At 46.7% G+C, this 266,781-nt stretch overlaps 2 protein-coding genes across 2 annotated transcripts; both read left to right on the top strand.

The window, feature by feature from the left end:
• The first annotated feature begins 65,274 nt into the window (after positions 1–65,274).
• Positions 65,275–206,603, top strand: LOC120836842 (neprilysin-2-like). The gene is made up of 16 exons (XM_042290266.1): positions 65,275–65,279; positions 106,998–107,134; positions 109,832–109,852; positions 117,520–117,527; positions 118,559–118,637; positions 140,142–140,599; positions 156,796–156,975; positions 159,733–159,819; positions 164,118–164,811; positions 174,134–174,185; positions 174,250–174,317; positions 174,692–174,822; positions 177,173–177,238; positions 190,319–190,414; positions 190,503–190,579; positions 206,471–206,603. The coding sequence occupies exons 1-16, from the start codon at positions 65,275–65,277 to the stop codon at positions 206,568–206,570; spliced, it is 2,259 nt and encodes a 752-aa protein (XP_042146200.1). The 3' UTR covers positions 206,571–206,603.
• Positions 206,604–232,177: 25,574 nt separating this feature from the next.
• Positions 232,178–233,665, top strand: LOC120844570. The gene has a single exon (XM_040216412.1). The coding sequence runs from the start codon at positions 232,178–232,180 to the stop codon at positions 233,663–233,665; it is 1,488 nt and encodes a 495-aa protein (XP_040072346.1).
• Positions 233,666–266,781: the final 33,116 nt, after the last annotated feature.

Genomic DNA, 266,781 nt, shown 5'->3' with positions numbered 1-266,781 from the left:
CAGGTTACTCCGCTTTTGGCGGAGTCCCCTGCAGTTCCATTGCCACACAGTTATTGGTCTGTTGAGGTTGGCCATGGTTAATGCTTATGTCTAATTTGGCCGCTATTAGAGCGATGATGGGTAAGATACTGTCGAGGCTCTGTTGTATTGCCACGACCTTCTGTTCCAGACTATCCATACGCTCTTCTAGTCTATTTATGCGCTCCTCCCGCCGAGCCACGCGATCGCGGAGCCGGAGTCTACGTTTAGGATTCTCTTTGACGGAGTTCGTCACCGATCCCACGGTCGACATTTCCGTGAGAGAAGAGTCCGACTTCCCCGATACGGCGTCTGTCGCCTTGCGCTTCGAGCTTTGCGGATGGTGTGTCATAGTGGGAGTGGATGTCTGTCCTCGCGGCGCAGTGAAGGTTGGCCTCGTTGTTTCTGTTTCTGCGTTCGGAGGGGTTGGTGGTGTTAAAGTCGTAGCTGCTGGTGTGTGCGCTTGACTGGGAAGCGTGGTATAAGTCTGCTTCGCGGTTGTGGTTTCCATGTTCACGAGGGGTCGTGTTGGGGTTGCGGTTACTTTCCGCCTGAGGATTGCGCATTCGTTCCTGAGTGCTTCCAGCTCCCTAGCTACTGCCGGGGGTATTGTGTTGTTGGGGTGTGTGTTGGTGTTGTGTGCGACCCTGCTAGCCCAGCTCACCTTGCGGGGGTCATCTTGCCGCTGCTGTTGCTGATTCGTCCTGCCCTTGCTCCCTGGGTGCGAAGTTGAGGACCTGGAGCGGTCCCGGCTCCTGAGGGATTCCGCTCCCCACCACCTCGATCTGGATCGGCGTCGGTATTTTCTGTCTGACGGTGTTGACGGTCCCGGTGTCTTCTTGCGTTGCACGAAGCGGTGGGGGCACACTTTGGAGCCGCTTTCATGTTCCCCTCTGCAGATGATGCAGACCGGTTTACAGGTGTAAGTCGAGCCGTCTGGGTTGGTGTTGGAGTGTTCGGTGCCACAGCTGCGGCACTTGTTGCTGGTGGCTTGCCTACACACGTCGGCCCTGTGTCCGGTTTGGCGGCAGTTGAAGCAGGTCTCGATTTTCTCTCTGTATGGGTAGCAGAGCAGCACTGCGTGACGAAAGGTGACTTGTCTGGGTAGCTTGGTTCCCTCAATAGTCATTAACATGGTCCGAGTTGTACCCATCCTCCTCGCATGAAGGACGTTCAGTTCGGGGTTGTCAAGGGTGGCGTTGTGTATGACTTCCTCCATCGTCTCCCCCATGCATAGTGCCTCCGGTACAACTATGCGGGTGGAGTTTTCGGGCATCGCCACGTAGGCAGAAACTTGAAAAGTCTGGTCTCCCAGCGTGAGCGATGTGGCTCCGCCTAGTCGGCGAGCCCTGTCCTGACCTGGTGTGCTGACCGTAAAGGTGCGGTTGTACGGGTGAATCCTAATCTTTTCCTGTGGGCGTGACTGAAGAGGTGGAAGAAGCTGAAGTATCGCCATCATAAGCGTACTAGCACCGTATGTTATGGGATCGAACCCACGTGGACGGAAAACCACCTTAATGTCTTCCATAGGTAGTCTTTGTAAAGTCAGACGGCGTCTTTGCGCGAAGCCTTTTAAAGGCTTTGCCGGATTCATTTCCCGCTTCCCGGGTGGAGTGGTGGATAATGGCGTGGCCGTCTGCTGAGCCGTACGCGCTGCTTCCTGTGTGGCCTTCTCTTTCTGTCTCTTCGAGACAAAGGCGGTGTGTGCGTTCATTTGTCGGCGAAAAACAGACTCCCAGACTCCCTCCTGGAGGTACTCCGGTGTGATCGAGGTGCATTCGACTTCGTAATGCATCCCAAAGGTCGAGGCGACTTATGCAGTAGCGGCGGAGTCGATTATATGATCGCCCCACGTATGCCGAGGCGTTGGGCTTAGCTTCTCCCCCCACATGCGTGGGGGGAAAAGCGGCGAATAAATCTGGTTCCTGGCGACGGTACGGGTTCGGAATCGTGTGAAAGTGGTCCGCTTACCGTTGGCCGTCGGGTGGTAATCCAGAAAATCTGCAGAACTGGTGAATAGCAATCGAAAATGTGTCGAAAAAAGGAGCCGAGCAGAGCACGTCCGCACTGCTTGCCGCCCTCTTCTTCTTCTGTAGAAGGAAAAAAAAACAGGTGGAAGGAAAAGTGAAAATTTTAAGATATTTTAGAGAGACGACTGACTGAAATATCCTGTTTGGGCGAAGCCAGGCCACGTGTCTAAAAAGAAGCAGGGGCCGAAGTGATATATTGCCTCGCACGGGGGGCTCCGAGGGGTCCAAACATACCCCGGGCTCAGCTCCAACCACCAGAATCCCCCTTTTCCCAGACACTGATTAAAGGGGCGGTGCAACGATATTCATTTGGAATGTTTTTCACTTTACACGAGCTTACTGGCACTAGTGGGACTCAAGGATACTCGCACGCAATGCCGCTAACCAAGAAACTCCTTTGTTGCGCTGTAATTTCGAGGACAAAATTGAGTGTTTTCATTGAATCTTTCCTTCGCAAAATCTGATGACGTAACTGGGCGGTAGAAGTACCGCGCAGTGGCGATATTTGAGTGCGCCTCATAGATTGGACCCGAGCATGGCGTGGACACTCGATTTGGGCTCGTGATAACTGATAGCTCGAGAAGCATTCGGGTAGTGTCCTGTGTCCAATCGCTGCAATGACGGCAACAGCCGAACCATAACAATGTCTGGAACTCAGCGCGTGTCCTGTGCCTTGCCAACCCCAGCGCATGGCTATGATCAACATTGGCGGTATATAATCGGCTCCAGATCACGCGGCTGCTTGTTCTGGCTGTGAGTTGAGGGGGTGAACTCTGCTCGTTTTTCTTTTTTTGCAACTTCGATTGCGTGTAGTGACAAACGAACGGGTATTTTACAGGTCATTAACGTCAGGGATTCGTTCTACGCGGTATTCGTGCAAAATACAAAAATCGTTGCATCGCCCCTTTAAGCCAAGCACAGCTAGGCATGGGTGGGTGAACCCATATGGCTCGGGGTTCGTAGTAACGCCACTCGCCAAGCACCTAGTAAAGCAAATTCCCCCTGCGTGTAGGTATGAGGGCCCACATAGCAGCCCTGACTGGCTTTGATTGAAAGGAAAGCGGGCAGATCTCAATGCTAGATGATTGATTGATTGAGTTGGTCAAAGTCCGTGACTATTTCATAAATGGTTTCTAGAGAGGAAAGAGGGCTTTGGTGGCCAGTGATAGAATAAAAGGATGTGCATGAATCTGTATATAAATAATGTGGATGAAAAATTAAAAAAATTGCAAAGCAAGTTTAAAGTCGATGTAGAACTCCATTGCTTTCTAGGAATTTAGAAACATTTGTATAATTTATAAAAGGTTCATCTCCAAGCAAAAGAGGAAGGTGTAAAGGCATCTGTGCTAAATAAAACTGGGCGAAGTAGAATTGGCGGTATCTGATATGCGGGGCACTCAAGAAGAATATGCACTACAGTTAATGGTTCTGAACAGTGTTTGTATGCAGGTGGATCCTCTCGCCGAAGTAGATACCCATGTGTTGGATGTGTGTGACCAATTCTTAACCGACAAAGGATTACCTCGGAAAAACGGTCGCTATGACGGGCACTCGCCCACTCCTGTAGCATCGGCTTCAATGCTAGATGCCTCAAGGTATACCTACTATTTGTTTATTCAATCAATCAATAAGAGCTAGGCGCTTTGACTTTATTAGAACCCCTCGACTTGCTCTCCACATAATATTTTCAAAATGTGAGGAAAGTTTTACGACACTCTTTTAGTCTACCGTTTATCGGAACACCGAGGGGCAATCCCAACGATTGCTTTTCTGACCAACATTTTTTTACACTCAGCACCGTGTTGCAGGCGAATAATCACGCAGAAAAAAGTGATTTGCGTACTGAAATCGGATCTGGCCTAAAATAGCGCGTACCAAAGTTAATATTATCGACATAGCTTGGCGTTTGAAATTTGTTCTTGACAAGATGCCGGTCAATTCAATTTACAAATAAACATCACCCTTGCTAATTTCTTTATTTATTTTGTTAAATAGAACAAAGTAGCATTTCATACTCTACTCGACATTACAGCTACTTAACTGGTCACCTTCTGAGGGTCTGCGTTCGCAATCGTCATAGCTTCGCTACACGCCCCTGTGTGCTTTGTATTTGTCCAGCCCACGTACGTATAACATTGTTTGGGTGAAACCAACTGAACATACAAATATCAACCATACATACAAATGAGAGGAAAAACTAAACGCGCATTCAACCGCTGCACTACCAACTGTTTAATTAAAGCCTTCTTCCTGTTCGACTAGCTCTGTTTGTTTCATTTTCTTCATTTGTTTCTGCATCCTGCATTTCCTGAAAGTCTTGTTCTTCTTCGACTAGCTTATGCTTCCTCCTGGATTTTATAATTGTTATAAGTACTATCCCCTCGCAAGAACGTGTTCTCTGTTTTGAATGGGGAGACTGATGATGAACAAACGCACTCGGTTTCTGTCTCTTCTATCGCCAAGGCCTCCAACACCTCGCGGGTAAACCGTTTTCTGTGGCGCCCAAAGATGGTGACATGCTCGAGGTTGGCCTTGCACGAGCATGCGCGACAATATGCGGCTAGGTTTCCTGCTGTCGTCAAGTTTTTCGGATTTTTCTCATTTTCCTCTATACCGACAAAGCCTGGCAGATCGCCACGAGACGCGGCCGCCGAAAGTGAGGGCGGCAGACAAGGGATGAGAGGAGGAGGCATGTAACGGGCGCGCCGCTGCGGCGAGACGCCGAAACACACTTCTCCCAACCAATTTAACGCCCCCTCGTGCTCCTCGCGTTTTTCGCGCTACCGCTTCTTTTCTCGTAGGGTTTGACAACCGTGTTTCGGGTCCTCGCCGCTGCAGAAGCTGGGCGCTGAATACCAGAAATGCTCTCTGCCACCAAACTTTCGCGCTCCAAATCTGCTACCGCCACTCTATGGCTCCGCCGTCGAACTGCCAGGCTTTGTGAGTTTAGAGGAGGGTATGCATCAGCCTATGTTAACGAACTAGGGCACTTCCAAAAGAGGAAATTAGTGTAGAAAACGACACCACACTAGATGGAAAACAAGCTGCTTTTCATGTGCAAACAATCGCTCCTGACGAAAAAAAAATTCGGTTTTGAAAAGTCGGGCTCCGAACTGTTTAGGACTTTGTCGGTTATGGTCCGTATTTCTCTAACAAGGAAAGAGGACGCTAGGGGGCCAGACAGCGCGAACGAGCTTCATGTGGGCTCCAGCATCGATACCTATTTTCCCTTGAAAAACTTCAACGAAGCTACAAACGGACTATACCACGGATCCCCGCTAGTCAAGTGGACCCCGTGGACACCCGCATTTTAACCGTAATTCCAGAATTCACCATTTTCTGGTGGTTTGAAATCCCGAAGCGGAAGACGCCCCGCAAGGCCTAACGTGCTGAACCAGGTGTGATCGGGCCGCTGGCCTGGCGTGACCCGCCCCGGCGCAAGGCCAATGCGAAGCGACTGAAATGGCAGCCTGCACAGCTGCAATGGAACTATAAGACGACGGAGGGACCGCGGCCACGGCGTCCAGTCAAGAACACGGGAAAGAATGGCTCAAAGTGTTTCGAGATCGGGGCAAGCTTCTTTACCACGACGAGGAAGCAGACGCAACGGCCATGAACGGAGCGAGGGTACCCGAAACGACACCACGCTACCGCACCACGAAACGTGCCGTAAAGCAAGAACCGCAACCAAAGAACGATTACGAGATCATCATGAAGCCGAGAGAAGGCTTGAACTTCGAGAAATGGAGCGAAATTGCCATCGCCCGCAGCCTGAGTCAAGCCAGTGAGCTCCCAATCGACGCCATGCGCGGCCGTGTGACCTTCAGGGTGCTACATCGTTAGAACACAGTCATCATTAGCACCGCAGACATCGAACTCGCCACGCGACTGCGTAACATCGACCAAATACGTCTGGGGGAATAAGACTACGCGGTCCACACGTATTCGGTGGCACCCCAGGACTCCACCAAAGGGGTAATTCATGACCTGGAACCTGAAGTCACCCAAGAAATCCTCCGAAAGTAACTCTGGAGCAGACGGCACGAAATTATATACACCAGACACATGGGAAGAACCGACAAAGCTATTATCACCTTCAAGGGAACCACGATCCCCCGGGCAGTGTACCTATACGGAGGTTGATACTGCTGCAAACTCTACCGACCGACCAAACAAATGTGCCGCATAATTTCAAACAGGGACATCAAGCAGACGTGTGCCCGACGCCGGACATACACATCTGCGTCACCTGCGGGCACCCAGAACCGACCGAGGCACATCAGTGCACACCCAAGTGCGGCATCTACCAAGGTGAACATATAACGGGCAGCACGGAGTGTACCGAGCGATGGCAACCGACCAGGATACTAAGATACGACAGACCCACCGTGTCGAGGATTCAGCATCAACGAACCCAGCGTCAACTAATCACAGAATACCAGCCCGGCAAGCAAAACGAAAAAAAAAAAAAACAGCGCCAGCACAAAACAGACAACGAGTCATCAAGGGCAGAAGAGTCAAGTATGAACTCCAACAGTACTATCCTCCAAAGCGGAATCTCCTACTAAATCCTGGGCTGACGCTGTCATACCAGAACCTAAATCGGAGCACACCACGTCGAACGCCACATTTAGCCGACCCACGACGGGACAGCATACCAGAGAGCCATCTACGGGGCAACACACTCAAGAGTCAACCACGGGGACCAGATTCCCCGAGAGCGACGACCCCCTTTCATCAACGAGTAAACGACCGCGCACTGAAGCACGTGGGGACGGGGAGCCGGAGCTAATGGAAGAATGGACCCCGGGGCCCGCAGAGAAAACAGTCGCCCAGCAGACGGGTGACCAGGGCCATCTGACCGAGCGGGTAAGCTGGGCACCACGGTCCCTACCCCCCTCTACCACCCCGACTGAACACACACACAAACCCGTGACGAATTTTCCCAGACTAGAGCAATTAAAGCTTCGATGCTGGAGTTAGCGAATTCGAGGAAAGACTCAACAAAATCTTAGAGCAGAACCATACTTTCGCGGAGATGATCAATAGCCTGACAAGTTGGGCAGTCGTCCCGCAACAGCAGCGGCTACAACAGGCGCAGCAGCAAAACCAACAGATGCAGCAGCAGAACCAACAGCAACAACTGCTTCACCTCCGAAGAGAGGAGATCTTCGAGATACTCCAGGAACACGTCACCCCTGAAACCGCCAGGCAACAACAACAACAACAACATGGCGGGACAGCCTAAACAACCAAAGCGGAAACGATAATCTGGCAATAGAACTGTCGATCATTCAAAAAGAAACAAGGGCTACTTAGTCAGTACATACAGCACTCTCAAAAACCACCGGACGTAACCGCGTTGTAAGAAACGGGAACCACTCTCGCTCTCACAGGGTACAACACCTACACAACACCAGGAAGATCGCAGATTGCCACTCTAGTAAGTAAATCTCTCACAGTCTTCCAACACGACTCCCTGGACACAGGAATTACCGCGATACTCATAACAATCCTACCGCTATGCAGAGGTGCACTCAGCACCTTCTTATTAAACACCTACAGCTCGGCCGCCGACCGCTACGCCAGATTCGATGCCCTCTTCAACTGGGCCCTCAAAACGGAGAAAGGCCAACTCATTATAGTCGGAGACTTTAATACACCTCAGCCGGCACGGGGCTATCAAAAATCACAACCGAAAGGAGCTAAACTACACGATACTATAAATCAAAACAGGCTTACGATCTTAAAGGGGCGGTGCAACAATTTGCGGACTTTGGCTAATTAATTGCGGGAATTGATCCCGGCCACATATAAAACGAAGGGCCGAAAACTACTCTTTCCTGCTTGCCCTAGTTTTCATTAAAAAAAAATAAAAGAAATTGGTATCTCTGGCACCCCTCAACTCAACATTGAAACGGCACCAGCTTCGCCTGTGACGTCATTCGGAGTGGCGTTGGTTTCCGGTTGGGTTCTTCTGGCTTCCGTTTCCCCAGCGCTCGCCGGCTCGCCGGGCTCGCCGCTCTCCCGCCGATTCCTGACCAACATGGCGGCATGGGCGGACGGCCTGAGCGACGTCGAGCGCAAGATGCTTGCGTATAGTAAGTCTTGGACTTGTGTGGCGGGCAGTCGACGCGGCGGGCAGTCGAAGTCCAAGTCGAGGTCGAGCATCATTCTTCCTTTTCGGGGATTTTAACTTCCCAAATATCAACTGGACAGATCTAACAGTCGCAAACAAATCTGCAGAAAATGAATCTAGAAAATTTCTCAACCTAACTCTTGATTTTACGTTCACTCAAGTCATCATGCAACCAACAAGACTCGACAACACACTTGATCTTTTATTTTCTACCACCCCCGAACATATTAAGAGCATCACTCATTCGCCAGGGTTAAGCGATCATTAAATGCTGTACATAACATTGTCGCTTCCCATTAACAGAAAAGCGCCTACACAAAAGTTTATTAAAGACTATAAGAGAGGAGACTTCACATCCATTAATCAAGCACTGCAGGCCTATTACAATGACTTTAGTAGAACATTTAGCTCTAGAAATATTGAAGATAACTGGAATATATTCCGAACCAAGCTCAACGACCTCATCAACATATTTATCCCGACTGTCTGTGTTAAATCGGACAGAAACCACCCCTGGTTTAATAAAACTCTCAAGTCACTAAATAACAAAAAGAAACGCCTCTATCGAAAAGAAAAACCAAGCGGGCTTGCCCAACATTGGGATGCCCATGGAATCATTTCAAGAGAATATACCGCAAATATCAAGCGTGCCAAGACAAAATTCCTATCTGATGACATGCCCTCTATCCTTTGATCTAATCCAACTCGATTTTGGCAACTTTTATCACCAAAATATCAATCGCGATCACTGGAACTAACCGACAGCAATAACGACCCAATCATCGACAGTGAATGTGCAACGGCCCTAAACTACTTCTTTGTATCTGTATTCACGACTGAAGACCTTGACAATCTACCTACACCTCTTCCGGTTTCGAGCCATATCATGCCACCTGTAACGATATCATCTCTTCGAATAACTACGCTGATTAACAAACTGAAGCTTTCATCGTCAGCCGGGTCGGATAATATCAACACCAAAATACTCAAGAACATCGATGTAATCGCCAGCTCATATCTTTCATTAATCTTCTCGCAATCCTTGTCTTGTGGCCGCTCTCCAAAAGATTGGAAACTTGGGAAAATAGTACCAGTCCATAAACATGGTAACCGATCACTTGCATCCAATTATCGCCCTATATTCTTAACGAGCGTCCCATCAAAACTTTTGGAGCATAAACTCAGCACCAACATAATCAACCACTTGCACTCGATCAACTTTTTTTACTCTCACCAACACGGTTTTCTAAAAAATCGCTCTTGCGAAACCCAGCTTGCCGAATTCACTCACGACCTACACATTAACATGAATAACCATTATCAAACAGACGCCATATTCCTAAACTTCTCCAAGGCTTTCGACCGAGTTTCGCATAATCGCCTCTTCTCTAAACTTTCAATGCTCGGTATTGACAAAACTATAATTTCTTGGATTCGAGATTTTCTTACGTCGCGAGTTCAGTTTACCATTGCTAACAATCATCAATCACCCCTTGCTAACGTAACATCAGGCGTTCCCCAGGGAGCAGGGCTCTCCCCACTCCTATTTCTCATATATATAAATGATCTTCCGCATAACATCGACTCAAAAATTAGGCTGTTCGCAGACGATTGCGTTGTTTACCGACCAGTCGCAAACTGCACTGATCATATCACCCTGCAGAGGGATCTAACAAGAATTAACACTTGGTGCGATCGTTGGCTTATGCCTCTTAACTACGAGAAGTGCAAACTTGTATCATTCACGCGGAAAAAATCTACTCTTTCTTACTCATATTCACTTGATGGCGTTTCAATTGGCTCTACTCCCTCATACAAGTACCTCGGTATCCATCTGTCTTCCACACTTTCTTGGATTCATCATATCGACGTCATCACTGCTGATGCTTCGCGGACTCTCGGCTACTTAAAGCGGAATCTAAAATCAGCACCTTCTCACCTAAAGCAACTAGCGTACACCACATTCGTCCGCCCCAAACTCGAGTACGCCTCGTCCATCTGGCATCCATCACAAGCTTACCTCAGCGACAGTCTGGAAAGAATTCAAAATCGTGCAGCCCGATTCATTTCATCAGCATACTCCCGCGACACCAGCGTGACACAGCTTAAACTTACTCTCGAGCTTCCACTGCTCTCTGACCGCAGAATAATCTCGCGATTATGTCTCTTACATAAATTTTACCACACTAGCACCAACTTATCTAACTCCCTGATATCACCCCCTGACAGAATTTCGTCACGCCTCAATCACAGCCGTTGCATCAAACGCATAACAGGCAAAACGTTAGCATTTAATACGTCATTCTTTCCTCAAGCCATAACTATCTGGAACTCTCTTCCTGAAAAAATCATCCTTATTACTGAACAATCCGCTTTTCGCCAATCAGTGACTGCACATATCCAATAAATTTTAACCATTTTAACCTGTATTGCTGTGACTATTGATTTTACATCAATTTTCTGTTTGTTCTATTTTTGTGTTTATATGTTTTGTATTACCCACAGCTTCCCCCCCTTATCTAATGCCCCACAGGGCCCTTAAGGAGAAATAAATGAAATGAAATGGAAATGAATGAGACACCAGGAACAATAACGATACCACGATACCACTGACCATGACCAACGCACTCCGTCGAGCGAGGGAAAGACAAAACGTCCGGGTTGCTCGTGTAGCCGCCGTAGGCGCCTCGGGCGTCGACGGATGACGGCGACGGCAGGTTTTGTTGACTTGCGGTAGATGGCGCCACAAATAATTCATACCCTTTTAGCGGCAATATTAGGCTTCTGAAGCGTTTCTGCATGCTTAAACAACAAGATTTTTTAAACTTAACTTTGAATCAAGCATACAATTGCCTAACACTATCACTTACAAAAAACACTGCGAATGACGTCACACCACAGGTTCCATTTGCGGCCACCATGTGGCCGCAGGTTGGGAAAAAAAGAGTTCTTTATTTTGCGATTACGCAGCGAAATAGAGGTATTTTGGGATATGGTGGCACTTTTTCTCTCACTTACGCCGAAGTAAACGATATAAAAAATACAAGCTCCACATTCGTTCAGTGTTAAAATCATTGCACCGCCGCTTTAATAGACCCAGTCGACCCACGCGGATAGGCAACAGCCTATCACGGGACACGTGCCTTGACCGCACGCTCACCTCCCGAATGCCATTGGCCGAATGAGAAAACCTAGAAGAAACATTAGGTAGCGACCACTGTATCATATCTACGCAATACCCAGCGGAAAACACAGAATGCCTTTCCAAACGGTAGCCCTTACGGATTGGACAGCGCTTGGAAGTGCGCGAGAAAACCACGAACAGGCACCAATACGCGAATTGGATCAATGGGTGAGTACGTTACAACATGACATTGACTAACACACCAAGTAGATCACGCTCAGGGACCAAACACCCGTGGTCGACTCCCGTCTACTACACCTGTGGGACTCCAGGCGCCGACAGAAGCTCAAGCGGAAACTACAACTTCGGATAGCTAAACTCACCGCTAAAGCGGAAGAATACGCGGAGGAACTCACTCGTAGCAACTGGGGAGAAACGTGCAGTATGATGCAAAGAACGCTGAGCACAGCAAAAACATGGAGCCTCCTGAAACACCTACTCGACCCCATGAAAAGCAAAGCAGCCTCCCAATATAGCGCGCGGAAAATCATACACCAGTACAACGGAACCGTTGCCCAATTACTCGAGGAACTTAAGCGTACATACATATCAGGAACGAACCCCAGCGATCAAAACTGGATACACAGGCACCGACAACCTCGAGCTAGACCGAGAGATAACACCGCAAGAAACCGCCAAAGTCATCCAAGAACTCACCAGAAATACGACACCAGGGAGGGATAAGGTCCAGAATTGCCTTCTCAGAAACCTAGATGAACCCTCAATAATAGCCCTGACCGACTATATCCATTTCCACTGAGAACGGGGGGACGTTCCCAAGGAGTGGAAGCACGCGGAGATAATATTAATCCCCAAACCGGGCAAGCCTCTAGGCCTCAGCACACTACGACCGATATCACTGACATCGTGCTCGGTGGGCTGAAGCGCACACCCAGCTCGACGAGCGTGGAGCGAAAGCTCGCGCTGCAGAACCCAGGAACCCTGGGTTCGAGCCCCACCCCTGCCCGTTTCGATCTGGATGAGCATCGTACCGGTGTGCGGTCGTGTATCACTACTACGTGGTGCACGTTAAAGACCCCAGGCTAGCGGTTGTACTGCACTGGCTAAATTGCTCATCTACAGCGTGTCGCAACTTTAATGGCTGACCAACTACACGCTGTCTAAATATCCCCACAACCCAATTTTTTTTTTTTTTGACATCGTGCTCGGGTAAGCAATATGAACACATCGTGCTCAATCGTCTGCAGCTGCACCTCAAGAGCACAGGGGCTTACCCCCACACAATGTTTGGATTTAGAACACACCTTTCAACACAAGACGTCTTACTCCAACTGAAGGAGGAGCTGTTAGGCACATTACCTGCACACACGCCGCAAGCCATCTTAGCACTCGATCTCAAGAGCGCTTTTGATAACGTCAGCCACAAACTGATCTTAAAAAACCTCGCCCACACAAACTGTGGCAAACGGATATACAACTATGTTAGAAACTACCCCAGCCATCACAGCGCCACAATTGGTATTGGGTCACTGCGTACCGACACCGACACCCCGAACCAAGGAACACCCCAAGGGTCCGTCCTGTCGCCGACCCTATTCAATTTGTCCATGAACAAGCTCCCAGACAGACTCAATGCAATACCCGGCATACGCCACGCCATATACGAAGACGATCTTACTATTTGGACAACCAGGGGCTTGGAAAGAGAAAACCGGGAGGCACTCGAAAGCGCTCTGGAAGCTGTACAGGCATACGCGCAGCTCGGCAGCCTGACAATCAAATCAAATCAAATCAAATCAAATCATTTATTTGCATCTGCAAGTACAGATGCCGGAGCCACGAACAAAAAAGCCAAACTTTGTTGGCTTGACGAGGTCCGGGCCCCGAGAGCTTGGCAGATGGTGACAGAGATGCAGAAAAAATAATCAGGGTAATAAATAAATATGCACAACAACACGTTAACTAAAAGGTTAACATAACCCAATACATTTTATACAAAAAGTAGGTACATTGATTTGCGATTTAAACTATAAATGTCAAGATGATCTAAAGAATAATTATTGAGTAATGTGGGTAGGTTATAGTGAAGGGACTGCAAGCCATAATTTGTACGATAACGGGACACCCTCCATTCCTCTGAGCAACGGGTGCGGATGGTGGTTATATTTCTGGTTAAATTTGATGTATGTCTCAAAAAACCAATCACTTCTGGTGATGAAAAACAAAATGACCTAGTCAGAAGGTATTCATATAATCGATATATATTGATAATTTTGTATTTTTTAAATAATGATTCGGTATGAAATGAATAATTAACGTTTGCAATAAAGCGTAACACTCTTTTTTGAAGCAATAGTATTTTGTTTAGATTCGATTTTGTTGTCGTACCCCAAATGAGATGACAATACGTTATTTGCGATTTAAATAACGCATGATATATTTGTAATTTTATATTTTCAGGGAGAATGAAACGACATCGAGCAATAATACCGACGATTTTGCATAATTTACTGGTAATATGATTTATATGTTCATCCCAAGACAAGTTTTCTGAAAATATAACACCCAATGTTTTATGATTTTTCACTATTTCAACTGGCTTAGAATTAAACTGGAGAGTTTTGTTTAGAGTTACATGTTTATTGATTGATCTAAATAATATTGCTTTAGTTTTGGTTTCATTAATATTAAGCCCATTTGAATTTGACCACATCGCAAATTTGGAGAGCATGACATTTCCTTTGATTATTAAATTATCCGCATCCACGTCAGAGAGGAACAGACTGGTGTCGTCCGCATACATTATGAAATGAGTGTCTTCATCAGTATTCATAATATCATTTATATAAATATTAAACAGTAAGGGCCCCAATATGCTACCCTGTGGGACACCATACCTGATCGGCATAAAAGATGATAAATGTCCATCAATGCACACACACTGCATACGATCTTCTAGATATGAACACAAAAGTGAAAGTGAGGGACCACGAATGCCGTACTGGTATACCTTGTCAACAAGTATTTTGTGATTAATACAATCGAAGGCTTTGCTAAAATCTATAAATATGCCTAACGTGAAAAGTTTGTGTTCGATGTTATGTAAAATAATTTCCTTTTGTAAGAGGAGTGCGGATTCCGTCGACTTTCCCTTTCTAAAACCGAACTGAGACTCAGAAAGTACTGAGTGTTTGACAAAAAAACTATCTAAACGACACAAAATAATCTTTTCGAGCCCTTTAGAAAAAATAGGTAGGACCGATATAGGTCTATAATTAGACAAATGATTCTTTTCACCACCCTTATACAGCACTGAAACTTTTGCAAGTTTCATTTTCCTAGGGAAATCTCCGCACGACAAGCACAAATTGAAGATGTGTACAAGATATGGCGCAATAATGTCGATAATATATTTAATGGGTTTAATTTGGAGGTCATCAATATCACATGTTTTACTATTTTTTAGGCCCATAAATGTTTTAAACACTTCATCATAACTAGTAGGATCAAGAAAGATAGATTCATTGATCCCTCGTGAAATACCGTCCACAGCTGCCTCACAGTATGAGCTGGACGCCAGATTTACGAAATGGGAATTAAAACATTCAGCCAGCGCGGCCTCGGATACCAAACTGCCATCTATGCTAAGTTCTCCTATTGAACTGTACGATCTACCGCGCTGTAAGATTTCATTTATTGATTTCCAAACGACATCTGGACGTTTCTTTGAAGCCTCATAGAACAGTTTATTATAATATTCACGCTTTGTCCTCCTTAGATCTGCTGTCAAAGTATTGCGATATTTCTTGAAGATAACTAATTTATTTAGGTCTTTCGTAGTGATATAATGTACAACCAAGTTTTGTGCCTTATCATTTTAATGTGAACAGGCGTAACCCAGGGCTTACGAATTTTTTTTTTATGAGGTAACTGTCTTATATGGAAAACATTTCTTATAAACAGTGTTTAATCTATCAAGGAAGTTTTCATACGCATCGTTGATGTTTATCTGTGACAGTATCGGCGTCCAGTCTATAGATGATATTTCATTTCTAAAATACAAGAGGTTTTGTTCTGATATATACTGGTAAGAAAAAGGCTGTTTTTTTACCTTAGTTATAAGATCTGTACAATGAAAGGAAACAAAAGTCGGAATATGATCACTAACGTCACAGCAAATAGTGCCTGCGGCCTTAATCTTGGTGTTTATGTTTGTAATAAAGAGATCGATGACACTAGATGAGCATTCAGTGTCTCTTGTGGATGACATAATTACGTTTTGAAAGCCATAGGAAGCGAGGGTATTATTCAATTGAGAAGATAGACCGGTATTGTTTTGCATATTCACGTTAAAATCTCCCCCCATTTTAACCAAAAAACTATTTGCGGACGAAAATTCCAAGTAGCTGTCAAAAAAAGACAGAAAATTGCAGAAAATTGCTGATGGTGGGCGATAAACAACAGAAAAAATTTGATTTTTGCATCGTACACTCAAAATTTCATAATAATCAGTAATTTCGGTAAATGAAGGAAGCATTTCACACTGAAGGGCTTTAGTGACCATGATCGAAACACCTCCCCCTCTCCGTTCACTTCTGTTCAGAAAGAAGTTATTATAGCCTGGCAAAACAAACATATCCTGTTCGTTTCGACACCAAGTTTCGGAAAACATTATGATGTCGAACTTAACTTCACACATTTCAAGAAGAGTGATAATGTCGTCTATCTTGCTTTTTATTGAACGAACATTCAGATGAAACACAGAAATATCTTTCGCATCAAGACAAGTTTTGATATTTGAAGGCAAAATTAGTTCGTGGTAGTGCATCAGAAAAAAAAAAAGAAAAACACAAGATACCGGCCTTATAATAGGCTAACAAATCTGATCAAGATCCTCTTCATTTGTAATTGATACAATCGGAGTGCCAACCGATTTTCGTGCCATTATCTTGCAGTTTCGAATCCAAACGAAGCGCCATTGGCGCTCTCGCTTTTTTGCGTGGGTCATTCCAAGCAGTCGTTTCAATGTAGGGCATAAGTGTTCATTTACAAACACGGGTGTTGACTCATCAAAACCTAGTTCAGAAGCAGATAACCGCTTCTTCTTTGCCTTTTCCAAAACTGAATCACGCTTGTTCCTTTGTGCAAACTGTACGACAAGGTTACTGATTGCTGCGATTCTAGTTGGCACACGGTGGCAGACCTCAACGTCCGAGCCGGTAATCTGCTCACCCACCAGGTTTCCTATCTTACTAATTAAATGCATGACGTTTTCGTCATCAGTTTTCGGAATGCCCTTTATTTCCAAGGTACGGTTTCGGGAGTACTGTTCACACTGGGTGAGCCTCATTTCAACATCTCGGGCACTCTTTTTCATGATATCATATTTTTCCAGAAGTTTGCATGTTGATTTTTCCAAGGCTGAATTTTCCTTTATGACTGTCTTTAGTTTCGCCTTAATGTCCTCAAACTCCATTCCTCCGTTTATGCTCTTAAGCTCTGAATGAATTTCGCGAAGATCGGATCTAAACTCGCGTTCAAGCGAGTCACGGAGCACCTTGAGTTCTTTTTTTAGGTCATCCTTAAGTTCTGAAAACATTTTAGCCATCTCTTTAGACATGACAAAGAAAAGCGCAGACACAATTTACAATTTGAAACACAGTAAGCAAGAAAGATGCAGTTTTTGGCAGTAGTGACGGTGAAAAAAAAAAAAAAAGAAAGGGCAAGGTCGGAAGCAACAAGAACCAACCTGGAATGGTAGCGAAGATTTCTTAGGACGATGTGCAACCAGCCGTCACCACTGCCAAGTGCCAAGTGCCAAGTACAATCTCACCGAAAAAATCCGAACTCATGATTTTACGGAAGTAAACAACCGGGCACAGCAAACCCAGTACTCATATAGAAGTACCTCTCGACGAACACACGATACCCACAGTGAATAGCATGCGTATTCTGGGGCGGCACATCCAGAAGTATGGCAGTGCCACAAAAGCCATCGACCATCTCACGAGATTTACAGGTCAAGTGATCAGGATGTTGTGCAGAATCACCAACCGCCATCGAGGCCTCAAAGAGGAGGACACGCTCCGACGTGTCCGCTCACTGATTGTGAGCCGGGCCACGTACTCCATCCTATACCAACCCCTGAAACCGTCGGAAATAGAGATCGACATACTACTCAGACGAGCCTACAAAGTAGCACTGGGTCTCCCACCGACAGCAGCCACCGAGAAGCTACACGCCACAGGAGTTTCCAATACGACACGTGAACTCATCGAGGCCCACCTGACGAGTCAACAGTATCAACTTTGGGGATCCGTAACCGGCAGACACCTGCTGTGCAAACTCGGATACCTAGGCCACACACACGGTGACCCCACACTGCCCCTACCGGCAGCGGTCTGCGACCTCAGAGAGGTCGCCCCCATACCGAAGGACATGCACCCTGAGTACCACAAAGGAAGACGCCAAGCCAGGGCAAGTGCACATGCCAGAATCTACGCAGACCACCCAGCGGTTCGATATACAGACTCCGCAGACTACTCCCAGAAACAAGCCGCGGCTATCAGCGTGATTAATCAAGACCTCGAAACCGTCGTCACTGCGACAACCAAAACGAACCGACCAGCAGAGGTCGAAGTGGCAGCCATCGCACTAGCCATCATCAACAGCGACCCACACACTACAATTATAACGGACTCCCAAAACAGCGTGTCGAGCCTACCGGACGGGCTATGTATCAAAATCGGCGTACGTCCTACTCACGAAGCACCAACGTAAGCTCCCCCCGGTCAAATTGGTCTGAACGCCTGGACACGAGCCTGTACCCGGCAACCCGCGCCCACGCTTTCGCTCGAACAAATACTTTCCGAGCACCGGACTGCAGACAAAGAGAACAGCTAGACCAAGAGCGACGGACACCCACTGACCCGGTACGCGTAAATCACAGAGTACTATAACCTAGAACTCCAAAAGGTCCCCCCCGCCGCACAAGGAGCTTACACGAGAGGAGGCTGTTGTCTGGCGGAAAATACAAACCAACACTGATCGGCACCTAAGTCTACTTGCATCACTGGTACCCCGAACAGTACAACAAATAATGGCCATTCTGCGGCACGCACGCCAACCTATACATCACTGTATGGGAATGCCAACGAAACCCCGCGATCCCCCCTATCCCACACCCTACCCCTTCCCAATCAGAGGCCGTGCTGCTTACCTCCAGTATGGATGACCAGCGTCAGTTGGTGGACCGGGCCCGTTCGGCGGCGAAGGCCACAGAAGCCCTAGAGTAAGGGCCCCTTCGCCCTTCAGAAAACTGATTAAATAAAGTTTATTATCTCTCTCTCTAACAAAGATGCATACAATAAGATTCCTAGCTACACATAAATAGCGCAAAGGCCAGGCAATATATTTTTAATTTAAATCACATTTAGATATTGATTTGCACTAGCTCGAAACTTCGCACATACTGTCTCGGGAGGCTAAAGTTATATTCGGTTTTGCGTGCACTTCTTTCGGGGCCTCACTTTACAACTTGGAATGCATTTTAGCGCTCAAAAACAAGGACAAAAAGACGAGAATCAGACACCACAGTGCGCTAATAACAACTGATTTTATTACATGAAACAACACTTATATACCATTCGAGTTTCTGATATCGCCCCATCACTAGCCAACCCGATGTTAAGCCGCGTCATTGAGCCTAACATTTTATTAGGCTTCCGAATATCATCGCAAGAGCGGTATATATACTGTACAACTTTACAATTTGGACATCCCTTTTTTTATTGTGTTGAGAGCATTACATTTCACCAGAAAACTGAACTGTTTAACATGGGTTGAACGTGACATCATCCCACCAAACGCTAGTGGTTGCTAGTGGTCATTGAGATTTTGTTTTGCTGAGAAAATCAATCCGGTGGTACGAAATTCATGCTGCAGAAGTTTCGCACTCAGTGCAACTCATGTGTTCAGAAAAAAAATTATTTTGCTTGGTGAGCGTCGTAAGCAACGGCGCGATCGTCTGGCACCATAAAAACCCGCTTCCTGGCAGGAGAGATTTTGCAAACAAAGTAGTTTCCGAGATCACGGTGCCTGCCGAAGATGCGTAGCAGAAGAACCTCTACAACAGAGTAAGTTTTAAACCATCTTCCTCCCCCCCCCCCCCCTTCCCTTTTCGTTTTACGATGCTCCTCCAGAAAATACGTTTCAATTCTGAAGGACTCCCTCCTCTATCTGGGGGTGTCAATTCGACAATTATATTTGTGTCACTTGTTAACAGTAATCCTCCGTTTCTTTTATTTTGCACCCAAAAGCTGTTAAGTTTAAACAAAACTGTTGAATTTGAGCAGCGTCCTCTCACCCGAACACGGGGTCCTGACCAGTGTCCTATACTTCCGACCCAACTTTTGACTACGCCATCCCTGCCGTCGAGGGCCAGGCACCGCATAGTAAACGCGAACCCTCATTGTCCATCCCATCGCTACCACCAACAGCTAGCCTGGCAGCGGGATACTCCTTATATGCTCTTGAGATTCCATCTACGGTCCCCTTAGGTTGCAGTCTACGAATATGGCGGGATCCCAATGTCTTGTCGTGGTGGTTATGGCGTGCAGCATCGGTGATTCAGATAAACTGATCTTTACACGCATGTACAGACTACTACAATATGAAAGTCCCAATCGCCATGGCAGTTCAAGCAGTGCTGCTATGCATACTTTGGTCACAGGCAGTTCTCAGAGAGGCAATAGAAGAAAGTTCAATTTACTTTCCCAGTTCTAGCAATGTTGACGCGGCCTAAGCGAATGCCGCACAACTGCCTAGAACTGGCTCGAGGAAGAGGTCATACGTATCTTTGGAGGCAGTACATTCTTTCAGCGCCATTACTGGCACGTCATCATGGTTACCATCCTGCCAAGTCGCGGTCCAAGAAGCTGTCCATAGATGACTCCATGAACGCATAAGGTCATTGTCAAAGCACGCAAAACGAATGGTCACGTCGCTTGCGCGTTTTGAGTAGCCTCACGCCAAAGTTTGTACGAACAGGGACTCCAAGTTGCTCACTTGGGAAAAAAATCAGCGGGATCGCCGACCGCTGCGATTGACCAGCACAAGGATCTCGCCGACTTTCTTACCAAGTGTCCAACTTAGAGCCCCAGCGCGCCCCCTCCAGCCCTTCATTTCTCAGCGGTCATCTTCGTCGTGCGGTGTCCTGCCTTCGTTCAGGCGCGCTGCCCGCTCGCAGCGAGCGCCGGCCCTTCTTTGGGTCTTGTACATAGATCGCGCGCACGCGGCACACGGTCCTGTTGTCGCGCCCTTGTTTTCTCTCACCCCTGCTGGGTGAAATAAACGTGATACCACCACATGTGTCACAAACCTTTTCTTTTGGTCGCTCATGACGTGCCGTCTGTTGTCCTGCTCGAGAGAGACTGTTTAAGGTAGGTGATTTGTTGCTTTCGCAAGGTAACAGTTATGTGCATGCAACTATACAAGGCTGCTTCATAGATGTATTGAGGAAGCGGTACCATGTAAAACCCCTAAATAGGCAATAGTAACGACATCGTTTGAAGAACGGCCTTGGCTTCCTCGGATGAATATCGTGGCAGGCGAAAGTGGGAGAGCAACAAAACGAATGGCACGCAGCGGCGGAAGAGGAGCAGGAGGAGGGATGGGGAATGCTCATTCCACATTCCATTCCTTATCCATCCCGTCAGGGTTTTGGGCATATTTTCTTAAGTGTTCTTTGCAGCTAACCTAATCAGATCCGAAAAGACGCACCGTGACTTTGCGCTCTCACACCCAATCAAACCAAAAGTAGCAATGCTGCGTAATATCCTAAAATAAAAGTAATGACGGAAACTGCAATGAAGCAAAAAAGAAGCTCGCTTGAGGGGAAGAGAAAGGTCGCTATTCATCTCATTCGGAGGTGCAACGCTCTGTATTAAACATTTATTAGTTTGCTCACATCTGACCTACTCTGTTTGTTTTTATTTACTTCGCTGAAAAAGTACAAAAGGCGTTTTCCTTGCTGAACACAAATTACTAATCATCAGTACAGGCTCTACCTTTGCCGAACTGGATTCGCGCGCTTCTTTTTCATACGTCCATTTTCGTCACAAAAGAAACATTTACATCTTTCTGCATGAGGGCGCTGGCACCCTACTATTCTTAAACTCACTCTATCCTGAACATGAAAGGGCGTTAACTATTCTCGCTGTTCCACCCTCCTAACCCTGCTGCTCAAAAAGCGCTGTCTTTCGTGGATCAACGGTGTATTATTGTGTTCCGAGTTGCACGTTAACATCGGGGAAGACTCATTGGCGTGTCCTCCCACCACTTGTCCAGCGATGAATCCCTAAGCACCACGTGAAAAATAAGCTGCCAAGAAAGAACCTTGTTGTCAACAAGTACCCTTATACGGTGTGTGTTTAAGGTTCTTTCTGTTCTTAGTGAAAAGTTTAGCTGATAATTGCTTTAATGGCAATCAAATTCTTCAACAAGACATTGTTCCTACCCTGCGATTTTCATGCCGTGGCATTACATCGGGGAGAGTCAGCATTCAAGTGTTCGACCAGCGCTGTAATTATGATTTTCCAATTGATTCTCAAAATTAATGCCCAAAATAAGCGTTCACCCCCTATAGTCCCTGAAAATCTAGCAGCACCTTACGCGCACGTCACATTTCTAGCATTATATAAGGAATAGGGCATAGCAGGTTTCGTGATAGTTTCTAAGCGATTTACACGTTCGCTTCTTCTTTCTCGGCTTCCCCAGCTTGTTTTGAGCAGAGTCTATACTCGTGAACAACTTTCTGTGGCTTTTCCAGAGGGGAAGAAAGCACTCGCGCACAGCTTAGATCAGCGCTCAAGCGCGTTCCCGTACCTATGATAAGGCGTTTGCAGCCGCGCTCCGGCGAAACTTCCAGCCGCCCAATGGCGCTTAGAGCCTACAATGTGCCAGTGCCGCTCCGGAAACACATATGTTATCATGCCTCACACGACAGCGAGCGCGTATCAAGTCCAGCTGTGATTCTACAATGTTGAGGCATCATACAATTCGTTTAAGCCTAACTTGGCTACAGCCCCTGTGGACCAATCAGGCTGTACCACGATGGAAGAAACATTTAAGCGATGACTCTCTGTCTGACGTGGCGACCACATTATGTTTGGCGCACCAAGCGCTTCACTCGCACGGGGATAGATGGGACCCAAGTATCGGGTCCCTACCAAACCGACCGTTCCGGTTGTTTCTCCCAGCGGTTGTCCCGCATTCCCTCGCTCACCGGTTCTTGTACCTCACCGCCGCCAAGCCGCCACCAAGTCGCCAGAGTCCGTAAATCTGTCTTCTCCTGCCTCTTCGTCTTCTTCTTCTTCTTCTTCTTCTTCGGGTTAAGGCTCACCTTTGTGCACGATGGTGGCACCTGTGATTGACACAGCACTAAAGCAAAACACAAAGCCAGCCACTGGCCGCATACCACCACCACCACACCACCACACCGCGAAAAAAGCGAGCACGCTACGCCGCCTACACCGTGACCGCCGAGGAAGAACCTCATACCTCAGCCACGGCCACTCGATCCCCCCTAAGGGGAGTACTAATCAAGTGGCCGTGCCTCAGCGCTGTTTGCGGCGGCGCGGAACTAACTGCTTCTGATCGAGGCTATACTTCGTTTCACCATATGTTGTACCGCAGCAAAGGCTAGAAGCGCGAGCTCGTAGCGTTGGCAGCTGCCCTTGGTGCACGAGAGCTGGTGTCGCCGAGATATGCCATAGAGCAAGGAGCTCGCGCTTGTAGCCTTTCCTGCGGTACAACACAAGGTGAGACTGAGTATAGCTCCGAACACGATCTTGGCGCTCGCTGCCCGCGGGAAGAGCCGCCAGAGTGATCAGCTAAATGTGTTTCTTCCGCAGTCGGCAGTACAGAGCAAAACACGTGACATCTTTCCACGGGAAGAGTGCACGCTGACAGTATATTGTCATGTTCCACACACCGACGTTCTGATTGGCTCGATATGGCCCTAGCTTATGGCGCTTGCCAGCTTGAAAGTATACTGAAATAAAGAGAGAGAAAATGAAATGAGAATGCGCGGGTATGTAAGAGTATTTGTAAAGTATTGGCAAATACATTACTAGGTGGAATACAGGACACTCCCCGAGTACATCGAAAAATACAACCTAGAACCGTGAAAAGAAGCGTGACGGCGGCAGCGATACTGTGTTCGTATCCGCGACCCCGTCATTCACATCGCATTCCGAAGCGTACCCTGGGGGGGGGGGGGGGGGGGGGGGGGGCTCTGCTTCCAGCGGATCTCACCAGGGAAAACACGAGCCCCGATGCCCCCCCCCCCCCCCCCCCCCCCCGTAGTCTACGCATATGACTATTACCTCTTTCCCAGGTCCTCGAGGACTGCTTGAAAGAGTAGCGCGCAAATTCGCATGCTCCTCATGTTGGCATATTCTAGGCGCCGTTGGAGGACAAACAGCCTCGGTAGAAGATACCCCAGTAACACCTCTGGTCGTCAAGTTGCAGCACGTCCAAGGCAGAGGCGAGAGGTTTCATAAACCTAAAATATTTTATACGTGGAGAAGGTGCTTTGCAGTCGCATATGCATTTTAAACGTCCGATTTATTTGTCTACGATTGGGGTCAGGGTAGCTAATACAATTAGTGTAAAATAGCAAAGCAGGTAGTTGGATATGTACAGATTCAGTCGTTAACAACGATGTAAAAAGAGACAAGGCAAGGGCTTCGGAACTAATGCTTACTTCTCAGTTACCATCGTGTTGAGACACATTTTCAGAAACGTACCTTGCAGTATTCTTCGATGAAATTAAAGTCCAACGGATTATTCAGAAACGGAATATAGAGTGTGCGGCAGAGTGCTGGCATACCTTTTCCGTTCCTCCTCAGAGCCAGGAGGAATTCTAATGAACCATACAGCGAGTTCCAGCGAGTGGTTACTGGAGTCAGCAGGTATACCTCGCACACCTTGTGCACCGTGTCCGCAGTGACTGAGGACTGCCCCTGCTTGTCCCAAAGACACCTGCACTTTTTCATCACGGTTGTGGACGCCTTTGACAACGCTTCGTCTTCACTTGCGCGTGAAGCATCTACGATAGACACAAGGTTCAGACAGTAGGCAGCGCAGCGGTGATACTGGGGTAGACAAATTCCCTCGTCAGCGTTGTTTATGGGTTTGATTATGCCAACGCCTTCGATGTGAATCTCCTCGTCTTCCTCGCCCAGACATGACTTCTCCCCTAAGATGCTGCAAACAAAATCATCATAGCAGTACTCGTATCATATCCATATCACACCTCTCTTGCAGGGAATTTATAACACACAACAGCGCGATTCTCACCGAAATGCTTTAAGAAAATGGAATCTATTGTCAGTAATGACATTTGTCACCTTGGTTTGGAGGTCGTATTCTTCAAGCACCCCAGAAATTGTAGCGGCCAGAATGTCATAAGTCGCTCGCTCCACAAGCCTTCGGCACGCCAGAACTGCTGTTATTTACTCCAGTGTCCGTGGCGAAAGCCACAGAACTGTAATGCCAACGTAGCGCCTGTTAAAAAAAAAAAAAAGAATGGAAGACGTTTCCAACTTCCTGTAACGCCGAATTAGAGCGACGCTCTTGAGGAGGACGGGCGAAGGGTACTGAGGGGAGAAGGTGGAAAGTCCCCCACTACTATAGTCGGATGCAACCTAAGAACAATCTTTTAGCTCCACCCACAAGCGCATTGCGCCCATCTGAAGTGCCTCCGCCGTCGAGAAAGTAGTTCGCTAGCAACGTTGCTTTTTCTTCCTCCAGGAAACGTGTCTTAAACTACTACAATAATTATTTAATTCATTCAGGACATTTAAATAAGTTAGAATACGTTTTTGTCAACGAAATAGCTGTTTAGTAAAGAAAGAAAGTCATGTCCAATGTACCGTCTTCCCAATTCATTTTCTGTCCAAGATACTGTCTAACATACCGTCTAACATACCTCTCAGCAGTGCTAAGCCTCGCGCCCGCTTCGAAATTTTGGTTGGCGATAGCGTCGCTGGATTCTCACGTTGTCGCGCAAAAACTGCTGCAAACGCAAGCCGATACCATTAAGATTTCGTGGCGTAACCTCGGGCACGTAAAACATGCTGCAAAAAAGCAGAATAATTGTCACGAGAAACTAGCGTCGCGTTGCTAAGGCCAGCAGCCATGTTGAGCTTTTTTTTTTTTTTTTGCGAAAGGATCGCGATTGGTCCACGGAATCGTGACGTCATGAAAACGATTGGCTGGCGTTTCTCGGCGTAGGATTACATTTTCCTCTGAGAGGTATTTCCGGTTTTTTCTTAGCTTGCAACCGACTAGAACATGGGTCTGGATCGACGTGTGCTTCACGCAAGTCGCAGAAAATGCACATCCTTTGTGAGAGAATTGTGTGTAAATTAGGTGGGAATTTAGCGGGGCAATTTTCTCCCCCAACTTTGGCGTGGACTTTTCCCCTAAACTTCCCCGCTAAATTTAGCGGATAATTATTTTCCGCTAAAATTAGCGGGGAAATTGTTTCCACTAGATTTAGCGGGAAATATTTTTCCGCTAGATGTAGCGGGGAATTTTTTCCGCTAGATACGTCACCAGTGACGTCACGTGTGACGCGTCCCATAATGCACCACGCGGTTACGGCGACGGCGACAGCGACACCGCTCACGCCGGAAACGGGTGCCTAAGAGCTGAGCTCTAAAATGCATGTTTAAAATTATTTTCTAAGCTTAGTACGACTAACCTGCGGGAAGTCGTCCAGCAGTCGGCAGTGAGGCATACGTATACGACATTGGATAGCTCTTGCTTTAAGCGATCCTTCATTTCCATGTACACCTCTTGTACGCGCGACATCTGCGCTTTACGAGTCAGCACAGTCTTTTGGCGTCTTTTGTCGACCCTTACCAGGTCGACAAAAGAAGGATTTTCAACTATAGAAAGCCGCTGCATACCGCCAATGACGAAGTTCACAAAGAGTTTGTCGAGTGAAGCTTGTGAGATGGTCCCATCATGAAAATAAAGTCGCAGCTGGTTGGACGGCGGTGTCTCTCTAACGTGATCACCTCCTGCAATGATGAGTCGATTCTTGATTAGTGCTTCAAACTTACTGAGCTTGCTTAGGTGCTTCCTCTGTGAAAGAGCCGATATTTTAACGTTCTGTAATTCTGAGCGTATAAAGCAAAATAAGATGAACAATACCAAACTTAAAAACGCAGGCAGGCTGATGAATGCCGTGTGTACATCAACCCGTGATAGGGCATAATAAACATAATTACATACACCGTCTCGAAAACAATGTGCATGTAACCCGCTTTTTTATTTTTTTGGGGGTCAAGTACAAGAGGCGGAGGAAATACCGCGAATATCGCTTGGGGCCTCCACTCTCAATGAGGAATCTGTACGATGCCACACACCGGTATACGTTGCCCATAGCTGTCGAAACAGATGGTGGTAGGGAGTCGAACCCTGCAATGATCCCTGAGTTCTCCAGCGCGTGTAAAACCTGTCCGGACTTTTCTTCATACAGGTTCACGGCCTTACATTGTACATTTCACGGCACATAGTACGGCATAGCACTGTACATAGCACCGCATAACACGGCAAACAAGCGATTTCCGGTTTTCTTTGTTTTTCTGTTAAAATCTTGATCGCGAAAAAGCGCCAATGTCTTGTGCGTGCTGTGTCGCGCAGTGTATATAGAAGGATAACTGCATGGCGGCAGCTAAATAACTAATATACGTGCCTAGTGTCAGTAGCTTCATTGTATGAATTTGCTGCACTTGTCGTCGCCTCAAGAAAAATGCAAGTTTTGCGCATTATTCATACGCCGCGGGAAGAACGCGGGAAGAAGTTGTTATGAGATTTGGTTGTCGGAGGAAGAAGTCATGCTTTTGGCGTTGGAAACGTGTACGTCTTGAGAACATAACATATATGTAATATAAAATTCACCTACATTCGTATATTTCAATTCCGCTCATAACGAGGGAAATGGGTAACGCTTCGTGAGGAACCGGACCTTTTTTTGGTTACGCTTCTTGAGGTGAAAACGTGTATAGTAATGGTGTGTTGGGCAACGTTACAAACTTTTGAGAATGAATTTGTCTGAACAATTAGAGCAAATTGAATAAGATAAAATGAAGTTTTAATTCAGTTACATGCATATTTATTATTATAAGTCCTCTACAGTCTCAGACAAATATACTTTATAGCGTTAAACCCTAATCTTCGCTCAGTCAACATAACGTCTAAAGAATGGGTGAGCACAGCTCACTTCAACCACTTTGTATGTTCTTCAGCTTTAGTTATACATTAACACACACGCGAACGCAGAAGAAATGTATGCTGCGAGGCTGGAAGGTATGACTATATTTAAAAGGAAAATGAAGTTATTTTTCCGGTTTTACTAAAGCGTCACCTCAATAAATCTCAAATGTCCAAAGAACCCACAACTTTCTGTTTGAGTGCAGTAATGTTTGAAGAAGGAAAAAATGAAAACAAAATTCAGCTTTTCCTCTAGACTCAGCTGAGAAGTGAGTGGTCACTTGTGACAGCTGGTTCGCCAGAAGCGCTGGAGAGTCCGTTTTTTGACCCTAGCGAGAACAAGCTACCCGGTATTCTTTCACAGACTCGTGCTGCCGACATTTTTCAGAATCACGCGCCTTGGTTGACAATGCTTATTAGCGGGGATATCGAACTATAGGGAACGGGTTGTCTAGCTTGTTTTTTGTTCCTTTACAAAACCCTGTGTTTTCCCAGCACAATGTCACATCCGTTCTATTTGTTCCGTCATTTATCTTGATAGAGCCCGGGTCACAGATTAAACACGAATGCTGTGCCAACGTTAAGTTGTAACTAGAATTGAACCGGTGCTTTATTGATTGAACATGAGTGCTACGTTAGGTTAGAGTGAACTAGAAAAAAAAATATGTGCTTTGCTAATTGAACAGGAGCCTCACTGGAAGAACGAGTCAGAATCAAGCAACTAATTTATGTTTCTTCTCCCCACAGCTGAAGTTAAGCACTGCAGGGGCGTGACAGTTCGATCTGTCCACGAACATTTGTTAATTGATCTCCGTCACGGCGGTATTTGACCCTCAAACGCAAACCCAAACATTGAGTGATAAATTGATCGTTACCCAGCTCTAGCTGTGACTCATTATTGTTTGAGATTCGATAGTTAATTTTGATTTACGTGCTTAACCACTGCGGATTATCGCTTTATAAAGGAAAAGGTTCGAGAAGTATAGAATAAAATATACTGCTCTTACCCTTTTAAATTTCACAACCGAAATTGTGTTTATAGCTCCCCATTTGTTAGGTTGTTTTTACCCACAAAGCAGTATTCAGTCAGTGATATTCGAATTCAAAATCTTTTAGGGGCGAAGCTCTTTAGGGTCTAGCCTTGTCCATCCGGTGTCCGTGCTCACATCGATTGCCATCCCATCTGTCTTCTTAAAAAAAAAAAAAATGTTTTCGCAGTCGACAGGAGTCGAACCTGTGCAGGGAGACCCCAATGGATATCTAGTCCATCGCCTTAACTACTTTTCACGACTGCGAACCGAGTAGGGGGCTCTGAGATGTGGTAGTAACTCGAGAGCTGGGGTTGTCATGGATGAAACGTTGCATGTAGCCTCTAAACGTCTATACAGGAGAGGGGCGCTGCGGTCAAATCCGTATATAATCGCGTTAGCATGCATTGGCTCAATGTTTATAGACGAGAGGGCGCTGTGGCTGTTCGGAACGTTCGGAACGGACGACGGCCAAGTGACAGCAGCCCAGCTCGTGACCACAAACAAAAAGCCCCTTTTAATCTCACGCGCCGCTCCTTATATAATCCTCTATAAATGATGGTGTCCTCTGGTGAGCAATAAGAAGAAACACCATCACTTCAGTAGCGACCACTGGGTGATTTCAGATAAGATCGACCAAAGGATATGGCTAGTCGACATTTTGAAATCAACTGATGTTTTTATATGTTATTGTCTAGTGTCTGGTATGAACGAACCCAAACTTAGTTTTGACTAGAAAAAATACTTGGGGACAGGAAAAATCGTAAGGCATGAGGTGGTGGACAGTTGCATTAACGCGCACTGATGGAGGGGGCCCGTTTGAGAGTGAATAACTAAAGCGATAACATTAGGAGAACTCTAATACGTTTTAGGCGCAAACTATGGGTATAGCTTGCTTGTAATATAAAGTAATCATATTTATTAAATATTTATTTATTTTTCTAAAAATTGACAAACATGCCTGCTCGAACGACAAATGGCAAATTTTGGAGGTCTGTATCTCATGAAATAATTTAATCCTTATGATATAATTTGCAGATATTATTCTACTAATATATAGCTCATATTTAAAAAATAACTAAGGTATCTGTGTGATACAATAGTTAGGATATATTTAGTCAAACATGGAAAAAAAATCAAACAAAGAAAAATTCCGATGCGAATAAAAAAAAAACATCACCCTCGATTTTTTTTAAATTTAGGTAACCTGTTATACTCTATTTCGGCATTCATTTCCATTAAAAACATGTTGCATCATTTTATTGAGAAAGAAGATACAACTCCCCAAAGTAGGGTCCTTTTTCAAAGCCTACACTTAGCAGTGTTTTATACAAGAACTGACTCTGAGTTCCAGTTTCATGAAACCAACACACATCTTGTATATATTTTTATTCAGATGAGGCCAATGATAACTAAAGAAATCGTTCACACACTTAAATTAAGGAGAAACTACTGTGTACAAAGAGGTATCATATTACGGACTAGTGATCCGAGAAAAGATCATGCAGCCATCGGCCACTAGGAACTTTGTTTACTTTATTCTCCTGCGACACTATATGCTATTCCCTCTTCCGCTCTACCTTCATCTCTCTCTCTCTCTCTCTCTCATATATATCCTTGATATATATCCAGAACAAAAACATGTTCAAGCATTCCCTTTCTGCGTGGTAGTGTTCTGTGGCTAGCAAAAATCATTTCCTCGCTAAGCTCACGATTATGGCAAAATAGTTGCCGGAAACCGCAGACGACACTCGTCGCTAGTTCTGGCAAAACGGCCGATACAATCTTTTTTTCGCATTTCCCCGCTCGCTGTCAAGGACAAGGGGGTTCGCTTCAACCAGCAAAACATGGCCGCCGACGCCTGTTTACTGAGCAGTCATGCCTGTCGCCATCTCACTTCTGGCGTCACGGGCGATAATATCAGGCACAAAGGGGCACACCAACCGGCAGCATTATCCCCAAATACTCGAGCCTCGCGTAAATACATAGAGTGTAAACGCTGTCGCCATGTTATCGTAGTAAGACCGCCCCCCCCCCCCCTCCCCCAACGGGGGACTGCAGTACGCGACGGCGTACTAACACAACGGCGACGATATCGACATCGCGGGCTCCGAATTTTCCCATAGTTCTACTCCACGGGCATTGCTCGAAACGCTTGATATTGTGTACGCCCGCCTGGAAGGATTTCAGGCGCGTAGTTAAGATAAGGCGGTTCTCCGCGGCAAAGAAAGCAATTTCACAAAAGCTTAAAAGCGGCGACGACGCGTGTGCGGTGAACGCTTGTAGTTTTGGTGTAGACAGGGTGTGTGTGTTCTTGTTGTTGACACCAGCCGGCGATAAGGCACTGCAGGCGGTAGCTCAGTACAGCAAGGGCTAATCCGAGTGACCATCAACGTAACCCCACCGCCAACCCCTCGCGAACCGGTCGCCGACATGGCTCAGGCTGTGTCATGAACCACGTGGTAGAAGCTCGGGTGCTTTCATATCAGCGCGTGGAGGGACGACAGTGCGATTCCGGAAAGTCTTTTTCGAAGGCCGCTGACCACAATTTTTTGTCTGGAGACTTTCCCTCTTTCTTCCTTTGACGTGGATCAAGCTTTGCCGACAGCCTCAGTTGTGACCTCTCTTTTCAAATGTACGTTTGCAGTGAGTGAGCTCCTCAGCCTCGGACTTGTCACTTGTGCACCCAGTTGTTCTTTCACTTGGCAATTATATGCCATCAGTTGGGGTTTAATTTCTATTATTTATGTATACATTATGAAGACGTCCTGGAGCTCCGAACGAGTGTTTTGTGCAGATTACTTTTGCAAACACAAAAAGACTATACCAAAGCAGCGGAATTTTCGAAGCGTTGGCGAGTTGGACCTAAACTCGTTGAAGCAAATTCTTCCGCCTGACTGTTCCACCAAAGTGAGTGCGACGGACTACCTGTGCTACCATTGCTTCATGCACATCACTAAGGAGATCTCGATGCGAAGCTCAGAGCAGTGCCCTGACATATTTGTGCCAGCTGAAGAAGCAATTGAAGATCTAAATCGCAGCATACTACCTACAGATGTGTCGCCGCTGAGACAACCAAGCGTCGTAAGAAGTCGGGACAGGCCTGCCTATGTCAAGAGAAAGCAGACAGAACTGGAGCAGGTTGCTCTCAAGAATATACGCTCAAGGCTACGTATTGCGTACGACAGGGACGCACCATCGGGGTCGTCCGAACCAACATGCTCCACATGCACTGAGTGGGTGGACAACTTTCGGCAGGCCTTGGAAACCGCCACCTCTTTCCGGGAACGTTGTCAACTGCTTACACTCCTGCCGTCAACACTGACGAAGAATGAGGTTCAAAAGATGATTCCACAGGCCTCAATGTACCTCATCAGTAAATCCCGAAAACTCAAGGAAAAGCATGGCGTGTGGTATGAGCCGGATCCTTACACGAGGTGCAAGGTGAGCCCTGAGAACCTGTCTGCTGCCCTAGAGTACTTCACGAAAGACGAGCTACAATGTTCGCGCCAAAGTCCCAACCAGAAGGACGACATCTCTGTCATGCTCAACGGAGAGAAAACGTTCGTGCCAAAGCGCTTCATGACACGCTCAATACGAGAGGCCTTCCGTATATACAAAGACAAGCATCCCGATTCCGGCGTTGGGCTAACGAAATTTTATTCGTTGCGCCCTAGATGGGTCCAATGTATTCCACACCAGGAAGTGTGCGTTTGTGTGCGCTGCGCCAATTATTATCTTTGTATTGCCGCTCTAGAGAACGTTACAGGCTCAACATTCAACACTGGTGAAATGAACTCGGCATTTCTGTGCGACCCAGCAACAGAACTGTGCCTTCAAGGAGACTGTGATCACTGCCCAAAAGGCCAGTTTCTTACACTCCAGGAACTTGATATCCCGGAGGATGAAGAGATTGTGCTTGCAACATGGGAGTCCGGCGACCTTGTGAAAAAAACTTTGGAACCTGAGACTTTCCTAAAAGTCATCCAAGTGACGGTTGGAAGTTGGGTACTTCACAACCATATCCGGCAAACGCAAGGTAAAGCGATCTACGATGAAAAACAGTGCATGCAACGCGGGAGCATTGTCTTTCATTTTGACTTTGCTGAAAACTGAACCATCGTGCTTCCTGACGAAGTGCAAGCATATAACTGGAAAAAAAAAAAAGTTTCGATATTTACATGTGTAGTGACGACAAGAAAATCTACAAACAGCTTTGCCATCATCAGTGAGGACCTGTGTCACGACGCCGCTCACGCTTGCTTGGCTCTAGAAAAAGTGAAGGAGTGGGTTGAAGACAACGTTGCGGTGTACTCGTACGTGACGTACGTAAGTGACGGCGCCGCCAGTCATTTCAAGAATCGCTACCAGCTTCACCAATTTTCAAAGGACGATTGCCCACAAGCCCAGTGGTTATTTTCTGCATCTGGACATGGGAAAAATGCATGTGACGGAGTTGGCGGACTCGTGAAGCACCAGGCCACGCTGAACAACCTGAGAGAACGTTCAGTAAGCGCAATTCAGACGGCCAGGACAATGGTGAGCGTTCTATCAAAGAAACTGAAAGGCGTGCATCTTGTATATCTGGACGAAAATGAGGTTGTTCGGTATCGTGAACAAAAAAAAGAAGAGTGGCTGACGGTGCGCGCTTTCCCTGGCATTCAGTCTTGGCACGCGTGGCGGCTCAGCAAGTCATCAACAGAAGGGACCTGTGACGTATATGTAGCACGGACAGTCGGATCTGCTTGGAAGCAACTTTATTAAATGGGTACAGCGAGGAAAACCTTAGCGTAAAGTGCCGAATTTGATTTCCCAAGGACTGCTCATTTTGAATGCAGGGACATCTTATTTATCACATTTTTCTTCACGGGGTATTTAACCTACTGTTTTTGTTGGTGGTTACTAATAATTTTTATCTGATCACTATAAAAAAAAATCCCAAAATGTTATCCTCGAGCAGGATAAAATATATCGGCTTGCCACGATTCATTCATACACCGAGAGCATCGAAGCTGCTCCAGTTAGGCACTATGGCATCCGTCACCTGAAATTGTTTGTAATCGTAAATACACAGCCAACCTAAATATCTTACTATTATATCTTTGTTTTTGTGTGTGGAAGTAAAGTTATTTATTTTACTCTAGATGTAAAATATACCGGAAGGTACAACTTCACACTGCATCATCTTTTCTGAAATCATTAGTCTCTAATATGATACCACTTTGTACGCTTATGTAAAATGCTGTATATAGTTTCTCCTCCCTTTTACTGTGTGACCGATCGCTCTTTTTATCAATGACCTCATCTGAATAAATGTATATAAAAGATTTGTGCCAAGTTTCATGAAACTGGAACTCAGAGTCACTTCTTGTATAGGACACTGCTAAGTGTAGGCTTTGAAAAAGGACCCTACTTTGGGGAGTTGTTTCTTCTTTCACAGTGCAATGATGCAACATGTTTTTAATAGAAATGAATGCCGAAATAGAGTATAACAGGGTACCCAAATTTAAAAAAAATCGAAGCTGGTGTTTTTTTTTTTATTCGCATTGGAATTTTTTTTTGTTTGATTTTTTCCCATGTTTGCCTAAATATATTGTAACTATTGTGTCACTCAGATACCTTATTTATTTTTTCAATAATAGCCATATATTAGTAAAACAATGTCTGCAAGTTATGTAATAATGATTAAATTATTTCATGAGATACAGATTTCCAAAGTTTGCCATTTGTCGTTCGAGCAGGCATGTTTGGCAATTTTTAGAAAACTAAATAAGCTTTTAATAAATATTATCACTTTATATTACAAGCAAGTTGTACCCATAGTTTGTTTGTAAAAAGTTTTAAAATTCTCCTAATTTTATTGTTTTAATTATTCACTTTCAAACTTGCCCCCTCCATCAGTGCGCGTTATTGCAACTGTCCACCTCTCCCTGCCTTACGATTTTTCTTGTCTCCAAATTTTTTTTCTGGTCAAAACTAAGTGTGGATTCATTTATACCAGACACTAGACAATAACATATAAGACATCAGTTGATTTGAAAATGTCGACTAGCCATCCTTTGGTCGATCTTATCTGAAATCACCCCACTACATCTCCCCTCTTAAGATCTATAAGTCCAATCGCCTTGGCGGTCGAATCTCACGACCGCAACGTGTGCGTCTCAGCCGAAGACCTTCTTGCTGAGGCTCTTGCGATGATACTCGTTGACCCTCAACAGGCATAGACTGCTGTGAACTAGCCGACGCTTCTTCTTCTGCTTGGCCGTTTGAGAAGGGAACAAGATGCTGACGGTTTCGCTGCAAAGTGCCCCTGGGCGTTTCCACCACATATGACCGTGGTCGCTGAGCGGGGCTGAGTATTGTGGGGACCCTCTCCCTGGCTCCTCCGCTCTCCGTGACCTTGCCGGTCCCCGCCGCCGTATTGTCGGGCGCTCCTTCGTTCCCTGTGACCTTCCCGTTTCCAGTCGCCGTCCTGTCGCGGAACGTCCGAGCTCTCCGGGAGGGACGGGGCAAGCGCCCCCTCACCCAGCGCTGACGTCGGAGGATCGGCTCGCAGCAAGGTTCCCGATTGGACGGTCGGCGGGACAAGGACTTGGGAAGGTCTTAAAAGGGGAACGGAGACAAAGGAAGAGGGCTTGGGCCGCCGACGACACAAGGGACCGGTCACGGAGGCGAGCTCGGACAGCGCTGGACGCTGGCGCGGGGGAGTGCGGGCACTACGTCGAGTGGCGGACTCGACAAACGGACCGGACGGCGACCCTGGACGACGACGTCCCCATGACGCGGTGTGGACGACCACCGCTGGGACTCGGAGAAGCTGCTGTGGCAGCGGGCTCTCCCCCGGCCTCGCTGATGACCGTCCCCCGATCCCGAAACCCCCCAAGGCAATGAGTGAGTGAATAAACCCTTTTGCCGAGAGCGAAGCATTGCAGTGTCATATTCATCCGGGAACAGGGTCTGAGGGAATCGGAGTTAGAAGATGCCCGCATAAACTGGCGCCGCAACGTGGGGCCTGATTTTTGATCAGGCAGGCATTTCGATTCCCAACCTGTTTCCGGTTGAATTGGGGCACTGTTTCGCACTCTTTTTGGGGGTCATCTTTGTCGCGGGAGCGCCGCACGAAGTTTCGTTGCGGGAGCGCCGCACGGAGGCCCTGACATTATCGCCTGTCTGATTAGAAGGCGCGGATTTTGACCGCTGTTTTAAGGGATTAACCCTTTTGCCCAGCCTGTCAGGAATTTGCTTATCCCCGTTACGAGAAGCGCCTCGAGTATTCACTGTTCAGCGCACCGTTGGATGCTGGCAGGTTGATCCTGCTGAGCAAGAGCGCTCTGTGCGTCGAAATTACCGCACCCCTCGAGGCCTGTAGCGTCGGGCGTCCCCCCACCTACGCCTCCGGCCGTCCGCGTCTGCTGGGAAAGATGCCAGCTCCCGGTTTGGGGGATGTGACGCGCCTAACCGCCTTTGTTTGCGTATCGATGTAATGGTTTGTAACGCTTGTTACGGATCGGACGCGTTAAAGACACATCGCTCTGGGTGGACAACGCTCCCATTGCGGATGGCGGCTGCATGGACTGTGTTTGGAAATTATTCCCGCATTGCATTTTGTCCGTGAGGAGACTAGCGTCTCGGTTTGACCGCATGCTAGCTCCCAGTTGGCCTTGCTTGAGCTGTCGGCGCGGTTTTGAGCGTCGTTAGTTGACAGCGTTTTAAGGTACGGATGCGCTCTTGTGGTTCCGACCAAGATCGCTTTGAACGAGTACCTTGTGGCCAGAGGCTACATTTAGGGGCTGAGCCCACTAAATTGTGCCGGATACGCGATGTCTGGTGCGTAGACATCGAAATCCCGAAAGCCACAGAGTTTCCGTGTTCACTTATCAGTGGCTGTGCGTGTGTAATGCTCCGTGGAGTCCAGAGTGACGCGATGGGCATGACCCGTGCGTTTCTGGTTGTAGAGTCGTGAGGTTGATCCCGTTTAATTGTGCGCACAGTTGGTTCCGGATCCTCACACCGCCATATCGATGGTTGAGCCTCGAGGCGGGAGTTACTCTTTATTTCGTTTTCTCCGTCTCCGGAGGAGCGGCGGCCAGCGCGCGCTTTGCGCTGCCGCCGGATGCAGTACTGTTCTCAACCGTGTTTTGGTTCGCGTTGGGACGCGAGGGCGTAGAGAGCGTAATTGGTCGTGCAGAGACCTGGACTAGAGTGAAATTATAAATTTAGGGGAGAAAAGACAGCTAGGTGAGGAAAGAGCTGGGCTCGTGCAGTGAAAACCTGCACGAGGGGAGTGGCGGTCTTGCGAGGATGTGACGAGTTGTTCATAGTTTTATCCTGTACAGATGCGCGGTTGGCCCGGAAAAACGTACGGTTCACGTCGGCGGGTACGTGCCCGGGAAGCCTAGAAATTATGGCAGCGGCATGGCCGTCGGCGGCCTATAACTGTTGTGCGTTGGGTCAGCCCGTCGCTGTACAAACTGCAGCCTTTGCATGAATGGGTAGCGGGTGTTGGAATGCGGCGGTAAATGCTGTAGACACTTCGACGCTGCGGAAACTGTTTATGCAGAGCAAATATAGTTTATTAGCTCGTCCATTTCCAAGACCGGCCGGTTAGATTATTTGGCATTTCGGTATCGCGCTCGTTGTGTGGAAGTTGAGAGGTGCGCGTGTGGGATACTTACATTGTTCGAACCCTGCCTGTCCTCACAGTCGCAAGAAGACTTTTCAGTCATGCGGCGGGTTGACTTGGCTGGGGGCGAGCTTTGTGCGTAACCTACTGCGTTTGTATGTGGACACGTTGCTCGATTCGAGAACGTTGAAGAGTCGCGAGACGCGTTGGCGGCGTACCTTTATTGCTCGATCCCGGCCGGCCTTGACATCAGCTGGAAGACTTTTTAGTTATGCGGTGTCGGGGTTTGGCCGGGTGAGAGCTCTAACGTGCGTCGATGCGCTTATCGCGGTTGTCGAGCCCGTGCGGGGTTCGGTGCGGACCGCCGTTACGCGTTTGTCGCTCCTGTTGGGTGGTCGCCTCCGAGCAGTGAAGCGGTAACGTCTGGTACATGCCCAAACGTTACGGACATAGCCGTGTAAATAGGCTGTCCAATGAGATCTGCTGTTCGCACGATCCAGGTACTGTTCCCTCTGTACTGGTGTAAGTGGCCGGTACCACGGAACAACGGCCTCTCAGTAAGGTGATTACCCCTTCTGATGAAGGCGTGCTGCGTAGCTTGGCTGTAGCATGTTTGTAGCTCGGGTGTCGCGAACGCCGAGTGCATGGGTGCCTATCTTGGGTGATTGCTACTGTTGACAGCGTGTTCCTTCTTAGTCGCACCTCGCGAACGGGACAGGATTTGTGACCGTTTCTGTTTTACGGGAGGTTATTGTTAGTTCTTGAGGTTTTGTACGTTCTTCGCGAATGTGTTGGAGATTAATATTGTTGTCAGAGGTGTGCGGTTCTGACGCTCTGGTAGATTGCTTACTGTTTTAAAAGAATGCGGTTGAGTTTGATAGGAGCAAATGTTGTATAGTGGGCGTATGTACGATTTGAGTATACAATGAGTGCTCATACTTTTTAGTTAAGGAATGGTTTTCCTCTTATGTACCTCTTGAACGTGTAGCTTGACGTTCTTGATGATTGCCTGCCCGTTAGTATTGAAATGAAAAGTTTTGTTTTTATTTCGTGGCATGTCCAACGATCGAAAGATTTTGGTTTCGTCTCGCTGTCTGATATAGCGTGCCGCTATTCGTTTTTGCGCGTTTCGCTGTCTGTTACATTAGGGACGGAAGCGAACTTTAAGAGCCGGCGTGTTGTGTGTGCCTGAGTGCCCGTCCGTGTTGTGAGCTGTGGTGCTCCGGCCCAGTTCGTGGACCGTGCTCCGTCGGTGACGAGCTTCCCAGTGAATGGACGTTCACCGCTGACCTGCTTGGTTTGATGCCATCATCATCATCGAGGGTGCTCGTCGTCATCGGTGACACTCAGCTGAACGAGCTCCCTGCCCAGGGTCCTGGGGACCACGCAACCTCAAGCCCCCCGGGGTCCGAGCCTTGAGGGAGGGGAGGTGTGGGGACCCTCTCCCTGGCTCCTCCGCTCTCCGTGACCTTGCCGGTCCCCGCCGCCGTATTGTCGGGCGCTCCTTCGTTCCCTGTGACCTTCCCGTTTCCAATCGCCGTCCTGTCGCGGAACGTCCGAGCTCTCCGGGAGGGACGGGGCAAGCGCCCCCTCACCCAGCGCTGACGTCGGAGGATCGGCTCGCAGCAAGGTTCCCGATTGGACGGTCGGCGGGACAAGGACTTGGGAAGGTCTTAAAAGGGGAACGGAGACAAAGGAAGAGGGCTTGGGCCGCCGACGACACAAGGGACCGGTCACGGAGGCGAGCTCGGACGGCGCTGGACGCTGGCGCGGGGGAGTGCGGGCACTACGTCGAGTGGCGGACTCGACAAACGGACCGGACTGCGACCCTGGACGACGACGTCCCCATGACGCGGTGTGGACGACCACCGCTGGGACTCGGAGAAGCTGCTGTGGCAGCGGGCTCTCCCCCGGCCTCGCTGATGACCGTCCCCCGATCCCGAAACCCCCCAAGGCAATGAGTGAGTGAATAAACCCTTTTGCCGAGAGCGAAGTATTGCAGTGTCATATTCATCCGGGAACAGGGTCTGAGGGAATCGGAGTTAGAAGATGCCCGCAGTATGCGGACTCGGCAATTGACGTCCTTAACCCACACGTCCTCCCCCAACTTCAAGGGAGTCAGAGGACTTGAATTATGCCGGCGATTGTAGTTCTTTGCCTGCTGTGACTTGTTTGCGGCATCTCTCGCCTTGAAGTTCTGATGACTGGGCAATGCTGGCTCAAGTCGTTCGGGTAAACCAGGAAGTCGAGTTTGGAGTTTTCTCCCCATTAACAACCGTGTAGGAGACACGCCATTGACACCAGGTGTGTCTCGGTACGCTAGGAGAGCCAGGTACGGATCAGAACTTTTTGCAAACAAGTCCTTCACGGTACGCACCATACGCTCTACTTCGCCGTTACTCTGGGGGTACCGCGGGCTGCTAGTCTCATGGCGAAATCCGTACGCCTGAGCAAAGTTTGCAAACTCGTGAGATGCAAACTGCGGTCCGTTATCTGACCGCACGACGTCCGGGGTCCCATAGCGAGCCATGCAACTCTTGACGGCCGAGATGACCGCTTGCGTAGATGTAGATCCCAGAGAGATTACCCCAGGAAACCTTGAGTAGTACTCTACAATCAGAACGTAATCACGTCCTTTTAGCTGGAAAAGGTCTACCCCAAGGCGCTGCCACGGTCTTTCTGGCGTTGGAGTCTGCATCATTGGCTCAGAGTGTACCACACGAGTTTCGGCAAATTTGGCACACTCGGCTACAAGATGTTTGATGTGTAAATCGCAGTTCGGCCACCAAACGCTTTCTCTGGCGCGTTCTTGACAGCGGCGAACGCCCTGGTGCGCTTCGTGCAGTAAAGCCAGGACGCTCTGTCGGAGAGCGGACGGAATGACGATGCGGCGATGTAGAAGTAGTACGCCTTTGAAGACGCTCAATCGTTCTCTCCCCTTCCAATACGGAGCAATGTGAGCTGGCACTTTGTTTTTGCTGGGCCAACCGCTTCCACAGTACGTTACTACCATGGAACACTCCCCACCTTGCGTTTGGTGCTGGCGGACTTCTAACACCATGTTCGGAACGTTCGGAACGGACGACGGCCAAGTGACAGCAGCCCAGCTCGTGACCACAACCAAAAAACCCCTTTTAATTTCACGCGCCGCTCCTTATATAATCCTCTATAAATGATGGTGTCCTCTGGAGAGCAATAAGAAAAAACACCATCATTTTAGTAGCGCCCACTACAGCGGTCAAATGCTCCAATGCGTATATAACCACGTTCCATAACACACATTCTTTTGCTGACATGCACCGTTGACTAAAGCGGCGGTGGAGATGCCTTCTCACGGCTTCTCGCGGATCCAAGCTGATCCGCTAGAAGAAGCGCTGGCTCTGCATTTCGCCGACCATAAAGAAGTAATAATGAAGTCGAAACACAACCCGGAACTCAGCATTACCTATGAGCAATAAAAAAAATCAGCACCATCAGCACTACCTATGAACAAAATCAGTATCATCAGCACCACCAGAGTTTCACCCCAATCAATATCATTCACCACAAGGAGATGCGGTTATTTCTAGTCTCTTCAATAAAAGAGAGGAATTGAGCACCAGACCCTACTGTTACCAACCTTCCCCCAACCCCCATTTCACCTACAATCAAGTCACAAAATACAACTGCTCCCAGTGCAAAACTCTCCCCCCCCCCCCCCCCTTCCCACACACACACAAGACACTAACCCGGCAGGAAGAAATCGCATGGCGCCTACTACGGACCCACACCTACCCAAACCTATTCCTCAAACACCGATTCTTCCCCACCAGGTACCCAGACATCTGTCCGGGTTGCCAATCCCCACAACCCACCTTGTACCACTCCACATGGACCTGTTCAACCCCATTGGTAAACGGCATCAAACCCATCCCCCATCCTACATTCTCTTCTTGGGAGGCTGCGTTATTCAGCACAGTGCCTAACGATCAGCTACGGCTGACTGAACGGGCCAAGCGAATAGCAGCAGCCAACGGAGCCCTGGAGTAAGGGCATCGCCCAAGAAGGGTACTACGACCTCACTTCTTAATAAAAGTTTGTCTCTCTCTCTCTCTTTAATAAATTCATTTACACGCAGTATATTTCTCAACCCACAACCGTTTTTAACTATAAGCACTATACTTCGTTTCAGCTTAAAGTCCAGACGCAGCCGATGCTACAAGCGCGAGCATGCGGCCCTGAACAACGTGCTTGCACTGCACTAGCGCGCGTGCTTGGCAGGGACGCTGAAAGCCCGGAGCTCGCTTTTGTGGCTTCTGCTACGCTCAGACTTAAAGTGGAAACGGAGTATCGTACGTATTAGAAGGTCAAATATTTTACTGAATCGCACACCCATGTCGCTCCTGTCACAATGGTATGCTTGCAAGCTGCCTTGTGAGCTGCCGATATCCTTTGACGAAAATGCAATCTGCGTAAACTCCCTCAGCAACTCGCCGTGGATCCCCTGAGCTCAAATAAATTTATATATCCTTATCAACTGTTCGAGTCGTACCTTACGTTGTACTATCGGGGAAAAATGAAATGCGAACAGAGGAGCGCGTGGATCGCGGTACAGGCTGCGCCGCCTGGAAGTAAACCTAGGGGCGAGGGTGCGTGGCCTACTTCGATGTGTTCACGCCCCTCGATTAGCGCTCTCCCAGCTTCGGCAGTGCGCCTCTCAGTGCGCTGAAAGTTGTCACTGCTGTCACCGCTATCTTTGCCTGCTCGGCGAGAGCGGCGAGCTTCTTTGCACCGCACGCGCTGAGCCAGCAAAGATAGCGGTGATAGCTTTCAGCGCACTAAGAGGCGCACTGCTGAAGCTTGGGGAGCGCAGAGGGAGGGGCGTGAACACGTCTGAGTAGGCCACACACCCTCGCTCCTAGGCTCACTTCCAGGCGGCGCAGCCTGTACCGCGAGCCACGCGCTCCTCCGTTCGCATTCCATTTTTCCCCGATAGTACGTCAGCGGATACACTCGGGTTGAAAAAATAACCAAACGAAATGTTGCGAGAGTTTAAAATTGTGAAGCAATCGTTAAACTATGAACTACACAAACATTAAAAAAAAATTTTAAATCACTTGTTTTTGCAGAAAATAAAAATAATGATTAAAAACACGCTTACCCTTACATGTTTTCGCAGGTTCGAATTCGTGGACTTCGCAGATTAAGGCAGCTTTTTTTCGGGGAGGCAGCGTACCCACTGAAACTCTAAATTCGCAGTTCCCTTAGTGCCTTTCAGTTTGATTATCGGATCCAACGAGGGTCATGGTGAAAGTGGAAGAGACATGCTGAATGCACACTGCTGGAACCTCTCGCGTTTTTTGTAGCCGCGGTTCAGCAAGCTAGAAGCGGGACTTCAATAAAAAAAACATTTAACAGCAGAAAGAAGCAGGTCATAAAACTTTGGTACATAAGTACGAGGAGAAAAAGACAGTTGAGAGTAAGAAAGGATTCGACAAGGGCTACACCCTACTAATAGTGAATTCCACTGGAAGAGTCGGAGCGCTTCTATCTCGGAGCTTCCATTACGGGAGGGAAACAACATACTTTCTTTGCCGTGTAACAATAAAATATAAGAAAAATGGCACGTGAAAACGTCGCAAAGGCACTGTAGTTCTAAAATTATTCCTAGAACTGGACGGCATCTGGCCTTTTGTCCCTAAAAAACCCTTATTCGGAACTGAGAGCAACTCTGACTCATTCCCTGCCCAAAACGCAAATGAGCGGGAAAAAAATGGAGGGAAGGCGAGCTCCCCACCGTCCTCGGTGCACGCACAGTTGTGGTAGCTACTGTCTTTGTTTAAAGAAAACGACGCGAAACAAAACTATTCGTTCACCTTCGAGCTTGTTCTCAGGGTGTTGCTTATGTCTTTATTCACGTCCTTCCGCTTCTGAAATCTGAGCGCGGGCTGGGACTGGATCGCGCGAACTTGCCGATAATGATCTTAACAAAAAACAAACACAAAAATAAAGCAGCCGACGCAGCCTAACCCACCCCATAGTTCCAGTTTGGGAGATCCGTGCCATGTGACATTTTTTTTATGGGCCATTACTCTTCGACACTTCTTTCGCCCTACCCCGAATCAAGTGCTCAAGACTCAGAAGAGGCTTCTCTTTCAGAGAAAAAGCGACCGAAACGCGGCGTTCTCGCATCGTGTAAGCGACCCTTCGGTTGTCTTACGAATCCTCCCTAGTCGTGTGAAAATTCCCGTTTTCTTTCTTTGGGTACTTTTGTCATGGCCCTCCTCTTGTTTTCCTGCTAAGGGGATCGCAGAATAAACTCCCCCTCTGTTTACCTTTCCATCTTTTTTTTTTTTTTTGCCAAGATCCCGTCGCAAGGTTTTTGCTTAAGTCTATGCGGTCCCCTCCCAACCCCCCCCCCCCCCCCCTTTCCCGGTGACGCTACCCAAAAATCACATTTTTATACTTATGCTTGTGGTGTATCGCGAGTAAGATTCCGTTGCAGCCATTAGTAGCTCGACTCGCTCGTTTTAATCATGGCTCCCGACTGACCGAGACCCGTTCTCTTTCAAACCGCGCGCTCTGACCACGCGAGGACCGCGCGCTTCCTAACATGTCCCGCCATCTGCTGTAGCATAAGCAGATACATCACATCTTCCCCTCACTTGGCTGTGATCCCGTATGTTGTGGGCGGTCTTCGTTCCCGCGTTCCTGCCCGGATGGGCATAGCTACAGGTTCGGACACTTCGTGACCTTCTGCAGTTATCGCTTCAGCTGGTACCTCCTCGGCCTGAAAGTCCAAGCGCCAGGCTGCTGAGGGTGTAACACTCGACCGACGCGCAGCCAATAGCCTTGGTCGTATGTGGTCCATGTGCCGTCGAACTTGTCCGTCTTCTGTCTGAATTGTCCATGACCGCGAACCCAGGCGCTCTGTAATGAGCCCCGACACCCAAGTTTGTCCACTTGGGAACTTCAGAACCCATACGAATTGTCCTACCATAAACTGACATGGATTTTCGGTTGTCGTTGGTACCTCGTCCTTGGGTACGCGTATCAGTCTCTCAAGTGGATATGGCAATTCTCGTCCAAAGATTATCCACGCTAGTGTCTTGCCTGTCACCGTCTGCACTGTGGTATGTTGCTTGTACAGGAACCGTGGTAGAAAACACTTAAATTCCTCCCTTTCTCTTTTAGCAAGCGCCTGCTTCCGCTGCTGCACCATCCGTTCCGCTTGACCATTTGTTGCGGGGTGGTACGGCGCACTTGTAACCGCCAAAACTCCATTTAGGCAGTAAAATGTCTTTATCTCTTTGGAAACAAAAGCCGACCTATTATCCGATACCAGTTTTCGTGGTACACCAAACGTCGCAAAAACGTTGCGTAACTCGCAGATAACGGATGCTGAGGTCATATTCGAAATAGCACGTACTTCAAGCCATTTAGTGTACGCATCCACAATGACCAGGAACACTTTTCCTCCATCGGTCCCGCAAAGTCTACATGAAGTGTGTCCCACGGAGTCGACGGTCTTTCCCATGTTGGGCTGGTCCCTTTGGGTATAGCCTTCTGGTGTCGCTGACACCTGTCGCACTGGGCCACACAGGACTCAATCTCCTTGTCGCTCCCCGGTCACCAGAGGTAACTTCGGGCGCAAGCCTTCATGGCGACCACTCCCCTGTGTCCTGCATGTACCAAGGCTAACGCCTCTCGTCTCATAGAAATGGGAATTACGATGCGCGATCCCCAGATCAGGCAACCTCGCTGTATCGATAGTTCTGTGGACTTCATCTTGTAGGCGGTAAAACGCTCGCCAGCTAGCTTCTTGACCTCTCCACTCTTGACTGCTTGCAGAACTTCAGAAAGCGTGGCGTCCACAGCAGTCTGGTCTGCTAGGTATTTAGCTTTCATGGGAGGCTTAGTCAATGCTTCCAGCATAAGAACGTCCCCTGGTGGTCGCGGTTCATCTTCACTTTCTCTTAATGGTGTTCTGCTCAACGTGTCTGCGTTTAGGTTGTGTTTCCTTGCTCTGTAGACGAGTTCGTAGTCGTATGCAGCTAATTTCACACACCATCGTGTCATGCGTGGTGACAGAACCGCAGGCACTGGAACTTTCGGACCCATAATACCCAGCAAAGGCTGATTGACGGTCGGTGGTTACTGTCACGTGACGTCCGGCAAGATACCGGTGGAAACGTTGCATGGCAAACACAATCGCCAGTCCTTCTCGATCCAATTGCGAATATTTCTTTTTCGCGTCTCCCAAGGTTCTCGAGGTAAACATGATGGGAGTTTCGTATCCGTCTTTATCTAGCTGCGCTAAAACCGCTCCAACGCCATACGGTGACGCGTCGCATGATGCCACCAAGCCTTTGTTCTCGTCATAATGTGCTAACACAGTTTCCAGGCTTGTTTCAATTGTTGAAAAGCTTCCCGGTGCTTTTTGTCCCATTTCCAGGGAGCGTCTTTTTCAAGGAGAGCGTAGAGATCCTTTGCAATGGTAGCGCGATTTTCTATAAATCGGTCATAGAATGACAGCAGGCCGAGAAACGACTGCAACGTTGTCCAATTCGTTGGCTCAGGCATCTCCTTGATGGCTTTGAGCTTGTCATCTGTAGCGTGAATGCCTGCCGCATCTATGAGGTATCCGAGGTACCGGACTCGATCAACTGCGAAACGACACTTTTCCCTTTTGAGACGAAGGCCTGCTTGGGAAAATCGCGATAGTACCGTATTAAGCCTTTCCAGATGTTGTGATGGTATTGATCCGCTGATAATTACTTCGTCTAAGTATATTCCGATTCCAGGAATTCCTGCTAGCACTGTCTCCATAAATCGTTGAAAAATCGCCGGAGCTGCTGAAATACCAAAAGGCATCCTCTTGACCCTACAAAGTCCCTTTGTGGTGTTGATGGTCAACACGTTAGCAGTCTCAGCAGTCAGGCTCAGTTGTTGATAAGCTTGAGTGAGATCCAGAGTTGAAAACACTGATCCGCCCTGGAGATTCGCTAGTATCTCGGAGTTTGTAGACAATAAGTACAGGCCCACTCCGAGTGTTGAGTTGATTCGAGCATGCCTTGATTTCGGAGCATCTGAATTTCGGTCTCCACTGCTGTCCGCATGGCGAACGGCACCGGTCGTGCCTTGAGAAAATGTGGCTTGGCATCTTCTTTCAACTCCAGGTGCACAGGTGGGCCATTGTGTCCGGTGATCTTGCAGTCGAAGACTGTCGTGTGTGCTTAGAAGCCTTGCAACGTTGCTGTTGGCGTCCACGTGGTGTATTCCGCTCACTCGGATTCTTAGTGCGTTGAACCAGTTCCTTCCTAGCAGGTTGCAGCCCCTTCCCCGCGTCACTAGCAGAGGCAGTACGTAGTCCTTGGACTTGTGTCGTACCCGGACATTGGCTGTGCCGAGCACTTCCACTCCTTCGCCTCACCAGGTGTGTAGGGTCACATCTTCTTGGTCTAGCCTCAGAGTGTGTTTTGGCCACATCTGGCGATTTGTTTCCTCGCTGATGATGGTGCAGCGCAGGCCGCTCCCGAGTCAACCTCAAAATCCATGACTCGATTTTCAATCTTGAGCTTGATCATGAGTGATGTACTTGATACTCGCACAGCATTAAGCTCATATAGATCTGACGAAGTTCCAGGGGAATCCTCCTCGGTTTCAGATGCATGATCTTTCTTTTCGATGATATGTGTGGAGTGCGGGTATTTCTTGGGTCCTGTCCTCGCGAAGCAAGCCTTTTCAATGTGGCCCGTTTTGTGACAGAAGTTACATCGTGCGTTGCGGAATCTGCAGGAAGCAGCTGAATGCTGTTCCTGCACCTGTAACATCTGGTCGATTCGAATGTTCTTCTTTCCTTCATGTCTCTTTTTTTAAGTGTTGTCCTATCTTTCCGGACTTCGTGAATTTCGGACTTCTCTGCTGTCAAATCCTTTTGATGTTGTGCGGCGCTCTCTGTCCGCAGCGCCGTGTCATGCGTCTTCTGAAAAGTCAGGTTTACTTCTGCAAACAGTCGCTGTTGTAAATGTTCGTCGCGCAGGCCGCACAAAAAACGATCTCTCAACATTACCTCGAGAGGCCGCAACGTTGGGTTCAGCTCTGGCTGTCGAGCAGGAGGTCGTGCTTCGCCTGCGGAATCTGCAGTGGTGGTGCTAGCTGTGACCGCCGCTCGGGTTGCCGTCAGCACTCTGAAATTGCAGTCGGCAGCAAGCTTTTTTAAAGCTGCGACATAGCTCGATATCGACTCCCCCTCCTGCTGGTCTCTTTGCTGAAATCTTGTCCTGCTGAAAAGCTCCGTCGGCCGCGGGTCGTAGTGTTTCTTCAATGTCGCCATGAGCTCGTCGAAACTGACCTCACCAGGAGTCTTTGGTGCCACGAGCGCTCGTACAACTTCATAGGTTTTTGCTCCGCAAAGGGTCAGCAGTAAGGCCCTCTTCGTTGTAGGCTCCAGCACTCGGTTTGCTTCGCAAAAGAATTCAAGTCGCTCTGTCCAGGCCACGCTGTTCCATCAAATTCTTCAAGCTTGCCCTGGGTAGCCATCGTTCACTCGACCTTGTGGTGTCCGTTCTCCGACCTCGTCGCCAAAAGTGTGGTGTATCGCGAGTAAGACCCAGTTTCAGCCGTTAGTCGCTCGACTCGTTCGTTTTAATTATGGCTCCCGACTGACCAAGACCCGTGCTCTTTCAAACCGCGCGCTCTGACCACGTGAGGACCGTGCGCTTCCCAACATGTCCCGCCATCTGCTATAGACAATTGCAGGCATGGCGCCCCACTGGTGCCATGCATGGAAGCATCTGCAGCGTGCGCGTGAACGTAGCATTGACAAGCTTGTAAATGCACGCACTTTCCAGCACGAGCAGAGACATGGCGTCGGCCAGATACCCTGCTTGCAATCGTCTATAGCATAAGCAGATACATCACAATGCTTAAAATATTTTAAAGAAAATTAAAATGACAAGAAAATGTGACGAGTAACTTGAGTAATGAAATTACGTTATCAGTTATCTGTCTAGAAAGAAACTAATTGAAAATAATTCATTATAAATTTACTCAAAGAGTAAATAAATACAAGTAATCCCGTTACTTGTAACGGATTACTTCCAAATCTGCCCAGGTGGCGGGTTCGAATCCCTCCGAGGTGCCCGAAATCTGACGGAGGCTTACTCAGGAGAAGTTCCCATGTAACCGAGCTTTCGGTAGCATGTCAAAAGATCCCCGGGTAGTCGAAAGAAATCCTCAGTCCTCCGCTGGGGCGTGCCAGATGTCCGTGGTTGGTTTGGCACGTAAAAACACCCCAAAAGTGGCTTTAACGCAGCTAAAGTTTGAAAAGTGTCACTCGCCGCTACGAAATGCGTCCCGCAAACTCAGTAATCTGTGGCCAGGTTTGTTCTTTGCCCTTGCGCTTTTTCTACACTAAAAAAAACCAACAAATTTTTCAGTGAAAGGTTGTTTGACGCCCGAAGAACTCTTTCAGCGCGTGAAGAACTGCGCCCCCTAGTGCACTGGAAAGGCGACTGGGCGATGAAGCTTCCTTTCGCATAAAGAGGGAGCTTAAAATAACCCCTGAAAATAGGTTTTCCACAAAGAGTCCTTTTAGAGGATGCATAAAATAACTTTTTAGTCGAAAAACTCCTAACAGTTTTTTTTTTTTTTTTTTTTACAACCAGATTCTTTTTTTAGAATGTAACTTAAAAGCAGTCGGTTACTCTGTCGCGGTGCATGCTGATGAAACAATCGCCGACACATGTAGCAATATACGCCTCTCGAAGGTCACTTGCCGACTAATAAAAGGTCGAAACCACTTCACAATGGCGGAGTCATTGCAAGTCATTCCATAAGATAGCGAACGTCGGAGCGCGGCCAACTCTAGGAGCCAATGGGCCAAACAAACAGCGGCGAAAGTAGGACTTCACTGCGGTCACCACCTTTCTCTGTGGGTGGTTTTGTACCTTCTGACCCAAGTGAACGCATAAAGTGTGCCGTAACGTTGCGGTTTCAGTAAGCCATTCTGCAGGGATTCCACAGCTGCCAACAGGGGGCAGTCTCTCGAAAGGGGTCTATTGATACCGCCGAACGCGGCACAAAGTTACCATGGCTCGCGCGGCAAATGAACTCGTTGACACAATCACTAGAATGGTGGCTGCCGGCGTTCGGCGTCATCATATGACGTAGGTGCAAGCCATTCATAGAGAGGTCGCACCGCCCCGCGCGACCTCGGGGCAGAAAACCCGCAAAAGAAACACAATCTGGAAGATTCGTTCTGCCACTGCTGCGCTTCCGGATTAACGCGGCACAAAAGCGACATCAGCAAAGCGTGTCGACACAGACACCGAAAGCGAGAGGACGCGACGGCTTCAGTGCGAGGAGCCTCCGCCATCGACACACAGATTCACAGCCCGAACGAGCGCGACGTCATGAACCGAGACCCAAAAGACCAGTGAGTACCCGTTCTACAAAATTTGGTGCGTCTACTTTCCCGCAAAACAACTCGGAGAGCCGCTCATTGCAGTCACCTAACGCACGTTTTCTCGGAAAGCTTTGTGTCAGATGGGAGTGCCGATCTAGCCACTGTCACCGCCAGAGGTACGGGCACACTCGTGAAGAGAAACACAACGTCGAAGGAAATGAAGCTCTCGTCGTCATGCAGTTTTAGGTACGAAGTAAGCTCAATAACGTGGCCAGAGTTTTGCAGAAACGTGAAAGTCTTCCCGGTGAATGGTACTAGCAGCCGGTGAAGGTAGTTCGATAGCACATATAATGGCGATGTAGTGAAGTCCACGACCGGTTGAAGTGGGACACCGGACTTGTGGATTTTAGTAGTCCGTAGAAAGCCGGGGTTGATCCGTTTCTTCATATGAGACTGAGGTACAGAACCCTGGACTCAGTATACTTGAAGAAAGTCGTAATAAACACCTTGTTCAGAGTTGTCTAGACACTAACAGTCGGGTCCTTTGGCAGAGGCGTGTACGCGCTGGTGGATAGGAGCTAACGGCTTTCACCTCGTAGTTAGAGCGGTCCATCACCACAGTGGCGTTTCCCTGATCGGCAGGTAGGACCAGACTTGTGCTCATTACTTGAAAAATGTAATGGATTACAATTACAAAATTACCGAGCCGCAAATGTAATGGATTACCGTTACAAATTACTTTCGCTGAAAAGTAACGGATTACTTTACTCGTTACACTACAAATTACTTTCACGTTGCTTTTTCCGTACACTTATTGAGAAAACAATAGAAAAAATTTAGATATTTTACAAAAATGTTCTGCAACCACTATTTTTCATTTCGCATACGCCCGTATTATGGTAGTCCTTGTAAAAATAAAATATTGTGTTTCAGAGAAAGAGTGTAGGTGTACTCCGCTCACCTGTAAGCTGACAAGGCACCGAAAGCTGCAACCACACCCGCCATTCCTCTACCTTACGGCCTCTGGAAATGAACCCTGGAAGTGTGCAGGCAAAGCTCGCCGTGCGACTGCTTAGTAGTGGCGTCTACCTCCGCTACGAGATTCGGGGCTAAAGAAGCGATCTACGAAAGCTCCCTTTTGACTCGGGTGTTTCGCTGTTATTCACAAGAAAAGGAAAACTTGGTTCTAACGTTACAATATATAGCCAAATCAGAATGCTGGTGTCCCAGCTTACCTTGATGTGTTTCAGGAGATTAGAGTTTGTTGTTCTTGCTGATGACAATGGTTTGGCAAGGAAACTATGCGCTGAAACTCTAGGTTTCCGTTCTCCTTAATTCCCCAATTTTGAACATCTCATTAAGAGGGGGCCTTGGAAACGACGGACACTCCATGACCGAAAACTCGACCAGTCAGAGAAGAGTGTCGATTACGGTTTATCGATCGTTCATCGGTTCTCAGTTTCATACCAATATTCGTGGATCCCAAGCGAGGGGAGGATATAGAGAGTGAGGGAAGCGGTAGCCATCGGTCTCACAAAACAATAGAGGGTCACACCATTTTTTTGAGCGTTTTGTCTCTCTTTCGCTCTCTCTCTGTCAGCACTCCTTGGATGCCCTAACCCCCCTCCTTCTCCTTTTATGTTGACAGCTCACTGTAAAGTGAGGAGTGGACTCGACCACCATGCCCAGAGAGTTAAACCAAAAGAAATATCGTCCATACCATCGAAGACGATGCTCTTAGCCTCGCGCCGGGCGCATTCAGCCGTGCCTCAAGAGCGTGATAGAATACAGTAGTGCACATCAAAGTCAAAGAGAATTCGACCCCCTCGCGCGAGGCGACATCGTCTGTTATGCGAGTTGTCGACCCGCGAATCGAAAGGGTACAGACCAGTGTTTGATGTCTGTTGAGGTGGCGGGAGATGTCGAAGAAGTTATAAAAGGGTGAAACGGTGTAAAAGACAAAAACAAATAATTACGAAGAACTTTCTCCTGCCCGGGAGAAGAAAAACACAATGGAAGGCGACGGAGAGCCTATTTGGCGTTGTCTTACTTGATCTTCGTCTTTCGTATACTTGCCCGTTTTCCTAGTGGCTCCAGTGACCTGTGATACAAAAACCCGTGTTTTCTTTTCGGCTACTCTTCCCTTCCTGAAGGCTTCGATTTTGTTGAATTTGCTGTGTCTATGCTGCTGAATGTTCTGCCCGTATTGCTCCAGTTACTGTCTTATGCTAATATTTTAAAAAGTAACGGGTAATTAAAGTAGTCGGTTACCAATATTTTTATAAAAAAATTGCATTACAAATGACTTCCGAAAAAAAGTCACGTGGCAGTTACAAAATTACTTGAAAAGTAACGGATTACTTTCGAAGTCTGGCCGTGTGACAACAATTCTAGTATCGCCCCTTAGACTCTCCATCGCTGCCTTTTCTTCCACTGTGTAGTTCAGCTGCACCCGTCGGTCAGCCGTAGATGGCACGCCGATAGCCTTTAGGCAATCTTCTTCGCGGATGCAGAGGTACAATTCGTGTAAGTCATACTCGACGGCAACTGCCATCGACACTATAGGAGGCTTTGTCGTAGTCACGATGAACTTTTTTTCTGTTCGTCAGGACTCTAGTTTCGACGGCAGAAAGTGATCTCGAGGAAACAAAAAATATGAGCCTCTTGTCATTTTCGTGGGAGCCGGTGGTGGACGCTTGTAGAGATGCCAGTTTCTTCTGGTGGTCCGATCCTCTTCTCTCGGAAGATGAGGCGGGAACCGATTTGGCGAAGTAATCGATGGCCGGAAATGAATCCGGTGCACGGTATTCCAATTGCCTCCGCAAAAAGAGACCACGTCCCTCGTCTGGAGGTTCTCGCGGAATTCTTGAATTCTTGCATCAAGCAGATGACGTTCGGATTGCTCGACGATCCAATGGCCCTCGGCTGTGTTGACCAAACGTATCAGGTGCAGGCTCTTCGGAATTACCCGCCTTTCCTTGCAGGCCTTGTTAAACGTGAGGTGGGCTTTAAGGCGCAACCCCACCCCTGGATAGTGTGATCCGAACTAAGAGATGACGATGGGATCGTTTTCCAGACCAGTACATCAATGCAAGAAATCGTGTGTGGTGGCGCTTCGATACAGTATCGTATATTTCTATATCCTGAAATTGACAACACTGGTGGTTTGCTTGTTTTTCTTTGTGCAAGCTTTCTGTGGAACCCGCACGCCTCCGCCAGTTCGCGTGCAAGGGAGCCAGTTGCCTGAGCTCCGTGCTCACGTTTCCAGCAAATACGTTCAGAACAAAACGAGCGAATCATTATGAGCAAATGGCGAGACACAACACGCGACAAAACAACTGACGAGTGTAAAAATATAAGATTACTTATGCGTAATTAATACATAGGGGATTTCGGAGACCAATTACGCACATTTCAATATGATAAAATTTATATGACGGGCCGACCCTTTTGTCGCGCATGTGTTTGGCTCCTGATGGATTTCCAGAAAAACATGATGACGAAAAGGACGCGGGTTTCCAAAATATTAGATTAGCTTGAGGACTTAAACACCACAGAAATGAAAACAAATAAACTGATTATTTTTGGTCACGTGTCTTGATTTTTATTTTGACCAAAACCATATGAGACTAGAAAAATAAATAACACTCAGGTGTAGATGTTTAGTTTGGTAAACCCAAAGTAGGACGGGGTGCTGGAGTCTTAAGCGTAATAAAGTAATGTCAAGGTTAAAAATTCACTCACAAAATTAAATGATACGAATTAATTTTAACACGAGTACAGCAATAAATTCAGTGATTGGCCAGGCAAAGATTCTGAGTCTGTGGATAGCTTTTGCACGGAGTTTAAGTAATGAAACAGTCTTAGTTTGGTTATTTTTGCGTGCAAGCAGTGGTGTGCTACAACTTAAAAAAATGCAAAGGGTTAAGTGTGTCGTTGTATAAAATATGGCGTAAGTGCGCACATTGCACGCTGATTTAAGACTGAAACAGCGCTACATTTTACACCAGCTTTGAGCGTATCGAAAGCTAAGGATGCATCGAAAATTAAAGTTTATACACAAATACTGCTGAGGCTGTGGTGTTTGAATGTTCATAGTACTTCATTACCTTTAGATTTGGTCCTTATTGTTTCCAACAGAAAAAAGGAAATATTATAGCTCTGAGTTTATAAAAAAACTTTTCCTGCTGAAAGCAACCAATCATCTCGGCGCCGATTATGAGTATTCGCTGCATGTCAAGGGTGGTGTGCTGACGAGTTTTTTTGTTTTTTTTCACGTGCTATTTCATACAGTCACATTTGTTCTTGACAAACAACATCATTTACCCACGCAAGCGACCACATGTGAAGTTTACAATATTCTGTCTTGATTGTGGCACACGTGGCAAGTAGCATATGTTTTTTGCAATCCGCGAAATATAATGCTCCTGGGTTACCTTGTTGTCTAATGAATGTCGCACATAAAAAAGCACGAGCTAGATCGAAGCTAGAAACGAAAACAATAATGATAAGCAAGTGTGTAGTAACGTGAAAACTGAAGAATTTCACATACGCAAAAGTTAAGCTTTGTTTCACCAAATACTTTACCAGTAAAATATTTTGTATTACCGGGCGAGCGACGTGTAACCTACACTGGAAGAGTAATTCGGGGCATGCTGCCCCGAATTGAGCCGTTCCAAATTCCAAATTTGGATGTGTGTATGTTTGTACAACCTAGAACTACAGTCTGCCTCAACGGGCGACTCGTCTCCCAGCTGTAGATGAGCAATTTAGCCAGTGCAGTACATCCGCTAGCCTGGGGTCTTTAACGTGCATAACGCAGTATAGTGATTACACGACCGCACGCCGGTTCGATGGTCATCCAGATAGAAAGGGGCAGGGGTGGGGAATGAACCCAGGATCCCGGGGCTCTGCAGCGCTAGCTTTCGCTCCACGTGCTCCGAGCTGGTGTGCGCTAGCCCACTCGGCCACCGATCCCCCTTTTTTGTATTGATGACATAAAAAAAAGGACAGTAGAAACAATCACGTCACATTTTAACATAGTTATCTCTTATTTACATTCAAACTGTCTGGTGATGGTCACAGGGAAATACGAAGAAAGAGGGCTATGGTAACATATTTCGAATAGAGTCACATCTCTAAACATCAGGAAGATAAACACATTTGTCAAGAAGGGTATACCATTCTGGGCGTTTCTTAAGGTGATCGTACACATTACGTACATGTGACACAGTTTCTATGAAATTGGACTTTGTAGACCGCAAAGGATCAAAGGTGATCGTACACATAACGTACATGTGACACAGTGTCTATGAAATTAGACTTTGTAGACCACAAAGGATCAGCATTTCTATCAATAATCATTGTCTTCAAAAGGCTACGCAGACCCATCAATGTGAACAGGTCAAAAGGACAACTATCATTCTAGTTTAAAGGGATACTACAACGAAATTTCGGCGCTCATTTTTTGGTCTATATGTGTTCAAAGGAGCAACATCACATCGAACGTACCAATATTTCGTTAAAAAAGTCACGAAAAGGAATTTTAAAATGAATTAAACGATTAGCAAAGAGCACCTGGTGGATGTCGCTAACGCCTCTCTTGTAATACCCGCCTAAGAACCTTGACAGCTAGTGACGGAGGTTGTCTCGCCTCCGGCCACGACGAAAGAAGTGGGGCAGGAGGAACTCCCCTCTTCCCGAGAATGCCTTTTGTGTGTCGCAGAAGTCGCTATTGTCCCCCTACAAGATTGCAGAAGATTAACCTGTCACTCAAAATTCATATAAAAGCAGCCGCTTCGGTGGCTGCAACGACTAGGCCATCCTCTCGACGTCAGCATCGCCGTAGCTTTGATCGTCCTGAGACGACCTACGTCACAACTGCGTTGGATGTCACGTGGTCTCCGCTGGGCCTTCTACGAGCGCTTGCCAGGGTGGGTCGTTTATAACGAAAAATACAGCCACCAGGCTCAAAATACAAACGTGCGATTGTCTTTTACGGATATTGTGGATCATATTGAACCTGTGACTGAACACGACGGGAATATTTCAAATTTCGTTGAAGTATCCCTTTAAAGGCAAAAAAACGTATGGTTTATGCACAGATATTCAGATCTTTCTTCAATGTCCTTTGTAGGACATCCCAAAACAAATAGGCGTCAGTGCAAAAAAATAAAGCAATGTTTTATTGTTTCAGGTTGGTTGCACAAACGGAAGTTCACTGACCAAGGGACAAATATATCTTTTTCACGAAGCCAAGGCTTTACCGGCAACGTTGAAGTGCGGAATTTATAAAAGAATGACTTCGCTGTCGGTGAGACATGTAGCTTACACACCCGTTTCAGGACGTATTGTCCCGGGCCATTGCTGGAAACATGCAAAGCTTTCTGCGAAATTTAAATAAATATTTCAAGAAAAAACGCGCTTTAGGGAACTTTATTGAGCTCACTACCTCTCCGAGGTATCCCAAGGGACGAAATGTGCTTGCAGGCACGGTTGTCACTACCAAATATCCCAAGCAGCACGTTGTGAATGGGCCATCGCTGGCAAGTGTACTATGGCCAACCAGATTTTCGATGGCCCAAGCTTGGCCAAAGTGCTCGGCAATAGCAGTGTTTTTGTCCTCGTCTGGTGACTTGCCATTCACTTTATGCCAGTCGCTGGCCATTCACTTTAGGCCAGTGACTGGCCATTCCAGTCGTCGTGGGTTCAGGGATGGTATGTTGTCCCACCATTAAGATCCCCCGGTAGTGCAGCAGTAAAAAAAATAAAAAGAAGTAACTTTAGGTGAAGGGACAGTGCAACGATAGAGAGTTTTAGTAGATCGTTCCGATACCTCCGATAGCCCCGATAACGATACTATGCATGCGCAAGGGAGGCGGTTGCGGAGTATCGGGTATCGTTATCGGAGTCATGGGAGCGATCTACTAAAACTCTCTACTCTTCAGTTACAATATTTTTCACTTTACACAAGCTTACTGGCACTAATGGGAAAGAGAAGCCTTGAGTACACAGTAAAAGGTTTTACACACTTAAAGGTGTAAATCAGTTTGTCCCTGGGCTAACACCCTTATGGCGTTCAGGCAAGCACCCCTCATAAAGGGTGCTTGCTAACACCCTTGGTAAAGGGTGCTTGGCATGAAATGGGCACCTGCTGGGGTGGCCCAGTGGATGCTGGGCCACCCCAGCATCCACTGGGGTGTATCATGCGACGTTTTGGTTATATGAAGTACAAGGTCACATGACGGTCTCTCGACGCTGGATTGGCTGGTAGCGTCCGCCGCGCTCGGACGAAGGGTGAAATAAAGTATAGACCCCAGTGAACATTACATTGGAATGCGTTCAATAGACATGTCAGAACTTGTAAATTGTACAAAAATCATATATGGTATTGCATATTCTTATATTATTATTACATGATTTACAGCTTATCATGTTTACTGAACAAATTTACACTTTTTTCACTTAGAGGGATTGCCACATCACCACATACGAGGCATGTGATAAAGCAATAATGAGCCACACTAAACACAACTCACTTCATGAAGTAATACAAAAGAGCTCCTTGCAAGCCACATCATAACCCCATGGGCAATAGACCGATCTCACGAGGAGTTGCGCGACGCCACCGCTGCCGCGGTGCATTCTGGTACCTGTAGTTCTCCCCAGTTTTCCGGCCGCGTCGGCGCGCATTGTACGCCCGGCGTTTGGAAATTTTCGGGTTAGCACGACACCTTTAGCAAGGTGTTGACTCATGGCTTTCAATCGGTGGCTTCACATGTTGTATGCCACGGAGCTATAATAACAGCACCAGGCAAAAGGGCCTCGGATATTATGTCTCCCCGCAAGAAAGAAGCATGGCAAAGAAAGGTCGACAGAGCCGGAAAGAGCGGCAGGAAAAATAGCGTTTTACGATTTGCTTCGCGATTTGCTTCATAATTTATATCCAATTATTGCACGTCAGCTAAAATATGTAAGATTACAGGGCACGAGACATAGAGCGTGCCGAAGTGTTCCGCAAGCTGGAATCTCTCTGACCATTTGCTCCGTAGCGGCCTATTCGTTGGTCTATCTCAAATAAGACCTCCGCACTGCTTTGCGGAGGCCGTTTTTAATACACTTCTTACTCGGTGTATTTTGGTGGTTATAACTGTTATTGCGACGACATGTTTCAAACACAACTGTGCTTTGAAAGATCAGGACAATCACTAAAAAAGAGCAGCGATTCCCGATATGCAACACTTGATATAAAACAACTTTTTTCGGAAGCAGCCTTCATTTTTTTTTTTCCATACCAAAGCGAAAAAATTACATAATGCAATTTAGAAGTGCAACACGTATTCACCGCCAAAAATGTAACAAACGAACCTCATCCATTTTGTGGTGGTCTATCAGGCTGGTGTTACTGATCCATTCTGCACTAGCACCAGTCGAGACCGCAGAAAAAAGCTTCCCCCGTCGGGCTACTGTTAGCGTTCGGATCTTGCGCACACAAAACAAAACTGAATAGAAACTGTGCACGAAAAATCATCTCCATCCCAAGCTTTCAGGTATCTGGCATGGTTACTTCTTTTTGATAGATGCCAATTATTACGGCGCGTCAGGCATGGCCTTTCTGTAGATCAGTTCTTTGTATGCAGGCTTCTCCCGCTGTTGATCTGCACTCTGTCGCACAGGCTGTCAACCAGAATGAAACAACTTTTAGAAAACTATCGCTGACCGAGAAAGTCTATTTAGCTCGTCTTACTTGATGGCTGATTAAACGTTATGCACAAGACTGAGCACCACCAAGCTCAGTTTTTCATCACATTTGATGCTGTTCCGTGGTGCTACACCGAGCCGATGGTCCCTCGAATTTTCTTGTTCTTTGCTATTGCACTAGATGTTCACTTGTTTGCAAGGTAATTGAGACGTCCGAGGAGTCGGAATGCTCGAGTAGTGGCGCCGTTGTTTTTTTGTTTTGTTTTTTCCTACAGCAGTATGCCTTCGCCAAGCTCAAGATCATGTCTTGCACCCTCCTTTTTGTTTTTGTCCAGGGCCGTAACCAGGGGGGGGGGGATAGGGGGTTCTGACCCCCCCCGAAATTTTTTTCTGTGTACGGCCCTGGTCGGTGCACTGGCAGCCAGTCGATATTAATCTCCACCTCTGCGCACGCGCAGTGGCGCCGGTCGGCTACCGGGTACCAATCCGGGACCGGATCTCCGGTTTGCTGTAACTCTCCATTATATGCCACCGATGCACATGATTCATAGGCGAAAATAAGACAATAGACACTTTCAAAATGGCCGCCGTTGTCCCCGAAAACCCCCCCCCCCCCCCCCGAAATTTTTTTCTGGGTACGGCCCTGTTTTTGTGCATTAATAAATGACTGTAGGATTCAACTGCAAGGACGGTGTTACTGCATACTAATAAATAGCAGCGTACTTTTATTGACTAGTGCTGATGATTGGACTAGTTAGCAGCCAATTATTGAAAAGAAAACATGAAGAATATGGGAACAGAGGATATGAACACAACACAGCGCTGTGTTGATCTCCTTCTTCTTGTCCGTGCCATTCACATTCCATGTTTTTAATAACACATTTATTAATAATTTTCTGCTTGGTATCATCTGTATAGGGGTTCACTGGAACGGCCCATCTGCTATTGCATTCACTTTAGGGCAGCTCCCCCTTCCTCATGGTGCCATCGTTCAGGAAGTGCAAGGCGGGTGTCACTCTCACTCTTGTGGTTCAGTTCCCCAGGTTCCCATAGGTTTCAAGCTGCTAGCCAAACTGAGTCAGGCCTTCCAGCCCTGCAGGAAATGTCAATTCCACTCTTTTAGACGTAGACACCCACATTTTGCGTGTACGTGAAAGAAGCTCTAACAGAGAGGAAACAAAATGATTGGCCTTTTTTTAATGCATCCTTTTATTTTGCTGAGAACATACATAAACGTTACACGCTATTGTACATTCAGTGGTGCGGTTTAATTTAGGAAGAGCACTTTTTTTCATATAACTTTTATATAAAGAAAAAACTCAATATAATGGGTCGGGCATAAATGGTTGCTATGAACTGCCCTATACATTTACGCATTACCTGATATCATCAAAAGAGTAGAGTAGCGTAGGGCTGCACTGCACCAATTAAGTTTTTGTAACCAATTAATAGTTGGCATTTCTTTTTTTATTACTATTGGCTATTATTCTTTGACAGAAAGAATAACCGGGCGAGTTGGTACGGTGGTAGTCTTTGAACTCCATTATTCCAATATTCAGGTTTGACATTCGTTACTCCATTACTCCAATATTCAGGTTTGACATTAGTTAATTTTTTCCGCCTTTTTTCATGTTTTTGCTTTTTTATTCCAATATTCAGGTTTGACATTCGTTACTCCATTACTCCAATATTCAGGTTTGACATTAGTTAATTTTTTCCGCCTTTTTTCATGTTTTTGCTTTTTCTAGCTGCTCTGATTTTTGTAAGGGCTTTCGCCACTACTAAAAAACGTGACAACTAAACTCCTTTTATTTTTTGCATCACACAATCGTAAACTTAAAAAGTGTGCCGGCTCGGTAAACGCGAAGAGACCTAATTTCCGAGGGTGAAACCTCTAAAAACAACGGACAAGTAAAAAAAAAACGAACACAGGGCGTTGTTTGTCCGTTGTTTTAGCGCTCTTACCCTCGGAAATATGACGAAGAGACCGCGCGTCTCTACGCACAGGCATTAGCTTATGCAAAAAATCATGCTGCGCATGCTCGCTCTTGTAACGTTTTTCTCGTTCCCGCGTTATGAAACAAATCGGTGGCGAGCGGCTGTTAGGACAAGATGTCAGAACTACCATGACCTGTGATTAACAATTTGGGACGGCGACTGAATGCTTGAACTGCCGTCAGACGGCACCTGAACGCTCCGCACAAGCGTCGTCGGACGAGCGCCGCACGACGGCGCCCAGTACATGCCCACGGTTCCGCCGCGCGGGAATCTTTCTCACACTGCGGAGCGAGCCACAGGTTTCGAAGAAGATAAGCTATTTTCAAATAACGAAATAACACAGGGCAGAAGCATAGTTAGAATCAAGCATAGCTTAGCAAGCACACGGTACACGACAAAGTTTGAAACAGCAGCCCACTTCGCAGAAACAAAAGGAAGTTGCTAACCGGCGTTTGCACGAGTCGTGCATGAGCGGTTCTGAACTTACGGGCGTTGGCAAGACGCAGCGTCTCCCAGTTCTCAGTCGTCGATTGATATTCATGAACACGGTATTCGTAAGGAAGATATTTAAAATATCCACTAAAACGGCTAAAACGTAAAAAAAAGGAGATTTCCGAAGCCTCTCGAATTTCAACGACCATCCAACCGAGCCCAACGGAAGCTGATTGCGATAGTGATGGTCTTGCGCAGTCTTCAAGAGTCTCTTTTCCTTTTTATTTATTGTTATTTTTTTAGAACGATACTAAGCAAAATATTATTATATTAGTAACAATAAGAATTTCACTAAAATAATAATGTAAAACATTACAAAAAGTGAGTAAATCTTAGGTTTTATTTAAACTTTAGGTTGTTTCTTTTTTGTGTAAACCGAAACCAAAACTAACTCAAGCAACGTTTCCTTCGTCGTAATTGTTTGCGTGTGTGTGCTTGCATGCGCGTGCGTGTTTGTGCGCGCGCGTGTGGATGCGTCCGCGTGCATGCGCGTGTGTGTTTCTGGTTGTGCGTGCGTATGCGTCTGCGCGCGGGCGTGGGTTTGCGCGTGTGCATGCGTGTGTACGTGCGTGCGCGCGTGTATGTGTGCGACTGCGAGCGCGCAAGCGTCTGTTTGTTCGTTCTGTTGCACTGCGCCCGCAAGAAGAACAATTGGATGTCCCTGGACATTGTTGAAACACTAACTTATTGATTATTATTATTATTATTATTATTATTATTATTATTATTAATATTTGAGGGCTACTCGTCCTTCCACGTGACGGCTGCGGAAGACGAAATGGAGAAACTTTTTGATCCCCTCCTCTGGCCAGAGGGAAGCCTCTTCAAGGAGTTCACAGGCCAGCTGACTGACAGCCGTACCTATCAAGCGGTATCTCCAACACCTTTCTTCAATAATGCCGAAACAGATACCTAAACTAGACATTTATTATCAAAATGTCCGAGGTCTCCGCACAAAAGCTAATGAATTTTTTTCTAACGTAACCCTAACTCATGGATCTATTATTGTGCTAACCGAGACCTGGCTCTGTTCGAATATTTCTTCATCTGATCTCTTCCCACCAAATTTCACAGTATTTCGACGCGATCGCACATTCTCTACATTGAAAAAGACAGGGGGTGGGGTGCTGATAGCAATTGATACGTCGTTACAATGCGTTAGGCGTCCAGATCTCGAGACATCATTTGAGTCAGTGTGGGTAGAGCTACAATGCGCTAATGGCGAGCGTATCCTTCTCGGCTTTTATTACTTGCCCCCTGATACCTCTCCTGATGATTTTAGCCAATGTCTACTAGGCATTGAGCGCACAACCAACGCCCTTGAAAAATTTAAATTTATGGTTCTTGGCGATTTTAATGTCCCCAACATATGTTGGGAAACTGCCTCTGCGTCCTCAAAACATTACTATTGTGACGGTTGTAAGAAGAGGAAGACGTCACGTTGGGGACAAGCGGGGAACAGATTGGGGCAAAGGACACGCTTAAATAAAAGCGTTACACTGGTGTCAGAAGTGGGATCTTCAGTGAAGACGCCTTCTGCCGGCACGCATGGACCTTCCTCGACAGCCTGAGGATGAGATCCCGCGAACCGGAGAAGCCATCGCGCCCCGGCCGGTTCCCGACTCCATTGACCCTAACATTCGAACTGAGACTTCATCGGCCATTGAAGCCCTGCTGGATGCCCACCACCAACGGACTGCCCAGGAGCTCAGGCACAGAGACGCGGCCCTTTTGGAGGTTCTGTCGAATTTATTCGAACGAATATCGGTCGCACTTCTTGATGGCCTGCGAGCGCTCGTCCAGCCAGGACTTTCGCAGGCAAGTCCAAGTTATCTGCCGCCAACATCAGTGACGACAAACGTCGCGTCGACTATACCTTTATCTACTCCACGCCTTAAGCTGCGGCCATTGCAGTTTGACGGCACAGGCACATGGTCTGCCTACGTAACACAGTTCGAGATTCTTGCTAAAGCCAATCGCTGGACCGAAGAGCAGCAGGCACAAGTACTTGCAGTAAACCTCAGCGGTCCAGCGTTGCAAGTGCTCCACCACATGCCGCCTGAATCCCGTGGTTCGTACACCTTGCTGGTCCAGGCGTTAGAAGAACGTTTCGGCGATGGGCCTCAACGTCACCTTCACCATGCTGAGCTACGTCATCGACGACAAGCATCGGGTGAGACGTTGTCCCAGCTCGCTGACGACATCGAGCGTCTTGCGCGCTTGTCGTTTCTCGGGTCTTCCGAAGACACCGTAGATGCTGTCAGCACTGCGGCGTTCATTGATGCTATTGCATCTGAAGATATCCAACAAGCTGTGCGTCTTTACCACCCCCGCACGTTTCGGGCCGCTCACACGTATGCATTAGAAGTGGAGGCCGCTCGCAAGGCCTCACGGTGGACAACCATGCATCAGTCGGCAACCACCCTTCCGACAATGACTTGCTCGAGTTCCCAAGAAGAAGGCCACAGCAGAACAGAAAATGAAGATGCTCAACCAACAGTTGCTTTTTGCAAGGAAACTACACCTGCTACCTCGCTAGGCTCGTGTTCAGTTGAACTCGGCGCTCACCTTATTCCGCTATACGAGACTACTGCTTCTCGACTTCAACAAGATGACGCTGTCCTCCTAAAAAGCTTTCTATCTCGTTTTTCGACGGTATTCAGCAGTAGCAACACCGATTTGGGAAAAACAAATCTGACCGCACACCGCATCATAACCGGTGATGCTGCGCCCATTCGACAGCCACCTCGCAGGGTGCCGCTGGCTAAGCGCGCGCACGTAAATGACCTTGTTCAAGAAATGCTCACACAAGGTGTCATTGAGCCAGCCTATGGACCCTGGTCTTCGCCGATCACCCTGGTAAAAAAAAAAGATGGATCGACTCGATTTTGCGTGGATTATAGAAAGCTGAATGACGTTACAAAGAAGGATGCCTTTCCACTACCACGGACAGATGACATCTTAGACGCACTCGCGGGTTCCACTTGGTTCTCGACTCTCGACCTGAAGAGCGGCTACTGGCAGGTTCCAGTACATTCAACTGACCGCGAAAAAACAGCCTTCAGCACAGGCTGTGCACTCTACCAATTTACAGTCATGCCATTCGGGTTGTGTAATGCGCCCGCAACGTTCCAACGTCTGTTGGAGAAGGTTCTTCAGGGACTGACCTGGTCTGCGTGCCTTGTTTATTTAGACGATATCGTGGTTCTTGGGAAAACGTTCGCCGAACACTTGGCAAATCTTGAGCTGGTTATTCAGCGACTTCAGGACGCAAACCTGAAACTAACTCCTAAAAAATGCACCCTATTTGCTAGGGAAACTCGGTACCTAGGCCACGTTATCTCAGCCAATGGAGTTTCTCCTGACCCAACGAAGTTGTGTGCCATAACCGATTGGCCGACCCCGACATCAGGTGCGGACGTTCTGAGTTTCCTTGGCTTAGCGACTTACTACCGGCGATTTGTTCCTGGTTTCTCGCGAGTCGCTAAACCGCTTTATGCTCTAACTGAGAAGTCCAAGGTGTTCAACTGGTCCACCGAATGTCAAGACTCCTTCGAGGCACTCAAGCAGGCATTAACATCGCCCCCTGCACTGGCTTACCCAAGAGATGACGCCTTATTTATTCTTGATACAGATGCAAGCAACACTGCAGCCGGTGGCATTCTATCCCAACAGCAAGAGGGCCACGAGCGAATCATCGGGTATTATAGCAAAGCATTCACAAAACCGGAGCGTAACTATTGCACCACAAGACGCGAACTTCTTGCGATAGTCAAGGCGCTCTCTCACTTCAATCACTACTTGTGCGGCAGGAAATTCATTATTCGTACAGACCACGCGGCTTTGACATGGTTGCTTGGTTTCAAGGCGCCAGAAGGACAAGTGGCCCGCTGGCTAGAACAGCTCCAGCAGTACAACTTTGAGATCAAACATCGAGCCGGATCACATCACAGCAACGCTGACGCCCTCTCCAGACGACCATGCAGTGAGGGCTCCTGTCGACAGTGCTTGAGCATGATCCGCCGTAATTCGACCCGAACAGACATGTTCTGCCAGGTAGCCATCTCTAACAACATGTGGTCACCTGAAGAGATCCAAGAGGCCCAGTTGCGCGACCCTGCTGTCGGCCTATGTGTCCAATGGAAGCGAAGCGGTCGCCGACCGCCACGTACCGAGATATCTCATCTTTCTCCAGACGTCTTAAGCTACTGGGCCCAGTGGGACACGCTGGAATTGCGCAACGGACTTCTTTATCGTCGCTGGGAGTCACCTACTGGTGACCGAGTCGTGTGGCAGCTAGTGGCACCACCCGAGTTTCGCGCCCAGATTTTCAGACAGCTTCACAGCAGTCCTGAAGGAGGCCATTTTGGCTTCAATCGCACCCTTCGGAAGATACGCGAGCGCTTCTACTGGTTGCAGTGCCATAATGACGTTAGATTATGGTGCCGGCAATGCGACATGTGCGCCTCGCGTAAGGGTCCACACAAGAAAGCGCACGCGCCTTTGCAAGAGTGCATCAGTGGAGCACCATTTGAACGTATCGCCATCGATGTTCTATAGGTCCATTACCACGATCAAAAACTGGAAACAGGTATCTTCTCGTCATTGTGGACTACTTTTCGAAATGGCCAGAAGCCATCGCCATTCCTGATCAGACTGCCCCTGTTGTGGCGGATGCTCTGGTGACTCACTGGATATCCCGATACGGCGCACCCTTGGCACTGCATTCCGACCAAGGGCGGAACTTTGAGTCCCAAGTATTTAAAGAGGTTTGTCAACAATTTAACATAACCAAGACAAGAACGACGCCACTGCATCCTCAGTCCAATGGACTCGTGGAGCGCTTTAATCGCACCATACTGCAGCATTTGGCTATGTTTGTTAATAGCCACCATAACAATTGGGACGACTGTGTTCCTTTGTTTCTCTACTCCTACCGAACAGCGGTCCATGAAGTCACCGGGTATAGACAATTGCAAGCATGGCGCCACAAGTGGTGCCCCATGCGTGCAAGCGCGTGCAACGCGCGGGTGAACGTAGCTTTGGCAAGCTCGTAATCGCACGGGCGTGCCTGCTCGAGCAGAGACATGGCGGCGGCCAGTCGCCCAGCTTGCAATCGTCTATACACCTGCTATGATTCTCTTTGGGCGGGAAATTCGTATGCCCTGCGATCTCGCCTTCTCAAGACCGCCAGACCGCCCCTCTCAACCAGAGCCGTACATTAATGACCTGATGGCACGTCTTGAACAGACCCACGACTTCGTCAAAAGCCGCTTGTCTACCGGCTTTCAGCGCATGAAGGCACGCTATGACGAGCACAGCACGCAAGAGGTTTTTGAACCGGGTGACAGAGTATGGCTCTATAACCCGCTACGAAAACGAGGACTTTCACCGAAACTTCAAAGGAACTGGCAAGGGCCATACACTGTTGTCGCGCGTCTTAACGACGTGGTGTACCGTGTGAGACACAAGATCCGTTCTCGCATGTTTGTGGTACACAGGAACCGCCTCGCTCGCTACGAGGGCAGCTCTACCTAAAATGAGACTGAAAAGTAGTTTTCTTTTTGGAGGGGGAATAGTGTGACGGTTGTAAGAAGAGGAAGACGTCACGTTGGGGACAAGCGGGGAACAGATTGGGGCAAAGGACACGCTTAAATAAAAGCGTTACACTATATTATTCAAAAATCTCATCTTTTGCTTAATTTCGCATCATTTACGAACTTAAGACAATATAACTGTATCCCGAACACCCAGGGCAACATGCTTGATCTTTGCTTCTCGGATCTTGACTGCATAGATGTAACTGAGGGTGCGTCAGGCTTGGTTCCCCCCGACGGATATCACCCCCCTTTGGAGATTAGTATACCTGTCCGACAGGGCATGAGACGTTGTTCACGGAAACATCCTGAAGGGAATAGACACAATTTTTGCGCTGGAGATTATGTTAGTTTGTACGATCATTTCTCCAATTACGACTGGTCCTCAATTATCCTGTGTTCTGACGTTGATCAACAGGTTCGCGATTTCACTCGAATCGTCCGAGAAGGAATGGATCAATTCATCCCGCTTCGTAAAACATCAGGCTCAAAGTTTCCCTTCTGGTTCTCGCACGAATTACGTACTTTAATGAATAAGAAATTGCGCGCTCATCGAAAGTTTAAAAAGAACGATACCCCCGAATTAAAATCAGAATTTGGGCACTTTAGGTCTCTCTGCAAGGAAGTTTTTAAACGTGATCGTCAGGCGTACACTGATTCCGTCGAGTTGCAGCTAACTAAAAATCCCAAAGAATTCTGGAAGTATGTTCGCTCTCGGTCCCAGAAAAAAGGTAGAGGAGAGATCACCCTGCTGGACTCACAGGGAAACTCGACGACAGATGTTTGTGAAATCTTTGCACGCCACTTCCAGTCTGTTTTTAAGCATCATCCAATCCCTTCAACTACTGCCGCGCCAGCTGTCTCTGGGAATGCATCCTGTATTGCACTCTTTGACGAGGAGCTACTGCATGAGTGTGTAAAAAAAATGAAACCATCATTGTCTTCTGGCCATGATGGTATTCCGTCAGTCCTCTTGAAGGCATACAGTGCCATATTTATTCCTGTTCTAGTACAGATTTTTAACAACTGCCTAAAGAATGAGGTCTTTCCCGCCATGTGGAAAACGGCACTTGTTGTACCTGTGCATAAGTCCGGTCCAAAAACAAATGTGTCGAACTACAGACCTATATCTCTTCTTTGCACATTTTCGAAGCTCCTCGAAGTGGCACTACACAAAATATTGTCATTCAATCTCAAGCGTTATCTTATCCCTAACCAACATGGATTTATGGCGGGTCGCTCGACCACAACTAATCTCGCCTGTTTTATGTCAACCGCTGCTCACGCCGTCGCTAACAGAGGCCAGCTTGATGTGATTTACTTTGACTTGAGTAAAGCGTTTGACATTGTTAATCATGAAATGTTACTGGCTAAACTGTCAAAGCTAGATATTCACAACTCATTGCTTTCATTGCTCGAAAGTTATTTGAGTGACCGGAAGTGCTTTGTTAGCTCGAATAATAAGTTTTCTGCTACTTATGAGGCGACAACGGGTGTGCCTCAGGGCTCCGTTCTCGGACCTCTTCTGTTTTCAGTTTTTGTTAATGATGTTTCGACTGTGATTCGTCACTCTTCATTTCTTCAGTACGCAGATGATATTAAGATGTTTATGGAGGTACGAGAAGACCGAGACTGTGTTTTGCTACAGAGAGATGTTGATGCTTTTGAAGAATGGTGCCGGGGGAATGACCTAAAGATAAATAGCTCTAAAACGAAAGTCGTGTCGTACACTCGTAAGACACATAACATTGTATTCCCATATGTTATTCAGACAGACCTTTTGGAACGTATGAACAGAATCAAAGATCTTGGCGTAGTGTTTGACAGCACCTTAATCTTCTCCAGTCATGTGGATCACATCGTGAACGCAGCTCTACGCACGCTCGGGAGTGCGTGCCGCATCACTAAAGAGTTTATTAACCCCTGCACATTTCTTATACTCTACAGTGCATTGTGTCGACCACAGCTTGAATACGCTTCTGTTGTATGGAATGGAATTTGTGCCACTAATTCCTCGAAAATAGAACGGGTTCAGAACAAGTTTCTTTCCATCTATAGACATCGTTGCTCAGCGCGCATTGTGCCCACCACTACTGATGTCCCTGTCCCTGTTCAGCGTAGCGTGGCACTACCTACCCTGCTTCGTAGGAGAGAACTTGCCGATATCTTATTTTTATACAAACTTGTCCACGCCGTCACTGATTGCACGGTATTGACGTCAAGAGTACTCTTAAAAATTCCTCTAAAAACAACAAGGCAAAATGCGTCCTTCTGCAACAGGCGTCTACTCAACCTCCACGATCCTGTGTCCAGACTTGGGCATACTTATAATTCTTCTTTTTCTGAAACACTCGACATATTTAACAATAACACGCTGCAGTTTGTAAAAACGTTAAAGGCCATCACTTAAATTTGAACTGTATGCACTAACTTGCGGCGTTCACGCCGAAATTCCCCACTTTGAATGCATTTTTTTTTCTTTCTTTCTAGCAATTGGTGTTGGCGGTAGTACCATTAAGCTTATCGTGTGTTGTGACTTTGTGTTTACTTTTTATAATTTTTAAGTGTATTTTTCTAGGGCTTGTCCGTTGTTTGTGTTGTCCGTACTATTGCTTTATACCCTGTTCTGCCTTACATGTTAACACAGTGCACCTGTACCAAGACCGCAAGGTTGTTCCCGGGCACGAATAAAAACATTGATTGATTGATTGATTGATTGATTATTATTATTATTATTATTATTATTGTTGTTGTTGTTATTGAAGCATAGCCCTGAGACTTTAGACACAGGGCCCTAAACTTTTCTATAGCTGGCTGTAGCTGTATCTATAAATTTTTAAGGCCGACCATGCAAAGCTAAAGGGGGTGATAGCCTCCCATTGAATTTCCCATAGACGACCATAGGCCATTTTTTATGGGATGTCTAGGACTGTTTTATTTTGGGATTTGCCTCTTTATGTGGATGAGTTTTTGTGCATGTCACCATATTCTCATATGAATATTTTACTCGGGTTGACATGGTCATGAGACAGGTTCTAGCAGCTTGTCATGAATATTTGTCAAATATTTTCACAATATTTTGATTTCATGTTGCCAGATATGAACTTGAGACTAACTGACTTTTTTACTGTACACTTCCATCAATAAATATTTGTAAAAAATGCTAGTATTGAGCATTTCACCCTACTTTCCGATTTCTGAGCATGGAGTGATTTGTAAGAAAATTAAATATGAACTCATATATACAATTTGGTTTGCAAACATAAATATTGTATGCAGAAGAGGCACTTTATTATCAGCTATTTGCATAAATTACAACTGACATTATAAGAAACTAGACTGCTAACAACTGTTGCTTTTCAAGCAGAAATCTTACCTGTACATTATGTACAGAGCCATATATAAGCTTTCCAAAACCATTTCACATTATTTATTTAGCACCCCCCTTCTACACCCTTCTCACATTCTTCACTAAATGTAGGGTGTAACACGAAACAGCACCTTTTTCAGTAAAATTATGAGGTTGTATTCCTAGTTTTAGGGTGTTAAAATGGTGTAGCCGAGGGTGTAAGTTGCTACAACACCCCGTTTACACCCTTAAAGGTGTAAAAACTTTTACTGTGTAGTACGGCCGAGCATCACTGGCGCCAATCACCACGATAGCGTCAATAGCGTCACGGCGTTGCCCACCACCCGCCAACAACCACGTTGTTAACAACAAAACCAGCGTTCTGCACATCTAGGTCGAGATGTTCATTTTCTTTTTCTTTTACGTGTGATTCGATTTTGAACGTTTCCGTTGCGGTTTTAACCGAAGCTGTTAGCTTTCCTTGGCTCAGGAAATCAATATCCTAGCACTTAATTAAAACATTACTGAGACTAGCTTAAGTTTAATCAATATATGAGAGACGTCTTGTTTAGGCTCTTCCAAAACACAAAGCCTGAAATATCCAATCTTATCCGATTCAAGCACAAGCTGATCGGGGTGCGTGGCTAGCGTGGCGATTTACTAAGCTGAGTGCATTGATACACCTACACACTTAAAATTTTTACACCCTTATTCGTGTAAATGGCTCGTCCTCTGGCTAACGCCTTTATTCGTGTAAGGGTGTTAGCCGCCGGAGGTGGTGAAAATCGTGTTAACTGCTAACACCCTAAAAACAATATGGCGGCCAGTATGCGACAGGCGATACGAGCCTGGCGAGCCGTACGCGGCTTCTCGCCGGAGCAAGAGCATACGGCTCGCACGCTCGTTTGGTGTCATCTGTAGGCGCAAAAAACTTTCCAAACATCTCTATGTCCAAGCGCCAACACCGCAAATAATACGAGTAAGGCCGAAACCGCTGGAGACTGAACAGCCGAGACTGTCGCCGAAGTCTCGCTCGGCCTGCTCAATGCCGGTCGCATTTTCATCGCATCAGAAGCGCTTATAAAGAAGGGATAGCTTTACAAAACACTGACAGGCTGGCTTTATTGAACAAAACGCCCACTAGCCGTGGACGACAAGTTGACAACGAATCGCTCCGACACCCTCTGTGACAGCGGCTAGGAGGTATCGCACTCGCGCTCCGTGTGGCTCTCGATTAACTATTGCCTGTGCTCACCTCTGTTACGTGCGTTATCCACTCATGAACGTTTGTGCGTGAACAGCGGCATTCAGCACCTAGAACACGCGCTGGGGAAGCCGCCTAACCTCCTTTTGTTGCAATCAGGCAGCATAACACGACGACACAGCTACCAGCGGAACCGAAAAACTCGGAGCGATCCGAGCGATCAACATGACGGATGGACTAATGGCATCCAGCCCTCTAATAGTTATAGATCACCAACCACCACGCTTTTCAAATTGGGCGGCGACAACCCCCATCTAGCGACGAAAAAAAAAAGTGATCAACATTTGAAAAAAAAAAACAGCAGTTTTTTTTTGCTGCCCACCGCGCGGTTACATTCACTTACGACATGGACATACACACAACACTGTACATACACACGGGCACACAAGCACTGATCAATTGCACAATACACAACAAATAGTGCATACATCCTACTTATACAAACGAACAAGTGTCCCGAGCGGTATATATGCCCTCCTATTTCGCGCATCGGTTAGCCCAGTGACCACGCTAGTCTTAATCAAGATATGAAAAGATTACGCCAATTTTATTTTTCAATAATATTTTTTCTGCATTTGTCTTAGGTAGGTACACATATCCCTTAATAACTTCTTACAGCATAATGTATTATAATGATACGCGCCTAACTTCTAGTAACTCAACGTGAGTGACGAGAAAAAAAAATCGTGTGAATTCTGTCTGGCAACCACACTCGCGGCGTGGTTGCTATGGCGACGCTGTCGGTACGCGCGCTGGCAGCCGTCCAGCTGGTTCGGCCGTTCGGCTACGGCCGAGTGCGCGAGTCCACGGTGAACGCCGCGAACGCAATCGAGAAAACAAAGCGTCGACTACTGAAGCTGTACGTAATCGAGTTTCCGCCCGTTCGCTGCCGAATTCTTCGTAGTCTTCTTCCGCCCGCTCGAAAGGGAGCAGCCTACCAGTCCGATTACCGCCGTGGCTTCAGTGGCTTCATCTTCGGAGGGAACTGTCAACTGAATTAGTTCCAAAACGCAGGTGCATCAGGCAGCGCAACGTGGCGCGGTCCACGCACAAAGTCGGTAAGTAAACAAAACACTCGATGCCGTTCCATTCTTTTTTTTTTTTTTTTATCTACGGGGGCGCGCGGTGTTTCTGGGTGGCTCAAGGTATGGGAAAGCAACCGGAAAAATCGGCGCCTGATCGACCATGGGGTGAACATTTCAAGGCGTATCGTACGCAAACGACAGCGTTTGCCAGCGGAAGACTCGGTCGTCCGTGGCGAACGCATTTTTAGTATTTTTAAGGATGTTCTAGCTGCAAAAGAAAGGAGCGCCTTAAAATTTCACAAGGTAAAATACACTGCTGAGGAAACGACGCCCCTTTGCGTGCAGGCGCCGATTTTTCCGGCAGAGTTTAGCGCGCTGTGAAATGCAGTGTGCATTTAGGGAGAGTTTTGGCATTATAATGTTGCTCATTGGAAATAAAAAAAAGAAATGCTGGCATCATATGTTTACACACTCTTAGTTATTTTTGGAATCTTAAGTACCCTTTTTGTGGCAGGTATTGGACGCCAGCACATTTTACGTAGGAACGAAGAGTGCAGTCCGGCCAATTCCCTTCCACATTAACATCAAATGAGTGCTGTGAAAGCAAAAAAGAAAGTGAGGGTGAAACAGTTCCTGCAGTGAAAAGTGCCCCGAAGTGGAAAATATACTCCCTTGAAAAGGATCCAAAAGAAATAGAGGTTATCAGGTATACCGCCGAGCGTCACAGACCTGGACACTCCATTTCAGTTTTTTAAATGCCCATGCCCTGATGAGCTGTTTACAGCGATATTTGAGGGGACCATCCTGTATTGAACTCAATGCCACCATGAACACCATTTTCGGGTTCTGGTCACACCTCCACGCAGAATGTCCTGATTCAGATCAAGGAGGATATCCTTGACAGAATCTCCTGTACGACAACGCGGGCGGTCCTGGCCCTGGATACAAAGGGCGCCTTTGACAACGTCAGTCACACGCTGGTGTTCGAGAACTTGGCCTCAACTGGGTGCGGGCCCTGGATGTATGATTATGTGCGGGACTTCCTGAGCAACTGGATGGCCACCATCGGAATCGAGTCCATCCACACAAGCACCATCCCGGTACCGAGCAAGGGCAATCGGCAAGGCTCGGTCCTGTCACCCACCTTGTTACCTGGCGATGTGCAAGCCGCCTCCTCTACTGGAACGGATTCCCCGGATGAAGCATACACTCTATGCCGCTCTATGTGGACGACCTGACGATTTGGGCTACGTCGGGATCGGACAGCGGGAGGCAAGACTTCCTCGAAGAAGTCATTGAGACGGTGCAGAACTACCTCGAGGCCGGCAACCTCCAGCGCGCCCCCGATAAGTCTCAGCTGTTGCTCCTCCGCGCGGGCAAGCCAATTCCCGAAGAAGAAGAAGGCGGACATCCGCCTCACGTTAAAGGATGGTACCCCCGTGCCGGTGGTGAAGCGGGTTCGGATCCTGGGGCCTTCACCTCCAGCGGGACGGCGGACCTAAGTACACGGTCGACCGACTCGTCAAGACAACCACGCAAGTCATGCGCATGGTGAGAAGGATAACGAGTCACAGACACGGGCTCGAGGAGTCGGACCTGATCCGGCTGACCCAACCACTCGTCGTGAGCCACATCGCCTGCGCAAATCCGTATCTCAACCTGCTGTCGAGAGGTAAGGGCAAGATGGACGTGATTATTCGCAAGGGGTACTAGCTGGCACTGGGGGTGCCGCCATACGCGTCGAACGCCAAGCTCCGGCGGCTAAGTGTAAACAACACCTTCCAGGAACTCGTCAACATGCACCTAGCCAGTCAGTGGGAGCACCTGGCCCTCACACTGAGTGGGCGGCATGCCCCGAGCTCGCTCGGCATCCCCATCCCCGCATCGCAATGCGAGGCTATCCAGCTGCTGCTGGCCCTTTGGGACAAGATCCAGGTGGCACCAATCCCGTGGAAGCTGAACCCATCTTTGCATCCAGGTCGCTGGATGGCTCCCGGTCCCTTGATTCCGCTTGGTCCCGTCGTGTAGCATAGGGCCCCTGGTAGCAATTGGGCTAGCCCAGCATTTAAGCATGCTCCAGCCTTTTTGTATGTAAAGCAAAACAATTACTGCAACTGAATACTTCTTACCTGACGATAATCGTAGTTTGCACTGCTCAATGCCCTTCTGTTTTATCTAAAATACCGCAACTAAATACTTCGAGTACTGGTCGGAGCACTGCGGTGCAGGTGAAGTTTCTACTTCACCTGTTGCCCTTCTGTTTTATCTAAAGTACCGCAACTAAGTACTCCGAGTACCGGTCGGAGCTCTGCGGTGCCAGGTGAAGTTTCTGCTTATAAAAAAGTGTCTGCCCAAAAGCTTGCTTCGGTACCACAAGCTGCAACAGGAAGCATGATGCAGAGGCTTTAAGAGCAAGCTCCATGCTTTGAATGTTGCTAAGCATGCGCGCTTGTGCAGTGCAACTGTCGTTCAGGACAACGTGCTCATTCTTGGCATTTCAGTTTCACTTGCACTTAAAGGGATGTTGAACCGAAATCTGGATTCCATAAAACAGGGCGGCAAAAGCGTGTAACAAGATGCTACAAACACCAAAACATCACTCATACAGCGATATTTCGAATGGATGACCTTATTTTTAAAAATAGGAGGCGCATTTGACAGATTTGTTTGTCTTGTTTCTCCGAGAAGGAAAGGGAACGACCTCGCGTCTCCTCCACCTCGCCGCCTTGAAAGGGCGAAGCAGAGAGAGGAGAAAACGAGATATCTCGACGTCACGCACCTCATCGGTCTCGTTCAATCTCAACCTCTTTCTCCAAAAATACGGCCGTCCATTTGAGATATCGCCTTGTGACTACGAGTAGTGTTTTAGGGATTGTAGCGTCCCGCCTACGGCTTCTGCATCGTTTTCTGAAATCCAAATTTCGGTTCACCAGCCCTTTAAAGGGAAACGGAGTGTGGCAGCGATGGGATGATTTCTTGTGTCAGCTGGAGTTGCTTACCATTACCACTGTAGGGCAGCAAAGGCTACAGGCATGCAAGAGCGACTTTGAGAAGCGCTTTCGCAGAACAAGAGCTTGCGATAGAGCGTGTACTAGCTCGCACTTGTCGCCTTCGACCGCGCTGTCACCCTGGCAAGCCTTCGGCAACACCTTCAGAATGCCCGCATTCTTCAAGAAAGCCACAATGTTATGAATATACCACAACAATGCCTGGCTTTTATTTTTTTCTAAAAAAGAGCATTTATGAAACTTTGAAAATGCAGCAGTGCACGCTCATTACCTTCGGTACTGCTTAGTACGTGCTCACTCACGCTCACCTTATCCAGGCTGAAAAGCTTGTGCTCGGACGGGGCATATTGAACACTGGTGGTGTCTTTTGACTGAAGTAATATACAAAGTATGAACAGGAGTGATAAAGAAACACAACATTTAATGCCGGTCATCTCCACTTTTAAAAAGTATCTCAACGTGAGATTAATTTGACATTTCGTAGTAAGGGTGATGAATTCCAGACAGGGTGACACAAACCGTTTTGATAAAAACGTAAAAACAAAATGTAACTACTCCATACAGGTGCCCAATAGTTTGATGACTAGGAAACAACACGGAGGACTAGAGAAATGTGATGAATATAAACAAATAAAGCTGGTCATGAATTGAAGCATACTTGGGTATGTGAGCCACACAACTTGCAGCTGCCATCTCAAGAAAAACAAACAAAGCCTTTAATGATTTCGAAAATCGGAACAATCCTGGCAGGAGTTTCACAGACTTTGGCGATTGCACTATGTGATCAGCAATCAGGCTACAGGTGTTTTCTTGATTGTATTAATCACCTTGATTGCACCTGGCCGTAGCTGTGAGTAGATTAGAATAAGACAAAGCCTCTCAAGAAGGCAGCTCGTATTGTACGTCTTCTGGCCATGGGCGAAGCCGAAAAGCCAGTAGGCCGCCATGACCACAGTAAAGCCTTCGAAAAGCCAAATGGTTCCCTCCTGCATATAAAAGCAGAATTGATTCAGTCAGAGAATAATAAAGGCCGCACTGATGAGTATGATTTTAAGCATGAAATGCTTTTAGCTCCCGGCCACCAAACTGATGACATATCTTTTTGGGAACTAATGCCAAAAATCACTTCAAAACATCCCAGGTTTCGAAGTTGACTTTTGCGTTGGTTTTCTTATTTGAAACCGGCTTTGAAACCTACTGGGTCTCGAAGTCAGTTTTGGATCAGAAAGGTGTGCACTAGCAGGGTTCAAAATTTGCTGTCAAAATTTTGTTTCCTTGAGACAAGGAAACAAAAAGGAACATACACACCACCGTCTCAAAACCAGCACAGCATACAGCTGTCATTTATTTCCACAAGTCTTCTTCCTTGTCATCCCACACGCTACACATGCTATAGAACCTATTCCTATACACACTATGAAACCTATTAATTCCGAACTACAGCTTTAAAAAAATTATCCAACATTCAAATTACTTTTTTGTATGCCATCTCACTACCGAATTCTAAACCAAGAGCGCATCATTCATTTAAACCGTTTGAAGCAATCGCCTGACGAGGAGCCCGTTGTCGTCACGCTTTGACGGCGCACTTTAGTTCACCTTTCTGCCGCCGTCTTGGGAGGGGGTCTCAGGCATCGTCCCCGCGCGAATATTGCCACAACTGTTTAATTGATTGGTGCGGCACACAAACTTCTGTTCGGGCTGGAACTTGGTCAACAGTGTCCGAGATGAGCCCGACGCCCATTTCAGACGTCAAATAAACTTTCGAAATTGCTTTTATAATCTCTTTAAGAGTTTGAATGCAGGCGTCTATAATTCGCAAAATTTAGTGGCCGCGATTATGTCCTCTGTGACCGATTTGCAAAAATAAATGGCTTTACAGTAATGATTCAGATTGTGATTTATTGGGAATTAACCAGTGCTGTTAATAACATGCTCTGTATTGTCCGCTCTGCTGGTGTTTTTTCTGCCGTCATTGCATCCAAGCAGCTTGAAAGTGCACTGCTTTATGCGACAGGTGGCACGCACACACCGTGGCACTCACTTCATAGCGTGGCATGTGGTGGCAGCAAAAGCCTCTGCCAAAAACATGCTAAGCACAGCATTTGTGGCGGCAGAAAAGATACAAGGCTATTATCTTGCTCCCGAGAGTATGGTATGTTGGAGGTTAAGACGGTACGGTGAGGGGAAGAAGCTCCGTCTACACTCTTTCCACTTTAGCAGAAAGGATGCTATAGAGAAAAGAAGGAAACCGCCAATTGTGGCAAGCAAACCCTTTTTGGACTGGCAGAAGTGATGGGAGGCGCCAGGCAGTGTAAAAAAAGGGGAAGGGGGCGGGGGGGGGGGGGGGGGGTGGACTGCCTGCAAACGTGTTTACCAAGAATAAAAAGGGGGAAAAGTGAAAAGAGGTATTCTTCTGTAGATTCCTTTTTCTCCCGGAGCTGTGAATGTGCCATGGCCGGGCTGGGCTCAACTCAATGCCCCAAATCATATTTTAAAAAAAAAATTATTGCTGGCAGAGTTTTGCGGACTCCTAAAATGCCTTTACGGAGAGGTTCCACAAACCCTCTTTCCAGAACCGTTGGCCTAAATTGCGGGCATGGGCATCTGCAGTACGTTTTGCAGGAAAAGGAGGGGGAGGGGGGCAAACCTTGTTTTCTTTTAAAGTTATAGGTTTGAAAGCTACACCCCTTCAGAATAATCCCGCCCCCCTTTTCCGCCACTTTGCTGACGCCCACGATTGTGGGCACCTCATCACTTACAAAATGTTTCCTAGGACCCATGTGTAGAAAGTAGGAGCCACCATTCAAGCCCCTGTCATGACTACAGTGCAGACATATCACAATAGCAGGGAAGAACAATAAATAATAATGGACAGTCTGACCGGAAACAATATTGGTACAGTTTCAGACTCGCTGCTCAGCTTGCCAGCTGAGCCAGGCTAGAAAAACGAAATTGGCAAAGTGAATGAGTTGTGAGTATAAAGATGCAACAACAAAACCCTACTGGCATTCTTAAAAAATGCTGGGGCCTTCTTGTCAATGGAAAAGGCACTCAGTAATTAAATCCAATACTCTTTCGGATAGTGAGATTGATATCGTGGTAAGGTGGGTGCTTGTCCCAAGCTCTTGTTTTAGCACCAGTGGGTGTCAAGTTACACACAGCCAGAAAACAAATCAGCATAGCCAAACGAAGCACAGGACAATTGCATCCGTAAAATAGCCGATGTTCCATATTTCAATTAGTTTTTGATCTCACTCTGCGTAGCACACAATTTATAGCAGACGATTGTCCCTTTTTGGCTCTGTTCGCAGATGACTTGCCAGTCTGTTCGTCGTTTTGTTTCTGTCAGAGAATGATACCTACCTAGTAGCAAACAAACTCATTATTATTCCCTCATGTTAGCAGGCGATGCGTCTGGTAGCGGTATTTTATAGCGAGTACGTTGCACACGCACTGGCACCGTTCGAGTTCTCTCCCAGAATGCATCGCACTCGCAGAGTGTTGCACTGAGAACTAGACTCAAACGAATTCGCCAAATGCACCAAGTGCGGAAGACTGATGCTGCCGCCATCTATGTTGTAGAAAGAATACCGACCTCAAACCGAAACTGGCGCCTTGCTGTTCGGAGTGATGGGTGGGAATGCGAGAGTACAGTCGCTACCAACGATTATCTAGAAACGTTGGTCGCTGCAGCCTTTAGTTTATAGTTGCGATTACTTCAAGCAACACGGCTGTCATAGGGATAGTTACAGACGGCGTAAATTTCCGCACCCAGCTGTCTACAAAGCAGCTGGTTGCGATCTTTCAATTCTCATAACCGTTTACACTGAAGAAAATGGATGATGCTGTCCGAGCAGAAGCTTGATCCATTTCAGCATGGCATTATGCGTGGACCACTGAAAGGGTACGCATTAAAACTAGTCTGCTGGAATACCCAGCAAAACTTTTCGATTTCGATCGTCATTACAGGTAGATCCGATATTAGCTTTGGTGAGGGCGTCGAGAACGAGAGCTTTCTCGAACAAAATATGACGGGGCAAGTTAGCTGAAGTAGGTAAATGTTAAACATGATGATGTTGCCCAAGCCTCGGGTAAAATCACTAAATTTAGCTTTCTCTGATGCTTATTGGGCAGTCAAAGTTTCTGCTGGGGCAGTTTTGTCGACAAATGTTCAATTTTTCACCCGCACACGTTGGTGATAAACATCTCGGGGGCCGCTGATGCATTTGTTCTGAGCATTTCTTTACACACTGGTATATTTCAGCGTTTTTATGGCAACAGAGCGACTTAAAACCTCCAAATAAAGCACAGTTTGTCAACTGCTTCCTTCATGAAATAGGAGACGCTCACAGTTCAAGCTCGCGTTTGATTCCGTTGCCCGCGGGACGCAATTTCTATCAGAAAATCTACTTTTTTTCCTTTCAGTTCTGCGACACATCGTAGCAGACAAACTTTCGTCATCTGCTCCAGCACCTTGCCGGCCTAGCCGGAGCGAGGCACGACGGGATTGCATTTTGGCGCAATCTCGATTTTCTCAGTGCAGCGAGTGCATGCACGCGTGGGGTGTCAGCAATGAAACAAACTCTGAGAGTGCAACCACTTGTGGAGTGCCGGCTGAAACGAACCCGCTCCACGCTGCGAGTGGACACGCGTGGGCACGAGTGCCGTGAAACGAACTCGCTAATACTTCTTCAGTGAAAGCCGGTTGAGACCTCAATGACCAAAATCGGGCTCTCGGTGAGATGGAATGGCAAACTGAGAATGATTTCATGACCAGGGGCCAAACAAATAACAGGTGCATTGTATGGTGAGAGTATTAGCACCGAGAAGTTTGGGTGGCGACCTTTTACAGCGAGCCGGGGTGACGTCCTGCTGAGAAAAAAATTTACCCCCTCACTCGCCCTACAAAGGCCGAGACGGCGTTAGCTGTCGGCATATTACTTTCGGTTTTTTTGTTGTTTTTTTTGTGCGCATTTTACGTAGGAAATGTGAATTATTATATGCGGCCTTATTGAGGTATGGTCTGTAGCTGCAGGCGAAACTTCAACCAACATTCCGAGCATGGTTTCCAGGGCAGACAGTGCATGAATCACAGATGGTATATGAAAAGGAAGAAATGCCACCACACTTGCAGGAGCATTGCAATATATTTACATCCTGCACAATCAACGCTGCTGATGATTTGAATAAATTAAGAGGTTTTTTTCAACTTTGTTTCTAAACAAAAACGTCTCAGCGAAAAAGCTGCACTCTGCTCGAGCAACATGTTAAATATATTCTGGGCCATGGGGAGAAAATTACAAGTGAGACCGCCCAAAGGCCTTTGACTTAAATGCCATTTGTATGCCCGCAAAGCGGGGTCTGATGTTCTCCTAAAGCGCGAGACAAATGGACGGCAGAATCGTCCGATCCGACAGTCCGAACGCCGCTCCGAATTGAGACACACGCACACACTTCCGATCTTGCAAGCGACACAACGATCCATTTGGCTCCGCCCAGGAGATCCAACTTCCAAGCACACCAGCGGAGGTCCGCGTTCATAGATCTCTGGTCCCAGATTGATGGTTTAGCTCGCACGAGCGAAGCTAGGAGCTCGTTTTTGTTAGCGCGTGCATTCTTTGCCAGGGCCATCTTTCTCGAATGGATCAGCGGGATCCACGCGTCCAGCTTCCCGTCGCCCGTCCCGTTTTCTTATTCGTCCCGACAGACCAAGTATGTCATCATGACGTCCGCGCTAGCTGTGCTGTCATTGGCTGGACGCATCCGACAATCCGTCCGCCGTGCAAAACTATCTGGCGCGTTTGACGCATGTCGGATCGCCGATCTGACGCCTGAAGCGACCAAATTTTTCGGATCAGGCAGTCGTACTGTCGGATCGGACGTCGGATCGGATGGATTTTTCGCGCATGTGTCTCGTGCTTAACTCATGAATCTGCAAAGAACAGAATTTCAGTGTCTGAAACACTTACACCGCCGCTTCCACAACCCCTTGCACAACCGCCTTATATCGTGTGGAGGGAGCGGGGGGGGTTCATCGACGGGAGTTGCCTCCACCGATAGCTTTGCATACTTATAACCCAATTATAAGGGTAAACGTGACAAACACGGTTGGAAAAGCTATGAAAATTCTGTCGGCATAAGTCTCACCCAGCGCCTTTTACACTGGGTAAACGAAGCCCCGCTTCTCAACGTGCTTACAGCTCACAACGGCCGATGTTGACGGTGCCTTTCCCATCCTTAATCTGACTGTCCATGCTCTTTTTAATCTCGAAGTTTTCGGGTGGTAGAATATGATACCAGCTTCTTTTTGGAAATTGCATTGCAGCGCTGAACAGTAGGTCAGCATGATCACAAACCTCCGATCGTGAGGAAACGGGCGCAGGGAAGCCAGCCAGATGCCAGAACGCGAAGCGGAGTCCGTCACCAGACGTCACGGTACACCTGACCCAATCAAGACGTGGCGACCGCAGCGACACTTGTGTTTGCTCTGAAGACTAATAGTACGCCGTGCAAGCAGTACCATTGATCTCCACGACAATTTGCTGGATCGCGTGTCTCCGCTTGGTCGTTGCAGCTCAGGTGCGGCCACCGGATGGCCACCTTGGGACAAAGATTATCAGTCAACCTTTTGGAGCGTTGCGGAGGCTGGGCGGCAGTAAGCTGAAGACATGTTTTCTGCTCGTTCGTTGTCATTTACCGAAGAAGTTTGTTAAAACCCCGAACGGTGAGAATTGCGTTTGAGAACACGTGGAAATTTTTACGAAAGCTCAGCACCGCAAGAAAAAGGGGCAACTCGTCTAACGCAAGTCTTACCGTTCTGGCGGCATGATCAAAGCTTCCTTGGCATGCCAAAGTGCTGCATCTTTGTCTTCGCACACTTGAATACCGATCAAGAATTAACGCCGTGTGGATTTGTTTCGTGAGTGCAAAGAGCATGAAGATGCATGTGCCTCTGGAGCAGCATTTTGCTTTACTCTTACGACTGTATTTGTAAGTTGCGGCACTTGCAGTCCAGAAGCGGGCATGATCCAGTGGCGACAAAGGAGGGGTAGGAAGCTATGGCGACGACGACAGATTGCACACAACCATATGGACGGGCCAGGTTTGAAAAACTTCAGATATCGCCGCTTCATACTTTTGCCTTCGAAAACCTACCTTCTTCCACAGCATTGCTCTATTTGTGCTGTCATGTGATCCATTTAAATAGATTTGGAACATAGCCATGGTTAATCCATAATAGCAACCACCGATTTAGTTTCCTATTGATAGCAACTCGCTGGAACAGCTGGGTGATAGAGAAGACGCCTATGTGCGACATACCTTCAAAGCTCTGCCATGGCATTGATTCTTGATAAGTATCCAAGCGTGAAAAGGCACAGAGACGCAGCAGTTTGGCAGGCCCAGGAAGCTTTGATCACGCCGCAAGACCGGCGAGACTCGACGTTCGACAAGTTGTGCCTTTTTCTTGCGGTGCCGCGCTGTTGCAAAAAATTTTATGCGATTTCAAAGGAAATTCTTATAGTTTACACATTGCGAGCGTTTGGCGCTCCTTTCACTAAACAGAGGGGAGCGCCGCCGGAGACTGACACTCGAGAGTGCTCTTCGTGCTCCGAGCATTTCTTGGAGCACAAGTGACTTCTTTGCGCTCCGTGATGTCACGTCCACAAACAAGATGGCTGTGCCATTGTTGAGATTGTTGAAACAAAAGGCGTAGCCGGACAGCTGCTCCTTTTCAGTCATTAGTGGTTAATCCAGCAGGTAAAAACAATTTGATTTGAAAGCCAAGACAGCAATTAGCATTCCGGAAAAGGTTTGTTCATGTGCCTTGCCTGAGAACAAAGTGATCTATCGAACGAGCGTGCTGATAGCTCGGCGACAGAAAAGTTGCCGGCCGAGAAGACAGTGGGACGGCTGCCCTTTTTAAACTGCTTAGTCCAGCTGCAGCGAATAAAGATACTTAGATTGGAAAGCCGAAGCATCAGTTAGCATTGCGGGAAAGGTTTGTTCGTGCATCTCGCCGAAAACGAATTCATCTATTGAACGGAAGGTTACCGACAGCACAGCGACAGAAAAGTTGTTGAGATGAGAAGACAGTCGGAGCGCTGCCCTTTCTAGGATGCTTTGCCCAGAGAATCAAGATACTTTGAATGGAAAGCCGAAACATCATGTTCATGTCTCGCCTGAAACGAATTGATGTGCTATCTATTGAACGACAGTGTTCCGGTATCGGCATAGCACATGAACAGCTTCCATCGCATTCCGTCTCGCTGCAATACGGAACCACGAAATATCTGGCAAGTGTGAGGGTTTCGTGCGTCGACAAACAAGCTCAAGAATGTTGTCTTTAATTCAAATATAAACAGCTTGCACGGTCAATAAATAGATCAGCCAAGGTGCCTTTCCCCGCACGTGCTCGAAGCGAGTCTCCAAACCTCTAAGAAATACTTAAACGTTCGTAGAAACTTCATAATGTCGCCGTCTCTTTTACTTTGTACCCTGCCGCTCTACACCGGCTTTAATTAATTTACCACCGAAATAATTTTGGCTTCTCCCACCCGTATCCACGGGATGCCAGGTTCGTCATAACCGTGCGGTGGGAAGGAGCTTGTGCGGCTTGTCAATAGATTCGGTGTGTCGCGCTCCTGTACGCCATGCGCCGTTTAGTTGCTGTGCCTGGAGTATGAAACTCGGAGCGTCAGAGTAGGAGTAAAGGAGTGTGGACTTAAAGGGGAGCTGCAATCATACTTAAGCGTCTACCTCTTTTGCGGTTTCCACGTCTCTTTGGGTTCGGGTAAGCCAGCGGGCACGGAGAGAATAACTAAATATCAGTGAGTCATATTTTAACCGGACGACGCGGAAACCTCCTCCACCTACGAGGGCGACCCGCGTTGCCGAAAGCAACGCGGGTCGCCCTCGTCTTTGGTCCTGGGCTTACTACTGGTCAGAGCCGCTAAAAGCTTTTTTTTTAGTCGATACAAAATATAAGTGTCGCGAACCGTTTCAATTATGTATGAAAGTAGTTTTTGTTCAGTATTTTAGATCAGAAAAGAAACAAATGCAGTTTATAAAGTACAGAAACAAGAAAAGACCAGTCGACAAACCAGCCACCAAGCGGTGAAAAAAACGGCGCATACAGTAAAACCTCGTTATAACAAAGTTGAAGGAGGGGTCGTAATTATTTCGTTATAACCATTAGTTTGTTATAGCCAATGTCCATTTCTTCCCACTATTAGCAAGCAAGGGGAATTATGATTGCTTTGTTATATCCCGTTTTGTTATAACGAGCTTTACTGTACTAGAAAGGCTCCGACGAACAATGGGCTTAGAAAGGTCCCGGATGTACGCGGTGGCGCTGCGGTCGTATACTGGCTCGAGGATCCGACCGGTTCCGAGCGTTCCCAAGGCTTTCGGCGCGGGCTTGGCTGGCGATTTGACCCTTTGGCGGTATGGCAGCGCGAAGTGGCTCCCGTTCTGAACTGATCTTTACCCCGTGTTTAACGTCGTTTGTGGCCAATGAAGTGTTATGCCGAATTAGTCTTTAATCGCACGGCAAATGCAATGCGAGCTGCCCTGGCCGCCCACTTCATACAGCCTAGTCAACACGTGCTTTAGTGGCACCCTCTCGAGCCGTCGACACTGAGTGCGGCAGCCGTGAGCGCTCGATGAGCTCACTACTTCACGGCCACTCAAACCAGGACCTACGACGTCATGAAGGATGTTATTTTTTGCTTGTTTTTGTAAGTCTAATTTGCCTATAACTTTTAAAATAAAGCGAAATTTGAGAAAAGTTTCTTTAAATTACTACGTTCAGTGCGCTCAGGTTCGGTCCAAATTAAAAACCAGTCCAAAAGTTATTGCAGGGCCACTTTAACGCTCTCAATGACGACAAACGAGCAAAAAACATGTCTGCAGCACGCTGCCGGCCAACCTCTGCAACGCTCCAAAAGGTTAATTTTCCGTGTCCCAAGATGGTCGTCCGGCAGCCGCAATCACGGAGCGGGGAAGCGCAATTTAGCAATTGTTGTAGAGATCAGTAAAAAAATATGGAATGCATACCCTCCTAGCATCCATCAGGTAGGGATAAGCATTCTGTGCAGTCTATATGCCCATCAATATCAACGCATGTAGCCATTTGCAGGCAGTCGCATCCTTTCGAAGATCAATCTGGCCTTCGTCAGGCACCAGCTTTCGCTCTCAGCACACAGCCACTGTTGGTGGGCTTCGAGGCTACTCGCATCTTCACCCTCCACAGGCGGGGCAGCCCCGGTCTGTAAATGTAGAATATGAATATGGCAGGTATTATTTGATAACACTTTATGTTTTGGCCGTGTAAAGAAAATCTGCATTCCATTTTCTGACATATCTGTTATGAAATAACAAGGTCAGGTGGAACGGCTCGAGTTCGCTGACTGAAAGACAGAGGGCTTAGCCTGAACCAATATCCTAGCAGCCTTCGATATTGGTGTGGGGGGAGAGAAGGCTGAACCTCTAAAGATGTCTTCAAATGATTCTCTAATTGCTTAACTCCAAAGTTTCAGGCTGCTGCACTTTAACGTTCTGAACTTTTTCCAACATATATTTGCGCTGTCGCTAACCATGTTCCATTTGCCAATTTTTTACACGCCCCTTCTCCTCCAATCAGAACAGCACGAGAGTCCGCCGTGAACAGACTTGGCATCATCGTGTGTCATATATCCCCGATGATTGCCTTCCCCACTAAGATGCATTAAAGCCAAGGCTCGAGCACAAGCTCATAGCATCGCTAGATGGTCGCACTGCACGAACCCTCGTGCAGCCCGAGTATCTACTAGTACTGGTAAAAGCGAGCGAGTTGAAAATGAATACTTAAAATCGAAAGAATAAAGCGCGAGGGACAAGCCCAGGACAACCACGTAAAGCCTGGTTCAAACAGTTGCGTTTGACCGCGTTGCGGCTGCGAGAAACCAGGACATCCCTGCTGCTTATATCGCGTGCCAAGATGATTCTTTGAATTGGAATCCACGCTTCATACGAAGCACAGATGTGCCGGTGACTCGTTTTCGGTTCTAAACGCAACGCAGACAAACACACTCAAACGCAAGTGTCGGAACCGACCTTTACGGTACAGGCTCACAGTAAAGCTGTGAGCCCGAACCGTCTCGCACGTCTAGCCTTCGCTTTAGTACATCTCAGGATGAGACGGAATGTATCATAATAGAACTGATGTGGTCTCACCATTCTGAGCAGAAGTGCGTGAGTAACCGATGCTATTTTCGTGGTCGCTTGCACGTAAACAACCAAGGAGCTTGTACACATCTTGCACTCATCTGGCTTGAAAACAACTTGAGCGTTGGCTTGGCTTGGATGTCAGCTGCCCATTGTGCTTACTTGAACTTCACGAAATCCTCTAAATTGAGCAGGCTGCTTCTTGACTTCTGCTGTCGGCGCGTATGTCTGCAATTCGGCGGTTTCCGAGTTCGACGATTCGGAAATCATGGGTGTACCACCGCAACACCCTCTTAACACGATTTCGGTAGCCGTAGGGTGTAAAAAGGATGTACGAAGGGTGTAGGCCTTTCCGTACACCCTTGAATATTCAAAAATCATGTAAAAATGGTGTAGGAAGGGTGTGAGCTCGGAAAAACACCCTTTTAACACGAACATGGGTGTTGAAATTTTTAGTGTGTATAGGTTTTTAAAGTAGAGAAGGGGGCTTATGGTCGGTATACAGGTACACTGGCTGGGTAACGGAGGGTGCGTCTTTCAGGAAAGGGGAGCATCCGCGCCCGATGCACCCGACTACAACTTTTTTTTCTTCGAGTGCAGTTGGGAAGTAAATATGTGGAGCACTAACCAAAAAATCGCGGATGTGGTATTCGCGCTAAGAGTGCCGCGCAGCGACAGAGCGGTATTGTTAGCGCGAAGATGACGTCGGCGCTGCTTTCGTATCTTTTTTTCATGGAACAACGACGGGCACAATATTTTCCCACTTCTAGTAATGTTCCAAATGAACATATCACACGGCAGTGCTAGTTAAGACAATAACCTTTCAAGTCTAAAGAAAAAAAAAACTTAATAAAACGGTGATCGTTTGCTTGCGCTAACAGTGTTCGCGCGATGCCCGCACTAATATCCTGCAAACCACTCGCTCATGATGCTTCTCTCGCTGCCCGTCGTTATGCCAAAGTTTCGTCAACGCGATGAAAGTTTAGATTATGGGTGTCCCTGCGGCGAAACTGAAAATCAGCACTTTTGGCCGAACACTTGTCGGCCATGTTTATGTCCACGGCGGCCAAGCTGAGAATCAGCACTTCTGGCCAAACACTCGCCGGCCGTGTTTATGTTTCTGGCGGCCAAGCTGGAAATCAGCACAGCTGGCCAAACACTCGCCGGCCGTGTTTATGTTTCCGGCGGCCAAGCTGAAAATCAGCACTACTGGCCAAACATTTGCCGGCCGTGTTTATGTCTCCGGCGGCCAAGCTGAAAATCAGCACTTGTGGCCAAACACTTGCCGGGCGTGTTTATGTCCCCGGCGGCCAAGCTGAGAATCAGCACTTCTGGCCAAACACTTGCCGGCCGTGTTTATGTTTCCGGCGGCCAAGCTGAGAATCAGCACTTCTGGCCAAACACTCGCCGGCCGTGTTTATGTTTCCGGCGGCCAAGCTGGAAATCAGCACTGCTGGCCAAACACTCGTCGGCCGTGTTTATGTCTCCGGCGGCCAAGCTGAAAATCAGCACTACTGGCCAAACATTTGCCGGCCGTGTTTATGTCTCCGGCGGCCAAGCTGAAAATCAGCACTTGTGGCCAAACACTTGCCGGGCGTGTTTATGTCCCCGGCGGCCGAGCTGAAAATCACCACTGCTGGCCAAACACTTGCCGGCCGTGTTTATGTCTCCGGCGGCCAAGCTGAAAATGACCACTTCTGGCCAGGCGCTTGCCGGCAGTGTTTATGTCTCTGGCGGACAAGCTATAAACAGCTAGTTTGTGGCCGGACCCTTGCCGGCCTTGTTTATGTCTCCGGTGGCCAAGCACTTAAAGTGGCCAAGCTGTCCAGACACTGGCCAACCGTCGGCCGATCGAAATTCACTTTCTGGTGCTGCTTGGGATGGCAACGCACTTTTACCTCGTGTCATAGGTTCCGAAGTTGAACCCCATACAAAAGTTGCGAACACTCTGTGAAACTTCTGAATTTGGCCTCTAGTACAGCAAATCACATGAAGTGCGTACCAAAGTTTCGCTGCTAAGAAGATATTTTCTACCCCTAACCTCCGCTGATTGGAATCGCCTTCCCGCACATGTAGTCTCAATAACTAACACTGTTGATATTAAAAATGTTACAACCAACTTTTTAACAAATGCTGCGTAGCGCGTATTTTGTTTTCCTCACTTAACTTTGTTACTTTTATGTGTTAACCTCCCACTCCCCTCTGTAATGCTTTCGGGCCCTCATGGACTAATAAATGAAAAACAAAAAGAATTATTGTTCCTAACACAGTTAAGCGCAGCTCCTTAGCACTGAGAGGCAATGCTGCTCCATGAAATGCCAGAGTACTTTGAAGGTGTTGTGGCCCACTGCCCACATCGGGAACCAGTACATTTTGCCTTCTTGATGAGCGCCCCCAGTCGTAGGACAGAAGTTTTGAGCTAAAGCGAACAGATTGTCTACGCTTCGTTTGTCTTCACAGAAAAACGAAATGTCATCCGCATATGTCACTTTTACCTCTGTGGAGTAGAAGCGGTGTCCTTCTACAGTGGGCTGTGTAGTATGCTTAGACATAGGGGCTCTAAGTACAGTGCAAACAAAACGGGGGACAAGGGGCATTCCTGTTTGACAGATAGCTCTAGACGAATTGGACCTGACGGGGATCCATTAATTAACTATAAGCCGTGTGATACAACTGCGGTAGCATATCTTTATACCTTTGAAAATTGTTGGTCCTAAGTTTACATGGCGGAGGATGTCGAATAGAAAAGAATGGGAGACGCGATCCACTTGTAGTTCTATCTATAGTTCAAGTGGATTTAGCTTTTGCTAAATCCACTTGAACTATAGCCACTTGACCTGCCTGAGCACAGCAGCTCTCTATTATTGTACGAGCTACGTGCGTGTCTCTCTGTATCGTTCTGTTCTTAATTCCACAGGTCTGGCTTTCCGTTAACGTTCCACTTTCTTATTTATATAATATTTTCTCACAAGTCTGACCTTCGTCATAAGTAAGAACCGCAAGATCAAAGATGTAGAGAAAAAAAATGCGAATACGCACACACACATTAAAAATGAAATTACACGGCGCATTCAAAATGTGTCGTTAGTTTACCAGAGAGTAGGAGTTTCGTACAGCGACATTGTACTCGTTGCATATTATAAATTTCGCCAGTGCAGTAAAAGCATTAACTCGGGGTATTTAACGTGCATCGCGCAGTAGGGATACACTAGAGCCACTAAATGAGCTGGGCTTAGAGTATCGGCCCTCTGTTTTCCGACATTCTTGTGAGCGCCGCCATTTCGGTACTTGTGCAGAGCAGACACAACTGCCGATCGCCATGATTGAAAGGTACAACTTCCTCAGCATTAGATTCGGTGTTAGGAAGCTCATGTAATATTGCTTTGCTCTGTCGCGAACTGCTTTAACATTTGTTGAGGACAGAAAAACGTTTACTGTGACTTCAGATGAAGCATCAGATAACTGGCAAACTTACTTTTCAGCTGACAAGAGTAGAAAGTTGGGCATGTTGGCGATTCATATTGATTAAAAACCGCAACAACACGACGGACACAGAACAAGACACAGACACAGCGCTACCTACAACTGGACTTTATTTCCGCTGCAGCTCGCTATACATACCGGAAACAACACAAACAAGTAAGGGAAGATATACAGATATACATCGTAAGAAATGAAAAAAGCAGAAAAAGGCTAAATGTCCTGCATCACTCATAGGCACCTACCCAAAACTTGTCATCCTTGGTCAAGAAACTGCAATTCTTTTTCGGGTAAAGATAAAGAAACTGCGGCGACATACTGCAGCCTTAATATAGCAATTTCTCGAGCCTCTAGTATTTCCCTTGTGGTTTTGTTTCTGTTTTTGTTACAGTCTGTGAGAAGTAGAGTGCAACCACAGACCCGGCAATGCACACCGAGGTGTCCTGATATGACGACATCGACGCAATGTGTCGGCGCACCCTCTTTACCTTTATCCGAAAAAGAATTGCAGTTTCTTGACCCAGGATGACTAGTTTTCGGTGGGTGCCGATGATTGATGCAGGACTTTTTGCCTTTTTATGTTTTTTTTTTGTTTTGTTTTTTACGATGTGTATCTGTATATCTTTTCTTACTTGTTGTTTGTGTTGTTGCCGGGAATATATACCGAGATGCAGCGGAAATGAAGTTTCAGTTATAAGTAGCGTTGTGTGTGTGTCTTCTTCTGTGTCCATCGTCTTGATGCGTTTTTTAATCATTATGATTTGAAGCCACAATATAGGCAGTTGTCGTTACTCTGAAGCGTAGCTTATTTAGTGGCACTAGGGTACACGATCGCACGCCAGTGCCACGCAGATGGACGATCGAACCCAGAGTCCCTGGAGGCTCTGCAGCGTGAGCTCCGTGCTTTGAATGGAGCTCGCGGTCGCGAATTTCTCTGCGTCCTCCGATCTGCGGTGCGGCGACATACTCGGCCAATGATCCCCACCGCACTTGGTTCAGCCTAGAGCCACTAGATGAAATACACATAAAGTAACGGCACTCGTTTCCCCGATATTGTTGTGGGCGCCGTCGTCTTTGTGTGAATACAATTAGCATACGCAATTGCCGATCGTCATGATTCAAAAGAGCGACTTCCTCAGCATTAGTTTCGGTGTTGGGAAGCTCATGTAATATATTGATTTGATTTTTCGCGAACTGCTTAAACATTTGTGAAGGACGGAAAATCGTTTTCAGTGATTTCAGATACAGCTTCAGATAACTGACAACCATAAATTTAAGCACCAATATCCACAAGTGTCATTACTCTGAAACGTAGCTTATTCAGTGACTCTAGTTTAGCCCGACCGTACGAGCACAGAACGAGAACGAACTGCATTACCTCGCTCTTTTGGCGCTACTTCAGTGGCTTCATCAGCCTGTAGCGTTGGCTGCGCTCTAATCTAAGGTAAAGCGAAACAAATATCCAGATTTTAGGCTTTTACAAGTCAACCCAACGAAGGTTATTGGTTGGGTAGTATCACGATACAAATGTATCGCGATAGTATTTCAGAAATACATTTCGTATCTGTATTTCTCTATCGCGATAATTTTTTCCATCAGTATCTGTATTCCTGTATCGAAATACATTTTGAATGTTCCTTTGTATCGCGATACAATCAGGGTGAAATGTATTTCGTTACATTTCTTGAGAAATACTCCCCCCCCTTTCCGAAAAACAAAAAACAAATCCGAACGCATTTTTTTGTTCTGAGGGAACCAGGGTCAAGGAGATGCTGGGGCATTGTTACCATGCTGACCAAATTTCCTTCCGATTCTCCAAACTATTTTTCTACGCGTCCTCTACTTTCTTATGAGAAGTGTTGCGTAGTGAAAGACTCTAATCAGGTGGCGTGCCAGGAGTGGAGTCAGAGCATCTTGTACCGCAGGTTCTTAAATAGGGGTTTCTTGAGTCATTGTTTGCTGGCATCCAATGTCCGCTTATGAACGTCTCTCTTGCCTTAGCTTACACCCCTACTAAAAAAAATCATTTGTATGAGAAATTTCTTGTGTCCAATAAACACATATGAATCATACAAGATATATAAGAACACACAAGAACATATAAGAACGATATAAGTATTATATGAGAACTATATAAGAATTATACAAGATATATACGAACCCCATAAGAAACTTATAAGAAAGTCCCCACTAGTTTCTCATATGGTGCTTGTGTGTTCTCATATATCTTATATAGTTCTTATATAGTTCTTATATGGTTCTTATACGGTTCTTATATGTTCTTATATGTTCTTATATATCTTGTATGATTCATATGTGTTTATTGGACACAAGAAATTTCTCATACGAATGAGAATTTTCAGTAGGGACAGTACACCTAGCCGGCAAAGTTGAGTCACGGTTCGTTGCAGCACGAGCCTGGCGGTGGTTGACTTGAAATAGTAGGATAATTCACGCAGTGAAGTTCAACACATATTCGAATGCGTCTGCGGCTGCGCCCGTAATATTGCACGGCTGAAGGGTACGTAATCAGCCGACGTGAAAGTGACCCGCTGCTCTGGTGATCTGAAACCCAGAAAGGAGGTCAAACGTGGCCTCGTTGTGCCGACTCAGACTTCGTATATTTGCGACTCGTCTCGAGCGCGCTGTTTCTCGGAGAGCTCGCACCTGTGCCGGCAATATCAGGTCGCGATCCACGATGTCTCTATTTGGAGTATGCAAGACGAAGCTTGAGGACGGCAGTCCATGCGTCGGTGGTGGAGGGTCGGCAGCAAGGACCTTCGCAACAGGGATGCCACCGTATCGTTTTTTCAACCGTAACAGAAGATAAAACATGTGTTCCAGGATGCTTCAAGTGGTCCACTATTCTCGAAACTTCCAAATGACACTGCCTGCACGAACTCCAACAAGGTAACCTACAACGAAAGTCCGTATTGTGCTTTCATACAGCAGCGTGGTTTTCATGTTCAAGGCCACACCTACAGATTAAGTATACCATCAGTTCGGCAGCGGTGCAGGACTAACACACGTCTAACAACAACTACCTCCGTTTGCAGAATTTCTGGGCCATCGAAACCAAGCGCTGCCCCAGTTTCAAGTCATCTCCTGCTGACTCCGCATTTCACCGCCACGTGTCGCCATCAAGGTCGGAGACTGCAGCGCCACGAACGACACCAACAAGCCTCAAAACATACAGAGCCGGCCGATTTTCCATCAGTTCGGCAGCGGTGCAGGACAAACACACGTCTAACAACAACTACCTCCGTTTGCAGGTGAAAATTCGATGAAAGTCTGTTACAAAGTTTTCTACAAAACCTTTTTTGTCTGATTGCACTGCTGCCGAACACAGCAAATTTTGTGAAGTGTGTTGACTGTTTCAACCGTTCGGTTTGTGTTTCCACATCTCAAGATGACTAAAGATGCAAAAGATTTCACCAAAGCTCTTGAAGACTTACGACGAGAAATAAGAACCGAACTAAGGGGACTAAAGGAAAGCGTAAATTACTGCAGCAATTCATGCGATGACCTGAAAAAAGTCGCTGACGACATTAAGGAACTACGGAGGGAAGTACAAACACTGACAAAAAACAACAAAAATTTAGAAACTGAGAACCGCAAACTAACTAGCAGGTTGGAAGAAATAGAACAATACCAAAGGGCAAATAACCTTGAAATCAAAGGAGCGCCAGAAGTAGGCGATCCTGTCATGATTGTAAAACAGATTGCAGAGATTCTAGGCAAGCCTATAACCGACGCGGACATTGACATCTGTCACAGGGTGCCTACACAAAAACCCACAGAAAAAAACATTATCGTACGTCTTGTACAACGAAGCAAGAGAAACTCTCTGTTGCAAAAATATAAAAAGAAGCGCATGACGACTTCAGATCTTGGTGCTGCTGGTGCGGCATCCCCCGTGTATGTGAATGAGCACCTGACTCGACAAATCAAACAGAATCTGGGAGCAGCGATCGCTCGAAAACGTGTCGTAGGATGGAAATTTGTTTGGTCATCGGGAGGAAGGGTATACGCACGAAAAAATGAAACCTCACCTACTATCAGAATTGCTGACCTCGACGACGTAGAAAAAATGACGGGGTAATCTCGGTTATTCCCTAGATCTTATTTCAACTACAATTTATATTTTTAATGGATGAAACATATCCGATAAAATGTAGATATTTTGACGACTCATCATTTAATCTCACGTTCCGCAACTTTGAGAGTAGTTTTTCTGCAATCCACGTTAACACTAGGAGTATCAATAACAAACGTGACGACCTGGAAATTTTTTTTGAATCTTTGAGCATGCGCTTTGACGCACTACTTTTTTCTGAGACCTGGATTCCCGAAAATGCTGAACCACCTTACTTTAATGATTATAAATGTGCCAGTTTAGGCAGAGAAAATAAAAGAGGAGGGGGTGTTGCTATCTATTTAAAACAAAATATTTTTTGGTATGTTGTTGAAAATTTCTCAGTGATCACAGCTGATGTTGAGTGCCTTGTTTTAGATGCCAAAACTGTTATTATTGCTGTTATTTATAGACCCCCCACTGGTAGTAAGGAAGATTTTTTAATTTTTTTGGAAGACTTACTATCTTTTCTTGGATCGACCTCCAAACCATTTTTAATTATGGGTGACACAAACATCGACCTATTAAAATGTAATAGTTACGTAATAGAGATGAATAATCTCTTATCTGCTTGGGGATGTACTAACGCTGTGACACTGCCCACCCGAGTGATTTTAGAAACTTCTAGTTCAATAGATATATGAATAACTAATCTCAACTCTAGGGAGGCCACATCTGGCATATTTACACAAGATATAAGCGACCACATGCCAGTTTTCTGTCTGACATCTTTCTATCGTGGCAAAAATACACCGAAACGCGATACTTACCCTTACCGACGCATAAAGGAAGAATCGCTGGAAATTTTTTTTGTCCTGCTCGAGCAAACAAACTGGGAGAACGTCCTTTTGGAACGTGACCCCAACCTTGCGTATGCACTTTTTTCTAACAAATTTAAGCTTTGTTATGACGTCGCTTTTCCCCTTATTCAAGTAAATAATCGTCAAAACCATGTACGAAAACCTTGGATTACAAATGACTTATACAGGCGTATTAAGATAAAAGATAGGATGTACCATAATTTTATTAAATATAGGCACCAAAATCTTCTCATCGAATTTAAAAAAACAAGAAATAAATTGAACTCTGACCTTAAAAAGGCTAAATCCGAATATTATCAAAATATATTTTCAAGGGTATACAATGACCCAGGAAAGATATGGGAAACTGTGAACGAAATTACTGATAGGAAAAAACGTGTGCAGGTAACGCAGAGTGTCACTATCGACGGCAGGAACGTGAGTGGACAGCAAATGGCGAATCTAATGAATATGCATTTTGTTGACGTTGGTTCACCACCAGAACACGAAGACGCTTCGCAATGCTGTATCACAGACGCAATGACTTCCTTATCAAGCACGATAATGCTATTTCCAACTACGCCATATGAAGTAGAAGGGCTTATAAATAAAATTAAAAATAATGCCGCAGCTGGCGTAGACGACTTCAAGCCAAGGCCTGTCAAATATGTCTCCCAACAAATATCTTATATCTTGTCACACGTAATCAATCTTACTCTAGAAACTGGAATATTTCCTAACGAACTAAAAATTGCAAGAGTTACTCCAATCTATAAGGGTGGCGGGGAACACCTTCTACAGAATTATATACCAATCTCGGTTTTGCCAATTTTTTCAAAAATATTTGAAGGGGTTATAAATTCTAGATTAGACAATTTTTTTTCCAGGCACAATGTATTCAACAAATGTCAATATGGCTTTCAAAAATCTAAATCAGCAGAGCAGGCACTTGTAGAAGTAAAGGATAAAATTATAAGCAATATTGAAAATAGATTATACACCTTAGGCTTATTCCTAGATTTTAGAAAGGCCTTCGATACGATCCAACATGACATATTACTAATTAAGCTTCAAAGGTACAGCATACGTGGGGTTGCTTTGACTTTAATAAAAGACTACCTTCAAAATCGCATGCAGTATGTTTATATTAACAACAGTTATTCTAATTCACTCAAAATAAAGTACGGTGTTCCGCAAGGGTCTATTTTAGGCCCGCTCTTATTTCTTCTTTATGTGAATGATATCACAAATATTCTGGGATCCCCTGAGCTGGTCATGTACGCAGACGACACTAACGCGTTTTTTGCTTCAACCTCTAAATCGGCCTTAGAATCTATGACAAATATTTATCTAAACAATCTATCAGTGTGGCTTCAAAATAATAAATTACAACTAAACGTTAAAAAAACAAAATATATAATTTTCACTCCCGTTAATAGGTGCGACAACACTAAGGTGACAATATATTTCGAAAATCAAATTATAGAGGAGGTTACAGAACAAAAATTTCTTGGTGTGTAGTTCAATCGGGAGTTAAGTTGGAACACGCACATAAATAAACTGAGCTCTGAGCTATCCCGAGCCATCGGATGTATTTATAAAATAAGAAATCTCATACCTTTGTGGCTAAAACAAAAATATATACTATGCTTTATTTTATTCCAAACTGTGTTATTGCATTTTAGTCTGGGGCACGACATCGGCAACAAATTACAATAGGTTGATCATCTTACAAAAAAAGATTCCACGACTATTTGAAAATTATAAAGGTAAGCCTCAAGATCTCCCAACTGAACCGCTGTTCAACAAATAGGGCCTACTTAAAGTGAATCAAATTTATTATTTTGAATTGTTACAGATAATACACACAAAAAAAACTCTTCGCAATTCCGCCAGAAAACACAACTTATCACACACTCAGACATAGAATCAGACGACCTCCAAAAATACGTACCAATTACGGAAAACAAACGACATGCTTCCAAGTCGCCAAAATCTTGAATAATACGGAATATCTAATAGATTTTAACTGCGATATACTTCAATTCAAAAAAAGACTAAAGACACTTCTGGTGGGCAGTGACATTGTATTCTGATATGTGTGTACTGTGTACTTATGAAATCATGTCCATACTTCACTTTTGAATTGTTAAAACATGTTTCTCACCAATTTTGTTTTTATAATTCTTTGCTGAAAAAAAAATTATCGTGGGATAATTGATCGATCCTGTTGTTTATTGTTTCTGAGTTGTATAGAATTTTATAGGTTCTTTTCTCTAATTTTCGTGTTCAATAATCTATGTACCCTGCACTGCTGTGTTAGAACTGTAAAGGGGACAGAGACCTCGTCACGCATCACGCCCTTAGTCTCTGCCCACCTCCCGGTCAATCCGGAAAGAAAGGAAATAAAGAAAGAAAGAAAGTTCATTCCACCGTGACGTCTTATGATAAACGTTGACAGGGGCGTGGTGACATTTTGATGGGATTTAGGATGACATTGAATTTGTTTAGAGGTCGAAGTCTTTTTGCATCCCTCGTCAGACAGAGGATGTCTGGGAAGGGACTGCGGTCAGTCCTTGATGGAACGTTTTTTTGAGTCCATTGGAGACTCCTCGTCGTCCGAAATCACTACCTTCAAGGCAAAAAGCCAAGCCTACGGGAAAGTAATTTCAGGATCAAAAACGTCCACTTCCAACTTCAACCTTCATCTCGTTTGGCTACTCAAACAAATTTGAAAAATGTATTGCAGTATCAGTATCTGTATTTGAATTTCTGCCCTCCTTAAAATGTATTCCTGTATTTATATTTTCAAATAATTTTTGGCACTATTTAAAATGTATTTCTGATACGTATCGCGATACACTTTTACAGATATATTTCAGTATCAGTATTTTAGCTACTATTTTAATGTATCCCAGTATTTGTATTTCCAAATACATTTTGAGTATTTCTGCCCAACCGTACTAGATATATATATATATATATATATATATATATATATATATATATATATATATATATATATATATATATATATATATATATATATATATACACACACCATTGCAAGAACAGCATTCCCTATAGCCTCATCGTTTCAAACGAATTTGCTCCAAAGACACAGATTTTGATGCGATCAGCCGAATTTTAAAGTCAGTGCTATAGAAACAAAAGTATCCACCCCGTATAATCGACGATGCAAGCAGAAAAGCCGAGCAACTTAACCCAACAGACCTTATCTGCCCGCGTCCCACGCAAAGCGACACACAAAGGACGAATTAATATCTAACCTATAGCATGAGCCATCCTAATGTAAATAATATGCTAAGACGACATTATAACGTTTTCGAATTAAGCGAGCTCCTTAAACTTGCGTTTCCATCCGACTCTGGGGTAGTCCACAGACGATCGCGTAACCTCAAAGACACGCTAGTAAACTCTGGGTAAAGTGGAGATTTGGGCCAGTTGGTTCATTGCAAGCAAAAAGCGCCGAAAAAATACAGGGACACAGACGAAGGGAAACAGGAAAAATTTACCGATCTGTCCTGTTTCCCTTCGTCTGTGTCCCTGTATTTTTTCGGCGCTTTTTGCTTGTAGTAAACTCTCGGATAAATTCATCGCCGCCACCTAACGAATGTATGCTTTGCATGACCCCAGGGTGTCTAATCTGTAAACAGATGCAGCACGCAAACCCGGCCAGCAGCACGCACTCACAGTTCTCGATCAAAATTAAATGGAACTTAACATGTGCCGCGTCGAATGTAGTGTACTTATTCGAGCGTAGCGTATGCAAAATGCAATGCATAGTTCAGACTAGGACGGCATTTAGACTGCGCTTTAAAAATCACAAATCTCACGCCATATCCCTTCCGACACTGCCTCTATACAAATATCTCGCTCTCCCGGAACACTGGCTTGATAAAGTGTCAGTGACGCTCCTAGAATCTGGATTTAAATCAAATCGCGAACGTGAACAGCGTGAATCCTACGTAATTTACCGATTCAACGCAATTAAACAAGGCCCGGCACTCTGACATCGATTAGAATGCTATCAGATGAATAGCAACAGTGAACAGGGGACATTGTTTTAGGCCCTTACTGTTAGCAGTGGTTCTGTGTTTGTGGCCGGAAATGGATCATCAACTTTTTTTCTTTTATTTCAAGGTTTTGATATTCTTTTTCTTTCCTTTTATTTCTAGGTTAAACATTGTTCCCTTAACGAAAAAATAGTCAGAGTGCAGGCGAGCTGGTGTAAGTTGAACATGATTGTAAACCTGAGACTGGGGCAAAAAAGAGAACACAACAGAAGGTAGTAAAAGAGGAGGCAACGTCTCGAAGTCAGCTGCAAAGTTTATTTCCTACACGCTTTATATACCCCATCTCCAACGCCGTCTCTACAAAAAATATGACAAGAGGACAATGACACTTGGGTAAACCTTCTCTTGTCTCTCTTGACCTCGGCTGTGAGACACTCACACAAAGGGTCACATTCTAGCATAACCACCGCCACTCGGCGAACCGTCACAAAAGTCATACCTTCTGTTGTGTTCTCTTTAATGACCCAGTCTCAGGTTTACAATCATGTTCACTTGTTCCCTTGCAGGTCTGACTCATGCATGCCCCACGGAACATCCCAAATGACCGTGCCTTTTCCTCTTTTTTTCTTTTTTGACAGCACTTTTGTTTGGTTTGCGCGTGAAACTTTTGTCTATTGTAAGCTATCGTCCAGGTCACCCCTGCCCACCCGGACACAAACTCACCCTGTGCCCCCTTTCAAAAAACTACAACCGTCATGCCACCGTCTTCGAAACTTGGCCCCGACCATCAAACTGCCCCACGCTTCCCTCTCACGAAAGCTCCTACCGTCACCCCGCCGAAATTTGTGCCCGACCGTAGCATTGTATAAACGTTTGCCCACCCGGAACTCTCCTTACGCTTCTAAGGAAACTCCAACCGTCATCCCGTCGTTTTTGAAACTTGGACTCGACCGTAGCATTGTACATATACCGCCCGCGTTCATCTGTAAAAATTCTTCCTGACGAAGGCCGGACTCCGGCCGAAACGTCGAAGAATAAACCGTCCGTTGTTGCTGTTTTCAGTAACGGTTTTCTTTTCCTTTCAGTTATACCCATGGATATAACAACGAGCATGGTGGCGGGCGGCCGAAGGCGTGCACGCCCCTGGACCTTGCCGCCATGCCCGTTGTATAAATATAAATATATATAATCTGCGCTTATGACGGGGAGCAAGGACGTGCGCGATTGCTGCTCCGCTCAGTTTTTCGGGAGGCAACAATTTTTACTGTGCGTCATACACTCGCCGGTTCCACTGCAACTGCTTAGATATTGAAGCCGTAGAATACGATATCTTTATGCAGTCCGCTAAAAGCAGCTACAAATGCAAAGATTGTTCAAGACGCGCTGATCCTTCCACAACGAGGCTTATCGGCGCCGAATTTGATGACGGGGCTACGACGGAGCTATGACGGGGGATGACACGGCGCGCCCTGAGGCCGAGATAAATTCTCACTTGCGCTCACTGCGCTGCTGCGCTCTTCTGGCCGTCTGCTAGCGAAAATATTGGCCGACGGAACCACCAAGTTTTTAGCCAACATGCATTTCAGTGCATTTCAAAAAAACGTCGATGTGAAAAATGCGCTGTCACGCTCGTATCTCCTCGATGAGCGCCGCCTGACGAAGCTGCCTCGGCCCCCAAAAGGAGCCAAACTGAATATCATCGGAAACATTTGGAAGCATATCAAGGTAGCCATGTCACGGCGTCCCCTTCACCGCGCCACTGCGCGCAAATCGTGAAAAGCAATCAGAGGTGAATGGGAGTGGCTTCAGACTGAGCCAGATTTCGTGGCCTCGCTCCATGATTTCTTACCAAACAGGAGGAGAGCCGTGGTCGCCGGTCAGGGGAGAATGACGCGGTATTAAATCATTTTGCAAGTTTTACTGCGCCTCAGGACCCCCTGAACCGGACTGCTGCCGATTGGAACAAAGCTTGATGCTACGGTTGCGACACATTGTTTGACGACTTTAACCACGCATACTTTTGTGGGGTGCTCCTTTATCCCGATCATCTTGTATAGTGCAGTTGAGCTTCCGCGCCGAGATTTAATATTTTGTGTCTGACATTTCCCTCTGCCAATATTCTTTCGATCAAGTTTCAATCTCTTTCTCCTGACAAATATTTGACTGTTTGTACCACCTTATTAAGACTAGGAATTTGTAAACAAAAAAGAAACTGGTGTCTTGTCAGCAACTTGTTTTGTTTGAAACAAACACGTGGGCGCAGTAATAAAGAAATATTATTTTTGAAGTTTTTCATACCAATCAAGGTTACAAAACCATCTCAGTAACATGTGTGCTTACCGTTTTTTTTTTTTTTAACATCTGTGATCAATGAAAAAGAGAAAAAAAAATATCTTGGAGCCGGGCTAAATCCGGCATACAGATTTTGGCTTATATTTTACGATGTCCTACTTTGTGCATGCCCTTATAATAAAACAAAAGCCACCTGCGACATCTTTTTGTGTGACCTTCAAAAACGATAATCGCAGCTGAAACTTAAGACACTTCAATATTTTTTCTTCACCAGTCAGCGTTTTTTTTTTTACGGGATTCTGTGCGATAGAGTAAAGTTAATCACTTCCAAAACAGGGACGACAAGTGTAATCTTTTGTTCCCCTTGCCGCCCTACCACACATGCCGCTCTCGCACCCGCCGTCTCGCTTGCAGACAGCCGGAAGAGCGCAGTGGCGCAGCGTGCGCAAGTTAGAATTCATCTCGGACTCAGGGTGCGTAATGTGTGCAGAGTAAGGCGATAGGCGGTACAGGTAGTACCGTGCGCCGGCCGGAGCGCTGTTTCAGCTCATATTGTCCGCGATAGTACTTATAGCTTGCAGGCAATCTTTGAACGCACACAAACGTCACGATCTAGAAACTCATCAAGAATCGGTCTGGGTGGAAATAACTTCCGCTGATGGGTTCAACCTTCTTATTGGATCCTATGATTTTACCCTGCCTCAGATTCTGCTATCTTTATAGACCACTTCCATTTCCTGGAAAACAGTATCGATATGACTGAATATCGCGTACAAATTTACGGAGATTTTAATCTGCCAAAGGTGGACTGGCCTTCCGGTATACTTAACAGTGCAAGCTCATGCACGCGCCAAAAAGCGTCCTGTTGGTTCAACTTTATCAATTTTAATTATTTTACGCAGAAAAACAGGTTTGCGAACTGCTTCGGTAATATTCTGGATCTAGTTTTATCTAACTTTCATGTCGCGGAAGTGACTCGCATAAGTGATCCGCTGGTAAATGCTGGGGGGCTATGTTGCGCTTTTTGCACTCCCAGGAGACTAGGGAGAGGGAAGTGACGTCAACGACACAGCAAACGCAGATTGGGTGTTGATTTCGTTTTCTTCTGTCAACATCCAATCTGCATTTGCTGTGTCGTTGACGTCACTTCCCTCTTCCAAGTCTCCTGGGAGTGCAAAAAGCGCAACATAGCACCCCCGATGCTTACCACCCTCCGCTCGCGATCTCATTTTCAATGTCTTTAAGGGTGATACCACCTTGCTGCGTGCTATAGACGCTTTGCAGCAGCAGTGCATAGGCGCCGCCATAACCGCCCTTCAGTTCTTGTTTCCTCTTATTACATTTACTTCGATTCATCGTTACCACAGCGGGGCAGGTTATTGCCATTTTAGGTTCTACTGTGCCCTTCTCCACAGCATTAGCCTTTCTGGAGGCTTGTCAACGCCCGCTTTAGTGGCTCGCTATCTGGGAACGACAAGAGAAGGTCAGCAATGGCGGCTGTAATTTGGCGCGTGTGTAAAGCGTCTATTCGTATGGTCTCGGTGGTTATTTTGGGTTATTTAAATATTTTAAGAAATATGAGTGGAACATTATTTTAAAAAATTCGAATGTTGATTTAATGGTAGATGGTCTTAGATCAGTAGTTCATTATGCAATGAACAAGTTTATTGCTAGGCACCTTCAACATCCCGAGAATCATCCAAAATGGTACTCTAAGGATCTATGACATTATTTAAGGTTAAAATTGTATTACCATATATTGAATAAACACACGAAACTGGATTTCTGGTATAAAAAATATAGCATATGCCGTGAACTAACAAAGAATCTCCTCGTTAATGATCAGTATATGTACCGTAAGTAAGTGGAGCTGAGCTTAAACAAACGTCCTGAAGAATTATGGCGCTTTGTAAAGAAGCCTACCAAGAAGGAGTCGGGCAATATGACGCTGCGCAGTGAATCTGGTGTCCATATGTCCCCAAAGTCTCTTTGCGAGCAGTTTTCATATCATTTTAGTTCATGTTTTTCTAGTGTCAACCACCAGTTCGCCTGTGACATGGGTGCCTGATGACTATTGGCCTCTTACGAGAATTGCAGCCGATGAGGTGCTTTCGGCTATTAGAAAACTAAACTCTAAACTATCGACCGGCTGCGATGGTATTTCTGATTTTATTGTGAAGCGTTGCCGAAATTTTCGCTCTTGTTCTTGAGAAGTTGTTTAACTTGTCGGCTGCAAACAGGTGTATTTCCATGGATATCTTCAATTATTGTACCAATTTTTAAATCTGGTAATTGTAGTGACGTCAGCAATTATGGTCCAGTATCTCTTTTAAGTGCATTTTCAGAAGTATCTGAGAAGGTGACGTACAACCGCCTATATAATTATTTTAAAGGAAAGGTAGTTTCTATGGAGCAAGGGGTTCTAGCAGGAAGATTTGTTGAAACAAATGTATGCACATTTCTTAATTCTTTCATGCCAATTATTCAAAGCCGGGGTTAGGTAGATGCAGTATATTTGATTATGTCCAAAGCCTTCGACAAGGTCAATCCTGCATTGTTATTGAAGAAGCTTGCGAACCATGGGCTTGGTCCCGAATATACTATCTGGTTCAGGAGTTATCTCCATGAAAGACGGAACTGATGTTAGAGTTTCTGGCTACTTGTCACAACCTTTCATGTCTATTTCGAGTGTACCTCAGGGCTCGAATCTCGGTCCGCTGTTTATTATTTTTGCAAATTATTTAGGGTCCTCCTTGAAACACTCGCAGGTGCTCATGTTTGCAGACGACGTTAAACTGTTTCGGCAGGTCAACATTATTACTGACTGTGCTTTGCTGCAAGAAAATGTCTATTCAATACAAAGATGGTGTATTCTGAACAATTTAGTTTCGAGCCCCCCCACAAAACCCAAGCGATGTCTTTTTCCAGAACGCGTAGCACATTATCTATATGTACTGTATGGGAAATTAAATTATAAGCCGACCACAATAGTTAAAAATCTAGGGGTGTTTCTGGATGATCACCTTTTTTTTTAATTTTCACATAAACCCCATTGTTAGCCAGAGTCTACACATGTCAATAGTAATTAATGGCCCATTTAACTAGACCATTTAGCACTCATCATTGTCTGTTGCGACTCTTCAGTACTAATGTACGCTCTAGACTTCAATTTGCATCTGTTATTTGGAACTCTATCTCTAGTACAGCGAGTGAAAAAAAATTAACATATACAAAAACGATTTGTGCGGATTGTCTATGACAGACATTTTGGTCGTAAATGTTATTTTGAGTATTATTTAATTTTATCCAAACTAAAACTGTGCGCTCTACATAAGAGGATATCTGTCCGGGATGCTAAGTTTTTGCACAGGTTGGTCCATGGGTCCATAGACTGTCCTGCACTTCTTGCTGCTTTACACTTCCGCATTCTCGTCAGTGCAAACTCTAGAAATCTGAGTTTTTTACCCAGATATTCATAGCAACTTGTCACCGATATCACGAATTCAACATGTTTTAGACCCGAAGTTTGGTAATGTTGATATATTTTTAACAAACTTGCCCCTTTAGGCGTGCTCTAAAATTGCCAAAAGTGTTTGCATGTGTATTAATGGAAACCATAAGTATAAGATTTAAAACATGTGTATAATTTGAAGCATACAAATGTGTGGTGATTATGTATTTTTTACTTCGTGCTTTACCGCAAAGGCCTTTCAGATGTTGGTAAGCACGCGAAAATAAACATTGAATTGATTTGCATTGCATATATATTCTTTTTTTTATGGGGGGGGGGGGGGGGGTATTTTGACCAATTTGAGATCTCTTGACGTGCAACTGAAATCTCAGATTGACCTTCGTCAGATTCTGGGCACTTCGGTCGGTATTCAAACCCGAGAAATAGAAATTCATAGGCCAGCGCGTTGGCTTACAGCCACTGAGATGTTATAATGTTTTGCGTTTTAATATCATTGCCACGTAAAAGCCAAAAAGGTGGTTGTAAAACAAAATATAGTCGAACCATCCCGACAAGCACAGTTGGTTTGCGAAAATTATTTCTGCAATTGACAAAAAGAAACAGTCAAATGTTTTTGCATACGCGGCGGAATTCCAACGGCCGGAATCGCTTTCATGGCGCTCATTTCATTTGGTTCGTCTTAGGCATCTGTACGGACGCACCGTGGAACGCGCGCAAAAGCAGCTGTAGTGCACCCGCAGCCTCGCGCTTGTTGTTCTGACATCTCGGGCTCGCTGACTGAGGGCATCCAGGCATCTCCCTAACCCCCCATTCACACTGGAAGCGGATCCGCGTTCGCGAAGCGGTTGCGAAAGCGGTTGTATAAAGATCCAGTGCAATTGCACGCGCATTTGATGTCATCGTGTGCGCGTGCAATTGTACTGAATCCTTATACAACCGCGTTCGCAACCGCTTTGCGAACGCGAATCCACCTTCCAGTGTGAATGAGCCCTAACATCTGGCGATTTTTTTGTCTTTCACGGGGCGTGCCAAGCGGCGCACGATGGCAAATGCACATCAAGCTACTCTCGAACACGTGTCGCCATCTGTAGTTTATATTAAAAAACTGCAACTTGCCGTAACTGAATGGGAACAGTTTGAGGTCTAATAACATTCTTCTCGTGTAATGTATCGATATAAAATATCTGAAAAATCTCATTTCGAAGGATGCTTCGTAATTTAATGTCTCGTAATTTTGACTAATTGACGTCATTCCGGCTCTATAACACGTTAAGGTAATACCATTTTCAACCGTATTTTTTATTGTAAAATATGCATTATCTGTACAGTTCGTTGATTACTTTTTTTAATTTATTACATCAAACAGACCGTTTACGTAAATTATCATGGACAATTGAACGTTATAACTAGATATATTTTTCTTAATATTAGAGAGGTCTAGCTGGGGGAGCTGATCAATAAACTAAAATCTTAAAATAATTGTAATTTTGAGACATTAAAACGTAGTTGAAAAAATGTATTTAAGTTGACATTAACTTCATTACTGTAGGATACATTGAAAAAAAGATATCAACCGTCAAAAGAGGATCACAAAGTCATGCGCTGTAGGGTTGCTCCTTAATAATAATTACGGGAAGGCCCCAAGAAGAAAATTTGCATAATAAATTGACTTTCACTTGCAATGGAGCTCAACTCGCGCCCTCTAGGTGACAGGTGATTGCTGGAAAAAAAATCCGCCTGGTCCGGGAACCGATCCCGGGACTTCTCCAAGACTACCGGAGCGTTTTTCCGGCTGAAATATTACCAGGGGGCCCGATTTGCGCTTCATCTCAAGGGGAAGTCAATTGAATAATTTGTATTGGATAAAAAAAACAATTACTCTATACCCGTTGTCACACCAAGAAAGAAAAAATTTAACGTTTTGCGAATTATTTATGCGCTGCACAAAGTAGTTCTTACAAGATTTGGTTGCTGGAGGAAGAAACGATCCTTAGGCCATTTGAAACGCGTACGTTTTGACAAAATAACGATAAGCTAATCTAAAATTCACCCACGCTTATCGCTAAAAGGGATAAATCAGTAACGCTCTGCGAAAAACCGGACTTTCTTTGCGACGGTTCTCGAGGTAAACACGAGCACAGAATTGCGGTTAATGAATAGGCTCACGTTCTGTGCGTGACGTCATGAGGACACACAATTATGATGTGACAGTGTCACGTGACCTCAGGACGTCACATGATACTAAAATAACACGTGACATTACATTTTGTAACGTCAAGATATCAAGGGACATTATGACGTCACTCGACATGACATCATGTGATATCGTGATAGCTGCTGACACATGACGTCAGAATGTCACGTGATGTCAGGTCTTTCGCGACAGTTTTTTGTGGCGGTTTTCTCAAAGAATTCAGCTGATAAAACACTGTGCGTTAAGAAAGCTCAACCGAGTCCCGATTTGCGCTGTTGGCCTGCGCAGGAATCCACCATGGTGGAACCGGCGCACGCGGATGGAGCGGACGCTGTGCTGCATCACCACGGTGTCCATGCTCATGCTCTTGGCCATGGCGGTGATCCTGGCCGTTCTCGGATACCACAACTACCAGCAGAGCCTCGGTGAGCGCGCTTGACTTAGTTGACATGACCTGGCGATTGAGTGTCGTACAATGAGACTAAAACCACACTTAAACGCTTAGAATATCGGTACCTGATTCTCTGACTCGTTTTGGGCGCCACCATTTTGGCTCTTAGTGAGGAGTGAACATAGGTACAATTAAAAAAATCGACTTCTTAACCTCTAATATGGTACCAGGAAGCTCAGCCGATATGTTTTTCTGTCTCGGACTATTTGAACATTTCTGTAGGACAGAAAAGTTTTTCTTGTGATTTCAGATAGAGCTCCAGATACCTGGCATCCACGATTTTAGGCATCAAGATGGCTGTAGTGCCGCTGCTTTTAAACGTCTCATTTAGTGGTTGTAGGTGAGGCGACGCAGTCCCCAGTCGCAAGCGTGACACTAGGAAAACACAGACTGGACAAACACTTCCTACCATTAAGGCCCGTTCACACTCTTGCAACCGAGTACGACCGAGAGAGACTTGTTAAAACCTCTTAAAGTTTTTTAGGACCAGAAAACACACTGGCACGCTGGCGCCATCTATGCGGTGACCCTGGAACTGCATTTCACAAGGGCGAAGGTTTTGCGGGATTTCCGAGGTCAAATGTGCGTAATACCTATGAGAAAGGCTCGTTTATAACGTTGACAAAAGTTTTTCGAGCCAAGAAACAAGGATAATGCGCGAAAAAATAGAAAATATGCCGGACCGCCAAGTTTGCACTGCTACCCAATAGATGGCGCCAGTGTGTCCTCTCGTTGTAAGAGGTTTCAAGGAACCCAGTTTTAAGAGGTTGCAAGAGTGTGAACGGGCCTTTACGCTGCTTTCTGCGACCTGCACAGAATATGTCATCACCCATTTTTCAGGTTCTTGTTTAAAACACCGCTAAGCGAGAGATTTGTTTTAGATGGTTTAATACTTCTGTAAAACGACGGATCAACTCGCATATCTTACATATAGACCCGTACCGAAATTGCGCCCTCTTACGGTCGATCAGAAAATACTTCGAAGTTTCGTGCGCAAAAGACACCAAAGAATGGCAAGTCTATCAGTTGTAAACAGTCTGTTTGAATTGATTATTACGTTTGTTGTAGACTTGCCAGTTTGTTGGAGTTTTTTTTTTTTCGCACGCCACTTCGCAGGTGTAATTTTCTTAAAGGTGTCTATACACCTTTGCAAATGGGATCCCGGCTTGATCTCGAACCGCACGTCCAGGTTGGGCGGACCTACAATCCACCCAAGACGTTCGCTGCTTGTCGTACAATGTTGCCAAGCGTCTCTTGCGAAAGAGAAGGACATATTTAAGGAATACAAGAATAAAAACAGAACGAACCTTTATCGTCTTTGGAAACGTTTTTGTCACGTTCTACGTGGCTATTTTCATCTCAGTTAAAGCCAAAGATAAAAAACGCGTCCAGAGATTGCAAACGGAAGGGACGTTAGGAGCCGCATGTCCATTGCATCAGCGATTTCAGTGATGGCCAACGTTACTGGGGCAAGCTTGGTTTCACAGGCGAACTGGATGCTGATACTTCACAGTGCACAAAGGACAACCACCACAAAGGACAACCACAACCACCACCACCTGCGACGTGGGCTCAGTGGCGGTCACGAGAACTAGCAGCGCTGCAGTCGAGTCTTGCTTCCGGATTGCCCAGCCCCCCAAGTTTGAATAGCAATACTTAAGATTTGGGCGAATTGTTGATTCATACTAACACTTCACAGCGCAAGGAGAGAGACGCACACAAAAATAAATTTCGAACACTCAAAGAAAGAACACTCACAATGCGCGGACTTTGATATCTGTGGTGTATTACACTTCATCATCTTTTTTTGTTGTTGTTGCTATCATGCACATGGAAGTAAAAAAAAAAGGAAGAAAAGAAAGCTCTCAACGCATTGGTAGCAGACAACGCGCGAGACAGGGAAGCAAGATCCGACTCAGCGCCGCTAGTTCTTGTGATTGTCACCTGGGCCACTCGCCTCTGCAGGCGAGAATAGGGAGCTGCGAAACTGACCTTGCTCCAGTAACGTTGGTAATTGCTGCGCTGGAGCAATGGAGAAAACGCTGGCTTCTACGACATGGTGGAATAGAGGCTGTGATCGTTATAAAGTCAGCTCCAACTTTTTTAAACATGCCCCATCCTACAATATTTGATACCGCGATTGTGTTGGGATACCTCCCCCTGCGTTTCAAAATTGTAAGTACGTCACTAAGGTGCGCTAACGTCGATATCGGCGATGCAGCAGACGCCGCCATCTTGTCCTCGCTCACCTCAATCACGTGCCCATGACCAGCTTTATTAGGGACGACCAGGTCACTCTGCGTTTCCCTATGGGAGCGCGCGGGCCAAGAAGTATCACGTGAACGGCTTGGAGGGACCGAGTGTTCTGCTAGGTGCCGCCCTAGCTCAACCCCAGAAGCGCGGCGGGCGCTAAGGAAGGCAGTGGGAACGTGTGGAAATAACCTTGGTTTAAGATTATTTTTGTCGCATTTATTAGGCAGGCGATAATCTTAGCACATAGCGTGAATATAACAGGTTAAAATAAGTCACCATATTGTTTTTTCGAGCAGAATAGTTAGTATTGTGAGCTAAGCATCAGTATAGATGTACGAGTGTACAGGATGGTGCATCCGGTTCATACTTAAGCTTGGGCGAGTTGGTGAATCACGTTAATACTTCACAGCGCACAAAGGACAACCTCATGCAGCGCTGCGTGAGTGTAGTTTCTTTGTGTGAATGTGAAATGGTGGTTGTCCTTTGTGCACTGTGAAGTATCAGCATCCAGTTCGCCTGCTGCACCCACTCCTGTGATCGGAATAAAAAATCGTGTTAGATGCTCCGCAGGTGAGCCGTGAAGCTCTTGGTGAATGCTCGAAGTGAGACACTGTCAATTGGTGGTGAACTGGTGGCTGGCGGGGGAGGGGGACCTCCATAGTTGCAATGCATGGGGTGCGAAGGAGTTCTAGTGACGAAGCGTACGTATTAAAAGGTGCCGCAGTCCACCAGTGCCAGTACGCCGCAGGGAGGAGGCAAAAGGGAGCGAGGAGTTCAGTAGGAGAAAAGTGGCTAGGAGCCGCGTTGTCGCTGACGTCGATGTTGAAGCGGGTCCCTGCCGACTGAACGGAGGAGGTGCAGTGCTCGATAGGATGGTGTTCGGGAGCCAAGTTGGCGCCTAATAAGAAAGGAAGCGCGACGTTGCACCGACTCGAGGGAGGCAACAAGTTGCCTGGTTGCCGAATCCCACACCGAGCAGCAAAACTCTAGGATGGCCAACACCAGTGCTTTGAACAGCAATCGGGACTGGCTCTTCTTCTGGTCCGAATGACGAAGCCAAAGAGTCACCTTTCCCCGGACACGACGTTTTGGACAAAGTGATGGAAATCGAAATGCTGGTCGATGATGACACCTAGGAGGTGGATATGCGTTCTTCTTGAGATCTCAGCTCGGTTAAGGAAAAGTGCTAGAGGGGTCAAAGGTTGGCGCGAGGCAGTGATGTGCATGGTAGCGCATTTGGTTTAAGTTTAGGTGAAGTCTGTTCTCTTTTGAGCAGAGAAGGATACGATCTAAATCAGATTGTAGCTCTTTACCAAACGTACAATCGTAATAACGATGAGAAAAGTTCTTAAAATACAGCCGATTATCCTCAAAACGTCGCCGGTCGTGGAGCGGACACACACAGATGCAGACATAAAGGCGTCTGCTAGTGTGTTAAGCTACAGCGCCAGAAAACGCGGTGGTGGTTCAGCGAACTAGAGAAAGTACTAAATAAGCAAAAGCAAATGCGGTGCACTCGCGCTGCTTCGAATGACCTGGTCACCCCTATAATGCCGGTCATGGACGTGCCCCTAGTCCCCCTCAACATGGCGGAAAAGTTACGCGGCGCCAGCATCGCTCACAATGGCAGCGCACAGGAGCCTTTCTTGCAAAAGTGTATAGTCATACTATCCTCTATACTCACAAAGCCTGACAGTTCGACAACGGAGATGTAGAGTGACCGGTCTCAGATTTGGAGCGCGAGGATTTGGTAGCACAGAGCATTTCTCGGGGAACCTGCAGTCAGCGCACAGCTTTTGAAGCGGCGAGTCGAAACATGTTAAAACCCGACCAGAAAAAAAAGCGGTAGCGCGAGGAACGCGAGGAGCACAAGCGGACGTTCCATCGCTCGGGAGAAGTGTTTCAGCGCCTCGCCGTAGCAGAGCGCCCGTTACATGACTCTCCTCTCATCCGTTGCCTGCCGCACTACCTTTCAACTTTCGGCGGCCGCGTGTCGTGGCGATCTGCCAGGCTTTGTCAGTATAAAGGAGGCTATGGTATAGTACATCAGCAGTTCGCTAAATCTTCATCTTCGTCGTTTTTGTAGCGTTCACGCGTTCAAGCAATTGTGCCATAATCAAGCTTGAAAGACCTGTCAAAACCAAGGGACTTGAACTCACTTGGGAGGCAAAAAACTAGCCCGCAGAAGCCATAAAAACTTGAAATTAGATCGTGGCCCTGGGAAATCTTCTTAATGTCCGGTGTTGTTCTGCATGCTCTGTACTTGCATGCGCAGCCCACGTTCTGACTTAAACGTACAAAGGGTGCGGAAAGCCGACCGCTGAGATCTACGGAAGCACTTGGTGGATGACGAGGCCCAGAAAGTACTTTATAATAATATTCCATTCTGCAGTGGGATATTAACAACCCCAGTGTCGAATTTCTGATCGCTACTTTGTATCATAATGTATTTCGTCATTCGGTTTCTTGCATCGATAGCAGTCATTAGGTTTTGATGTAAGAACGTTATCTGCACACGGACGAGAATGACATTTCGCTTCCTGGTTGTCCCTATCACCGTTTATCATATACAGTCTGCCCACTGTAGAATAAACCTGTGGTAATTGCAAGCCACGTGATCGAGGACCTTGCGTCAATAAAAATGCATTGTAGAACTGAACCCATTGTATATTATTCACAAAATCTAGATTATATGGACAACCAAAAAATTAAAGTTGCAAAAGTTTCTCAAATTTTTTAAACTCATAAACGCGCGCTTTGACCATGGATGGGGTATATAAACAACTTTTTATGTTTCGGTTTTGTTATTTTGCTTTTCAACATGGCGGCCTCCATGGTATTTTGTTTAATGACTCGTCGCGTCCGCTTGCATTGCGCCGTCGCTTAATTGTGAAGTGCGATCCGCTGGAAGACAATCACAGGTACTGAAATAACAAGAGTTATTTCAGGCAGGCAACTGTTTATTTTCGCTGTATATAGTAATCTGTCAAGAAAAAGTTACAAACAGCACATGCAATGATGCGGTTGTTGACGGGTATCAGCGGACAGACACGGTAGTACGAACAGTATAGATGTTAGCGTTCAAGCTGTGCGCATAAAAAAGATAAAAATAATCAATCAGCATAGTCTAAAAAGGTAGAAGTAAAGCCGCGGTAAAGGCATTTCTAGACAGCTAATTGTACAACCATTTTCCTTTTACAATGCTTCAAATAAGTGCAAGCTGGAAGCAGCGCGTAAGAAATACACAGACGCTACAATGCTTCACATAACGAGGGTAATTACAAACAAGTTGCTTTAACAGTAACCACAAGCTAATGTGGTTAATAAAGCTGTGTTTCGAGGTGCATTAGACCTACCCGTTTTTTCCCCCGAAATGAACGTTAGACGTACCTTGTCAGTTTTCCAGGAAGTATGTTGGGGCTATCCAGTAGATTTGCTTAGCGCGATGTTTAGAGGTTAGTCAGGTATGTTTGATCCCTTACCCGAGAGAAAGCTTCTGCCCGTACAATACAAACTAAACACGTGGCCTTCCGCTACTTCTGCAGTCCCCGCAGCTCAACTCTGTCCTGATATATATCAGAGCTCAGAGGCTGCGACCTAAACTCGTGCTCCAGCCCTGGTCTTGCCCAGGCTTTCCGTATGTCAAAAAAGCGTTGTGAACGGTTTATAGCATGTGGGGAAAAGAGCGTGTGGTAATACGAGCTGACCCTGCAGTGCTGAGACCAAGCTGGCATAGAAGCTGCACGGTCCTTAAAGGAGCTGTGCAACGATATTTAATTGGAATGTTTTTCTCTCTACACGAGCTTACTGGCACACCTGGGACTCAAGGATACTCACACGCAACGCCACTGGCCAAGAAACTCCTTTGTTGCGGTGTAATTTCAAGGACAAAAGCCATCATTTTCATTCAATCTCTCCTTTGCAAAATTTGATGACGTAACTCGGGGATCGCAGTACACCCAAGTGACGATATTTGAATGCGGTTCATAGATTGGACCCGAGCATTGCGTGGGCACTCGACTTGGGCTCGTGACAATTGCTAGCTCGAGAAGCATTCGGGTTGTGACCCGTGTCCAATCGCTGCAACGACGACAACAGCCGAGCCATAACAATGTCTGGAACTCAGCGCGTGTCCTGCGCTTTGCCAACCCCAGCGCGTGGCTATGATCAACACTGGCGGCATATAATCGGCTCCAGATCACGTGGCCGCTTGTTCTGGCTGCGAGTTGAGGGGGTGAACGCTGCTCGTTTCTCTTAAATTTTTTTCTGGGACTTCTATTGCGTGGGGTGAAAAACGAACGCGTGTTTCATAGGTCATTAACGTTAGGGATCCGTTTTAAGCGGTATTTGTGCACAGTACAAAAATTGTTGCATCGCTCCTTTAACGTTCGTTAAGCTATTCAAGAAAGGTTGGAAAATATTGCTACATTTTGTATGTAGCAGTGTGGCACTCGGTTTTATTGCCGGAGGCACCTCGTGCTGCATTTTACTTTCTTTTTTAATACTTTTGTGATGCCCTGTAAGTTGCAGAGGTCACCAAGTATAGGATGAGTCTATCTAGTTCCAGTAGTGGTTCACTTCATGTACAAATATGACCTGAAAATGCCCTGCCACCCAAAAATGAAGCTCTATATCGACATTTGATTTTCTTCTTGTGGCCCAGATGATGAGCCGCCTTTTGAGTTTTCTCAATTTATCCCCCTGGCTACTGATTCTCTTTAATTCTCCGAGGAACCATCATACTGGAGCAAGAAAGTAATAGCATGCAGTGGACGAACGAAGTGATAACCTCATACTTCTAAATAATAGAAGTAGTGTGGGTCTTACTGCTTGACGTACCAAGCAGAGATATGAGGTCTGGAGCTTGACGACGGGGAGCTCCAAGCATGTTGAACGACAGGTCCGAGATGCCGCCACACCCACAGGGTATCCTGGAGAGGTAGAGAAGACAGGTGCAAGTCCCAGAAACTGGCATTTTCAAACAACGCTATTTTTAGAGGCACCTTCCCGTTAATTTCGTTTGAGCTAAATCTGTCTGACTAGTCAATTCAGAAGCATGTTCCATGTACCCAGTCAACTTGCTTAGCCTGTTTGCAAATATCACGACTGGTAAATTCACTTTTTATAGTGGTGCCAATTTTTTAACATTTCTTTTTTTTTTTTTTTGTTAAATATGCTTATACTTTGATGCCAATTTTCCTTTCTATGATTTCACAGATCGGCAAACCCCAGGTTCGCTCCTGATTAGCGTGATTTGCCACGATGGTTTCGATCTTCCCAATAAAGGGCGTGAAACTTTCGATGGCGTGGAAGTTGCGAAATCATTTGGAGTGAACAAGCAATTCATTACGTTCAACCGTTTTACAAGTCAAGTTTATTTGCATATGCCTAACAAATTAACCGGCTCACATACACTGCGTTCGAGAAACGACGACTTTAAGAAAAGTTTGCGCACACTGGTAATGCCACAGTCCCACTAGATGGACAAACAGAAACAACCGACACCGACAAGCCTCCAACATATTCATTATGCTGGCGATGGTACCTTTGGCAGACTTTTAGTTGTTCGGTGCTCCTGAAATAACCACGAGTGATTGCAGGCCTGCCAAAAATATTCCCCGTGCATGGTGCTCGTGTTTGCGCACAACCCCCTTTATTCTACAAAGCCTGCCAAATCGCGAAAGAATCTGGTATGAGGCTCGTCGCTGTCGGCTGTTGCTCTTTTTTGCTCTAGCGGGACTCGGGCATTACGAATTTAAAGCGAAAACCTTGAATCCCGTACGGCCAAGTGAGTCACCGGCGTTTTGGCTTCTCGCCCGAGGAGGCCCATCCATAACTCATTCATAGCGTAATTCGGTAACAGACCTGACATTAAAACGCCAAGCGAGGATCCTACCGGGGAAATAAACTTGAAAAGAGGCATTCCCAGAACAGCAACACCGACAACGCCGACAACGCGACAGGCGAAGTTTAAAACCATATGGATTCGTTTAGGGCAATTAACTTCTAAAGCTACCGGTCACTGCTCGATTTTTCTTTCGATATTGGTATATCATTATAACCGGGCTTATCATGTTTTCTAAAAATATTACCATTAACGTACTCAATATGTTTATTGAAATTCTTTTTACCTTGTTTTTGTTTTAGAGCGCAGCTCTTAGCCGCCCGTTTCCGGCTTGGGCGGCGTCACCGTCGGCGTAACCGCGCGCTGCATTATGGGAAATGACCCAATACACCGCGCGGGGAGGAGGAGGAGGAGAAGGGGGAGGAGGACGAGGGGGAGAGAAGGAGGGGAGGAGAGGGAAGGGAGGAAAGGAGGAGGGAGAGGGGAGGAGAGGCGGAGGAGGGGGAAGCAGGGGAAGGAGAAAAAGGGGGAGGGGAGGAGGGTGGAGGAGGTAGAAGGAGGAGGGGAGGAGCAGGAAGGAGGGGTATACTTTCCCCTCAGTACACTTCCCTCCCTCTCTTCAACAGCTGCGTTCCAATTCGTCGTTACAGGGTGTTGTAAACGTCTCATTTTTTTAATTTTTACACATTCAATAGTCGCCATCCGGCTTGAGGGGCGCTGTGTACGCGCGATAACCGGAAGCGGCCTTAAGTGGAACCACTGGGTATTATTTCACTGTACCTGTACCTACGCACATCCCCTCCTTCCGACTTAACCGTATTCTCAGCTTTGTTGTTCTCTGGGATCCCCCTACTGTCCGCGTGACTGACTGTCTCTGTGCTCTGGAGCCACGTGAGATCACGGTCTTGTTTTGATTGCACAGTACATCCTACACAGAACACGCTTATCACCCAGATGGAAAGCGCTGAGTCACTAGGTTTTCGACGCATGCGCGTCGTGTGATAATTCGCAGGAGGGAGCTACTGCGCAGGCTCAGAAGACGTTCCACAGCTCGGCCAACAAGTCCAGACACCGCCGACTCTGTGCCCGTGTTCCTAAATTTACTCGATCTTCCTTGAGGGTAAAGGGTACCTTCACGTTTGAAAAACTATCCGCGTCCAGTGTTGCTCTATCTGCCTTGTCACGTGACATGATCCATCGGAGTAACTCGGATTTATTCGAGTAAGATTTGGAACACAACCTATATGTGCTAATGGGACCAATCAAGCTGCGTCAAAGCGCAAGTCACTAGGCCTTTTTTTATTTCTGACTGGTTCAGCGATGATAGAACACGTACAGAAACATGACGAACACCATGATGGTGAGATTGCTAAGCAGTCTCATTCGTCCCATCGGCTCGTAGCGTTGGCTGCATTCGGACTTAAAGGAACTCTCCAGCCTAAAATGGGGTCGTTAGTATTATATAAACCTCGTGCGAGAGGACCTCCTCATGGAAGTCTCCACGACATTTTAGCTCGCCATTTAATGAATAAAGCATATGAACCGCCTCTGGAAATTCCCGTATTGCAACTCACTTGATAAACGATTCATGACAAAACAAGATCATGATGCCGTCTCCTTAGGACTCTTCGTCCTCCGCTCTTCTCGGTCCCACCTGTTGTCTTCGCGTAGGTCGCGCCGCTCAACGCCATCTCGGGTTCATATTAGCAACAACAGCGCGCTGCAAACAACGACAAAGGGGTAGGGCACATAGAAGTACAAACACACCGATGACTTACAGGTCATGTTTCTTCTACTTCGTAAGGAACAGAACCATGGTACAAAGAAAAGAAAATACTCTAGAAATTTTGGCTCATCACATTGACTACTTCCCCAAGTAATATAATTATTTGGCGCTAGCTGATACACTTTCCTCGAGTCGCACAATCTTCTGTCTCAATCATTTATCTTATTAAAGGGTCGTCACCCCGCGCCAGTATAGTGCATATTGTGAACTGGGGATCGCGACCAGTCTCGGAAGTGAATCACTAGATGGCCAGAGACAGTCTTGTTTGTGTTGTTATGACGCTCTCGCAGCCCATCCGACTAGAGCCACCTATATAAGCTTATATAGGAGACTCTTGTCCGACAGGTATCTCAAGTGTCTTATAGAGCGGTTCGATGTTGGTAAGGAGGGGTACGTCACGATTAGTTGCTGTGGTATTTTGTTACGTCACAGCTTTCGTCGAGTGACGAAACGAAAATGTGTGTGTCAGTCTGAGCTTCTCGAATTAATTTTTTCGTACAATTTTAGTTATTTTGGTTCGATAAATTAGCAGCGTAATTGAAGGTACGTAAAATTTCGCAAACGGTGAAGATCTACGATCGTTTATTTTAATGCTGGAGAGACCCTTTTAGGTGAAACGAACTCTAGCGGGGTTACTTCATCAAGTAAAATCCCCCGAGTAATTTGCTGAAATCAATTACCGCTTTAAACGTTATGGTATGCATATTGACTTCGCACGTTAAAAAAATTTTCAGACTTTTGCTTTTTTATTTAGTTCATGCGAATTTAAAAAGGAAACAGCCCTCGTATACTTGTATTGAGAAATGTACGCTTCCACTACTTTGAGCGCGGTCGGGTTACTGTGTCGTGATACCTGCATGATAAACTAACAGCTGGACTACAAGTGCACTCAGACTGTGATTTGTGTGTCACTGCGCAATTTTCGTGAACATAGTTCTCAAATCACACAGAACAAAGGATACCTCATTCAGCAAATTCAGGAAACGTAACGGCATTGCTACGATAGAAGCAATTTGTTACTTACAAAGTGAAGGGTATACATTTAGGAAAGCCATGTATGTTGTCCTTTGACGCACTTTATATACCATTTTTTTATCTTTATTTATAATTATTAGTTATCGAAGCTAACAAACAATAAATAACCACAGTTTTCAGTGCATAGTGGGTGCAGTATACGTGCAGGAATTTCGGAGAGTGCATGCAGCTGCTTGTACCTGAGATCGACGAAAAGAGACGTATTATAAGGGCTTCACGAAGATGTGATGGTTGTAAAAGTGTTTCGTTACTGGAGTCTACAGACTGGTAGCAGTATAGCTGGTAAAAAAACAGCTTCAAGGGACTTCAGACAAGTAAAACAAACGAATTATAGGCCCTTATATAGGAGGCGACGACTTGATCCTTCTATTTGACTGTTGTCTTTAAAACAACTTAACCTCCTGTGGTAACAGTGTGTCGTATGGCTGCGTGTCTAGTGTAAGGTGGGTACATGTGCTATTTTCTCTTTTTTCTGGAACGCGGACCAACTCTTCGGAAGCGCAGGGTTCGGTGGAGACAGCACCAAGGTCTGCCTCTCGCCGGGCTGCGTCAACGCCGGTAAGGAAAGCGCTCCATCAACTATTTGCAGAATTTATATATCCTAGGCGAATTGCGCCTTTAACACTATGTTGGCAGACAAAAAAAAAAAAGACAAATTTTGTCTTTTTTTTGTTTTCTTCCATCAGTGACTCTAAACAAATATGAGAGCCGAAAGACAACAAGTAAACAAACGCTGCGGGAATGAGAAGTCTCAATGTGTGCATGAAGTCCGTGTCTATCGAATTTGTTACTGTTTTAGAAACTGTTAGCGATGAATTACGGGACGTAATGTAAATTTGAACGAACCACGAAAAAGAAAGTATATATTGAAGGACACCTGAATAAGGGCTCTGTTTCGCCGCTTGAAGGGTTAGGTAACGCGGTTCAAGAGTATTTCCTCAACGTGACTCAAGTGATATTCTGTAGGTCTTTAGCTTGCATGTGTCCATGCAGGATTACTTTGTTAACCTGTATAGACGCTTTCAGGCAGCTGTGCATGGGCTCCGCCATAACCGACCTTCAGTTTTTGTTTCCTCTTATTCCGTTCCCTTCACTTCATCATTGCCACAGCAGGACAAGTTACTGCCACTTTAGGCGCTACTGTGTCCTTCTCCTCAGCATAGGCCTTTGAGGCGGCTTGTCAACGCCTGCTTCAGTGTCTTGGTATCTCAGTAACACAAGAGAAGGTCGGCAATGGCGGCTTAGTCGGGCGCGTGTTTGAAGCGTATGTAGGCACTAACAGCTCCAACGCAACGCGTTCTCCCTTAAAGGGCAACTCCGCTTCTTTTCCAGTAGTGCAAAACTATACAGTTCTCTTTGTTATCATCTACAAAACCCCCATGGCAAATATTACGACGGAATTCCGCCTAGAAGTTCATTAAAATCGCTGTCAAAGTTTGACAAGCACGAATCCGCTGGTTTTGGATGAGACGTGCGGGCCAGACAACACTGCCCGGCTGCATTTCCGCTTCCTCCAAATTCCTTCTCCCGGCACGTCCGCGACGTCATCAAGCATGTACAGCTTCTCTCTTTTTTCTTTTTATTTCAATTTTGTTTTTTTTTTCACGGGGAGAGCACGGGTGGCGCCAGCGCCGAGAAAGACGTGAGTGACGCGCTCGGCCGGCCCGGTGCTGGACTATTGATACTACTGATAAGCCGATCGCCTCGTTGAGCGCGGCTTGTGTTACATCACATACTTTTGAACACCAAGTAAAAGGAGGAGAGGGAAGCTGCTTTTGTAAGAATTTTGAGTGACAGGTTAATCTACTATAATCTTCTGGGAGGAGAATAGCGACGCCTGGTGCCAATCCAGGAGGCACAAAGGAGGATCCTGATAAGAGGGGAGCTCCTTCTTCCCCTTGTATATCACGTGGGTGTACATGCTTAGTGATGCCGAATACACAATGTTGTCCGGCTTTGCCACCGTTTCGGTTTCGGTTTGTAGTCATGGCTAGAGTAAAATGACACGAAAACTATTTTATTTTTAGCGAAACAAAGGATTGGGGATCGTTTTTGAGTGCTTCAAAAAGCAAAATCGGCCACTATCTCAAAATTTTTGAAATTAAGCGGAGTTGCCCTTTAAGCTGAGACTGCAGCCAATGCCACAAGCACGAGACCTCCAAATCGCTGCCTTAAAGCGTTCTTCCGCACAACGAGCACCGTGCTTCAAATGTACGTCTCAAAGCCAGGAGCGCGTACTAGCCCGCGCTTGTAGGCTTGGCGGCAGTCTCAGCTTAAAGGGATACTACAACAAAATTTCGGCGCTGATTTTTTGGTTTATATGTGTTCAAAGGAGCAGCATCACATCGAACATACCAATATCTTGTTAAAGAAGCCACGAAAAGGAATTTTAAAACGAATTAAACGATTAGCAAAGAGCACCTGGTGGATGTCGCTAACGCTTTGCTTGTAATGCCCGTCTAGGAACCTTGACAGCTAGTGACGGAGGTTGTCTCGTCTCCGGCCACGACGAGAAAAGAGGGGCAGGAGGAACTCCCCTCTTCCCGAGAACGCCTTTTGTGTGTCGCAGAAGTCGCTATTGTCCCCCTACAAGATTACAGAATATTAACCCGTCACTCAAAATTCGTACAAAAGCAGCCGCTTCGGTGGCTGGAACGACTAGGCCATCCTCTCGACGTCAGCCTCGCCGTAGCTTTGGTCGTCTTGAGACGACCTACGTCACGATTGCGTTAGATGTCACGTGCTCTCCGCTGGGCCTTCTCCGAGCGCTTGCCAGAAGGGGGCCGTTTATAACGAAAAATACAGCCACCAGGCTCAACATACAAACGTGCGACTGTCATTTACGGATGTTGTGGATCATATTCAACCTATTTTTGAACACGACGGGAATATTTCAAATTTCGTTGAAGTATCCCTTTAAGGATGAACAGAGTATAGTTAGCGATTTCACCGAAATTAGCAACCGATCAATGTGAGAGAAATTACTTGCGGGTATAAAAACGAAAAGAAGCGTACTGACGATGTAGTCAGACTTTAAGGGCACCTTTTACTGAGACGCTATAAAAATGAGCAGTGCTCCGTCAATTCACAGCACAGTCACAACTAGTGATAACTCCGACACGTCATTGCGAAGTCGTTGGGGATCGGCGTCCTGTTGAACGTTTGTTGCGTTCACACACCGTGGAGTACGTGAACAAAGGCTTTCGGAACAAAATAGACACCGGAACATTTCGTTTCCTACACTTTTCTTTCTTTTTTGCTCCGGAGCGCGCGAAAGCGCATCTCACGGTAAGGCCTTTTGGCATCGACAGTGCTACGGCGGCATTTTATTATTGGCTATTTCTTTTATTTAAAGAAACGCGTGCAGTGCAATGGCATCGGGTGCTATGAAATCTCTACATATTAAACGGGGTTTTAACGTTGTGGCGTAGCTCTACAGACTACCATCAAGAAAGAAAAAAAAAGAGCGGACCTCTGTTCATCCAAAATCACAACGATAGCCGCGACATATTACGACGAAGTCGTTGGGAATCGGCGTCGCGTTCACGCACTGTGGGGTACGTGAACAAAAGCGTTCAGAACACAACGCTTTTGTTACTTTTTTGTTCCGGAGTGCCTTAAAGCGCGTCTTGCGGCACGAGCTCTTGGCATTAACAGTGATATGGCGGCATTTTGTTGTCGGCCCTATTGTTTTTCAACAACTTGAAAATTTTTCAAGTCGTATGGCAAAATGCCATTTGAAAGGGACTGTGAAAAACGTTTAGCCAATATAACGTTTGATTATTCCTTGGTATTCTTCAAACTTTTTTACATTTATTTTATCTATACCTGCTGAGGAAGAAAGCTTAAGGTTTTTCTATTATGTTTGCAATGGCAGCAGTTTTGAAAGTAAGCCCAGCCATGGATATGGGGGAAGCATGAGGAGCAGTGGAAAACGTGTCACCAATTTACTGTGTAAAAGCTGAACAAAACACATCATTAAGCAACTTTGCAGATTCATCATCACGTACGAAGGCGTCGACGTCATTCTTGAGTATAATAACAGCATCATACTTCCGATTAATAACTCTCCATAACCTTCATGGATTACCCTTAAGTATGCACGGAAGGTCGGTGTTATAAAATACACGTTTTTGTGTCGGAATTGCGGATCTGAATTGTTTTTCTAGATTGTGAAAGTTGTCCCAGTCCGAGTTTCGCCCAGTATTCTTCGCTTTACGAAAGAGTCGCTTTTCTTTAGCTTAAATGTTTCAGACAGCTATTAAACCAAGGAGCAGATGAGCTTTCGGTAGACGTGACGTTCGGGATAAAGATGCCAGCTAATTCTCGTATTTTATATTTGAACATAGCCCAATTATCATAGACAGGTCGCTATCAAAATAGAACAAAAAGGCATCAACAAATTTATTTATTTTGGCATTATTTCCTTGATAATCACCTTTATCATATAACTTTACGTCTTTTTTTTTGTTTTGATTTAGCATCATTATGTAAAAAAATGCGCAGTTAATTGCCCTATTGTTACTTATTTCGCATCGGTAGTTCATTGACCTTAGGGTGTCCGGCTCAGAAACAAGAATAAGATGCAATAAAACTTTGGCTAGGGCTAGTTGGTACATATCTATTCAAAGGTTAAAAGGCGCGAATCGAAACAGAACAAAAAAGACACGTATGACAAGGACAACCGTACGACAAAGGCAACAATGGGGTGAAGGATACTCGAGGAATGGGACGTTGATCATGTGGGTTTGGTTACAAGCTGTGAAAGATTGAAGTTGAGACAGAAATTAACGAAACCTGAAGCTTCGCTCGTATCAAGAGGGGTGGAATCGGATAGGGTAGAGGGATAATTACAATCCTCGAAAAGCAGAATGATTAACTGAGCATATTTCAGCTACAATTTGTTGAAGACATCATTAAGACGGGTAAGAAAAAATAGATCGCTGTGAGGAGGTCGGAAGCATACACCAATAAAAACTGTACTATGCGAAGTTGCACAACAGAGCCACAGCATTTCCACCGGCGACGAACTATGGACACGGTTGCATTTAAGACTCATTTATTGCAATCAACCCCGCCCCCCCCCCCCCCCCCCCCCTTTTCCTTCAGCAGTGATCTATCTTTGCGAAATACGTTAAAACCGGATGTGCCCGAAAAGATGTCAGCCTCAGTCACAGATGATGACAACCATGTTTCAGTAAGAGCAACGTCACAAGCAGTGGATGCTATTAGGCGGCATACCTCGTCTTGTATTAACATCCCACCTCTTATGTTTGTGCAAAGGAAGGACAGTGGCCTGGGGGGACTTGCCCTTAACCACGGGGACAACGTCCGCCTAGTTAATTAGGACACTTTTTTACAGCATTCGATCTCTCATCAAAAAAGTACCGCTTAGGGCCAATACGGAGTGTTTTAAAACGCAAAAAGAACGGCTTAGCCTGCTCACGCACGAAAGTTATCAATTGGCGTCTGTAAATCTGAACCGGATGTGAAAAGTCCTCAGACACGGCGAAGCCGGTGACCTTTATCCCACTAGACAAAAGTCGTTCTTTCATTTTGTAAAAAAAAATAATAATAAAATCAAAATATTGTATTATCGGGCGGTTCTTAACGGGGACGAGATTGAGCTGGCCTGTGGGCACGTTCGATGCTGTCTGGGTATCACCTCGATATCAAGATGATGTGAACAAAGACTAATAACCTTCTGTTCAGACTGTGCCCAAGTATTCCTGTCTGTGTCAGGCAGTCCATAAAGAAGGAGATTAGAGCGCCGCGATCTGTTCTCTGTGTCGTCCAGGCGTTCGGTCAGCGTCGCCAAACCACCCGTAAGGCCTGCCGTGACAGAGCGGAGTTCCTCAAGATCGTTTCAGATGAAATTAAGACTGGAAAACTCATGCTCTATTTGTGTCAGGCGGTCGGAAAGGCTGTTGCCTGTTTCGTCAGTATGAGTAAGTTTTAATTCAAAATGATTTTTTTCTTTAAAAATGAAGAGGGAAAGGAGAGAAAAAACAACTTAGTAGTTGCTTGAGAAGGCCCTTGCCTCTCCCAACAGCAGCAGCAGATCAGAAAAAATAATGAAACTTAGCTTAACAGAATCAGAGACATAAATATATAATAAAAACAAATTAACTTAGAATAATAAACATACCTTCAGTTTGCATTCAAGTATTTGGCTTTCCTCCGTCTGGCGTACCCAGAGAGAGAGAAGTGTTGAAAGGAAAGGAAGCCTGGAACTTATTAACCACACCGTCGATTGGGGGCAAGCCAGTTCCAGGTTGGGGATGGGGAAAGAGGGGATCAAAAGGAAAGATTAGAAAGGTGAAGAGAAGAGAGAGAAGGCATCTTGGATGAAGTCACAGTTACTTGATTGGGTTTGTCCACTACTCTATATCTATTCACAGCACTGTCAGCACTTTTACAAGCGGTCCAGTAGGCAGGTATCTTCCAGGAATACAAGAAGAGAAGAGAATGTTCTTGCGGCATCACGAACGGAGCCGGGGGGGAAAAGAATGTCTTGCGTAGTAGAGCGGGCAACTCCCGCGATCTGCAGTTTGTCGAAGAAGATTTTTCTCTCGTCTGCGTAATTGGGACAGGCCCAAAAAGATGGTCCACATCCTCAAGAGTGTCACAAGTAGAGCAGTTTGGGCTCATCGTTGCGTCAATTCGGTGGATGGCAGATGCAGTATAGGCACAGCCTGTGCGAAGCCGGTGTAGTACGGAGGCGCTTGCACGTGGTAGCTTCGTAGGGACGCGTGGGGGTGGTCTCCCGTCAGCGACCCGTGGGTCCGGATGATTCTGGATTATCGCTTGGTGAATTAGCAGCTTGGCTTCATGAATCCTCGGCACCACAATAATGGGAGTACCAAGCTGGTGTGCTGCAGCGGCAAGAAGGTCGGCCGTCTCATTACCCAAAATGCCTACATGTGAGGGCAACCATTGGAATGATATTTCCCAGCCCTTCGCTTGGAGGTTTCTTGCAAGGTGTGCAATGTATCGGGCATATTGAGGGGCATCATCAAGATTACCGAGATGTTGTAGCGCTATTTTTGAGTCGGTCAGGAGCAAAGCTTTCCTGCAGTAAGGAAGTTTCTCCAGGGCGTCAAGTCCAAGTCTAAGGGCCACCAGCTCAGCGGTTGTTGATGTGGCGTGGAAGCTGAGCTTTCTGGCATGAGACACGTTCAGGTCAGGTATATAAACCGCTGCGGTAGATGACTTGCTGCTACGAAGAACTGAGCCGTCGGTGTATATTCGCATCCATCCTTGGTACAGTGTCTCAATATGATCCTCTGTAGTTGTCCGGGCAACGACCTGTGCTGTGTTGCGTTTGCTTTTGAGCATTGGAACAGTCTCATTTATGTTCAGTGGAGGGGCATATGGTGGCGGTGCCGGGTAGTCGGTGTCCGGATCACCAATAAAGGCCATAAACTCCGTTGCCAGAGAACCAAGGCAAGAAAGGGGGCGTTGGCGAAGGCGATTCAGAAGAGGAGCAGTTGAGCGACAGAGAGTTTGCCTCGCTATGTGTCGGAGTGTTAGTTCTCTACCGTGATTTTCCACTAGGTTTACCCTCGCTTCCACTAGTGTTGGAACGTTTGGTGAATATCTGGGTAATCCAAGGCACAGACGAACTGCCACTCTCTGAAAAGTCTCTACTGCTGAACTCTGGGTATTGCCGAGGTTCACCAGTGGCAGTGCGTATAGCAACCTTGAAAGAATAAGACCTCTGTAGAGATGCATCATCATTGCCTGTACGGTTTCCCATCTGCTGCCAATGGTCATGCGGATAGCGTTGAGGTGTCGGCGACATCTGATAATGGTTGTCTTGACTGCTGGTCGCCAAGAGACTCGATCATCCAGGAGGAAGCCTAGATAGGAGTATGTTCGAACCCTTGTCACGTTTGTCCCATTGATCGTGTAAGTTCGGTTGATGGAAGACCTGGCCGTAGGGTGGTATTGAAGAGCGGCTGTTTTAGAGGCCGATAACGTAAGACCAAGCCTAGATATCACGTCAACTATAGCGTCGAGGCCTAGCTGGAGTGTTCGCTGCATGTTACTGTATGAGCTAGTTGGGGCAGTAGCCCAGAGAGCAACATCGTCGGCGTAAATTGCGATGTTTATGACTGGAGAGGGGTTGTTCAAGGGCTGCAGAGCCTCCGGCAGAGCTGCCATTGCTGCATTGAATAAAAATGGGCTAATGACGCTGCCCTGAGGAACACCCTGGGCTACTTGCCGTTGTGAACTGCGCACACCTTCTAAGCGAACGCACATTGTACGCCCTGTCAGGAATGCACGAACGAATGCGAGTGCTCGGCCGGTAACACCAAGCCTGATTAGCTGAGCTAGAATGGTTTCGTGTGGGATAGAGTCAAAGGCCTTTTTGATATCAAGGAATATTGCCGAGGTTGCTTGGCGAGTTGCCTTTGATTGTTCCATGTCTGACACTAGGTCACCAATCGCGTCTGTTGTGCACCGCCGTTTTCGGAAGCCTGATAATTGATGAGGTAGAGCGCCAGATGTCTCAAGCTGCCAGTCAAGGCGTCTTAGGACCATCCGCTCCAGAACCTTGCCGAGACAGCAGGTGAGGGAGATAGGCCTGTAGGAGCTGATGTCACCGGTTGGCTTCCCTGGTTTATGAACGGGAACTACTTCAGATGTGAGCCATGCGCGTGGCAGAACTGCCGAGCGCCAGATGTCATTGAGATATTCCAAAAGGCCCGGAAGGGCCGTTGCATCTAAATTGCGCAAGGCCTGAAAGGTGATCCCATCTAGCCCTGGAGCGGTGCGTTTGCGAGCAGAGCGGCGAAGAGCATGTTGGAGTTCCTTCAGCGTAAAGTCCACGTCGTTCGCGGTCAATGTTGTTGGTAAAGTGATAGTAGTGGTGCTATGCGCGGTATAGCCTTGGGGTGAGACAGGGACAGAGGTGAATTCATCGGCAAGGAATTCTACTGCTTGAGCCACGGTGATGTTCTGGGCGATGACAAGACCAAGAACGGGTGACCGTGGAACAGCGTGCCCGGCAAGGGCACGGGCCATGCGCCACGCTTGTTTTCCTCCACCAGGGGAGTGAAGCGACTCGCAACGCTGCCGCCATTGTCTCCTTTGTAATCGTTTGGTGTGCTTCCGGAATGCTCTGTCTATCTTTCGATATCGCTGAATGTCCTCTTGCTTTGATGTTTTAAGTGCTCGGCGCTGTGCCTGGCGTCGCGAGGCACGTAACTTGAGGTACTTTAGGTCAGGGTTTGGCCGATATATGGGAATGATCACGGTTCTGGTCGCTTTGGATAACGCATTGGAGATGGCTGTGGTGTAATCCAAATTGCCTAGAGACATTATTTCGGCAAACAACACGCGGTAAGCATCCCAGTTAGTCACTTTGCGAGTCTTGTGCGTGGTGGGGCCTCCTTCTAGTGAAGTAATTTTGATTGGTAGGTGGTCGCTGCCCCAGCTATCAGGTTCCGCTGACCACAAGGCTCGTACTGGGGACGTAGTGAAGCTAAGGTCTAGTGCACTTCCCTCCACGCCAGGTCGTACGAAGGTGGCCACTCCGTCGTTCAAGCATATAAGACCAAGGGCAGTTGCGGCATCCTCAAGCAGTCGCCCGCGAGGTGTTGTTTTCTTATCCCCCCAGGTCTCGTTGTGGGCGTTAAAATCCCCAAGAAACAGGGTGGCTGGTGCGCATCGTGAGAGAATTGCACGCAATGAGGAGGGGTCCCACTGAACGTTAGGTCTAATGTAGACTGAAATCACAGTGACGTCTGAGTTCCCTTTTTTTATTGTGACAGCGACATATTCGGCGATGTTGTCGCACAAGTCCGACAGGTCCACTTGTAATTGAGGTAGATCTCGGTGTACGTACAACGATGCCTTTGGAGGATCTGTTGATGTGAGAGTCGTCCGAGGCGTACTATTGTAGATAACATAGGGCGACAGACGAATCGATTGTGGTTGGCAGTTTGTCTCCTGGAGGGCTAGTACTTCAATTTGGTGCCTTTGTAAATATTGCCGTAAGTCGTCTATCCGATTTCGTAGTCCATTAACATTCCACTGAAGAATCTGAGGTATTAAACAGCGTCTTGCGCAGCGAGGAAGATGATTTTGCGTCGATTGCAGTCCGGCCTTATTAAGGCGAGACTACCTAGACCAGGAGCTGGCAAGTGGCAGGAGCATGTCGATCACTGTAACCAGTGCCTGAGCGAATGGAAAATTTAGAGACGTGAGGAAGGTACGTAGCTGTATGGCTAACGTACAAATCGCACTTCCGAAGCTTTGAGGCTTAGGTGTTGCATTAGGTATTGGTTTAGGATCACCAGGTGGCTCACTGTGCTTTCGGGTTGGCCGGGTCAGACCTCTTGAAGGGCCTTTTTTGGCGGTAGCTGCTGAAGCACTAGATGGCTGAGTGCTTGGTCCAGACTGTACTGGGGGAGCTGCTGAGGCGTCTGGAGCAGTTTTGCCTGTCAAGTTTTCCAAAGGAGGGAAGTTATCCTCGCTCTGGAGTGGAATGCATGATTGCTTATCTTCTTTTGAGCCTTGTGATCGTTTTCGAGGTGTCCAGTGTCTTCCAGTTCCACACGCCTCTTGGTCGTTTTCGATAGCAGATTTAGCGGAAGTGTAGTTCACATTTTTCGAGCTTTTGTAGTTGCTGATTTGTCTTTCTACTTTGTAGATGGCACAGACTTTTGATGTCGCATCATGGCGCTTCTTACAGTTGGCACATTTAGGCTGCTCCGCTGCACACTCATTTACTCCGTGGTCGCCGCCACAACGACTGCAGCGCTGCGCCTTAAGACAGGTGCTTGCAATGTGGCCGAAGCGATTGCAGTTCGGACACTGCCTTGGCTTTTCAAGGTAGGGAAGAACTTTGTAACGTGTATGCCCGGCAGTGACATATTCAGGTGAGGATTTTGTTGCGAAGACCAGTTTGACAATTTCTGACTTTCCAAGTCTTCTCACCTGGATTACTGAAGCTTTTTCTCGCATGGCTGCCAAGAGATCAGCGTCCTCGATGTCTGCAGATACTCCTCGAATAATACCCACAGATGCCGATGGTGGAGGAGGTTCGTAAGTTTGAACTTGAACTGTTCCCAGGTTCTTCAGTTGCAGAAGTGCTTTTGTGGATTCTACATTTCTAGCATCGATGGCCAGAAGATTCAATCGGTAGTTGGGCCGAATCTGGATGACACCGTCTGGGGCCAGACTGTCCAGCTTTTGTTTTAGTACCAGAGGGTTCATGTTGGTGATGATCGTGGTTGGGTCGTTAGGCTTAACAATGACTGTGAGATTATAACCCGGCTGAGTTTTGATTGTGTCCTCACTTGACTTTGAGCCGTGACGTCTCTTCTTCGACGTTTGGGTTTGCCACCCAGCTTCGTCCTCGAAGTCATCCATGACGCTATCATGAGAGTCTTCAGGCTTGTGATGTGGTTCGGCAGATCCAGATTCATCCTGGTTAGGCTGTGGTGGATTCGGGAGGCTCATATTACGTGGCGCCCGTTGGGCGGAGTCGTAGCTCCTAATTGGCTGTGGACAGGAGACGTCTTCTTGAAAAACCAGGGAAATATTCGGTCAATAAACCAGGAAATAACCATAAAATAACGTAGTCTTCCTAGAGCGACAAATTCGATCGTCCTGGCTGGAGCGTCGTCGTCGTCGTTCTCTCTGGCGTACCCAAATTCGCCGACCAATGTTGCCCGCTGACCATAGTTGCCAGACTACCGCTACTGCGGCGGGTGTATGAGGGAAAGGGAGAAGATTTCAACGAAGAGAGGGGAAGGAGGCGGAGGAGGAAATGTAAATAGAGGGGGGGGGGGGCCTGCGGGGGAGCGTAGCGCGTTTTCTTCGCCGCCAGCGTCGGGTCGCTGACTCGCTGGTGTCGTCGCGCTACCCTCGCCGTCGACGACGCTTGTTCGCGTTGTGCTCGCGCCATCCGTTTTGCCTCCTGCTTTGAGGCGCTGGCGTCATTTGCGCGTTATTTGACGTCGCCGTAAAAACGTGCTCGCGCCGCGCACGCGGGAATTCGTTTAGATGACCCGTAATAATTACTTCCTTGGTTTATCTGCAGCGGTGCAGCGATAGGCTCAAGAATACCAATCGCTGCTTGCAAATAAACCCCAAGTTCTTTTTATAGATAATTACAAGGACTGCTTCAACTGGAGTGGGTGGCCCTAAAAAGGGCCGTTTGCTGGGTGTGTTCAGGCACACGGATACCCTCCGGCCGATGGCTTCCACAAGCCTGAGGAGCGGTCCCTGCACCTGGTTCGGCCGTTGATGGAATTACATTTGCCTTTCATGCAACGGGATAAGCGGCGGAGAAAAGCTCACCGGCCTTTGAGCGGATCCGGAGAAAAGATCACCGATCTTTTTTCTAAATGCTTCCTTAGCTTGGCAGATTCTGCGTCACATTGCAATTTAACAGAATTCGAACTTGTCACATCATTAAAAATATGTCCTCTTTTCTGTAATATTCTTGAAGTTCATTGGGGATATTTACTAATTCTTCAGTGATTAGTAATCACCAAATTCTGTATGTTAATGAAGCCGAAACTATATATAACATCAGAACATTGGACGCCTGCAAGGAAGACAACAATTTATTGACAGCTGACAGTGCGCCGTCGGTAGCTCTGTAAAAAAATAAGGAGGTTTGTTCTTTGCGAGCTAATATAAATAGCGGTGTGTGAACCGCTTCAGCTCCAAAGGTTCTGTAGTGCCTGGTAGATAAGTATGTGTTTGTTGATATAATCAGTGGCGGGCACGCTGTTTCCTTTCTGTTATTTCACTAACAAAACTTTTGGTTGCAAGAGCAGCTTTGTCCTGTCGTGTGTGTTGTCTTCACTCCGTCGTCGTCGATTAAGCGGTTTTCATCGTGTATTACGTTTACCCCTTCACCCAATTCACAAATTTACAAAAGACTGGTTCTTGCATATAGGTCACGAGTAACAACGGTGACAGTGTGCAGCTCCGAAGGTCATGTATGCCTCGCCGTAGAAGAGCACTATCACACAAAGGCAACGCGTGGAAAAACCAGCACGAACGGCTACAAAACGTGCATGTCCGTGGAAGAAAGAAACCTCGATATCCTAGTTGTGTACCCTGTTTTCAAAGGTTAACAGAAGTTGTTAACCTTTTACGAATTTGACGTATTTTAATAATAATAAATTGACATATGTTTTGAAGAATCCAGCAACCTCCATATTAAAAAAAAGGGGGAAAAAACGGTGGGCTTTTTTCCGCATACTCAATGGCCGGTGACCTTTTCTCCTGTGAGCTTTTCTCCGGGATTCCAACGGGATACCTCCAATCTTTTGATTTCTGGCACTTCAATGATTTCTCGAGTGAGTTTATTCTTTCTATGCATCTCACACTTGTCGAAGACAGAATAAAGATAAACTCATTCGAGAAACCATTGAAGCGCGGAAAATTGGAAGATTGGGGGAAACTGTCAGCGGTCCTTCACTATGTTTATCCTATCAGGAATGTTGCTTTTTAGACACACAGTGACAGAGCGTGACCGTCGTGACGGTGGATTAGGAGCACGCGGCGTCCATGTCGTGTATTTTCTCTTTGTTTGTTTGCTATGACGTTACAGTCTCTATGCTCGATATTTGCATGAATAAACTTTGTTCGTCTACCTTCTTCCTCTTGTCCGTGTTCTTGCGCTGTTTTCATGTTAACTAGCCCTAACTTCTACGTTAGTCAACTTCTATTCTGGAATGCAGATACAGATACTCATAGAAATACACTTGTTCACAAACGGTGCTACTCAGGGAAGGTGTAGTTCGTGGCTAATGCACGTGGCAATTTATGCTTGCCATTTACCCACGAAATGGGTAATTTTGTGTCATTTTGTGGACTTGTCCTTAGCTCAAACTTTTTACTTATTATTAATGCCGATAAGAAAACGTTAACCCGTGTGAACCACATAGTAACTGAGCGGCAAAGACTGCGTGCTTGACAAAAGCCATCTGCACGAAATGAACCCTGTTTTGTCGTAAGGGCGCATCTCAAACTCGATCATGCCATGAAAGGCAAATGTAATTCCATCAACGGCCGAACCAGGTGCAGGGACCGCTCCTCAGGCTTGTGGAAGCCATCGGCCGGAGGGTATCCGTGTGCCTGAACACACCCAGCAAACGGCCCTTTTTAGGGCCACCCACTCCAGTTGAAGCAGTCCTTGTAATTATGTATAAAAAGAACTTGGGGTTTATTTGCAAGCACCGATTGGTATTCTTGAGTCTATCGCTGCATCGCTGCAGATAAACCAAGGAAGTAATTATTACGGGTCATCTAAACGAATTCCCGCGTGCGCGGCACGAGCACGTTTTTACGGCGACGTCAAATAACGCGCAAATGACGCCAGCGCCTCAAAGCAGGAGGCAAAACGGATGGCGCGAGCACAACGCGAACAAGCGTCGTCGACGGCGAGGGTAGCGCGACGACACCAGCGACCCGACGCTGGCGGCGGAGAAAACGCGCTACGCTCCCCCGCATGCCCCCCCCCCCCCTCTATTTACATTCTCTCCCTCTATTTACATTTCCTCCTCCGCCTCCTTCCCCTCTCTTCGTTGAAATCTTCTCCCTTTCCCTCATACACCCGCCGCAGTAGCGATAGTCTGGCAGCTATGGTCAGCGGGCAACATTGGTCGGCGAATTTGGGTACACTGAGAGATAAATAGCCTGCGCCTAATTACAGATGCAAAATATAAGAAAATAATTTAACATACAATAATAGTAACGCGAATTCAGTTTTCATTCAAGTATTTAAACATTGAAAACTAAATTATTAAATATTGTGCGTATATTTTTTCTAGTTGAACAAGTAATATATATGTACATTGTGCCTGAACGACAGACTAAACATTGAATTGATTTCAGTTCCTCGAGTAGAGTGACCTGACCGTCTTCAAGCTTGGTCAACAAAGAGAGCACAGCTTTTGGGATGTCATAACTTGGGTTCGACTCTATATCGCCGCAAAGGAGCAACAGTTGTACTACGGCACTGCACTGGCAAACAGTTGTAAGGCAACACTGGGGGCCTGGTATCAAAAGCAAACACCTTTTACTACTTTTTTGGCACAGAGAGGGTAGGAAGTACGCACCTGTGTGAGAAGATTAAAGGCGAGTTAGCAGTTTTCATAATAGCGATGCAACCAGGCCCACAAGCGAGCACAGGCAAGTTCCGTCCTCTGTAGCCGAGTCTGGTGTTATTGATGTCGCTTCACTTGTGAACTTGCCGAAGAGAGCGCCACAGTTGATTGCGTCCAGCACCAAGCGAGGGCAACTGAAGGCACCGTCATCCTCGCAGCAATCCGATTAAGCAGGCCATGTGTGCACCGGTAGAGCCTGACGAGGGGGCGAACTCGGCGAGGAAAAGAGAAAAGATCTGGATCTGTGCGAACAAGGCGAAAGGCAGATTAGCACACTTCATCCTTCATGCCACCAGGGGTGCTATGTTGCGCTTTTTGCACACCCAGGAGACTTGGAAGAAGGGAGTGACGTCAACGACTAGAGCAAACGCAGATTAGGTGTTGACAGAAGAAAACAAAATCAACATCCAATCTGCATTTGCTGCGTTGTTGACGTCACTTCCTTCTCCCTAGCCTCCTGGGAGTGCAAAAAGCGTAACATAGCCCCCCAGGCCCACCTCATCGTCTTTTCCTTCAAATGGTAAATACGAAGTTATTCTGTCACCGGTGATCGCAGAAACTGTTGCGCTAAACTCACTGTTGTTTCGCTGTGACCTCCGAGGACAACCCTATCGGATCGATGACTTCGGGGAGGAGCTTAGAAGGTGCGACATCTTAAAGAAAATCGCCGCCTTTAGATCCTACCAGATGAATCACGTATGGATGCTTACCCTTCAGTCTGCGGTGGCAAAACAGCAGGTGATGGAAGCCAAGGAACTCAAGGTAAGAGCCCTAAGCTACCTGGTGCTTGACGCTAACAGCACTGAAGTGCGCCTCCAACAGCACTGGGTACCTTTTCATATACCCGACGAGGTCGTACATAAGATCCTGCAGCCCCACAGGAACGTGACTGAGCTTGCAAGGGAAACATGGCGTGTTGAAGGTTTCAAAGATATGGAGTTGACAACCAGATTAGCCCGAATGGAACTGAAGGCGGACGTAAACATCGAAAACGTTACCAACGGATGAAAATATTTGGCGGAACAGCACTGATTGTCAACCCCGGTCGCGCACCGCTCTGTTTACGCAAGAAACGCACCGGGCGCATAAGATGGCAATGTCGAGTTCCGAAGTGTTTTAATTGCCACATGCTGGTGACGATTGTATGAAGACGTACACGAATGTCGCAGAACATTCATTACGGACGAAGAACCAAATGAAGATATCATGGACGCCACTGAGGCAGAAGACCTGACAAGCATTGGCATGCCTGCAACCAAGGAGAACGAATTGTTCCTTGCTATACTTACCACGGAAACTATGGTGGCGGAAGTACCAAAAGCGGAGAAAAACGCTTCAGGCTTCCAAAATAGCAAGTGTTGGTTGAAGGTGAACAAAAAACAACATTTTGTGAGAAAGACCATTAGGAAGCCGCAAAGCAGATCGCGGATGGCATTAAAGGAGAAATGTACAGTGACAGTCAAGACATTAAGCATACTCCTGAGCAGGCATTAGCAGCTACAGAAGGGAACGATGATGATTCGCCACCTCGGATGCAAGTCACGAAGCGAGGGTGATATCGCTCTATGTCGGAGCACTTCATAAACAGAGCGACGAGGCAGGGATTTGAAGCAAAACGGTTTTTGCCAAGTATGAGGTTTGGTACGACGAACTTTCCAAATATTGAACAAATCCGAAGAGTTTACGCTAATTTTGAATCAGAGTTTAAGTGGACAGGTTTGCAAAAAAAAAAAAGAACATTTTTTATAGGAAAGAGTTTTCATGGGATGACGGGAAAGATAGGGACTGGCCGCGTTTTCAAAGTGCAACATAGAAAGTAAACAATGTTTTCAGAATTACCAACTAGAGTGAACGTTTCAAAGTTACATATAGAATAAAAATGCAATGTAAATTGTATCTAAAACAATTGTTCGGGCTAAAATGTCTTTACCATGCAAAAAAAAATTACCGCATCTCCACGTGGTGAATGATGTTGATTGGGGCGAAGCTCTGGTGGTGCTGATGATACTGATTTTGTTCATACTGATTTTGTTCATAGGTTCACAGTGATCGCTACTAGCAAAACGGGAAAAAAACTGTTCCTCCTCGGAGCGCCAGGAGAGGGCCGTGACCGACTCAGGTCAGCGTCCGCAGAAAGAATTTACGCGACAAGCTCCCAATGTGCGCACAAGATCTTGACTAATTAAACTAGTTTCAATTGTTCCACTTTAAACATGTGTTATTTCCTATTACTATTTAAACTTGGCCTTCACCAGCCAAGCCTCCCCACGAACGGTAGGCTCCGACATTCACTGATCTGAGAAATCTGTATTTAAATTGTTGACTTATGCTTGAAACTCACCTGTAATCTTTTGTATGAATTCTTATTTTTCACGAACTCCTGTCACAATGCTTTCTCTTCATAGACTTCCTACATTTTTCGATCCCTTGCTTGCCCTTGTTTGAAATCGGCAACTTGCTATCTTTCTCTACTCCCATTTCGGGAATTTTGTATATTTAGAAACCTGTAAAATCAAAAAAATAAAAATATTGCAGGGCATTTTTGAAGGGCCTGTTAGGACAGATGATGAGCCTCGATATGTGAAAAGTAGAAAACAAATTGCGATGGCCTTCATTTTAAACTGATTTTCGAATTATTGCAAAATCGTTAACCTGCCAAACCAGAAAATTTCAGAAAATTTATGCGAATATAAAACAGACGCGTTTAAATCATTCTAAAAATTTTGAATTTCAAGTCTTTTTAATATCCGGATTCATAAAGCTCTGAATTGCTTCGTAATCGACAATGCATGCTTACCTCCTTTTATTTAATGTAGAGTCTCTGCACAAAAAAAAAAAAAAAATAAACCGAAGACGACAACAGTTTTTCTTTTATAAATATCCAAAAGGTGATTTCACGCAAGTCTCAAAAACGAGCGCGTATACCGACAGCGACTATGTGATTGTTTTTCCTCAAAAGAAATTTTATTTTCCGCAAAAAACAGTTCGAATATGTTTTTGCAGTTGCAGAAGTGAGATATATATCTTTTGGTAAAAATAAAAAAATGGCATCCGGACACTGTCGTTCGATCCTATCTGAAAAGGCCCAATACAAAGAATCTCAGGCAATCGGATTTTTTTTTTAAGTATCTTTTATTTTCTACGCATTGTGCGGCCCTCCACGGCGGCGGATCTATTGGACCTCACAGGCGGCGCAGGTTCAGGTTCTGCCGCGCCCTACCTCCGATATCATGTTACCGCCAAGGTTGTACGCTGATCTGTTTGCAAAGTCGCTCCGGTTGCTTCTTTTATGTGGCGTATACGGCAACGCTATACGCCGGCTGTTAAAACAGGCACCGCGAAGCATGTTACAGGGGGTGCACCTCGATTGCTCCGGCCAATGGGCATTTTTGGGTCGGTTGAACGGAAATGTATTATAAATTTTCTCTTCAAAAATACCGTCCACCCTTGTGCTGTCAATTTGTCTATTCCTGACCACCCCGTAGCATTTTTACGCCTTTTTAATAATAATGCAATTGTGAAGAATGTGTATGGCCAGGCCCGCTACGTGCCTGGTGCACGCCCCATTTGTGGCAACCGCGTTAGCATAAATGGCTAACACGGTTATTTCAATAGGAAAATGGAGCACATTTTCGCCCGTTTTCGGTTTCTGGTGCCATAGAGCCTCATGTGTTCAAAAACTTCGTCGGCTCCCATTTTCCCATTGAAATTTGCAGAAAATCAGTTATAATTTTTGATTAAGTTATCTGATCGGGCTGAAACTTTGGCATCTGGTTGTGACCTCTAGCGCTACCTTTGGGCGGAGAATGAGCGTTCGGCGATGCCTAGTTTATTTTTCCGGTAAAAAAGACCGTGTAAATTTCCTTTTGTGACACCCTGTACTTCCTTGTCAATCCTTCCTATTGTCAGTGCATATTTCTAGACCCGTAACCAGAACAGTTTTTGGGGGAAGCCGTCCGAAATGTCAACATCGCACGATACGCAAAGCGCGCACGTGACTGAGAGGACGCTTAAAATTTTTTTTGTTCAGAAAGACATTTTTTTTTAATAAAGGATTGGTTTTATTCGTCTGGGTATAAAGCCAGGAAAATTAATTTTTTCATCAAAATTAAAAATGGTCACCGGACATGGTTGTTCGATATTATCTGAAAACGCCCTACTGTCATGATTATTTGTTACGGAACGGGCATTCAGGTGACCGTGATAGATTAGAGTGTTATCTTTCGATGACAAGGAGCTAGTGACCAAGGTCCACAGGCTAAACTAACTTCCAGTATCCCATTGCAAAAAGAAGCAAAAAGATACCGAGTAGATAAGTTAACAAATCTTCTCGATGTCAGCATCATTTTTGATTGGACGAGTGGGAAACCATCGGCTCGACGAGCAAATGTTTTTCCATTTCTCACCCAGACATGTTTCCAGGTCGACTACCGCTTCTTAGCAATCGTTTTGCCAAGAATACGTTTTAATGACGAGCAAAGATGCTTGTTCACAAATAGCCGCATATTTGTGTCGAGGCCTACATCCGAGTTTTGTAAGGCGCTTCTTTTTTGCTTTTTGAAGAATAGCGTCGCGCTTGCTGCGCTTTAGAAGCTGTAGGATGATGCTTGTTGTCTCAGTGTCCCGCGTCGGTACACGATGACAGATGGCAATATCCGCTCGAGTAATTGGTTTGCCAATAGACCGATGTCACCAAGCGAACTGCGCAGGCGCGCACATCCCGGAAGTGGTCCCGCGCCATGCTACTTGTAGTCATCACTTTCCGGCTTCCCGGCTACATACGGCTGCGCGTACGTACATCATCATAGATTATCATTTGGCACGCCCCGGTATCACCTTGATTCTCTTGCATGTTTTTACTTCATGAAATTGTGTTCTTTGTGATGCCTTACTTTCCTCAGCAAGTGCAGAAAAGCAGTTTCAGTCGTCTTATCGCTTTAGAATCGCTTTGTCGTCTGCTTCGTCGTCGTCTGCTTCGTCTTCGTGAACACGTGAGCCCACTGCCGTTCACGGGGTAATCCCACTGCAGCCGCGGAGAAAAACAAAACAAAAAAACAATCGTGCCACTACTCGAGCATTCCGACTCCTCGGACGTCTCAATTACCTTGCAAATAAGTGAACATCTAGTGCAATAGCAAAGAACAAGAAAATTCGAGGGACCATCGGCTCGGTGTAGCACCACGGAACAGCATCAAATGTGATGAAAAACTGAGCTTGGTGGTGCTCAGTCTTGTCCATAGCGTTTAATCAGCCATCAAGTAAGACGAGCTAAATAGACTTTCTCGGTCAGCGATAGTTTTCTAAAAGTTGTTTCATTCTGGTAGACAGCCTGTGCGACAGGGTACAGATGAACAGCGGGAGAAGCCTGCACACAAAGAACTGATCTACAGAAAGGCCATGCCTGACGCTCCATAATAATTGGCATTTATCAAAAAGAAGCAACCATGCCAGATACCTAAAAGCTTGGGGTGGAGATGATTTTTTGTGTACAGTTTATGTTCAGTTTTATTTTGTTTGCGCAAGATCCGAACGCTAACAGTCGCCCGACGGGGAAGCTTTTTTCTGCGGTCTCGACTGGTGCTAGTGCAGAATGGATCAGTAACACCAGCCTATTAGACCACCACAAAATGGATGAGGTTCGTTTGTTGCATTTTAGGCGGTAAATAGGTGTTGTACTTCTAAATTGCATCATGTAATCTTTTCGCGTTCGTATGGAAAAAAAATGAAGACTGCTTCCGAAGAAAAAGTTGTTTTATATCAAGTGGTGCATATCGGGAATCGCTGTTCTTTTTAGTGATTGCCCTGATCTTTTGAAGCACAGTTGTGCTTGAAACATGTCGTCGCAATAACAGTTATAACCACCAAAATACACCGAGTAAAAAGTGTATTAAAAACGGCCTCCGCAAAGCAGTGCGGAGGTCCTATTTGAGATAGACCAACGAATAGGCCGCTACGGAGCAAATGGTCAGAGAGATTCCAGCTTACGGAACACTTCGGCACGCTCTATGTCTCGTGCCCTGTAATCTTACATATTTTAGCTGACGTGGAATAATTGGATATAAATTATGAAGCGAATCGCGAAACAAATCGTAAAACGCTATTTTTCCTGCCGCTCTGTCCGGCTCTGTCGACCTTTCTTTGCCATGCTTCTTTCTTGCGGAAAGACATAATATCCGAGGCCTTTTTGCCTGGTGCTGTTATTACAGCTCCGTGGCATACAACATGTGAAGCCACCGATTGAAAACCATGAGTCAACACCTGGCTAAAAGTCTCGTGCTAACCCGAAAATTTCCAAACGCCGGGCGTACAATGCGCGCCGACGCGGCCGGAAAACTGGGGAGAACTACAGGTACCAGAATGCACCGCGATAGCGGTGGCGTCGCGCAACTCCTCGTGAGATCGGTCTATTGGTTCTCCCAGTTTTCGAACCACATCTCAAAGTACTTGGGCATCATGCTTGAGGATTCCTTTGATTTCCAGATTGGTGGTCCTCGATTACTGCTCAGCGTCCGTATAAGTCAATCCTGGCAGTTTCTCAAGCACGTTCCTAGGTCATCGCACGTTTGCGAGAGATTTCTGTCTCTCTCTCAAACAGAGATTTTTTTTTTTTTTTTTAAAGTAGTGTCTCAAACTTTGTCTTCATGTCCTCAAACTCGCGGTTCATGAAATCCATACTATCCTTTGCCTCTTTAACATCATTCCGCAAGTCACGTCTGTCACTTCTAATATGTCGTACCAGTGTCTGCCTAAAAGCGTTCTATTCCTGGCAAAGTTCATCTTTAAGTTCATTCAGTATTTTGTAGATGTACTTCATCATCAACCGGTCGTACGGTCATTTGGGAAGCGACGCGGCGCCGTTATGTTGCTACTGGAGAGCAGACACCTGCAGCCTGACCGAAGCTGCTTGCTTCCTTCTGCTCAGCGTCCACCCTGCTCCGGAACATGAACCAGAGTGTGGACCCCTGCGAGAACTTCTACGACTTCGCGTGCGGCGGCTGGGTGCACCGGCACCCGATTCCGGAGGACAGGCCTGTGGTGTCCCAGTTCTCCTTCATCTGGGACCAGCTGAAAGCCCAGCTGCGCTCGCTGGTCGAGAAGCCGCCACAGGACTGGGAGCCAGGCTTCATCCACAAGATGAAGCACATGTACCGGTCCTGCCTAAACACTAGCCTCATCGACTCGTACGCCGAGGAGCCTCTGCAGAGGGTCCTCAGGTCGCTCGGAGGCTGGCCCGTGGTCGAGGGACCCGGATGGAACGCGTCCAAGTTCTACTGGCTGGACACGCTCATACAGTTTCGCCACTTTGGCTACAGCCACGACATCCTGCTCGAGCTGTTTGTCATCCCGGATTTCCGGAACAACACGCGATACATCATCTTCGTAAGCAAACGACGTTTCAGGGAACAGTTTTGAAAAGCAATTGCTTTATACGGGAAACCTGCAGGGACCTTGCTTGCTCGTGGCGATGGTGCTTTTGGTCACGGTGTAGTAAGGCAATAGAAGAAAGTAAGGGGGGGATTCACACAAGGGAGGAATCCCGGAGATTTCTCCCCAGCGCGCGCATCACGCCGCAAAAACGTCAGGCTTTTGCCCACCGCAAAAGCCTCACGTTTTTGTCACGTGATGCGCGCGCCAAGGAGAAATACACCGTATTTCTCCCTCGTGCTCAGGGTGTAAGATAGACAGGTGAGGAAAGGGCCCATAGAAGCCTACCGTAGCGCCGTGACCGGATTGTATACTCGTCTGCCTGCGGGTACCCCCGATTTCCGACAGATGGCGCTGGGGCGAGAAAGAAATCAGAATCGGATTTGCATGGAACTCTATGGGAGAGTGCGCAAAATAAACCGAGTGCACGACAGTCCTCCACTGAAAATCCACGAGACACCTTCCCCGTCAGTTTTGCCGGTCGCCACCGCTCGCCCATCTGGAGTGAGAGTTCGCGGTGCTCCACATAGATGGCGCCACAGAAAAAGAGAAAACCGAGGGGGACACAATCCGGTCGCTCATTTGGCTCTCGTTTCCCCACCTGTCTATCTTACACCCTGCTCGTGCCCGTAACGGCGCGCCGGCGCAGCTGTTGGTTTGACGTCATAGCGCCCGCGACCAATAGCGTTGCTCCGCGCGGAGTGCGTGCAGATCGTACTCTAGTGCGTGTGTACGTATGTATGTATGTATGTATGTATGTATGTCTGTATCTGCCTATGTATGTGTGTGTGCTTGTTTGTTTATTCGTTTGTTTGGGGGAGGGGGTTAACACTTCTTTTTCCCCTCCTTCCCCTGCGTAGGAACGCGGGTTGCGTAGTGGTATATGGGCACTGCCATCGCACCTTCGTTATATTTGACAGAATATTTCCGTCGATTTTAAAGTTTGCCTGCGATATCGTATACCACTTTACTTCGACCTACGTCACAATGACGGCCTCCTGTACACGTCAAACAAATGACAGAACACATGCAGCGGTAGAAGAACCACAAATCCATGAATATTTAGCACTGAAAAAAAGAAAGCTTTTCTATTTTTTAGAATAATTCTGTTATGGTGCACCCAAAGTCGCAAAGGTTTTGAATTGCGGTAGTCGACAGTGGATACCGGTTGGAAAACACAAAAGATACACAAGTGTGTGTTTGTTTGCTTTGTGGGTCCGTCCATTAGAATATCGTTCACAGAGGTATTGCAGTACAGCAAGAATATAACACATCGATATATAACTTGCGTCCAAGGTCTATTTCACATAGGCTAAGTAGAAGCCTCAAGTGCCCTAAGCCATCTTAAAAGAAAATTGGTCGAAGAACCAGATTCTGGTGCCCAAGTGTCATAAATATTAGAAACAAACCTTCAAATCAAGATTCATCCGTTATTTTATTTTCCCTAGCAATATACCAGACTACTTGGCTCAAAGATTGAATGCAACATCAGAACTGGCACACTGCATATGCCTTCCTGGCATTCAGTCGCCTGCTATTAAAATTACGCAAAGAACCAGTGTATATACAGTGCTTAGAATTGTCAGTACTCTCACCAGAGCTTGCCAACACTTATAACTTGCCGAAGAAAATACTTTTGGGAGGAGTTGTTACTCCATACGGAAGGTGATTTCGTGCCCCAGTGACCACAATAACTTAAGTTTAATTTTAATACACACATATTTACTTAAAAAAAAAAATCTCTGAAACGTACATAATCCCTGAGCCGTTTTGGACGAACCTAACCCGTCCATCAAGAGCCGTCCCTAAACAGTTTAGGACGAGTGTAATAGGCTTGTAAGCAGTGAGAGAGTGCAGGCGAGCTGGTAATCAATCGACATCTTGTAAACCCTGAGATGGGGAACGATAAAAAAATAGGCGCGTGTGTATGAAGGCACTCTAGAGTGTAGCTCATCCGCGCACCGTCGCCCCGCCCTATGGCTGTTTTAGGCGACACAGGCTCGTTCAGAGCTTAGTTTGCGGCACGGCCGAGAGATGGCAGCACATTTTTTTTGGTACACGTTTTCTTTGTAAAAATGGCGACCGTTGCTGGGGGATACGTGCAGCCTGGGCTGCACATGCAATAAAAAACAGTTTAAGGCTAAAACTGCAAAAAAAAAAAAAAAACTAGAAAACGTTGACTAAGGGGTTAATGCGGTTTGTGCAGGTAAGTTATACGCCGAACAAGTTCGTCAGCTCCGTGCGCATCTCGTTCGTTTGTTTAGCTCCCAAATGCTCCCATGTGCGCTTGTTTTTTCCCCGACCTCAACCATAGCCTCCTCTATACCCCCAAAGCCTGGCAGTTCGACGACGGAGGCATAGATTGGCCGGTCGTAGATTTGGAGCGCGAGGATCTGGGGGGCTAAGCTCGCCTCCGGCGGGAATCTCTCCGATGCCACGTCACGAGGGAGGGGAGGAGCTTCTTTTGACTCCGCCCCGGCGAGTTTCCCACTCCCCCTCTTACATTTCCGACCCCCCCGGTGGCGGCGAGTTCCCCAGCGTAGCTCCGATTTTTCCCTATGCTCCGCAGTGAAGGGTTTTTATTTTTTTTTTTTTTTTAAATCGGGGGATCGGTGGTCGGCTGGGCTAGCGCACACCAGCTCGGAGCACGTCGAGCGAAAGGTCCGTTGCAGAACCCAGGATGCTGGGTTCAATCCCCACCCCTGCCCGTTTCGATGTTGATGAGCATCGTACCGGCGTGCAGTCGTGTAACACTACTGCGGGATGGAAGTTAAAGACCTCAGGCTAGCGGTTGTACGACACTGCATGGCTAAATTTCTCATCTACAGCTGGGAGAATCTTCACCGTTGAAGCAGACCAAGTTTTAGGCAGTATCAACATACATACAGCCCAATTTTTGTTTTATTTAAATCGTAAATGACAAATAAGAATAGGTAACAGCAGGGATGCTAATTATACAAACATTGCTTGGATGTGGGCTAGTTGACTAGACATTGTGATGGTTTGCTGCGCCACTTAGATGCAAGAAAAACGCTCTTGATAAATATAAACTAGAGCAGAGTATAGACGAAAAACAACATACAGGAATGGCGCAGACTAACAACTGTGTAATTTCTTTCTCATCTTCCCTCACACCGCCACACAGCCACAATTTTTTTTTTTTTTTTCAGAATAGGGTGCACGTGGAGCGAAAGCTCGCGCTGCAGAACCCTGGAGCGTGGATTTACTCCCACCCCTGCCCTTTTCGATGTTGATGAGCATCGTACCGGCATGCGGTCGTGTATCACTACAACGTGGTGCACGTTAAATACCCTAGGCTAGCAGTCATACTGCACTTGCTAAATTGCTTATCTACAGTAGGTGACAATGTCGCAATGTTCTGGCATGTTCTCCTGCTGTAAAAACAACTAACGGCCAATTTGTTTGACAAAATACGCCGTGGAAGAAGAAAGATGAGAAAGAAATTACACTGTTGTTAGTCTGCGCCATTAATGTATATTACTTTTCTTCTATCACCTGTTTTAGTTTGAATTTTGTCAAGTGCGTTTTTCTTGCATCTACGCAGCACAGCAACCCATCAAAATAATTGTAAAAGCCTGTAGGTAATGGTAAATTGCTTTCCTGGTTGCAGATTGCCGTAAAAACACATTTGTTTCTAGGATTCACTTTGTAGAATTTGGATGCAGGATTCATGACGGGGGTGACGGTTCATTCACGGCTCCATCGCCTCAAGCCCGGTTCGCCACGCAGTTCATCACACAGCCACCTTACCACGTCTTTCGAGAGGCGATAGTGTTGTTGAAAATGAACGTCGTCCATGTCAAACACATTGGCGTGGTTTAAATACCTATGCCGACGGCAAAACACGAACGAAAACGCTGCCATTTTGGACGCTTCTCCCTGATCTCGCGCCCAACTCGCCCAAACTCGCCTAGGTCGGAGCCGGCAAGCTTTTCCCATCCGCGGCGGCTTCTGCCACGTCAGAATGACGTCACCGCATCTCGCCGCGAGTTCCGAATATGCAACTCTCCGACCGCCTCAAACCCTCCGTTTAACGTCACGATCTAGGGAGTGTCGGCGCGTGTTGTCATGCACGGCGCCGACCAATCGCGGCGGTCGGCGAGTTTGGCGGAGAACTCGCCTCGATCTCGCCGCGCCGAGCTTAGCCCCCCTGGTAGCACAGAGCATTTTTGGGGGAACCTAGAGTTCCTGTATAGAGCTACCTACGGTAGCAGAGTTGCGCATTCAGCCTCGGCGGGTGGCCGTAGCGCCGGCTTTCCCGCACGCCCTGGTGGCTTTGCTCCTCCCGTGACTAAATTTGGCGAATAGCAGCGCCGCGCGCGCCGCCGCGCATGGAAACCAGGAAAGGAAGAAAAGGAGGCGAAAGCAGGAGAACACGCGCCGGGGCGCGAAAAACGTCGGCGGAGCGACCGTAAACGTGGCTTTTTTGCGCGGCGCCGCATGCTTTGCTCCTCACGTAATGGATCTCGGCGAATAGCGGCGTATTTTTCGTCGAAATCGATCACGTGAGGAGCAAAGCATCCGGCGCCGTGCAAGAAAGCCACCTTTACGGTCGCTCCGCCGACGTTGCTCGGGCCCCGGCGTATGTTCCCCTGCTTTCGCTTTCCTTCTCCTCCTCTCCTGTTTTCCATGCGCGGCGGCGCGTGCGGCGCCGCTATTTGCCAAATTTAGTCACGTGATGAGCAAAGCATCCAGGGCGTGCAGGAAAGCCAACGCTACGGCCACCCGCCGAGGCTGAATGCGCAACTCTGCTACCGTAGGTAGCTATATACAGGAACTCTAGGGGAACCTGGTCATGAGCGCACAGCTTTTGCAGCGGTGAGAACCCGAATCGTTTTCAAACTTGACGAGAAAAGAAGCGGTAGCACGAGGAACGCGAGGAACACGAACGGACATTCCATCGCTCGGGAGAAGTGTGTTTCGGCTTCTTGCCGCAGCGGGGCGCCCGTCTTCTGACAGAATGGAGGGAACGAGGGAGGGAGGTGGAATTAGAGCATTTATTAAGAAGAATATTAACTTTCAAAGGATCAGAAAGGAGTACGCTCAACATTTGTTTCTAAAGGGAAAAGTCGCTGGGGAATCAACAGTCCTTGGAGTTGTTTACATATGGACAGGGACAGGTGCTAAAGAGTAAAACAGAAAAATGATTGATAGCATATGAAGAGACATTAGTGAGCTAGTGGAAGGTTCTGAAATATTTATGGGAGACATGAATGTCCATATCGAGGGTCTGGGTAGGTGTACGGACTCAACTGGGAGCATATACTAGAACTGCTGGAAAAACATGACTTAGTTTTATGTAATACCAGTCAGAAGTGTGACTGGCACATAACGTGGGAAACTGGCAATCTACACGTAACTATAGATTACGTACTCATGTCACACAAAATATATGGTAAGTTACAAGTAATGAAAATAGATGAAGAAGGTTCCAAAAGTCTTGGTAGTGATCAGAAACGTATTAAGCTGAATTTGCCAGAGAAGTAAATGCTGAAACTAGACAACATAACTAAAAGCAAACTTTCTGCAGCGACAAAGAGTTGGAAATAGTTGCTGAAAGAATAGAGGAAGCAGTTTCAGGGCAGCGGTATACATATTGAACCTACGAGAGCCTAATCAGGCTTTTTGCTCTGGAACTAGACAAAGTTCATAGTAAAGGAAAGGGGAAGCAAGGACATAGACCAAAAAGCTGGTGGGACGAAGAAGGGAAACAAGCGATACAAAAACATCAAGAAGCCTCTAGAGAACGCAGGTATTCAAAGCGCAGTGGGGATTCAGAAACGGAAGTAAAAAGAAAATTGGACACTTTTCTAACACGTTGCCGAGAGGCATCCAGTTTGATCAATACGAAAATTCAGAGAAAGGGTGAGGAATAAATGAGTAATGTAAGCAAGAAAGATAGAAACGCAGCCAAGAAGCTTTTGGAGCACTTGAACTCGCTCGGTGAAACGACGCAAGCTAGACAGAGGTTAATACTCTCGCATCAGGGAGATCAATACGATATATAGGAGCAGTGATGGAGGAGAAATTTCGGGAACGGGTACATGTGGAACCTAGGAGAACCGAAGGAAGTAGATGTCCAGCTTGTGACATCGCGGATTTCGGACAAAGAGAACGGGAAAAGGCGGAACGAAGAGTCCCTAGTGGCACGTCGACAGGCAAAGATGGGATCCCAATCAAGCTTGTGAAGAATTTGGGTCCTAAATCTAAGGCAAAACTAACAGAGGTAGTGAGCACTATGATAACAAAAGGAAATATTCCAGATGAATGGAGGCTTAGTAGGCTGAGTATGATATATTGCCGCGCGCCAAGGAGGCAGCGCGGCCATAACCTAACGGTGATCGCGCTTGCCTCCCACGCGAAGGGCCAGGGTTCGATTCCTGGCCGCGGCTACGCATTTATGTTTACACTGTAATGTGATGTTCTGGTGAATTCGAGAGCCGTCTAGCTGATTCGAGGTTAGAATGTTCTACGCGTCGAACCTTCTACATCGAATGCTCCAGAAGCCGACGCGTGTACAAAAGCGGCTCCGCCTGGCAAGAAGGATTCAGTTTCGCCCCAGCGTTCGACTGTGCTGCTACACCGACTTCGACGCCCGCGACGCTCTGTTATTATCTTTGTACCTTTTTTAGTTTTGGCACAAGTTCGCCACATTAAACGTTTATTTCTTTCTGTTTATTTATTGTTCTTTTGGTCACCACCCGTGACATTTTGGTGGAGGTGCGGGGTACCGCATGCCCGTGCAGCGTTCCCCTCTAAGGGCCCGCAGTGCAAGTCCGATTCCCGGCTCGGGGAGAAGACCACTCACTGCAGAACCTGAAACTCGGACCAGCCGCCGCACCAAGGGAGAGGATCCTGAATACGGTTTGCTCCTGGACAAGCCCAAGCCACAGAAGACGACGATGGCCAACCAGTCGCAAGCTCCCGCCGCTTCTCCCGTCATCTACATGCACGTCGCACCGCGGACGGCTGCCCCCTTCCACGGTGAACTCTACGAAGACGTCGAAAACTGGATTGACCAGTATGAACGCGTTGCTTGCCAGAATGGCTGAACCGACGAGCAGCGCCTGCACAACGTCTATTTATCCCTTGAGGGGACCGCCAAGCACTGGTACGAGAACCATGAGTCCTCTTTGACGTCGTGGGACATTTTCAAGACCGATCTGAAGGCTACATTCGTCAACCACCACCGCCGAGAGAGAGCCGAGCACCTACTGCGAACCAGGACCCAGGGCCCCAATGAAAGCGTCACGAGCTTTGTGGAAGACGTGCTCCCCCTGAGCTCCTGCGCCGACACTCAGGCCACCGAGGGAAAGAAACTGCGCATTTTGATGCCGGGCGTGAAGGACGACATCTTCGGAGGCCTCGTCCGCAACCCGCCGGCAACCGTCGACGCCTTCGTCAGCGAGGCGACAAACATCGAGCGCGCCCTCCAAGCGCGCGCTTCCCGCTACCAGCGACAGCCAAGCGTCACTGCAACCGCCTGGTACGGACATCCGCGAAATTATCCGGGAGGTTGTCCGGGAGGAACTGCGAAGGTTGCTGCCAACCACCAGCCGTCCGCCAACCATTTCCATCGCCGAGGCTGTCCGAGAAGAAGAGCATCGGGCGCTCCAACCAGAGGTTCCCGTCACCACGGTGGCACCGGAGGAACCGACGTTGAGCTACGCCGCCATGGCCCGACGACCGCCGCAAGCTTCCCGCCAAGCCACGGCGCCGCCTCGAAGAGACGCCCCAACGCCGCAATACCCCCGACGACAGGAAGATCAGGCGCACGTTTCCCCCAGAGCGACCTGCGCTGAGGAAGACAGACGTCTGGAGGACGGCCGACCGACGCCCGCTGTGTTACCACTGCGGGGAAGCTGACCATGTGTACCGCCGATGCCCATACCGGCGACTCGGGCTGCGCGGATTCCACCCAAGCGACCCGCGCCCCCGGTATGGTGAACGCCCTCGGGAGATCGACGATTACCTGCGACGACCCCAGTCTCCCGAGCCTGCGTCCCGCCGAGAGTTCCGGTCGCCGTCACCGCGACGTCCAGCTTCGCCGATGCACCGACCCCGACGTGAAAGCCTGTCACCCCCCGCTCCTCGCCGGGGAAACTAGGCGCGGCAACCCCTGGAGGTAGAGTTGCCGAAGACGACCGTCGCCAAGATCCTCCACGAACGTCGAAGGGCCCCCACTTGAACGCTACCAGAGATCGAAACGACGCCCCTGCAACGGTGTCCAATAACCTAAACGTCGTCATCGACGGCCACGACGCATCAGCGCTCGTGGACACCGGAGCAGACTACTCAGTCTTGAGTGGGAGGCTCTCCCGCCGCCTTCGAAAAGTCACCACGCCGTGGGATGGACCACAAATACGAGCCGCCGGAGGGCACCTCATCACACCAGTCGGGAGATGCACTGCTCGCGTCGAGATCCACGGTGAGACGTGCCCTGTGAAGTTCGTCGTTCTGCAAGACTGTTCAAGGGACGTTATCCTTGGAATGGACTTTCTCTGCGAGTATGGCGCCGTCATCGACCTCGGGCAAACCAGCTGACGCTGCGAAAGCCTGTTTTACCGCCGGTGGAAACCAACACGACGTCAACCGCGATCCGAGTTATCGCCGACCATGTGAACTTACCGCCGCGGTCGAGTGTTTTCGTCGCCGTCATAACCGACGCAGCCATGCACGGTGAAGCTCTTCTGGAAGGCAGCGTCCAACTGCTCCTTGAGAAAGGAATTGGCGTCGCACGAGGCGTAACGGGTCTCCAAGAAGGACGTACAACTGTTCTTGTGACAAACTTCGGAGAGGAGCCGCAGCACCTAACGAAGGGTACCACTGTGGGCCACTTTAAGGAGCTTCAGGCGCCAGTCGTGGTCACCGCAATCTCCGTAGAAACCTCGTCGTCACAGCAGAACAGCACGCCGCCGCCGCCGATCGACATTGACCCCGAGCTCCCAGCTCCTAAGCGCCGGCAAGCGGTTCATCTCCTCGCTGAATACCGTGACTGTTCTGCCACGTCGTCGAAACTTCGCCAAACACCAATGGCGAAACATCGCGTTATTACCGACGACGACGCGCTCCCTGTCCACCAGTCGCCGTATCGAGTCTCCTTAAAGGAAAGGAAGGTGATTCAGGATCAAGTCAGAGAAATGCTCGACGACGACATCATTCAACCCTCAAGAAGTCCATGGGCGTCCCCAGTCGTCCTTGCAAAGAAGGACGGAACCCTGCGGTTCTGCGTGGACTATCGTCGACTGAACGCTGTGACGAAGAAGGACGTCTATCCGCTCCCCCGCATCGACGATACGTTAGACCGACTGCGCCACTTCCGATATTTTTCGTCGATGGATCTGAAGAGTGGCTACTGGCAGATTGAAGTCGACGAACGCGACCGGGAGAAAACTGCCTTCGTCACTCCCGGCGGACTGTACGAATTCAAAGTGATGCCGTTCGGGCTTTGTACTGCGCCAGCCACCTTCCAGCGTGTCATGGACACCGTGCTGGCAGGTCTGAAATGGCAGAGCTGCCTCGTCTACCTCGACGACGTCGTGGTATTTTCACGAGACTTCGACGAGCACCTCAAACGACTTCGAGCCGTGCTTCAAGCCATCAAGACCGCCGGCCTGTCACTCAAGCCAACAAAGTGTAGATTCGCCTATGGTGAACTTAAGTTCCTTGTCCACGTCGTGTGCAACAAAGGTGTTCTCCCTGATCCTGAGAAGACCCGCGCCGTGGCTGCATTTACGCCGCCGTCTGACAAGAAGGCCGTGAGAAGATTCCTCGGACTTTGTGCCTACTACAGACGATTTGTTCGGGGCTTCGCCAAGCTGTCCGCACCGCTGACGCACCTCACGAAGGACGCCGTAAAGTTCGAATGGACAGACGAACACCAGCGGTCATTCGATGAGCTGAAACGAAGACTCCAGACGCCCCCGATTCTTGGCCACTTCGACCAGTTCGCTGATACAGAGATCCACACGGACGCCAGTAACACCGGACTTGGCGCGGTGCTTGTTCAAAGGCAGGACGGGGCAGAGCGAGTCATCGCATACGCGAGTCGGACGCTGTCTAAGGCGGAGAGGAATTACTCTACAACTGAAAAGGAGTGCCTTGCTGTCGTCTGGGCGATAACAAAGTTTCGCCCATATCTGTATGGAAGTCCTTTTCGCGTCACGGACCATCACTCGCTCTGCTGGCTCGCGAATCTGAAAGACCCCTCCGAACGCCTCGCCCGGTGGAGCCTACGACTGCAGGAGTTCGACATGACCGTTGTGTACAAGTCCGGCCGGAAGCACCATGACGCCGACTGCCTGTCAAGTGCTCCTGTCGAGGCCGGTCCTGCCTGCATCGAAGGCGACGACGATGAGTGTTTCCTCGGCGCTTTGGACGTCAGCGACATGGCAGCACTCCAACGAGACGACCCTGAACTGCGAGCGCTCATCGAGCACGTAGAGGGACAAGCGACTTCGGTTCCCCGTGCTTTCTTAAGAATCCTGCATACATTCTCCAAGCGGCGAGGGCTGCTGTACAAGGAGAACTTCGTCAACAACAACACAACATGGCTGTTGGTTGTACCTGCCAGCCTTCGAGACGAAATATTCCAAGGATGCCATGACGACCCAACGGCTGGACACCTTGGCTACAGCAGGACGCTCGCCAGGACTCGAGAAAAGTACTACTGGCCGAGGCTACCGAAGACCGTTCACCTATACATTCGATCATGCCACGAGTGTCAGCGGCGAAAGAAACCACCAGCGAAGCCGTCAGGACTTCTGCATCCGATTTCTGCCCCGTCTATGCCGTTCCAGCAGATCGGAATGGATTTACTTGGCCCTTTCCCATCGTCAACGTCAGGAAACCGCTGGATTATCGTCGCCACCGATTATCTCACACAATACGCCGAGACGAAAGCCCTTCCAGCAGGCACGGCTGTTGAAGTCGCCAAGTTTTTCATTGAGTCCATTGTCCTCCGGCACGGCGCCCCTGAAGTCCTCATCACAGACCGTGGATCTTCGTTCATGGCCCAGTTGACGCAGGAGATCCTTCGTCTCAGTGGCACCGGCCATCGTCGAACCACTGCATACCATCCGCAGACCAACGGGTTGACGGAGCGGCTCAACAAAACAATCGCCGACATGGTCTCCATGTACGTCGACGTGGAGCACAAGACCTGGGACGAAGTGCTGCCCTACGTCACGTTCGCCTACAATACGTCGGTTCACGAGACCACTGGATTCACCCCTTTCCAGCTGGTACATGGTCGGAAGGTAACGACCATGCTGGACGCAATGCTGCCCCATGAGCCATCTGACACTGAGAGCGACGACGCCCAGGCGGTTGCTCAACGCGCCGAAGAAGCCCGCCAGCTCGCCCGACTCATGATTCAAGACCAGCAACGCGTCGACGCGGGCCGCTACAACCTTCGTCGCAGGGACGTTCACTTCCAGCCCGGAGACAGGGTGTGGGTGTGGACGCCCATCCGTCGCCGTGGCCTCAGTGAGAAACTGCTGAAACGGTACTTTGGACCATACAAGGTACTTCGTCGCCACGGCGAGCTGAACTACGAGATGATGCCCGACGCAACAAGAACATCATCACGCCGCCCACCACGACCTGAAGTCGTCCACGTTGTGCACCTGAAACCGTACTACGCTCGATAGGACTGTGGATCTCATGTGTTTCAAATGACTCTTTAGTTTGCCGTTCTTTTTATGTGCTTTGTTTTGTTTTGTGTTGCATCGGGGCGATGCACTTTTTAAGGGGGAGTAATGCCGCGCGCCAAGTAGGCAGCGCGGCCATAGCCTAACGGTTATCGCGCTTGCCGATAACCGTTAGGCTATCGGCAACGCGAAGGGCCAGGGTTCGATTCCTGGCCGCGGCTACGCATTTTTGTTTACACTGTAATGTGATGTTCTGGTGAATTCGAGAACCGTCTAGCTGATTCGAGGTTAGAATGTTCTACGCGTCGAACCTTCTACATCGAATGCTTCAGAAGCCAACGCGTGTACAAAAACGGCTCCGCCTGGCAAGCAGGATTCAGTTTCGCACCAGCGTTCGACTGTGCTGCTACGCCGACTTCGACGCCCGCGACGCTCTGTTATTATCTTTGTACCTTTTTTAGTTTTGGCACAAGTTCGCCATTAAACGCTAATTTCTTTCTGTTTATTTATTGTTCTTTTGGTCACCACCCGTGACAATATAAGGGAAAGGGAGATAAGTCTGATATTAGGAATTATTGTCCCATAACCGTGACACCAGTTATTTTCAGGTTGGTCATCCATATTATAAAGAACAGACTGGAGGAATGGGTAGATCGCGAGGGCATAGTGGGCGAGTTGCAGAACGGGTTTCGGAAACAAAGAAGGTTGGAGGACAATATATTTTCTCTAACACAGTGTATACAAAATAGCGCAAAAACAAAACAGACCGCTCTGGCTGCAAGGGTGCCTATGACAATGAGAACTAAAGGAACCTGTGGGACATAGTGGAGAGCTTAAACCTAGATGAAGGACTAACAGCCCTATTAAGGAACATTCACAGAGATAATAAGGTGATTATAACATGGGAAGGAAAGGCGACGGGGAAAATAGAGATAAGACGAGGCCTTAGGCAGGGTGGCCGGCCGTTATCGAATTTGCTCTTTATGTTGTATCCGAGAGGATTGGAGGATAGACTAGAGAAGAGTGGGCTTGGATTCGACCTTTCGTACAGTAAGCTAGGCCGAAAAATTTAGCTATCCTTACCGGGATTGATGTATGCGGATGATATCGTATTAACGGCTAACAACAGGACAGAGTTGCAGGAATTAATGAGCATCTGTGGTCCGGAAGGAGAGGAATTAGGTTTCGAATTCAGTAGTGAAAAATCAGCACTCATGATTTTTAACGATGATGAAGTTGAGAAGCTGAAGATACAGAATATTACTGTTGAGAACGCTAGTAAATACAAGTACCTAGGAGTATGGATATGTGATGGTGCAGAATATCTCAGTGAGCATGAAAAGTATATAATAGGTAAGGGCAACAGAACTGCAGCTGTAATGAAAAATAGAGCACTTTGGAATTAGAAAGGTGGTGAGAAAGATTTGGAAAGGGTTAATGGTGCCTGACTTGACTTTTGGAAACGCAGTGCTATGCATGAAATCCGAAGTGCACTCAAGACTAGAAATAAAACAGCGCGGAGTAGGTAGGATGGTTTTGGGGGCACATTGCAAAACGCCAAACCAGGGAGTACAAGGAGGCATGGGATGGGCGTCTTTTGAAAGCAGGGAAGCGGTGAGCAAGATAGAATTTGAGGATTGGTTGAGGCAAATGGATGGGGACCAATGGGCAAAAAAGGTTTTCAGCTATTTATACATGAGGAGTATAGACACAAAGTGGAGACAGCGCACTAGGAAATTAAGAGGAAAGTTTTTAGGCTATAGTGGAGATACGGAAGAGCAGGTCTCAGTTAAGAAGACAGTTAAGGCCACAGAAAGGGACCGGTGGCTAGACGAAATGCAGACAAAAACGGCTCTGGAAAGCTATAGATTAAACAAAACAGTTATTGCCAAAGAAAGCGTTTATGATAATTCTAGAGGAAGCTCATTGTTGTTTGAGGCGAGGACGGGTGTTCTGCGAACAAGAAGATAAAGAGCGAAGTACCAGCAGATGGATGCAGTGTGCACTGCTTGGGGAGAGGAGGACGAGACGGCTGAGCACTTGATACTCTACTGTAAAGGGCTTCACCCTATGCCTACCAAAGACAACATAGATTTAATAAAGTTATTGGGTTTTAGTGACAGCGAAGGGAGAATGGATTTCAAGACTGTAGAGATTACCAAGCAAAGATTAAGTGAATGGTGCCAGAAAGCGAGAGAAAACTAGGTATTTTTGTATTAACCGATGGCAAGGGGGTTTTACAGCCTCACTTTCTTTGCAACGCGGAGTGAATATAGATTTCACATTTAAATATTCTAAGCTTAAATGGTAAAAAAAAATGGCTAGGTGGCATAAGCTACTGCCCGATCCAAAGGGCTCAGCCGGATTCATCCATCCATCCATCCATCCATCCTAAAGTTCCTGTATAGACGCTTTACATACGTGCCAGAATACAGCCGCCATTGCTGACCTTCTCTTGTTTTACCGAGCCACTGAAATTGGTGTGGACGAGCCTCCACAAAGACCAATGCTGGGGAGAAAGACATGATAAAATCTAGGATGGCAATGTTCTAGCCTGCTATGGTAATAATGAAGTGAAGTAAACGTAATAAGCGGAAACAAAAACTGAAGGTCAGTTATGGCGGCGCCCATGCACAGCTGCTGCAAAGCGTCTATAGGCTCCCTAGGGGAGCCAGAGTTGCGCGTCTGTTTTCCACGTGCCGCCGCGCCGCTGTTCGCCGAAATTCAATCACGTGAGGAGCCGGATCAAGTGCTGTGCAGGAAAGTATACTCTGTTTCACCTTATGATGTACCGCAGGAAAGGCTACAAGCGCGAGCTCCTTGTTCTAGGGCACATCTCGGTGGCATAAGCTCTCGTGCGTTAAGAGCAGCTCCCAACGCTATGAGCTTGCGCTCCTAGCCTTTTTTGCGGTACAACATAAGGTGAAACAAAGTATAGACGTTGCACCCGCCCCGCCGTACTACCCCTGCTTTTGAGCGCGCCCCGCGCCTCGAACGCGCGGCGCCGCTATTCGCCGAATCCCGTCACGTGAGGAGCAGGATCAACATGTTGTGCAGGAATGACGGGGCTACAGAGACGAACGCGCAATACAGGAACTCTAGGCTCTCCTAGAGTTCCTGTATTTTTAGTTAAATATTTGATGCAGCGCGAGGAATATTATATCCTTCTGGCCGTTCAACTCACCTGCACTAGCCGCATTAGTGTGCCTTTCACGGATATCTTAAAATAAATATGTTCGAATTCAAATCAAACACCCCATATATTGCGAACAGACTCGCGAAATATTTATTGAAGAATACCACCGCTGATATGTAAATGGTATCAGTGTTGCGAGTTGCGTGAAGCGCGTTAAGCAGTGTGTAGTAAGCGTAAGTATCCAAAACCTACGTTGAATACGTGTAATCCTGCTTGGTTGAATGCCTCTGTCAATGGTTCTGTTGTCTTCGTCATACCATCGGAGTCTGCATGATAGGTAACTAGGAGCCCAAGGGCGACTTTCGAGGGCCCTAATCTTCACAGCGGGATCGAGAGACCGGGACATCGCCATCTGCTGCGATTGGCCAGCAGCCGCCGCCTTCTGCGATTGGCCAATCGCAGAAGGCGGCGATATCCGGTCGCTTTGTTTCTCTCTTTTTTTTCAACAGATGAAAAAAAGATAATGACGAAGCTAATGGAAACCTTGATTGAAAAATTTTAAATTCGGTTTGCTCTGGAACATTGATAGAATGCCGTCTGAGACCTGCTTCTCAGATTTGCGTTTGAGCGTGACCGACTGGCTTGGACTCGCTCGTATACGCTTAAGACGAGAGGACACATCGCATAGCCCTGACACCCTACCTTCGGTTCAACGTATATTTTTTCGCGTCATTCTTTCACTGTGTGCTGAAACGATTCTAACAACGTTATAAGCGACAATTTCCCAGAGATAGTGCGTATATTTGTCCCGCAAAAGCTTCATTCTAGTTCTACGCGGATCGGAATTCTTCCGGAGCTACCTGGGGCTGAGCGACGGTGCCGATTCGCCAGGATGCTTTGCCGTCCTAAGGTGTTACATGTAGTTGCACCACGGCTGATCATAATCAAACACCATCGTGTGCTAAAGTTGAGGCTTGGGCGAGTTGGTACATACTTCGGAAATTAAAAACAGCGCGGAAAGACGAGGACCAGACAAAGAAGTGACACGGACGTAGTGCTACGTCCGTGTCACTTCTTTGTCTGGTCCTCGTCTTTCCGCGCTGTTTTTAATTTCCGAACCATTGTGTGAACTAGTCCTAAATTGCGAGGAGCGCCAGGAGGTTAGTGGCATGCTTTAGGGGCATGGCGGTTTTTTAGACTTTTAGTTCTCTCGGCTTCCTCCGTTGATCGCATGTATTGGTTGTCCGCGACTTCTGCGGGGGGAAAATATACGCACGGAACTCATCTAAAGAGTGCAAGATAAAAAGGGAACAGAAAGTTAAAGTGAGTTTCTCTTCTTGCAGCTGGACCAAGCGTCCCTGGGACTCCCTGACCGCACCTACTTCCTCAAGGGGCTGAACGACAGCGTCGTGGCCGCATACATGAAGCTCATGACGGAGGCCGCTCAGCTGCTGGGAGCCGACAAGAAGGCGGCACAGACCGAGCTCTGGGACGCGCTCCAGTTCGAGATCGCGCTGGCGAATGTGAGCAACGCTGCTTCCATGCGAAACCACCTAGAAAACAAAAAATTGCACCCTTCCCCCTCATACGGCGTCACTAGTAGGTCCACGCAAGGCCGTCTAGCACACTTCAGCGTCGCCACCAGCGGGTCCAGCAACGTCTGACAACGAGCGCGACGCTATATGACGGGGCGACGCCAATAGGCGCGGGTTAGCCACTTTCCGGGGACTCTCGTTTAGCTCCGCAGCGTGTTTTCTGCCTGGGGCGGGAATCACTACCGGTGACGTCATGCGCAGGCCTTGTGTTTTCTAGGCAGCATTGGTCCGTGCCCGCCAGTGTGTAGACCATTGTCGTGTGACGGCTCCCACGTTCAAGTATAACGTAGTTAGGTTAAGCGACTGAGAATAAAAAATCCAGCAACATCGGTGGCCGCCATTTCTAGGCCACGAATCGTGTGTTCGAAGCCGAGTCTTCGCCAAACGCTCACACAGCCCTTGTGTCCGATAGACGCTAAGAGTACGTGCCCAAGCAAGCAATCACGCACTCAAATAACTGGTGCCGCAACTTGTAAACGGCGCGCACTTTTGAAAAGGGTCTAATAGAGGATCTATTAGACCCTTTTCAAAAGTGCGCGCCGTTTACAAGTGCTTCTTTTAAAGTGCTCGTAACATTTAGGCATAACTATAAGAAATAAAGTATCGCCGGGGAAAGAATAGTAGCGGCACGGATCCTTTAAATTCTGGCGCCATCCAATCGACAAATGAAGTAATTTGGTACTTTTGCCCAACCCAGCTAGATCGTTATGTAACATGGTGGCTGTCAGAACCAAGAAAAATAAACAAGGTTGATCGCGTTGACAAAGACTAGAGTAAGCGCTGAATGTGCGATAGGCTTTTCAGGGAAGAGTAAAAGGGCGTCTGAACGGCACCGCCTACAGAAGATTCGCTCGCATAACTGACAGGCACCGTGAGATCGTGCAGCGTGACAGCGGAGGCCGCGCCTCGCGCCAATGAGTTTCCCTTTGCGTGTTATCAGCCACCGACCCTGGGTAACTCAGTCGGCAAGGCACCTGGCTCATCCTGCCAGGTTAAATTTAAGTAGTTCCCTATGGGTGTAACGCTTTTCGGAGTCGGTTTGTCGTTACAGCTGGCTGTTACTCAGACGTTACATAACTCCATGAAAGTCGTTTGATAAAAAAACATTCTACGTTAAACCAATGATATGCGTCTAATGAGTGGCAAAAACCGTTGATTCGTCTTGTCATTGAGAGGGTATGGCAGTTTAAGGAACACGTCCCAGATAACAAGGCCATATTACTGGATGCGTGACGTCAGGGTGGAGCACGGACTGGACAAGAGTGCTGCGTCAGTGTTCGGCTGGTACTGGTTTCCTCACTAATTGAACACGAGTCACAACCGAACGCTGACGCAGCACTCGTGTCCAGTCCGTGCCCCTCACTGGCCTCTGGTAGGTGACGTCACAGATTCAGCACTGTGGCCTCTTTACTTGGGAGGCGCTGGCCTGTTCTCCTCACTGGCTATAAGCCGACTAAAAGGACGTTAGGGTATTGATGCTTAAAACACGCAAGTGCTATATTACTTTCTGGCCTTATCTGTGGAACAAAGCTGCACGGAGGAGCGATGGATGCCTCTGCCTCTGTGCTCCATTTCATTTGAAGTGTGGTCGAAGCAGAGTTTACAAGCGCGATCGAGCTACGGGCTTTCTATAGTTCCTGCTGAGCCTATGCGCTCGTGCAGTGCAAGCATCGTTTAGGGCAGCGTACTCAAGCTTGTAGCGTCGGCTTCACTGGCACATAAAGTGAAGCAAACTATAGTCACCGACACCTTAAGAAACGTCCTAACTTATATTCACACTATTTGCTTCGTGATTTGTTTTTCGACGTTCTTATTGGCAGGTGGCAAAAGCTCCTTGGTTGATGAGCGATAATAATACACTCGGAACACGCAACGCCTTTCGTTTCTGTCAGTGACTATATATAGCGTGTCTGAAATAACCAGGCTTGTTCTTAAATGGGTCGCTAAGAACGGTGCCCGGCACCTAGCAATCTAAACTTTCCGTCAAAGGTGAGTTTCACAGGTGGCTTTTATCTTGTAAAATTGCAAAGGGTAGCTATCTTTCTATCAAAAAATTGGGCCAAAAAACTTGCCAGGGTCTATGGCGGACGCCGACGCAGACGACCGAATCAAGTGGCGGGGTGTGTTTGGAGCAGGTATTGATAGATGGCGTCGAGAGCAGCGTCAGAAGATGTAGCCGACAGGCAAAAGAGAGCAGACGACACGCAGAGGGAATCCGTCGGCAGCGAGAACGCCGTCGCTATGCAGCCGCGTTTTTTTTTGTTTTTTGTTTTTTTGTTTTTTTTTGTGTGTATTTTAAGTTTTGCTTTTATTCTTCGAATTTTTTATTAAAGCAAAGGTGCATTTAAAAAGGATAAGGTTCTTTTTATTAGGCCACGGTCCTTGCGAGCAGTCTTGATAAGGAGGTACATCTATCAATCAATACGTGCGCCAAACACGCCCCGCCACACGACTTGATCGTCTGCGTCGCCATCCGCCATTGACCCTGGCAAGTTTTTTGGCCCTATTTGTTTATATAGGGGGAGATACACTTTGTAATTTTACACAATAAAACCGACTTGTGAAATACACCTTTGAAGTAACCTATAGATTGGTACGTGCAGCCGCCGATTTTTACAGCCCATTTTAGATCGAGCCTGGTTATTTAGGGCACCATAAAGTATAATGACACTTTTCTTTTTGCAGTATTCGTTGCCACGCGAAGAGAGGCGCAACATGAGCAAGCTGTATAACAAGATGCCCCTGAACGGGCTTAAGAAGCTCGCACCACAGGTACGTGCAAGATATTTCTTAGATGAGTACCATTAGCGCCAAGATGTTTCGGTGGCGCCCTCTTATGGTTTCCATCCGTGACGTCACGACTGCGATTTGCCTCGCCGTGACGTCACCAGTTGTTATCCTGGCTACCTACCATAAGGTGCGACGACGAGTTTGGTGGTGTATTTAAAAAGCACAGTGGAAGCTAGGAGCCATCGCAATACACCGTCAAAGTTGACAATCTGACAATGCTCATATGCCCATGGTTTGGCTAATCGTGGAAATCTGACCGCAGCGACGCTTTTGGTCGCGCACATCGCTAATAATATGCTCTGTTTCACCTTATGATGTACCGCATTAAAGGCTACAAGCGCGAGCTCCTTGCTCTAGGGCACATTTCGGCAGCATGAGCTCTCGTGCGTCGAGAGCAGCTCCCAATGCTATAAGCTCGCGCTTCTATCCTTCTCTGCGGTACAACATAAGACGAAATGGAGTATTGGCAACGTGAGCGATCGAAAGCGTCGCTGTGGTCGGCGCACTACAATTGGCCGAATGCTGACTCTGACGTCCGCAAAGGATGTCTCATCGACGGAAATAAGAGGAATGTAAGAACTTCAATTTTGACGGTGTTGTCAGTGTTGCTTTTAGAGCGCTATGATTTCAGGCTTCCACCATGCCCATAACAAACACCACCGAACTTGTTGTTCTCGAGGTAATGACGTCACGAAAGGTAACCGAACGTGGGCGCCACCGAAACATCTCGCCCCTAATAGTCGGCACCGATCCTACTAAGCGCAGAGTCTGACTAAGCGATCCGCGTATGCGTGACGCCTCCATAGCTGTAGTCCACAGGAGGCAGGCGCGCCAGTGCACGAGAAAGCTTGTGCCGTCGCGTGCTCGGCTCGCACAGACCTGCAGCGGGGCTGTCACGCGTGCACAAAAACTACAGTTCCCACAGTTGGTGCCGGCAGCGATGGCGTATCGAAACTGGCAAGTGATATCAACATGATAAAGTATAGTGAAAGCACGAAGCTTGGGAAATAGTCCTCTCTCGAGCGTAGAAAACGTCAACACCCGGCGGCGGAAACAAAATGCACTGAACGAAGTTTGGGAAACAGTTTGCCAGAAGCGTCAACAGGACTTTAAAGGCTCGTTCACAGAGACCCGTTTTCCTACGTTACGTTACGAAAAGTGAAAGCCGTTTACAACTCCCTGTAACGCCGAATCGGAGCGCAGCTCTTGAGGAGGAGGAGGGAAGGGTACTGAGGGGAGGGTAGACCCCTCCTCCCCTCATTCTTAAATATGCTCCGGGGGGTCACCTGACCTCGGGGGAGGGGTTCACGTGACCTCGTGGAGGGGGGCCACGTGACCTCGGGGGGTCACGTGACCTTGAGGTGACCTTGGGGGGTCACGTGACCTTGCGGTGACCTTGGTTATGCCGACGGCGACGCCGACGCCGCTGAAGCCGGAAACGGGCGCCTAAGAGCTGCGCTCTAAAAGTTACCGGGAAATATGTGCTTCGTATTAAGCGTGGCCACCAATTCAAGGAGATTGCCTGGCACACGACTTTCGAGACGCGAATGTTTCGGTGACTTAAAGGGTAACTGCAAAGAAAAAAAAGTTTTTTTTTTAAATAGCCTAATTGGGACAAGCATGTCAAAAAACAATTTTTCCGCGAGAAAAAACATTTTTTACAGCAATATTTATTGCGTGAAACTCATTTTAGTTTGCGGCTATTTCGTCCGTTTTAAATCGCGCGCCACGAAGTTGTGATTATGTGACGTCAATCCCAAAAGGTTCTCATTGGCTAAGAGTTTGATTGACAGCTTAGATCTTGGTTGTTAAACCTTTGTTATATGTTGCAATTTCCTTTTGAGCGACATATTTGTACGTTTAAAGAATAACCCATGTGATGAGAGTTATTATTCTTTACAAAAGGTTTACAAGACGGGCACTTCCGTTTGGATTCATACAAACAAAAGCTTCGCCATTCTTTCATGGCCGCTGAAGTCTCTGCTCCCGCCTGTCTCGCCTACCTCGACTAATCGTTTCGCCGAAGTGATCAGTGTTTCGTCGTTTCGTGCTGACCTAGGTGCTTGAGTGAGACTTCTTGAAGTGAAGTAGTGTGTGTTTAGCAGCTGTCGCAGGTGTTAGTGATAGGAAGCGACGCGGGGTTTTGGCTTTCATAGCGCGGTTCTTTCGTTTTCCTGTTTGCTTGCTTGGCGTGCTTTTTTTTTTTTTTGTTTATTTGTTTGTTCTGCTTGTTTGCGCGTGCAAATGCTGACTTTTCGGAGATGTCAGATGCGCGATCCCGACAGTGAGCCTTCCAGCAGCCATGTCGCCCCGAAAGGAATGCTATTTGACTGGAGGCAATCGGGCGTTCGCGTAGCGACCAACGTGTCTAGTTACGTTCTCGTCATATCGCTCTGGAGGCCGTCGAGATTCGCCCCGTTTGCACCTAACGTCCGCGACAAGACATAAAATAAAAAAGCACTATGTCCACTACGTAAAAATGGTCTCAGTTGATGCATCTGTAGGCAGGTACGAAGTCGTGCCCAAATTTATTCGCACCGCACGATGCAACACGTCGCTGTGCAAACGCAGTCCAACACGAAGCATAAAAACGGCAGATTTAGGACAACAATTCGGAATCCATGGTTCAATTAAAACGACGTAATTTTGTTGAAAACGCCCGCAGCATTTTACTCACGGTATGCGTCGGGAAACTTCCACATTTTGAAACAGAACGAGGCAGATTTACTTTTAAAAACGCTCCCAGCGTCCTCCCGAAATAGTTTGACTGGATCAGCTGACGACAACGGGACTTAACTGGTTGAACGTCAACCCCACAACCAATTTGCGCTCCGTGTTAGCACCGCATTACACACACCACGAACGTTTCAGCTCTGTCGCATCGCCGTGTTGCACCAAACAGAACGAGATCGCCGAAACCAACGCAGCGCTGTCGTGAACCTTGGCTTGTGGTTGCGCACTCGTGGATTCTGTGACTCCCTTCGCTTTCAAAGCGCGCACGACGATTACGAACGATACTTTCTGTCTTCCGGGAACATCACAGGGGCACTTCTCCGGTCACGTCTTCGCTATATGTGCTCGCAAACCGCGTCAAACCAAAACAATACCGCGGCCTGGCGTAGTTGCCAGATCTTGCCGGAAGTCGAGACGCTGCGTTGTTCAACTCCGCAACGCAAGGAGAGTGAGGGGCGGGGCGTACTCCTCTTCCGCGGGGGTCAAAAGAGCGGGAGTTTCAAATGTGGAGAGGTTCTGACTCTACTAAATTACGTCCTGTGGCGTAAATATTGATAAAAAAAATCATTTTTTTCGCGGAACATTTGTTTTGTGACATGTTTGTCCCAATTAGGCTGTTTAAAAAAAAAAAACTTTTTTTTCTTTGCAGTTACCCTTTAGGGGGTGTCCAAACAGGACACTTCAAAACGCACGACTCCGACAAATCGTGAAAATTGAAGCGGGCGCGAAGCGGGCGCGTCCGCTTCAATTTTCACGATTTGTCGGAGTCGTGCGTTTTGTAGTGTCCTGTTTGGACACCCCTTTAGACGTAACGTAAGAAAACGGTGCTGTATGAAAAGTTGAACCGTGCTCAACTTCTTACGTTACGTTACGACCACGGTGTTACGACGAGCCTTGTGTCCTGGGTTGCCACGGTAATTGACCGTCCTCGCTCGTCGCCACCGAAACATTCGTGTCTCCAATGTCGCGTGCCAGGCTATCTGCTTGAATGGGTAGATATGCTTAATACGAAGGACAGATTTCCCGGTGACTTATCGTAACGTAACGTCAGAAAACGGGTCTGTGTAAACGAGCCTTAAGAAAACGGGCTGTGTGAACTAATGCCGTGTGAACCATCCTTTAGGCAGAACAACGGCAGAATGATATTCTGCTATTTCTATCTCCTTTTATGACTGTAATGTGATAAAAATGAATCATAGGTTGGTCAGTATTGGAGGTAACCACCCACGCAGGTTAGTTCCTTGCAGTGCCTTAGATTTTAAGAAAATATATTAGATTAACTAAATTATGTAATATTTGAAGACCTTGATCTGACTTAACCGTCAACTTGCAGTTTCTGAGCGCACCAAAAAATGGTTTCATTAGTGCTTTGAACAAGTGTCTAAAATTATAAGTGAATTTGAATGCCGGACCGCTCGTCGCAAAATTTAGATATTGCGGCAAACGACCACTGCGTCTGGCCTCGTCTGCAAAAATCACGGTCGCGATCGCAGACCTAACGAAGGTTCCCGTTTGCTTTCCAAACTGCCCCCGCCGTACACACGCAGATTGACTGGAATCGCTATTCCAACTCGCTGCTTGTCGACAAGGTGACCCCGGACGAGCCCATCAGCGTGGTCGTGCCCGAGTTCGTGAAGCAGTTCGAGTCTCTAATCCTGCGCACGCCGGCGCGCACCATCGCTAACTACATGGTGTGGCGCGCGGTGCTCCAATCGTACGGCATGCTGGGCAAGCCGTGGCGCGAGCGACTCCAGGAGTTCATCGGAGTGCTGACGGGCCAAACCCGCGAGATGGCCCGCTGGGAGCAGTGCATAGGCTCGCTCACGGGCTACCTGGGCATGGCGCTTTCCTCGCTCTACGTGCGGCACCTCTTCCAGGAGGACAGCAAGGGCGCCGCGCTGGACATGGTCAACTTCATTCTGAAAGAGTTTATGGCGATCCTGGACGACATCAACTGGATGGACGAGCAGACGCAGCAGCGCGCACGGGCCAAGGCCCTGGCCATTCAGCCGCACATCGGCTACCCGGAGGAGCTGCTGAAGGACGCTCTCGTGGAGGAGCACTACAAAAACGTGGCACTGCAACCCGACACGTACTTCGAGAACGTCATGCGGCTGCGCAAGTGGTCCACGGACTACGCCTATGGGTATCTGCGAAAGCCGCACATCAAGGGCGAGTGGGAGAACCTCGCCCAGGTTGCTGTGGTAAACGCCTACTACAACAGCCTGGAGAACTGCATAAGTAAGTGCTGTGTTGCCGGTCGACGGTTCCCGCGTTCGTGAATAATTGCGAAATGCAGTTTGTCGTACCGTCTAACTTTTAAACAATAATTGGTAGCGGAGAACTAAAACTGAGGTGGCTGCTATAGTCAGTTACAGGTTAAGAAAATTTTTCGAAGGAAAGGAAGGCTGGGGAGAGGAAGCAGACGGAATGCTGAAGAAAAGAGTAGAAAACCTCCTCCTCTCTTCAACGTTTAGTCTGCTTCCTTTTCCCCATGCTTCTTTTCCCTCGAAAACTTTTCTTAACCTGTAACTGACTATAGCGGCCCGCGTCAATAAACGATTCATCGCAGGACGCCAACGCTGCGTGAGAATGTGACGCTATAGCAGTGGCGTACCAAATTGCTTTTGAGTGGGAGGGGGGAGGGGGCAAACCAGAGCCCCCCCCCCCCCCCCCCCCCAGGGCAGGGGGGGGGGCGGTGCCCTTGGTATCTCTTGGGCGCCGCCGGCCAGTGTTTGCCCTGCCCAGTGGCGGCTGTTTCAGGGGGGGGGGGGGGCAAAACACATGCCTTGCCACCCCACTCTGACAACTCTGGGGTGAGCGCCCCCCTTGACCCCCCCCCCCCCCCCCCCGGTTGGTACGCCCATGCGTTATAGACTAGTTGGAAGAAAACGCGAAAGTGTGAGAACATGACGTTGCCTGGATCAATAGAAAAACGAGAAATACAAAATTCTTTTGAGCCGACGTCCACTATAAACTTAATATTGCCGTGTTCATAACCGAGAAGGAACGCTAGTTCATAATTTTAGACGATTCGTGTTTACTCTTAACCCAAATGTTCGATGCTCGAATGTCCGAGATACCAAATGTGATAGAAAAGAAGCCCAGGGTGACCTTTCCGACTCACTCCCCTGACGACGACAGACTAAGCGCTTGCGCGCTATCCAGCTGTCACGCCGACTTCTCGACGCTTGCTGCTGCCGTCTTTGAAGCTCGTTGCTGCTGTCTCGACGCTCGTACTTTTATTTTTGGCACAACCTCGTTGATTTAACCTTTAGTTTCAGGTTTACGCTTGTCGATCCGTTTCCTTCTGCGACAACAACAGCTGACGTTGAAGACGAATGTGGCATTTTTATTAATGAAAAACACGTGGACTCCGCAAGGCAGACACCAGGGCCGCACGGTGCGCTAAGCAGCGAATTTTTCTCCGGTTCAGGCGACACCGCACTTTAGTGCGATGTCGTGCGTGATAGTCAGCTACTGCACCAAGAAGCAGTCTAACAAAAAGAGAATGAGATTGCGCATTTCGGGTTTTCTTAAAATCGTGAAATTACGAACACGAAAGTGCGAAAACGGCCGCATGTAGGTACACACGAATGCAGACGCTAGCTTGCGCAGCGAGTGTGCCTACAAACCCGGTGTGGTATTCGCGTAGGCAGGAAGGCTACCGCCAAATACTTCGTATTTATTCTGATCCGGCCGTTGCGACCGGTGGGCAGATCGAGAGCTTGCAAGTGCGCGCGTTCTGTGAGTGCGCGCGTGCAGTGTGCTAGTGGCTGGTGTGCCAGCATCGTCGTCCTCTAGCGCAGTGTTCCGGCACAAGGTATAACACTTCTCCTCCCCCCTCCCCCCTAGATAGAGCCATCGTGTTGCTGAGGTAGCTGTCTTGAGCGTAGAAATCTCAATGATGCAGGCACGATGCATGAGTCGGGATGTGTACAGTGTCGGGGCCTGCAGCATTTCGTTCAAAGTTCGCTCCTTTGCAAAATTTACAAAACAAATGCACCATCCGTGGGCAACGCTGCACAAAGTCGTTGCGCGATAGGTTAAGAAACCGAATTTTGCGCTCGGTTTAAAGAGCCTGGCGTCTCCTTGAATCACTCTGTAAATATGCCTGACTCGCGCTCTACAATGTGTTTGAAAATAGGTTCTACTCTAAAATCTCCCGCAAAAATCAGGCAATCGGCGTATGAAATAGAAATTCACCTCAAATATGGATATTACTGACCAGGTTTACTAATTAAAATATTAAGTCTCAATTTCAAGTACAAAAATATAAAAGAACAAGAATGCCCATGCTTTCAAATTGGTCAGCTTTTTTATTTAGTAAAATATGTGTTTGATGTAGTAAGTGTTACATCGATATGTGGATTCGCTTATTTATAATTGTCTCAAAATAAAGTTATAAGCTAGTACCCATGGCCCGTCAAACATCAGCAACTGAACCTATCAAGCTGAAACTTATCTCGAATGCATACTTCACTGGTCCCCTTTGCACACTAAAAATTTAAGTCTATTTTAAGTACGAAAATATAAAAAAACTGTACCATTGGAGGATTTTGTTTTTCTATGAGTAGAGACTTAAAATTTTAATGCGTGCATTCAAGCAGTAAAAGAAGTATTTGAGGTAAGTTTCTACTTGAATCGTCGTGTCCCCGATTTTTGCTAACGATTTCCGAGCCCAAACTTTATTTTGAAACACATTATCGAGCTTGGACCACTCAAAATATCGGAGTAGACCAGAGCGGATAAGTTCCTGGTTTGGGGTGCTTTGATATGAGTTGAGCGTGAGTACCGGCGCTAGCATAACGTCTAGAAGCCTAACCTCATCAATCGAGCGTCCGCGAAAAGGAAGGTCATATCACATATGTAGAGCATACCTCAGTTTGATGGCCAGCCGCTCAGAGGGCGAGATGGAAGAGCGATGTGGGGGCGCGTGTACAAGACGGTCGTGGACGAGCCCGGGCAGCTCGTCAAATGAAGCCTTCGTCATCTTGCAGAAAAGGAAACGACAGAATTGATTCAGTCTGATAAGCGACATGACTATCGACCGTCGTCTTACATGAAATATTGGAAGTGGTATTCTGGGTTGGACTCGCGCAGCTCATGCACTAGATGATAAAATTCTCCAAACACTGTGCGTTTATCAAATATATCTCGTACGTGTACATCGCGCGTGTTCTCTAGTGCCGGATTCGGCGCCATAAAAGCACCGCTGCATATTTTTTTCTTTCTTTGCTGATATAAATGCATGGCGAATCGGCTCTCATTGGTTCCTCCCGTCGGAACAAGTCTGGACAAAATGGAAACGGAAACGGAAATAGACCATCAGCTTACGTCGCGGTTGCTATGGCAACGCGCATGCGCAACGCGAAGTGCGCACCGGAGCAACCTTTTCAGCGCGGCGCGTCGTGTCGTAGTTGACGACGAACGCCGGCGCAAGTTACGTTCGTCGACGTCGGAGCATAAACAGCCCTTAAAGGGGCCCAGCAAACATATTTAAGCGTCTACCTTTTTTGCGGTTTCCGCGTCCCTCGGGGTTTAGGCAAGCCAGCGGGCACGGAGAGAGTAACTAAATATCAGTGCGTCATATTTCAACCGGGAACGCAGAAACATCCTCCCCCTACGGGGGTGACCCCCGGTGTATAAGTGGCGCGAACCGTTTCAATCATTTAGAAAAGTAGTTTTTGTTCACTATTTTAGATTAGAAAAGAAACAAATGCCGTTTAGAAAGTACGGAAACAAGAAATGACTCGTCGACATACCTGCCACCAAGAGGTGCAAAAGGCGGCGCATACTAGAAAGGTGTACTGGGACCAGGCACCAACGATCGGCGAGCTAAGGTCCCGGATGTACGTGGTGGTGCTGCGGTCGTATGGACAGGAGGATCCGACCGGTTCCGAGCGTTCCCAATGCCTTCGGCGAGCATCTTTGGCTTGTGGTTTAGACTTTTGGCGGTATGGCAGAGCGAAGTGGCTCCCGTTCTGAACTAATCTTTACCCCGTGTTTGCTGTCGTTTGTGGACAATGAAGTGTCACGCCAAAGTGGTGTTTGATCGCGCAGCAAAATGCAATGCGAGCCGCCCTGGCTGCCCGCTTCATACAGCCTGGCCAGAACATGCTTTAGTGGCACCCTCACGAGCCGTTGACACGGCGTGCGGCCACCGTAACCGCTCGCTGAGCTCACTTCCCCTCCTCTAGTTTACGACCACACAAGCGACCAAGGACGTCATGAAGGAGGTTATTTTTTGCTTGTTTTTGTAATTTTGATTTGGCTATAACTTTTACAATAAAGCGAACTTCGATAAAAGAAAGGTTTCATTCAGTTACTACGTTCAGTGCGCTCAGGCTCGGTGCAAATAAAAAAAACAGTAAAAATTCCTTGCAGGGCCTCTTTAAGTTCTAAGCTGTATAAACATACACACACACACATTTTTTTTTTCTTCAGTGTCCAGCGTTGGCCTTCGCTGGCAAGTCGAAAATGTCAGCACTACGGCCTTGTCTTCTAAGCGGTGTTGGAGGAGCTTCCACTTTACCCATAACCTGTCACCGACTATAGCGTTGGCGGCGCACCGACGTTTGCTATCTTTCGGAATGACTTCTACGTTCCACGATGTCAGTTGTTCTGCCATTGTGCAGTGTTTCGATCTTCTAATACTAATCACGTGGCCTTCGAGAAGGGTTAGGACGGCGCGCAAGTTCGTCTGCTCCTTGCGCACGTCTAGCGCTTGTTTACATCCTAAGCGAGCCCACGCGTCCCCTTGTTTGCCTCCGACCTCAACCAATGACGGCGTGCGCTTGTCCAGCTCGTCATCACGCGCTCCCTGCGCGTTCTCTGTGTTGCCCTTTGATTGCTGCCCTTATTTATTTATTTATTTATTTTACCCTCAGGGCCAAAGGCGTTACAGAGGGGAGTGAGTTTTAAAAATAAACACATAGAAACAATACACAACAGCAAAACGGCAGAAGGACTATAGTTCTGTGAAGATATACATGTTAGTTAAGGCATTTCTAAAACTCTTACTGTCCAGGATTTCGGCAACATCCATGGGAAGGTGATTTCAATACAAAGAGGTACTGGGAATAAAGGAATGATGATATCCGTTAGTCCTGCAGGATGGAATGCCAACCTTGAATCTATGATCGTTCCGTGCTGAAAGATAATGGGGTTGTGTTGGAAGCCTTTGATTGAGAGATGAATTATGATGATATATTTTGTTTAACAAACACAAGCGAGACACTTTTCTGGGGATAGAAATATGAGGCAAGGAAAGCTGGTTTTTACTACGGTTACGCTGGCGGTACGATGGTAATTAGAAAGAATAAAGCGGGACGCACGATTCTGGGCGGATTCTAATTCAGAAATGAGCGATTCTAGACCGGGGTCCCAGATAGACGCAGCATATTCCAGCTTACTCCGAACAAGGGTTTTGTAGATAATGAGTTTCAACGACATAGGCGCGAGAAAAAAGTCTCTTTTAAGATATCCAAGCATGCGATTAGCATTGTTAACGATATGTTCAATATGAGTTTTTCAGGATAAATCAGAAGTTATGTGCACTCCCAGATACTTGTAGGATGGCACATACTCAAGAGGAACGTTATCAATGGAGTAAACAGGACGTGTTGAGTTAAGACGAGACACACGCATGTATTTACATTTAGCAGTATTTAATTTCATGCACCACAAGCTACACCATTCAGAGATAGACTTAGCATCAGACTGAAGGAGAGATATGTCAGAGTCATTAGTAATTTCACAATAAATAACACAGTCATCTGCAAACAGACCGGGCAGAGGAACATACATTGTTAGGTAGGTCGTTAATTTAGATAAGAAATAAGAGGGGCTCCAGAACATAGCCCTGGGGAACACCTGAAGTGATTGATGAAGGCTAGGAATTCACACCATTGACAGTTACAAACTGCGATCGATTAGTAAGAAACGAGCGTAGCCATGCAACGACGTTAGGGTCTAAATTAAGTTTGATAAGTTTTTGAATAAGGAGGGAGTGAGGGACCTTGTCGAAGGCTTTAGAAAAATCTAGGAAAATACAGTCTACTTGAGAGCCCCGGTCAAGAATGGAATGAAGGTCATGGGTGAAACACAAGAGCTGAGTCTCACAAGAAAATGATTTCCGGAACCCATGTTGAACATTACAGAAGTAAAAGTTATACTCTAAAAAATTAGCAAAGTGAGAGCATATCACGTGTTCAAGAATTTTACAGGGTATGAAAGTAATTGAGATGAGTTGGAGAATGTTTGTCACCTGATTTATCAAAGGAATCACATTCCCAATCTTCCAATCGTCGGAGATAAAACCAAGCTCCAGACTGCTCAAAAAGTTTGGATAAAATAATTGCAGTGTACATTTTCGTATTTTTCAAGAATTTAGAATTGATGTTGTCAATACCAGCAGACGACGACGTTTTGAGAGTATCTATCACATTGGTTATGCCTATAGTGTCAATACAAATTAGATCCATTGGAAATTAGGCATTGGTAGAAAATTGAGGAATACAATAAATCAGAGGAAGAAAACGTTGAAGACACTTGCACAATCACTGCTAGGAATATAACCACCATCAGTATTTCTGAGAGACACAGCACACTTATCATTCTTATTTACAGAGTTCCAGAATTGTTTGGGATTATTAATCCGCATGCTGGCAGGTAACATTAAAAAACACATCTTTGGCGTTCGTAATGGCCGTCTTATAAGCACTAGCTGCGGGCCCATAAGCGTCCCAACGCTGCCTTTGCGGAAAGCCAGGTTTCAGTCAAAACGATTATGTCAGCATCAGTGGAATCGATAACAGAACATAAATCGTCCCTTTTTGGAAGAATGCTACGAATATTAGTAAACAGAACGGAAACTTGTTTTGGCAACGATGACAAGCCACTTCCCCTCACGACTCGTCATTGCCGGGCGTTGGAAGCCGAAGCAGTTACGTCGTTATCAGCTGGTTTTTGATAAACCTGAATACTAGGCGTGTCTGCAAGCTCACAGACGCTGTTGATAAGGGGATTATAACTAGAACACTTGTTGTTCATAAAGAGCTTATTATAGCGCAATTTAAATGTACCGTTGTGTGATTTGCCAAATTTCACAAGCTTCTTCTTAGCATGCCTCGTAGCGGGTGAAAAATCTTCGCTGGCAGTTATGCCGCTAGACTTCAGTTTAGCACTTGAAAATAAAATTTGTTGCTTCGTTTTAAATGACGATAATTTGACTATAATCGGTCTGCATTTATTGACTGAGAATGCGCCAAGCCTGTGCGCTCGCTCAATGGTGTCACTAGGAATGACCAGGTTGACAGGAGTCGCTATAGCATTCAGCAATTTACCTTCTGTTTGAGCCCAAGTTTCCGACTGAGCGTCATCCAAGCCATAAAAAAAGCTAATTATCCCGTCGAAACCTATCTTCTTTTTCTGCTTGACTAACCTTCAACGTGGAATTATCATTTAAAAGGGACCCAACTTGTTGACGCAACGTTACTAGTTCTTGTTGGACGACCCCACAAGCTGTGCTTTTAGTCTCGACGGCAGTTAGTCTCTTATTGATTTCCGTGACTTTACCCTGAATTAATATCTGATTTATTTTAATCTCATTTACGGATTTGATTAAGTCTGACTGCTCATTATTCATTTTTATCGTACGGGCATTGACACTTTGTAAGAGAGTGAACATATCATTAAATTATTTTAGTTGTGCCTCTGTCATGGAACCTATGTTCCTGAGACACCTGAGACGGCGTGGGGCCGGGATTCAGCTCTACGTCCCCGGACAGTACAATAAGTTGGCCGACCGCGTTAACACACTGCTCAAGCAAAGACAGCCAAATCCCTGGGCACGGGAACCACATCAACCATAGATTGTTAGATTTCTTTGCGTACAAAAGGGTGGAACAAGTACTAACCTGCACAAGCAAGCGCACGGTGTTAGCGAGCCGCATCGCGTTGCTGTTCCCGTGCCCACTGGAGGAGCCGAGCAGATGCCAGCCGTAGATATGCAGTTGCCTTGCTTGGGAGAGGGAGGTTCTGGCACAAACCGTCCAGTAGAAAACAAAAAGGTTGGATGATAGTAGTATCACCGCTGTATCCGTGCGTCGTCGAACACTGGCTCTGGGAACGCGGAAGGTTCGTGCTGGCTCCGAGGGACTGGATGCATGCCGTGACCTGCACAAGCAAGCGCACGGTGTTAGCGAGCCGCATCGCGTTGCTGTTCCCGTGCCAAAATGCGCCAAAGACGCATTTTAGAACAGTAGCTCGGATTAAAATGTCGGACAAAAGTCAACTGTGCCGAAATTTACATGAGAAGTGAACATATCCGGTACTTATCGAGACGTTCGTCGATATTTTTTGTTGATGCGTCATTCACGTTCTTATGCAAAGCGGTCCAGTCTTCTTGCACACTCCTGTTTGTTCTCCCACAGGGTAAAAAAAAAATTAAAACCGGGAGACTGCAGTTTTGCTTTTCTCTTTCTTCTCTTTCGACTGTGTCTTGGTGCGACAATTGATAATCATGAAAAAAAGGTAAGGGCGCAAACGAGCTGGTGTACATTGCACATGGTTGAAAAAACCCCGAGACTGCGGGTAAGTCAGAGACTTTTTAGTGTTGTGTCGTTTACCCGCAGTCTCGGGTTTTTTTCAACCATGATAATCATGCACGACACCACACTCAAAATGCAAAGTGCGGTGTCCCTTGAACCAGGGAAAGATTTGCTTCATAGTCCGACCCGAGCGGCCGTGGATGTCTGCTGTCACGAACGTAAAGACTGTGATGTACCCTGACTTCCCTGGCTCGCACATGAATATACTTTATATGAGCAATTCATTCCGGTTAAAATCGTTGGATATAATGGGTCCACCAGTACCAAGGAAGACTATAATTATAAGGGCAGAGTGACCTCAGCCGGAATGTTAGAGCAGATGCGTAAACTTGTTTAGTTTAGGAGACGTGACGGCTATACTTCGTTTCAGCTTCGGTCCGAGCGCGGACAATGTTATGAGCCGAAGGGCCAATCAAACAGCGAAAGAGGCACAACGTCATGGCGTGCTCTCTGCAGTTGATAGGACCAGCCGGTATCCGCCGTCTCTCTGTGCGTGCTCCTCCGCCGGCTAGTCCTATCAAGCGCAAAGAGCACGCCATGACGTTGTGCCTCTTTCGCTGTTTGATTGGCCCTTCGGCTCATAACATTGACCGTGCTCGGACCGAAGCTGAAACGAAGTATAGCAGTCTTTGCCTAACCGATAACACCATAACCAAGGTCGAGTGTGCAGGCAGTCTAAACGTTTCACGGCAATGTCATCCGAACGGTGATAGTAATCGGACAGTCGCAGTAGTCGCAACGTTGCAAGATAACCCTCCCCGATACAGTATGAGGCAGAGCAACGTGGCATAATTTTTGCATAATATTGGACAATATTGAAGTGAAACTGGCGGGTCTCGCACATCTCATGATGGTTGTCGATACACTTTGTCCCTCTTGTTCCCCTTCTCCAGGGATTATTTTCGTCATTCTTGTCCAGCTCACACGAGGACTTGTTTCTTTGTGCGCAGTTTTCCCAGCCGGCATCCTGCAGGGAGTCTTCTTCTCGAAAGATCGGCCCAAGTGAGACAATTTTCCTGAGCTGTCGTCGAAATGCCCCTGGCTAACCCATCTCCTTTCCCCCTAGCTACCTGAATTACGGCGCAATTGGCTCTATCATTGGCCACGAAATTACGCACGGCTTCGACGATGAAGGTACGTGGTCACATTAAGCCAACAGCAACTAGATTATGAAAGCCTGTGCGCAGCCTCCTCTAACTCCACGTAACGTCATCCCGCTCGGATGGCGCCAACTCAGCAAATGGTAGTCCCGAGCGCGACACCGAGTGTCCTTCGGCGCATTCTCTGGACCCGAGTCCCTGCCGAACACTGACGTAGCACTCGTGTCCAATCAGCGTCTGCGCTTCATCTCACTGTGATGACGTAGAAGTGAACGGGTTTTGATTATTTTAGGTGTAGTTGACCACAGTCGGTTCAGGCAGGTTCTTTTCACAAGAAATCAGGGCGGGCTCTGAGCTGGTGTCCCCCGCTCTGCCGTTCACTCGTGCACTTCGGTGTCGGCTCCACAGGGCGCCAGTTCGACAAGGACGGCCACAATCTCAACTGGTGGGAGCCCGAGACAGACCTCAAGTTCCGCCAGAGGGCTCAGTGCATCGTGGAGCAGTACGGGAACTACACGGTAGCCGAAGGCACCTTGAACGTGAGAGCAGTTGCGTTTATTACGAGTACGTACGCGCCGCTTCGTTGGTGATTTTAGAAATTGATATCTTCTTTAAACAGATGAGTACGTAGCACATACTCCTTCCCTTAAAGCGCTTCTTACAACTGCACATGCGCAGTTAGTATTTTGTTTTGTGTGTTGTCTGGCGTTTGTTTTGCTCTTTTCCTCAGTTGTACCTGACGCTGTTATTGATCCTCCGGAATTATTTTTATGTGCTATTGGCAGCGAACTTCGACTCCCAGAGTGTAGAGCAGAACTACGCTATTTTTGTTTTTATTATTTACTTTTTTTTTTTTTTTTTTTTGGGGGGGGGGGGGGGGGGGCGGGAACGGATAAGATGTCACGTTCGCAATGCAAAACCTTGGAATGCGTGTATTTCATGCTTCCTCGTGCTGTAGAAGTGGCTAAGTGTTCGCACTTGTAGCCTTCCTGTGTTCTGTTGCACGAAGGAATCGCCACATCACCCATAGAAATCAATGAGTAAACAAAAACTGGTTTGCACGCCATTCGCATGGACTGAGAAACTCACAAGGAGCGTACTAGCAAATGCGGCGTTCAGGCTAATGAATCCCGAGAAATTAGCACCAAGCTCTCCATATGGTTGTCGGTGCTTGGTTGTAATAAGAAATAATTTTCCAGTCTTGAAATACGCGAGAACAATAATACCATTCAAAAAGATCTGTGGAGATAAGCATGATCTTTAAGTTGACTGTTGCGCAGCGACAAAGGCGCTTACATTGGCGTGGAACGCTTCTGTACGATGATGCTCCATAGCGATCTTGGTGCGACTGGTTCAGAACAACCCTTTCGAGGATTTGAATGGAACGAAATGCGGTTGCCATGGCAACTGAGACCGAACTCCTTGCAAGGTAGGGTCGTCTGTATATTATTAGTATATGTTTGCATCCGACTAACGGGCAGGGAAGGCAATGAAGCTACCTCCCCAGGGTCCAGTGGCTTTAGTTTCCTCGCCATATTGTGCTGATAATTCATGATCCACTCTCGATTCCACCCCATATCTGCAGTGACATGTCAACGCACTGAAAGGGTATTTCGTTAACGTAAGCACTTTTGGCTCTTTCCACGCAATAAATGTGTCGCACTTTCTTATCTGGAACGAGCTCCAAACATATTGCCGTGTTTCATTCCCTTTTTATCTTGAATATTATTTTTATATATCCCCACCACCGCCACGATTCCCGTGACACAATAGAAAGTGTTTGCTTCGCAGAAACTGGGAACCCGTGCTCTAAATTTCGTGACTTTTTTCGCATTTTTTTGTCTGAAAACAAACGAACAAATGCTAATGTGTGACTATTCTTATTGAAGATGGATAAAACGTGCGCGTTACTTAAATGCAGTGATCACTTACAGCCCAAACAAAATATCCATGTGGCTTGTGCAGAGCGCTAAACGAAAACGCACCTTATTTGGTGTTATTGCGAGGTTGGCTTGTTCGAGCTAGATTTTGCCGGTCGCAAGCTCCACCCATCCGCCTCTCAGAATATAAACGGCTCTGCCCTACGACTGGCGCCTTCACATGCGCTTCATGTGGCAATGTTTTCACTCTGCACTAAGGTTTAGTCTCATGGGAGCTTATTTTGCGCAAGTTTGCCTCTACGCGGTAGACCTACTTGTATTTTGGTTTCACATGTTCTAATTTTCGTCCTAAACTCTGGAACGAAGTGACTTGTACAACGAACATTTTTTGCCAGTCCCATGGAGCTCTTTATCAAGGAGATTGACTGCAATTCGCACGCTCAATTATCCCAATAAAGTATTTAACCAGTACCAGCAAGTCCTCAGGTTAGGTCAACTTGTCGATGTATACATATTCTCAAAGTCTAGAAAGAGGGAAAATAAATAATGGTTGTGGAGAGTGCGACAGCCCTAAGCTTCTAACACCTACTTCGCTGTGACTTTGAGTATCCGTGAAACTGCATTTTTCAGTCCCACCTTCTGAGATGACTTTATCTTAAGAAAGCTTAACTCTCAATAATAAAATTTTTTATTTATTTTCTCTCCGGGCTTTTTGACAACTGACTTGTCCTATGCTCTAAGGGGGAGGCGACGCACTCATCACGTTTACCGCTCATTCACACTGGAAGCGGATCCGCGTTCGCAAAGCGGTTGCGAACGCGGTTGTATAATGATCCAGTACAATAGCACGCGCACTTGATGTCATCGAGTGCGCGTGCAATTGTACTAGACCTGTATACAACCGCGTTCGCAACCGCTTTGAGAACGCGGATCCGCTTCCAGTGTGAATGAGCGGCTAGAGTCGCTGTCATGGTGGCGACCTGACCCGAGCCTCTCTCCCCTCGTACAGATAAACGGCGTGAACACACAGGGTGAGAACATCGCCGACAACGGAGGCATCAAGGAAGCCTTTAACGTAAGTAACGCCATTAGACGAGCCGAGGCCTATTCACAAAGGACCCTTTGCTTACTGGTTTTCTCACGTTACTTTTCGAGTAGGGTTTAAATTTTCGGGGTCTACTTTCCTTCAAGTTCATGAGTATTTTGGGAGGGATTAATTTTTTCCCATGTATTTTGTGTTTTTCAATAGCAATTTTTGTATCAGACAAAAAGTCAGTGTTTATAAACCATTCCATCAAAAAGAAGAGAGCGAGAAAGGCAGCGAGAGAAAGAGAAAGACAGAGGGTGGGGGGGGGGGGGGGGGGGGGGGAGCGGACGGAGAGGATTCCCTCAGACCAGAGCTGAACGCTTATCATTTCTATCAAAACGTCGTCTGATCCCCCGAAGGGACTGTTAGAAACGGTCGTGTTAGCATGTGCGCAGCATAGCGGTGCAAGCCTTTCAGGTACTATTGTGCGTCGTTTTATGAATTTAACGGCTTGTTTCGCGTACTTTGTCATATTCGAGGACGGAATTAACAGGAGGGCATTGCGCTGTCTACGCTCTTGCAAAAAACAAAAAGAAAAAAAGAAATTAAGCGTCGAAAGAGAGTATGCGCAGTCTGTCAAACGAAATAAATATGGGTGCGGCACATTTACATGCTGCACCAGTTCCATGCTGATCCCTACTTACAACGCCCGTAACTGTTGTATTTAAAACTAAAACACCTTTCACCGTTAAAAACAATGGCATATAAATGTCTTTTTTTGTTTTTTTTTAATGGCCACACAAATTGTTTCGTGCATCGTGACGACGCTTATGCCGGGCTATGAGGCATAAATGTAAGCGGAGTGCAGCATTGATTTTGAATAAAACAGTTGCTTGGCAGCTAGATCGATATTTTATTGACTTTGGGTGACGCTTGGTAGGAAACATATCTGCTTCCCATTTTTAAACGTCAGACAAGTACCATAGGATTATTTTTAGAGCTTGTTTTTTATGTTAATTTGACGTTTGCGCGTCGATGTTTTGGAATCCTTTACAAAAAATATAGAGCAACACCTGCATATATAAAGTCGAAGCAAATATATGTGGGATAGAGGTTCAGAACAAACATTATAACCTTGGATCGTGGGGAAGAAAATCACAAAATTACAAACGCTAAGCTCCGAACAAAGCTTAGATTTATGTTCACAAAACGGATTTGTGTTCAGCTCCCAAGCAGAGCGAAGCAATGTCTGAGGATCAGATATTCAAGAAAATCTGGTATTTCAAAAGATCACAGTTCATCCGAGGTCAACGGAAAGAACCCTGCAATAACTTTCCCACGGTGACATCGCGGTGGCAGGAAAGAGAAGTATACAGTGAAAACCGTCTAGAACAAACCCACGTACAGCTGATTATTGTCGATATCGAACTCACGGAAAATTTAAATAAAGATGCATGTAAAAAGTACTTTTTTATAACGAACAACATATTGGCTATATTGAACTTTTTCCCAGCGGGAAGGCTTCCAAAAACGCGCGAACAGTCGTCTTCTAGCCAGTTCCTTCCCTTCAAAAAAAGTAAGAAAGCAAAATAACTCAAGCTGCGAACAAAAATTAGAAAAGAACAGCAATTTTGTGTACAAGGAGCGAATGGTTTACCTGATCAAAAGCCTTAGAAAGGTCAAAATATACAACGTCTACCTGTCCACGTTGACACACAGTAGGCGAAACAAAATTAAAAAAAGACACCAGATTTGTCTCAAAGACCTTCCACGCAAAAGCCGCGCTGTGAAGGGCTTATCTTATGCTTAAAGAGTTTGAAATGCGCTCAAATAAAACAATTTCATAGACCTTAGCAAAGGAAAATAGTAACGACACAGGTCTGTAATTTTTTACGTCATCCGTTCTGCCATTCTTATGTACTGGCACAGTAATAAAGTACTTTCACAGGGAAGGAAATGTAAGGCTCTGCAACGACAAGTTAAAAATATGCGTTAAGACGGGCGCAAAAATAGAGGAGCATCCTTTAACAATGAAGCTTGGAATGCCGTCAAATGCAACTGATAACTTTGGCTTCAGTTTCCTGATAGAAAGTTCAATATCAGTAATTTCAAAAGATATAATTGACAGGCGATCTCTGGCATTATCGCTGACGCCGTGCACAGGCAGTCCAGTTTGGCTGCAAGAATAAACCGAAGAACAATAACTCGCGAATGCATTGGTTATTTCAGTTAATACAGTACAAGAAATGAAGTTAACTTTTTTAGTGATTAGAATTAGTTTATTTTAATTGCAATTGTTTATGAAATAAAAAAAACCTTTTCATTAAAAAAATTTTCCAAACCTAGACATACTTGTATCAAGGTCTGGCCACACTGTCCACAAAGTCGAACCGGTCGAATCTGGTGAAAAGTTCGAAGGTTCGTCGAACCGGTCGACCCAGTCGAACCCCGAAAGTTCGACCAAAAAATCTGGTTCGACAAAAGTTCGCGACACCCCTAATTAAGACTCATTAAAACTTTGGTTTGGGCTAGTTGGTCCATGGTAGGGCGCTCGAGAGCGCGCAGAAAGATCCACGCGAATGCGCCATTTGTATAAAACAAAAGTGCGGGGGGGAGGGGGGGGGGGGTTTAACCGTAAATTAATGCTAATGCGATAATTAAATTCCACGCTATCATGTCTTTAGGAGAAAACAAAACTCAAAACAGCAAGTCAATTTTCGATAGGACCAGTGGGAAACGCAGTGCACACTCCATCCGGATAAAACAGTCCCCAAATGGCGGTCAGTCAGCCGGACTCTACCGGACGGCTCCAGAGCTCCGAAGTACCCGGAATGAAAACAGACGGCGCTACGTTCTTTAGAATGGCACCGCCTAGGAGGCCCATAATAGAGCGGCTTTTTAGAAGTTATGTTGAAGAAAACAGGACACAGACATGGTGTTCACCAAGCTCCCTGAACCCGAATACTTGGAAAACTTCCCGATACTGATAAGAGATGGCAACAAGGTAAGGAGCAGACTTGTACCGTCCGTACTACAAGTAATCAAATTACTTGTAATCGATTACTTTTTGGAGTAATTTTGTAATCAGTTGATTACTTTTATCAGGCAGTAATCACAAGAGTAATCTGATTACCTTTTGAAGTAATAAAATTACTTGTAACCGTTACAATTTTTCCACGAAACCCCCCCCCCCCCCCCCCCCTTCCCGCACACGCCTTTTTTTATGAAATGACAAAAATAAAATTTGCTTTTTTTTATTTTCGGACGGAAAAAAGAAAGATTTTTGCGGAGCTGTAGGAAACGAGGTCAATCTCTTTCTATGTACAGTTTCTGTGGAATGTCCGTTTTTTTTTTTTTTTTTGTTTTTTTTCGAGCTGGGACTGGGAGTGGGAAGCCCCAGGAAAGCCACATTGCGTGACAAAGGTCATTCAGGGTGAAGTTTGAGGAAGCAGAATGTAGCTTTATGAGTCGTTCGTCCAAACTAGCGCCCTCACGCACACACACACAGAAATAAAAAAATAAAAAAATCCTGCTTAGGGTACCTACTCGCAGCCCTTAGGAGAACCAGAACCGAAGAATGCCTAAAGCGGATGCAAAATATAACAAAGGCAGTTGAAATATTTCCCCATTTCCCCTACGTGGTCTTTGTGACAAGCAATGTTTCGAGTTGAGAAGGGGTCGGGACGATCTCTTCCGCTAATGGATACTACACATGATCCGTTTCAAATCCTGGAGCTGGTGCTCTTTTGTATAACATGCGAGCTCATCCACATATGAATAATAAAATGAGCGACGCATACTTTGAGCGACAACCCTTGCTCAAGCTTAACAAGATCTAGAACCCCCTCCGCTCCCCCCCCCCCCCCCCCCCCCCCCCCCCCCCCCCCACACACACACACTGGCGAACGCCCAAATCATTAAACGTCTTCAAACGAATTCTATGCTTGTGTCCGCACTGTGAAGGTGCAACGACCACGAAGAAGGAGTCAATTTTTCTTCTTCAATACTTGTGCAAATGTGAAATATAGGTTGGAAGTAGTTCATTGTTATGAGCGCTAAAGATGTGTCTTCACACAATAAAATAATAGGCAAAGTAACGATTACTTCTTTAAGTAATGTCCAATTACTTTTGCCGTCGAGTAATCAAGTAATCTAATCGAATACTTTTTAGCCAAGAGTAATAGTAATTGTAATCGATTACTTTTTTTAGTAACGTGTACAAGACTGGTAAGGAGTGCGTAACATCTTTTCGACAAGGGCGCAGCCAGGTTGAATGTCGTCTCTTCTGGTATGCAGTAAAACATCGTTTTAATCTCTCCACGCCGCTGGAAGGTTGTTTACGAAAAATGCGTGATTGTCACACATTCTTGTTTTGCCGCACTTATATTTTCTCGCATATTCCAGGTTGAAATGTTTATTATTTTTTCGTCCCACATGACAGATACGGAACACACTTGACTGATAACGAAAGGAAACAAGACCGACACGCGGCGCGGTTCTGTTTACCAACACGGCCGGAAGGCTGCGCATGCGCAGAAGTTATGTGGGAAGAAGCGGACAGGCTCTCTGTGTTTTCGCCAGTGCGTTGTGTGGCATGCGCTCGCTGTTGACGATGTAGAGACGCTTCTAGATTTATTCGTGCGTCCTATTTGAGGCCAACGTGTGTCGTATGTTCTGCCCGACTATTTGAGCTCGCTACCCGAGCCTGAACGGCAGCGGTATCGAGACAAACTGTACGTGGACGGCGTTACCTCCGACCATCGGTACGCCATAAACAAGGCCTGTTGGAGTTCCGACGTGAAGTTGCAGCCACCGACGTCGACGGCTCACGTCGTCACTTATTTCGTGTTTTTTTTTTTTTTTTCGTCAAGTTAGTTTACGGCCGACACGGCGCAGGCGTACAAGTCCCTCGAGGCCTACGATTACTTCGAGCCGGTTTCCGCCTTGCCGGCAGGATCAGAAGACTGTGGGCCTGCGCAAGTGTGTTTATTAATTGAATAAATACACACAGCATCCTTCAGTCAAGGTGTGAAATTTTAGAGCGCAGCTCTTAGCCGCCAGTTTTCACGTAGAGCGGCGTCGGCGTCGTCGTCGGCTTAAACACCCCGCTAAATTCACCGGGAAATCGAATTGGTGGTGAGGTCACATTATGTCAATTTTCCTGCTAAATCTAGCGGAGCAACTAAATTTGTTCATGGGTAACGTGACACGAAGTCATGTGACGTCATTTTCCCCCTAAATTTAGCGGGGAAAATGAATTGATGTTGAGGTCACTGGGACTCCCAGTGACCTCAACATCAATTCATTTTCCTACTTTTAAAAAGTAATTCGTTACAGTTACAGTTACTTTCAGAAAAAAGTAGCGAAGTTACCGTTACAGTTACCGCAACAAAAAAGTAACTCGTTACAGTTACTTTTAAAAAGTAACGACGTTACTTTTCAGTTACTGTGTTATTGTTTTTGTCAGTTTTGTGTTATTATAACACAAAAAGATAGGAAAAACTAGAAAACGCCCCTCACCAAGTTTTATTGCATAAAATAAAAAAGTACGCCTTTTACTTGATATTGTAACTTAGCAGAAGTTGCTTCTCGAAATTAGTGTTTGAAAATTTCCTCGCCAGAGTAGTGGCGCAAATCAATATACGAAACATGCGCAGTGCGGAGTACTGGCGCTAATCAAAATACGGAACATGCCCAGTGCCCTCCGCGTGTATTGTTGTTTCAGGGTTGATTCACCCGATTAAAAAGCGTTTTCACACACAAAAAAAGAAGAAAAACCACAACATAGATAGTGCTTCAAGACACTAAGAGGGGGGATCGGTGGCCGAGTGGTCTAGCGCACACCAGCTCGGAGCACGTGGAGCGAAAGCTCGCGCTGCAGAACCCAGGGATCCTGGGTTCGAGCCCCACCCCTGCCCGTTTCGATCTGGATGAGCATCGTACCGGCGTGCGGTCGTGTATCACTACTGCGTGGTGCACGTTAAAGACCCCAGGCTTGCGGCTGTACCGCACTGGCTAAATTTCTCATCTACAGCTGGGAGACTCGTCGCCCCTGTGAGGCAGACCAAGTTCTAGGCTGTATAAACACACACACAACCCAATTTTTTTTTTCAAGACACTAAGATGTAAGTGTTCAGTCACAAAGTACACTGCGCGTGCGTAAAGATAACTAGATGTTTTTTTTATCAAATCTGCACGTGGCTATATTCGGGTCGTGACTCGTGAGAAAGAACGTATTCTCAAGTTTGTGCAAGGCAAACTTGACACTCCAAATGTCGGAATAGACGATTTGAGAAGTGCAAGGAATATCTAAATTGTACTCGCTCAGTGATATAATATTCATAAAACACTGGAAAGTAACGACAAAAGTAACGTCGTTACTTTCATTGTTACCTCAGAAAAAAGTAATAGAAGTAGAGTTACAAGTTACATTTTAAAAAAGTAACTCGTTACAGTTACAAGTTATCAAAAAAGTAACGAAATTACAGTAACGCGTTACAAGTAACGCGTTACTACCCAAGACTGACTGGGAGTCAATTTTCCAGCTAAATTTAGCGGGGAAACTGGGGGAGGTGGGGAGGTTGTGGAGGATGAGGGGAGGATACGGAGGAGGAGGATGGGAGGGTGCGCAGGAGGAGGAGGGGTGGTTACGGAGGAGGAGGAGAAGAGGATTGGAGAATGAGGAAGAAAGAGGGGAGGCGGAGGAGTAGAGGAGGAGGGGAAGGGCATACCCTCCCTTCTCCTCCTCAAGAGCTGCGCTCTAATTTCGCATTACAGAGATTTGTAAACGTCTCTCATTCTTGATTACCCTCATGACCACAAGGCGTGACAAAAGGTAACGCTTTGTCCGCTCTGCTGCCGATCTCCTTCCACATGTTAGCACGGGCGTAGCGAGCCACCGTCGAGCGCTTGGCCGGTTCTTTGTGTGCGAACACACTGGGAATATAATCTGGGCATTCTCGATCAGACGACGGTTTCCTTGTATATAAGCAAGTCTGGGGACGGAGATTCAAATGGAAGCCACACTTACCTTCAAGAAAGTGTTTGCCGCACAAACGGTCTTCCGCGCGAGGCAACCATTCTTTTCGATCACAGATATTATCCACCTTCTGCGCCTTTCAGAGTCCTCCAGAAACATGTGGAAACTAACTCCGTTACTTTGCTGTACCTTTCGGAGCAATTAACGGCTACACAGCTTTGCGGCATCATAAACTGCTTTGACACCCAAGCAAAACGTGCGCCCTTCTGCCCACACCGCCCTGCACCGGCTAAAGCCCATGATAGAAGTGATTTTGCTCCGGCGCGATCACAGCGCTTGTCGCAGCTCCGTGACGTCAAGCTCGCGTGTCGGTCTATAGCAGCCTCATGAACAGTTCGGTGAGGGTTGTATTCTAATGGCTGATTTCCCTAGTCGTTTTGGAAAACGCCGGGATCAACTTTTGTGGAGCGCGCCTATTTCACTGGGCGATCGAGATCGAGATGGAAGTGTTTCACACGTCAATTTGGGTCAGCTCCCACTTCAGATCTCGATCCGGATCAGAGAAAAGTCGCTCTGCCGATTTCGGCGAATTCGACCCGAATCCAGCCTTGCAGCCCTCGGCGCGCGCACAGGACTTCCATTCTTGCCGGGCATTAGGGGGATCGGTGGCCGCGTGTGCTAGCGCACACCAGCTCGGAGCACCAGGAGCGAAAGCTCGCGCTGTAGAACCCAGGCATCCTGGGTTCAATCCCCACGTCTGCCCGTTCGATCTCGATGAGCATCGTACCGGCGTGCGGTCGTATATCAGTACTGCGTGGTGCACGTTAAAGGGATACTGAACCAAGGAATTTTGTGTCCATAATAAGTGGCACACGTTCTTTCCACGAGCCAGCAGCCGCCGGTGTGCGCGAGCACACGCAACAAAAATGACGTCAAAGACCTCCATTCGCGGAATTAAGATGACAGTGAAATGTTTGGGCTTCGGGCCAATGGAGAATAAAAACAAGTTTTTCATCTACAGAGGGGTGTCTGGTGTAAAATCTAAGCGATTAATTGGTCTAACAAGCACGTAGATTTCACTTGTAGAGATGAAAAGCCTGTATTCATTCTCGTTTGGCCCGAAGCCCATGCATTTCACTGTCCTCTTAAGCGCGAATGGGGGTCTTTGACGTCGATTTCGTTGCGTGTGCTCGCGCACACCGGCGGCTGCTGGCTCGTGGAAAGAACGTGCGACACTTATTATTAACACTAAATTCTTTGGTTCAGTATCCCTTTAAAGAACCCAGGATAGCGGTTGTACTGCACCGGCTAAATTGCTCATATACAGCGAGTGACCCGTCACAACTTTGAAATGACTGACCAACTACACGCTGCATAAATATCCACACAACCGCAATTATTACTATTCGCCGGGCATCTCGCCTCAAGATACGGCACCGCGGAAAGGGGATTCCCGGGAAGGTTGTTGTTGTTGTTTATTTCTATTTGCATAAAGTACAGCGTACATGATACTGGAGGCTTGCGGAAAAAGCGGTCACAAGACCAGCTTGACAAAGCCACAGGCCCCCACGTTGGCATTTATGCAGCACTAAGAAGAAAATAATCAATATGCCATACAGATTACAGCATGAACAGAAAAAGCAAAATAAAAAGTATAAAGAGAAGCAACAATGGACACAGTCAAATTACGTCACAACCACGCAATTGTAGGATATCCTGAAAAGCATTATCAAGAAAAAACAAGATCACCTACATGCACAACAACTTTCAAATTTTAATAATATTACACAGCATTTTTCACATAAGAAAAGTCGACTGGGGGCTGAAATGAGAACGCAATGCTTTAAACGTAATATCTAAAAGCTCGAAATTATCGGCAGCTAATCTATTTATTAATTCCTTCGCAGTTTGTTTGTTTTTCAACTTCTCCTGTCCATAGATTGTTCTATAAGTGCTAACATTCCAAGGCTCACCATGGCGCGTTGTGTAGGCTGTAGTATTACTTTGTTAGTTAGCTAGTCCTTTTAAAAACGATGATTTAGTTTTTACCTCTTGTTTAAAAGCTTTAGAAAGCCGATAATCGTACATTTTATAGATTGGCAATACATTATATTTTACGAACGACTCATGTGTATGAAAATAAGACGGAATATTTTCAACAACTCTTAGGACCCGTTTTTACAAGACATGTATTTTATGTAGATTTGCTTGGGTTTTGGATGCCCAGACTAAGTGACAGTACTTAAAACTAGATGAAAACAAACTATTATAAATTAAAATTATAATTTTTAGTGGCAGAATATGCCGATTACGATAAACAAGTCCGACTATTTGTTACAGCTCAGCGGTTACGGAATCAATATGTTTATCCCACGACAAAGTTTCTTGAAAAACAACCCCTAGTACCTTAAAACTAGAAACAACTGCAATGGGAGTCGAATTTAGCATTATTGGTTGATTTAACATCACACTTTTATTTTTACTAGGAATTAGGACTCGACGGCTTTAGTTGTGTTTATATTTATTTTTAAGCTTTTTTGGCACGTCCATTCGTGTAGTTTTTGTAACGTCGAATTTGCTTTATCGACTACCTCATTATATATCTTTCCGGTTATAAATATGCTGGTATCGTCGGCGTAAATAATCATATTAAAATCTAATCCAACAAATACGATGCCATTTATATACATATTGAAAAGAAAAGGACCCAGAATACTCTCCTGTGGTACGCCCCAAGAAACGGGAAGTGGATCGGAGAAATGATCGTCTATACGGACTGTTTGTACACGATGATGTAGATAAGATATGATTAATAATGCAGCCTTCCCTCTGAAACCATAACGTTGAAGTTTTTGAGCAAGCAGAGTATGATTTGTAAAATCAAATGCTTTAATTAAATCTACAAAGATACCAAGAACCAATTTTCCTTCCTCAAGTGCAGTCAAGATTAGTTCTTTCTGCGCGAGAAATGCGGACTTTGTACCGAGTCCTTTACGGAAACCAAATTGTGATTCATTTAGGAGGTTATGCTTCTGCTCAAAGTCAATAAAACTGTTTAAAATTATTCTTTCTAATGCTTTTGAAAAAATGAGAAGTATTGAAACTGGACGGTAGTTTCCCGTGTCATTTTTATCACCTTTCTTATACAACACGTTTATATGGGCAACTTGCATTCTTCGAGGAAAAACAGCCTGACTAAGGTAAAGGTTAAATATGTAAGTTATGTAAGGTGCAAGAAGTTGAACAGCGTGCTTAATTGGTTTTATCTGAAATCCATCAGCGGCTTTAGCCTTACTGTTGCTTAAATTTATAATTGTAGTAATAACTTCTTGTTTCTTTACAGGGTTAAGAAAATAGAATTCGGGTTGGACGGAATGTTCACAATGCAACAGTTCGTTATTGACAACATTCCCGAAATATTTGTCAAAACCATCTGCAAGTTCTTTTCCAAATAACTCACCATTATTTGTGCTTATCTTGACTTTGTCGGGGGAAACATTATGCTTTAAGATGGCATTTAATTTTTCCCACATTGATGTGAGAAAAATTAATTTCTGCGGCACCCTGCCGCAGAAATGAATTGATTTGCTAAGCAATCGCGTCTTGCCTTTTTTCGTTCTTTATCTAGACGATTGCAACAACTTTTGAGCTTACGTAATATTTATAGGTCTTTCGTTTTATTAAATTGCCTGTACAGCTTTCTTTTTTCATCTATACTTGCGAGAAGCTCGGAGCTAACCCATGGCTTCCGAATTTTTATGCTTTTTCTAATACGTACGCAAGGAAAACTTGCTGCGTATATCGGTTTCAAAAGGCTGAGAAATTTATCATAGGCGTCATTTGCGTCATTACGGTTTAGTACAATTTCCCAAGTTGTTTGTGCAATTTTATCACGAAAGATGGTCAGGTGTGTTTCTGTTATTTTCTGTATTGGGTGCGCAGACTGTAATAATTTAATTTTATGTGCCCCTTCGAACAGATAAATATTGGTAGATGGTCACTTAGGTCACAGGCGAACACCCCTACTTTTACTTGGTTCGAGCTTATATTTGTTAAAAACAGATCAATTAGAGATGAAGAGTGCTCAGTCACTCTTGTGGGTAGCATAATGAAATTCCGCAAATTATGCGACATTAGTAAAAGGTCTAGTTTAGACCTCGTTGAGTCACTTTTTAGCATATTAATATTCATATCACCGCCGCAGGTGAAATTGAAACGATTTTTTGTAATAAAGTCAAAAGTTGATTCTAAGCAATCCAAGAATGTATTTACGATATCACTGGGAGGCCGGTAACAAACGACAATTACCCTGTTTTGTATTTGAAGTGACAGAAGTTCACAATCACTCGTATTTACAGCAAAGTCTGACAATATTTCAAACTTGTTTTTTTTTTTTTTTTTTTTTTTTTTACTAAAATACATACTCCACCGCCGCGGCTACTTGGGCGATTTAAATAAAAGGTTTTATACGATGGGAGACGAAATACATTTGTTTCATCAGTTGACCATGTCTCGTTTAGCAATATTGCATCAAATTGCAGCCCTAAATTATCAATCAAAAGACAGAGATTGGATTCTTTATTTTTAATTGGGCGTATATTTAAGTGAAAACATTTAAACGATCGCAGGAAAGGTTTTCCTAGATGCCTTTCAGAAGAAATCGGAAGTAAGTGTGATTCGCTGGCTGTACTTGCCCTAGATAGTCGATTGCTCATTCCTTATCGTAGCTTATCTAGGTCGGCAATATTAGAGATTACCACCGCGCGGCTTCCGTCAGACTTGCGCACATGCACTCGGCCATTGCTGTGCCACATGTATTTATAATTGTTTCTTCTGGTCCAGGCTTTCGTTTCGAAAAGTAGAGAACGGGATCGGTCTTGTCAAGTTTTCAAGTAGAAACAGAGTGTCATTCGAATCACGTAACTTCTTCCTGCTTTCCCACCATCTATCTCTATCAGCCTGTCTTGCAAAGCGGCAGATTACGCCCGGCGTTTTATCTTTCCTTGATGGCAGACGGTGAATGGACACCACGTCCATATCAGAAAGCTGTAGCAGTTTGAGCTGTTTGGCAAGTACCTTATTCTGAATAATGGAAGGCATCCGCCGATCTCGGAAGAGTGGTCATGTTTCACTAAAGGTTAGTTCCACTATGGTGCCTGGAACGCGTCTCCGACGTGGTGTGTTTACCGCGTCCAAAAAAGCGGTCCCTCAATTTTCGCCTGATGACGTCATACAAGTGTCATGCTGTCGCCGGTTGCGATCCTGACGGTGTCCCAACAGCTGTGGTGAGTGTGGCAGATGCCTGTTCTGCTGCAGGTCTCTCTTCATTCTGACAGTCCACGGGAGCACAGCACCCGGAAGTTTGGACGCCTGGAACGCCGTGACGACAGCGACACTCGCGTTCTCTTATGCTTTTCGCCAGCATTTCTACAACCAACCGCCAGGATCGTGACATTCAACAGCATGATACTCCGGCTTCTGTGACGTCATTCGTTGACACTTCGGGACCACTTTTGATGCATGGGCGGGATAGGACGCTAAACAGACCAGTCGCGGACGCGCTCCAGGCATCATAGTTCCACTGGGGATCCGTAGCGGCTTCGTTCGGATCGCGTGCTCCGTCTCGGATCTGGTCTACTTATCCCAGCGCGCTCCAAAACGACCATTTGCCATAAGTCAACACAAGCTTGAGTATTTCTTAGTGAAGGACAGCTTGATTTCTGGGGTTTTCGGGTTTTTTCAGATTTAATAAATGGCCCCGGGGCGAATTTTGGGAATTTATAGGTATATGCCAGAAACGCGTAAGCCTAGCCACCAGTCGTCGGGACACTCGTGCTCCACCAGAGCCCTATATGAAGGTGTTTAGGGATTAAAAGCGCTAAAAACGACGGACGAGTAGGAGAGACACACACCACAGAGCGCCATATGAAGGGCTTCGTGCTTCGTATTCTGCGTGCAGCTACTCTTTGAAATGTTTGCTACACTTTATAATCTAGCACGGATGTCTTGGAGAGGAGACTCGCAGCATACGCAGACGCAAGCTCTCGCCACGTAACACAGCGTCGACGAACGGTACTCTGTGAGCGGGCCTTCATATCGGACGACGATCAAGCGAGGCGTCCGACAGCCCGCTTTTGGTTTTGGCACAGGCTTACAAGAAGTGGGTGAAGGAGAACGGTCCGGAGGCCGGGCTGCCGGGCCTCAAGTACACCCCACAGCAGCTCTTCTGGATCAGCGCCGCCAACGTGAGTGCTTGGCGTGCTCAAAATGCTTTTTCTGCACTCGCACACCAGTGCTTTCCTCTTGTTCTGAACGGCCGTCCACATGACGCAGATATGGTGCAGCAAATACCGTCCCGAGGCATTGAAGCTGAGCATCCTCGCGGGTTCACACAGCCCGGCTTCATTCAGGTACGTTGCAGGAAGAGTTGTTGTTTGAAACGTTTTGTTATAGAGTAATTGATGACAACTTATGCCTGATTCACATGGTGCGAATTTGCCTGCGATTTCGCAATTGCGACGCCGTTCTTGCGGCACAACGCAGTTGCGGTGCGAATTCGACTAATTCGCAACTCCGTATTTTGCCAAACTTTCCTTGCGAACGGCCGCTCTTGCGAAGGGGACGGACAGCCAATCAAACGCGGCTCGTGAAAGACGTCACGGTGGTCATAGCAAACTGGGAATCAAAAATACGAAAAATGCGTCACCTACGTCGTCGTCTTCGAAATTCGCTGCGGGGGTGGGGCGGCGGATGTGCTTCTTCCATGTGAATATTTTTCGCCGGGGGATGTAAGCTTCAGTACGGCATTAAAACGAACTGGCGTTTGCGTACCACGCGAGGGTTGTGATTGCTTCCTTTGTAAAATTGCAGGCGATAACAATTGACGCTTCTGTTCGATCACTTTGCGTAAGGGACTCGTGGCATAGTAGACAGATCCTTTCTTCAAAACTGTTTGCAGATGACGCGGAGGTCTGTCTAGAAACCGAGAAACGCTGTACAGCACCTTGTTATTAAAGCCATTTGATAAAAATCTAGCTTCACACTTTTACGTATAGTGACAACAACTATTGATATGTAAATGCTCTGGACGCGTGCCACGCGAGTGACACGCGTGTAAAATGGCTTTAATTACAAGGTGCCGATCAGCGATTCTCGGTTTCTGGGCAGACCTTCGTGTCAGATCCCCAAACAGATTTCAAGAAAGGGTCTTTCTACTATTCGACGAGTCCCCTACGCAAATGTCACACGTGCCACGCGTGACATTTGTCATAGAAATCCTGTGACAATTTGGTTTCGTGCATAGTTTGCGATTATTTCACCAACATAATTGTTTTGGCTTTTTTTTTTGCATCTGAAATCCTATGTTTTTTTTATTTATGTCGTTTCCTTTATCTTCAGTGTTTTTGTCATGTTCGCAATCGCTAATATTGTTTGAATTAAAAAAAGGTAAATATTTACGTTAGCTTGTTCATGCTGAGCTACATTGAGGAAGTAGAGAATGTGTTTTGCACGTCCAGCGTGTCGTTCATTTCATGAAACTCGGTCGATAAAACGCATTCTGTGTTAAGTAAAGACCCGATTGGGCAGCGTAGGTTCAACGAAAACAGTAAAATAGCACCTCATCCTGTGGGGAATCAGCCAGTACTCTGTCGATCTACTTTGGGCTATACCTGCCACAAAAAGTGTCCGCCAGTTTGTCCGTAAAAGAGGCAAAGACCACAACCCATTTTCTACAAAAAAAAAAGACTGATTTGCAGGCAATAGGTCCGGGGTGGAAATGAACTAGACAGATGACATGATGCAGGGGTGATTCAGGAATTGATTTTTTATTGCGGGCTTTAAATGTTGAAAGATAACAACTAACAAAACACAAAAAAGATGCAATTACAAAAGAAAAAAAAATCAAGTACAGGCTCACCTTTTTGGCAGACATCAAATATGAATAAAGAGGAACATAACACGTTGCTGGAGTGCACCGGCGCCAAAAGGCAAATATTTGCATTGTGCGCCGGTGTTGCAAGGCCTCCTACTCATCTACGCACGCAACCGACGATCCGAGTACACCTTGTCAATGGCCAGACGAAATCGACCCCTACGTGACCCGGAAGCTACAACGCAAGGCACGACGAGAAGGAAACTCGCCTTGCCTTCTGTTATAGTTTCGTCGTAACCACATAACCCCCTAAAGCCTACCCCACACTGCAGAGAGGGCAGATGCTACGCTTATTCGGCGTGTACAAACACACTCTCTCTCAACACTACACTACCTCCAGCACGTTGCAGATCTACCTGAACCACCTAAATGCACATACTTCGGAGACTTCTCAAATAACTCTCACACACCAAGTTAAAGGGAAGCTGAAGCGGTTTTGTATTTGAGGAAACACACTTAAGTCGTCTTCATTTCACCTCCAGGATCTCGAATATCGAAATTATTTATTTTATAATTTGGGGCATGGAGGTTGCAGAAAATCATTTTCAAAGTACCGCCGAAGGCCCTCCTTCCAGGAGCGTGTCGCCACAAAAGGAGTTTTCGGAATCTTCCTTCCAGCAGCGTCCACCAAAGCTATGCACGCGTACGCTTGCTATTTTTTTTTTTTAAGAAGGGCAGAAAAATATGTTAACACTTGTGCCAGTACGGGGGAATACACCTGGCAAGCTAGGGATTGCATGCGCGGCCCTCGAGCGACACGAGCTTTGCGGCCGAAAGGCCCTCTTATGACGCCACAACGGGTCGGGGGTTTTTCGTGTTTTCTCGCGTTAAGTTACATCTTCGGGGAAAACGAACGCGATATTCATATCCACGGGATAAAACTACGCTAGAATCAATCTCTATCTAATTTTTTTAAGAAGTGTTCCGGCTTCCTTTTAAGAACTGCGCCTCAGTTCAGGATCTTGCAGAACGTGCACTGAAAACACTCGTCCCACTTATCCAACCAAGGATCTCAGAGGACTGTGTCACTCCTCCACGGGCGGCAGAGTATAAATTACCTCCACCCCTAGTTAAGCACATTAAAGGGATACGGAATCAAAACTTGAAATATAGAGAAAACATCAAGAAATGAGTTCAATATGATCAGCTAAGCCTGTAATGAATAATCGCACGGTCGTATTTTGAGCAGATGGCTATATTTTATGCTCTAAATGCCGCGATTTTGGCGAGCGCTTCAAAATCAGCCATGGAGGAGCGCGATGCATCTCGGGAGATCCGGCAGACGTCTTGACGTCATCATGCCTCGGACGACCAAGCGTACCGTAGTGACGAGTTTTGCCACTTGGAGGCGTCAACGCGTTACAATCTCACTTTGTCGAAGTACCCAAGGGCTGTAGATATCGCGGGGCCAGCACGCGCACCAAACCTGAGAACAACCGAAGTACGCGTTTGCACGTCGCGCGAGAGCTGAAACCAAGGTGGCTCACTTCGTTTTGGCTCTTTCCACCAAGACTCCTCGGTATTGCGTTCAGGCCTAGGCAATCTATACCAGTGAGCGGACATACCGCTGCGGCGCTGCTTTCAGAGGCATGTTGTCGTCACGACATTCCATTGAAGCTTCATAACCAACTACCAGGTGGTTTTTGATTATCGTTTAATTCACTTTAAAATATGTTTTCTTGCGTTTTCTAGCGCAATATTTATGTTTCTGTGGTTGTGCTGCTACCTGCGTCGTGTTGAAACAAAGAAATGAGCTCCAGGGCCCGTTTGCTCGAAGCGCTAACCGCGGCTAATGTTAGCCGCAGTACCTAGGAGGGGGATTTTGAGATCACGTGACTGGCTCGGTAGGGATGCGGGGAAACATGGCGGTGCCCCAGTGAGTGAGCGCCGGTCGCTTTGGAACTAATATGTCGTTGTAGCTGCAATATCGGGCGCGTTAATCAGCAACGAATAATGCAGGAAGCTTTCGCTTTGCCTTACCTCACTTAAACCGCAAATCATGCGCAATGACATCGCCGCATTTTTTAGGTAGTGTTTCGATTCTGGGCATTCCTAAGCCTAAATGAACGCGATAATTGTCGGCATAGCAACGTCTTTGGAAAGCGGATTGTTGATAGCACACAAAAGCAGACGGCGTCCCAACAGACCTTTTCTCTAAATTATCCAAGCACCGAGGTGCATGCTACGACTGTAGTTGCACGCGTCGCACGTGCTGGCGTCTGCAGTAGTAACCGTTCTAAAGCAAAAAGTATAAAACAAATTTTGCCTTGCACGCGCGTTCGTTAACGCCTTATTATGATTTTTTACTTCAAATCTTTTATAAGAGGAAGGCCAGCGCGCGTGAACCGTAGAATTGCACTTCCAGCGTTTTCCTCGCGATGCTTAGATAATTTAGAAAAAGTCTGTCGGGACGCTGTCTGCTTTTGTGTGCTATCAACAATCCGCTTTCCAAAGACGTTGCTATGCCGACAATTATCGCGTTCATTTAGGCTTAGGAATGCCCAGAATCGAAACACTACCTAAAAAATGCGGCGATGTCATTGCGCATGATTTGCGGTTTAAGTGAGGTAAGGCAAAGCGAAAGCTTCCTGCATTATTCGTTGCTGACTAACGCGCCCGATATTGCAGCTACAACGACATATTAGTTCCAAAGCGACCGGCGCTCACTCACTGGGGCACCGCCATGTTTCCCCGCATCCCTACCGAGCCAGTCACGTGATCTCAAAATCCCCCTCCTAGGTACTGCGGCTAACATTAGCCGCGGTTAGCGCTTCGAGCAAACGGGCCCAGAATTTGGTTTCCGTACCCCTTTAAAGGAGCTGTGCAACGATATTCAATTGGAATGTTTTTCGCTTGACACGAGCTTACTGGCACACCTGGGACTCAAGGATACTCACACGCAACGCCGCTGGCCAAGAAACGCCTTTGTTGCGGTGTAATTTCAAGGACAAAAGCGATCATTTTCATTCAATCTCTCCTTTGCAAAATTTGATGACGTAACTCGGGGATCGCAGTACACCCAAGTGACGATATTTGAATGCGGTTCATAGATTGGACCCGAGCATTGCGTGGGCACTCGACTCGGGCTCGTGACAATTGCTAGCTCGAGAAGCATTCGGGTAGTGGCCCGCGTTCAATCGCTGTAACGACGACAACAGCCGAGCCATAACGATGTCTGGAACTCAGCGCGTGTCCTGCGCTTTGCCAACCCCAGCGCGTGGCTATGATCAACACTGGAGGCATATAATCGGCTCCAGATCACGTGGCCGCTTGTTCTGGCTGCGAGTTGAGGGGGTGAACGCTGCTCGTTTTTCTTAAATTTTTTTCTGGGACTTCTACTGCGTGGGGTGAAAAACGAACGCGTGTTTCATAGGTCATTAACGTTAGGGATCCGTTTTAAGCGGTATTTGCGCAAAGTACAAAAATTGTTGCATCGCTCCTTTAAGAGCGTACATGAACAGGGGGTGTTGTGGCAGCAGCTAGCGCCACGTACCGGGCGGCCGCCTCGTGGGACAGCGTGCAGCGGGCACGGGACAGTTGGAATGCTGCAGGCCGATCTCGGCTGCGGGCCGCGTTTGCTCCGTCATTTTGTGTGTATACTTCTGTACATATAAACCTGTAACAACTGGCGACGAGGATGGGATTCGAACCCACTTGGGCGGAGCCCAATGTACAATCCAGAAATGTAACAGGGAGAGTCCCTAATTTCATCCCCCTCCAGTAGCACCGGTCTTGGTACAATACAAATGTTTCACTTTCTATGTTCAAAGTCCTAGTGGGCCTCACACGGAAGCCGTCTCTCACCAGAGCGCCCGTTCAAAAGTAGCGAACTCGCAGCGGCAGAATATTGTTGTAATGGTGGCCACAGCTCCCTGTTCCACCGAAAAGAGGTAGACGATCCTCACCACACAAAAACTTGAAAACTTTGTGATTTGTCACCATACTGCAGACACTACTTAGGATTTCAGTCCAGTGCGGTTCCTTTGCCATGACACTGCAGCTTCCTTTACAAAGTACCTGCAGTACAGCTCTCTCAATGCGGTGGCGGACTGTGTTTGCATTTTCGGACAGATTCGTCGACGTGCCGTAATCTCAGCCTCGGTAGGCAGAGCAACGCGTTTGTCTGTCGAGAGACCTTCTTGCGCCACCGGCCATCAACGATGTTGCCGAAGTGGTCGACTTCAATCAGCATTGGCATTTAGCATGTGCAACTTGTCGTCTTGTGGGTAGTTGTGCAGTACACAAGCTGCGCGGACGACTCCAGTGGCGTGGTCTGGGAGGAGGTCGATTGGCCTGCGGAAGATGCAAAATCTAGTAGCCAAAATCTCGAATGCGTTCTGGACGCCCCTTCTGGAAATGGGACAAAGACAACACTGTGATTTTTGTTATTATAATGCAAGTGCAACAATTCTAAAGGTTACCTCGCTCTACACAGTCGATAGTTGAATATGTTTAGATAATCGCTGAGGTATCAACCAGGACGGGGCCTCAGAAAGTCCGACCTCAGTTAAAATGCCTCGTCTCCAACGAAGACGGACGCGGTGATAACATGGGAAGATGGCAGCAGATTTTGTGGTGGGCAATTCAAGGCAGCTTGACTGAGGCACTGTCCTATCCTTGATGCCTTGAAGACGCCACCATCACTTTGGTGGCCATACGCTTCAGAGTCTGTGGCCATAAACCTCGACTTGCTGTCCACGACGGCCATCAGCACTATAGAGTAGGTTACCCTGAAAAGCCTAATGTTACGTCACTTCATGCGCTCTTGCAAAACATGATATGTGTTAAAGTAAACTTGTAGACCCATAAACAGCACCTTGTAGTTATAGTACAGGCTTCCAGAGTCGGCAAGGGCTTCGATATGTCCGTGTCTTCCGTCAACGTTCCCCACACAATGAAGAAAATTCCGCCCTGTCTCAAAGCCCTTGGCAATTTCTCTTGGTCTGTGATTCTTGATGGGAGCTCAAAGTACAGCACAAAGTTCACACATGGTTTTACGTTGTTATTTAAAAGCCGTTCGTGTAATCTTTACCTATAGTAATACTGGTAATAAGTGCATCCTCAGAAATGAGAAATACTTGTTGACGCTTAACAATTGCGAATACTTTTGTAACTGAATCTGAAAAGCTGTGTCTTTTTTTTTTTCTCCCTCGCTTCGTTTTTTCTACGTTCAGCTGGAAACTTTCAGAAGCATGTTTAGCCAACTAGCCCAGCTCCAGGCACCTACCACTTACTTTTGTAAGCTATCATATTATGCCCAAGTCAGGCCGGTGTCAGACTGCTTATACAAAAGACAAAAAACAGTCTGCAGACATCGATCGAACGCGACTCACTGACGCATCTGTGTTTCATAAGCCGCGTGCCAGGCTGCTTCTTTCATTGGTTGCCGTGCGACATACAAAGCAGGGATGCTGCGGTGCCTCAAATTACTATTTGTCTGCAAACTGTATTCGTAGGATGCGTAATGTGTGACTCCGTCTTTCGAAGGTGGCGCAGTAATAGCATTGGGGCCCTCAACATCCTCAGGTCTGCAGCCCTCTCTTCCCAAGTTCGTCCCTATAATCATAAATCAATGGCTCTCTGTAGTGTAAACTTTTTGAGAAACCATTTTTGACATTACAGCTTTCAACATGATTCATTTAGATGTTTCGGCTGCGAATAGTTAGGAGCAGCTGCAAAGGACGAGTTTTCTGCAGTGATTTGTACACCCGACTTCCATAATTATCTCCAGGTGGGGTGTGACACCCCCCTTCCCCCCCCCCCCCCCCCCCCCCAGAATGTCTTAAGCAGTGTATATAAACCTAAAGCCAGCCCCTTCCAACACCCCCCTATTTATCTCCAGGATGGGGTGACACCCCTCAAATTTCTTCACCAATGCATCTAGACCTAAGGCCACCCTTTCCCAACAGCCCCCCCCCCCCCCCCCCGAATAATTGCAACACCCCCTGATTTAGAATTTTGGATGATTCCGTGGTTTGGTAGTGTGTAGAAAAAGTACACCGGGGCAGGAGGGGGGGGGGGGGGGGGGGGGGGGAGGGGGACTTGAATTCATCACTTTCTCAAGACCACCACTGTGAGTCTTGCTGTTCGTAATGATCTACATCTTTAAAGGCGGTATTTAGTGGACGCCGTATTGGCGCGCATTAATCGCAGCTAAAGCTCAAAAAGAACTGCTACGTACTGCTGGCAAAGATAAACAATCTTGACGGTGTGAAATATACGATGCAGAAGCGTTGTGCGAATTCACTAACAGCACGTGCTCTCAACAGCAACCGGCGCAAGATATGGCCCCCAGTGAATACCACACGACCGGAATACTACCTCCATTTTCAAGTGTTTTTTTCGTTACGAGACGCCAGCGACTCTTTCACAGCATGCATGCGACACTAAGGATACGGTTGGTTTTGGATGAGGCGCGTTTTTATTGGCTGTCTTTTCGTACCGTCGCAGCGGCGCTGGTGACGTCTCGAAAGATGTTTGACAATTGACGCAGCTCCGATTATTTCATAATCGCATTGAACCTGCCCGTTTGCCGCAAAAGCGCCGTCGCAACTGCGAAATCGCAACTAAAATCGCTCCATGTGAAACCGTCCTCTTTTCCACAAGTTACCAAAAACGAAATCAGATTTCTTTGCTTACCTTCATGTGTTTTGGGCGAAGCACCTTTCATATATACGGACATCTCTGATGCACGATGGATGCCCCTGTTGACACTCCAACCTTGAATTGCAGTGCAAGATCCTGCATTGACGTTGCCGATTACAGGTACCTGAATAAAACAAAACATTGGTGTGTACATTAATGTCTGGAAGCCGAGAAACTAGTTATGAGTTCGCCATATAAACCAGTTTAATTGCACCTCGTATTCACTCCAAACATTGAAGTTTAAAGAGAATACCATTTTACCTCAAAGTGATAGCAAGCCGCACCCGCGACGAAATGGGCTCTCTGACGACATATTGCTTCGTAAGCTTTGTTTCCAGGCGAGCGTGGAGTCTTTCGAAGGCGTTCGGCATTATCCGGTAATTTCTTCGAAACTGCTCCGGGTCGCTGTGCAGCATAAAGAGGGTCTGCAGAGAAAAAATATTCCAGAAACCTGCTCACAGAAAAGCACAAGTCGACTTACCAATGAGTAAAACTCCGATTCTTTGGCTCTGTTTTGCCAGCACGGCCTGACCCACCATCACCGCGGGCTGCCGTCTAGGTGCAGGAGTTTTTTTCCGCAGAAGTAGGTATTCCTTTTCAAAAGAGCAGTCTGAACTCGTCGTCATCTAGAGTAGCGGCCATCATGCTCTATGAAAGTCAAGACGCGCTGCTACATGCCCTCTTTCAATAGAGAGTTTTAGTAGATCGTTCCGATACCTCCGATAGCCCCGATAACGATACTATGCATGCGCAAGGGAGGCGGTGGCGGAGTATCGGGATATCGTTATCGGAGTCATGGGAACGATCTACTAAAACTCTCTATTATGGAACATCGTCCACGTGACGAAGCCACCGGGACAACTGTTCGCCTTGCGCGACATGCCAAGCAACGCAACAACTAGCTTCCTCAAGCAGTTATGAGCTGTGGCTCTACCGGTGTCCTTGTCGCATTCGTCGTACTCGTTGTTTTCGTTCATGCGAATGCAGTCGATGCAAACCTCTGAATCGGCCCTAAATATAAGTATACGGCGTACTTTTTACCAGAAACTAATAAATAAATCTGAAAATTTCATCATTTTGTTAAATATCGAAATTAATATCGTCAAACGAATTCAAGGGTTCCAACCATGTGCTTCGCAAGTGCGGAAAATCGCATATGCTCTCAATCAATGTGAAAGGAAACGCGAAATTTCGCAAGTGCGGTTCATCACTTCACCGGTTTCGCAGAAGAAAATCGCACCATGTGAATCAGGCTTTAGCCGGTTGCGGCGTTGTTGAAGGGTAGCAGTTCTGGCAAAGGACGCCCTGGCTTATATATTCCCAAGGGTTTGATTTCTTATTTGTTTGTACTGGACCTTCGCGAGAAGGGCCATGCGCACGCGCGTGTATTTCTCGCAACTTTAGGCGAACAGACGAAGGTTTATCGTCCACGGCCTCGCCGACTTACAAGAGTGAATGAAGACCCTACCGGGCATGCTTCACCCTCCATTTGCATGCCAGTCCGCTTGGGCAGACGGCTGCGCAATTCGTGTCGCGATGAAATAAAAACTCCCCGAACCAGTTGAAAATTAATGCTCCCGAATAAAAGGCACGCTCCGTGTTCCGTTAAAGGGGGAACATTATGTGCGGTGCCCACGGGCGGCGTATAGCAGCAGACTGCACAGTGAGACGCCACGTGCAATGCTAGTGCGAATCGTGCTCCGTGACGCATTTTCCTCGCCTGAGAGAGCTCGCTAGCCGGAAAGGATGGCCAGTGTCAAGAGACTTCGAGCTGATAGACGACAAAGCCTCAGCGACGGCATGAAGAACATCTAAAGCTTTCCGAAGCGCTTTTATAGTTTCATAATTAAAAAATGCCACGGGTCATGGTGTTCAGGTGCCAGCAGGCGTGCAAACAGCCTGGTCACGTGCATGTTATTCTCGATGCCTCTTGCTCGCAAAACGTGTTTCATACGCTTGGTGGTTTGTGTCATATGTATTTACCTGTAAATGATAAATGTCTATTGAAGAGGGGATCTCACCATCGCGAGCTTATAGCCGCTGTTAGGAACTAATGGCGAATTCCACTGGTCGTTTTGGAGCGCGCCGGGATCGACTTTTCTGGAGCGAGCCTATTTCACTTGGCGATCGGGATCGAGACCGACGTGTTTCACTGGTCGTTTTGGATTAGGTCTCGCTCCAGATCTCGATCTGGATCCGAGAAAAGTCGCTCCCACGATTTCGGCGGATTCATGGCGAATTCCACTGGTCGTTTTGGAGCGCGCCGAGATCGACTTTTCTGGAGCGAGCCTATTTAACTGGGCGATCGGGATTGAGACCGACATGTTTCACTGGTCGTTTTGGATTAGCTCCCGCTCCAGATCTCAATCTGGATCCGATGGCGAATTCCACTGGGTGTTTTGGAGCGCGCCGGGATCAGTTGACCAGATTCGGAATGGAGCTCACAATCCGAACGGGGTCGCGCCGGCGATGGATCCCCCGTGGAACATGACCACTGCTCTAGGATCGGCACTTGCCTTCATGTGATTCAACTGCCGGGGAATCCCATTTCCGCGACCGCCGCGGTCGTTTCGAAGACGTTTTCGCAATCGCGGTGCTAACACGTGTTCGACGCGCGAGCGGCAGGAATGGCTCAGGAGCTTCTAGCAAAGATTGCCGCAATGCCCGTAGCGCTCGGCAAATACCTTCCCTTCTCTTTCCTGGAAAACGAACCGGCTGTCGAGCCAAGGGGTGAAGGCCCTGTCGCACAGTTGGACAACTCTATCCGGCAACACGGGGAAGTCGTGTTGCCGGCGACCCTGTCACATCGCGGCAACAACAACAGTCGGGCAACATGTTGCTGCCGCCCGGCAACAGTGTTGCCCGATTTGTTGTCCGACAACCCTGTCACACCGCGCTGACGGCGGGGACAACACGGGGAACACTCCGCCATCTTGATTGTTTACCTTCGTTCGTGTGCGGCGCGGAATCGCTGGAAATGTGACTCTACAAAGTGCTAGCGCGTTCGAAGGGCCGGGAGTTACCACGGTACGACATCAACCAGTGACTGTAATTAGAAAACTTGACACGGGGAGTATTTTCCGCTCTTTATTTTATCGAGATGTTCTTCATTCGCTGACAAAGCAGAGGAAAGTGACATCGCTGATATATGTTCGGCATTTACGCCACCGTATAAAGTGTTTCTGTCCAGTTCTTTCATGCAATTCCTATTTCTACTGTGAAACTGCGTTAGCACCGGCAGTACCCCAAACCGTCTTTTGTAACGTGGTGTTGAGCTGAACTGACAGTGCTTCAAAACTGCGACACCGACACCATCGGCCTTCAGAACAATCGGTGGAATAAATATTTTTCAACGCTGTCTACTTGTCTACCGCCTGCTATGTGATCGATTCATTGCCCCAAAACGTCCTGGGTATTTTTGAAACAAACCAGGTGTCTGGTAGAGGCTGGTTCCAAGTTCCAAGCATCAACGTTTTCGCAATCGCGGCACTAACACGTGTTCGACGCACGAGCGGCAGGAATGGCTCAGGAGCGTCTAGTAAAGATTGCCGGAATGCCCGTAGCGCGGAAAATACCTTCTCTTCTCCTTCCTGGAAAACGAACCGGCTGTCGAGCCAAGGGGTAAGCAAGCGGCCATTACCATTTCTTATGAGGCGAGGTCAGGCGAGATGCCCGCGAGAAAGGAAGTCACGTGTGTGCGCCGAGGGCTGACCCGGCTGGCTTCTGGTTGAATCCGCCAAAATCGGGGGAGCGACTTTTCTCGGATCCAGATCGAGATCTGGAGCGGGAGCTAATCCAAAACGACCAGTGGAACACGTTCGTCTCGATCCCGATCGCCCCCAGTGAAATAGGCTCGCTCCGGAAAAGTCGATCCCGGCGCGCTCCAAAACGACCCGTGGAATTCGCCACGCGAAAAGTCGCTCCTACGATTTCGGCCGATTTAACCGGAAGCCAGCCGGGCCAACCCTCGGCGCACACACGTGACTTCTTTTCTCGTGGGGCATCTCGCCTCAGAAGAAGAAGCACGTCGCGGTCTGGGCTCCTAGACTGTCTCGACATCACAAGAATTCATAATGGCCGCTTGCTTACCCGTTGGCTCGACAGCCGGTTCGTTTTCCAGGAAGGAGAAGAGAAGGTATTTGCCGCGCTATGGGCATTCCGGCAATCCTTGCTAGAAGCGCCTGAGCCATTCCTGCCACTCGTGCGTCGAACACGTGTTAGCGCCGCGTAGCGAAAACGTCTTCGAAACGATCGCGGCGGCCGCGAAAAGGGGATTCCCGGGCAGTTGAATGACGGGAAGGCATCCGCGGATCCCGGAGCACTGGTCATGTTCCCCTGGGGATCCGTAGGCGGCGCGACCCCGTTCGGATCTTGTGCTCCAATCCGGATCTGGTCGACTGATCCCGGCGCGCTCCAAAACGCCCAGTGGAATTCGCCATCAGTCGGAAGCCAGCCGGGTCAGCCCTCGCCGCACACACGTGACTTCCTTTCTCGTGGGGCATCTCGCATGATCTCGCCCATCTCGCCTCAGAAGAAGAAGAACCACGTCGCGGGCTGGGCTCCTAGATTGTCTCGGCATCAGAAGAATTTGTAACAGCCGGTTCGTTTTCCAGGAAGGAGAAGAGAAAGTATTTGCCGCGCTACGGGCATTCCGGCAATCTTTGCTAGAAGCGCCTGAGCCATTCCTGCCGCTCGTGCGTCGAACACGTGTTAGCGCCGCGATTGCGACAACGTCTTCGAAACGACCGCAGCGGCCGCGCAAAGGGGATTCCCGGGCAGTTGAATGACGGGGAGGCATCCGCCGATCGCGGAGCAGTGGTCCTGTTCCATTGGGGATCCGTAGGCGGCGCGACCCCGTTCGGATCCTGTACTCCCGTCCGGATCTGGTCAACTGATCCCGGCGCGCTCCGAAACGCCCAGTGGAATTCGCCATAAGCCTATGGGGACAAGGTCATGAATTATTTGTTTGTGCTTCTGGCGCAGCGCTTGGCTGACGTAGATGAACGCTGCGACAACGTTCGGCTGAGGCTCGTGTTCAGTCAGCAAAGGACCGATCGAAAAGGTGGTCCAGTAGAACGCTGACGCGGAACTTGTTCAATCTCTGCCTTGATCTCGATCGACGAAGATGACGTAAACAATCCAGTCCACGGGCCTTGCGTTGGTTTAACAACGAGCTCTGTCAAAAATAAGGTGCTCAAAATGCCACTAGAGTTTGATTTCCTCACCTATGCTGAGTGCAAGTTAGTTTGCTTTTTGCGCGGGGGTTGCGTTGACCTCAGAAGGCCTAGCTTTGATTGACTTCGATTGGAATAATAGTGGGTAAACCTCGAGGCAGCTAGCACTGAGGTCTACCCACTGGCCGTCCAATCAGGGTCAATCAGAGATCGGCGTTCTGACATTACCGCAACCCCTGTGCAAGAGGCAGGCACGGCGCAAGCGTACCGCCAAGTCCAGACAATTTAAAGACGAATTTGCGCTCCGCACAGCCTTATGCACGAACTCACATCCTCAACGCCACTTCACCGGCGGTGACGATTTCCCCGCATTTCACGCGCGAATTGTGGGCATTGGGCAATTTAAGCGTAGCACATGCTACCAGAGCGAGCTCCGCGCTTTGAGGGGGCCTGCTGAGCACGCACGCTCGTGCAAAAGTAGTTCAGGGTGCTGAAACTGTAAACCAGAGCGACCCCTCTACATACGTGCAGTACCAATATCACCCATTGACTACGTGCTCGACTACAAGCGTGGCTGTGGTCAGCCCTTCACGATTGGGCAAACGCTCCGCATGACGTTGTTACGACCGCAACTTGTCATAAGACGGTGGCCCGATCGGCGAACCAAACCCGAGTTAAAATAGACAACGGCTCGGGGTACCATACTGTACTGGTGTCCAGTTGCGGTGGTGGAGGCTACTCCCTACAGAGGGCTCTCATACAGCTATGTCTGCTTTCGGTCGAACCGTCCGGCGTATCGGGCCTCGATTTTCCTCCCGAGAGCCAGCCTGAATGTTGACTGAGTGATGGACGTCTCTCCCGTCCAAAAAGTAGGTTTCCCCCATGAGTCGCACCTTGGGGATAAAAATTAGCCGACAGAGGGAATGAGCAGTTGCCTCCTGTGCCATCTAGTGACTACAGTCACTGCGCATTTTGCGCCGGCGGCGCCACCTGTCAAGGGCTCATGCATTAACATTTATGTTTGTAACGTCTTGAGCATGATGAATTTTACTTTCGCAAATGAAAGTAAGAGGGACATTAGACTGTCACTTTGATGGTGTTGGTTTTAGGACGCGATAATTGTAAGGTTTCACCGTGCTTTTTACAGACACAATTACAATTGTCACTGGCCATCTAAAATCCTGGTCGTGACGTCCCAGATATGTACCATAAAAGAAAACCACGAAAACAACTCGTCGCCAATAGTGTTTAAAGTTTGACGTCATAACAGAGATTTAGCAAAGACACAGGTTGGGCACGAGTGCTGCGTCACCAGTCCGCTGGGCCTCGTGTCCAATCACGTGTCGAAAGACGCACGGCATCGGGCTCGTGTCCAATGTCCGAGTTGGCGCCATCCAACTGCGATGACGTTCCATGGAAAAAATCATGAGCCATTCCACTCTGAGAATGTGGATGACTTGCGAAGCTTTTTAGCACAAGACACAGACCCGCCCCGAGGAGCCGGAGGAAACTAGACACGCGCGAGGGACCGCCACCCCTGGAGAGCGAGAGGAAAGGGAACTATAGGCACGCAAACGCTTGGAACCACGAAAAAGAGGGTGCGGTGCGAGGCCGGTGCGGGTCACACAGCGGGAAATCTTTGAGAAACATTTCTTATCTACCTGAGAGTTTACTGATATTGAAAATGGTGCCTATTGATAACTGATCTACTGAACAGACTTATTGCTAAATTACCTAAGCATCAAGGAGAATGCAGGGAATGGTGTTCCACGCGCCGCACGTGCCAGCGTCTGCAGCACTAACTGTTCTTAAGCAAAAGCCTATCATGCACGCGCGTTCGTAAACGCTTTATTCTGGTTATTTACTTCGGATCGTTTATACGGTGAAGGTATGCGCGTGCGGCGCCGGCGTCTGCAGCAGTAGCTGTTCTAAAGCAAAAGCCTAAAACAAATGGCATCTTCCACGCGCGTTCGTCAACGCTTTATTTTGGTCATTTACTTCGAATCTTTTATACGGGGAAGGCGTGCGCGTGCAGCGCGTGCGGCGATGTGAGCGTGGAGTTTTTAGTCACTGCACACGAGAAATTCACGGAACCCTTGTCATAAAAAGCTTCGTTGTAAAAGAGGAGGCTGTTCGCAGGCCTCAGTTCTTCTAGGTGTTTTTAGCAGACCAACGGTTTTCACTTGACCATATGCTTATTTATCAACAATGAGTTGATCTATTCGCGGCGAGATGTTTTGGTGGCGCCCTCTTATGGTTCCCCCTTGTGACGTCATTACCTTGCGAACAACAAGTTCGATGGTGTTTGTAAATAGCATGGTGGAAGCCTGAAATCATTGCGCTCTCGAAGCAACACTGCCAACACCGTCCAAATTAAAGTTCTTTCATTCTTCTTATTTCCGTCGATGGTATACCCTTTCCGACGTCATAGTCAGCTTTTGGGCCAATCGTTGAAGCCCTACCACAGCGACGCTTTCGGTCGCGCACGTCGCCAATATATACTATTAACTCACAAATTGCTGCAACCATACGTTCAATGTGCTGTGTAGGGTCATCGGTCCCACGTCCAACACGCCCGAGTTTGCCGCGGAGTTCAACTGCCCGGTCGGATCTCCCATGAACCCAGTCAACAAGTGCACTGTCTGGTGATCCCCGACCTCCTCCACATAAGATCTGATCGCGCGTCCCACCGCACGGAGCATGCGTCGTCCACTTCCTCTCGCTGCCCCCTCCCGCACGGAGGGAGACTCCCCGCCACCCCTTCCTCACAGACCACTGCTCTGGATCCCGAACACAGGGTCCTGAGCAGTGTCCCTCTTCCGACGCCACTTTTGATCACGTCATCCCTGCCGTCGAGGGCCAAGCGCCACATACCCAACGCGAACCCTCATTATCAATCCCATCACCACCACCACCAGCTAGCCTGGCAGCGAGATACTCTTTATCCGCTCTTGGGATCCCACCTATGATCCCCTCAGGTTGAAATCTACGAATATGGTGGAATCTCAATGTCTTTCAGTGGTTGTTACGGCGTGCAGTATCGGTGATTCAGATAAACGTATCTCTGCAGGCCCACGTACAGACTCATACAATATGAAAGACCCAATAGCCGTGGCAGTTTATGCGGTGGTGCTATGCATACCTTGGCCAGAGGCACCTTAGAAACAAGAGGAGAACAGTCAATTTACTTCTTTCCTCCATGCAATATAAACCCGGCCTAAGCGAATGCCCCACAACCGACGCCTGCAACTTGCTTCGTGAAAAGGGTCTTACGTATTGTTGGAAACAGTACACTCTTAAAAAAGCACTGGCAGGTCAAAGTGATATTTGTTTTATCCGAAACGATTGAAAACAAAGCCTGGACATTACCGTCCAAATTCAGAACTTGGGAGCTTGGTATTTGTGAACTAAAAAAACAACTTCCCAAAGCCGAATTTGAAGTTCCCGCGCGATCCGCGCCAGTGCTGTGACGCCAAAGATTGAGTCGTCCTGCAACTCGAGTTTCTGTAACGCCTCCGAATTATTCCGACCCGAGGTGTCGTGTTCGGAGTGTCGAACCGAAATTATTATCAGTTCGGTTCAGGTTCGAGTTCACGGCTTTCGGTTGTGTTCCGGTTCAGTTCCGGGGAGAAAAAATAACGGTTCGAACCGGTTTGAACCGCTAAATTAAGAATATATTTTTCGCGTTCTTTTGGCAATAGGTACTATTTCAACAGTGAAACGAGTAACTATATAGCTTTTCATCATTTGTAGTATCCACTTTTATTTTCAGGTACCAAAAATAAATTGCTTTATTTAATTTTGATGAAAGAGGCCGAAACGTCGACTCACTAAATGCTTTAAAACTCCAACAACGTTTCGAAGTGCGACTTTATTACTATATGTATATATATATATATTATCTTAGTCGCATATATTTCACCTGAATCGCAAGGTTATCAGTCTGGAAGGTATCCTAAAATACCCGTCATGGGTACAACTTCGCGTCGCAGTGTTAAATGTCGAATGTTGTTGCGCTGTTGAACTTAGAATTAATTACAGTGCATTAAATCATTAAATGGACACGTCCTCGCCTTATATATCCTGTAATCTAGTTTACAAAATACGTTTCACGATATAGTGTAAGTGACTTAATTTTCGCGGGGACCTAATTTTCGCGAATTTCGCGAATCGCCTACAGTTCGCGAAGAATAGGCCCCGCGAACAATGCCGGTAAAGTGTGAACACACTGGAATCTATATTGAGATCGCACCGCGTCGCAAAAATTAGAAACCGCGAATTATTTCAAAACTTCATCTTTAACCTAAATTGCGAAATATTGATCACGCGAAAAATAAGTCGTTTACAGTATATGATGACGACTCAAGTGAGCTAAAAGCAATGCGGGGAGCAAGTCTTCTGCTTCTTGCGCAGGAGTTTCTGTGACGTCAGAACGACGTCGAGCTCTGATTGGCTGATGATGATGATTGGGATTTTATGGCGCACGAGCAACTTAGGTCATATTGCGCCAGATAAAATTACTTAAGACGGTTCTACTAAGAAAGAGATAATAAATAGTTTTCATGGTTAAAGTTATAGCTGATGTATATGTCCGGTCTTTTTAAAAGATGTAAAGTCACTGTCAAGTCACACTAAAGGATGATCGCCAAAGCAGAAACATAGGATGAAATGGAAGGTGACCTCTAATAAGTTCAGAAAAACTTTGTCGGCAAAGTTGGTGATGAAATCTACAATGCCATAAAATCTGCAAAAACTGTCAGTACTTCCCCACAATGCACACAGAGCTTTATGCCTTCGCTAGAAAGATGTAGATGTGTCAGACGTGAATGGCCAATCCCCAGGCGGCAAAGTAGAACCTCAAGCCAACGCTCCTTGTGGAACGAGTTCTCCCACAGAGCCAAAAGGGTTTAATGACATGCACTTTATTGTTTTACTCCGCGTTACACTCCGAGCTGCCACGACTTCAAAAGTGGCCTAAGGTCCTGATAGGGTAAGCTAAGAGATGTCGCCAACTCCTTTGTACATACGGTCAGTTTGTTTGCTCCCGGATTCCTTAAAATTCCGACATGACTGGGTACCCAACAGAATTTTATGGTGTGTCCGAGTTTGAGAGCCCGGTTTACTTTTAAACATATATGTACGTGATAGAAGGTTCTTTGTGGGAAGTCTGAAAGTAAGAGCCTGTATCACGCTGTCTGAATCGACAAAGGTCGATTCACACAGCTTGAATATGTTCAATCGATAGAGAGACACCATCAAGCTTTGCAGACAAAATGCTCTCCACACCATTTAACTGCAAAGCTTTCACACAGGAAAGAGAATATAAGCATAACTAACAGAAGATAAAGATTTCGACCCATCGGTATATAATTCAGTACAATCTCTATATGTCCCCTGCAATGACTGAAACTTCTGCTGCAGGGCTTGAGGAGAAATAGCCCGTTTATTATACTTTGTGAGCGACCAGCCGCTGAAGATCAGCAGTCCGTCCTACGGAGCAACTTTTTCTTTGTGATTTATTAGAAAAGCATCATTGAGTGAAAACTGGAGGGAGACACAAAGGTTTTAAATGTGAAAGTTAAAAAACGTTCTTTGTTTTAAAGAAGTTGAGAGAATCGACAGGTACGGGTGGTGCTGTAGGATGAGTGTTGAGGGTTAGTATAGACCCTGCAAGCATAAGAGAGACTAAGGTGCTGTGAACGCTTTTTAAAAGACACCTGAGAGGTGTCTGCATACAGACTCGACACGGTGAAGTGCGAAAGGCACCTGTAGCCAGTCGGAGCCCCAGGTGGTAAACCGTATCCAAAATCTTTTGTGTAGATAGGAGTGTAAATCCATACACAACTGCGCCACAGTCGAGGCGAGACCGAACAAAGGAATTTTAGAGTCGCTTGAGGCATCGCCTGTCAAAAACCCACGAGTTGTGGGACACCTTAAGCATGGTTGATGACTTTAAGTATTTACGCTTCAATGCCTTCAGATCAGATACAAAAGTGAGTTTCTTGTCGAAAATTACGCCCATAAATTTGTGTTCCTTTTGAACGGGTGTGTCAATGTCATTTAAACGCAAGGAAGGATCCAGGGACAATCCCCGGCGGAGCGAAAAGGGTTCGCAGACAGTGTTTTCGAGAGAAAATGTGAAACTGTTTTCATCCGCCCACTTGCTCATCTCATTGACTGTAAGGTCTCGTTCGCAGCTGGAGAGTTTGCAAGAAGAAACAGAGATCTGCACATCATACACATACAATGAGTAAAACACAGACGGTGGTATCACACTCGGAAGACAGTTAATTTTTGCAACAGAGTAACACTTAAAACTCCTCCGACTCCATTTTCCCAATGGAACACATCGGACAGTGTAGAGCCCAAGCGGACCTCGAACGTCCGGTCACTTAAAAATTTCTATATACACTGAAGTATGCGGCCTCGTACTCCATATTTGTGCAGATCCCGAAGAATTCCATACCTCCATGTGGCATCATAGGCCTTTTGCAGATAAAAAAAAAAACGAGACACATTGCTGCCGGTGTACAGACGCCTCACGGCTAAAAGCCTCCAAACGAATCAAATGGTATGTGACTGATCGTCTTTCCCAAAATTCATACTGATTAACGTCGAAATTGTCTTCTTCCCCCACAAATACACCAGACGCCGGTTGATGAGCCTTTCATATGTCTTCCCAAGACAACTAGTGAGCGCAATGGGACGGTAATTTGCCTAAATGGACGTGTATTTAGCTTCAGAAGGGAATAACGTGGGCACTTTTCTAGCAACGAGGGAAGGCAGCTTTTCTTCATAGATGATTAAAAAATACTAGCAAATGACTCATTGATGCCGGGGACAGGTGCCTCGGCAATTCATAATGAATCCTGTCTGAACCTGGTGCAGACTTCATTTTTACACATAAAGCTCCACTTCATGTTCTCATATACTGCACAGCTTACTGTAAGATGCCCGGCCAGACCATGACATCGAGATTTACTACTTTTCAGCAGTAGATTGAGACTTCTTAAACGTTACACCAAAGTTGGAAAAATTAAAAATATGCTGGAAGTGCATAACAAGATCATTTGCCTGATCTTTGAGGAATGCTGGCAGGCAAGAAAAGAAGTGGGACTCGGAAAGCTTGGTATTCTCCTCGGACTTTCCGCAGGCGGTCCACACTTCCTTCGCTGAAACAAAGCTATTTATAGTAAATTCATATTTGGTTTATGAAACCCCTTTTAGCCTGTCTTCGTGTCCAATGCGCTTTAGTCCAACTTTTCTTAAGTGCAGTTAGGTTTCGATTGGTAGGGTAGCAGCGAAAAACTCCCCAGGCTTTATTATGATCCTCACGAGTGGTTTTACACCCCTTAGTCCACCAAGGCTTACCCTTTTTAGGAAGATCTCCAGATGTTTGAGGAATAGAAATTGCAGCACCACTAATTGTAAATTTAGTGTCATAAACTGTTGCATTATCAGGGCTCCAAGTACAAAGCAAGGATAAATCAAGCGCAGTTTTTAATTAAAAATAAAATAAAATAGGAAGGCGAGTCGGAATTGATGAAATCGGTATAAGACATTCTAAAATACCCAGAAACTGATCTCTGCCAAATGGTTGTTTAAAACGTTCTATGAAAAACATGGGAGTAACGATGGTGATGATAGGGACAAGTCAGTAGCTGTAAAAGTGTCATGGGCGGCACCGAAAAAAGTTACGTCTTTCGTATTCAAAACACATAGCCCGGATGAAACTAAAAGTCGTTCAATAACTTTACAACAAAAGTCTTGTCGAGAACTGCCCAAAAAGGTGGTGGGAGTTAATATAATCAAGAGTTAGAAAGGCCTCTGGCAATTGACCGACGAGTCCTTGAAGTTCTTGCAAATGCAGTGGAGTGTTGGGAGGCAAGTAGGGCAATACAAGAGTAACGAGGCCTTCAAGGAGAATTCGAACTCCAACTGCCTCAAGTGGCGTCTGAAAAGGGACTGGAGCACAGGTAGCTCTACTCTGTACTACCACTGCTACACAATCTGAAGGGTTTGAGCCTGGAAATGCGGTCCTTTCAGAAAACCTGATGACAATGTAGCCCTTTTGTGTGGGTGTTATTTAGATAAGTCACCTGTAGGCACAAGACCACAGGACGGAGTTCATAAAGAGAAAAATGTATGTAATCAATGTTAAGAAGAAGGCCGCGACAATTCCACCATATTTTGCTAAAAGTATGGACCATTGCAAAGTTTATAAAAATAAATAAAGATTATTCAAGAGTAGGCAAAGTTTCTCCGAGTTAAAGTCTATCTTTAAGCGCGGGGCATTTTTCTTTTTGGAGGTGTCTTTCGGCCTGCCGGTGGTGCCACTGGAGGCAAAAAGTAGAGACTCTGAACTCAAACGGGGTCTGTCCTCGTCGGACCTTGACCGACTCTCTTCCATTGGCTCATCTAGAGCCACAAGGGGCTGCACCTTGTAGGCCTCTAACCTGGACGGGCCCCAGGTTTCCCAGATCCATTTGAGGCAGAGAGACGCGGTCCCCGACCTCGCGGTGGCTGGTATGGAGGAGCAGGGAGTGCAGAACCCTGTGCAGCTAGTGAAGACCCCCGTACTCTGGTGTATCTTGACGAACCAGCATCCAGCCTGTCATCTCGGGGTGGAGCAGCGTGCATTGTTTCAGAGGTACCTTCCGTCTGCGACCGGGTGCACCTGAACCTTGCGCACGGTTCGGGAGGGCACCTGCCTGGGAAGCTGAGATAGCACGTCCTGGAAGTTGTACCTTTGGCTTGATAACGGAGGACTGCAGTGTTTGCCCATAATACACTTGCGCTCCCACTGACCCCAAAGGCGGTGCAGTTCCCCAGCGCACCGCCTCGGCAAAAGTCTTTCTGGAAATTCAAGAGGCGACGCTTCGCCTCAGGAAAGGAGATATTTTCCCTCACTTTCAGGGTCAGAATTTCCTTCTTTCATTTGAAGTGTTCACATGGTGTAGAATATGTGGTGTGCTTGCCTTTCATGTCCTCATCAACGATGTGGTCACTCCGACCGCACCTGGCACATGACTCGCTGCCACAACAGGACCGCGAGCCACACCCGAAGCGCTGACAGCGCAAACAATGCACAGGGTTAGGTATGTAAGGCCAGACCATACAATTCAAGTACCCCGCTTTCACATAAGAAATCAAGGTACTGAGTTCAAAGGTAAGTACCAGGCGTCGCGTAGAAAGTTATCTGGAATCTTCGTGGATGGTGATGCGTTTTACAGCAACAACACCCTGGCTGGGCATGCCTTCAAGGATCTCTATTTCCATGCTTACCATCAGATCGTCCTCAGGTATAACACCGCGAATGGTGGTGAGTTTACGGTGTGCAGAGACGCTGACTTTCGTGTCCTGGATATGGTTGAGCCACAGAAACGCTGCCCTGCCTGATTTTGCTCAAATACTTCAACCAAAAGATCTCCAGAAAAAATATTTTTTTGCATTAAATTTTTCTCCTAACAAGTCAGCCACAAGTAAAGGGGAGAGCTTTGACATCGGTTTCGTCTCAACTTCGGGATGTATAAGGAAAAACTCAGTAGCGTGGTCAGTGTTGCTTTTGCCCAAAGGTGGGAAAAGTGCATCGGTGCGACCCATTTTGAAGGTCCGATCAGGAGTTTTAAATTTGAACCTATTTGGATGGTGAGGCGTTCTGAAACTGTGGTGCTCCGCCCACTACCGAGCAAAACAAAGGAATAGGTAACGCTTCATAACAAAGAAGCATGGCTGAAGACGTACGCTACTCGATTAGTGCTGCCAGTCTCTTTAACTTAGTGTGGTTCTGGACAAGGTGTCTGTCGCCACCCAAGGTTAGCCTTTGCCGCCTAAGGTGAAAAAGGAGGGAAGAGAGTGTAGAAGGAAAAAACAAAACAAGTGGAAGGAAAAGTGAAAAATTGAAGATATTTAAGAGAGACGACTGACTGAAATATCCTGTTCGGGCGAAGCCAGGCCACGTGTCTACAAGAAGCAGGGGCCGAAGTGATATATTGCCTCGCACGAGGGGCTCCGAGGGGTCCAAACGTACCCCGGGCTCAGCTCCAACCACCAGAATCCCCCTTTTCCCAGACACTGATTAAAGGGGCGGTGCAACGATATTCATTTGGAATGTTTTTCACTTTACACGAGCTTACTGGCACTAGTGGGGCTCAAGGATACTCGCACGCAACGCCGCTGACCAAGAAACTCCTTTGTTGCGCTGTAATTTCGAGGACAAAACCGAGTGTTTTCATTCAGTCTCTCCTTCGCAAAATCTGATGACGTAACTGGGCGGTAGAAGTAGCGCCCAGTGACGATATTTGACTGCGCCTCATAAATTGAACCCGAGCATGGCGTGGACACTCGATTTGGGCTCGTGATAACCGATAGCTCGAGAAGCATTCGGGTAGCGTCCTGTGTACAATCGCTGCAATGACGACAACAGCCGAACCATAACAATGTCTGGCACTCAGCGCGTGCCCTGCGCCTTGCCAACCCCAGCGCATGGCAATGATCAACATCGGCGGCATATAATCGGCTCCAGATCACGCGGCTGCTTGTTCTGGCTGCAAGTTGAGGGGGTGAACTCTGCTCGTTTTTCTTTATCTCTTTTTTGCAACTTCGATAGCGCGTAGTGACAAACGAACGGGTATTTTACAGGTCATTAACGTGAGGGATTCGTTCTACGCGGTATTCGCGCAAAATACAAAAATCGTTGCATCGCCCCTTAAAGCCAAGCACAGCTAGGCATGGGTGGGTGAACCCATATGGCTCGGGGTTCGTAGTAACGCCACTCGCCAAGCACCTAGTAAAGCAGGTTCCCCCTGCGTGTAGGTATGAGGGCCCACATAGCAGCCCTGACTGGCTTTGATTGAAAGGATAGCGGGTAGATCTCAATGCTAGATGATTGATTGACTGAGTTGGTCAAAGTCTGTGACTATTTCATAAATGGTTTCTAGAGAGGAAAGAGGGCTTTGGTGGCCAGTGATAGAATAAAAGGATGTGCATGAATCTGTATATAAATAATGTGGATGAAAAATTAAAAAAAATTGCAAAGCAAGTTTAAAGTCGATGTAGAACTCCATTGCTTTCTAGGAATTTAAAAACATTTGTATGATTTATAAAAGGTTCATCTCCAAGCAAAATAGCAAGGTGTAAAGGCATCTGTGCTAAATAAAACTGGGCGAAGTAGAATTGGCGGTATCTGTGATATGCGAGGCACTCAAGAAGAATATGCACTACAGTTAATGCTAATACTTCGCAGCGCACAACAGACAACACACCATCAAAACAGATACACACAAAGAAACAACACTCACGCAGCGCTGACTGTCAACTATGTTATATGTTATACATATAACATAGTGCGGTCGTGTATCACTACTGCGTGAGCACGTTAAAGACCCCAGGTTAGCAGTCTTACTGCACTGGCAAAATTGCTCATCTACAGTATAAACCAGTGTCGCCTCATCCTGGCAGACCAACCTTACACTGTATAAACACTAAACGTCCAATTTGACTTTGATTTTATACCTACTATTTGTTTATTCAATCAATCAATAAGAGCTAGGCGCTTTGACTTTATTAGAACCCCTCGACTTGCTCTCCGCATAATATTTTCAAAATGTGAGGAAAGTTTTTACGACACTCTTTTAGTCTACCTTTTATCGGAACACCGAGGGGCAATCCCAACGATTGCTTTTCTGACCAACATTTTTTTACACTCAGCACCGTGTTCCAGGCGAATAATCACACAGAAAAGAGTGATTTGCGTACTCAAATCGGATCTGGCCTAAAATAGCGCGTACCAAAGTTAATATTATCGACATAGCTTGGCGTTTGAAATTTGCTCTTGACAAGATGCCGGTCAATTCAATTTGCAAATAAACATCACCCTTGCTAATTTTTTTATTTATTTTGTTAAATAGAACAAAGTAGTATTCCATACTCTACTCGACATTACAGGTACTTAACTGGTCACCTTCTGAGGGTCTGCGTGCTCAATCGTCATAGTTTCGCTACACGCCCCTGTGTACTTTGTATTTGTCCAGCCCACGTACATATAACATTGTTTGGGTGAAACCAACTGAACATACAAATATCAGCCATACATACAAATGAGAGGAAATATTAAACGCGCATTCAACCGCTGCGCTACCAACTGTTTAATTAGAGTCTTCTTTCTGTTCGACTAGCTTTGTTTGTTTCATTTTCTTCATTTGTTTCTGCATCCTGCATTTCCTGAAAGTCTTGTTCTTCTTCGACTAGCTTATGCTTCCTCCTGGATTGTATAATTATTAGAAGTACTGTCGCCTCGCAAGAACGTCTTCTCTGTTTTGAATGGGGAGACTGATGATGAACAAACGCACTCGGTTTCTGTCTCTTCTATGGTCAAGGCCTCCAACACCTCGCGGGTAAACTGTTTTCTGTGGCGCCCAAAGATGGTGACATGCTCGATGTTGGCCTTGCACGAGCATGCGCGACAATATGTGGCTAGGTTTCCTGCTGTCGTCAAGTTTTTTTGGATTTTTCTCATTTTCCTCTTTACTGACAAAACCTGGCAGATCGCCACGAGACGCGGCCGCCGAAAGTGAGAAGGTAGAGCGGCAGACAAGGGATGAGAGGAGGAGGCATGTAACGGGCGCGCCGCTGCGGCGAGACGCCGAAACACACTTCTCCCAAGCAATTAAATGCCCCCTCGTGCTCCTTGCGTTTTTCGCGCTACCGCTTCTTTTCTCGTAGGGTTTGACAACCGTGTTTCGGGTCCTCGCCGCTGCAGAATCTGGGCGCTGAATACCTGAAATGTTGGCATTTCTGGATATCAAGGGTGCCTATGACAATGTGAACCAAAGAAACCTGTAGGACATAATGGAGAACTTCAACCTAGATGAAGGACTAACAGCACTATTAAGGAACATTTACAAAGATAACAAGGTGATTATATCATCGGAAAGAAAGGCGACAGGGAAAATAGAGATAACACGAGGCCTTAGGCAGGGGTGCCCGTTATCGCCTTTGCTGTTTATGTTGTATCTGAGAGGATTGGAGGATAGACTAGAGAAGAGTGGTCTTGGATTCAACCTTTCTTACAGTAAGCTAGGCCAAAAAATTCAGCAATCCTTACCGGGATTGATGTATGCGGATGATATTGTACTAATGGCTAACAACAGGACAGAGTTGCAGGAATTAATGAGTATCTGTGGTAGGGAAGAAAAGGAATTAGGTTTAGAATTCAGTAGCGAAAAATCGGCAGTCATGATTTTTAACGAGGATGAAGTTTAGAGGCTGAAGATACAGAATATTACAGTTGAGAGAGCTAGTAAATACAAGTATCTAGGAGTATGGATATGTGATGGTGCAGAATATCTCAGAGAGCATGAAAAGTATATAATAGGTAAGGGCAACAGAAATGCAGCTGTAATGAAAAATAGAGCACTTTGGAATTACAACAGGTATGAGGTGGTGAGAGAGATTTGGAAAGGGGTCATGGTGCCTGGCTTGACTTTTGGAAACGCAGTGCTATGCCTGAAATCCGAAGTGCATGCGATACTAGAAATAAAACAGCGCGGAGTAGGTAGGCTGGCTTTGGGGGCACATTGCAAAACGCCAAACCAGGGAGTACAAGGAGACATGGGATGGGCATCATTTGAGAGCAGGGAAGCGGTGAGCAAGATAGAATTTGAGGATAGGTTGAGGCAAATGGATGGGGAGCAATGGGCACGAAAGGTTTTCAGCTATTTATACATGAGGAGTGTAGACACAAAGTGGAGACAGCGCACTAGGAAATTAAGAGGAAAGTTTTTGGGCTATAGCGAAGATACGGAAGAGCAAGTCTCAATTAAGAAGAAAGTTAAGGCCACAGAAAGATATCGGTGGCTAGAGGGAATGCAGACAAAGACGGCTCTGGAAAGCTATAGATTAAACAAAACAGTTATTGCCAAAGAAAGCATTTACGACAATTCTAGGGGAAGCTCATTGCTGTTTGAGGCGAGGACGGGTGTTCTGCGAACCTGAACATACAGAGTGAAGTACCAGGAAATTGATACAGTGTGCACTGCTTGTGGAGAGGAGGACGAGACGGCTGAGCACTTGATACTCTACTGTAAAGGGCTTCACCCTATGCCTACCGAAGACAACATAGATTTAATAAAGTTATTGTGTTTTAGAGACAGCGAAGGGAGAGTGGATTTTAAGACTGCAGAGATTACCAAGCAAAGATTAAGTGAATGGTGGCAGAAATCGAGAGAAAACTAGGTATTTTCTTATTCACTGATGGCAAGGGGGTTTCATAGCCTCACTTTCTTTGCACTGCGGAGTGAATATTGATTTCACATTTAAATATCCTAAGCTTAAATGGTAAAACAAAATGGCTAGGTGGCGTAAGCTACCGCCCGATCCAAAGGGCTCAGCCGTATTCATCCATCCATCCATCCATCCAGCTCTCTGCCACCAAATTTTCGCGCTCCAAATCTGCTACCGCCACTCTCTGGTTCCGTCGTCGAACTGCCAGGCTTTGTGAGTTTAGAGGAGGGTATGCATCAGCGCATGTTAACGAACTAGGGCACTTCCAAAAGAGGAAATTAGTGCAGAAAACGACACCACACTAGATGGAAAACAAGCTGCTGCTCTTCATGTGCAAACAATCGCTCCTGACGAAAAAAACCATTCGGTTTTGAAAAGTCGGGCTTCGAACTGTTTAGGACTTTGTCGGTTATAGTCCGTATTTCTCTAACAAGGAAAGAGGCCGCTAGGGGGCCAGACAGCGCGAACGAGCTTCATGTGGGTTCCAGCATCGATACCTATTGTCCCTTGAAAAAGTTCAACGAAACTACAAACGGACTATACCACTGATCTCCGCTAGTCAAGTGGACCCCGTGGACACCCGCATTTTAACCGTAATTCCAGAATTCACCATTTTCTGGTGGTTTGGAATCCCGAAGCTGAAGACGCCCCGCTAGGCCTAATGTGCTGAACCAGGTGTGATCGGGCCGCCGGCCTGGCGTGACCCGCCCCGGCGCAAGGCCAATGCGAAGCGACTGAAATGGCAGCCTGCACAGCTGCAATGGAACTACAAGACGACGGAGGGACCGCGGCCACGGCGTCCAGTCAAGAACACGGGAAAGAATGGCTCAAAGTGGTTCGAGATCGGGGCAAGCTTCTCTACAACGACGAGGAAGCAGACGCAACGGCCAGGCACGGAGCGAGGGTACCCAAGACGACACCACGCTACCGCACCACGAAATGTGCCGTAAAGCAAGGACCGCTACCAAAGAACGATTACAAGATCATCATGAAGTCGAGAGAAGGCTTGAACTTCGAGAAATGGAGCGAAATTGCCATCGCCCGCAGCCTGAGTCAAGCCAGTGAGCTCACAATCGACGCCATGCGCGGTCGTGTGAACTTTAGGGTGCAACATCGGCAGAACACAGTCATCATTAGCACCGCAGACATCGAACTGGCCACGCGACTGCGTAACATCGACCAAATACGTCTGGGGGAATAAGACTATGCGGTCCACACGTATTCGGTGGCACCCCAGGACTCCACCAAAGGAATGATTCATGACCTGGAACCTGAGGTCACCCAGGAAATCCTCCTAAAGTAACTCTAAAGCAGACGCCACGAAATTATATACACCAGACACATGGGAAGAACCGACAAAGCTATTATCACCTTCCAGGTAACCACGATCCCCCGGGCAGTGTACCTATACAGGCTGATACTGCTGCAAACTCTACCGACCGACCAAACAAATGTGCCGCATCTGTTCAAACAGGGACATCAAGCGGACGTGTGCCCGACGCCCGACATACACATCTGCGTCACCTGCGGGCACCCAGAACCGACCGAGGCACATCAGTGCACACCCAAGTGCGGCATCTACCAAGGCGAACATATAACGGGCAGCACGGAGTGTACCGAGCGATGGCAACCGACCAGGATACTAAGATACGACAGACACACCGTGTCGAGGATCCAGCCTCAACGAACCCAGCGTCAACTAATCATAGAACACCAGCCCGGCAAGCAAAACGAAAAAAAAAACAAAAAAACAGCGCCAGCACAAAACAGACAACGAGTCATCAAGGGCAGAAGAGTCAAGTATGAACTCCAACAGTACTATCCTCCAAAGCGGAATCTCCTACTAAATCCTGGGCTGACGCTGTCATACCAGAACCTAAATCGGAGCACACCACGTCGAACGTCACATTTAGTCGACCCACGACGGGACAGCATACCAGAGAGCCATCTACGGGGCAACATACTCGGGAGTCAACCACGGGGACCAGATTCCCCGAGAGCGGCGACCCCTTTTCATCAACGAGTAAACGACCGCGCACTGAAGCACGTGGGGATGGGGAGCCGGAGCTAATGGAAGAATGGACTTCGGGGCCCGTAGAGGGAGCAGTCGCCCAGCAGACGGGTGACCAGGGCCATCTGACCGAGCGGGTGAGCTGGGCACGACGGTCCCTACCCCCCTCTACCACCCCGACTGAACACACACACAAACCCGCGACGGATTTTTCCAGACTAGAGCAATTAAAGCTTCGATGCTAGAGTTAGCGAATTCGAGGAAAGACTCAACAAAATCTTAAAGCAGAACCATACTTTCGCGGAGATGTACAATATCCTGACAAGTTGGGCAGTCGCCCCGCTACAGCAGCGGCTACAAGAGGCGCAGCAGCAAAACCAACAGATGCAGCAGCAGAACCAACAGCAACAACTGCTTCACCTCAGAAGAGAGGAGGTCTTCGAGATACTCCAGGAACACGTCGCCCCTGAAACCGCCAGGCAATAACAGCAACAACAACATGGCAGGACAGCCTAAACAATCAAAGCGAAAACGATAACCTGGCAATAGAACTGTCGATCATTCAAAAAGAAACAAGGGCTACTTAGTCAATATATACAGCACTCTCAAAAACCACCGGACGTAACCGCGTTGCAAGAAACGGGAACCACACTCGCCTTCACAGGGTACAACACCTACACAACACCAGGAAGATCGCAGATTGCCACTCTAGTAAGTAAATCTCTCACAGTCCTCCAACACGAGCCCCTGGACACAGGAATTACCGCGATACTCATAACAATCCTACCGCTACGCAAAGGCGCACTCAGCACCTTCTTATTAAACACCTACAGCTCGGCCGCCGACCGCTACGCCAGATCGATGCCCTCTTCAACTGGGCCCTCAAAACGGCGAAAGGCCGGCTCATCATAGTCGGAGACTTTAATACACCTCAGCCGGCACGGGGCTATCAAAAATCACAACCGAAAGGAGCTAAACTACACGATACTATAAATCAAAACAGGCTTACGATCTTAATAGACCCAGTCGACTTACGCGGATAGGCAACAGCGGATCACGGGACACGTGCCCTGACCGCACGCTCACCTCCCGAATGCCATTGGCCGAATGAGAAAACCTAGAAGAAACATTAGGTAGGGACCACTGCATCATATCTACCCAATACCCAGCGGAAAACACAGAAAGCCTTTCCAAACGGTAGCCCTTACGGATTGGACAGCGTTTAGAAGTGCGCGAGAAAACCACGAACAGGCACCAATACGCGAATTGGATCAATGAGTGAGTACACTACAACACGACATTGACCAACACACCAAGTAGATCACGCTCAGGGACCAAACACCCGTGGTCGACTCTCGTCTACTACACCTGTGGGACTCCAGGCGCGGTCTCATCAAACGGTGGCGCCGACAGAAGCTCAACCGGAAGCTACAACTTCGGATAGTTAAACTCACCGCTAAAGCGGAAGAATACGCGTAGGAACTGACTCGTAGAAACTGGGGACAAGCGTGCAGCATGATGCAATGAACGCTGAGCACAGCAAAAACATGGAGCCTCCTGAAACACCTACTCGACCCTATGAAAAGCAAAGCAGCCTCCCAATATACCGCGCGGAAAATCATACACCAGTACAACGGAACCGTCGCCCAATTACTCGAGGAACTCAAGCGTACATACATATCACGAACGAGCCCCCAGCGATCAAAACTGGGTACACAGGCACCGACAACCTCGAGCTAGACCGAGAGATAACACCGCAAGAAACCGCCAAAGTCATCCAAGAACTCACCAGAAATACGACACCAGGGAGGGATAAGGTCCACAATTGCCTTCTCAGAAACCTAGATGAACCCTCAATAATAGCCCTGACCGACTATATCCACACTCACTGAGAACGGGGGGACGTACCCAAGGAGTGGAAGCACGCGGAGATAATACTATTCCCCAAACCGGGCAAGCCTATAGGCCTCAGCACACTACGACCGATATCACTGGCATCGTGCTCGGGTAAGCAATATGAACACATCGTGCTCAATCGTCTGCAGCCGGACCTCAAAAGCACAGAGGCTTACCCCCAGACAATGTTTGGATTTGAAACACACCTTTCAACACAAGACGTCTTACCCCAACTGAAGGAGGAGCTGTTAGGCACATTACCGATACCACCACCACCACACCACCACAACGCGAAAAAAGCGAGCACGCTACGCCGCCGACACCGTGACCGCCGAGGAAGCACCTCATACCTCAGCGCTGTTTGCGGCGGCGCGGAACTAACTACTTCTTGATCGAGGCTATACTTCGTTTCACCCTATGTTGTACCGCAGCAAAGGCTGCGGTACAACGAATAATAAACATAATTTCATCCACCGTCTCGAAAACAATGTGCGTGTAATCCGCTTATATATATATATATATATATATATATATATTTTTTTTTTTTTTTTTTTTGCATTGTCTTGAGGTTAAGTACAAGAAGCAGAGGAAATACCGCGAATATCGTTTGGGGCCTCCACTGTCAATGAGGAATTTGTATGATACCACACACCAGTATACGTTGACCATCGCTGTCGAAACCGATTATGGTGAGGAGTCGAACCCTGCAATGATCCCTGAGATCTCCAGCGCGTGCAAAGCCTGTCCGGAATTTTCTTCATAGAGGTTCACGGCCTTACATTGTACATTGCACGGCACATAGCACGGCATAGCAGTGTACATAGCACGACATAGCACGGCAAAAAAGCGATTTCCGGTTTTCTTTGTTTTTCTATTAAAATCTTGAAAGCGAAAAAGCACCAATGTCTTTTTCGCGCTGTGTCGCGCAGTGTATATAGAAGGATAACTGCATGGCGGCAGCTAAATAACTAAAATATCGGCCTAGTGTCAGTAGCTTCATTGTATGAATTTACTGCACTTGTCGCCTCAAGAGCAATGCAAGTTTTGCGCATTATTCATACGTCGTGCGCAGAAGTTGTTACGAGATTTGGTTGTCCGAGGAAGAAGTGATGCTTTTGACGTTGAAAACGTGTACGTCTTGAGAACATAACATATACGTAATATAAAATGCACCTACAGTTGTATGTCTCAATTCCGCTCATAAAGGTGGAAATGAGTAACGCTCCGTGGGGAACCGGTCCTTTCTTTATTACGGTTCTTGAGGTGAAAACGAGCATAGTAACAGCGTCTTGGTCAATGTTACGCAATTTTAGTACGAATTTATCTGAACAATTTTTAAGAGCAAATTGAATTGGATAAAATGAAGTTTGAATTCAGTTACATGTATACTTATTATTATGAGTCCCCTACAGTTTCAGACAAATATACGTTATAGCGTTAAGCACTAATCTTCGCTCAGTCAACACAATGTCTAAAGAATGGCTGAGCACAGCTCACTTCAACCACTTTGTATGTTCTTCAGCTTTAGTTATACATTAACACACACGCGAACGCAAGAGAAAGGTATGCTGAGAGGCTGGAAGGTATGATTACACTTAAAGGGAGAATGAAGTTATTTTTCCGGTTTTACTAAAGCCTCACCTCAATAAATTGCAAATGTCTAAAGAACCCACAACTTTCTGTTTCAGTGCAGTAATGTTTGAAGAAATAAATAATAAAAACCAAGTTCAGCTTTTCCTCTAGAGTTAGCTGAGAAATGAGTGGTCACTTGTGACGCTCTGGTTTGCCACAAGCGCTGGGGAGTCCTCTTTTCTGACCCTAGAAAGAATAAGCTACCGGGTATTCTTTCACAGACTCGCGCTGCCCGAAATTTTTCAGAATCACGCGCCTTGGTTGACAATGCTTATTAGCGGGGATATCGAACTATTGGCGACGAGCGCGACCGAAAGCGTCGCTGTGGTCGGCCTTCCACGATTGGCCGAACGCTGACTTATGACGTCGGAAAGGGTATATCATCAACGGAAATAAGAGGAATGAAAGAACTTTAATTTTGACGGTGTTGGAAATGTTCCTTTGAGAGCGCAATGATTTCAAGCTTCCACCATGCTATTTACAAACACCATCGAACTTGTTGTTTGTAAGGTAATGACGTCACAAGGGGGAACCGTAGGAGGGCGCCACCATAACTTCTCGCCGCTAATAGGGGATGGGTTGTCTAGCTTTTTTTTTTTTTTGTTCTTTTACAAAACTCTGTGTTTTCCCAGCACAATGTCACATGCGTTCTATTTGTTCCGTCATTTATCTCGATAGAGCCCGGGTCACAGATTAAACACGAATGCTGTGCCAATGTTAAGTTGTAACTAGAATTGAATCGGTGCTTTATTGATTGAACATGAGTGCTACGTTAGGTTAGGGTAAACTAGAAAAAAATATGTGGTTTACAAATTGAACAGGAGCTTCACTGGAAAAACGAATCAGAATCAAGCAACTAATTTATGTTTCTTTTCCCCGCAGTTGAAGTTAAGCCCTACAGGGGCGTGAAAGTTCGATCTGTCCACGAACAATTGTTAATTGATCTTCGTCACGGCGGTATTTGACCCCCACACGCGAACCCAAACATTGAGTGATGGATTGATGGTTACCCAGCGCTAGCTGTGAGACTCACTGTTTTTTGAGATTCGACGGTTGATTTTGATTTACGTGCTTAACCACTGCGGATTATTGCTTTATAAAGGAAAAGGTTCGCGAAGCATAAAATAAAATATACTGCTCTTACTTTTTTGAATTTCACAACAGAAATTGTGTTTTGTAGCACCCCATGTGTTAGGTTGTTTTTACCCACTAAGCAGTATTCAGTCAGTGATATTCAAATCCGATATCTTTTAGGGGGGAAGCTCCTTAGGGTCTAGCTTTGTCCATCCGGTGACCGCGCTCACATCGATTGCCATCCCATCTGTCTTGTTACAAAAAAGAAAAAAAAATGTTTGCGCAGTCGACAGGATTCGAACCTGTGCGGGGAGACCCCAATGGATTTCTAGTCCATCGCCTTAACTACTCGGCCACGACTGCGGGACGGGTAGGGGGCTCTGAGATGTGGTAGTAACTCAAGAGCCCGGGATGCCATGGATGAAACGTTGCATATAGCCGCTCAACGTTTATATAAGATAAGACGCTGCGGTCAAATCCGTATATAATCGCGTTAAACTTTGCATGCATTGGCTCAACGTTCATAGACGAGAGGGCGCTGCGGTCAAATGCTCAAATGCGTATATAACCACGTTACATGCCACACAATCTCTTTGTGACATGCACCGTTGACTTAAGCGGTGGAGACGCGTTCCCACGGCTTCTAGCGGATCCCAGCTGATCCGCTAAAAGAACCACTGGCTCTGCATTTCGCCGACCATAAAGCAGTAATAATGAAGTCAAAACGCAACCCGGAACTCAGCACTACCTATGAGCAATAAAAAAAAATCAGCACCATCAGCACTACCTATGAACAAAATCAGTATCATCAGCACCACCAGAGTTTCGCCCCAATCAGCATCATTCGCCATGAGAAGATGCGGTCATTTTTATAGCCTCTTCAATAAAAGAGAGGAATTGAGCACCACACCCTACAGTACCAACCTTCCCACAACCCCCTATTCACCTCCAATCAAGTCACAAAATACTACCACACCCAGCGCAAAACTCCACCCCCCCCCCCCAACACACACACACAAGACACTAACCCGGCAGGAAGAAATAGCATGGCGCCTACTACAGACCCACACCTACTCAAACCTATTCTACAAACACCGATTTTTCCTCACCAAGTACCGAGGCATCTGTCCGGGTTCCCAATCCCCACAACCCACCTTGTACCATTCCACATGGTTCTGTTCAACCCCATTGGTAAACGGCATCAAACCCATCCCCCATCCTACATTCTCTTCTTGGGAGGCTGCGCTATTCAGCACAGTGCCTGACGATCAGCTACGGCTAATTGAACGGACCAAGCGAATAGCAGCAGCCGACGGAGCCCGGGACTAAGGGCATCGCCCAAGAAGGGTACTACGACCTCACTTCTTAATAAAAGTTTCTCTCTCTTTCTCTCTCTTCAATAAATTTATTTACACGCAGTATATTTCTCAACCCACAACCACTTTTAACTATAAGCACTATTGGGGAGGAGATCGAACAGTCACACCTCTAGCGGCAATGCTTTACCTGTAGGGACAAGAAACCGTATTTTATTGTTTGTTTTTGATTGGAGAAATCGAAGATGGGCCGCTCCTCGCGCGACTAAAGCGTTGGTCAGAGCGCAGCGCTGGTGCCCAGACCGTGCTCATCGAGGTTCAATTTCTTTGCTATGCTGTGTTAGTAAACACACGGGCTGTGGGGACAACAAGCTCGATAAAGCGGCCCCTTTATGGCGAATTCGGGTGGTCAATCGCCGGCGAGCTCACGCCGGCGGCACAGGCAACGAAAACCGCGCCAGCGACGCACCACGTGACCCTCTCCACCCGAACACAAAGCGCCTGCAACTGGCGTTTTCGTCTGCCTGGGTAGCGCGTGAACTTCGTTAACTTCTTCCTCGATGATTTTATAATACAATAGGCACGCTGTAGGCATCAGCAACATATATTCGGACTCTGAGATGTGGGTAAACAAATTATACTATATTTTGTTTAGATTCTCGAAGAACTGTTGACATTTCACAAGGATCCCAGAAGGCTCACCAGCGTCGCCATTTTATATTCCATTTTCTTGTTATTACCTTTTTGTAGGAATCCTCAGCATTTTTATTTGACCCAGCCCTTTAAAATAGCAATGCGCGTTCAAGTGTCGAGCTGCAGCACTATCAATACATTCTTTACAGCGGTGTAATAACACGCTGTGTCCCATAGGAAACTGATCTTGCGGAAGCTTCCTTTAAAATATTTTATCTTTATCTCCGTTTTTTTTTTTTTTGCTGTCTTTTCTCGGACCACAAAGGGGTGTCTGTCTCAATGGCTTCGTTTTCAACTCGAACCCGCTATCGGCGACCATTGTTTCGTTTGGTTCCCTTTCCCGATTCGGATATGACGATACCGGATACAGTCTGGCAGACAAGCTGCCCGAGCTCTTGGAGCTCGGGCAAAAATTGTGCCGGTAAATTGCCAGCACACGCCTGAGAACTGCCACCCGAACGGCGCGCACTCGCCAGCCTTTGACCACGCGAACGCCCTTGGCGGAGATATGGCAAAATATTTTGCCGGGAAATGACCACGCGAATTCGCCATTAGTTTGATCTCCTGCCCAATACTTTGTTTCAGCTTAAGTCTACACGCAGCCGATGCTACAAGCGCGAGCATGCGGTCCTGAACAACGTGCTTGCACAGCACGAGCGCGCGTGCTTGGCAGTGGCGCTGAAAGCCCGGAGCTCGCTTTTGTGGCTTCTGCTACGCTCAGACTTCAGAGAAGATCAAATATTTTACTGAATCGCACAGCCATGTCGCTCCTGTCACAATGGTATGCTTGGAAGCTGCCTTATCAGCTGCCGATACCCTTTGACAAAAATGCAATTTGCGTAAACTCCCTCAGCAACTCGCCGTGGCTCCCCTGAGCTCAGATAAATTTATATATCTTTATCAACTGTTCGAAGCGTACTTTACGCTGTACGTCAGCGGATACACTAGGGTTGAAAAAATAACCAAACGAAATGTTGCGAGAGTTTAAAATTGTGAAGCAATCGTTAAACTATGAACTACACAAACATTTTAATTTTTTTTAAATCACTGGTTTTGTAGAAAATAAAAATAATAATTAAAAAACGCTTACCTTTTCGTGTTTTCGCAGGTTCGAATTTGTGGACTTCGCAGATGAAGGCAGCTTTTTTTTCGGGGAGGCAGCGTAGGCACTGAAACTCTAAATTCGCAGTTCCCTTAGTGCCTTTCAGTTTGATTATCGGATCCAACGAGGGCCATGATGCTGAATGGTCACTGCTGGAACGTCTCGCGTTTTTTGTAGCCGTGGTTCAGCAAGCTAGAGGCGGGACTTCAGTAGAAAATATTTAACAGCAGAAAAAAGCAGTTCATAAAACTTTGGTACATAAGTACGAGGAGAGAGAGACAGTTGAAAGAAAGAAAGGATTCGACAAGGGCTACACCCTACTAATAGTGAATTCCACTGGTAGATTCGGAGCGCTTCCATCACGGAGCTTTCCCTATCACGGGAAGGAAACAACATACTTTCTTTGCCGTTTGACAATAAAATATAAAGAAATGGCACGTGAAAACTTCGCAAAGGCACTGTACTTCTAAAATTGTTCCTAGAACTGGACGGCATCTGACCTTTTGTCCCTAAAGCACCCTTATTCCGAACTCAGAGCGACTCTGACTCATTCCCTGCCCAAAACGCAAAAAGCGGGGAAAAAAATGGAGGGAAGGCGAGCTCCCCACCGTCCTCGGTGCAAGCATTTTTGTGGTGGCTACTGTTTTTATTTAAAGAAAAAGACACGAAAGAAAACTATTAGTTCAACTTCGAGCTTGTTCTCAGGGTGTTGCTTATGTCTTTATTCACGTCCTTCCGCTTTTGAAATCTGAGCGCGGGCTGGGACTGGATCGCACAAACTTTCCGATAATGATCTTAACAAAAAACAAACAAAAAATAAAGCAGCCGACGCAGCCTAACCCACCCCACAGTTCCAGTTTGGGAGATCCGTGCCATGTGACATTTTTATGGGCCATTACTCTTCTATACTTCTTTCGCCCTACCACGAATCAAGTGCTCAAAACTCAAAAGAGGCTTCTCTTTCAGAGAAAAAGTGACCGAAACGCGGCGTTCTCGCATCGTGTAAGCGACCCTTCGGTTGTCTTACGAATCCTCCCTAGCGGTGTGAAAATTCCCGTTTTCTTTCCTTGTATACTTTTGTCGGGGCCCTCCTCTTGTTTTCCTGCTAAGGAGATAGCGGAATCAACTCCCCCTCTGTTTACCTTTCCATCTTTTCTTTCTTTGCCAAGATCCCGTCACAAGGTTTTTGCTTCAGTCTATGTGCCCCCCCCCCCCCCTCCCTGTGACGCTACCCAAAAATCATATTTTTATACTTATGCTTAAAATATTTAAAAATATTGAAATAACAAGAAATTGTGACGAGTAACTTGACTCATAAAATTACGTTAGAAATTATATTTCTAGAAAGAAACTAAGTCATTACAAATTTACTCAAAAGGTAAATAATTACAAGTAATCCCGTTACTTGTAACGGATTACTTCGAAGTCTCCCCATGTGGCGGGTTCGAATCCCGGCCGAGGTGCCCGCAATCTGACGAACGCTTATTGAGGAGAAGTTCCCATGTAACCGAACTTTCGGCTGCAAGTCAAAAGATCTCCGGTTAGTCCAAAGTAATCCTCAGTTCTCCGCCGGGGCGTGCCTGATGTCCGTCGTTGGTTTGGCGCGTAAAAACACCCCAAGATTGGATTTAACGCAGCCAAAGTTTGAAAAGTGTCGTCACTCGCCGCTACGAAGTGCGTCCCGCAAACTCAGTAATCTGTGGCCGGGTTCATTTTTTGCTTCTTGCGCTTTTTCTACACTCTAAAAAACCCACATGTTTGTCCTTGAGAGGTTGTTTGGCGCCCCAAGAACTCTTTCAGCACGTGAAGAACTGCTTCTCCTCAAGCACTATCGCCCACTAATGATCTAGAAAGGCATCTGGGCAATGAAGAACTCTTCCGCATAAAAAAGGGAGCTTAAAAGAATTCCTGATGATAGGTTTTTCACAAGAAGTCATTTTGGATTATGCATAAAATAACTTTTTAATCAAAAAACTCCTAACAGTTTTTTTTTTTTTTTTTTTTTTGCAACCAGATTTTTTTTTTGAGTGTAACTTGAAAGCAGTCGGTTACTCTGTCGCGGTGCATGCTGATGAAACAATCGCCGACACATGTAACAATATACGCCTCTCGAAGGTCACGTGCCGATTAACAAAAGGTCTTAACCACTTCACAATGGCGGAGTCATTGCAAGTCATTCCATAAAATAGCGAACGTCGGAGCGCGGCCAACTCTAGGAGCCAATGGGCCAAACAAACAGTGGCGAAAGTAGGACGTCACTGCGGTCACCACCTTTCTCTGTGGGTGGTCTTGTGCCTTCTGACCCAAGTAAACGCATAAAGTGTGCCGTGCCGTTGCGGTTTTAGTAAGCCCCTCTGCAGGGATTCCACAGCTGCCAACAGAGGGCAGTCTTTCGAAACGGGTCTATTGATACCGCCGAACGCGGCACAAAGTTACCATGGCTCGCGCGGTAAATGAACTCGTCGACACAATCACCGGAATGGTGGCAACCGGCGTTCGGCGTCAGCATATGACGTAGGTGCAAGCCATTGATAGAGAGGTCGCACCGCCCCGCGCGACCTCGGGGCAGAAGACACGCAAAAGAAACACAATTTGGAAGATTCGTTCTGCCACTGCTGCGCTTCCGGATTAACGCGGCACAAAAGCGACATCAGCAGGGCGCGTGGACACAGACACCGAAAGCGAGAGGACGCGACGGCCCGAGTGCGAGGAGCCTCCGCCATCGGCACACAGATTCACAGCCCGAACGAGCGCGACGTCATGAACCGAGACCCGAAAGACCAGTGAGTACCCTTTCTACAAATTTTGGTGCGTCTAGTTTCCCGCAAAACAACTCGGAGAGCCCCTCATTGCAGTCATCTAACGCACGTTCTCTCGGAAAGTTTTGTGTCAGATGAGAGTGCCGACCTAGCCACTGTCACCGCCAGAGGTACGGGCACACTTGTGAAGGGAAACACAACGTCAAAGGAAATGAAGCTCTTGTCGTCATGCAGTTTTAGGCATGAAGTAAGCTCAATAACGTGGCCAGAGTTTTGCAAAAACGTGAAAGTCCTCCTGGTGAGTGGTACTGTAAGGGTTCTGGAAAAGACGGCTGGTTTCTCGATCGGCCGGGCGACGGTCGTCTTGTCCGGCGGCGTGTATGATGCTCCCTCCCCGGTCGTTTTGTGTAGTTTTGCTTTTCTAACGGGGGACCGCGTGGGCCTTTCTGCCGGCGCGGCCCCCTGGAGAGCGTCTTCCTGTGTCTCCCCCATCGGGATGACCCCTCGGGAAGAGATGTTGTTTTTTATTTTGAATCTGGAGGCTTGCGCATTCTACGGGGCTTCTTGGGTTTCAACCTGGGGGTTCCGGAGAGGCGCCGCTATGTCTGCAACGGGATGCACGGACGAAGTTACGGAGCTGTCGGCTGTAGTCCGTTGGCAAGTTAACGAATGTGTATCGACGCCCTTGCCAACTATTGGACGGTGGATATCACGTGGCTCCAGCAGAGCTTTGAAATGATTGGTTGATCCTCGCCCGAGAGTGAGGGGGTCAGCGTCTTCAAAAGTCCGTGACAGGGGAGAGAGAAGCCATTTCTGGCTTGGACTTGGACTAATTTGGAGGACGGCGATTTTCCTTTGCTTTGTATAGACTGTGTACAATAGCTCGTAACGTCTAAATAAACGGTTTAGACGAAGTCCTCCCGGATCTGTCGCACTCTTCTGATAATCCACCGAACAAGGCTCATCAAACGATTGGCCCCGCAAGACACCGCCGGGCAGTCATCATCTATTCAACCAAGGGACGAACCTTTACTGGCGCAGCTCGACAGCGATGAGCGAGCCTCGGTGACGATCGGAGGATCAAGAAAGTGACAGAGGTGGTCCAGCTGAAGCTTCCTGGCTGGCCAGGTGCTTGAACGGAGCGACCTACGGAATCCGTCGACAAGCAGCGCTGAGCGTCAGGGAGCGGTACTGCCGAAGCGGCCTTCTCCGGTGGAAAGCGGCGCATGTGGCACATCGACGGAGAGAAAACCACCTGGGTCATCGGACAGCAACGCTGAACGACCGGTGGCTGAAACCAGGGACCTCGAGGGTCAGGAGTTCGGACGCCGAGGCCAAGGACGACTACTGAGGACGCAATATCCGGGCTCTGGGCGTCAAACTGCAGCAACGTTTGCACCCTGTGAGTGGGATTTCTTGCGTCGGGTCGAGGTTGGCATGGCTGGTAGTTGGCGGGACTTATGGTTTTGACGCGTCAGATGCTAGCCGACATGGAGAACGGGTTAAATGGAGAGAACTCGCTGGGGACAGGAGCCTCTGGTCAGGGGCAGGAGGCGCCACAGGGTGCGACAGAAAAGGAATCGGAGGCGGTCAGAATTCGAAGGCTCGAACTAGAATTTGAGTTGCGGAAAGCGCAACTTCAGATTGAGTCCGAAGAGCGGATCGCGTTGCGCATGGCACAGCTAGGAAAGGAAAGTGGTCGACCTTCGTCCTCTGGGTCGGAAACAGACGACCAACGGCACGCAGGCTTAGACCCGGTTGCGCAATGCGCAAAAGTTTTCAAAGGGTACAGCCTGCCATGTGACGCGGACGTTCCTCTATGGTTTGATGAGGTGGAAAAATTGTTTACCACGTACCAGGTGCCGGATAGTGGTCGAGTACATTTGATTATGCCGGTGCTAACGGAGCGTGTCCGCTACCTGCTGCGCAGTCTAGGGCAAGACGATTGTTTAGATTACGAGTCGGTAAAACGGGCGGTGCTGAGCGAACTGAAACTCACGCCAGCTGAGTACCTAGACAGGTTCGACAGTGCAGCCAAAAGAAAAGATGAAACATGGGCTCAGTTCGCCTCCCGTGTCCGAACCTACTTCACGTATTACCTTCAGGTGAGAGGTGCGGACACGCAGGAGACAGTAACGGAGCTCATGGTTGCTGATCGGATTAAGGCGAGCCTGAGTACCGATGGTCTGGAGTATGTTCGCCTTCGCGAGGGAGAAACTTGGTTAAAACCGGTCGAGGTGGCGAGGGTGTTACAGACTTATGAGCAGGCAAAAGGGAAAGGGAGCGCCACAAAACAGGTGTACGTTCCAACAGAACAGTCAGGGACGGGGCGCTCGCCAGGGTTCAAAGGTCCCGTGAACTCGGGTCGAGCAGCTGTAAGGTGTCATGTATGTCATGAGCAGGGACACATTGCCAAGCACTGCCCTCGCGCTTCGGGTAGTGAGGTGCCTCAGGGCCTGGCAAATGTTCCTGAACCGAAAGGGCAGACAGACAGAGTGTTAACCACTCGGGTTCAGGTGAGGCGGTCGATTTCGGAGACGGGCCGCTCGAAGCTGCAATTGGTTCAACTGGAGTGCGGCGACGTACACTCCGAAGCAGTGCTCGACACGGGTACCGAAATGACAGTAGTAAGGGAGATCCTGCTACCTCAAGCTTTGAGGGAACCGTCGGGCACAGTGAAGCTAGTGTCCGCTTTTGGCCACGCCATTGATGCCAATCTTGCAACACTTCCAATAAGGTTGAGCTGTCCAGGGGCAGTAGAAAATTCAACTAAAGCCGACTTAGTGTGCGCGCTCACCAATCAGCTGGCGGAAGGGGTGAACTGTTTGCTTGCCCGGGAAGATTGGGAACTGTTGAAAGCTAGGAGCGGTAAGGTCCAGGTGCAACAGGGAGGTACAGCGGCCTATCCTTGTGAAGTTGAAGAACAGAACGTAGGAAGAGATGAAGACAGCGAAGCACTGACTTGTGGGGTTGGCTAGGTAGGCCTCGGCCCTTCAGCGTTACAATGTAACAGTCCAGCATGGGAAGGGAACCAGTAACGGAAATACTGACGCGTAGTGTGGGCTCAACAATTTATGTTGGGAGTCGACTGAGTGATCATGCCATGCCGCCTCGGTTAGACGTGAATGTTCCCCTCACCCGTGCCGCAGGGCGCTGTGGGGCTGTGAAGTGAATTGGCGAGTTGAACTTAGGGACCCAAAAAGACGTATTTCTCGTTTCTGTTGTGAATACGTTCAATGCGAATGTTACGCTGTTTTCCTCTTTGTGTGTGTGTTATTTTTCAGCCTTTGGGATGTCACGCACGCGTTTTGGCCCCTTTCTATGTTTGCACTGGGACATTCCGGTTTGTTAAAGTAGAATCTGTTGTCTTTATGTGTTTTGTTTTATTGTCAGCTTACGATTATGTTTGCACGCTTTGAGTCGGTTCTGAAGAACTTCACGTTAGTGTTATCTAGTTTTATTTATTTTGCGTGTGTTTAGATTAACTGTTTAGCAGGTCCAAGAAGGACCAGAAACAGTCTTGGGGGGAAGGTGTAAGGGTTCTGGAAAAGACGGCTGGTTTCTCGATCGGCCGGGCGACGGTCGTCTTGTCCGGCGGCGTGTATGATGCTCCCTCCCCGGTCGTTTTGTGTAGTTTTGCTTTTCTAACGGGGGACCGCGTGGGCCTTTCTGCCGACGCGGCCCCCTGGAGAGCGTCTTCCTGTGTCTCCCCCATCGGGATGACCCCTCGGGAAGAGATGTTGTTTTTTATTTTGAATCTGGAGGCTTGCGCATTCTACGGGGCTTCTTGGGTTTCAACCTGGGGGTTCCGGAGAGGCGCCGCTATGTCTGCAACGGGATGCACGGACGAAGTTACGGAGCTGTCGGCTGTAGTCCGTTGGCAAGTTAACGAATGTGTATCGACGCCCTTGCCAACTATTGGACGGTGGATATCACGTGGCTCCAGCAGAGCTTTGAAATGATTGGTTGATCCTCGCCCGAGAGTGAGGGGGTCAGCGTCTTCAAAAGTCCGTGACAGGGGAGAGAGAAGCCATTTCTGGCTTGGACTTGGACTAATTTGGAGGACGGCGATTTTCCTTTGCTTTGTATAGACTGTGTACAATAGCTCGTAACGTCTAAATAAACGGTTTAGACGAAGTCCTCCCGCATCTGTCGCACTCTTCTGATAATCCACCGAACAAGGCTCATCAAACGATTGGCCCCGCAAGACACCGCCGGGCAGTCATCATCTATTCAACCAAGGGACGAACCTTTACTGGTACTATAGCAGCCGGTGAAGATAGTTCGATAGCGCATGTAATGGCGATGTAGTGAAGTCCACGATGGGTTGAAGTGGGACACCGGACTTATGGATCTTTGGTAGGCCGTAGAACGCTGGGGTTGATCCGTTCCTTCATATGAGACTGAGGTACAGGACCCTGGACTAAGGATAGTTGGAGAAAGTCGTAATAAACACCTTGTTCAGAGTTGTCTGGACCCTAACAGTCGGGTCCTTTGGGAGAGACGTGTACGCGCTGGTGGATGGGAGCTAACGGCTTTCACCTCGTAGTTAGGGCGGTCCAGCACCACTGTGGTGTTTCCCTTATCGGCAGGTAGGACCAGACTTGTGCTCGTTACTTGAAAAATGTAATTGATCACAATTACAAATTACCGAGCCGCAAATGTAATGAATTACCATCACAAATCACTTTCGCTGAAAAGTAACGGATTACTTTACTCGTCACAGTAAAAATTATTTTCTCGTTACTTTTTCCGTACACTTATCGAGAAAACAATAGAAACAATCTTGATATTTCCGAAAATGTTCTGCAACACTACTTTTCATTTCTCATACGCCCGTATTATGGTAGTCCTTGTAAAAATAAAATATTGTATTTAAGAGAAAGAGTGTAGGTGTACTCCGTTCACCTGTACGCTGACAAGGTACCGACAGCTGCAACCACACCCGCCATCCCTCTAGCTTACGGCCTCCGGAAATGACCCCTGAAAGTGTGCAGGCAAAGCTCGCCGTGTACCACTCCATCTAGGAAATACCCCCCCCCCCCCCCCCCCCCCACCTCCCTTCCCGGTGACGGTATCATCCAGTGTTGCTGAGGTGCCACTCCGGAGTTGTAAGGACTCCGGAATCATTCTGCATATTCGCGACCCCGGAATGGAATGGGAATGGAATGGCGGCAATGGCGGCGCTCAGTAGTGGCGTCTACTTCGCTACGAGATACGGAGCTAAAGAAGCGATCTACGAAAGCTCCCTTTTTACTCGGGTGTTTCGCTGTTATTCACAAGAAAAGAAAAACTTGGTTCTAACGTTACAATGTATAGCCAATGCAGAATGTAGGTGTCCCAGTTTACGTTGATGTGTTTCCGTACGTTAGACTCTGTTGTTCTTGCTTGTTGGTTTGGCAAGCAAACTATGCACTGAAACTCTAGGATTTCGTTCTCCTTAATTCCCCGAATTTTGAACATCTCATTAAAAGAGGGCCATGGAAACGACGGACACTCCATGACCGAAAACTTGACCAGTCAGAGAAAAAGTGTCGATTACGGTTTTTCGATCGTTTCATCGGTTCTCAGTTTCCTACCAATATTCGTGGAGTCCAAGCGAGGGGAGGGTATAGAGAGTGGGAGAAGCGGTGGCCATCGGTCTCACAAAACAGTAGAGGATCACACCATTTTTTGCGCGTTCCATCTCTCTCTCTCTCTCTCTGTCAGCACTCCTTAGTTAGCCTAACCCCCCTCCATTTCCTTTTATGTTGACAGTTCACTGTAAAGTGAGGAGTGGGCTCGACCACCATGCCCAGAGAGGTAAACCAAAAGAATTATCATCCATACCATCGGAAACGATGCTCTTAGCCTCGCGCCGGGCGCTTTTCAGCCGTGCCTCAAGGGCGTGATAGAATACAGTAGCGCACATCAAAGTCAAAAAGAATTCGAACCCCTCGCGCTAGGCTACATCGTCTGTTATGCGAGTTGTCGACCCGCGAATCGAAAGGGTACGGACCTGCGTTTGATGTCTGTGCAGGTGGCGGGAGTTGTCGAAGAAATTGGAAAGGGTGAAACGGTGTAAAAGAGAAAAACAAATAATTAATTACGAAGAGCTTTCTCCTGCCCGGGAGAAGAAGAAAACACGATGGAAGAAGACGGAGAGCCTACTCGGCGTTGTCTTACTTGATCTTTGTCTTTCGTATATATAGTGGTTCTAGTGACCTGTGATACAAAAAACCGTGTTTTCTTTTCGACTACTCTTTTCTTCCTGATGTTTTTGATTTTGGTGAACTTGCTGTGTCTATGCTGCTGAGTGTTCTGCCCGTATTGCTCCAGTTACTTACTGTCTTATGCTCATATTTTTAAGAAGTAACGAGTAATCAAAGTAGTCCGCTACCAATATTTCGATACAAAATTGCATTTCAAATTACTTCCAAAAAAAGTCACGTGGCAATTACAAAATTACTTGAAAAGTAATGGATTACAAGTAATCCGTTATTTGTAACGGATTACTTCACAAGTCTGGCCGTAGGACAACAATTGTAGTATCGTCTTTTAGACTCTCCATCGCTGCCTTTTCTTCCCCTGTGTAGTTCAGCTGCACCCGTCGGTCAGCCGTGGATGGCACGCCGAAAGCATTTAGGCGATCTTCTTCGCGGATGCAGAGGTACAATTCGTGTAAGCCATACTCGACGGCAACTGCCATCGACGCTATAGGAGGCTTTGTCGTAGTCAGGACGAACTTTTTTCTGTTCGTCAGGACTTTAGTTTCGACGACAGAAAGTGATCTCGAGGAAACAAAAATTACGAGCCTCTTGTCATTTTCGTGGGACCCGGTGGTGGACGCTTGAAGAGATGCCAGTTTCTTCTGGTGGTCCGATTCTCTTCTTTCGGAGGATGAGGCGGGAACCGATTTGGCAAAGTAATTGATGGCCGAAAATGAATCCGGTGCACGGCATTCCAATTGCCTCCGCAAAAAGAAACCACGTCCCTCGTCTGGAGGTTCTCGCGGAATTCTTGAATTCTTGCATCAAGCAGATGACGTTCGGCTTGCTCGACGATCCAATGGCCCTCGGCTGTGTTGACCAAACGTATCAGGTGCAGGCTCTTCGGAATCACCCGCCTTTCCTTGCAGGCCTTGTTAAACGTGAGGTGGGCTTTAAGGTGCAACCCCACCCCTGGATAGTGTGATTCCGAACTAAGAGATGACGATGGGATTGCCTTCCAAACCTGTACATCAATGCAAAAAATCGTGTGTGGTGGCTCTTCGATACAGTGTCGTATATTTCTACATCTTGAAATTGACAACACTGGTGGTTTGCTTGTTTTTCTTTGTGCCAGCTTTCTGTGGAACCCGCACCCGCAGAGATGAAAACAAATAAACTGATTATTTTTGGTCGTGTGCCTTGAGATTTACTTTGACCAAAACCATATGAGATTAGAAAAATAAATAACACTCAGGTATAGATATTTAGTTTGGTAAACCCAAAGTAGGACTGGTCCTGGACTCTTAAGCGTAATAAAGTAATATCAAGGTTAAAAATTCACTCACAAAATTGAATGATAAGAATTAATTTTAACACGAGTACAGTGATAAATTCAGTGACTGGCCAGGCAAAGATTCTGAGTCTGTGGATAGCTTTTGCACGGAGTTTAAGTAATGAAACAGTCTTAGTTTGGTTAATTTTGCGTGCAAGCAATGGTGTGCTAAAATTTAAAAAATGCAAAGGGTTAAGTGTGTCGTTGTATAAAACATGGCGTAAGTGCGCACATCGCACGTTGATTTAAGACTGAACAGCGCTACATTTTACACTAGCTTTGAGCGTATTGAAAGCTAAGGGTGCATCGAAAATTAAAGTATATACACAAATACTGCTCTGGCTGTGGTGTTTGAATGTTCATAGTACTTTATTACCTTTAGATTTAGTCCTTATTGTTTACAACAGAAAGAAGGAAATATTATAGCTCTGAGTTTATAGAAAAATTTCCCTGCTGAAAGCAACCAATCATCTCGGCGACAATTATGAGTATTCACTGCATGTCAAGGGTCGTGTGCTGACGAGTTTTTGTTTATTTCACGTGCAATTTCATACAGTCACATGTGTTCTTGACAAACAACATCATTTACCTACGCAAGCGACCACATGTGAAGTTTACAATATTCTGTCTTGATTGTGGCACACGTGGCAAGTAGCGTAGGTTTTTTGCAATCCGCGAAATATAATGCTCCTGGGTTACCTTGTTGTCTAATGCATGTCGCACATAAAAAAGCACGAACTAGATCGAAGCTGGAACGAAAACAATAATGATTAGCAAGTGTGTAGTCACGTGAAAACTGAAGAATTGCACATATGCAAAAGTGAAGGTTTGTTTCACCAAATACTTTACCAATAAAGTATTTTGTTTTACCCTGCTAGCGACGTGGAACCTACACTGGAAGGGTAATTCGGGGCATGCTGTCCCGAATTGAGCCGTTCCCAATTCCAAATTTGGATGTGTCTATGTTTATACAACCTAGAACTACAGTCTGCCTCAACGGGCGACTTGCCTCCCAGCTGTAGATGATACATTTAGCCAGTGCAGTACAACCGCTAGCCTGGCGTCTTTAACATGCATAACGCAGTAGTGAATACACGACCGCACGCCGGTTCGATGCTCATCCAGATAGAAACGGGCAGGAGTGGGGAATGAACCCAGGATCCCGGGGCTCTGGAGTGCGAGCTTTCGCTCCACGTGCTCCGATCTGGTGTGCGCTAGCTCACGCGACCACCGATCCCCCTTTTTTGTATTGATTACATGAAAAAAGGACAGTAGAAACAATCACGTCACATTATAACATAGTCATCTCTTATTTACATTCAAACTGTCTGGTGATGGTCACAGGGAAATACGAAGGAAGAGGGCTATGGGAACATATTTCGAATAGAGTCGCATCTTTAAACGTCAGTAAGATAAACACATTTGTCAAGAAGGGTATACCATTCTGGGCGTTTCTTAAAGTGATCGTAAACATTACGTACATGTGGCACAGTTTCTATGAAATTGGACTTTGTAGACCGCAAAGGATCAGCATTTCGATCAATAATCCTTGTTTTCCAAAAACTACGCAGACCCATCAATGTGTACAGATCACAGGGAAAAGTATCATTCTAGTTTAAAGGCAAAAAACGTATGGTATACGCACAGATATTCAGATCTTTCTTCAATGCCCTTTGTAGGACATCCCAAAACAAATAGGCGTCAGAGGAAAAAATAAAGCAATATTTTATTGTTTCAGGTTGGTTGCACAAACGGAAGTTCACTGACCAAGGGACAAATATATCTTTTTCACGAAGCCAAGACTTTACCGGCAACGTTGAAGTGCGGAGTTTATAAAAGAATAACTTCGCTGTCGGTGAGACATGTAGCTTACACACACGTTTCAGGACGTAATGTCCCGGGCCATTGCTGAAAACATGCAAAGCTTTCTGCGACACTTCAAATAAATATTTCAAGAAAAAACGTGCTTTAAGGAACTCTATTGAGCTCACTACCTCTCCGAGTTATCCCAAGGGACGAGATGTGCTTGCAGGCACTGTTGTCACTACCAAATATGGCAACGCACTTGAATGCTCTGCCTGCATGTAAGTTCGACGGAAGTCATGAGATTCATTTCTGAAGAACAACAAACATTATATCAGTTGTTTTAAAAAGACGTGTAAAAGTTTGAGACCGCCTTGCTCAACGGAACGAAAAAGATTATCTCGTCTCATAGGTTCCCAAGTTGAACCCCATACAAAAGCATGCGAACACTCTGTGAAACTTCTGAATTTGGCCTCTAGTACAGCAAATTACATGAAGTGCGTACCAAAGTTTCGCTGCAAAGAATATATTTTCTACCCCAGACCTCCATTGATTGGAATCGCCTTCCCGCACATATAGTCTCACTAACTAACACTGTTGATTTTAAAAATGTTACAACAAACTTTTTAACAAATGTTGCGTAGCGCGTATTTCGTTCTTCTCACTTAACTTTGTTACTTTTATGTGTTAACCGCCCACTCCCCTGTGTAATGCCTTTGGGCCCTGAGGGACTAATAAATGAAAAACAAAAATGTTTATTGTTCCTAACACAGGCAAGCGGAGCCCCTAAGTACTGAGGGGCAATGTTGCTCCATGAAATGCCAGCATACTTTGAAGGTGTTGTGACCCACTGCCCTCACCAGAAACCAATACACTTTGCCTTGTTGATGAGCGCCCCCAGTCGTAGGACAGAAGTTTTGAGCTAAAGCGAACTCGTTGTCTCCGCTTCGTTTGTCTTTACACAAAAACAGTGGGCTGTTTAGTATGCTTAGACATACGGGCTTTAAGTACAGTGCAAACGAAAGGGGGGACAAGGGGCATCCCTGTTTGACAGATAGCTCTAGACGAATTAGACCTCACAGGGATCCATTAATTAACTATAAGCCTAGTGTTACAAGTGCGGTAGCATATCCTTATTCCTTTTAAAAGTGTTGGTCCTAAGTTTACGTGGCGGAGGATGTCGAATAGAAAAGAATGGGAGACGCGATCAAAAGCTTTTGCTAAATCCACTTGAACTATAGCCACCTGACCTGCATGAGCACAGCAGCTCCGTATTATTGTAGGAGCTACGTGTATGTTTCTCTGTATCGTTTTGCCCTTAATTCCACAGGTCTGGTTTTGCGTTAGCGTGCCACTTTCTTATTTGTATATTTTCCCACAAGTTCGACTTTCATCATAAGTAAGAGCTGCAAAATCAAAGATCTGGAAGAAAAAAAACACGAATACGCACACACACATTAAATATGAAATTACACGGCGCATTCAAAAGTTGTCTTCAGTTTATCAGGCAGCAGGAGTTCCGTACAACGACATTGTTGCCCGTTGTATATTATAAATTTTGCCAGTGCAGTAAAAGCGTTAACTCGGGATAAGTAACGTGTATCGCTCAGTAGGGATACACTAGAGCCACTAAATGAGCTGGGCTTAGAGTATCGGCCCTCTGTTTCCCGACATTCTTGTGGGCGCCGCCATTTCGGTACTTGTGCAGAGCAGACACAACTGCCGATCGTCATGATTCAAAAGTGCAACTTCCTCAGCATTAGATTCGGTGTTAGGAAGGTCATGTAATATTGATTTGCTCTGTCGCGAACTGTTTTAACATTTGTGGAGGACGGAAAAGCGTTTACTGTGATTTCAGATGAAGCTTCAGATAACTGGCAACCATGATTTTAAGCTGACGAGAGTAGAAAGTTGGGCAAGTTGGTGATCCATATTGATTAAAAACCGCAACAACACGACCGACAGAGAAGACGCAGACACAGCGCTACTTACAACTGAACTTTATTTCCGCTGCAGCTCAATACACAGGGTGTTTTTTTTTATTTTTTTATTCTTACACATTTGTTTAAGAAATACCGTGAAAGCTACACTAATGCGGTTTGTGCAGGTGGGTTATACGGCCAGGTGGACATTATGTGGGTGGCTAATCTTCACGATAAGTCGGCTAATTAATTAAAATTCGTTAATTAACTATTTAATTATTGAAAATAAACATATGGTTTCAGTGAGAAACTTGCTGAGCATCAGGTCTTTCGTTACAGTTTTTTGTGGCGGTTTTCTCGAAGAATTCAGCTGATGAAACACTGTGCATTAAGAAGGCTCAACCGAGTCCCGGTTTGCGCTGTTGGCCTGCGCAGGAATCCACCATGGTGGAACCGGCGCACGCGGATGGAGCGGACGCTGTGCTGCATCACCACGGTGTCTATGCTCATGCTCCTGGCCATGGCGGTGATCCTGGCCGTCCTCGGATACCACAACTCCCAGCAGAGCCTCGGTGAGCGCGCTTGACTTAGTTGACATGACCCGGCGATTGAGTGTCGTACAAGAAGACAAAAAGCAAACAATAAGCTACGCTTAGAATATCGGTACCTCCTTCTCTGACTCTTTGTGGGCGCCACCTTTTTGGCTCTTAGTGCAGAGCGAACATAGCTACAATTAAAAAAAATCGACTTCTTAACCTCTAAAATGGTACCAGAAACCTCAGCCGATATGTTTTTCTGTCTCGGACTATTTTAACATTTCTGGAGGACAGAAAAGTGTTTCTTGTGATTTTAGATTAACCTCCAGATAACTGACATCCACGATTCTAGGCATCAAGATGGCTGTAGCGCCGCTGCTTTTAAGCGTCTCGTTAGTGGTTGTAGGCGAGGCGATTCAGACGCCAGTCGCAAGCGTGACGCTAGGTGACGAACTTTCATCTTGGATCCCGGAGAACCTTCGAACAGGTGAAAGCACAAACTGGACAAACACTTCCTACCATTACGCTGCTTTCTGCTACCTGCACGAATTATTTCATTGCCCATTTAATATGCATTTAATTTAATTGCATTATAATTATAACCATTTTCCAGGTTCTTGTGTAAAACACCGCTAAGCGATAATTTTTTTTTATATAGTTTAACACTTTCGTAAGACGACGGATCAACTCGCATATCATAAATATAGAGCCGTTCCAAAATTACGCCCTCGTACGGTCGATCTCAAAATATTTCGAAGTTTTTTACGCAGAAAACACCATAAGAATGGCAAGTCTATCAGTTGTAAACAGTCTATTTAAATTGACTATTATATTTGTTATAGACTTGCCAGTTTGTTGGAGTTTCTTTTTCTTTTCTTTTCTTTTTTTTCGCACGCAACTTTGCAGGCGTAATGTTTGAAGGCGTCTATACACCTTTGCAAATGGGATCCCGGCTTGATCTCGAACCGCACGTCCAGGTAGGGCAGACCTACAGTCCACCCAGGACGTTCGTTGCTTGCCGTACAATGCTCCCAAGCGTCTCTTGCGAAAGAGAATATATTTTAAAAAATACAAGAATAAAACAGAACAAACTTTTATCGTCTTTGGAAACGTTTTTAGCACGTTTTACGTGGCTATTTTCATCTCGGTTAAAGCAAAAGGTAAAAAACGCGTCCAAAGATTGCAAACGGGAGGGACGTCAGGAGCCGCATGGCCATTGCATCAACGATTGCAGTATGGCCAACGTTGGTGATGGTTGCGCTGGAGCAATGGAGGCAACGCTGGCTCCCTCGGCATGCTGGAATATAGAGGCTGCGATCGTTATAAAGTCAGCTCCAACTTTTTTTAAACATGCCCCATCCTTCAGTATTTGATGTCGCGATCGCGTTGGGATACCTCCCCCTGCGTTACAAAACTGTAAGTACCTCGCTAACGTGCGCTAACGTCGATATCGGCGATGCAGCAGACGCCGCCATCTTGTCCTCGCTCACCTCAATGACGTGCCCATGACCGGCTTTATTAGGGGCGACCAGGAGACCTATGTTGCGCTTTTTGGACTCCCACGGCGACTACGGAGAAGGAGGTGTCGTAAACAACGCAGCAAACGCAGATGGGATGTTGATCAGTGAGAATCGCTGATGACGATGTTCCGCAGAAGAGACATCCAATCTGCACATGGTTGAAAAAACCTCGAGACTGCGGGTAAAAAAGAAATAATCGAATGGGGGCGAAGTTTGCACCTTGTTTTGTTCATTTTACATTTTGTTCATCTTACATTTTGTTCATTAATCCAATCTGCTTTTTTTTGCGTTGTTGACGTCACTTCCCTTTCCCTAGTCGTCGTGGGAGTCCAAAAAGCGCAACATAGCCCTCCAGATCACTCTGAGTTTCTCTATGGGAGCGCGCGGGACAAGAAGAATCACGTGAACGGCTTAGAGGGACCTAATGTTCCGCTAGGTGCCGCCCTTGCTCAACACCAGAAGCGCGGCGGCCGCTATGGAAGGCAAAGGAAACGTGTGGAAATAACCTTGGTTTCAGATTATTTTTGTCGCATTTATTTATTTATTTATTTAGGAATACTACTGGCTCCACTCAAGGAGCTATGGTAGGAGTGGGTACAAAACATGTATACAAGATGCAGATTTATAAATGAAAACTCAATTAAGTATGAATTCAAGAGCAGACACAAAATTAGCAACAGTTGTGTTGACGACGACATCATTTGGTAACTCGTTCCATTCTGGAATTGCCCGAGGAAAAAAGAATATCTAAAACAGTCGTTTTTGAACCTGTATTGTTTTAACGCTCTTGTGTGGTTTAGACGTAAGGACCCGGTCGATAATGGTTGTATATAGTTAGAGTTTTGAACATGAAGAGTGCCATTAAGAATATTGAACAGCAATTTTAATCTACCAATTTTCGCTCTCATTTGCAACGGTTGAAACTTCGCTCTAATAACTAATTCGGTGGACGATGTTTCTCTACGATAATCATTAAAAATAAACCGAGCAGCTAACTTTTGGATACTTTCAAGCTTGTTAATACCGTTTTGTGTGAAAGGGCACCATACTGAACTAGCATATTCGAGCATAGGCCTAGTAAAACTTTTATAAGCAATAAGTTTAGGGTCAAAATCAGCAAATTTTAATTTCTTACGACACGCAAACAAAGTGCCCCTCGCTTTGTTAACCGTTAATTCTAAATGCTGGTTCCAGTTCAGTTTATTGTTAAAAAGAAGTCTTAAATACTTGTACTCCTCGACCGGCTTTACTGGTTGACCATCCAGTAGGTAACTAAATTGAATTGGGTATTTTTTACAGGACACTGTCATGACGGCTGTTTTCAAAAAATTTAACTTCATTTGCCATTTTTTAGTCCAACACAGTATCTCATCCAAAGCCTGCTGCAGTGTAAGATTGTCGGTATGGCTTTTTATTGTTTTATATATAATACAGTCATCAGCAAACAATCTAATCGGGACATCAATATTGGTTGCAATGTCATTAATGTAAATCAAAAACAAAAGTGGCCCAAGTACGGAACCCTGGGGCACTCCTGAAGTAACAAGCACTTTGTCCGAATCAACTTTGTTATAGTGGACATATTGGCTTCGGTTTGATAAATACGCGGTTATCCAATTTATAATTTGTGAGTTTTTGAGTATGCTGGAAAGTTTTGCCAGCAGCTTTGGATGAGACACCGTGTCAAGCGCCTTAGAAAAATCTAGGTATATTACGTCAGTCTGGCCCCTCTCGTTAATCGCTTCAGCCAAGTCATGCGTAAATTCTATGAGCCGAGTTGTAGTCGAAAGTGATTTCCTAAACCCATGCTGATTTCTATATATTAGGTTATGCTTATCTAAGTGACATGAAATATGTGTAAAAATATTATGCTCTAGCAATTTACACGTGGTGCTAGTTAAAGATATTGGCCTAAAGTTTGATGCTGCACTCCAGTCACCCTCTTTATGTATCGGAATTATTTTTGCTGTCTTCCAGTCCTTTGGTAATACTGCATGCTCAAGAGAAAAACAAAACAAAACATGTAAATACTTGGACATCCATTTTGCATAACTTTTTAAAAAAGTGTTTGGTAGCATATCCGGCCCAGCACTTTTCTTAGCGTCTAATTTATTTAAAATTAAGTTAAATATTCCCTCCTGAGTTATGAAAATGTCACTAATTACGTCCGCATCGTTAACTTCGAGGCTTGGGATAACTCCGTCATCAGTAGTAAATACCGATTTAAAGAAAGAATTGAACTCAGTCGCGGTAATATTACTTTGGACAGATGACTTATCCCTAGGTGAGATATAACGCCAGAACTTTTGTGGCGCACTTTTAATGAAAGAGCGGAGCGAAGTATTAAAATATTTTTCTTTGCTTCTGAGATTTCAAGTTTAAGTCGTGCATTTAGTTCAGACAGAAGCTGGCGACATGTTTCTGTTCTATTAGATTTAGAATTCTTTCTCACTCGGACAATTCTACGTTTCAAATGCAAGATATCTCTGTTAATTCATGGATTATGAACGTTAGTCTTTTTCTTTCGATGAGGTACATATTTCAATATACACTTGTTTACAATATTTTTAAAGTAGTACCACAGCGCTTCAGTGTTAGAACCACATTCAAGAGACATTTGTTCAAACTTATCAAAAGACAACTCTAAAAATCGATGATAGAAACGTCGTCAGCATTGTTGAAATCTGGAACTGTTAACAGAACAGGTAAAGATCGCAATCTTTGATCTAAATAAATTGACACAAGCACCATATCATGATCAGCAATACCTTCGCAAACTTCGCTGCTGTATTTTTTTACTAAGGAAGCGATCATTAAAAAAAAAAAAAAAAAAATCTAGCAGTGATTCGCTCCTAGTAGGGCAATTTACTATTTGAAGTAAATTTAGTGAAAATGTTAAATCAATCAGGGCCTCTCCACTCGCACGATCTTTATTGGACACAGTAAGTGCACTCCAGTCAATGTGCCGTAGATTGAAGTCTCCCAGTAGGATGAAATTAGTTGAGGGTTTAACGTGCTGAATTAAGTAATCATTGAGATCGCTAATCATACCGATAGCTGCATTGGGTGGTCTATAAACAGCACATACCATGAATGACACACTGACGTACCTGAGTTTACACAGCAATACTTCATGATCAATTGATGTAGATACAGGCATACACTGCAAGGACGTTTTATGAATTATAGCCACGCCCCCTCCCCTAGAAGCCCTGTCTTTTCTATGTTATATTCAGGCGGGCATAGCTCTGAATTTGCTATATTAGGATGTAACCATGTCTCTGTTACAACCACCACATCAGGAGAATGAACAAGCAGTATACGCTCCAACTCCTCAACTTTGTTCGCCAGGCTTCTTGCATTGACATTTATTATTTTTAGCTGACGCTGCTGATCATTCAAGAGTCACTTTTCCGCACGTGCGGAAGTAACTTTAATTCTTGTGTCGTTTACGTGGTCCCACGCGTACTAGTCGTTGTTTAAGATAAGTTTATCGTAGCGAAGAAAGACTTTGTCATCTGGGCCCGTTTGCTCGAAGCACTAACCACGGCTAAAGTTAGCCGCAGTACCTAGGAGAGGGATTTTGAGATCACGTGACTGGGCTCAGTAGGGATGCGGGGAAACATGGCGGTGCCCCGGTGAGTGAGCGCCGGTCGCTTTGGAACTAATATGTCGATGTGGTTGCAATATCGGGCGCGTTAGTCAGCAACGAATGGTGCAGAAGGCTTTCGCTTTGCCTTACCTCACTTAAATCGCAAAGCATGGGCCACGACACCGACGCAGTTTTTAGATAGTGTTTCGATTCTGGGCACTCCTAAGCCTAAATGAACGCGATAATTGTCGGCATAGCAACGTCTTTAGAAAGCAGATTGTTGATAGTACACAAAAGCAGACGGCGTCCCAACAGACCTTTTTTTCTAAATTATCCAAGCTACGAGGTGCATTCTACGACTGTAGTTGCACGTGTCGCACGTGCTGGCGTCTGCAGTAGTAACCGTTCTAAAGCAAAAAGTATAAAACAAATTTTACCTTGCACGCGCGTTCGTTAAAGCCTTATTATGATTTTTTACTTCAAATCTTTTATAGCCAGCGCGCGTGAACCGTAGAATTACACTTCCAGCGTTCTCCTCGCGATGCTTGGATAATTTAGAAAAAAGTCTGTCGGGACGCTGTCTGCTTTTGTGTGCTATCAACAATCTGCTTTCCAAAGACGTTGCCATGCCGACAATTATCGCGTTCATTTAGGCTTAGGAATGCCCAGAATCGAAACACTATCTAGAAATGCGGCGATGTCATTGCCCATGCTTTGCGGTTTAAGTGAGGTAAGGCAAAGCGAAAGCCTCCTGCATTATTCGTTGCTGACTAACGCGCCCGATATTGCAGCTACAACGACATCTTGGTTCCAAAGCGACCGGCGCTCACTCACAGGGGCATTGCCATGTTTCCCCGCATCCCTACCGAGCCCAGTCACGTGATCTCAAAATCCCTCTCCTAGGTACTGCGGCTAACTTTAGCCGCGGTTAGCGCTTCGAGCAAACGGGCCCCAGAGCCGTTTATCGAGAGAGTTTGGCCATACATTGGTTTGAATAGGCGAGCATCTCGGGGCCAACCACAGGCCGCGAAACAGTCCCTAGCGGTGGTTGTGAGCTCTAAATTTGTGACACGACTTATTCAAGCCGTTTTAGCGTCGCTAGAGTTAAAAGGTGTAACTCTCAGTGACTGAAAACATTGTGCGTGCGAGGTTTTCGTCACGCCAATATTCAAGTGTAGAATAAACGAACGTGCGCTCCAAACCAGGGCCAACTTGCTAGAAACAGCGTCTCAGCTGAGACGGTGAAAGAAAGCACTGCCAAAGCCAGCGCACGAGCCGAGCAGGACTCTGCGTCTCGAGACGCTCGCGCCCCCCACCCTTTGCGCTGTTTTCTTTCCTCCAGTCACAGGACGCTGTTCTAACAAACCAACATCAGCAGTGCAGAGAAAGGCATGAGCACGAGCGCGTGGCTTTGGAAAGTGGCTCCTATGCACGAGTTCTCGTACAAACAAAAGCGTTTTGTTGAGCTAAGTTCACGCGCCTGTACCTTTGTCTTCACCGCCGACATTTTTGAGATAAAGCAGAGAGGCCGATATTGAACGCCTTTCTTTCACGCTTTGAATGCCGTTTGTAATATTGTGACGTCGAGGTCTCCTGATTGGTCGACGCTGTGTCACAAATTTAGTTTACGCTCTAAGCGCGGGGGGAATATTCGGCGCTGGCGGCGGCCTTTGCTCCGCCTATTGGCCAAACTCTCCCAATACACGGCTCTGACGGGCCCAGGGCCGGTTTGCTCATCTTGCGGCCGCGGACGCGGCTGCGGCCAGAAGGGATTTTTACATCACGTGACCAGCTCCATGGGGACAAGGAAGTACCTAGCGTCCCTGCCTAATGGCGGAGAGATCCGCATCGCTTCAAGCACAAAAGCCTAATTTCGCTCGCAGAAACTGATTGCAGTGACTTTCAACTGGAGTCTAATTGACCGCCCCTTTATACTGTAGGAGCGGCAGGTAAAGTTACGGCCAGGGAGGGCAAATAGGAGCCAAAATAAAGAAAAACCACACGAGTTAAAAGCGGTAGCAGTATTTTTATATACCTCCGCCGGCGCCGCGCCCCGCGCCTTCTGTTGTGGTAGAGAGGTTAAAGCGCCGGTACTTGTCGTCGCGGCATGAAAGTTCCCGGTTCAAATCGCGCTAGAAACTTTTTTTTTTTGTATTTTGCGCGTGTCTTACTTTTTAACTGTGATCCTTTTTTCGTAATCATCCACTTGCCCTACTGCGCCTTACACGCTTTTACTGTTAGTTCCACCTGTTCAATCGTAACACCGGGAAGAAGAAAAAAAAGATCAACGCAAGTTGACGCGCTAATACAATCATTTCATTATGTTCATTAAAAGGAAACCAAGGTAACAGTATCGGTTTCACACAAACGGAGCCGAAACAAGCATCCTTCCCCCAGCATTTACAATTTTATCTGTTTTTAAATAACGCTCTTGCTACGATTCCTTTCAAAAACAAGAGACGCCTTTTTAGGACTAATAAAAACTGCAGTTGTAGCAATTAAAAAAAATGCAAAAAGCAAGCAAAAAAAAAAAAAAAGACTAGCAGCTGTGGATACATTGATTGAGCAAAATCCTACAGGCAAGGCAGCAGGTCAAACGTCTGAGAAAGTAGTAAAACCGAAATAAAAGAGACCATACTTTTACTTGCATGGAATGAGATAAAAAGTATATTTATACTTTCTACATTTTGTTGTGGCGATTGTTTTGTAATATTAACACATTACTTGTTGAATTTTAGTTAGAATAGCAGACGATCACGACCAAATGCAAAAATGAATCAGGCGTCGACCATCGCAAACCCTCTCTCATGCAAACAACTAAAATGACTTTGTATCAACAAATGGAATTAATTATAATTAATTCCATTTCTTGATCCCAAGTCATTTTAGTTGTTTGCATGAGAGAGAGGGTTTGCGATGGTCGACGCCTGATTCATTTTTGCATTTGGTCGTGATCGTCTGCTATTCTAACTAAAATTCAACAAGTAATGTGTTAATATTACAAAACGATTGCCACAACAAAATGTAAGGAGTATAAATATACTTTTTATCTCATTCCATGCAAGTAAAAGTATGATCTTTTATTTCGGTTTTACTACTTTCTCAGACGTTTGACCTGCTGCCTTGCCTGTATGATTTCGCTCAATCAATGTATCCACAGCTGCTAGTCTTTTTTTTTTTTTTTTTGCTTGTTTTTTGGATTTTTTTTAATTGCTACAACTGCAGTTTTTTTTTTTTAGTCCTAAATAGGCGTCTCTTGTTATTGAAAGGAATCGTAGCAAGAGCGTTATTTGAAAACAGATAAAATTGTAAATGCTGGGGAAAGGATGCTTGTTTCGGCTCCGCTTGGGTGAAAGCCATACTGATGCTGTTTGCTTGGTTTCCTTTTAATGAACATTATGAAATGATTGTATTAGCGCGTTAACTTGCGTTGATCTTTTTTTTCTTCTTCTCCGTGTTTCGATTGAACAGGTGGGACTAACAGTAAAAGCGTGTAAGGCGCAGTGGTGCAAGTAGATGATTTCCAAAAAAGGATCACACTTAAAAAGTAAGACACGGGCAAAATACAAAAAAAAAAAGAAAGAAGTCCCTAGGGCGATTTGAACCCGGAACTTTTACGCTGCGACGACAAGTACCGGCGCTTTAACCTCTCGACCACAACAAAAAATTTTTTTTTTTTTTATATTTTTATTACATGATGTTCCGTAACTACCACAACACGTTCATTCGTACTGTATATACATTAAAACATGCACACCTTTAAAAAGCTATTTACAAACAACTATCACGCAAATTTTTTACATTTGGCATCTTGAACATGTGGCCATTAGACTTATTAGCAGACAATGACAAAACTAAGGTGAAAGATTCGGGCAAGTCTCACTTACGCTCGCAGTTCTTTTTCTTCAGAAATTCGGTAAGCCAAGGCATTTGTCAAACATAGGGAACCAGTCAGGCTGGTTAAACCTTGAAGCATATACACTTCTCACCTGCGCCACTTGCTCTAGAAAGAGCGACTTCGTCGTACGCGGCTTCTCCGCATGCCTATCGATCATGCGGCACTTCCACAGACTATGCAAACCTAAAAGAGCAAACATGTCGTACGGTACGGTTTCATTTTCAGAAAAAGGAAGGAAGCGAAGATTGTAGTCGTTAAGAACTAGGTCTTTTCGTAGAGTGCGTTGCAGCACATCCCAAAACAAAAACGCATCATTACAGTATATGAAACAGTGTTCTATTGTCTCTGGCTTGTTACATAATCTACAGTTTACTGTTCAGGGTACAAATATTCCTTTTTCTTCGAGGTAAGTTTTAACGGGTAAAGTGGATGTGTGTAATTTAAAGAAAAACGTCTTAGTTGAGGGAGGCACTCCCATTTTCTTGACCCTTTTAAACACGTCGTTGATAGGTTCCAGTGTCAAACGGGTACGATAAAGTGGCAGAGGAAACAAGCTTTCTTTTATGCTCCTTGAGAGTGCCTTTCTGGATACAGTAAACAAATATTCCAACGAAAATCTTGCTTTGAGGAAGTTAAGTGTGTCAACCACTTCCTTTAAAAAGCCCCATGGTGTGCCTTGAGAGCTTTCGACGGTTGAAACAATCAGATAGTTTAAACTACCAGAAAGACGTCGTTGGAGCATTACTCTGAGGAAATCGTGATTAACATTTTTAAAGAAAAAGAATCGCGAGACCAGCTGTCGCACAAATATATGAAAAAGACCTAAACCGCCGCATTCAAGAGGAAGAAAGAGATTGTCTCTTTTTATGGGCTCCCAAGTTGAACACCATATGAATGTAGCGAATATTCTGTGGATTTTCTGGATGTTGGTCCGAGAGCAGTGAAGCACCTGGAGCACGTACATAAGCTTAGAAGCTAGAAATACATTGCAAACACTAGATCTAGCGAAAATTGAAATGTCCCTTCCTCTCCACGCGTCTGTTTTCTTTTTCAGTGTGGTTGTCAAGGAGGACCAGTAGGTCACGTTGCTACGGATTTGTGAGAGAGGTACTCCGAGATATGTAAGGGGATTCCGGTTCCACGCTATACCAGCAAACAATGAAGGTTTTGTGGCCCAGGAACCATACCAGAAGCCATTGCATTTAGCAGGATTTACGGAAGCTCCTGTGACCTCACAGTAACGTGCTGTGAGATCAAGGGCTCTCTCGACGCTTCTCTTGTCTGTGCAAAAAAATGCCACGTCATCTGCATACGCAAGAACTTTTACTTCAACATTGCCCAGGGAGTATCCTTGAATACTTTCATTGTTTATGATGCTCAGACATAAAGGTTCTAAGTACAGGGCAAAAAGTAGCGGGGATAGCGGGCAGCCCTGCCTAACGGAAGATTTTATTTTGATTTCGTTGGAGAGAATATTATTGATGACGAGTCTTGTTGAACAGCTTGAGTAGCAAAGCTTGATACCATCTAAAAGTGTTGTCCCTACGTTGATATGGTTTAGCAGTGTAAATAAGAAGGAATGACTCACGCGGTCGAAAGCCTTCGTAAGATCTATTTGTACGAACGCTACCTGGTCGTTATTGTCGGACACGCACTCCAGTACTGAACGAGCAACATGAATATTCGTTTGAATAGCTCGGCCTCGTATTCCACAAGTTTGGTGTTTACCTATCAGCGTTTCGATTACGCACTGTAGCCTGTCGTTAAGTATTTTTGCATAAATTTTGTAATCAACATTGCACAAGGATATAGGTCTGTAATTTTCCATCTTTTTAAGCATCTCTGCGTCTTTTGTTTTTGGGATTAGTACTGTATGACCATGATAAAAGGAAGGCGGCAGAGCTCTCTGCACAAAGGCTTCGTGAAATACAGCGAGCAGAACAGGAGATATAATGTCCGCGTACGCTTTATAAAATTCTCCACTCAGCCCATCAGGCCCAGGCGTTTTACCATTAGGGAGAGATTTAATAGCAGCTTTGATTTCTTCCAATGTTATAGGACCATCAATTAACTTTCGGTCTGTTTCGTCAAGTATCGGCATCTGGGACAAAAGATGTTCAACTTCAGACTTCTCTTTCGTAGGTATTAGTGTTCCAAAAATATTTGTGTAAAGTTGATGGAATGATTTTACAATCTCTGTTGGGTCAGTGAGCGTCGATCCATTGTTGTTGATCTCTACAATTTCTTTCGTCAAGGCATATCGCCTTTCATCGTCCAGAGACCTCTTCGTAGGCTGCTCACCATGGAAGAAACGTTTCTTTCGAGAGCGGATCAAGGCTCCTCGATACTTTTCTGTTTCATATTTTTGTAGTTGACCTCGGACTACATTGACATCGTCACTATATTCACCTGGGTTAAGGCATTCCAATTCGTATAGCGTTGTTAGGTTCTTATGCAGTTCACGCTGTTCCTGTTTGTTTATGTATGATATTATCGTGGAGCGCTCAATTGCATGGTTTTTCGTCTCTTGCTTGAAACTGTCCCATTTAGCAAATATATGCATGTCGACTTTTTCTAGAATATGTGACAAGACCATGGGGATCTTTCTTGAGAAAGAAATGTCTTTTAGAAGTTTCACATTTAGCTTCCAAAAATCCCACTGTTGATAAACAGATCGGTGTCTCCGCGGACCAAAACAAGCTGTTACTAGGCAATGGTCGGAGAAGAACGCTGGTTTAACGTGGTAGTCGGTCATAGAGTCAATTATAGAGCCCGATACATAAATCCTATCTAATCGCGCATGCGAGATGCCTTGAAAATGTGTGTAACGTATCGGTTCCCCTTTCCTATAAGCAACATCAGCAAGGTTATGCTCTTGAAGCACGCTCTGAAGAACAGTGGCACTTCTGTCATACCTAGTTGCTGATACAGATCGATCGTCTACGTTACAAACACGATTGAAATCTCCCATTAGGACTATCGTTCTGTCAGTCCTAAGAAGTGGTACTAAAATTTCAAAGAATGATGTTCTTTCCTTCGGGGTATTAGGAGCATATAGACAAATGAAGCGCCAATTCATCTGTCTAAAGCTGAGGTCACAGGAAATGAGACGCCCTTCCAGGTCGATAAAAATGGAGACTGATGACATATCAAGCTGCTTTCGAAAGAAGAGAAAGCACCCAGCGGAGACCCCAATAGCTTGGTTAACGCATATTTCATATTCCTTCATAAAAGGCTCTAAAGCTTCAGCAATACTTTCGTCTGAAGATAGCTTCGTCTCTTGCACCGCTGCTACGTCAACTTTCTCCTCTCTAAAAAGGCGCAACAGCTGATATTGTTTCCTTCTAGAGCATAGACCTCTCACATTTAAGGTTACAAAATGTAAAGGAAGGGCGGCAGACATAAGAAAAATTAGGGTGTACTCAAGTTGCCACTTTGGCTGTCCTCAATGACCTTGAGGTTTGCCGATGGCTTTGAGTACGGCTTGTGTCGAGTGCCAGCCTGCTTGCGTTCTTTTATGGCTCTTGTTGGAGCGGTCACATCCGCGGAGGGGATGTTGTCCGGGTCAGCCTCGAAAACAGCCTCTGGCATTTGAGTTGGCTGTAATGGTTCAACGGACGATCCACTGACATCGGGCTCCGAGTCCACCTCAACAAGTGCCTGATCTCGGCTTGCAGCATCTTCTGCAGTGATGGTCGATTCTGACGTCGTAGATGACGTATCGTCCTCGCCAGGCGGTGGAGGTGGCTCAGGAAGGCCACCGGGGTCGTCTTTGGCCTGGTTGGTGCTGGGCACCGCGACTGGAAGTTCTCGTTCAGTGCACTTTTCGAATGTTGCGGCCGACGGTGCTTGACCCGAAGCGTCGACAATCTCGGAGACATCCATCAATAGCTCCGACTGTTCTTCTGTCTCGCGCGACACCTTGCCACGGAGTTTACTTGCGTAAGTTGTGACGCAAGTGTCCGCGATGTGTCCGTAGATGCCACACTTGAAGCAGCGCGGTGTTCTGCACTGCCGTCGAATGTGACCGACCCTGTTGCACCTAAGGCACAATGGAGGTCTTCCGGGGACAATGACGAGCGTCTGGATTCCGAACACCTGAAGCAGGTGAGGAATCCGTTCTATGGTCATTCCTTCGTGCATGGTGATGTTTACTTCCCTGTTCAGGGTGTCCATGTGTTCCATTCCTGGACAGCGCCACTTCTCTCGTTGTATGTTATGAACGACGCCGAAAGGCGTCAGAGCGTCGACGATGCGTCTATCTTCAAGATGGTCAGGAAGCCACAGGAGTTTTATCTTAAGATCACGTGTGTTAGGGTCGATCACCAGGCATTTCTTGCCTTTAACGAGGAGCTCACCGCGGCGGCAGAGCTTTTCTTTGGCTAGGGCGTTGACGCAGGTCACCATCCACACATGGCCCATCTGAAATTGACCGGTGGCTTTGATATCTTTTAAGTCCAGCACATCTTTGAGAGCATCTCGGAAGTCGGGTGCATTGTATGGCCGCGCAGTCATGTCAGCGTGAAGGAATACCGAGTTAAGGACGAGGTTACCGGTTGGGAGACGTGGCAGGGTGACTTTGTACTCACTTGAGACGATATCAGACGATTCAATAATAACTCGGCCAGTGGCCGATGCGGTGTTTCCACCAGAACTCATTATATAGCAGCCGTTCCAGACGGCTTCTTCGTCTTCCTCCTCGACCACAACAAAAGATTTTATTTTCTTTAATAAATGGAAGTTCACTAATAGCTACTCAGCCAAGTCCAACAGTACACACACAAATAACACAAAAGGTCCAAAAGTCACAGTCCATCTCACACAACATGGCACGTAGAGTCCCACCCACACATGCTAACCCATGGAGCACAGGCACAGGCCACCAGTCACCAGAATCTCACACACGCGCGCGTGAACCACGTTGGGCGACAAACACACATATTTAGTAGTTCTGTACAAGGTAAAAGGTTACATTGGCTAGAATTTACCATTCACCCAACGCATAAACAGCGATATTTACATATTTACACAATTTAAAAGTGCGGTAGGTTTAAGCACGCATCAAAGAGGCTAAACCAATCTGGCACCGGTGGGCGGGCCTCGTACACACTTCGCACTTTCGCTATCTCTTCAATGAAAAGCGATCTGGTCGTGCGGGGCTGTTCGGCATTTCTGTCGATCATCAGGCACTTCCACAAGCTATGCAGCCCAAGAAGCATAAATAAATCGTAAGGGACAACTCCATGTTGTTCAACGGGGAGAAATCGTATACTGTGTTCTGTGAAGTCGATATCCTTTTTCAGTGTTCGTTGGAGAACGTCCCAAAAGTACACTGACTGAGTCATTACAGTATATGAAGCAGTGTTCAATGGTTTCCGGTTTGTTGCATAATCGACAGTTAATAGACCATGGAACGAAAAACTCTCTTTCCTGTAGCCACGCTTTAACCGGAAGTGTGGAAGTGTGTAATTGAAAGAAAAATGTTTTTGCAGTAGGCGATACACACATCTTTTTAACTCTTTTCAAAACACCCGTCCAGGGCTGTCATTAAACCTTGATCTATAAATCGGTAGTGGGAAAAAATTTTCAACTAAGGCCGAGACAAACATTTTCTAGAAACACTAAACAAGTATTCCAAAGAAAACCGGACATTTAAAAACAACAACGTGTCTACAACTTCTTTCCAAAATCCTCTTAGAACACACGAAACGTCATCCGTCGTTGAAACTATCAAAAAGGGCAAATGCGGCGCAAGCTTCGTCTGAACTAGCGAGGCCAGTAGCGGATGTCTGATATATTCCTAAAGAAAAATAATCTAGATACAAGTTGACGGACAAATAAGTGGGCAAGACCCAACCCTCCACACTCAAGGGGGAGGAATAAATTGTCTCGCCTCATCCGTTCCCACGAGGAACTCCAAATGAAAGTCGCGAAAAGTCGATGGAACGCTTGTATACGTGGGCGGGCACAGTGGAGGACTTGTAACACGTACATAAGTTTAGACGTAAGGAAAATATTGCACACGGCAGCCTTAGTAAAAATGGAAAGGTTTCGCACCCTCCAGGCATCTATTTTCCTTTTAATGTTTGTGGCAACTGACGTCCAATATAGCCCACTGTTCCTGGCCTGGTCTAGGGGTACGCCAAGGTATTTTATTGATGGCTGATTCCAGTGGATCCCTGCAAATTTGGATGGTGTTGTTCCCCACATGCCTAGCCAAAATCCGCTGGACTTGTCATTATTGACCGACGCACCGGTGACTGTGCAAAATTTCTGCGTTACGCGTAGAGCTTCTTCTACACTGTCTTTGTCGGCACAAAAAATGGCAACGTCGTCGGCATAAGCCAACAACTTCACTTCGGAGAAACAATATTGGTACCCACGAATATTGAGGTTTGTCAGCACGCTTAGGCAAAGCGGTTCCAAGTATAAGGCAAATAGAAGAGGAGATAGAGGACATCCTTGTCTTACTGAAGACCTTATAGCAATGGGATCGGAGAGAGTGTTATTAACTATGATCCTGGTGGAGCAGTCCTTGTAACATAATTTAACTCCGGAGAGGGTGGTGTCTCCGATATTGAGGTGGGCAAGGACTTGAAACAAAAATGAATGGCTGACTCTATCGAAGGCCTTTGATAGATCGATTTGTACTAATGCAACTTGGTCATTGCCTTCAGTCACACAGTCGAGTACAGACCTGGCAATGTGCACATTAGTCTGAATAGTTCTCTCCCGTATTCCGCAAGTCTGGTGTTCTCCAATTAAGTTGTGAGCTACCTCGTGAATTCTTTCGGTGAGTAATTTTGCAAATATTTTGTAGTCAACGTTACATAATGATATTGGTCTGTAGCCTGTAACTTTTCTCAACACTGCTTCGTCTTTGCTCTTTGGTATTAAGACAGTATGTCCTTGGTAAAAAGTAAAAAGGCGCGAAGTGCGCCGCCAGCGGAGGTATCTAAAAATACTACTACCGCTTTTATCTCGTGTGGTTTTTTCTTTATTTTGGCTCCTATTTGCCCTCCCTGGCCGTAACTTTACCTGCCGCTCCTACAGTATAAACGGGCGGTCAATTAGACTCCAGTTGAAAGTCCCTGCAATCAGTTTCTGCGAGCGAAATTAGGCTTTTGTGCTTGAAGCGATGCGGATCACTCCGCCATAAGGCAGGGACGCTAGGTACTTCCTTGTCCCCATGGAGCTGGTCACGTGACGTAAAAATCCCCCCTGGTCGCGGCCGCGGCCGCAGCCGCAAGATGAGCAAACCGGCCCTGGTGTTCTGTTATCTTTAACCGTCTGCCACAGCTGTTTTCGAATGTCTTGAACTCGGCGAGAGTAATCTTCAGATACCGATATCTTAGTACCTTTAAGTTTAGGAGCGTTTTTCATCAATAGCATTTTTTCATTGTAATAAAAAAATTTAATGATAACCGGTCGTGACTTGTTTGCCGCCTTTCTACCTAGTCTGTGTATGCGCTCAACGCTTGCAACATTTACTCCCATTTTCGATTTAAAAAGATCCTCAATTACCGCCTTTTTTATTGAAGCAAGCGTCTCGTTATCTTCCTCGTTTATTCCAAAGACACTTAAATTGTCTATGGAATAAACTAAAGCCACTAAATAAGCTGCGCTTAGAGTATCGGCACTGCGTTCCCCTATATTGTTGTGGGCGCCGCCATGTTGGCTCGTATGCAGAGCAGACGCAACTGCCGATCGTCATGATTCGAAAATGCGACTTCCTCAGCATTAGATGCGGTGTTAGGAAGGTCATGTAATATTGCTTTGTTCTGCCGTGAACTGTCTAAACATTTGTGGAGGACAGAAAAAGCGTTTCCTGTGATTTCAGATAATGCTTCAGATAACTGGCAACCATGATTTTAAGACACAATATGGCCAAGTGTCGTTACTCTGAACCGTAGCTTATTTCGTGGCACTAGAATAAACGAGGAAGATAACGAGACGCTTGCTTCAATAAAAAAGGCGGTAATTGAGGATCTTTTTAAATCGAAAATGGGAGTAAATGTTGCAAGCGTTGAGTCCGGCGGCTGCGATTTTCCAAGTCGACAACCTTATCCAATAACGTCACGACCTGGCATTTCAAGCTTTCAATAGTGGCTTCACACTGTTCAAGCTTCTGGGCTGAAAACGAAAGTGCTTCAATTCTATGCTCAATTGAAGTTAGCCGTTCGTTAGCACTGGCAGCTGATTGTTCTAGCCTTTGCTCTATTGGCGCGAGTCTTGCCGTCATATGCCGTTGGCTTAGGAGAATAGTTTCTAACTGCTCACTTACGGTAGGTCCGGGATTTAACTCTACGTCCCCGCTCAGTAAAAGTAAGTAAGCAAAACGCATCAAAGCAACCAGCCGAACATTCACACAACACGCCCGGGCAAGGCAGCACTACCAAGCACAAATAGTTGCTTTTGATTTTACAGCAGTAAAACGGTTTACACACCTGCAGCAGAAACAAGAAGGGGTTCGTTGGTGACCGCATCGTTGTCGTGCCGCCTTGCCCACTGAAGCTGATACCGTTGGGGGCGTATGTCGAAAGCGTCGTTGATGTCGATGACGAAGCGACGCTGCAGCAAGATTTCACCGATGGCACAAAAGCGAAAACTCGCTCGTCAAAGACAGTCCCCGACTCGACGTTGAAAGGGTAAACTGATGTTAGGTCCGAGAAAAGCTGGCACTCCTCGGGTTTGGACTGTCCATGGTGATTGTAGCTTGAAGGAAGGGCAATCAAGACGAACACCTGCAGCAGAAACAAGAAGGGGTTCCTTGGTGACCGCATCGTTGTCGTACCATAGAGTAATATACACAAGGTAAAGAGCGGACACTGCCATAGGCCCCAGCGGCCCAGATAGACCAGTGACAGGTAGCGGTCCTAGCGGGCGGTATTAAGCATAATCTGATTCCGTTTCCGGTCAAGTTAGTTTCGGTTTCGGTTTGAGCGGTTCTGCTCCGGTTCTCCGGTACCCCTCTCTCTTTCCTCCCCGCCTCGCTCGGCTCTCGGGACTCCCGAAGCCGCTGTTTTTGTTTTTTTTTAATACTGACGCACTTTTGCTTTATTTTTTACGATAGAGTCCGTGCAAAATGTGTCAAACAATAGTTCAACTTACTTCACAAAGCAGAAGTATATATATTTCTTGTTCTTTTTCTATTGTAAAGCATTGAAATTACACAATCGCCGCATTGACTCGTGACTGGTGGAGCATTTTTGGGTCAACAACAGTAAGTGGTTCGAACACATTTTATTGGACCACATTCATGTATACATGATTTACTTCAGAAGCTCTGTATGTTTTATACTAAAGAGATCGATACTCACAAAAATAAATGAATATGAAGGACGTCAGCATATCGTACACTTCGTAATAAATTCTTAGCGGAACCAAGTTAACAAACCCTTTCAACGGAGAACATGCTGTATGATACATTCACTTTCACGCCGACTCGGGTACGAGAAGTAAGTGCAAAAATAAATAAGACATCGCTATAGTTACCAGTCATAAAAGTATAATAACAGTGCGAAGCACACGCCGGATTGTACCGATTCCCCGATTTCCGGCAAATATAAAAAAAACACCAATTTGCATAGCCTCAAACTCACTGCGGGCGAGCCATTACCAAACAATGAGAAATCTATTTGAAATCTGACAAGATTCAACGTCCCTAAACATTCCCCGAAATTGTTCAGAAAAGAAATATGGCTTCAGAAAAAAGCGGCTAAAAAACTATGGACAGTAGATACAAAAGTGGATACATTTTCTTTCATATATTTTTAGCCTCTATACACAATTTTCTGTCGAAATTTTGTAGAAAGTGGACAAATATTTTTGTTAAGGAGCCGTGATACACATTCGCTGGAAAAAAGGGAAACAAATGTTTGGAGAGCAAGCTGCACCGCCCACTTAATAAGCACTTTTTGTTTTTGGTTTGGCAACCGCCTCTGTTAATACACTATTAACAGTTAAACCTGTCTCGTTGCTTACTAGCCACTGAAGAGTGCAACCGAACTTTGTCCAAATTCCGGTTAAGAAATCAAACATGTCAACACAAGCGTATTCTGCAAAACAATTTTAAAAACCTTTTGTGGTACTCCTCTGGGCAAAGGCTCAAACCACCCAGACCTCAAAGTGTGCTATACAAGGCGGCACACAGTCCTCGAAAATGTGTCACACTCTCTATTATGGGAAGAAAGTGATTTTCCAGTTGCTGAATGAAATGAAAGGCAGCCTGTGGTGGTACTACTAAGTTCCCGAAGAATTTTCCAGGCACGTGGTATGCTTTAGGAACAAGACAGTATTGGTGAGGCCTGGTCAAGTTATTAGACTCATCCGATAGCAGCTGAGAACAGCCATAGCTGTAAGTTGTCTGTTCAAGCAAAAGCTTGATCAAATAGCCCCAAACGTAATAAAAAAAAGTGGACGAGTCATCAATTATGTTAGACCTGATGTCTGATGCCAGCTCAGAAATATCCTCTAGTGGCGGGAAGTTATCAATTGGAAGACATTCCACAATGTCTGAAATTAAACTTCCATGTTGCGGAGATATTTGCAACTCCTTTAGGAGGTCAGCCTTGTCATCCTCTACGTTTTCATTGTCCGACAGTTTGAACAGTTTTTTTTATCGAGAGGTGTTTCAGTCCTGAGGTGAACTGATGCACATTTCGGTTTGTGTTGCAGCCCAGCATTTGTCGTATATAGCTCCAAAAACGTTCTCAATGTGTCTTGCTGCAGGCGTCGTGTAAGTAAGTCATGGCTGCTTGAAAGCAGTAGTGTAAGTCATGGCTGCTTGAAAGCTCATCCCAGAGCACGAGGACACTTTTTATAGTAACTTGCCACCCAATGATGCCTTATGGCTGCCTCCTACTTTGGAACTGCCATGCTGAAATCCATCCGAGTTACTGGTGGAGGAAATCAATTTCAGATTCTCCCTTCAAAATGGCATGACGCAACTTCTACCCTGTCTTCTTGGATTTTTTAGCTATTCAGAGAATCACATCCTATCACAGAAATAGGCTGTAGCCATGGCTGCCTCAGGAAGCTCCTTGGCATAAACAAGGGATATGATTGCAAGAAAGAGTGAGGCACTCAGTACCTGTGGGGCGCAATTTTCTTCCATGTTACAGAAAGGTTCTTGAAAAAAATGTGTCTCTCAGTAAGTTTCGGAGCCAATTGCAAGCTCATCTCATGAATATAACAATAAAGTTCAACAATAGAAGACCACTCAATGACCTCATTTCCAATGCAAAGTTTGTGGGCTTGGAGATTGCTCTTGGTTTTTTTTGGGAAGGTGCGGAACATCAAAGACAAAGTAAACGTGTTCGTTGTCAACTTCAAAGAATGGCTTATCAACGCACACACCAAGCTTACGTTTGAAGCCCCCTAACCACAGACCACAGCCTTTACTGTGAAGCCAACAGTCTTAAGCTCCCGAATGAAAGAAATGAGGAGACTCTGTTAAACAGAAGACGTTGTTGGAGTGTGCACAACAGTGTATGCAAGGTTCTAAACGCACCTCCTGGAAATTTCAGACAGCATAACAACCAAGGCTCTATCTGCAATGTTAGAGGTTCGTTCAACACCGTCATCTGTAAACCCATGGACAATGTCGTGCGCAGGGTCGTTAGTTAAATTCTTTTCTTTCAAACAATCTCATCAAACTACATGCACACACGTTCAAGTGCAGCCAGACAGCCCGGCAGAAGCAAGAGCGCGAGAAGCTGGAACCGATCGGCTCCACGAATTCACGCCGAGCATGCGAGCACGTGGGCGGTCATGCGTCACCTTGATTGATGCAAAGTCGACCGAACATGATGCAGCAGAAAGCACAGATGGACGGCACGCACGGCACAGACGAACGACGCAGGGACGAGCAGAGGCCATGCAGAACGATGCAGAGGCGACGGCGTGCAGGCAGGCAGGCCATGGCAGGCGCCATTCATCACGTGGTTTTTGTGACGTATTTGATTTAAACTATTTAGTCGTCTTAAGTACTTTAAATAATTTTAAAGCATTGCCATTTAAAACATAAACACTTTACACAGAAAGAGTTTTAATTAATTTTAACCAAATTGCAGAAAAGCGCCACGTAGCGGAGGGTATTAAACGCACTATCTGGGCCGCGAATCGGCTCCTGTGTCCTCTCTTTACGTTTACTATATTACTCTATGGTCGTACCGCCTTGCCCACTGAAGCTGATACCGTTGGGGGCGTATGTCGAAAGCGTCGTTGATGTCGATGACGAAGCGACGCTGCAGCAAGATTTCACCGATGGCACAAAAGCGAAAACTCGCTCGTCAAAGACAGTCCCCGACTCGACGTTGAAAGGGTAAACTGATGTTAGGTCCGAGAAAAGCTGGCACTCCTCGGGTTTGGACTGTCCATGGTGATTGTAGCTTGAAGGAAGGGCAATCAAGACGAACACCTGCAGCAGAAACAAGAAGGGGTTCCTTGGTGACCACATCGTTGTCGTGCCGCCTTGCCCACCAGGGGGGCTAAGCTCGGCGCGGCGAGATCGAGGCAAGTTCTCCGCCAAACTCGCCGACCGCCGCGGTTGGTCGGCGCCGTGCATGACGACACTCGCCGACACTCCCTAGATCGTGACGTCAGAACGGAGGGTTTGAGGCGGTCGGAGAGTTGCATATTCGGAACTCGCGGCGAGATGCGGTGACGTCATTGTGACGTGGCAGAAGCCGCCGCGGATGGGAAAAGCTTGCCGGCTCCGACCTAGGCGAGTTTGGGCGAGTTGGGCGCGAGATCAGGGAGAAGCGTCCAAAATGGCAGCGTTTTCGTTCGTGTTTTGCCGTCGGCATAGGTATTTAAACCACGCCAACGTGTTTGACATGGACGACGTTCGTTTTCAACAACACTATCGCCTCTCGAAAGACGTGGTAAGGTGGCTGTGCGATGAACTGCGTGGCGAACCGTGCTTGAGGCGATGGAGCCGTGAATGAACCGTCACCCCCGTCGTGAATCCTACATCCAAATTCTACAAAGTGAATCGTTTTTACGGGAATCTGCAACCAGGAACGCAATTTACCATTAACTACAGGCTTTTACAATTATTCTGATGGGTTGCTGTGCTGCGTAGATGCAAGATAAACGCATTTAATAAAATTCAAACTAAAACAGATGATAGAAGAAAAGCAATATACATGAATGGCGCAGACTAACAACTGTGTAATTTCTTTCTCATCTTTCTTCTGCCACACCGTATTTTGACAAACAAATTGGCCGTTAGTTGTTTATAGAGCAGGAGAACGTGCCAGAACATTGCGCCATTGTCACCTACTGTAGATAAGCAATTTAGCCAGTGCAGTATGACTGCACTGATACACGTAGTACTGATACACGACCGCAAGCCGGTACGATGCTCATCAACATCGAAAAGGGCAGGGGTAGGGGTGAATTCACGATCCTGGGTTCTGCAGCGCGAGCTTTCGCTCCACGTGCACACTATTCTGAAAAAAAAAAATATTGTGGCTGTATGGCGGTGTGGGGGGAAAAAGATGAGAAAGAAATTACACAGTTGTTTGTCTGCGCCATTCCTGAATGTCGTTTTTCGTCTATACTCTGCTTTAGTTTATATCTTTGTCAAGAGAGTTTTTCTTGCATCTACGTGGCGCAACAAACCATCACAATGTCTAGTCAACTAGCCCACATCCAAGCAATGTTTGTATAATTAGCATCCCTGCTGTTACCTATTCTTATTTGTCATTTACGATTTAAATAAAAAAAGAATTGGGCTGTATGTATGTTGACACTGCCTAAAACTTGGTTTGCCTCAACGGGGAAGATTCTCCCAGCTGTAGATGATAAATTTAGCCATGCAGTGCCGTACAACCGCTAGCCAGGGGTCTTTAACGTCCATCCCGCAGTAGTGATACACGACTGCACGCCGGTACGATGCTCATCAACATCGAAACGGGCAGGGGTGGGGATTGAACCCAGCATCCTGGGTTCTGCAACGGACCTTTCGCTCGACGTGCTCCGAGCTGGTGTGCGCTAGCCCAGCCGGCCACCGATCCCCCGACCTAAATAAAATAAAAACCCTTCACTGCGGAGCGTAGGGACAAATCGGAGCTACGCTGGGGAACTCGCCACCGCCGGGGGGGGGGGGGGGGGGGGGGGGGGGGGTCGGAAATGTAAGAGGGGGAGTGGGAAACTCGCCGGGGCGGAGTCAAAAGAAGCTTCTCCCCTCCCTCGTGACGTGGCATCGGAGAGATTCCCGCCGGAGGCGAGCTTAGCCCCCAGATCACAGTTCTATTAGGCGGGCGCTAATCCTAGTATATAAGGTGTATATAACACGCTAAAATAAGTCAATATATTGTTTTTTCGAGCAGAATAGTTAGTATTGTGAGCTAAGCATCAGTAGGGTGTACGAGTGTACAGTATGGTGCATCCAGTCCCCACTGCAGCTTGCGCGAGTTGGTGAATCACGTTAATACTTCACAGCGCACAAAGCAACCTCACGCAGCGCTGCGTGAGTGTTGTTTCTTTGTGTGAATGTGAATTGGTGGTTGTCCTTTGTGCACTGTGAAGTATTAGCATCCAGTTCGCCTGCTTGAGCCTACTCATGTGATCGAGATAAGAAAATTGAGTTAGATGCTCCGCAGGTGAGCCGTGAAGCTCTTGGTGAATGCTCGAAGTGAGACACTATCAATTGGTAGTGAACTGGTGACTGGCGGGGGAGGGGGGACTTCCATGGTTGCAATGCACGGGGTACGAAGGAGGTCTAGTGACGAATCGTACGGATTAAAAGGGGCTGCAGTCCGCCAGTGCCAGTACGCCGCAGGGAGGAGGCAAAAGGAAGCGAGGAGTTTGGTAGGAGAAAAATGGCTGAGCCGCGTGGTCACTACTTGACGTGGATGTTGAAGCGGGTCCGTGCCGACTGAATGGAGGGGGTGCAGTGCTCGATAGGTGGTGTTCGGGAGCCAAGTTAGCGCCTCATAATAAGAAAGGAAGCGCGACGTTGCACGGACTCGAGGGAGGCAACAAGCTGTCTGGTTGCCGAATCCCACATCGAGCAGCAAAACTCCAGGATGGCCAACACCAGTGCTTTGAACAGCAATTGGGACTGGCTCTTCTTGTGGTCCGAATGACGAGGCCAAGGAGTCACCTTTCCCCGGACAGGACGTTTTGGACAAACTGGTGGAAATCGAAATGCTGGTCGATGAGGACACCTAGGAGGTGGATATTCGTTTTTCTTGGGATCTCAACTCGGTTAAGGAAAAGTGCTAGAGGGGTCAAAGGTTGGCGCGAGGCAGTGATGTGCATGGTAGCGCATTTGGTTTAAGTTTGGGTGA

This window comes from Ixodes scapularis, unplaced genomic scaffold (genome assembly GCF_016920785.2).
Source record: "Ixodes scapularis isolate PalLabHiFi unplaced genomic scaffold, ASM1692078v2 PGA_scaffold1__304_contigs__length_218370807, whole genome shotgun sequence".
Classification (NCBI taxonomy): domain Eukaryota; kingdom Metazoa; phylum Arthropoda; class Arachnida; order Ixodida; family Ixodidae; genus Ixodes; species Ixodes scapularis.
Note: the sequence above shows the minus strand (reverse complement) of the source record. Positions and strands in the feature narration are given on the sequence as shown.

Bases quoted from the DNA above. Each gene is read 5' to 3' on its own strand.
- LOC120836842 (XM_042290266.1), top strand. The intron at 174,823-177,172 runs GTGAGAGCAGTT...CCCCTCGTACAG, and splicing joins TAGCCGAAGGCACCTTGAAC to ATAAACGGCGTGAACACACA. The intron at 177,239-190,318 runs GTAAGTAACGCC...GTTTTGGCACAG, and splicing joins GCATCAAGGAAGCCTTTAAC to GCTTACAAGAAGTGGGTGAA.
- LOC120844570 (XM_040216412.1), top strand. From the start codon at position 232,178: ATGGAGAACGGGTTAAATGGAGAGAACTCGCTGGGGACAGGAGCCTCT.